The 273756-nt window shown below is 42.6% G+C and overlaps 2 protein-coding genes across 7 annotated transcripts; both read right to left on the bottom strand.

The window, feature by feature from the left end:
- Nucleotides 1–40946: 40946 nt before the first annotated feature.
- LOC129323779 (serine/arginine-rich splicing factor 5-like) lies at nt 40947–63037 on the bottom strand. Of its 2 annotated transcripts, none has more exons than XM_054970470.1 (9): nt 62871–63037; nt 62512–62578; nt 61336–61472; nt 58502–58572; nt 53520–53612; nt 51324–51396; nt 44620–44693; nt 43720–43830; nt 40947–42515 (listed from the first exon to the last, which is right to left on the bottom strand). In XM_054970470.1, exons 3-9 carry the CDS (start codon nt 61459–61461, stop codon nt 42269–42271), a joined length of 795 nt encoding a protein of 264 aa, XP_054826445.1. In that variant the 5' UTR covers nt 61462–61472; nt 62512–62578; nt 62871–63037; the 3' UTR covers nt 40947–42268. The 2 variants fall into 2 exon arrangements, with proteins under 2 accessions (XP_054826445.1, XP_054826444.1); XM_054970469.1 differs by having other exon boundaries at nt 40947–42518; nt 62871–63036.
- A 9756-nt stretch (nt 63038–72793) lies between these two features.
- ACTN1 (actinin alpha 1) lies at nt 72794–200944 on the bottom strand. 5 transcript variants are annotated; one of them, XM_054970349.1, is made up of 22 exons: nt 200722–200944; nt 131656–131770; nt 123136–123255; nt 118029–118115; nt 116035–116122; nt 114375–114453; nt 106579–106660; nt 103273–103358; nt 95717–95809; nt 94241–94471; nt 93249–93396; nt 92602–92752; nt 90436–90544; nt 89921–90061; nt 89580–89762; nt 88773–88907; nt 82715–82894; nt 81711–81857; nt 79605–79685; nt 78992–79057; nt 76099–76257; nt 72794–74313 (listed from the first exon to the last, which is right to left on the bottom strand). In XM_054970349.1, exons 1-22 carry the CDS (start codon nt 200824–200826, stop codon nt 74155–74157), a joined length of 2745 nt encoding a protein of 914 aa, XP_054826324.1. In that variant the 5' UTR covers nt 200827–200944; the 3' UTR covers nt 72794–74154. The 5 variants fall into 5 exon arrangements, with proteins under 5 accessions (XP_054826324.1, XP_054826321.1, XP_054826322.1 ...); XM_054970346.1 differs by lacking the exon at nt 78992–79057; XM_054970347.1 differs by lacking the exon at nt 79605–79685.
- Nucleotides 200945–273756: the final 72812 nt, after the last annotated feature.

Raw genomic sequence — 273756 nt, 5'->3', positions numbered from 1 at the left:
TGAGTGCTCTGGCCTTAACGGAGCTGCTGCTGGGGACTGCTGCTGCTGAAGCTGCCTGCACTCTGCTGACGAGGGAGGCCACTCCATTGAGGGCTGAGCTTTTCCACCTGCTCAGCCCCACCCCCTGAGTGCTCTGGCCTTAACGGAGCTGCTGCTGGGGACTGCTGCTGCTGAAGCTGCCTGCACTCTGCTGACCAGGAAGGCCACTCCATCGAGGGCTGAGCTTTTCCACCTGCTCAGCCCCACCCCCTGAGTGCTCTGGCCTTAACGGAGCTGCTGCCGGGGACTGCTGCTGCTGAAGCTGCCTGCACTCTGCTGACCAGGGAGGCCACTCCATTGAGGGCTGAGCTTTTCCACCTGCTCAGCCCCACCCCCTGAGTGCTCTGGCCTTAACGGAGCTGCTGCTGGGGACTGCTGCTGCTGAAGCTGCTTGCACTCTGCTGACCAGGGAGGCCACTCCATTGAGGGCTGAGCTTTTCCACCTGCTCAGCCCTGCCCCCTGAGTGCTCTGGCCTCAAAGGAGCTGCTGCCGGGGACTGCTGCTGCTGAAGCTGCCTGCGCTCTGCTGACCAGGGAGGCCACTCCATCGAGGGCTGAGCTTTTCCACCTGCTCAGCCCCGCCCCCTGAGTGCTCTGGCCTCAAAGGAGCTGCTGCCGGGGACTGCTGCTGCTGAAGCTGCCTGCACTCTGCTGACGAGGGAGGCCACTCCATTGAGGGCTGAGCTTTTCCACCTGCTCAGCCCCACCCCCTGAGTGCTCTGGCCTTAATGGAGCTGCTGCTGGGGACTGCTGCTGCTGAAGCTGCCTGCACTCTGCTGACGAGGGAGGCCACTCCATTGAGGGCTGAGCTTTTCCACCTGCTCAGCCCCACCCCCTGAGTGCTCTGGCCTTAACGGAGCTGCTGCCGGGGACTGCTGCTGCTGAAGCTGCCTGCACTCTGCTGACGAGGGAGGCCACTCCATTGAGGGCTGAGCTTTTCCACCTGCTCAGCCCCGCCCCCTGAGTGCTCTGGCCTCAAAGGAGCTGCTGCCGGGGACTGCTGCTGCTGAAGCTGCCTGCACTCTGCTGACGAGGGAGGCCACTCCATTGAGGGCTGAGCTTTTCCACCTGCTCAGCCCCACCCCCTGAGTGCTCTGGCCTTAACGGAGCTGCTGCTGGGGACTGCTGCTGCTGAAGCTGCCTGCACTCTGCTGACGAGGGAGGCCACTCCATTGAGGGCTGAGCTTTTCCACCTGCTCAGCCCCACCCCCTGAGTGCTCTGGCCTTAACGGAGCTGCTGCCGGGGACTGCTGCTGCTGAAGCTGCCTGCACTCTGCTGACGAGGGAGGCCACTCCATTGAGGGCTGAGCTTTTCCACCTGCTCAGCCCCGCCCCCTGAGTGCTCTGGCCTCAAAGGAGCTGCTGCCGGGGACTGCTGCTGCTGAAGCTGCCTGCACTCTGCTGACGAGGGAGGCCACTCCATTGAGGGCTGAGCTTTTCCACCTGCTCAGCCCCACCCCCTGAGTGCTCTGGCCTTAACGGAGCTGCTGCTGGGGACTGCTGCTGCTGAAGCTGCCTGCACTCTGCTGACCAGGAAGGCCACTCCATCGAGGGCTGAGCTTTTCCACCTGCTCAGCCCCACCCCCTGAGTGCTCTGGCCTTAACGGAGCTGCTGCCGGGGACTGCTGCTGCTGAAGCTGCCTGCACTCTGCTGACCAGGGAGGCCACTCCATTGAGGGCTGAGCTTTTCCACCTGCTCAGCCCCACCCCCTGAGTGCTCTGGCCTTAACGGAGCTGCTGCTGGGGACTGCTGCTGCTGAAGCTGCTTGCACTCTGCTGACCAGGGAGGCCACTCCATTGAGGGCTGAGCTTTTCCACCTGCTCAGCCCTGCCCCCTGAGTGCTCTGGCCTCAAAGGAGCTGCTGCCGGGGACTGCTGCTGCTGAAGCTGCCTGCGCTCTGCTGACCAGGGAGGCCACTCCATCGAGGGCTGAGCTTTTCCACCTGCTCAGCCCCGCCCCCTGAGTGCTCTGGCCTCAAAGGAGCTGCTGCCGGGGACTGCTGCTGCTGAAGCTGCCTGCGCTCTGCTGACCAGGAAGGCCACTCCATTGAGGGCTGAGCTTTTCCACCTGCTCAGCCCCGCCCCCTGAGTGCTCTGGCCTCAAAGGAGCTGCTGCCGGGGACTGCTGCTGCTGAAGCTGCCTGCGCTCTGCTGACCAGGGAGGCCACTCCATTGAGGGCTGAGCTTTTCCACCTGCTCAGCCCTGCCCCCTGAGTGCTCTGGCCTCAAAGGAGCTGCTGCCGGGGACTGCTGCTACTGAAGCTGCCTGCACTCTGCTGACCAGGGAGGCCACTCCATCGAGGGCTGAGCTTTTCCACCTGCTCAGCCCCGCCCCCTGAGTGCTCTGGCCTTAAAGGAGCTGCTGCCGGGGACTGCTGCTGCTGAAGCTGCCTGCACTCTGCTGACCAGGGAGGCCACTCCATTGAGGGCTGAGCTTTTCCACCTGCTCAGCCCCGCCCCCTGAGTGCTCTGGCCTCAAAGGAGCTGCTGCTGGGGACTGCTGCTGCTGAAGCTGCCTGCGCTCTGCTGACCAGGAAGGCCACTCCATTGAGGGCTGAGCTTTTCCACCTGCTCAGCCCCGCCCCCTGAGTGCTCTGGCCTCAAAGGAGCTGCTGCCGGGGACTGCTGCTGCTGAAGCTGCCTGCGCTCTGCTGACCAGGGAGGCCACTCCATTGAGGGCTGAGCTTTTCCACCTGCTCAGCCCCGCCCCCTGAGTGCTCTGGCCTCAAAGGAGCTGCTGCTGGGGACTGCTGCTGCTGAAGCTGCCTGCGCTCTGCTGACCAGGAAGGCCACTCCATTGAGGGCTGAGCTTTTCCACCTGCTCAGCCCCGCCCCCTGAGTGCTCTGGCCTCAAAGGAGCTGCTGCCGGGGACTGCTGCTGCTGAAGCTGCCTGCGCTCTGCTGACCAGGAAGGCCACTCCATTGAGGGCTGAGCTTTTCCACCTGCTCAGCCCCGCCCCCTGAGTGCTCTGGCCTTAACGGAGCTGCTGCTGGGGACTGCTGCTGCTGAAGCTGCCTGCACTCTGCTGACGAGGGAGGCCACTCCATTGAGGGCTGAGCTTTTCCACCTGCTCAGCCCCACCCCCTGAGTGCTCTGGCCTTAACGGAGCTGCTGCTGGGGACTGCTGCTGCTGAAGCTGCCTGCACTCTGCTGACCAGGAAGGCCACTCCATCGAGGGCTGAGCTTTTCCACCTGCTCAGCCCCACCCCCTGAGTGCTCTGGCCTTAACGGAGCTGCTGCCGGGGACTGCTGCTGCTGAAGCTGCCTGCACTCTGCTGACCAGGGAGGCCACTCCATTGAGGGCTGAGCTTTTCCACCTGCTCAGCCCCACCCCCTGAGTGCTCTGGCCTTAACGGAGCTGCTGCTGGGGACTGCTGCTGCTGAAGCTGCTTGCACTCTGCTGACGAGGGAGGCCACTCCATTGAGGGCTGAGCTTTTCCACCTGCTCAGCCCCGCCCCCTGAGTGCTCTGGCCTCAAAGGAGCTGCTGCCGGGGACTGCTGCTGCTGAAGCTGCCTGCACTCTGCTGACGAGGGAGGCCACTCCATTGAGGGCTGAGCTTTTCCACCTGCTCAGCCCCACCCCCTGAGTGCTCTGGCCTTAACGGAGCTGCTGCTGGGGACTGCTGCTGCTGAAGCTGCCTGCACTCTGCTGACCAGGAAGGCCACTCCATCGAGGGCTGAGCTTTTCCACCTGCTCAGCCCCACCCCCTGAGTGCTCTGGCCTTAACGGAGCTGCTGCCGGGGACTGCTGCTGCTGAAGCTGCCTGCACTCTGCTGACCAGGGAGGCCACTCCATTGAGGGCTGAGCTTTTCCACCTGCTCAGCCCCACCCCCTGAGTGCTCTGGCCTTAACGGAGCTGCTGCTGGGGACTGCTGCTGCTGAAGCTGCTTGCACTCTGCTGACCAGGGAGGCCACTCCATTGAGGGCTGAGCTTTTCCACCTGCTCAGCCCTGCCCCCTGAGTGCTCTGGCCTCAAAGGAGCTGCTGCCGGGGACTGCTGCTGCTGAAGCTGCCTGCGCTCTGCTGACCAGGGAGGCCACTCCATCGAGGGCTGAGCTTTTCCACCTGCTCAGCCCCGCCCCCTGAGTGCTCTGGCCTCAAAGGAGCTGCTGCCGGGGACTGCTGCTGCTGAAGCTGCCTGCGCTCTGCTGACCAGGAAGGCCACTCCATTGAGGGCTGAGCTTTTCCACCTGCTCAGCCCCGCCCCCTGAGTGCTCTGGCCTCAAAGGAGCTGCTGCCGGGGACTGCTGCTGCTGAAGCTGCCTGCGCTCTGCTGACCAGGGAGGCCACTCCATTGAGGGCTGAGCTTTTCCACCTGCTCAGCCCTGCCCCCTGAGTGCTCTGGCCTCAAAGGAGCTGCTGCCGGGGACTGCTGCTACTGAAGCTGCCTGCACTCTGCTGACCAGGGAGGCCACTCCATCGAGGGCTGAGCTTTTCCACCTGCTCAGCCCCGCCCCCTGAGTGCTCTGGCCTTAAAGGAGCTGCTGCCGGGGACTGCTGCTGCTGAAGCTGCCTGCACTCTGCTGACCAGGGAGGCCACTCCATTGAGGGCTGAGCTTTTCCACCTGCTCAGCCCCGCCCCCTGAGTGCTCTGGCCTCAAAGGAGCTGCTGCTGGGGACTGCTGCTGCTGAAGCTGCCTGCGCTCTGCTGACCAGGAAGGCCACTCCATTGAGGGCTTAGCTTTTCCACCTGCTCAGCCCCGCCCCCTGAGTGCTCTGGCCTCAAAGGAGCTGCTGCCGGGGACTGCTGCTGCTGAAGCTGCCTGCGCTCTGCTGACCAGGAAGGCCACTCCATTGAGGGCTGAGCTTTTCCACCTGCTCAGCCCCGCCCCCTGAGTGCTCTGGCCTTAACGGAGCTGCTGCTGGGGACTGCTGCTGCTGAAGCTGCCTGCACTCTGCTGACCAGGAAGGCCACTCCATCGAGGGCTGAGCTTTTCCACCTGCTCAGCCCCACCCCCTGAGTGCTCTGGCCTTAACGGAGCTGCTGCTGGGGACTGCTGCTGCTGAAGCTGCCTGCACTCTGCTGACCAGGAAGGCCACTCCATCGAGGGCTGAGCTTTTCCACCTGCTCAGCCCCACCCCCTGAGTGCTCTGGCCTTAACGGAGCTGCTGCCGGGGACTGCTGCTGCTGAAGCTGCCTGCACTCTGCTGACCAGGGAGGCCACTCCATTGAGGGCTGAGCTTTTCCACCTGCTCAGCCCCACCCCCTGAGTGCTCTGGCCTTAACGGAGCTGCTGCTGGGGACTGCTGCTGCTGAAGCTGCTTGCACTCTGCTGACCAGGGAGGCCACTCCATTGAGGGCTGAGCTTTTCCACCTGCTCAGCCCTGCCCCCTGAGTGCTCTGGCCTCAAAGGAGCTGCTGCCGGGGACTGCTGCTGCTGAAGCTGCCTGCGCTCTGCTGACCAGGGAGGCCACTCCATCGAGGGCTGAGCTTTTCCACCTGCTCAGCCCCGCCCCCTGAGTGCTCTGGCCTCAAAGGAGCTGCTGCCGGGGACTGCTGCTGCTGAAGCTGCCTGCACTCTGCTGACCAGGGAGGCCACTCCATTGAGGACTGAGCTTTTCCACCTGCTCAGCCCCGCCCCCTGAGTGCTCTGGCCTCAAAGGAGCTGCTGCCGGGGACTGCTGCTGCTGAAGCTGCCTGCACTCTGCTGACGAGGGAGGCCACTCCATTGAGGGCTGAGCTTTTCCACCTGCTCAGCCCCACCCCCTGAGTGCTCTGGCCTTAACGGAGCTGCTGCTGGGGACTGCTGCTGCTGAAGCTGCCTGCACTCTGCTGACCAGGAAGGCCACTCCATCGAGGGCTGAGCTTTTCCACCTGCTCAGCCCCACCCCCTGAGTGCTCTGGCCTTAACGGAGCTGCTGCTGGGGACTGCTGCTGCTGAAGAACTGATGCTGTTTATTGTTGCTTAGGATGTTTGTATGCTGTGATAAGGGGATGGATATGAGGAAGGCATCTGAGATAGGGCCAGGGATACCAGTCCTCTGGGGACGGGGGAGGTATGGCGGTGGGGCCTGGTTTAAAGGGAGAAGGTCACGGAGATGTGGAAAGGCTCGGTGCTCTTCTAACCTATGCCCCATCCCGAGGCACGCCGGTGTTGGAGCTAGGAAAAATCCTCCTTCGACACTGATGTTGTGCAATGCTAGGTCCATAAATAATAAGACCAGTATGCTGCATGATACTTTTATGGCAGCTAATATGGACCTGGTATGCGTGACCGAGACTTGGGTGAGGGAAGGAGAAACAGTTGCTCTTGCTGAGCTGACCCCCCCCCCCCCGGGTTATGCGGTCCTTCATCAGTCACGAACTGAGGGTCGGGGGGGAGGGGTGGCAATCCTTGTCCGGGAGGGTTTCTCTTTAAAGCCGCTTCCCGCCCCGAAGATCTCTGGCATTGATTGTGTGGGCCTGGTGTGGAATGCCGAGGAGGGTTTGGCCGTCTGCTTGGTGTACCGACCGCCCAGCGCACCAGCAGACGCCTTACCGCGCCTGCTAGAGGTGGTTGCTGGGTGGGCCTTGGAGTACCCCAGGTTGATGGTGCTGGAGGATTTCAATGCCCATGTAGATGATGCCACCTCGATACAGGCTACGGACCTGGTGTCAGCCATGGCAACACTGGGACTCTCCCAGTTTGTATCGGCACCCACACATAAAGCAGGCCACACGCTAGATCTGATCTTCGGGATGGGATTGGATGTGGTTCTGGATAAAGTAGAGTTGGTGCCATGGTCGGACCACGCGGTTGTGAAGGCCCGGCTGGGCGTGCCACCCCACCCTGCAAGGGCGGTGAGCAAATTTATGCTCGCCCGCAGAGACTTATGGACCCAATTGGGTTCCAGAATGCTCTGCGGGAACCAATGCTCCACGGTGGTTCATTAGATGAGCTAGTGGAGGGCTGGCAAGTCCGGCTCTCTGAGGCCATCGATGAAATCGCCCCCCGTCATCCTCTTCACTGCCGGAATCGCCGGGCTCCTTGGTATACGGAGGAGCTGCGGCAACAGAAACGGGAGCTAAGACGACTTGAACGCGTGTGGCGGCGGTCTTGTGACGAGGAAGCAAGAACATCTTATAGGCTGTTTATGAAGTCCTATGAGATGGCGGTGAAAGCTGTGAAGAAAGAGTATTATGCAGCTTCCATCGCATCAGCTAGCTCACGCCCAGCTAAATTATTTAATGTGGTCCATTCATTGGTCTCCCAATCAGGTGGAGACCATCAAAAGTTGAATTTGGAGATAAGCTGTGAGGCTTTTGCGAGCTTTTTTACTGATAAGATCTTGCTTCTCCGCCACGACTTACCAGCCACAGTTGATACAGTAAATGAACTAGAGGCCCCTTGGCCGTCTTCGGGACCCATATTAGATCATTTCAGCCCTCTTTTCGGGGAAGAGGTGGACAGGATTCTGCAGGTGGTACGGCCTACCACGTGCCCCTTGGACCCGTGCCCATCATGGCTGGTGAAAGCCAGTGTTGACGGGCTTCGGGATTCCTTGGAGGCGATTATAAACCTGTCCTTGAGCTCTGGGGTTTTTCCCAAGGCACTGAAGGAAGCTGTGGTACGGCCTCTTCTGAAGAAATCATCATTAGATCCTGCTGACCTGCTCAATTACCGACCGGTTTCCAACCTTCCGTTTTTGGGGAAGGTGATTGAGCAGGCGGCAGAGAGGCAACTGCAGAATTTCCTGAAGGAGACCTCGGCCCTAGACCCCTTCCAGTCTGGTTTCCGCCCAGGACATGGGGTCGAGACATTGCTGGTCGCCCTCACAGACGATCTCCGCAGACATCTGGATCAGGGCGGATCAGCACTGCTGATTTTGCTGGATCTGTCAGCAGCGTTTGATACGGTCGATCATGAGCTTTTGACCCACCACCTTGCCGATGTGGGGATTCAGGGGACAGCACTGCAGTGGCTGGTCTCCTTTCTCCATGATCGGGGACAGAGGGTGGCGCTTGGGGAGAGAGTGTCATCTCGTAGGCCACTGGTATGTGGTGTGCCACAGGGAGCGATACTCTCTCCATTATTATTTAATATCTATATGCGCCCCCTCGCCCAGCTGGTGCGGAGTTTCGGGCTTGGGTGTCACCAATATGCGGATGACACCCAGCTTTATCTGTTGTTGGACGGGCAGCCTGGATCGGCCCCTGATGCCCTGGAGCATGCTTTTGAGGCTGTGGCTGGTTGGTTGAGACAAAGTCGGCTGAAATTGAATCCCATGAAAATGGAGGTCCTGTATGTGGGTCGTGGGGAGATGGCTTTGGGACCCTGGCTTCCTACACTTGATGGGGCAGCACTTACACTGGCCCCGAGAGTTAGGAGCCTGGGGGTGATTCTGGATTCCTCCCTGAAGATGGAGGACCAGATCACTGCAGTTGCCAAGTCTTCCTTTTATTATCTTCGGCAGGCCAGGCAGCTTGCCCCTTATTTGTCTCCCCGTGACTTGACTACAGTGGTCCAAGCAATGGTCACCTCTAGGTTGGATTACTGTAACGCGCTCTACGCTGGGCTTCCCATGGGCCTGATCCGGCGGTTACAGCTGGTACAGAATGCAGCAGCGCGGGTCATTGCTGGAGCACCGGTGTGGGAGCATATTACACCGGTGCTACGCCAGCGGCATTGGCTGCCAGTGGAGTACCGAATCAGGTTCAAGGTTTTGGTGTTAACCTACAAAGCCCTACGTGGACTGGGACCGACGTATCTGAGGGACCGTCTCTCACCATATGAGCCCCGGAGGACTCTCTGCTCTGGTGGAAAACATCTTTTAAGTGTCCCTGGCCCTAGGGAGGCCTGCCTGGCGTTGCCCAGGGCCAGGGCCTTTTCGGTCCTGGCCCCGACCTGGTGGAATGCTCTGTCTTGTGAGACAAGGGCCCGGCAAGATTTGCTTGCATTTCGCCGGGCCTGTAAGACAGAGCTATTCCGCCAGGCATATGGCTGACGCCGGGCAGTGCCCGCCCCCCCGTGAAGGGGGGGGTTAAACCATCACCCCTATACGAACGCAGCATGAATTGTAATATTTAATGTTTTAAAATGTTTTTAAATGTATTATTTAATGTTTTTAAATGTTTTTAATGATGTTTGTATTTGTTATCCTCCCTGAGCCTGCAAAAGCGGGGAGGGCGGAATAAAAATATAATAAATTAAATTAAATTAAATTAAAATTCCTGTATGCTAGTCTTTAACTTTCACCTTATTTCCCCACCATATTTTTCTGACTCTTGTCTCCCTTTACATCCCTGTCTGTGACTTTTGCTTCTGCAATGATGCTATCCTCAGTTGCCCATAAGGTTGCCAGCTGCCAGATAGGGCCTAGCGATCTCTCAGAGTTACTACCCCTGATCTCCAGACTACAGAGATAAGTTCTCTTGGAGAAAATGGCTGTTTCAGAGGGTGGATTCTATGCCCAGGCTCTAGCCCCCAAATCTTCAGGAATTTCGCAACCCATTGTTGGCAACCCTAGTTGCCCAGGACTCACTCTTTTCTTTCTTGTGGCTGGAGCCCTTTTGTTGGATGCTACCAGTGCCAACTCTTCTTCAAATTCTCTCTCAAAACTCACTTGTTCTGTGAAACCTTTGTTTTTTCTCCTTAATTCCCATAAAGAACTGTAATGCCAACACATAAGTATATGTAACCAAATGTGCTTCCATCCATCTCTTGCTACCCTTGTCACATTCTTCCTATGTCATTTTTTCCATTGTCAAATTTAGATTCTAATTTCTTTGAGTATAGAGATCTGCCTTTTTTGTTTATGAAACACTGCCAAGTGCCATATATATTACCAGCTTTGAATTAATATATAACTTAGAGCATTTTCCTAATTCTAATGCGCTGGTGCTTTTTAAAAATGCCCGCTTTGTATGGCATAAAAATGGAGAAGGCTTCTGAATCCCGATCTCTGCCTTTAACAGCTTGATCTCATCGCCACCCCTTCTCCCCAGAACACACCTCCTCATCTCATAATCTCCACGGCCAGCTCTGCTGGCTATTGCTGTCCCCTTGTGCCATCTTTTGTTTGCTCTTATTTAAACTGTAAATGCTGCAGGGCAAGGAGCTTTTGTCTTGGATCTTTTTGTCAAGTTCATGGGGCTGTATAAGTCATTTTAATAATCATAGTTATATATAAAGTAGGTCATTGTTAGAAAAAGATTTGGAATAACAAAAAGGAAGAGACTGAGGAAATGGCAGTGTGGGCGCGACTCCTCCAGAGCACCTTCTCTCTTGCCTTATAAGAAGAATACTTAGGAGAACAGAGAAATAGGGGGATGGGGAGGAAGCGGTTAGAATCCCAGTACTGCAGTGCTTTCTCTCCTCCCCTTTTTCTGCTTTGACCCACAAATCCCCTTGAGTCAGCATGACTCAATGCTATTTCCAGTCCACTCTCAATTATGTTTAAGACCCCCCTCAGTTGAGTCCCAAAGCTCAAAAGGAACACACAAATCTGTGTGTAGCATTAAGCTTGTAAGATTGTATCAGAAACAAAATCCAAGAGGGTCATCAATGATAAGAGAACTTTGGGCTATTCCATACATCCATATATATTATTTGATGTCTCACGCTTGAAGAGCTGCAATGGAACATGCAGGCTCCCACTACCAATGTAGAGCTGATATGCATACCCCTCCTTCATTGCATTAATAGCTTTACGTACTGAGCCACCAGACTGTCACAATTCAGTTTGTACTGCAAGCAGAATCAATGTCATGGCTACGATAAAGAAATAACTAGTTCCAGGAAAGAACAGCAACACTAGTATTTATACACTTTACATAGCCTGATCCTTTACTCTGAAATCTCAGGGTTAAATGGACCTTACTCCCAAGTAATTGTGGTGCTTAGTATTGTAGTCTGAGGCAGCAGCCCTAAGAACACATTCCTGGGAGAAAGCCCCACTGATTAACATGAGGCTTATACTTGAGTAGACCTAGTTAGGTCTGCTCTCTTAATCCACTTTGCAATCTGTATATGTTTTTCACAATTTGTGATTACTGTTCTTATTGTCGACAAAAATGCAGATGATGGTTCACAATAATAATTTTAACATTTCTTCCATTTGGATCTCCCTGCTGTTGTGTGCTCCCTGCCTCCTCCAGCAGGGAGAAGTTCCAGGTCCAGGAGAGCGCTATGGTGTTTGAAAGAGCACAGGAGATTAATGCTGTCCTAATAATAGTTGCTCTGTTTACAAATGGGCAAACAGCAAAAGTGAATACAAATGAACTCTTATAAGCAGTCTGCACCAGGCTCCCAGAAGACAGCAGTGGCAGCCAGCCCAGTCCCTGCAACCGAGGTTAGATCACTGGCTAAATTCCTCGGTTTTCCATGCAGAACTTCAAACTTCTTATTCCTGATGTCCTCCTGCCTCTCTGTCACATTCTCCAAACTCTATTGGGCATCCAGTCAGCTACCTTCTTATCATTAGTTCCTATCAATGGAAATTAATTGACCACCCAAAGGAATGGTAGGCCAGGAGCATCAGCACTATTGAACTTAGGAAGGTCACTCAGTAAGTCAGTCACTGAAAGATAACTTAAGGGCTCCCAGGTCCCATGCCAGCTCTCATCATGACTCTAGAATCTCCCCGATCTCAGATTGAAAAGTTTGGGAGGCGAGAACTTGGAAATCAAAAGAAGCACTAGAAAAGGAGATTAATTAGATACAGTAGCCTCCTTCATCTATCCATCTATATATGCACTTAGACCTAGTTTGATGTAAATATCAGGTTAGATGTGAACCAGGGAGATCTGAGTTCAGTTCCCCATTCAGCTCACCAGGAAGTCTTGAGCAAATCACAAGGTTGTTGTAAGAATAAAATGGGATGATCCCAAATATGTACTATGACCTCTTTGCAGTAGGCTGCCAATTTGACCCTATATGCATACACTATAAGACTGTAGGGACTAACTAGTCACAAGGAACATTCCATCCTGAAATAAAAATGTCTTATTTGCACTAAAAATTTCCATACTGGATCTCCCTGCCAGTAGCTGTGGCTCTTTAAAACTTTAGCAGGAATGTTGCAGCAATTTCCAAGAAAGCAACCAAAATAAATTAAAGCATTTTTGCCAATGTTTAAATATTTTCAAACTATATATATTTTAATAGTCTAATGCCTTTAGGGCTTGGAGCAGGATTTTGACATTTGGCAGTGAAGAAGATGGGAAATCAGAGAGGAGCCTTTTGCTACTCTTGTGAAATCCTGTCCAAATTAAACTGAATTTACACAGTTTTGAAACCACTTGCAGATGTGTGGAACTTCGGTTGCACTACTTTAAAAAAATGTGTATTTATTGTATGTGTGCTCTGTCGCTGAGATTAAAATGGGGGACTGTACTTTTTTAAAAGATTAGGAAAATACTTTTGGTACTTCATTATATGTCTCTCTGGTCTCCCCCTATGAACTGAATGCACAGAGGGCACCATAATAGTATGATTTCAGTTTTCCATGTACACAATTGAGCAGTCACCATGAGAGAAAATCTACAAATACTCCTCCTCCTCATGATGGTCACGATGGAACTATGCCCGGACTGTGTATATACGATAGTTTTTAAAAAAAAAATAGTTCCAAATTCTGTGCTGAGAAAAGCTGAGTTCTGCAACCTGCTAAAACTATGCATTAAGCAAAACATGCAGATTGCATAAGTCATTCTGGTTTTGGAAGTGAAGGGGTTGGTCAAAGAATAATACAAAGCACCTAAGCCATGCCTCCAGAGTCCAGACTACTAGAAGAAATTTCTGGAAAAGCTTCTTTTCTGCATCCTGAGACTTCACCAGGTACTACATATCCAGTACTGCAGCCTTTAAAGTCTTAGATTATAGGAAAGAATTTAGGACTCTGAAGGCTGCAACAATAGGTATGAAAGTGCATGGGGAAGTCTCAGAATGCAGAAAAGAAGGGTTTGTAGATTTAAAAAAAAACAACCCAAAGCTAGTGTTCTTAGGCTGCTCTTTTTAGGCTCAATTTGAATTCTTGCTGGTGCCACAGCTGTGACCTTGCATTAAATGGACCTGAGAGAAAGCAGGGCTTTTTTTCTGGGAAAAGTAGTGGTGGAACTCAGTGGGTTGCCCTCGGAGAAAATGGTCACATGGCTGGTGGCCCTGCCCCCTGATCTCCAGACAGAGGGGAGTTTAGATTGCCCGCCCGCTGCTGAGCGGCGCAGAGGGCAATCTCAACTCCCCTCTGTCTGGAGATCAGGGGGCGGGGCCACCAGCCATGTGACCACTTTCAAGAGGTTCCGGAACTCCATTCCACCACGTCGCAGCTGAAAAAAAGCCCTGAGAGAGAGTGGTGAATTTCAGCTTTGTATTTCAGTGATGACTTTATGTGAAAAAAGAAGCATTCTCTACATTTCTGAAGATAAGAATAACACTTATATATCAGAAGAGGATAATTTGAAACACACTGCTAGCAGCCATCATATAATATATTAATCACTACAGCTCCAACGGTTTTTGTGTGCTTATTCAGGTCTCATGCATTTTTCCCTATTCATGTATTCTTATGAGTAGTCATTGACTTCATATACTGGTGTATGTTTGTATATTTTCAAATAGATTCTGTAGTTATTTTTCATTGTTTGAGGGTGTTAGGTTTTTCCCTCTTGTGTGTTTACACTTTATCTTAGTTGTTCTGAAAGGTTGCTTTTATCTTCAGCCACTAATCTGATGCCATCACTGAATACACATCTTTGGCAATACACACAAGCAGCTGGCCTAACACACGTTCATTTTGTGCAAAGGAAAAAGTCTGTATATATATTGGAAAAGTAAGCCCAAAAGCTGAATCTTCATTTTAATCTTCTGGCCAGGGCTGGAGAATCTGACATTCAGCCTGGCCATGGTTTTTGTTTGCCTTTTTGTGTGTATGTCATAGCTCATCACTCAAGGGGGTAGTTAAAGCCACATTACAATGACTGGAACACATAAGAGAGATGCATTACCTGTAGCTCTTATTTAAAAGCAACTGTGACTTTCAAGAGCACTTGTAGAATCACTCCTGAAAGATTGGGAAAGAATCATAAGTGAATCATGATAGCCTAGCTGAGGTACTGGTGTGTGGGAAAAAGCTACTTTGTATGTGAGCACACTAATAAGGGAGTATGTAATAATAATTACTGTTATTGTAGTAAGGGCTGGGTGACTGCCTGAGTGAAAGGTGTCTAAGAGCTGACAATAACTTTTGCTTGGTTTGCTTTCATCAGCGAGTAAAATAGTAGCTATGTACATACGTCTTTTATACCCATGGCCTAGATCAGAATACTGGCAGCATATCAACTATATGCAGTTCTGTTCAGATGTATGTAGGTTAGGTCAAAAGATATAATATGTTCTCTTACTGACTGAGTATGTAAAGGGAAAGTCTGGTTCAACTGTAGCAAGGCTGCTTTCACATGGGGTTTTCCCCCTGCATGGGCAGTGGAAAGCCCCAGTAGTATTTAGGAGTGTGCAGGCAATGTTGTACCCAATCCAGGCACGACTTGTCTCATTCCTGTATTTTCCCCTTTTGAGACAGATTAAAAATAACCCTCCTTTAACATGGCTCAAGGGGGACATGGCAGGGTTGTTGTGGGAATTTCACCCACAGCCACTGTGGGGAGATGGGTGGAGTTCAGCTCCAACATTCCCTGCCTTTCCTTTAAGAGGGCTTTTCCCCCTTTGCAGCTGAACCATGGTGTAGAATAATGACGTGGCTCAACAGAGAAAGGGAAAGGCCATACAGGGATCAGTGTGGAAATTGCCATCACAATTGTGCTTTAGCACAGACATGATGGAAAACAGGAGGAGGAACAGGTGGTGGGAGACCAGTGGCAATAGTGAGCATACTATTCCTGCCCTCTGCAGCATAACATAGAATCAAACACTGGAATCCCAGAACCACATTCAAGGGCTTTGTCTCCAGTCACTCATCCCTTTTCTCCAGTGCTGAAAACCAGCCCCATGAAATACTCTACGGCATTATCAGTCAGTGGCATAGTGCAAGGAACTTCTCAGGGTTAGTATGGCGTTGCATGGGAGGCAGGGTTGCATATGGCCTTTTTTGCCACATACTATTAGAACTGGCCCATGACAGCAGAGATGTAACTCTGGTGGTGTACTCGTACTAGTAGCAGTGGTGCAGCACTGGCTGGAGAAGGCTCACAACTATTTTCTTATAAACGTTTAGTTCACATAAGCTGAGTTGAGAGGGGTCAGGAAGGAGTTCCCAGTTCCCCAAGCAATTGTGTTTGTAGAGAGATCCAGGGCTTTTTTTCAGGGGGAACGCGGGGGAACGGAATTCCGGAACCTCTTGAGAATGGTCACATGGCCGGTGGCCCCAGCCCCTGATCTCCAGACAGAGGGGAGTTTAGATTGACAATCTAAACTCCCCTCTGTCTGGAGATCAGGGGGCGGGGCCACTGGCCATGTGACCATTTTCTCTGAGGGCAACCCACTGAGTTCCACCACCTCTTCCCAGAAAAAAAGTCCTGGAGAGATCCAAATCATATTTTAGGACTGCAGGCTCTACAGATGGGCCTCAAGCATGGTGCAACTTGATTAATCGTGTTCTCAATATAATGACAAAATGCAATCTTTTTGAAGGATTTCAAATTTGTTAAAGTAACTGAGGATTCTGCTCCAATGAAAGGACTGGATGAGATGACTCTCAGATTCTACCCAGTGCTACAATCTACTGATTGTTATCTGTTATCATAGTAGGTCAGTTGAATAAACATACTGCACAACATACAAGAAGACGGACTCCATAATGATAGGCAATTATCAGAACACACACAATTTTAAAATATTTTTCTTTTTTTTTATGGAAATTGCTTTTGAGCACTTATTTGTAATGGAGAGCTTAGATTGGGAATGGAAGTTTGAATATACATTTGGATCTATTCCAACAGGAATGGAAATAACAGAGGTTGGTAGGTTATTTTTTTCCCTACGAAGTTTCATATTTTGCATGATGCACATTGATGTATATAGATGGAATGTTCTCATTTTACACTGATGCAGACATGTTGCTTTGCAGTTTGGATCACTGCCTTTCCTATGGACTTTATTACCATCTCACATTTTTGTAGCTTTTCAAAAGTAGTGAGAACAGTTTGATTTTTTTTATTTTGCAAGGTGAATTTTAATATTAATATAGATCAGTACTGCAAGATAGTGTACAAAGGAAGAAGGAAGGAATAAATTAGAGATGTTCTACAAGGCATATGGTCGAGGCTGGGCTAGGCCTCCACTGGCCATGTAGGGGGAGGGAGTGGATGAATTATTTGATCCCTCCCCATCAGATGTTCTACCACCACCCTGTTTTAATAGTTTAATTGCACCCAAAAACTACATCAGTATTGGGTTTTATCTCAATTGGTTTTATCCAAGTGAAGCTAAACAAATGGCTATATTGTGGTTGCTGCCATCTTGGTATTTATTTTTAAAATACTATAATTGATCAAGATTTTTATAATGTTTTATGAATTTTATGCATTTTTATTGATCATTGTATATTTATTTTTGTTTATTGTGTTTTAAATGATGTAATCCGCCCTGAGCCTGCTTGTGGGGAGGGTGGAATAGAAATCCAATGAAATAAATAAATAAATAAATAAGGCAAAGATGAAAAAGAGAAATTATGTAAAGAGGACTAGTAGGCCTGCACAACTTGTGAACTCTCACCAAGACAAATGCAGTTCACCTACAAAGATTTGTGACCTGCTGCATGCTTGACCACCCACCAGTTTTTGCATGTTTAGGCAAGTATGTTCCATCATGGCAGTTTCACTCATCTGGTCAGGGCCTTCTGCAGATACCACCCTACTATTGGGCCAAATTCTCTGTGGTAGCCCTCACCTTGTGAAATAGCCTGCCTGAGGAGGTCAGAAAAGCTCTCACTCTCCTGGCTTTCTGCAAACTATGCAAGACTGAACTATTCAGGAGGGCTTTCTGTTCAGATTATAGGGCTGTGTCATAAGAAATAGCTCAAAGTGACACCTTGGTAAGGGACAGGAGCTGTAGACTAAGCTACTGGGTACTGTCTGCTGATGTAGTTATATTTCTACTGGGTAGTTAAATATTGCTAAAGATGTTAATTACTTACTCTTTAATTCATGAAGTTTCCTTCTGTGTTTAGCTTTATGCTCGTTTTCAAATCTGCAGCTATTATACCCTATTGTATCTGTTTTCATTGAATGTTGATCATATTGTATTTTTGCTCTGTGAATATTCTAACGATAGATTATATTGTATTCACTTGCAGTATGTAATCTGTTGGATCTCAGAAAGGTAGACAATCAATCAATCAATCAATCAATAAAATGAAGGCTTATGAAAAGTATGATGGGCTTCTACTGGGCATAGTTATGGTCAGTGCCCAGTTTGTTGGGTCAAAGTGGAGCTCTATAAACTGTGTTATTTTTGCTTGGTGAAATACACACATGCAAACCAGTTAATGACACGAACAATATGGCATTCAAAGAGATCAGCTCAGGCTCCTCTAGTCTCTTAACTTGTAGTTTGATGTACAAAATCAGGGCTGAACTGGTTTGATGGCCTGTACAGTGCTGAATAGCTGACCTGTCATAATTCTTAGGAAGCTTAGAGGGAGATGTCGTGATTGATCTGTCACAAGAAAGTTCTCAGTTTTCAAACTCCCTTTCTTGCAAGGGCTTCTCCATTCCTGTCACTGGAGGAACAAAACTGTTCATGCATTCTTTTGTGGACCCAGAGCAGCCTCTTCCTTTGACATGAAGGAAGAAGGTGCACTGTGTCCGGAGTCTGAGGCTCATCCCCCAGACTTACCAGGAGGTGGGTGTGGGAGGCAGTTGGGGGATCACTACCCAGCCACCCCAATGGCCATCCTGGGCTGGCACGGACCACCAGGAGAGGGAGAGAAAGAGGCCACTGAGCTACAGGCAGGTGGAAGCCAGCCAGCCCCACCCTCCAGTGGGAGACTAAGAGCCCTACCAGGGGCAGGAGAGGGCCAGGGCAGAGGGAGGAGGCACAAGAGTTAGGGACAGCCAGCCAGGCAGCTACCTTACCTGCAGGACAGCAGAAGCAGCACAGAGCCACGCCCCAAGCTGCAAGCAGGGAGGAAGGGGATAATAGAGACCAGCTGGGGCTGCTGGAAGCTGGGAACAGAGGAGGCTTGGCAGCCAGCCAAGAGAGCACACCTGTAGCTGTCCAACACAGCCCAACAAGCTACCACAGGTGCAACTGCTTGGGCTGTCCAAAGCAGCCAAGCAGCCAAACTAGCTACCTCCAGAGGCAACTGCTTGAGCCAGCCTAGGCCAATGCTAGAGGGCCAAAGAGGGGTGTGGCTGGCAGGTGGGGCCAGGAATGAGGGAAAGGATATAAGGAAGGTCCACCCACAGGGTGTGGTGGGTTGTATAGGAGGAGTGGGAGAGTGAAGGAGGAGTGGTTGGAGCTTGAAGAGAGGGAGGAAGGTGGTGAAAGAGTTGGAGGAGGAAGATGGATACCGGAGCAGGGCTAGGTTGAGCGGGCTTGCTGGTGGCTTGAGAGGGTGCAAGGGTGAGGTATACCTCCCCTCCTTCCACGAAGCGAGACCCCGCATAATCCCTAGCAGCATCCAGGTGCCAAAGTCAGGCACCTTGGTGTCTGACACCGCAGCACCTGGGAGAAAACCTGACACACTGAGTCCATATTTGTACCTCTACATTGGGGTACACACATACAGAAATTTCTACAAGTTTGTTGAGGAGCTCTTGCAAGGAAAAGAAATATTGTCACAAGACACCTAGTACGACTACAACATATAAACATATTGTATTTCATATAACAGGACTTGTTGTATTCTAGTTGCTGTAGCAATGGACAACATGAAGCTGTTGGAACTGCTTATATTAGTGAAGGCCAAGTTCAGGCCCTAAGTGGTGCTTCTTACTTTGAAGAGCTGCAGAAACGGGAGGGGTGGCTGCAGTGTTGCAAGATAGATCTGTGCAGTTCTGAAAAGCAAAACAGCCCACAGGCAGACTCTGTAACTGACAACCTTACTTGTGTCCCTTGTGCTGAAAGGCAAGACAGCAGGGAAGCTTTTACATGGAATAACTTGAGGTGAGTTGATAGAGAGACCAGAGATCCGACTTGTGAAGTGTCAGGGGGAAATATGGCTGTTGGGCTGCCTACCCATTTCCCTTTGGCCCGTCCTGCTTCGCCACAGATTTGCTCTAGCAGGCAGGAGAAAAGAGGGGCTACGGGGAGTTAGGGGAAGGAAGCTGCAGCTGCATCCTCTTTTGTGGCTCTGAAGTTGTTAGAGAGACAGGTGGGATTTCTGGGTTGTGACCCAGCAACCCACAGGCAGGATGACTATGTTGCGATCTAGCAACTTTACTTCCTCATCACTGACAACTGTTTCCGCTCTGAGCACAACTAAAGACCTTTCAAATCAGCGTTGTGGGCTGGCTAGTTGGGAAGCAGAGAGCATATAACAGTCTAATCCAGCTTCAGCAATTTTATAAACCAGCTAATTAAAAAATGCCAGGTGTACTTTGATTCAGGGGAAAGAGTTAGTCAAGAAGTGCATATTTTCTTTGCTGGAAAGCAGTTGCTAGGTAGTCCCTAGATAAGCATGGTACAGGTCTATGTTAAAGCTGAATCAAGTCAATTAAATAGTGATGGGTATAATTGATAACCAAGACAAAATGAGGTCATGGTAAGTGAGAGCTGGGGAAAACAGTGTTTTGTACCGCTTGCCCTTCCCCCCTCTGCACTTTCTTCTTAGTAGCTGATTATTAGATGTTAGAGTCTTTTGAAGCAGCCTAATAAGATTTACAAGAATGACTCATAAACATCCAAGATAGGCCAGGTTGGACCTGTTTAGTCTCTTTTTTATGACATGTTGAAAAGCTGTGACAAGAGTTCTTGCCCAAAGCTTGAAAGCCATTGAATGACTTGAAATGCAGAGTTAATTTCAAATATTCTGCTTGCACAGTGGTCAATTGTTCACAGTAGATTTCTTGGTTTGGACCACATATTTATTGGGAAGCCAATCAAACTTTCTTGGAGGCGAGTCCATAAAGCAATGCACATTCCAAATAAAAGAGCAGGCCAGAGTGGCAATCAACTCCATTATTTTTCTTTAGAAATAACTCCTTTCTGCAGGAGAGGTAGGTAGAAAGTGCTACTCTGGCCTGAAACCACGATTAGTTCTTTTTTCATAGGATCCCACCATGTGTTTAGTGATGGGCAGCTACCTTTTAGGAGCTGTCTGAGCCCATGCTGCCCCGTTGCCACTGGCAAAGAAAAGGGTGGCTGACAAACTTTGGGAGAGCGGGAATCTGGAGCCATTGCCTTGAAAAGGCAACTCTGATGAGTATATCTGTGTAGCAGCAACTTCTGCATAAATTAATCAAAATATGTAGTGTTCTGAACACTTTTTTCCTTCTTCCTGGGCTCCAATATAGCTGCATGAGAAGCAGAAATGTGTAAGAGAAATGGTTCCTGGCATACAGAAACAATGATGGGGAAGGATTTTTACTTGTTTTGCTTGTCCTGTGCAAAACTGGAAAAGAAGCTGAATAACCTACACCACAGCTGGTTTTAGGTTTGCTGGGTGCTCTGTGGCCTCTCCTGTTGCAGTTCACCACCCTTTATCTCAGCTGCCACTGCTGCTAAGATTCCAGTGCCAGAAGGAGAGGGCGCTGCATTTTTGGCCAACTGGGTTTGGCAGATCCCAGCTGAGAACTGTGGCACCTTAAGCCTGTGAACTCATACAATTTTGACACGTCATCATAATACAGAATTTCTTAAAAATCTAAAATGGAAAGATTGTTCATAAAATGTCAATTTCAGAATTAACATAAACATCTTTTGTCTTGAAAGGGTATATGAAATGATTCAGCATTGTATATGTTCGTGTTTGCTTCTGTTGTCGTAATCTCAACGGCTGTGTTCAGACATCATGAACAAGAGAGTTTGTTCTTGATGAGAAATGAGCCTGGAAACTTCCTCACTCTGTCCTCACTCTCCTGCCCTCCTCTCCTAGTGCAGAGCGGAGATGAAACACTTCCTGGTTCAAAAGGTACCATTGTTTGTTGTGATGTCCAAATCAAACACTTCAACAAATGGTGTTTTGTTTTTGACCTATGGAGCACTTTTATTTTAAAAAATGATGGATTTGTAACCATATGTTTTGTTGTCTTGTATGGTGCTAATGTGATGTGTGAGTCATGTGACAGCAAACTTCTTTATTTAATACATTCCGGCTTTGAACAAGGAGAGCAAGAGAGAAGAAAGGGGGAGCATGGAAGCTAGTCCTGAATGCTACAGAGCTAATTGTGTTTAGATAAAGTCAGTAAAAGGTTAAGTTTAGAGGGACTTTTACCAGCTATAAACAACATGATCAGCATAGTCAGGATGTGGCTAGCAGCTCTGCTCCTTCTATTATAAACCTGAGTTTTTAGTTCAAAACGATTCACTTCTCTCTTCAGTTTTCCCTTTAGGAAGTGAAAGCTGAGCTTGAGGTACCATGTTAAATTTCTTCAGTCAGAGTTCATTTAAATTAAGCTACTTTGCTTTGTATATAAGGAGAGTTCATTAGATTAAATGGTAGTATATTCTGTTCTTTTTGTTGTTTGCAACACTATATAAAAATTTCCAATGGTCCCTGTCATGTCTGTGCCCCCTCCATGCCAGTACTTAATGCTGACCTGTTGTTTGCTGACCTGTTATTTCTGAACCAATGTTTCATGCTATAACTTGATGTCATATTGCCAGTGCCATAACTGTTTCCTTTCACAGGCTTATTGAAGCTGCAGGTGCCTTATCTAACGGAATGTAGAAACTTTCAGTGCTTCTGATCTTGTATTCTGCTCACTCCCATGCATTGCTATGTCTCAACTTTGATCTCTTGCTTTCTCAGTGCCTTGACTTGATAGTACAAATATGTGAGACGTTCTCAGGACGAGTTCGCGCCAAAAGTCCTGTTTTACTGTTGGGACGGGGAAGGAGTAAACGTGTGTGTTAAGAGGAAGGATTTTCCCACAAGTTACCATTCCTGTCAACCTGTTCTTACTGCTTAGATGCTTACCTTGCTTATGAGTAATTCTATGGACATATCTGTGGAAATGATCTGATTTCTGAATAAAGCCATTTAACCAAGAGCCTGGATTTCTTGCTGCAATGGTACAGGGATCTATCTGCCATAGCCTGTCATCCCTAGCCTGACAGTCCCCCATCCCCAATCTGGTTATAAATTTCAGTGCTGAATATAATATTAAAGGACTAATTTTCAAAGGATTCCTGACTCGTAGGTTTAGATTCAAACCTTGTTTTCTGCCAATAAATGGGCACTTCCACCAGCTGGGAATTGGTCTCTAAGGTGCCACTGGACTCAAATCCTGCTGTTCTACTGCAGACCAATACAGCTACCTACCTAAAATCACACAGCAGGGGCCAACTTTAACTAATTCATCCTTTCCACTGTAGATACCCACACTACACCCAACATTATTCCTATGGGGGGGGCCTGTCTCCTGCCCCTCAGGTCAATGTTTGGGGCGTGCAATGGGTGCAACAAGAGAGGGGAGGTGGGAACATTCCCTTACTTTTGCTGAGCTATGTTAATAAATGATACTTTGGTTCCAAGTCATAGCCAGTATTTACAGTCAGTTCAGCATGTGAAAGTCAAGTGGCTTGACTTTGCAAATGCAAGTTATGTGTTGTGGATACATTGGAACTCTCCTTAGGATAGCACCGTTAATGGGTCTACACACTACCTGAATGAGACACTACCAGGACACCCTGTGCATGGCACTTTGAGTTCTCTGATGGAAGAAAGGCAGGGTCTTAATGTACAAACAGGACTAAACCTGGCACTCTGCTTAAGCAAGCCCTATTTCCAATAGAATAGGTACAAATCTGGAGTCTCTGCTTACCAGAGCAGTCCAGTCAATCTTTATTACGGTCATAGACCACACAATAATAGCATACAACCCAGTCATGGTAAGTCATATTATTTACAAATCTATTCACTAAAATTTCAGGGTACAGAGTCTTAAATATTTAAAACCTTAAAACCTGAGTGCCTAAGACCAAATTATTAAATATTAAAATCCTTAACATTATAAAATATTTAAATATTTCCCCCTGTAAAATACTTCCTAATCCGTATGGCTTGCACAGCAAAATTTGCCACCTTTAATGTAATTTCATGGTCCTTATCGGCTAAAAGCTTATCTAGATAGAATCTGTCATTTCTACCTGGGAACCGATTACAAATTGGAGTTATGAAGATTGCCCTAATATTTTGATAAAGCTCACACTCGAAGAGTACATGTCCCCTAGTTTCTATCTTTCCAGCCCCACATATACATACTCTTTTCTCGAGTGGTTGTTTTGCATATCTGCCCTCCATGACCGCTGATGGTAACGTGTCCATTCTGAGGAGGGTAACTGCTCTTCTATAATCTGCTTTATCCAAGTTTTGTTACCAGAGCAGTCACCTCTCCGTATACGGAATGTGATGAAGAGGCCACGCAAATTGGCTCTCAATTTCTGCCCTTAAAATATTATGTAATAATTTCAGAGACAAAATAGGTGATGGAGAATGTAAAACTTTCATGATGCACAGAATGCTCATCAGCAAAAATGGGGAATTTGTTGGCTTCTTAAACCTTATTGCATTTTATTGATGTTACTGGAACTCGTTTCCAGACAACCATGTGCAAGAGAGTTGATAAGGTGTCGTTTGTAGAATCTGAAGGCTTGCATTCTCTTCCACGAACAGAAGGCGCTTCTGCCTGATCTGCCTGTTCTGGTTTGCGTATCTTTTTCTCAGGGGCCAGCAAACACAGCAGACATCCTCACTTGCTGTGTTTTTGTTTGGATGTCTAGATTTTTTTTTTAAAAAAGATTTTTTTTAAAACAAGTCATCTTCTGTGATGATTCCAAGAACCTTCTTTGAACACCTACTTCACTTTCCATTTCTGTGTGTTTTGCTCATTTTGAGTCACATTTCATACAAGTGAGATTTGACAGTTCCATTTCAAGTCACATATTGGTTTCATTGTCACCTTTTTTGGCCCTAACTTGATGCTTAATATTATAATAAGGGGAAGTTTATACCCTCTGAAAAGACATCTGCGCATATGTCTTGTCTGTCTTCAGATTGAAGGCCTGTGTGTACCACCTTCCTATGCAAATGCTTTATGGTACAGATGTAAAACTCTTTGCAGAAAGGAAGAGCATCTCCTCAGTCAGCTAGAACTGCTGCGGCTTAGCTTGCGAGCTGGGAAGTTCCCTGTTCAAATCTTGCCTCTGCCACAAACCTTATTGGTGTCATTAGCCGAGCTACGTTTCTGTCAGTCTCAGCAGTTATGCAGATACATGGATAATAATACTAATCTACTTTACTCAGCTGCTGTAAAGATTATTGAGGCCACACACAAATATAAATACCCAGTATTATTATAGCATGCTATAAAGAAAAATATAACGGGCCTTGGGGAATACATTTGAAGTGACAAGGTACTTTCAATACTTGTTAGGTGCTTTACTGTCATACAGGTGAGATGTATTTGAAACACTATTGTGATCACCTGCTGTGATTAAAAGCAGCTCTTTAAGGACTAGCAGATTTATTGTGGTGGAATTTTTCAAAGATTGAAATCCCACATTGTCAGATACATGAAGCGACCAACCTTTTTAGAAGGCTAAATGTACCTGGCAAAGTGGGTTATTACAGCCTACACAAGCTTGTGTCATGTAAATATTTAGAAGCTTATGTGCAGTGCTTCTGGGATGTTTTTGCTTCAACAGAATAAAAGAGTGGCCTTTTCTTTCCGTGGGGTCCATCCAAAGCCTTCTTAACTTGTGTCACAGTGATGTGGAGTTGCTCTCTTAAGTTCCAAAGGAAGAAATAATGGATCTCAGTTCCTCTCCTAGGACTTCTTCATGCAATATGAAAAAGATGTGCCTGTCACATCATGTGCCTGCCCCTATCTCCTGGACAAACAACACAATGTTTGAAGAGGAGATTCTTATTTGTAAACACATCATAATGTCTACCATGCCTTTTTCATGTGTGTTTCTGCTAAACCAACAGTAAAACGAATTCCAAAATCTGGACAAGAGAGCAATAGTCACCATTTTTTTCCCGAAGGGCACAAACACTACGGAAGGGATTCTCACTGAGAAAGCTGTCACGGGAGGCAGTAGACTACCACACACTGCTTGTTGCAGTAGTGGGTCATGAAGCAGATACTATGGTCAGCCACTCTGAGCCAAAGAAACAAAAGAGTCTTTGTTGTTCAACTAAAATAATACTCTCAGACTTCTAGTTAAAGAGTTACTGGACTTTACCTACTCTTATCCTCTTGCAGCACAAGGGGCAAAGGGTTTAATAGGTCACTTGGCTTGTGTCCGATTACAATTAAAGGGGCATAATCAAGAAGCATAAATGACTGACCTTTTCTTTTAGATCCCCTTCCAAAGTCCATGTCATTCTTTTAACTCTGACAGAATGCTTCAGTGCTCTTTTAATTAAAATAGAAAACAAACCATAAATCCTTCACAACCAAGCTTGTATCAAAGCTATTGTATGTAGTGCTATGCTTATAAGTTACCTTGCAATAACAAATTGTTGGTGTGTTATTCATGAAGAGCCTTGGCCATTGCAAACAAAAACAAAACCACCCATTGGCCCACAGCCATTTTTACTGAGGCACAGTAAAGGGATCAGGGCAGAACCCAAAACATAAGGGGAGAATTTGTGAATGAGCATAGCCCCACATTTTAAAACTTCTTTTAAAAAATGGAACTAAAATGTCCTGTCAAGAGAATTGAGAAATGGTGGGTGAGTGATTTGTGACTCTTCCTACCAAGGTTCTGCTGACATTTCCCCCTTGCATTTCACTCATTCAAGATCCAGCTTAAAATAGAATTCTGAAAGAAGCTCACCTCAGTCAGACTCTGTACTGCTAGATCTTTCCTCAAGACTGAGATTGCTTCAATCTAAATTTGTTTCAGACTTATTTTAACACAGACTCTGAAAAAACCTCCTCTGCCACAATAAGAAACACACTGTTGTTTCTCCTATACTTTACTCAGAGTTGGGTTTAGGGAGCTCTGTGCTTTCTGATTTCAGAGCCTGAGGTGGCTTCTTAAACACTATTTTAGTGGTCATAGGGCTAAATGGTGGCCCCTTTGTCGGTCTACATACTACAGCTTAGGGAGATGACTTTCCCCCCCTAAACTACTGCTTTCATCACACACCTATCTGTGGTCACTACCTTTATTCTCTTAGGAGTCACAAGGGTATCATGCCAATTGTCATCTACACAGAAAAGGGTTCTTTTCCATGTCCACTCATAGATACACACTTCTGCTCCAGAATCCATACTTCCGGTTTAAACATCTCTTTCACTGTGGTTGTGAGAACCACACAATGAACACATGGTCCATGAAAGGTAGGCAATTCCCTCCACACTTTAGCTCAGTTATTTTAATCATTTTTGCAATGCCTCACTCTTGATTCTTTGGACAGATATATCTTGCAAAGGTACACATCATGGGTTGGATTCAACCATTCTGCCCCTCCCCCAATCCTATGCTGGGGACAATGGAACTTCCAGGAACAAAAGCCACCTGTTGTAAGGCAGAGACTTAGTTTAAGAGATTAAGTTTAAAAAGCTGTTTGGATCCAACCCTATGTCTTTCCAGGCAGCTTCCTTGATGCTAATTTCCCGTGCCTCTATAGTCGTCCTCTTTTGTTGAATCTTTGATTGCAGGCTCCTAAAGGCAGAGACCTATTGTTTGTAGTTCAGTATGCACCTTGATGACACTCCATCCCCTCCTCCTCCTCCTCCTCCATCATCATCATCATCACCATCCCAGCCTACAGCCCAGTAATAGGAGGAATTACTATTGTAATGCTTTTATTATATATTGAGAGCCAAAGAGGATCAGTGGTCCTATTGACTCTGACGGCTGCATGAAATTCTGAATGCTGTTGGATTGCATTCAGTAGCTCCTCCTAAATTATGTCCTGAGGGCTTTTGTCTCTTTAAAAACTGTTGCCCTGGTAGCTGTAGCTCATGGTTGGCTCTGCAATTTAACAATTTCCTCAAAGTATTGTCCTCTGCTGGAAGAGACCATCTCAGGAAGACAGTGCAAGGTAGGGACCCAGTTTATAGTTTATAGCTGTGGTTGTGACAGAGATAAATAAATGATAGATTTCCTCCATGCCCCTGCACTGGCATTCTGTTGCATCTGGGATTTGCCTGAAATCACTGGCTGCTTCCACATGGAGGTGTTTCTCCACCTTGGCATCAAAAGTGGAGCCCTCTTTTTGGAGTTACCTCTGTGCTGTAGTCATCCTGTTTCCAGATTTACCCCATCCTCAATACTCTTTCCCAAACCTGCTTTACTCTGATATTTAAGAAAGAACACAACCCAAGCATGTGACCTGGAAGGAAATAGTGCACATTTTCCAGCCCTGCAAAGGTCCCTCCCACATCAGTGCCATTTTCCCACTGTCACCCCTCATGGGTTTAACTTTTTCCAGCATGTTTCCATCTGCAGGGCCACTGGAGGATAAAAAAACCCTGGTGATTGCTATAGCAATATAACAATCTATTCACTTTCCATTTCAAATTTTAACAGAACTGTTATGGTACGTGTGTAAAGAAAAGTACAGAAGAAAGAAGGGTAGTGAGTCACCATGACATCAGTGACAACCGGACCTCAAGAGCCAGAAGGAAAGTCAAAATAAACATAGGAAAGTGTGCAGAAAATGTCCTGCGTATGGAAGCTCAGTTTCCAATGTGCATGCCTCAGCATTCACAGCAGGGAGGAAAGAATCCTTGCTGTGTGGAAGCAGCCACTGTGGCTATCAAGACGAGTGGTTTACTCTGGGGCAAATGATGAGGGATCTCAATAAGGTCCATAAGAAAGGACATGCCCGTCATGCTGGTGTGCAGCTTGGTGAGAGGCACCTTGCCTTTCTCAGCTGTGTTTGGGCCTGAAGTGCTACTCCAAGCTGAAGCTGTCTTCCAAGAGAGCAAGAAATGCAGTGCTACCCCCCACACCCGCTCTGCACATAGAGGTCTTGACAGTATACAAACCCCTCTACCTATTATAACATTGAACATTTTTATAATTATGTGTAGGTGGGAAACTGAGACACAGTGACTTCCTAAAAAGCACTGATGGTTTTATGTTTGAGCAAAGATTCAAGCTTTGGTCTTCTCCAAGTTCAGTGGCAAATACTTTAGTGGCCATGCCACACACAGTACTCATTCTCTACTAACCATCTCTAGGAGATATTTTTGCTTTTCTCATCCACTGCAGTTTGTTCAAGAGGAACTTGTTGGTCATAGCTGTAGGATCTGCTGGTTCAGCTCTTCTAACACGTCATTCCCTCAGGACACCCAGTGACCTGGTTAATCTCTAGCTCCTCTCTTCTGCCTGTAAATGATTGATCAACTGGCGTGGATCCCTGTTTGCTTAAGGAGGCGTGTTACTGACCCCTGGCATGCCCTGTGTGCAAAGAGACAAACTGCATTTGGCATAATCTCAGGGGCTCAGATTGTGACCTTTGGTGCAACGAGCAACAACCCACCTCAAGGCAAGAGTTAGAAATGAAAGCCACGACAACTGCAGTACTGACCCTGTGAAGTCCCTGGCAGTGGAGCTAAGAGGAAGATAGAACAAGTCCCAGAGGCAACCGCTTCCATATAAATGACTGTGCTGACTGATGTTTCTGCCTAGCCATACCCAAGGTGCAGGGAACTGTATGTAGAACAAGGGTAACTAGCATAATGTCCTCCAAGGCTTTTCTCCCTGCTACTTTGAAGGACCCACACCCCTACAGCATTAGTGCAGACTCTGTGGTCCAGAAAAAGGATTTTGGCAAGCTTGATGTTGTCCACAGGCCATCCTTTGTCTGCCTCAATATAGACTATATTGTGGGTATATGATTTATGTCAAAGAGCCACAAAATGTGGGTAACACCTGCCTTTCATTGATAGTATCGGCTTACTTATACTATAATGGAGGTACTGTTGTTTCACAGTTATGGTTTGCATTGGGAAGCAAGTGAACAGGAAACAGCACCCCCCTCCCACCCACCATCCACCACATGAAATCATAGCAAATATTCTCTTTGGGTATAGCAATATTAAGATGTTATTAGTGCTCATTTAGCACAAACCTAGTGTTCTCCTGGGCAATGAATGGAATGTGGAGGTGACATCACATGGTTTCTGCCCAGATGGGGCTTTGTACAGGCATGGTGAGAAATATGAGAGAGAGAGAGAGAGAGAGAGAGAGAGAGGAGGGCTAGCTGGTGATACCAGAACTTGAGTGGAATCCATGATGGTTTAGAAAGGGCTTTCCAAAGAGAGGGTTTCTTGAAGAATGGATTAAAGTGACAGAAACAGCATCATGAAGATTGGTAGGCGGCTGTTCCAGATACCAGAAGTGAAACTAGCAAATGCATCTGACAGCAGATTAACTTGTGTGGAGTAGACAGAACAAGAAATGGAATAAAGTAAAATGTGAAAGGAGTATAATAGGAGTTAGGCTAGTAGTGAAGTGCTAGGACCTTGAAATAAACAGAGAAAGTGCCTGGGAGTCAGTTTAGTTGTTTAAAGAGAGACTCAACATCACCGTTATGGATTAACAGTGTTTTCTTAGCCAGGGCTTTTTTTCTCCCTCAAATAGGATTTTTTATCCTTTTCCTTGCCATAGATTTAAGCTGTTCCCTTGACTCCAGCAGGGACCAAAGAGTGTGCACAGAATGTCCATAGCTTGAATACTAATTGGCCATTCATGCATAACCCCCAGAGATATCTAAAAATAGCTAGATAAAACTTTTTATCTGAAAGATTTAGGGTTCCACACCCTCTCCTTCCCTCTGGATCTTACTGATTTCTTGGCTTAGCACAGGAATTCCAAACATATAACAACAACAACAAAAACATTTGATTTATATACCGCCCTTCAGGACAACTTAATGCCCACTCAGAGCAGTTTACAAAGTATGTCGTTATTATCCCCACAACAAAACACCCTGTGAGGTGGGTGGGGCTGAGAGAGCTCCAGAGAAGTGTGACTAGCCCAAGGTCACCCAGCTGGCTCCAAGTGGAGGAGTGGGGAATCAAACCCGGCTCTCCAGATTAGAGTCCCGCACTCTTCACCACTACATCAGACTGGCCCATAGTGCCCATGGGCACCACTGCAACCACCGACTCCTTTCCTGGTGCCCACTTATTTTTTAGAAAGTGGGTGGGGCCGGATGGGGCTTTTGCCAAGCATGGCTTCTGATGGGCTATTGGAGATTTGATTGGCCATGCAGCTTTCTAAAAACATTGTTTTGGCAGAAGCTGCTTTCGCAGTGCAAGGATCTTCACTGAGTGACTGAAGGTAAGTTGTGGCAGCTATTTTGTGGCTGGCGCAACCTCCTGCAGTAGCCATTTTGTGTACCCACCACACTGTGTCAGAATTCCAAATGTGCCCACAGGCTCAAAAAGGTTGGGACCATCCCAAAGCACTTAGAAATGGAAACACTCCACAATATATATCAGATCTACCCTAGAAGTGGGTCTGACTTCCTCCACCTAATTGTGAGGAAGCCTTTTATCATTGGGTCAACCTAATTAAAGGATAGCACCTTTTCTCCAGTAGTAAGAGCTCATTGGTCCATGATCCACATCTGCTTCCCCCTTCTTCTAAAATTTCAATAAGAACATAAGAAGTGCCGTGCTGGATCAGACCAAAGGCCCATTTAGTCCAGCATTCTGTTCACACAGTGGCCGACCAGCTGCCTCCAGGAAGCCCACAAGCAGGGTGACTGCAACAGCACCCTCCTGCCCACACTCCCCAGCAACTGATATAAAGAGGAATCCTGCCTCTGGTATTGTAGATATCCATCATGATTAGTAGCCATCTTGACTAGTAAGCGGCTTTGGTTCTCCATTGGGGAGAAAAGTGGGATACAAATTACTATATTGGTAACAGTTGCTAGTTAGTGAAAGAGTGCTGCAGCACTTCTTCAAGAAGTTGGGTAGGATGATAATACAATCCACTGATTGGTCCACTGAGTTCCTGGAGCCAAACTACATGAGATGCCCAACACGTGTTCTTAACATGTTGGGTCCTGTAAGGATCCCTGGGTAATGTAGTCTTACAAAGAACAGCTGCTCGATGTGATTCTTTGCCAGTGGAAGAGCGATGGGAGGGATTGTTTCTTGTAACAAGCTCGGGTTTTCCTCTGGAAGCTTGGGGTGTGTGTGTATGTGTGTGTGTATGTGTACACATAACAAGAAAGAAGGCAAAGGGTGTCTTTTTGCAAGAGGAAGAGGGAGAGAGAGAATCCCCACCACTCTTCTCCTTGATGAAGAATCACATCGCAGATTCTTTCTCACTTGCATCGTGGAATAAAAAGCAAATCAACCAAACAGTGCTCTTTCTCTAGAGATAATTTACATACTGTAACTCACATTGAGAGGACTCTACCCAGTTGCCATGGGTAGACTATTTAACTTAGTGAATTACCCACTTCTTAAATTCTATGTGCACATCCTAATTGGACCTAAGCCCATCATTTCTCAAATCCCCTTTGGCTATCTAAATCATCATTCTAAGGGCTAATTAGCATTTTGAAATGAAGGTATGACAGAAAGATTATCTTACCTCACCAGTTCACATAGAGACGCAAGCTTTAAGTTATGTTACTAGGACCCACAAGTGTACCCAAGACACCAGTCTCCTCAACAGGGTCAACTAGGGACTAAGCCCAGCAAGCAAACATGTCAGGTTGGGACTCTTGGCTGCTGGCCTTCTAAGCCTTGACCTCCTTTTCCTTGTTCCAATTTTCAATATCCTTTGGAGCATTTAAACATTCCCCATCTCTCTGGTCCCACTCCCTCTCAGTGTAGTTCATGTTTTCCCCAACACCAGTGATCTGAGCCCTTAAAGGGCACCACACAGAGAGAAAAGCTTCCCAGAGAACCAGCATTGGCAGCCAAAGGAGCAGGAACCAGGCTAGAGTGATTGGGACTCACTTGTGCCCAGAGCAGTCACAAGAACTTTAGTTGCAGTCACAAAAACTTTTATGGGTGGACGGAAAAATATGTGTTTTTTCCCCCTCAGTTTCAGTAAGCATGTGTGTGTTGTGTGTCACAGTGGAATGGAGAGAGCCTTTCTACTTACTGAACAACATCCATGTCTATTTATGAATGTGTTTGTTTTTTCTATTCTGTACAAGGACTACAGCTAAAATCCTTGCAATAAATATCTGAAGTTGATTTAATGCACTTATGGTATACATTTTCATTTTATAAGTAGAAACCCATGACATTTTGTAGCACTTTCCAGAATGATCTATCCCAAGGATTTGTAAGTAAAGTTCTTTTTAGAGAGATTTAGGTATGATCAGTAAAGCATGATGTCTGAACTCTCTGCCCTTAACTTTGGCCACTGGAACAGTCTTTTTTTTATGTCTGAATAAAAGTGATTTAACCAACAACATTTCATCATTCTTCTCCCCACCCCACCCCACCCCATTTGCTTTTACAGTAACCAACATGACTGTACTTGGGTTTTTTTACTAAACATACAAATAGAGGCTGCTTCCTCTGCACAAATAGGATTTTAAATTAAAAATGAGAAGGGTAATTCTGTTTAATTTGGTACATGCTTGTTTCACAGAAGTACTAAAATAATGTAAATAAGTTATGTGATTCCTCCCCATTCTCAAACAATAAAGCCGCAATTCAACTCCAAAATTAAGTATGCTTCTCTCTGTGTTGGATTATTGGCTCAGTCTTCAGGAAAGAAGAAAATACATTGGCTAAGGACTCTCTAAACTGATCTTGTCAAACTGAAAAGAATTAGTGGTCACAGAAGCCATCTTTTTAAAAAATGCAAAGTACATATATTATTGAAGTGCAGTAGGGTGCAACATAAAGAAAGAAAAAGCAAGTTCTTTAGATCTCAGCTGGGCATATCTGACTGTGGCCTTGGAACTGGGCATAATCCCAAACTGAACTCTTCCCAAATTAATAAAGTGGTGATCCTGTCCACTTCATGCCCAGAGATTTCACACTCTGGAGAGTCAATAGCTGGATTTGGAAACGTTTTTGTGGGAGGCTATTTATTGAATTGTGAATGCCAGACTGGGCACTGGTGAAATATTCCTGCAGATCTATGAACTCTTGAGCTTCCAAACTTCACGGGAACCAGATGTGTGTGAGCGTGGCAAATGTTTAACATGATGTCCAGAAGGGTGGATGGAGAGTTAATATATTATGATGGAAACTTGTGAAAAATCAAGGACTTTGGTGGCAGGAACCCAGCTGGTCTAAATTTCTAAGTTCCCCTCTAAAATAAAAGATACCATAAACTATAAAGACACCATCTTCTGATGGTGGCTGTCATTATACATTTGCCTTACTCACCTTTAGTGTGAGAGGACAGAAAGGGCAGTGAGGTGGTGAATAGCCACCCTGATGAGTTGCCGTTTAGCCCTGGCTCCTTCTCTTGTCTTCCTATCACCTTTTTAATTAAAAACATTAATCTGCAATTATTGAGTGTGTATATTGTATTTTAAGTGGGTAGCACCAGGCCTGTGCCTTGTTCAATCATGCTTTCTTCACAGGTTACCTTTTCTCAGAAACCTTCACATGGCTCTACAATGTCAAATTACTTTTAACAAAATGATATCATCATAATATTGGGAAATATGTTATATGTGGGGAAAAGCTAGTTAATACTTTCCCAATAGCCTTTTTCCCTCTCAAAAGCCACCTCTTCACAGTGTTTTTCTCCCATAGAGGAAAAGACGCACGTTCCCATAAATGTTCCTCTCTAGTGAGAAAAGTTGTTTTGGGGAAAGCAATTTTGAAAGGAAAGATGGTTGGCAGGGAAACAGTTAAGAAACTCTTTCCCATCTATCGTTTATGCATTCATGCACATATACGCGCCCACTTATGGTCAGGAGAAAGTTACTTGAACCTTCACATATAATTTGGCTGTAAGATCCAGTTCAAAAGAAAAGGTAAGAACCATGATAATAAAAGGGCTGGGAAGGAAACAAGCTTGACATGCCAGTTGGTCATCACGTTTTTCTATCGTAGCTGAAAACAATTTTGTACATTTTCTGTGATAGGAGGTGAGGAAGCACTCACTGTACTAGTAGGAGATATTAACATTCCCACAGTGGGAAAGCTGAGGGAATGGCATCACTTCTGGATAATGGTCTGAATGTTTTATCCTGCAAACTGAGAACAAGACAGCGGGCTGATAATGGCTGTGGCCAGCCAGTCCATAGCCAAAATCACATAAGAAAGAAAAAAATATGTATACATAGGTCTTCCTTAAAGTACCCTAGAAGCCTCAAAGCCAAGATGGATCACAGAACGCACAGTATCCGTTTAGATATATTAAGGATTAGAAACCTGGTGGAACAGTAAGATATAGTTATCAGTGGATATAAAGTCTTGCAAGTAGAACAGAGCCCGTCATATTGCAGGTGATAATGCTCTATCTGCCAAGGAGGGCATTGAGGGAAATAATTATCGAACCATTGGAAGAACAAATCAAGTCACAGATTAACTGTAGGGAAAAATGGCAGAAACACAATAATATAAGACTGTGGATCTGGTTCTGGTGATCATCTGGAAATGGAAAAAGGAAAGGGAAGCACAACCTATGAAAAGTGGTGACTTCAGTTGTCTTCACATTTATAGTGAAGAAGACAAAATGTCTAGACTCAGTAACCAAATGTGCCTTAGAACAATTAATCATGGGTCTGACAGGAAGGCAGGCAGGCAACCCTTGATATAATATTCTGTGGTATCCAGGTCTGGTAAGGAAGGAAATTGTTGCCAAACTACAGTATGTAATTGAGCATGCATATGAGTAGAAATTGCTTAGAAGTCCAACGCAGTAACATTTAGTTTCAAAAAGAGAATTTCCAAAAAAAGAGAGGGATTTAGTTAAAAGAATGTTTTTTAAAAACCCTAAGAAGCTTGGAGGTTATTGAAAACCACTATAACAGAGTCTCAGATAAAATGTATACCAGAGATTTAAGATTACAAACGTGCCAGAAAGGATTCCAGTATGGTTAAATAACAGCATCAAAGAAACAGAAGGCAAAGAATTAGGGTGGCCAGATTGAGCCTGACAACTGGCAGAAGGATTGAGGGTAGCGACATGGAGGGAGAGTGCAAGGGAAAATCCAGAAGTGACAGTGGGTAGCTCTAGGAAACACCAGAAACTCTATGGTTTCCCCCAGAGGTTATATCGTTGTGCTTGTGACACCTGTTTTTTTTTAACTCCTCTATTGCCACTAGAGTGGCAACAGGAGCTCAGGGTGGGGAATTCCCTGCTCCTACCAGGGACTTGGCAACTCTGGAAAGCATCTATTTTAAAAAACTGGAACCTCTGTATAACCCTACTAGGCGTGGGAGGGACAAAAAAAGGTCTTTGTGCCCAGCTTATAGGCTTCCTGGACCTAGCTGGACCTTTGATCTCTCATTCAGCAAATCTCATCATTTCGTATTCTTTTGTAGGGATTATTTCCATGTTACAGATATGGAAATGATGATGAGTGACACTGGCGTGCCCAGTGCCACACACAGGTTCACAAGGCTTTACACTGATGTGATACCAGGGCTGAGTACAGCATAATATATATAAACTTCCTAATGGTAGGAACCTAATAGGCAACTATTAGGTCTCTGGCAAATGAGCAACTATAATAGATGTAAACTGCCCTTTAACTGGGGTTTACCAGAACCTTAACTTTAACATTTGATTTATATACCTCCCTTCAGGACAACTTAACGCCCACTCAGTGGTTTACAAAGTATGTTATTGTTAACATTATTATTTACCTAGCAGGACCGTTAATAAGGGAAAACTTAAGCATGTGTGTGTGTTTGTACGCTTAAAGAACCTATAAAGGCTAATGCCTAGAGCACACCACTTCCTCCACACACCCTCCCAAATGTGTCTAACTTGTATAATTCATGGATATATATGTACAGCAAAATAAAAATAGGAGCCTCTACTATTTTTTTTAAAGCATGATGCTAGAAAAAGCTAACCAGTCTGTTTCTCATTAATTATGCCTGCCCTAGGTGAACTAGTGAACTTTACAGTCTATGTTCTATTTTTAAAAAGGCCTTTCCCATTTCAACAATGCTCCATCTTTCAGCTGAAGCGTGAGTGCCATCTAGTGGCTGACATATGCTTTTAGCTTTTCATGGAACAAATTGTTCTCATGCACTGGCAGGCTTGTGCGCAATGCCATCTGCTTAATACTAGTATTTCCAAGAGCAGCTTTCTATGTAAATGGCCCAAACAACTTCCATCTCTCTTCCTCCCCCCTGTTCCAATTGTGAAGAAATTTTAATGTTTGTGATGGTCATATTCTACAGATCTGATTGATATGCCTGGGACAGAAAATTAAACTGAACACTGATTTGATCACTGAGGAACGATCAAGAGCATCCTCTAGTGGAGTAATAGGTTCAACACAACTGCCTTCAATAAAGAAAGAAAGAAAGAAAGAAAGAAAGAAAGAAAGAAAGAAAGAAAGAAAGAAAGAAAGAAAGAAAGAAAGAAAGAAAGAAAGAAAGAAAGAAAGAAAGAAAGAAAGAAAGAAAGAAAGGCCTTGACTCGGCTGATCTGGCCACCTGGGTCCACGCCACCATAACATGGAGACTACAGTAATACATATGACTTCCCTCAGAATCAACTTGGAAACTCCAGTTAGTGCAGAATGCTGCAGCTTGGTTATTCTTCAGGAACTAGGGGCCAAGCTAGAAGTGGCGAATTACACTTGAATGGCAAGTGAACAGACTCAAGTACTCCTCCCTGTTCACTTGTGCTCCACTTGCATTCCACTCAATTGAATAGAGTGTAATTCAAGTGTAATTCGCCACTTCTACCTTGGCCGTAGGCAGTGCATGCTCATCGCGCCTGTCCTGAAATTACTCCATTGACTACCCATTAGTTTATTTATTAATTAAAACATTTATATCTGCCTTTCAATGAGATTCAAGGTGGCTTACAATAGTTACAAAAACATTTCTAGTTAAAAACAGAATAGAACTACAAGCCCCCATTTATCCCTCCGCCTCCCCCCTCAAAAGATGCCTGCTCCTCACATCCCTCAAAAGCCCTGGCAAACAAGCGAGCCTTGCAGCTCCTCCTGAAAATCTCCAAGGAGGGGGCCTCCTTAATTCCTCGAGGAGGCCATTCCAGTGAGGAGAAGCCACAATGAGGAAGCCATGGGCTCTAGTCAGTGTCAGGTGGGTCAGTGTAAGAGGTGGGATTGCCAACAGATAGCTGCCGTGTAGTTAGCACACTGGGGTATATGGAAGGAGACAGTCTTTCAAATATGTGGAGGTCCCAGGTAGTGAGGTGTTTTAAAGGCCATGAACAGTACCTTGAATTGAACTCAGAAACAGACTGGCACCCCATATAGCTGTTTCAAGGTGGGCAGCATATGTTCCCAGCAACTAGCCCCTCCCCCAGTAGTTGGGCCGCCCCATTCTGGACCATTTGTAGTTTCTGGGTGTTCTTCAGGGGCAGCACCATATAGAGCACATTGCAGTAATCCAACCATAAAATTACAGAACCATAGATCAGCATGGCCAGATTGGCTGAGTCTAGGTAATGAGAGAAGTGACGCACTAGTTGCACTTGATAGAAGGCACTCCTGGCCACCATGCCAACCTGCTTTTCAAAGAGCAGGCAGGGTCCACAAGTGCCCACAAGCTCTCAACCTGCTCTGAGAATGCCAACTTCATTCCATCTAGGATAAGTGGAATTAATCCCTCTAGAGTATCAGCCTTCCCAAACATCTTCACACCCCAAGCTTCGACTGCAGTTGTTGCAAACTAACAGATTTGTTCTGAGGTCTGAATGAAGCTATGAAAGCTTCCATGACAGACAAGGGCGTCTGTCTCCCATGTATGGCTTCTTCCTTCAGGAAAGCAACTGAAGAGTCTGCTGCTTTCCAGTTTCAGAAGCCATTGATCAAGCTCTGGTTTGCTGTGATGTCCAAATGTGGAAACCTGTGCTCATTCATGAACTCCTTTGTTTGGCCAGAGACACTGCAAAAACTGGATGCCCAGCAGCACAGTTCCAAACTCACCCAGACACTATAGTTGTATTCAAGCATATGGCTCTGCTCCTTACCTCTGCAGCCTCAAACACACTTTTCATGCTCCATCCAATAGTATCTCACCCTTACTTGTTCCTGTCATTGTAAACTAACCAAATTCTACCAGAGATAAGCATAATTATGCTTCTTTAAAAGGATGATTCATGCTGGTAGCTACATCTCATGGCCCCATTTTGGAACAGCACCCTGCAGGTGTCAGGTGATAGAACTTATATTAAGTGGGACATAAGTTAAGGGATAGGACTCCCGTACCATATATTGTAGTGTGAATTTTTCCAGAAGGTCTAGTTTTTTCTCAGCTTTGTATAACGTTGCACCAGGGGTTTGCCAGTGTGGTTTAGTGGCTAGAGAGAATCTGGGAGACCCAGGTTCAAACCACCACTCTGCCAAACCCTAACCATTGGGCCAGTCTCTCTCTCTCAGCCTAACTTAGCTCACATGGAGGTTGTGAGGATAAAATGCAGAAATAAGTAAAATGCAACTCATCACCCAAGGCAGACAGACATGCCTGGGAAAGATTCCAACCAGAGATAAACTTGGCCTTTATAGAGGCTGCTAGAAAGCTATACCCAACAATACAAGTGGGAGGAGAAAGTCCCAGAACTGAGAACATGGAAAACATCCTGCTGCAACATCCTCAGCTCAAGTAACTTCTTGCTTGTTACTGCTGATGATCAGCACAGTAGGGCCGTTTTTCAAGGCATATGCGCTAGTATGGAGTACTGGCACATCTTGGGCATATGGGACTTGAGTGAGAACATATTAAGTACCACCACCTCTTTTAAGGGGGAAAAAAGCACTGTGGCACAGGATGATGCCATTCATGTGGCTGGACTTGTGGGAATTTGAAGGGCCAAAAGAACCTTTCTTCTCTGTATTATACAAGCCCACTGGGCAACATCAGTGTTAAATAAGATAGATGGAATCTCACAAACGAGGTCTCAGGCACAACAGATGGCTTCTACAGGAAAGAAGAATTCTACAACCCCCACCCCACTCTTTCAGTATATGGTTAGAGGCCTTCCTAATGAATGTATCATTTCTTTATCTTTAGATGAAAACAAGAGTTCTCAAAATTCCTGAGTGATTAGAATCCACCATACCTCTGGAAATGTATTTTGGAAGAACCTTACACAAATAGCAAAAACAACTGTTCTGGAGCAAACTACCTCCTCATGGAGCCTGTTTCACAAGGTGGAGGCCACTATTCCAAAAGACTGGGCTCTAGTAGATGCCAAACAGGGCAAACTTTAAGACAAAAACTAGAGGACTAAAATTGGTACACACGGGTATATGATATTCAAAGAGGCAAAAAAGTCATCCTGTGACTTGTGAACCCAAGCTTATGCATACCTACTCTGAAATAAGAGTGACTAACAAAACTGAAACCCCAAAAGCAGTTAACAGTTTTTCAGCAAACCATATCTCAATCCAAGCCTAAAATCTGTTGGCTGCTTTGAACCTGAATTGAAACAACGAAGTGGTAACTAGAGATGGGCACGAACAGAAAAAAAACCCAAACATGGTGTTTGTTGTCATCCACTAACAGGGACTCACGAACAACCACGAACATGGCCCTGTTCACGAACGTGTTCATGGCTGGCTGTTCGTGGGGGCCAGCAGGCTCTCCTCCAGCCATCATCCAAGTCAAGATCCCTACTGTACCACTCCCAGAAATCTGATCTGAGCAGGCACCAGGAAAGGTACCAATAATAAATAATAGCTTGGCCCAGAGCCCGGCAGCAGCCCTGGAACTTGAAGGGGTAGATCCCTATCCCACCACACACAAAGAAAATTCAAGCTCCAATGCACTCTATCAAAATGCCAACAGCAACTCTCTCCCTCTCCACTGTCTGCAAACTAAGCCAGAGCTGGGAGCCCCCTCCCCCGCCCCCCCGCTCTTTGCTCCCTTGTAACAAATTTGGAGCTCCACTTGAAAGGAAGACCTGCCTATCAAGCTAAATTGGGCTTAGATTGGGGTTTCCAGGGCAACAGCAGGAGTTCAGACAGAATTCAGACAATCCCTGCCCAAGTTGCCAAGGGAATTGATTGCAGGTGCCAGACTGTCTGTATTGACGAACAGCAACGAACCAGGCTTGCAATGACCACCTGTTCATTTAGAATGGGGCTTCACGAACAGCTTGTTCGCGAACAGCAGATTGGGCTGTTCGCGGCTTTTTTTGGTTCATATTGCTGTTCGTGCCCATCTCTAGTGGTAACCAGTTCAAAGTAAGAGGTTTAATATCAGGCACTGAAGAGTAGTGAAGGCTCTTCAGTGCTCCAGCTGTATTTGGATAAACTGTACTTTCCAATGAGCCATCTGAAAAGGAAGTGATGCTGGAGAGACAACTCTGAAGACTGCTAGTCCTAGTGCTAAAGTAGAGACCTACCTACCCACAAGCTGTTAACAAACAACAAGGCCTCAGTGTGGAAGATTCTTGGTGCTGTAGTTCCTCTTGCTGCCTTCCTACCACGTCTAAAGAGAGTTTTTTCCTTTTCTTTTTTGCTTAATTAGTGGCACTTCTTGAAGAAAGGAGGGCCCTAAGGAATTGGCGGTAGGGCAGCTATGAAAAGAGGAGCTCAATTTGAAAGGGAGGGTAAGGGAGTTTAGCATGTAAGCCAATTTTACTACTCACTCTGTTATTTTGCTCAATGCCCCCCTGACAATCCTTCCCCCAATCTTTTAACTGTTCTGTCTAAGGTAGAAATGTAGAAAAATACAAGCAAGGAAATTTTCTCCCGTTTTTAAGGAGTCTGAGAAATGACAGATGAACTAGTAATTAATTAGGTATCAATTTTATTGAAAATAAACCGTTGCTAACAAAGAAAAAAGGTCTACAAACTTAAGTTTTAATGAACATAGAAAGACCGCCGAAGATGCAGTAAGCAGGAGAGAAACATTTATTTTATTTACTTTATCACATCAATACATTTAAACGTTTTAGGGGTCAATTTACAAATATTTCAAGCAGATTCCCTCATTTTAGGTAATTGGAAGCCAGATAATTTTGTGACCACAATATTGTTAAGGACTAACAAGGAACTGCCTACTAACAAAAACAAAAGCATGTTTTGTAAACCTAAGAAAGATGCCCTTTACACTTCAGCATTAATAAATTCACATAACATTAAGCTTTTACTGAAAGTTTGTGTTGACAGTTCGAAAATAATCCTGCCCTCTTAAATTTGACAAACTGCTACTACTTATAGTACATGCACTTGTAGTATTTAGTACTACTCTCTGGTAGCCACACGGGACAAATCTCTCTTTGTGACCTTAAAATACGAATCCAGCAACATGTATGTATTTTAATATCCAAACAATTTCCTCCATGAGATGAGGTCTTCTTAGACCACAGGTTACATGTGCTCTGAAACTACTTATTGGACACCTCCCTCCTGTTTGAGTCACTTACAACAGAAACCAAGTTCAGAAAAACTTTTTACCTTATCCAGCTGCAACCTGACACAGGAAACACACTTCTTCTCCAAGGCTTATTCTAAACTAGGATTTTAAAAAATGCACCGCTTTTGTTAGCCAGGTAACATTTTAAATATCCTTCCTAGCTCACTACTGTTTATGTAAATTCTAGTTTAGAATAAACAACATCACTTATTCACAATCCAAATATCCCTAGGAAAGGATAATTGTATTCTGGGAATGTTAGCAGGCGCTTCTCTAAATTGCATGTTAATGGCCAGTGCAATTCAGCTAAGTGTGCTAGAATGCCAACTAGGAGGTCATCTAGGTGCAAAAAAGAAGCACAGACAAAGTATTTTGAAAAGTGGTATCACAGTCCACATCTTAAGTCCAATATATTCAACAGCAAGGACAAAGCCCCTGTAGGTGTGCTGCTTTAGCCAGCAACAACTTTCCTAAAGCAGTACATAGCACATTTGGGTAATTATAATTTGATTCATTTTTTTTTTGTTAATTACAATTTACCCCACTCCATTAAGGATGGGGTGGGAGTTTATATCCACATTGCAGATGTCTATGGTCACCTGATGGAATTCCCCCCTACACGCACCTGCACCTTATTTCAAGCTTGTAGAAAATGGTGACTTAGAAACAAAATATTTATACATCTCTCAAAATACCTTAACTGCGGCTTTCAGCAGAACTTGACCTAGAGCGAGATCTCTTCTTGGCTGGAGGAGGAGAGGGAGAGGAATTCTGTGGGCCTGCGTGGTGGTTTTTCTCAGAGCCCTTCCTTTCAGGTGTACGGCTGCGAGAGCTTCTCTTCTCGGGTGTACGGCTACGAGATCGAGACTTGCTGCTTGACTTGGAAGATCTTGCAGATCTAGATTTGCTGCGAGATCTTGAATAACTTCGTGAACGGGATCTGCTTCTGATACAGATTGAATTGGTTTTAAACTAAATATTTAAGAACCCACAATGTAATTTTTAATATTTGTCCAACACTCTGTATCTGGATTATCTCCCCTACACTACTGGGGAGTCTATGAAGCCCATAAATATGGTCTATAGTGATACTCTGTCAACATACTTTTACTGCAAGAATTCAAAATGTTCTACTGGTGAATGTGCAAGAGGTCATCTCCCTGTTCTGTCCCACAGCTCTTCTCACTGCTTTAGAGATCACTCCTGAAGCTCCCTTAATTATCTAGAGTGAGCTGTAGGGCTTTTCAGAGCACTGCAACTGGAAAGGGGTACTCAAAAACCATGCTGCACAGAGAATTTTCTTTATTTTACTTCTATACCCTGCCTTTCTCACCAATTGACCTGTTCCTCTGTACACTGTTCCTCTCTCCTGCATTTTATTTTCACAACTCTCTGAGGTACACTCTCAAGAGTGTATGACTGGCCCAAGATCACCAAGCAAGCTTCCATGGCACTCAGATCATAGTCTGACATTCTAAACCCTACACCATTCTGACCATTTGTCATCTTGATCACTTGTGTTCTGGGTCAAAGTATAGTAAATTATTGCCACTTCTACATTTAATATGGCATCTCTCACTCTGATACAGAATGAAAGCAGGTCAGACAGATTCTGAGGATAACAAGGTTGGAACCTGAACCAAACCAAATCTGGGTCCATATAGTTATATGCTTTTTTATGTCTGGTATAATGATACTTGAAACAGCAGAGAGTTATGCCATTATTTTCAATAACTATGTTAAAGTATTATCAGCATATGCACAGAAGCAGAACCAAGCCAAGAACTAAGGGCAGAAAGCATGAGTCAGCGAAGACCTGGCACATTTTTTGTCCAATATTTGTAGAAAGCCTTAACACTGGATAACACTCAGCCCAACCAACAGGTGTCCTTCCCCATTATTAATTCCCTGCAAACAGCAGCAACAGCAACCCTTCTGAGTACTATTTGAAAGCAGCTGCAATTCCATCCCTTCAGATGACAGTGCCTCATTGAAAGCCCAATCAGCTTGATTAGATGTAGAAAGAAAGAAATTCTTCTCTGACAAATGGAAAAATTTGGTGCAAAGTAATTCCTAAACAAGTGAATTTTAAAGCTCTTTATTAGGAAATAAAACATCTCAAATAACAATATTATGTGATAACATACCTGCGCCTTTTGCGATCTTCAATTAATTTAATTCTGCGTCCATTCAACTCACTACCATCCAATTTATCCATAGCGCTCTTCATGTCACTAGACGATGCAAACTCTACAACCCTATAAAAGCCATCAGCAAAATTACTGTATATGTTGGTGGTTATGGCTGGAAAGAAATATTTTTCATTTACTATACTTGCAAAAGTTAACAGTTCTCCACCTAAAACCCTATTAGCTATTAGGATTAGTATACACCCCCAAGTCAGTCACAGCTTAAAGAAATTAATAGTTGCTCCTTTTTAACCACAAATTAAAACTTGTTTGTTGAACAGAAATAAAACTGGAGGCAATAGTATCCCACCATATAAACAGTAATTCCCAAAAGCAATGCTATGATTGAGCTGATAACCTCATAATGTTCAAAACTTTTATACTTACAATAAAAACCATAAAAATCATAACCGCCTAACTATTCAAATACAGTTATTTGTGCTGATGCTTAGTTTATAAAGTATTTTCTGCATCCACTACCCCTGCAAATCTACAGAATCTCATTGGTTGTAGGAGAGAGAGAGAGAGAGAAGGGAGTCAACATAACAAGAATTTTCATTTCCCCATTCAGTCCAGTGGTGATTAATTATAACCAGCAGTGTTCTACTATTTAATACAAGCAGTGTCCAAGACAATTGAGAAATACAGGAAATATAAAGTAGTACTAAACTGGGGGCAAATTGAGGGGGCAATGACAACACATAGCCCCACTGACAAAAGAGGGTAACCAGTATGACGCGGCACTGAGATGGTTGTTCAAAGAAAAAAATCCAGCTAGACATACGCATACTTCTGTGCGCACCTAAAATGTTTTTTGGGACCTGGATCACTTACTTAATTATATAAATGTGATCTTACCCTTCATTTGGATTGTTTCTGTGAGCATCTACAAAAGTCACTTCTCCAGCCTTTCTCATGAAGTCTTTCAAATCCTGTAGTAAAAGGTACAGATCAGCTTAAACGAAGTATAAAACCCAAGACACAGTGTTACACAAGCCTGCTTGTTATGACTAACAATTATAGCAAAATCCAATATATTAAAGCTATGATGAGCAAAATTAAGCTAAACTTATAGCTCAGATAGAGCAATATAACAAACCAGTTAAAAGATTATCACGTATGTTTAAACTATGTCACAGACAAATAGTGTTATTAAATGCAAGCGTTTGATCATAACTGAAGTCTCAGTTCACTTGTATATTAAAAGTTTGCCTGCAAACATTCCTCCTCTCCTCATCTACACAAATTAAACACAAATGTCTTTATTAAGTTAATGCTAAGATTCTGTCACAAGCTGTCAAAAGACAGTGGTAACAACTACTTTTCTGGCTTTTGTCAGTCCGTGTCACAACCTCAGTGTTATTTTAACAGAGACTTGCATTTAATGTAATTGAGACTGAGTCTAAGTTGCAACACTATACAGACTAAGTGTTATAAATGTTTAAAAATAAACTGTTTATTAATTATTTCTTAACCTTTACAAAGTGCCCCAAATAATAGCTGACATTTTATAGCCACAGGCTACTTACCACAACATACCACAAGTGGTCAGATGATATAAGCAGGTACCTTAAGCAAAGAGCCGCTTGTCCAATACCTAGCAGACCAAGAGGAACTCCCTTACATGGGAGGGGCAGAGGAATGGATCATAGCAATGTGCTTCAGAGGGATGTACCAGAACCCTGAAAGCACTGGACACAGTCTCCGGAAGTGGCTCTAGAACCTGCGGTTGACCTGTGCTAGCCAATCGAGCTGTGGGCCAACCAAGATCTACATCGCCAAGATAGGTGTGTCATGAGTACCAAAGGGAAAACTCAGAACAGGCCAAGCCCTAGAAATTCAGCCACTAGGAACCCCAACCTCTTGGGTTCTTTCTCCTCCACACAAGAGAAACGAGGGCTAACCCAAAGCAAGGCTGTTAAAAGAGGTTCAAAATGAACTTGGTTAGAGATATATTTGTGAAAAAAAAACAAACAAAAAGCCTAAAAACTGAACTACAGATTACAGGATGCCTCAATTTATTTAGTGTTTAATAAAGTTCACATGCTAGTTTGTAAAAGCTGAACTGGATAAAAAACAGTCTGAAATTCTGAGACTTTATCCTAACATGAAACAATCTTTAAGAGCAGACATTTCTTCACGGCAGGATTCAATTCTACAAGCTTACTGAGCACTTCAGCCCAAATCCTGTGACATTTGATGAACACACAAACCATTCCTGCTTGTGCTCAACAATGAGTACAAGAGTTTTGCAGTCAAGGCCAAAGTACTTAGTATTTTGTAGGACTGAATACCTTCCATACAGAGTTTACAACATATAATTGAAAGAGATGTTCAAAAAACTTGAAACTGATTACATCTTGAAAACTTGAAACTGATTACATCTACAGTCAAGTTAACAAAGCCAAGAAAAAGTTTGTTTTCATCAATACCTGTGTCGTTCACTATAACAGTTTAGTTCAAACAGTATAAGAATGTACATTAAAAAAATCACATCTCATTTATTTAAAAATCTGACCTATTTCTTTAGCTACTCTAAGTTGACTGCATTAATCAAAAAGGAAAATGTGTTAATGCAGAAGTTCAGAGCTTATTTTTTCCTCTAGAACCTAACCAGAAGTATCTTAAATACTGGAATTCCTGTATATAAAACGTACATATAAAGTTATGTTTCTAGCTCTCTCTTCAAGCATATAAAAACTTATAAAAATAGGGGGAAACCAGTTATAACAAATATGCATTATCAACAAAAATGCATCTAAACTAATAGGAGATTTTGATGCTTTTAAACACCAGAATGTACTGGCTTGGGGGGGGGGGGACCACTGGTATCCAGCCTTGCCTCAATTATCTGTGTTGCCTTAGCTAAAATACTTTGTGCTGGTTCTGCTTTCCTTTCCTAGGCCATCCATCTCACAGAAGACAGGTACATGCCCGGGGACTATTGCTACTCATACCATGAGCAGCAAACTGGCTTCGTAATCTCACTAAAATAAATGAGACAACCATATACTGACTTCAAAAGGACCTGAAACTTTTTCTAAATTGCACCCCAGGACTACAAACCTGCAACTGGCAGTGCAAATACTTTGTCCTTCCAGGTTTGTCAGGGTTTCATTAAAATCTATCTAATGCAATCCATGTGTGTAGTGAGACAAGGGCTTGAGCAGATACAGTTAGTTATTTTAAAATGGCAAAGGGATTAATAAGAAATGACTTAATTTCCTGTTAAGCCTATTTTGCTTCAAAGCTTAGAAATGATGAAGCCAGGCATACACTGTGCACTAAACAGCAAAGAAAAAGGAATGGCCATGGGTGTAAGATGGCAAAATATAAATTTCTGGTTTTCTTTATACCTGCATAACGCAGACATTAACATTTCCCAGGCTTGCAACATATTAAAGTCACCACTCTCTTGCAAGCATAAATATGCTGTCTATGTAAACACTAAATAACTTCTAAGTAAACAGATGCCTGCAATAATTTAGTGTTTCTCATACAATTGACAATCCCACCAGTCTCAAAAAGGCAAGTAAGACTTTAATATAAAACAACTTATAGTTTGTATCATGGCTGCAAATAAATAGATTTGAACAGAAAAAAAGTTTACTCTCAGTTAAAAAAACCCTAGGGAATATATTGATACTTATTTGCTTAGTACAGATATGCTGTGCATCCTCCTTGATTTCCTCCATGGATCATACCAGAGCAGCATGTTTTGCATGGGAAATGCAAGCCCATGGGGAATGCACTGTGACAAGTAGCCACATTTTGGCTGTTTTTAATGCGAAGTAAGGTTTCTGCTGACCCAGTGAGTACTGCCATATGGAAAGCTCATATACAGAAACAGCTTGCCACCAGGAACAGCCACTAAAAGCAGCTGTTACATTTACCGGGCCTTAGTGCAAATAAGGAGGGTACCAACCTATTACTGTAACAGCCTTGCTGTTTGAGAAGCAGGCTGCCATAGTGGCCAATAGTGCCTTCAGTCAACTACATCCGGTTCCTTTCTTAGAGACTCTGCTGATCTGGCCTGCAATCCACAGTTTTATAACATCACAGTTGAATTACTGTAATGCTGCCCTTGAAGACAACTCTGAAAGACAACTTCAGAATGCAGCAGCCCAATTATTGTCAGGGCTAGCAGATGGGAACATCTTGCCCATCTTAAAACAGCTACACTGGCTGTCAGTATTTCTGAGTTCAATTCAAGGTGTTGGTTATGACCTTTAAAGCCATTCATCTCCTAGGCCTGCATATCTAAAGGGCAGTCTCATACATTCCCATGAATGAACTACAGCCCTCAGCCTACTAATCTCTACTAGTTGTTCCCCACAGTTAAAGCAACCTGATCAGCAACAACCAGAGCCCATGCCTTTTTCACTGTAGCTTTCACTTTGTGGAACGGGCTGTCAAGAGGCGGTGAAGAGAACGTTAACAATAACAACAGTGAGCTTATATACTGCCCTTTTGGACAGATCAGTGTCACAGTCAGAGCATTTAACAAAGTCAGTGTTGTTATTATCCCCACAATACAGCCAGGGCTGAGAGAAGTGGCTTACCCAAAGTGGCAGTAGTAGGATTTGAACAAGCAGAGTGCTGACTCGCAACCCATCCTCTTAACCACTATACTACAGCAGCTGTCTTACTTTCAGGATGCACTGCAATACCATTTTATTTGCAGGGGCTTTTAACAGGATATAAGCTGCTAGCATCTACCTTGAGCCATGACAAGAGTTGGGTGTAAGTAGTAAAATAAATGTGTATCTCAGGCCTCAGTGCTAGGTATATAACTGCCAAATCATGTAACAGGCGAGTCTGCTCAAGTTATAAGTTTTACTTCTGATGTTCAATATCCTTATTTACATTGAATACAAGTGCCAATGCACTGGGAAGCTGTTAGAAGCGGATAAAGACAGCTAAGTCTCATCGGGCAACCAGGCCAAGACCAAATGAATAGATTAGCTATCAGGCCTAATAGCAGTAAATGGACTAGAGAGGCAGTAAATATACTGAATATGGAATCATGGGGATGGATGCTAGAGGCATCTGGTTATGTAAGACTGTAAACCATTCTGGCAGGACTTATTTTGTTCTTTGCACAACAATAACAACAACAATAATAAATTCTTAATAGAATTTTCAGCTCTAATAATAAATTGAAAGACAAAGGTATTTGTCTTTCGTCCCAGTTACTTTACTCCATGTCTCTTTAACACAAAGGAACTCCAACGCTGACAGTAAATGCTACTATGCAGACTAAACTCAAGAACAGAATTGTGAAGCAGCTTAAAAATGAGACTCCAGTTCCTCTCAAGTTTTATGGCCTGGTGATTTGAATGCTTCTGTGAGTTTATTGGAAAGGCAAACAAAATTGGATATTCCTAGAGTGCTGCATTAATGCTGAGATTAGTATATATCTGTATATTATATTCTAATCTTCGAGATCTTAACTGAAGAGAAGTGGTATAAAAACTGAATACATAAATAAATTGGTCTCAAATTGAATGGTTCGCACATGAATAATGGACCCCAAATATATCTTTCATCATGCACATTATCCTCTCCTTCTAGGAATAACCCATCAATGCTTATGATTCATTTTGCTAGCCAACAAAAACTTACTTGCTCCAGATCATTATAATAGCATGGTGTGCTTCCAGCCAAGACAACTATGTAATTATTCCAAAACCATTCTTGATTTTTGCACTGTCAATTACTTCCCCATCCTGTTCCTAAAGTTTTTATTTACTCTTTAGGTATTAGTTAAAACTCTGTTTGAAGAACTTAACTTCATCATCTGCTTATAGTTAGATGTGGCTGACCAGCTTCTTAAAGTAATTATATATAAATTCAACTTTTACCAACTTTTCTTGCTTAATGTATGAAACAGCTCCCATTTTTGTTACTATATTAAGGATTTTGAACACAAAGCCTAATCAACAACTGAATGTTGACTAGATTTGAATCTAGATGATAAAGCAGAGTGTTATATTGTTTTCCTTGCCACTTGGGGTAGAATGAAGGACATTAAATCCGAATGAGGGAATAGGTATTAGGAAAATATTCTTTATCAGAGATTAGTTTGGTACATCAAATCAGCCAAAGTGCGTTTTTGCACGAGACATGGCAACAGGCTCCTAGGCATATATTTGGCAAAACAACCATTTGGTACACCCAGGTGTTTTCCTACACAATTATCCCCTTCCTTGTATAAAAAGTATCATGTGTGAAAAAGCTAAGTAATATTGCAATCAAGTTTTATTTTTCATTTATTGTTTTCAGTTAATCTCTTTTTGAACGGCATTTTATGAGAACAATGACAGGACAAATTTATGTGGCATGACTTTTAAGCCCTAAATAGCTTTAAGCCCTAAAAAAGCCAAAACCTACATCTACGTTTAGGAACCAAACAGTTTAATTTCCAACACACTTCTAAATTTGCAGTCTGGATATTTCTAATTTAACACACAAGGTGGCCAACAGGGTCCTTTCAGTTCAGTTCAAGGTATTGGTTATTACATACAAAGTTCTTCACAGCTTTGGTCTGGCATACCTATGGGACCACCTTCCTCCCTATGTTCCTCCCTGGCAGCTTCGCTCATCTGAACAGGGTCTCTTGCAGGTGCCAGGCTGCACACGTCTGAAGTCAGCAGCAGCCTGTACACAGGCTTTCTCTGCAGTGGTCCCTATCCTGTGGAATGACTGGCCTGAGGAGGTCAGGAGAGCCCCCACTCTCCTGGCTTTCCATAAACAATACAAAACCGAACTAGTCAAAAAGGCTTTTTACTCAAATGGGAGGGCTGTATTGTAGGGATGGGGTCTCAGATGTTTCGCTAATGAGTTGGGGACCATAGACTTCATCACTATATTGCCATACATATTATCTGTTGCTTTAAATACGTATTCCTATGTACCACCTCTGCTCCATGTTGTCTAATGTTAGACCTATAATTGATTGTTTTGTTTCAGTATTTTTTTCTACTCTGAATTGGATTCTTGCTAATACTATGGCTTTTAAACTTGTATCTATTTACCCTATGGCATTGTTTATGGAAATGTCCTTGATACTGTACTGAAATGTCCTTGATACTGATTGTACTAATCTCTTACTGTGTAATCCGCCTTGAGTCTCAGTGAGAAAGGCGGACTATAAATGAATAAATAAATAAAATGTAAGAGACTCCTTGCATTATAACACGCTTACAATACTTGAACCACATGGTCATTCTGTTCATTCTACAGAAGCCAGATACAGACAGGCAAAAAATTGCAGACTTCATAATTTTACAAAAATATCAGCTGTGTCTGTGTTGATTTTTCACAGTTCTTATTAGATGATGATGGATTACAGTTGTCTAAGAAACACTAATTAGAAGTTCATTTTTACAATACAAACACTAACATGCTTATTTGTTGGTTTGCAGGTCAAAAACTCCAAGCTTTGGTTTTAATGAAAAAATGTTTTGATTGCTTTAACTTGAGTGTGTTAAATGATATGGCATTTCTGTCAAGAAACATGTTATGAACAAAAATGTTATTAAAGATCCAGTCTAACTCACCTGCCAGCTAACACGTGAAGAAAGGTTTTCCACTATAAGTCTGTGTTCAGTACGAAGAGGTGGACCATACTGGCTAAAAGAGACAAACATGTTTTCACATTGCCATCGTTTTATACCTCATATACAAGACTACAATGTGCTCTGCTTTGACAGACTGTATACTACTACTAAAAAACCAGAAAACATTCTTATAAATACATTCACTGTCTATGTAAATGGGGGACAGGCTACCAGGCAGTTACTGGCTATTCCCACAAGGAAAGGAGTAATTAGGAAAGCCAAATGGAATCTACACACAAATTGAAAAGTGTGGGCTAAAAACTATGGGACCGTTTACACAGGTATGCTTATCACGTCAAGAAAGAGTTACCACAGAAAGCCTTCACATCAAATGGCATAACCTCAAACAATACTAATATATTCGCTAGAAACACATCAAATGATGAATGATCAAATACAAATCAGCCCTAGGGAGTAAAGGCCATGGAGGCCATGTGCTTACTGCGGCACTGTAGTATTTACTCATCAGTAAGCTTAAGATATGGTAATATAAGCTGATGCATTTTAATTCATTGTGTATTAGTATACTTCTGCTTCAAGATCTGGCTTACTGTTATTAAAGCCCAAGTATTATACATAGCAGTATGAATAACCTGTAAGTTAGTTTGTCCAGGTTAGCTGCCAGAATCCATTTGGTGGTGCCTTCATATCACATAATATTCAACTAACAGTGTACTCCTTTTTGGACGCTGAAGAAGAGGCAACTCCATTTTATTTGCATACCTCTAAATGCCCCACATTTTCAGAATATCCAGATCTTCACTTCAGAGCATTTAAAACAGAAGTTCCAGAATATCCCAACTGGCAGGTCGAGTCCCACTTTTCACTACTGGAAATAGCAGTGTCTTCTTGTCTCGAACCATGTGCCTGATGTCATGAACGTGACTACCATGCCAGATGCCCATGACTGTCAGTCACATTTTCCTACTTTAAAAGTTCACTTTTAGCCTGGACCTTCGACCACTCTTACTGCAGCAACATCACTGCACTAAAGAAAAGAGAACAGCATACTGCAATATGCATAATTAGATGTTCCCAAGTTTCTTTACCATGAGATTGGCAGCTGCCTTTGAGTTAAATGCAAAACTGCTAAATACATTTCAAAGCAATCACATGCAAAGTCATTACAAATGCCTACGAACAGACAGACAACAGTCCACAGTTTAGAAACAAAAGAAGTTAATTTAATTTTAAAGATACAGTAAGATTATATTTCCAAGTACACACTGTAAATATATTGTTACTGATTACTGTTTTGTAGATTTCAATATTATATACATTATATTGTCTTCAAATGACTTTTTCCAGACCCTCAAATTTTGTTTTGGTTGTAGGCTTCACTGACTTTAGCAGAATGTTTACTATAAGAGTTAGTTCCCATTCCAAGGCTTACCAAGATATGTAGTAATGGGGCACATCTCACCCATACCTACAAGAAACCCCTTCAATTTGTCAAGCTAATACAGGACCAGTATTTTTAAACATAAATTTTAAACAATGGCATGCTCGGGTTGTTCAGATGAGAAGTATGCATCACAATGGTATGAACAGGAAGAAAGGGGCATTCAATTGCTAGTAATTAATGGCATTACTGGCACAATTCTTTTCTCTCAGCCTTAAAGATCACTGATGCAGCCTTAAAGATCACTGCATCAGTGCTTCCTGCTTCCATTAATGCTTCCATTAATGCACCTGCTTCCATTAATGACGTATCTGCAGAAGTTTCCTAGTAATACTAAGGGTTGGGTCGAAATCTTTTTTTGAAAACAAACAAAATGGCAAAAAATGTTGGGAGGGGGCAATTTTTGCCAAGTCCTTATTACTATAGTAGGCTGCTCCATCGTGTCCGGTACTGGTCACAGGAGTCCTCTGATCGAAGAAAAATGCTGTGAGGTGTGTGGTGCAGTGGAAGGCAGTAAACAGCTCCATTCTGTGGGAAGAGCTTGCAGTACAACCACAATAAAAATGGTAAGCAGCACTGGAAGAAGCCTAGCTAACTGGTTGGCCAAGCACCTTGTAATATTATGCAACTGCCCAGGAGTTTAAAGCACTTTGAAATCTTGGATGTATGCTAATGTTTAGAAACACAGTTTGCTTCAGAAGTGAACATGAAAATCAACAGATCAAGATCGTTACCTAGATCCACCTCCATAGGATTGGTAATAATTGAACCGTTGAGGGTATCTGCCCCTACCCCCTCTTCGGGCTCTGGCATGTTCAATTGTAACTCTGTAACATAAAAGATAAAATTGTTTCTTTAGTCCCTTAGGTCTTTTCCCTTTGGAAAGTGTACACAAACAGGTGGCATTTTTCTCCAGACATCTAACTTTAAATTAAAAGAACGACATTAGAGATGCTTGAAAACTAAATCCAGGAAAGCAAATACTTGCCTACACAGACAAGTGTTACCCAGAAAAACCTCATTATGTATTCATTGTATAACACACACATGCTCATTCTATAGCGTAAGTACTGGATACAAGAGGTCTTCCTAAATTTACGCAGCATTTTTATTCTTATTCCTTTAGCAAGCCAAAAATACTTAGCTTACTGGCCAGACTCTGTGATCACCTCCAACAGAAGCAAACAGAATCACAGGAATGAATCCCTCCCCAGAGCCAAAGTGAAGCAAGGGGACCAACATCACATCAGAGAATCACATCCATTCAACCCAAACCATACTGAAGCAAGGGACACTTTTGCAACTTAGCCCAACAGAAGTAAACTGAAGCTAAGTTGAAAAGAGTCCAGTAGCACCTTTAAGACTAACCAACTTTACTGTAGCATAAAGCTTCCGAGAATCACAGTTCTCTTTGTCAGATGCATGGAGGGTATGAAGAAACTGGTCAGATATATATAGGTGGTGAGGGGAGGGGGGAGTAGATGCAATCAATGGCTTCTGATAATGGAATCAGTTTGCTTCTGATAATAAAATCAGTTACTTCTGATAATGAGATAACCAGTCATGGTCTCTATTCAATCCAAGCCTGACTGAGTCAAAATTGCATATGAATTCCAATTCAGCAGCTTCCCGCTGGATTCTGTTTTTGAAAGGTTTCTGTTGAACTACAGTAACCTTTATGTCCTGACAGACTGAAGTGTTCTCCCACTGGTTTCTGGATGTTGCCATTTTTAATGTCAGATTTGTGTCCATTTATTCTTTTGCACAGAGGTTGGCTGGTTTGTCCAATGTACAGAGCAGATGGGCATTGTTGGCACATGAGGGCATATATCACGTTGGAGGATGAGCAGCTGTAAGAGCCAGAGATAGTGTAGTTAACGCCATCCGGTCCTGTAATTGTATTTCCTGGGTAGATATGAGGGCAGAGCTGGCATCTGGGTCTGTTGCAGGGTCTGGTACCTGTGTTGGTGACTCTGCTAGCCGATTCATGGTTGTAAGTGAGAAGTCGTTTAAGGTTGGGGAGCTGTCTGTAGGCAAGGAGAGGTCTTCCACCAGGGTTTGTGAGAGAGAGGCATCATTTTCCAGGATGGGTTGTAGATCACTGATGATACGCTGGATAGGGTTGAGCTGGGAACTATAGGAGACAACCAGTGGTGTTCTGTTGTCAGTTCCTTTAGGTTTGTCCTGGAGCAGGCTGTTTCTGGGTACTAGTCTGGCCCTGTCGATTTGTTTCCTCACTTCATTTAGTGAGTACTGTAGCCCCAAAAATGCTTGTTGTAAATATCTTAAGTGGGAGTCCAGATCAAGAGCACTGAAGCAGATACAATTGTAACGTAAGGCTTGGCTGTAGACAATTGACCGAATGGTATGTTTAGGGTGGTAGCTGGAGGCACGCAGATATGAGTATCGGTCGGTGGGTTTCCTGTATAAGGTGGTATTTATCTGTCCATTATGTAGTTGTACAGTGGTGTCCAAGAAGTGTACCTGTTGTGTAGAGTGGTCCAGGCTCAGGTTGATAGTAGGGTGAAAGTTATTGAAGTCCTGATGGAACCTCTCAAGGGCTTCCTTCCCATGGGTCCAAATGATGAAGATGTCATCCAAGAATCTTAAGTACAGGAGTGGTTTCAGTGGATGGGAGCTGAGGAAGCGTTGCTCCAAGTCTGCAATGAATATGTTAGCATACTGTGGTGCCATGCATGTAGATATAAGCTGTCACCAAATCTCAAGTAATTGTGAGTACGAAGTGGCAAAGTTCAGTGGCGAGGTGTGCTGTGGTTTTGTCCATGATAATATTCCTGATGGCTTGCAGTCCATCTGCATGTGGGATATTGGTGTACAGAGCCTCCACATCCATGGTTGCTAGGATGGTGTCATCTGGTAGGTTGTCAATGGACTGTATTTTCCTGAGAAAGTCAGTGGTGTCCCGTAAATAGCTGGGTGTGCTGGTGGCATGAGGATAGAGTCCATATATCTTGAGACTCCTACTGTGATAGTGCCAATTCCTGAAACAATGGAGCGTCCTGGGTTACCTGATTTGTGGATTTTGGGTAGTAGGTAGAATGCTCCTGGCCGTGGTTCCTGAGGTGTGTCTGTATGGATACGGACACACCCCAGGAAGCTAAGTTGCAACAGTGTCCTTTGCTTCAGTTTGGTTTGGTCGGAATGGAAATGATTCTCTGATGTGCTGCTGGTCCCCTTCCTTTGGTTCTAGGAGGATTCCACTCCTGTGCTTCAACTTGGTTCTATTAAGCTTTCTCTGGGATAAGCTCAGCTTGCATTTGGGAGTGTGTGTTGGCCATGGCAGCCTTGACCCAGTGTGTTTTTGCAGTGGGAGTCGGCTTTGACTTTTTTCCCCATAGGAAACAATGGAATGGCTGGAGGCACCTTGTTCAGGGGCTCATAGAATTGGTCCCCCGAGTCCAATTTTCCTGAAACTTCTTGGGTCTTTAGAAGACAATCAGGTGTAGGTCCCCTGAAAATTTGGTGGAGTTTTCAGGAAAACTGTCCCCACAGCCCCCTAGATAGTCCTCAGATATTTTCCCCATAGGGAATAATGGAAAGTGGGGGGCACCTTCTTTGGGAGCCCATAAAATTGGCCCCTGGGGTCCAATCTTCATGAAACTTGGGGAATATTTAGAGGACAGTCAGGAGTAGGTTCCCACCAAACTTGGTGAAGTTTGGTTGAAAAACGACCCTCCCCTCTAGCCCACCAGATAGCCTCCAGAGTGATTTTCCCATAGAAAACAAAGGCTGCATTTTTCTGATTTTTTGTTTAATTTGGTAAAAATCCAGGACACCCGATTTTTCCTTTGGAATACCTGGATTTCATCAAATCAGCTAAAATTCGGTGTTTTAATCTAAATTCCAAACCAAACGGCACACCCCTAGAAAGAAGGATAAGGTGAATCCCAAAAGTGAACATTTTAAAACAAATGCATCCTTATATGGGAGAAATAAGACAGTGCCTACTGAAGATCTTGCAGTGCTAGTGGCAGATGACAAAGGGGACTGCAAGACACTAGATAACAGTAGAGCATTCTCTGTCACACACCAAGGAAAGACTAGAGAGATGTGGGCCAAGTCCACATTAAATCTTTCTGAGCAGCATGAAAAGAGAGGTCCAACTACATTACAGTTTGTTCCTGAAAGGAGAAGCCAAACTTGACAAAGGAAACAGCCACACAGAACCAAAGAGATGGCAAGACACATTGAATGTTCCAGGAAGGAGATGAGGTCTTTGTGCTATGGCCAGTGAGAGGGAACAAGATCTAAGATGCTGGAGAGGAAGCAACCAAGACTGAGCAAAGACAACCAAATAAAAACTTTATAAAATATACCTGCACGGAGCAAGAAATGTCAAGGGTCAGACATGGCTCCTTGTCAAGTTGTATTTTACCAGGACATGACTGATCCTCAGGGCATGTTTGGAAAGTGGGGAGGAAGAATTGGTATTATCCCTCTTCTGAAGGAGTTGTGGGAATGGAACAATGTATTACAGTGGAGCCTTAAGCTCCAGGTCTGGACTTTGACCATGGAACAACCTAAGCAGTGTAACTGCTGAGACCCAGTCCAGGGGAAAAGAGGGACATGTCTTGTAAATATGGAAATGGTGTAAGTATATTACAATGATTAATGTGTTAATGTTATAGGAAAATCAAAAGTTGTAACAATTGTAGGTAGAAGTGTAAGGTAGGGTAATGTTTATATAAAGAGTTTATCTGTGTTCGGTGTATATACATATAAAAATAAAAAGATAACAGCCCTCATGGTTGCCAGCAAAGGCCTAAAAATAGGCCTCAGCCTATTGTCTAGGAGGAGGAGCATGTGATGGACAGGACTGGCCTGCTCTCCACCTCCCGAGAGACAGCCAATGGGAGTGGGTGGAATGCTAGGCCAATCAGAGTTAAGAGTCCATTGGAGGAAAAAGAGGGCTTTTGAGAGACAAGAGAATTTGAGATGCTGCTAAGAGAGGCAGCAGAAAGATAGCTGGCTGTAAATCTGTTGTTACTTTGAAACCTTTCCTGTTCAACCTCAGTATGATTTTTAGTTTAAAATCCATTCACTTCTATATCCCTTATTGTAAATTAAGTTTATTTTTGTTTTTTTTAACCCTGGCTGCCCTGAAGTTGTTCACTGAGGGGAAATATCTGACACACACACAAATGCTCTGGTCATGTTAAATGGACCAAATTTAAATGGTGGCAGCATATATACAGGAAAAGTACCTCTGAGTTCCCTTTTCCCCAGTAGCCCTGGGCAGTGGCTGAGTGAGGGGAGGTGAATATAGGGAACTGGCTGCCTGTCTGGTGGGGCCTCTGAAAGAGGAGAGAGGGGACCCTGCGAGGATTTGGGTCAGGGCTCTCTGCCTGCTGCAGCGGAAGCTAGACAGGTGGCATGTGTCAGTGGAGTCCCAGCCTTTACCTGCTTGAGCGGCAAGGAAGGTGAAAGGTTTGTGTGGGTGTGTGAGGTGGGGTCTATCTACCCTACCTACACACCTATACCCGCTATACTGGGTCTCCCAGATCCTAGCCTGAAACTCTTACGCAGTCCACAACATATGTCCTCTTAAATAGTTTGAAAACTCTGGTTTCAATCCTAGTTAAGAAGGAAGAAATTGGTGTTCTAAAGATTGGCTTACAGTTTGTAAACTGTGGTTTCCAGGAAGCTATTATTACATCAGCACTGGCCAATTATTTTATTTGAAAAGAAATATTACCTTTCATTACACAGTTCTTTACCATTGAGCTCATAAACTGCATCATCTGCATCTCTGTGATCTTCAAATTCCTATGACAAAACAAATGAGACATGCCGTCAGAACTGTAACAGTGAAATTTGATTTCAAACTAGAGGTCTTTCCAGTTTCTTTAGTTTCCACTCCTCTGTAGAAATATCTGATGATAAGCCAATGAAGACGTAAGACCATTTGTGTTACTTGCAAACTATATAGGCCATCTGAAACCACAGCATAACAAAAGAAACTTTACAGATGTTCTGGCTGACTATAGCTGCAAAATAGGGGTGTGCAGTTCTGTTCAGAATTCTGATTAAAATACCAATTTTTTGCTAATTTGGTGAAAAACAGGTATTCTGAATCAAAAAAAGATATTCCAAATTGTTACCAAATTAATTAGTAAAATTTGGTAAAATTCAGCCATTGTTTCCTCTGGAAAAATCAATCCGGGGCTACCAGGTGTTGGGGGTAATTTTTAAACCAAACTTCACCAAATTTGGAGGGAACCTACTCCTGACTATCCTGTAAAGACTCCTCATTTCATGAAGATTGGACCCCGGACCCAATTTTGGGGCACCCAAAGAAGGTGCTCCCAACCACTCTCCATTATTCTCTATGGGGGGAAATAGCTGGGGGCTATCTGGGGGGCTGAGGATGCCATTTTTCAAGTATATTCCACTAAATTTGCAAGGGACCTACTCCTGACTGTTCCTTGCTTTAGTTTGCTTCTGTTGGTTCTGGGGAGGATTCCATTCCCTTGCTGGAGAATATGCTAGATACATACACATTTGAAATATGACCTGGCACAAGAGTGTAGTATCCAGTATCAGGAGCTCTCATGTAATCAAGTTATACGAGATAGGCAGACTTTCTACCCAGAATCTAATAGGTCTGTCATAGGCAAAGAAAGGTGGTATAGGAGTCTTTTTATTGAAATAAATGGAATAGGCCCAACAACCTTTTCTTCAGGTGAAAAAGGAAGGGGGGGACGGTCACTTATAACCACCCAAAAAGACTATGCTGGGATGATGGGACCTGCATGTACAAAAGCCAGGTGCAGAACTGGGTGCAGTTGAGTGAAAAGGGTGTCTGGATCCAACCCACTAATTTTATAAATGATATACACCATTTGGAAGAATATGCCCTGGCTGGGTAGGTTAGCTTTCTCTTCCTGGCCCATTATGCCTAGCAGGGAGAGAGAAAGAATACTAGTAACTCCCAGCCCAGGTGGACAAGCACAAACAGCTGGGTAGCCATGTCTCTTTGTCACTCTCTAGGAGAAAATTGGAAGGAAAATAGAAGTCAATCTAGCCCCATTGTTCACTCAAGACAGGTCAAACAGATGAGCTGACTGCTTCTTTTCTTTTGCTGTTCATCTCTTCCTGTTACAAAGAGAACATGAACCCCTCTAGCCCTGTTATGTTTCTCAGGAGGGCAGGGATGGCTTCTTCTCTCTCACACCAAATATCCATAGTAATGTTATGGGGGGGAAAGATCAAGGCCCCTTGATGAACTGATTAGTGCATGACTCTTCCTGGGATTCTGGCAGAAACTGGTAGACTGTGTAGATCTTGGGCTAGCTGTACGTTTTGGCATTCATATGTACACACTTCAGAACACAGGTAACACAGGTAAGTTATGTCTTGTCAAAAGATCCCTCTTGTTTAACACACTGAAAACTCTACTAAAAATAAAGGAGATCATGCAAGACTGAAATTAGATCTCTCCTGCTGCCAAAGGTTCAAGTTCTTATTGTCCTTTCGATACTTAAAGACTTCAGTCTTAAGTGTGAAAAGGAAAAAGGATACAGCAGAGAGTTGGTACCACACTGATGGCAGGTTCCTCTCCTGGATCCTCCCCATCTTGCAAGGTGTGTGTAAGGAAAAAAGCAACTAGACTAGAATAGCAACTATCCTGTTCTGTTGAGGGAATAGAAAGGATGGAAAATCAGAGCAGGGAAGACACTCAGATAAACATATTAGACCTACCATCCTCTAATTATGTGCAAGATTGAGTTATTTCACCTAAAGAACAGGCTTGCATCTTAACATTTAAAATTCTTCCACAGAAGTTGTTCTTAGTAGCAAACATGCCTTACAGAAAGATCTAAAGCTAACAGAAGAAGGAAGGATTTTAACATTCATGAAGAATTTCTTTGATCTTATTTTCTGATGTTTGCATGTTACCCATACATACAAGGTTTCCAGTAAGATAACACTATACTGGATACAAGTAGAGATCCTTCTAGATAGCCCTCAATCTCCTGGCTTTCCGCAAATGATGCAAAACTGAATTATTCAAAAAGGCTTTTTACTCAAATGTGAGGGCTGTATTGGAGGGATGGGATCTCAGATGCTTCGCTAATGAATTAGGAACCATAGACTTCACCATTATGTTGTCTTACAATATTATCTGTTGCTTTAAATATGTATTCCTATGTACTACCTGTGCTTTAAGTTGTCTAATGTCAATCCTAGAAGAGATTACGTTCTGTTTCAGTATTTTCTTCTACTTTGTATTGGATTCTTGTTAATGCTATGTTTTTAAAAACTTGTATTTACCCTATGGCATTGTTTATGGAAATGTCCTTGATACTGTATGGAAATGTATTTGATACGGATTGTACTAATCTCATACTGTGTAATCTGCCTTGAGTCTCAGTGAGAAAGGGGGACTATAAATGACATAAATAGATAAATAGATAGATGGTTATGCAGTGCTGAAATCAAATATATAATACAGCAAATTGTAATTGATTGTCACCTATATAGCACTTTCTAAACTGGGACAAGGAAGTCTTTTAAAAATGTACCTACCACAAAACCAAAACCATTTTTCAAATTGATTTCACGTATACGGCCATATCCTTTAAAAAATTTCTCCACATCTCGCTCCCGGGCATGTGGACTTAAACGTCCAACGAAGACACGACAGCCACTCATTTTATTTTCAGCTGGGAAAAAAAAAGTTTGGTAAGCGTTCCAAAACAAGCTTCATTACACTAATATCAAAATCCATGACATTATACTAGTAGCCAGTTTAGGCAACAGAAGTTAATGTTCAAACACATTTTTTTTATGATACTAGCCATTTCACATTTTTAATGACATGATCAAGATGGGTAGCCGTGTTACGAAAGCTCATACCCTACCACAAATTTTGTTAGTCTTATAGGTGCACTGTTAATGACATGAGTTAATTATATAACAGGAAGTCCTTGGCTGGAATGGAATTAAATATAATTAACTGTATTTTTTTGGGGAAGACATTAAACAAAATTTGTTTTGGTGCGCTACAGGCAAGAAACATTAGCTGGACTTCATAAAGACACTACTACTGGCCTCCACCTGCCACTAGTCTCATTTTTAACTCCTTCTCCAACCAGACTCTGGCAGGCAATTTGGAATCCAGGATAAAATGTAAAAATAAGTACAACTACATCATTCTAAGGACATTGGGCACTAGTTAAAGTTACGTTCAACAGAGACAGCCTAAGAAATACTTGCAACAGGTTTAATTCTTGGGAAAATTCATATGCAAATATAGATACAAACACAAAAACCCAGCAGATTCTCAAAAGTTGTAGTCAATTCCATAGTCAGGTGGTTGGTACAGAGTTACCATGGTCAGGTAACTCTTTCTCAAGGAAATAATAATCATCCAGATTTTTCATTACAATAATTCCCATTATAGTGTGGGAGTAAAAAAAAAAAAAAAGGCAGAATTCTTGTGTAACACAAAGACTGGCACGTTTCCCCGCTAAGAGGAAAAACAGCCCAGTAAGATAACACCTTACTAGACACAGAAATGCACCCGCATACCATGCGCAAACCTCCTTATTAAGAGGGATCTTTTTAGTTTATATCCCCAAAGCGCGTGATAAAAGGCATTTTCTAAATTTTAAAAAAGAAAGATTTCCCTAGCAATAAGAAAAACGGGGGTGTCCAAAAACAGACCATACGCTTTCAAGCTCCCTTTCCCCAAATAGTTACCTTCCAAGTGAACTGGGGAGAAGTCTGGCTCTGCTCAGGTGTGTCTGCGAGGCCTTCTCTGCAGGATCTGGAAAGAAGCGAGGCGGGGTGGAGGGGGGGGGTGTTAACGGCAAGAAAAGGAGAGGCGCGGGGCCTAGAAAGAAAGGGGCGGCTTCAGAGCCGGAGAGGAACAGAGGACAGCCGACCCGAGAACACCAGCCAAGGCCCTCGTTCAGCCTCAAAGCCCAGAAAGAGAGATCACAAATACTCCCTCTAGGCCGGTGACGCTCGGCCAGGCCTGGCCTGGCTCCCCTGAGCTTACTGCAAGGAATCAGTCAGACTCTCGCCACCCGCTCCCCCGACAGGGCTCGAGCACTCACCGGCAGCGCTAGGCGCTCCCTTGCTTGCTTGCTGGCTCGCTGCTTCCGTGCGCAACCGTGACACCCGCTTTGGTCCGCCAGAGAAAATGGCGGCGCCACTTCGTTTCCGAGGAGCAGCAGCGCGGGCGGCAGCGCGTTCGTCAAGGAGCGCTGCGTAGCCACTTTCCGCCAACCCGCTCTAGGACTACAACTCCCAGATTGCAGCGCGCTCGGAACGCGCTTCAAGCAACGCCTCCCGGAAGAGCTTCGCTTCTTGGGACTGGCAGGCGGCTTACCGGATAGGCGAGCCAAGCGGAGGTTGGCAGAAAGGCAGGAGGAGATAAGTTGTTTGGAATTGTGGGCGGAGGAGGAGGACCGGATGCAATCGCGGCCTGGTCTTACTTGCTTTAGAGGATTGTGTGTGTTATGTGCCGTCAAGTCGTCTCCGACCTATGGCGACCCTATGAACGAAAGACCTCCAGATTGTCCTATCATTAACAGACTTGCTCAGATCCTGCAAACTGGAGGACGTCGCTTCTTTTATTGAGTCAAACCATCTCGTTTTACATCTTTCTCTTTTCCTTCTGCCTTCCACTCTGACTTTTCCAGAGAATCTTGTCATGATGATGTGACCAAAGTACGATAGTCTCATTTTTGTCATTTTAGCTTCTAGGAAGAATTCAGTCTTGATTTGATCTAGAATCCACTTATTTGTCTTTTTGGCTGTCCATGGTATCCACAAAACTCTTCTCAAGCATCACATTTCAAATGAATCAATTTTCTTCCTGTCAGCTTTCTTCGCTGTCCAACTTTCACATCCATACATAGTAATGGGGAATTCCATAATTTGGATTGCCTTGATCTTGGATCCCAGAGAGACATCTTTATAGGATTAATGAAAACATATTAAGGGGGGCTCTTATTCGAGGGGTGGGGAGGTAACTGAATTTCCTGCATTGTGCAGGTGGCTGGACTAGATGACCCTAGAAGACACTTCCAACCCTATGATTCTATGATTCTCATTCAGAATAACTACCATTATCTTGTTATCAGGTATGAGTACAAGTTAGCATCACCATTCACTACAAGAAATCCAAAAATCTTTTGCTTGCAGAGTAAGGTTGCCAACTCTGGGTTGGGAATTCCTGGAGATTTGAGGGTGGAGCATGGGGGCAGGGTTTGAGGAAAGGAGGTACCTCAGCAGGGTATAATGCCACCCTCCAAAGCAGGAATTTTCTCTAGTGTCATCCAGAGATCAGTTGTAATTCAAGGAGATCTCCAGACCCCACCTGGAGGTTGGCAACCCTAAATGTGGAGGCTTGCAGTTCTGTTCCTTGGACTATAAATCTCACTAAACAAATGTACAAACTGAGCAGGGAGCGGCTTTAATTCAGGGTGGAACTATGATGAACTCCACTGCGCTCTCCCTACTGTGAAGCCAATTTCCCCACCAAACTTCAGTTTCCCTGCTTTGACTGAGCAGTCCCAAGTAGTGTGTTAATATTTGTGATTTTGAAAGTGTGTTTATCCCAACCTGACATGCAGATACAGTTTTGGCTTTTTAGCCCAGCCCAGAACCTTGATGGTGAAAAAGCTGGAGTCCTCTTCCTTTTTGTTGGAAATGGCAATAGAGACTGTGTAACATTCAAAAAGAAATAACTTTATTTTACAGGCAGGGATTGAGTAAGTGTAGTTAGGGGATGGAAATGTGGAGGTAAAATTTTGTTGGTATTACAGAATTCACTTCGTGTAACAGGCATAATAGTATATTTGAAGCTTATTTTCATTTATTCTTGGTTCTTAACAGTGAGAAGTATTTTACTTAGTAATTTAGGTACAGCAACAATGTTTCTTCAGGAAGTTTCCTATGATTGTTCAGGTTTTCTGGAGTTAGTCACTTTTTGGGTGCATCTAACTTGCTCCTTTCTTGAAACTAGAGCGTATTTCTATCTCCTGAGTAGGCTAAAACTGTTTTCCCTTCACAACAGACATGGGGTCCTCCTCAGAGCCAAACCCCCCTTCAAAACTGGGCCGGAATTAATCTTCTTTTCCTCAGAAGATATGTCCCCTCTTCTTTTTGGCATGAAAGGAAGTCTTAACCCACTACTCAATCACTCTTGCCAAAACACACTCCCACTTCTCTGGTGTCTGTGTAAAGCATACTTCAGCTTGAGCTGACACTTAGACTTTGAATTCTTAGATAGAATTCTTCCTCAGGACAGTAATACTACAGTTAAGACAAAGGAATCTTCTCCCTTTACTCAAAAAGTGAAACTGTCTGACTTTTCTTGTCAGACTCCCCACTCCAAATCCTGTCAGAAAACCAACTGACTGCCTTCAGACTGGTTTTAACTGACCAATCAGAGAAGAGGGAGCAGCCTGTCACTCATGCTCTCCTTTCTAGGGAATAATTAACCCTCCCCCTCCCAGCTCTCTGATTTTGATGCAGTTCAGAAACCTGGTTAAGTTCAGTCCGTCACAGGAACACATGCACCTGTGGAAGTAAAAAAGCACCAGACTCGGTTACAGATACCTGTATGGTGGTGTTGAGTTAGCATCTTGGGAGACCACTCTTCCATGAAGTTTGATGGGTGACCTTGTACCAGCCCAACCTACCTCACAGGTTTGTTATGAGGATAAGACACAGGCAGATAGAATGATATATATCAACCTGTGTTTCTTGGAAGAGAAATGGGATAAAAGTATACTAAAACAATAATTTTAAACAGATCAAAAGAAAGAAGAGTTGGCAAAGACCTCTGCCTGGGAGCTTGGCTAGCAAGAGTCAGTAAACAGATAGTCCCAGACTGTAAGGATCAATGCGTTAACTTATCATAAGAGAGCTTTCTGTGGACACTCATGATTAAAAGAACAGACTCCTCCTCCACAATTAATCTGTGTCAATGAATGTGTATTCCAACTGCCCAGGATTTTGAGGTAAGTTAAGAGCTGTGCACATGAAAACAAACAAGATCTACATAATTATTAATGAACCATAGCTGACCCAGCCTTTAAACCTTTCCACATCGCAAATAATTATGCATTCAATAAAGGCTAGATGAAGTTATTATTACTACTGCTACTACTATTATTGGTCCACTTTTCTCATTGAGACCTAAGGCGGATTACACAGTGCAAGTGAATAAAATATAATCAATAGCTAGGACATTCACTGAGCAAAATACAATATGATTAACAGGACATTCAATGAAATCATATAATTGGGTATGATACCAGAACATTTGAAAACAAGCATTAAGCTAAACATAGAGATGAGACTTTTCTGAAACAAAGCGTAACTAATTGATATTTTATCTTTAGCAATGTGGAAACTGTCCAATAGGAATGTATTTATTTCAGCAGATAGTGCCCAATGGCATAGTCTGTAATCCCTGTCCCTTACCCATGTATCTCTTTGAGCTATTTCTTATGACACAGCCTTATAATATGAACAGAAAGGCCTCCTCCTGAGTAATTCAGTTTTGCATAGTTTGCAGACAGCCTGGTCAGTAGGAGCTTTCCTGACTTCCTCAGGCAGGCCATTCCATAAGGTGGGGGCTACCACAGAAAAAGAATGTGTGCAGGCAGCTGTTGATATTGCCCAACTGCATGGTGGTATCTGCAGAAGGACCGTTCAGATGAGCAAAACTGCCGAAGTGGAACATAGGGAGAGAAGTGGTTGCCCAGATATGAGGGGCCAAGCCATGAAGGGTTTTGAATGTGATAGTCATGACCTTGAATTGAGCTCAGTAACTGATGAGAAGCCAATGGAGTGACTCCAGAATGGGAGTGAGATGCACGTTCTGTCTAGCTCCTGAGAGTAAATGCACTGCGCTGAAGCATTCTGCACCAGCTTGAGTTTTTTACTTGACTTTGAGGGGAGACCTATGTTTACTCTGTTTTAAAGGGAATGTTAGGCACTTTCTGAAATCTCTGAAGCTTGGCTTGACAAAAGTGAAGCAGATCCCACATGGCAACTGTTTGATGAAAGGTGCTGTTTCAAATACAATTACTTACTCTGTGATTTGGCTACCATCATGTGCTTTCCCTCAGATTGCTGCAAAGCCCCCTGTAGACTGGATGAATGATGAAGTTGCCTTCCACACCAGCATCACACCAGGTTTGTTTGTCATTTATCTTCCACCTTTCTGCCTGAGACTCAAGGTGGTTTACACTGTGTAATTCAATACAATCAACATATGTGACATTCAATTAAACAATAGAATAAGGTATAGATTGCAGAAATTTGAAAACAAGGAGAAATCTAAAACAGAGCTGAAACAATGTTAAAACAAAACATAAGCAATAATAACAGTTAACAGTCAGCACGCAGCACTATAGTCTACAGTCTCTATCCCTTTATTGAAGCATCTCTTTGAACCATATCCTTACAACGCAGTCCTATTACCTGTGTATGAATGCCCTCCTGAATAATTTGGTTTTACGCAGTTTGTGGAAAGACAGGAGGATGAGAGATTTCCTGACCTCTTCAGGCAGGCCATTCCATAGGATGGGGGCCACCAGAGAGAATTCATGTGTGCGGGCCGCTGTTGATTTTGCCCATTTGCAGGCTGGCTCTTGCAGAAGGCCCTATTCAGATCAGTGAAGGTGCCTTGGGGGACAATAGGGAGGTGCTCCTGTAGATATGGCAGACTAAGGCTATGAAGGGCTTTGTATGTGGTAGTCAAAACCTTAAATTGAGCCCAGTAACTGATAGTTAACCAATAGTGACTACAGAATGGAGGTAATAGGCATGCTTTTTAGCTTCTGATAATAATTGAACTGTGATTTCTTTGTACCAACTGGAGTCTCTTGAGTTGACTTTGAGGAGAAACTTACGTAGAGGGCATTACAGTAGTCAAGTCTTGATCTTACAACGCTTTAGATCCTGGTGGCCAGATTGACCAAGTCAAGGTAGGGGACCATCTTCCAGGTTAGACTGAGTTTGTAGGCAGCCTTCTTTGCAGCTGTATTAACTTGTTTCCCTAGCCGCAGCCCTAGATCTAGTGTAAGGTTGCGTATACAGACAGCACATACAAGAAGTAAGCAAGATTACTGTGACCCATGTGATTTCTGTTGTTTTTATAGTTTGTGTTGGCTCAGCTCACAGTCAGAGATGTCTGTAGGGAAGAGGCCCCCTGCACCTTAGCTGCAACATCTGATTTAGCCCTGGCAGGTTATAGATGTGTCAAAAGAAAGTAGTTGCTCTTGGTTGGTCTATATCAAGACACTGCATGTGAATGATTCTCTTCTCCTGCTAATGGGTGCAGAGCCAAGTACTCTTTGTTTTGCTAGGCCTAAATGATAAGTATGGATTTCACAAACAAGTTACACATTTTTATCTGACATGAAACTGATGACAAATTAGGATGTTGCTTTACTTTCCTGCCACTGCAATGCCATTGTTATACCTAGCTGCAGGTGAAAGTATCACAGGGACCTCAAGAAAGGCAATGTAATGCACAGAGATACATGCATGTGCATACACACCCCATAAGGTTAGTGGAGACTGAGTCAAGGGTTATCTGATTACACTCCTGCTATCTCCTTTTTGACTCTGATCTAGCACCAACATTTGAATAAGGGTAAGTGTTAGTCTTAAGAATTGCCCTGCTGGATCAGACCAGTGGTCCATCAAGTCCAGCATCCTGTTTCATACAGTGGTAAACCAGTCATCCTAGAGAGCCACCAGACAGGCAATAGGAGCCAAGCTTCTTTCTAAACAGGGTGCAGAAGATGTTATATCCAAGCCATTGCTGTTCAGAGGTTTACTGCTTCAATGAGCAATTAAATTGTGAAATTCACTGCCAGTGAATTTCCACAAGGCTAGGCCCATCAGTGACTATTAGTGGCCATGAGTAGTAGCCGCTAATGGACCTTTCCTCCATGAATCTGTCTAGTCCCTTTAAATTCATCTGCGCTTGTGGCCATCTCTACATCCACTGGCATCCGCATAGGGAAGATGCTCTAACATCATCGTTGTTACCCTCTTTTGCACCTTTTCTAGCTATGAAATATCTTACAATATCTTGAAATTTTACTTCAAACAGAGGTTTTATATTTTGGCTCCTTCCCCAAAAGTGCAGTGTAGGAGGGCAGACCGTAAAAAAAAAAAAAATCCACCCAAATCAATTAGTGGATGTGTCATTATTCTACATCTCTGTGCTTGCCGTGCTTTGGCAAAGTAAGAACTTTTAAATCAGAAACTGTTTTACTGGAAACTCCTTCAATCCAATTTGGAGAAACAGCATAAATGAGTTTGACTTGAACTCAAAAACAGCTTGAAGTAACCATGACTTTTCACATTGCAATAGCACCCATATGAATACAAAATGTACCCTTTTCACAGCAACCACAGATTGTTGCAAAACTAGAATGGCTTATCACTCAAGGAATCCTTGAGGCATTTTTGTATACACTCTGGGCTATACCCATTTCCCTATCTTGAAACCTAATAGCACTGTTGGCATCCATGGCAATTACAAGTGCAAAGTAGCCAAGGCTCATAAGCAGAACTAGCATCCAGCAGCTGCCAGTCAAGTTTTTATCTGATAGGTGGATTTCCGCTAAACTTAGCCTAGCTTATTCCTAACACCAATTGCTAGAGGACGACAATGCTATTGATGCCCAATCAATGACAACATAGCAAGAAACTTTTTGTATCAAGCACCTCCAGTTTGGAATTTCGGATGAATTTTTCCGTGGTTTCTGAAAACACTGCTAACAGAAATCGCTAGGATTGCTCCATAATTTGATGAGGCACTTACTAATCATGGGATCCATCTGATGAGCAACACACAGTGTAGTACTCTGCAGACCTACAACCTTCTAAGTCAATGGACTCAAAAGTATAATAAAGGCTGTTAGTCTTTAAAGTTCCATTGAACTTTTATTTTGCTACCCCTTTGCAATTATGTCTGCACAAGTGGGGGCTCTGCAAGGACTTGTGGGGGGCATCTTATTTCCTCTTTTCTCGCTATGCCATCTTTCCCTTCCCTGCTACCCATAGCCTCTCCCCCTTTTCCTGCTTCCTTCCATCCTTTCCACCCACACTTGTCTGCTCCTGTCTTTCCCCCCCCCCCCGCCTCTCCCCTATGGTCCAGTTGTGTGGTGCTGAATCAGGTCCAGTTGCATGGTAGGAAATCTGCAAGGATTTGCAGGGGATACTTTACTTTTCCCTTTATCCCATTCTGCACATTATGTCCTCTTTCCTTCCTCCTGGCAGCCTCCACATGCTCACCTTTCCCTTTGTCCTTTTCTTCTTCAAACCTACTATGCAATACTTCTAGCTGCCCTCCATCATCATCTGGATTTATCAATTTACTGCTTTTATGCTTACTCCACAATGAGGACCCAAACCCACTTGTATCATTCTTCTACCATATTATCCTCACAACAACTCTTAAGAGGTAGGTTAGGCCGAGTGTGTTGTGGGATGAAAGTCCTTTCAAGAAAGCCAACTTAGCAGAAATCCTTAACCAGCTGTTGAAGGAACTCCATGGAAGCGGATTTAGTAACATGATAAAGACTATCCCAACATTAAGAAGCTGCTGATCTCTGATTCATTAAGCAAGTAGATATATTAGTAACAGCACTAAAACAACAAATCAGCAAAAGCATGAGAGAATAAAAGTGTCTTACCTAGCAGCCTAAAAATTAGTAAACTAGGCATCATTTTGATATCTTGAGGTATGTGGGCAAGGGGTTCTGTAAATGGGATGCCACCCCAGAAAAGGCCCAGTACACATAACCCAATTTATATCTGAAAGAAGGTGTGCCCAGAATGGGACAGGGCCTCTGAAATGCTCTTTTGTAACTCAACCCGCTATATCTCTGTAGGTGTAGAACATCTATGAAAAATGTATATACTAACAGCCAAGTGGCCCTGATCTGGGCAGGGTAAGATGAGAACAGGACAGCCATCCTTCACATGCTCTAGTCTCAAGCCAGTTAGGGATTAGAAGAAAGAAACCTCACACATTAGCAATAGAAAAGACTGGGACACAGACATTTCTGGAATTTATTTTTTAAAGTATCAATGGAATGTATAGACCAAGGCATTATTTTCATATCAGTGAGTGTGTTCTTCTGTCCACAGAAATCGAGTTGGGACATCATAGTTGGAATTTTTTTTTTATATATATATATATATATATATATATATATATATATATATATATATATATATATATTCAGTGTCATACAAAACAGTAAGAAGATAAATGACAGGAGGTGAATGAATAGTCTGCATGGTTTATTAGTAGCTATTATGTACTTGATTAAGGGGAACCCAGCCAGAGTACCAGATTACAGATACAGGTTTGAACCCCCACTGTGCTAGGCTCTCTCATAAACTCCCCTTCTGCCTAACCTACCTCATAGGGAGAAAGATGCTGTGAAGCCTGCTTGGGTCCTCATTGTGAAGAAAAGTGGGGTGCCAGGTTTGTTCTTTTGAGTTTCTTTGAGTAAGGATGGAAACCAAAAAAATGGTATTTTTGTAAATAATCAGAGCATTTATACAATTTAGCTGCGTTCCTAGGGATTTTTATGCATTGAAGGTTTCAAATTATGCCAGATGACTGTGGCACCTGTTGGGTGGCAGGGGACACTTACCCTTGTGTGTGCATCCTGGTGACCTGATGGCGTCACTTCTGGTAGTGATGCCATCACATCACTGCCCCACTGGAACTACTCTGGTATTTGGGCAAAAACTCTCTGGTTTTCGCCTGAATATCAGGCTTCACCTGATGACATGATGGCTCTACTTCCAGGTGAACAGAAATTGACTTCTTCATGTTGCTGGCAACATCATAATGTTGCCCAGAAGTGCTAGTAGTGACTCCCACATTTCTTCCCCCTGCCAGCCAACAAAGCAGCAGTGAGGGGTGCAGTCTGGGGGAGTGGAATCCCCCGCCCCAGGTGGGGGACTATTAACCCCCCAAAATTAGGCTAATGAAATACCTGGAAGGGCATTTTCATAAAAACCCATTAAACTAGCAATTATGGATATACAGATCATAGAGGAGATAAGAGGTACACTAGTACTTCTTCTGTTGCACCTTGTATATTGAGCCTAAAGGAAAATATAGATCTGAACGCAGAGCCTGTATATCAGATGCCAGTGATCAGCTGGAAGTAGAACACTGTACAATCAGATTATATGGCCAAAGAGTAAACTGGCAGCACAGCAGTAGGGGCTGGTATTTGCACAATGCAGAGAATGGTCAAGAAGTTATTTCTCGCTCATATTTCAATTCTAAAAGCTTTCTTAAAGGATGTAATTTTAGCTTTATTGCTGCTTCTGTATTCAGATACACTATTGTAAGGAGCTTTTAGTTAAATAATAAACAGACACTAAATGAAAAATATAAATGAAGGTACACTGAAGCAGAGATTTAAAAAATCAGTTGTGATGCTACTTTGGTAAAACCATGGAGGGAAAATGAGATGCCCCAGGTGAATTTGCAGATTACAGCTTACTATGAATTACGTTCTTGCAACAACAAATCAATTATAGTACTGTAACAAGAATCATTATCATTTTTACAAACAAAAAACAACCTTGTGGGGACAAAACTCATGCCAGAGAAAACTACTTTTTCCTAAAAAGATTAGATGTATTTTTGTTTTGTCTTCTGAAGAAATTATTTAATACAGTACCATTACTCTTAAAATTGACCCACTTCTTTTTCTGTACCCTTCAGCCTTCTTCTGCTCATTATGATTTGGACATTTCTTTTGGTTTTCTGTATCCTGTGTATATATTTCTGTAGTGGTGCTGAACGTATGGAGATTAAAACGCATACCAACCTAAACAAAAGCCAAGCCCTTGTCTTTCTGTGTCTAAGGACAGATTTTTTATACCTGTAGTGGTTGAGACAGGTAAAGATGTAAGACCCACACAGACACAAAAGCTGTTAAAAATGAAAAAGTCCAAGACAAGCTAAACACACAACATTTATTGTTTTGAGAACAATTGTTTTTTAGCCAATCTTGTACATTTGGGGGAATTTGATTTCATATATTCCAATATCTGATTTTAGTGATAATGGAAAAGCTGATCAAGTGAGGCAAGAGGATTTTTTAAAATTAAGGCTGTAATTCTATGCACATTTACTTGGAATTAAGTCTTACTGAACACAGCAGAGCTTACTTCTGAGCAATCATGTATGGGAATATGTATAAATTAGTTAACACTTTTTAAAATGGTAAAATTAATTCCATACTATTAACTGTTTTATTTGCTAGAAAAAATTAAACCTGTGATTTCCAGAGATTTGCACGTATCATGTTTGGTCCAAGATGACAGTTTGTTATAATAAGGTTATTATCATTTCAAGCAGTAATACCAGCCACATACACATCAATACAATTCAAAGCAAGAGCGGGAAAAGCACTTTGGTGTCTTGCATTTAAGAAAACCGACAAAAACATCAGAATAATATATAAAAACAAAAAACTCAGTTACCAAATGTCTTTTAAAAATTTTTGCAAAGTCTTTCTGGTTATAAGCTAAACAGCCTTAAACAAATTTACTAGACAAAAGAATGAAGTCTAGATTTGTTATCACAATATTTTTTTTAATATGTTCTGTGACAAGCAATATCAAAGATGCCAACTCTCAAACGCCATTATTATCATCTAGTTTGGAAACCAGGCAACTTTCAGCAACGACATTTAGGAGGCATATTGTCATTTTAATTAAATATTAAAACATGAGCTGTGTACATTATTTTTCCCTAAAAAACACAGCAATTTCAAAAAGTTTTATTGTAAAATATTTTCATGAAATGAGTGAACCAGCAATACGTGCACTTACATGTCTCTCCCTCTGAAAACAAATGTGATGAAGAAACAGAGACAGATAGGAATCTGGACAGAACAACTGAGGCTGGGCTTGGGGGCATGGGGGGGGGCGGTAGAAGGATGGAATGCAACACTGAATTCCATTTCCTATGTCTGAACAAGAAAAAAAGAAACCCCGTACATTCTGTATAACACTTTTTAAAGTTTTCTATTTATGCTTCAATCTTGGAGAAAAATACTTTTTTCTATAATAAAATACATTTGTTTAAATGTAACTTTTCTTGCAGAAAATAATTTTGTAAACTGTTGTTTTCAGGGCCATGGCAGACAGTTTCTTTTTCATTCACCCCTTTCTCCCCTTCCCTCCCTACGTGAGACCTGTTATCTAAAGTGGAAACAGGAAGAGGGGAGGGCACAGCAGAGCCTACTTCGCAAACAGAAAGAAAGGTGCGCCTGGATGAGAGAGGGGAAGGATGCGTGGCAGATAGATAGGTGGTAGTTAAAGGTCACTTTCGCCATAAAGAGCTGTAGAGAAAGACATGTAGTCCAGTGCACCAGGCACAGAATCCAGCCCAGTGTAAGGTGCCATTCTAGCAATGCAATATTCGGCTTGATCAGGAGGCAGTTCCCGCCGCAATTCATCCACAGTGATATAGTTCTGCAAGAGAACACAGGGTGGGTTTCTGTTCCATTTAAACTCTACGAGGCAGACACAATTCTGTTCAACGGAACACTCGGTTTTGCATGCTGGATAACAGCTTTATTTGTAAAACATTTTGTTACTTGATGGAGTTACAATATTTTTTATTACCTACAGTATTAGTGAACACTGCAGCTGCATAGTTTTTTTTAAATATTCAAATTTCAAGGCTTTCAGAACTTGGAAAATACAGCAGGGTGAAACAAATAAAAACCATAAGGTTTCTGTCAGTACATGAAACTGTATGGAAATGCCAAAAAAAATATTGATGTTTATGTGTTACCACATTTAGATAACTACCAGCTTTGGACTATTTAGCTGTTCTATTAAATATGACAGATTCCAGAGAGCAGTCTTGTTGGCCTATTACAACAAAAACAGATGACAGACCCTTGCTGCAGATTTATAAACTTGTGTGTCCTACAGGCCTCTTTATTCAACGCACTGCCGGCGCCAGAGTCTCTGGCGCCTGTGGCAACCCCCCCCCCCCGTGCGCGCACAGCACGCGCACGCCACGGACTGCGCGATGACATCATCGCGCAGCACAAGCCGGGGCATTCGCCGGCAGATGGCTGGGGATGGCGGGCGGAGGCTGCTCCACGCTCTGCACGCTGCCCCAGCAGCAGCTCGTGGCTGCTGCGCCCGGCTGGGGGCGTGCGGCAGTGGCATGGGGCTGGCTGGCTGCAGCAGCTGCAGGCCAGCCACGCCAGCTCTGCGGCGCACGCCTCCAACACCCCCTCCAACGCCTCTCCAGGGCCCTCGCGCCTGAGGCCACCGCCTACCTGGTCTCTATGGGTGCGCCGGCCCTGATTCAACGCACAGGTTCTTGTCCACAAGAGATTATACTACAATAAACCTGTTAGTTCTTAATGTGCCACAAGACCATTTTGGGTTTTTCCTGCTAAATATTTTTTACCTGAAACTCCCTACAAATTCCAAAACGTCACAGGAACTGAATTACACAATTAAATGGTTTCAGGTTCAGCACAAATGATGCTGAGCATGGGGGGGGGGGGGTTTTGCCAAATTTTGCCCAAGACAAAATTCAGGATGAATTTGGGGCATATATGTGGATTTACTAAATGTTCTTGTAAACCCCATCTTCACGACTGATAGTACTGAACTGATGCAATCACTTACCACTACTGATTCATGAGTCTACCCAGGCCTAGTTCTAGCACTTTAGTCAATATTGGAGGGCATGGGGAAAGTCAATCTCTCTCCTCCCTCAGTTAAAGCAGAGTGGGTGAATTATGCATATAGAAGAAAGATCTGAGAGATCTTTCAGGCAGGTCACTGAGCTCTGACTCATAAAAACTCATGCTGGAATAAGTGATGTCATACTACTTAAGGTGTCACTGAACTTCTGTTTTAGTTTCTCTATTAATATAACATGGCCAAGCAAATTGTGCTCTGACAAAAGCATCCAAACCCTGTAACAGTATCACACAGGTCCCTGATTCCATTGTACTAGCTTGCTTCACTCCCTACTTAAAGGGCAGAATATTGGTGGCATCCAATCAGTTGCTCAGATACATCCATGAAATTACAAGTTTCTCATCCACAATTAATTTTGGGATTTTAAATGAATAGAAACAATGTGTAACTTAAGTAACCATCATGAACTTTACGGGGGGGGGTCTCCTATAACCATGGTGTTTTAATGTATGACTTTGGCCAGCTTGAAATCAATTTTATATTTTGTCACAAGACTTCACACTAGTCATTCAAGTCTGAACTTACTTTATCTCCAGCCAGTATCTTGAAGGAGGCCATAACTTGATCAGCTGTATCAGTATCAGCCGTTTCTCGGGACATGAAGTCAATGAAGGCCTGAAATGTCACTACTCCTATGCGGTTGGGATCTACAATGCTCATGATTCGACCAAACTCTGCTTCACCCTGGACAGTTAGACAAACCAAATATAAAGGACAAATTAAAAATTTGTTTCATATCATACACCATTCCTAAAACGTGACACACCACAAACAAACTGACATTGTAAATACTGACTAGAAACTTCAGCTCACTCAAAGCGCTGCTTCCCATCTGTTCAACATCAGTGTTCTACCAACTATGCTGGCTGCCTATGTTCAATTTAAGGTGCTGATTTTAACTTTTAAAGCCCTTTGTGAAGAAATACATTATAATTTGGAGGCTTGGGCTGCATAAAACCTTCACCTTCAGTTTCAAAAAGTTTTTCTCTCTTAGCAGAGAAGAGGCAGGAGGGGAGAAGTCAATTACTCTCAGACCTAACCCAGCAATGCTTTAGAAAGGCTAATAGCAACCCTGGCTGGAGATGCTGAAATAGTAAGCACGCACCTCCAGCTAAAAGGTGCCACGTAGAAGGGAGGGACTTGGGATGTGAAAGAGGCTAGAATGCATCTTCCTGGAGATTTCAAGGAAAGTTTCTTTGATCAACAGGGCGGTGGTAAATGGAGATAATTAAAAAACACTTGGCATGGAGGCTGATTTCATCTAGGAGTTCTCACACTTGAGCTCTAGCTGAAGGCCCCCACTGCCATGTGGAGGAGACAAAGTGCTGCCTGCCTGAACAAAGACATCAAGGTAATGGAAAAACTTTAGAACATTGCAACTTATAAGTTAAAGAGCCTGCCTTAGAATAATATCAGCTAGGGCATGTACAATGTGCAAGACAAAGGAACTTTATTTTGGATTCACAAGACTGCACTTTATTTAAAGTATTTTTAATAAATACTTTATACTCTAGAATACTAGTAGTTGTTTTCTGTACCACATAGACTTCCACTGTTTAAACATGCTATTTAAAATGAGTGCAGGATCGGGGGGAATCGCTAATTCTCCAGTGGTATGCAAGTGGTCTACTTAGTAACCAGTCTCTGGGTACTGGAAGACACAGGCACAAAACAACAATATAGGGAAGGGAAGCTGGGAGCACTGGACCTCTCGGGGTAATTCCTACAAAGGCCTGTTGGTGGCAATGGAAACAAAAGAGGGAGAGAAAACTCCTCCAAGGGTTGGGAAACCTGGGAGAGCAGTGTGTTGCTGGGCATAAACTTGGGCAGCTGCTAGTACTTAAATGCCTCAGAGGGCAGCACAGAGCAGTGCCTGCATATCAGCAGAACTGTTCTGCAATATCCTAAAAGGTCTGGGTCCACAAGAGTAGCTACTCCCATGTGAATCTTTTGCTAATTGGATCTGCTAGTGGACTCAGAAGTGCAGCATCCATTTGGAACAGTGCCTTCTTTATAGTCATCCCAATATTATGTAACTGGCTCCCCACAGAACAATGGTAAAGGTATATCTGTGGGGTGGTTGTGTCACTTACTCGTGTTCTAGATATAAAAGTGTTCATGACTCCTGCACAACTACATTCCACAAAGGGAATTAACAACAGCAATAGATCAAATATTGAAAGAATCCCACCTCTGCTGGTAGAAAAGTATGGAAAAACTAGAAATGTAAATTTGAGGGAAGTTGTATTGTCGAAGGCTTTCACGGCCGGAGAACGATGGTTGTTGTGGGTTTTCTGGGCTGTATTGCCGTGGTCTTGGCATTGTAGTTCCTGACGTTTCGCCAGCAGCTGTGACTGGCATCTTCAGAGGTGTAGCACCAAAAGACAGAGATCTCTCAGTGTCACAGTGAGAGATCTCTGTCTTTTGGTGCTACACCTCTGAAGATGCCAGCCACAGCTGCTGGCGAAACATCAGGAACTACAATGCCAAGACCACGGCAATACAGCCCGGAAAACCCACAACAACCATTGAGGGAAGTTGTGTGAACTACTGATGTAACACAGTGGTTAAGTGGTTTGATTGTGAATCAGCACTCTACTGGTTCAAATCCCCCTACTGCCATGAGCTCAGTAGGTGGCCTTGGGTAAGCCACTCCTCTCAGCCCCAGCTCCCCAGCTGTATTGGTGGTGCAGAGTGCCCTCAAGTCAGAGTTGACTTATGGCAACCCCTGGTGGGGTTTTCATGGCAAGAGACTATCAGAGGTGGTTTGCAATTGCCTGCCTCTGCAACCCTGGTCTTCGTTGGAGGTCTCCCATCCAATTACTAACCAAGGCCAACCCTGCTTAGCTTCTGAGATCTGACGAGATCAGGCTCACCTGGGCTATCCAGGTCAGGGCCCCCAGCTGTATTATAACAACAACGGGGATAATAATAACAGTAACTTGTTCACCACTCTGGGTAATCTGTCTAGAAGAGTGGTATATAAGCACAGTTATTATTGTTGTTGTTGTTATTTGAAATAAATGAATAATTGTTAGAAATAATCATTATGCACAAAACTAATCTGAGAAGAGGCTCTTTCATGGTTTCATTTCAGTTGTATCTAAATGACTACTCCTTATTGTGAATTTGAGATAGTTATAGGTAATTACAACCCACTTTCATCCAGACCTCTAGAAGAATCAATCAGAATGGTAGTCTTTTGCGTTTTTCAAAATATGATCCTAGCTGAAGTTGTATCTAATTTGTACCCTTCCAGATTCACTGAAGAAATTAAGATTTTAAACTATACAACATTTTAACATTTCAGAGTCATGGGAATAATGTAGCTTTACACTGAGCCATCAGATGTATGCCCATCTTTTTTGAGGGGCAAATGTACCATTGTGAGCAGAAGTGACAGATGCTTCTACGTTACCATATTGTAACCAATGGAGATAAGGCAGGTACGGAAATCTTCACAATCCAGCATGCCAGTCTTCTTCTACAAACAGTAATTCAAGGATGAAGGAAATAAAGGGGGAGCAGGAATGAACAGCAGTCCAAGAAAAGATGAATTCATGGAAGGTGTTAGAAAGAATGGATTTGTAGGAAGGAGAAATTGAACACAGGATGTATTGGACAAGGAAACAATGTATTAAAATGACTCAAAGAAGAAAAGAGAAGGATATGTTTCATTGCAAATAAAGATGGAAAGATGAAAGTTAAAATACAGGCAAGAAGAAAAATTGATGGGGATTATCAAGAGAGATGGGAAGAGCAGAAAGGAAAGCAACAAGATGAGGAAAGTTTAAGGATTCCAGCAAATTGAATGTTTAACAGAGTACAATAGACGTGTCCCACAATGCAGACATGAGAATATATAAAGAAAAAAAAGAATGATAAAACATATAGCAGTACATAGACAGATGTACAATAAAATTTAAGAACATTGACAACAGATGAATTAAAACAAAAAAGAAGAAAGGAAAGAAATACGTTATTTCCTTGTAGTTCAATAATGAGTTGTGTTCCCCACTAGCATCCAGTACCTGTGCATCGTTTCCAATATCGTAACCCAAACTGATGAGGCAGGCTTTGAATTCCTCAGGGCCAAGTGTGCCCGAGTGGTCCTGATTATGCAGTGTGCCAGGCAGCCGGGCATGCAGTGCCAGAGGGGTGGTCATGTAAGACAAAGGAAGGAAAAGAAAAAGGGGGGAAAGGGAAGGTGAAGGAAAAGGAAGTGCACCATGCAGTGGGTGAAGAGACATGGGGGCAGAGGAGGAGGAAGATGACATGCAGAAAAAGACAGGGAAGAAAAATAAAAAGTGCACAAAGTTAGATACTACATTGAAAATTCTCATTGTGCCAATGCTTTTTAATGCACTAACTAAACATGGTCATATCTGGACATATATCTGCACATAAACTAGCAGCAAGCCCAGAAGACTGCTCATCCTCCGATTCTCTCTTACATCAGTGATATTTCCCCTTATGTGAACCTACTTCATACTGAATCAAACCACTGGTCTATCAAGGTCAATACTGTCTGTTCAGACTGGCAGAGACTCTCCAGGGTCTCTGACAAGAGGTCTTTCACACCGCCTGCTACCTGAACCTTTTAACTGCAGATGCTGGGAATTGAAACTTTAGTGTTTCTGTGTGCGAGAAGATGCTCTACCACTGAACCACAGCTCCTCCCAAACTCATTAATACTAAAAGTGCCGCATTCACTCTGTAATCTAGAAATCAGAGAAACTGTTAAAGGCCATGGGCACATTTTTAAAACCTTGCAACCAAAGCAAGGAGGACAGCCATGCTGTTCATCATTCTCTGGTAAGAGAGGTATATGTTGGAATTACTGCCATTAAATGTCGTTACCTTAGATGGCAAGTTCGTGAATTTGCAATAATATGTTAGCACATATCCACTGCAGCTCTAAGAAGATTTGCACCCTTTAAAGCTCACTGATTCCAATTTATGTTTATGGGTGTAATACTGCATAGAATTGCATTTAGTAGTTTGCAAGAGCTGCATCTCAGTCAACTGCAGTCATTTTTTTAATCAAAAGTTTATAAGTGCAACAGAATTTTAACCAACCATGATAACTGAAGCTCCATATACTGAAAACTAAATCTCTACCTTTAACCTAGGAATATTCCCAGAGATTCTGAATCTTGCTTTTCTACTACAGACCAACATGGCTACCCGCTTGAAATTATAACTTCTAAAATATGAAAAAGGCCACACTGTGAATATAAGTCACATTAAAATGCAGGAGAGACAGAAGACTCAGTGGAGCACACTTAAAAAGCTGCACGCTCTTAGCTCAGGAAGCTACATCCAGTTCAGTTGCAGTAGCCATTGCATTTGGTCAATCATCCTTCCCTTATATGGCTACTGAACACAATATTTTATTTGGATTCAGTAGCTTGGGTAAATTAATGATTGTACCACACAGGTTTACCCTGCTTTTCTGTTAGAATCCTCAAGAGGGGAGAGCGTTGAGCACGGGATGTGTCCAGGGATGGGGGCTGTTGCCAAATCCAGTACAACTGGGCTGATGCTAGCAAAGCGTGGCCTCTTGAGCCATACTTTAGTGGCATAGCATGGAAGCTCTTATCATGTAGTTAGTGTTAACTCCGGCAAAGTGTTTCACACCCATATGATGCATTCTGGAAAAATAATCCTGTGGACTTATTAGATATAAAATATTTTATGTTGGAATGAGAATAATGTCATATTTAAGGATAATTCTGTGCATAATATGTAAGATCTTTTCTATGAGCAGAATATTAATGAATGATTTTGTGATTGCTAGCTATCTTTATGAAGGCTCTTTGTATGGCATGCTTTGTAAACCGCTCTGAGTGGGCATTAAGTTGTCCTGAAGGGCGGTATATAAATTGAATGTTGTTGTTGTTAAGATATCAGTCTTTTTTTGATTTAGAAAAGTATGAGCTAATACATTCAAATGTTTGTGTTGACATTCCCTCAGGATCCAAGACATTTTGATGTTAAAGAAACATTCTATGAATTACCACCCCCACAAAAGTAAATTACAGTTTTAAAACAATAATGTTAAGCTTAGTTTCCCGTCAGTTGTATTTACAGGAACCCTCTAAGTTACAGATATTCTTTATCCCTTTCCTCCTTACCCTGTCGAAATGGTTGAAGGAGGCACGAAATTCATTCATCTGTTCCTGACTGATTCCTTTGGCATCTCGGGTCAGAATCTGGTTTTCTACTTCATTAATGGTTCTAGCAATTGTTGTGAGGAGCTGCTCCCAGCCCACTCTGATGTGCTGGAGAATCAAAAGGAATATATTTTTTCCCAATTACTTTAAGTTAAGCAACAATGGAAGATTTTCATTTGAATAAAATATAGGCCTTCCTTTTTTAAAAACATGTCCAGTAGCCTCTCTCGCCACTTTTCAGTTCTCATTCAGGCAATAAGAATAAGATTATTCCATGTATCTTTTGAGTTCTTACATGTTATTCTCTTGTCAACAGAAAACAATGGTGCATAAAAGCAGAAGCCTCCACCAGCGGGAAGCCCACCAAACACTTTGATAAGCAGTTGGTGTGCCATTAAATACTGCCAAGGGCATACACTCTACAGACTTGTCCGCTGCACTGTTTTAGCAAGGTTCAGTTATCACATGAAACTATGGTTTATTTTTAGTATGATTAGTTTGTGAAACCAAGGTTCAGCTCACAGGAGATAGCTCAAACCCTGTTTTACTTTGACAATGCTATTTTCATTGCCTTTCCTCTGCACCATGGAATGATGTCACCAGAGAACAAGCCAGGACTGAACTACAATATCATGAAGACTAACTGTGGTTATTAAACCAACTTCAGATTCTGGTCTGAGTGATCCTAACAAATCATAGTTAGTGGAATGGGCTGCTCTCAGACAATCACATTAACCACAGTTACTTTAATTAAACCAGGATTTCACATTGTCTGAACTCATCCCAAGTGTTGTTGTTTGTTTATATTTATACACAGAGAAATGGTGAGATTGTGTTGCCATAGTTTATGAAGAACTTTGGAACATGACTGGGCAGTATAGAGGACTTCAACTTCTTTGAGGACTGAAGCTGCCCATTCTTTGCACTCCTGCCCTCCACTCTCACAAGCTCCCAATGTTCTTTACCTCCATGGTGTAATTGGTGTGCTTATTGTCAAAGATCAGTGCCTCTTGAATCTGCTGGTGATCTCCCTCCAGCTGATCAATCTTTGGTTTGTAGTTCACAATGCTCTTTTCGTACTGCCGCAGGTGATTAAGCTGATCCTCCAGAGTCCCATGCATCTCTATGGAGATACGACCAATTTCCTGCATGAACCCAAAGGAAATGGGCAAATGAGTGACAAGTTTCAGCATGTATGGTTTGCGTTCAGTCGTTTCTCAAACAGATTAAAAATACTTTAACCACAGCCCTTGTGGTCTCAAGAGAACAGAGCCTCGCTTACAGACTTTTCAAAGAAGAGGTAAACACAACTGCTGGCATAATTCAATATAACTCTAGTGAGTTAAAATATTTAACACTGCTGACTGTGTTTGGGCTTCTGGAACACATTCTGTTATCTTTGTTACACATTTCCGCTTCCTCTAAATTAAGGTTGTTTTTAGTGAGTATGCATTTCAGACCCTGTACCTTTTAAAACTATAACATCTGTAATATCTATATATAGTATTTTAAAACTAGTATTTTAAAACTAAGTGCAACACACCTCCTAAGATATAAAAGGCAAACAGTGTTGCCGACAACTCACTTCTTATCCTCGTGCATGTGCAGTATATGCAGGAATAAGAAGTGAGTGGAGGCAAAACGGTTTGCCTCTCCACTGCCTCCAGAGGCAGAAAAGCCCAGTGCGGCTGCAGGAAGGCCCAGCACCATGGCGCCGGGCCTTCCGACTGCGCAGGACTTCTGGAGGCATGGGAAGGATCTGTGGCAGCGGGAAAACATGGCACCGTGGCCTGAGCCTTTCTGCTGCCTCAGGGCCCAGTGTGACCCAGCCCAGTGGCCCGCTGCGGCGCTGGGCTGCCTGGCCCAGGCGCCTCATGGGGCCTGTGGCGGCCCACTGCTAGAGTAACCATATTGTTCTTTTCTCAGAAAGATGCGTAGCCACACATGGTACATGGGAAGTTGTAAATGATTGTGGTAAACATTTTACTTAAAGGAACAAGTCTAAAACTATGGCTGCAGTTATCTGCTGGGGGCAGGAGATTTCCAGGCCTCAGTTCCTGTAGCCCGCTGCTGCTCAGACAGCCAGTGGGTGAAAAATAAATTTAAAAATCACTATTGATGTGACAGTGTTGCATCATTTCCAGGGAAAACCTGAAATATGTACCCTTTGGTGTACAAAATGGTCCTAAGACACATCTCATATTCATTCTTCCAACAGCTAATAGAAAAATATTCAGCCAAAGGACCAACTTCTCTATATGATGCCTTCATTGACTTGAAGGCAGCTTTTGATTCAATATCACGACAGAGACTATGGCAAAAATTGGAGTGGTCTACTATAGATAAAAGATTATTGGCTCTTATTTGTGCCCTTCATGACGAATCTTTTTCTTAGGGTGAGATATAACAGACAAGGGCATCTCAGTGACCCAATAAGAACCTATAAAGGAGCCAGACAGGGCTGACCTTTGGCTCCCACCTTATTTAACTACTATATTAGTGACGCAGTTAAACATATGTCAGATCTTAAATTTCATCCACCAAAATTTCATCCTCCTCACGCCATTTACCAATTTTGTTATATGCAGATGATGTGGTACTCTTATCAAGGACCCCTTTGGGGCTTCAGAGAGCCTTGGACAGTTTTACCATCTAGTGCCATAAAGAACACCTGACAATTAACTTCAAAAAGACCAAAGTGATGGCATTCGGCAGGCGGCCAAAAAAGAAGGCTTGGTCAATGAGCGGGAATAAAATTGAACAGGTTAACAGTTTCGTATACTTAGGGGTAGTCTTTCAGGAGAATGGATCCAAGACAGCCCATTGTAATCTGAGGGCAAAGTACACCGAGAAAGCTTCACTCGCGATTTTGAGATTCTCCCGAGCTAAAGGTGGTTCTTATGTACCAGCGGTGCTGAAACTTTTCCAGGCTAAAGTCATTAACCAACTCCTTTATGGTACCTTTTTGGGCATCTCAGATCATGGTTTACATTCTCTGGAGAAAATTCAATCTAAATTTCTCCGATCCATTTTACAAGCTCCATCTGGGGTGCCCAATTCCCTACTTGATTAGAAATGGGACAAATGAGAATTTGTCTATGGCTTAGGACACAGAATTTGTCTATGGCTTAGGACACATTAGGACACATATTTGCCTATGGCTTAGGACACATAAGAATCCAAAAGGCCTTTTCCATTTAATAATCCGGGATGGCTATCAGCCAAAGTGGCTACATCTAACTGAGAGTAAGTTAAAAAGTTGGGTTTCTCTCTTGAAGCATTGTTGTCCCAAAGTTTTGATGCTGCAAAATCGCAAATAAAACAAAGGGTATGTGACACTGAGTGTCAGCAAGACATAATAAAAAATCCTAAATTTGGGGCATCAGAGGACTTCAGATACCACATGAAGATGGCCCAATACCTAAAAAAATTTAGAATTCCCTCCCTATAGGAGGGCTTTCACTCTAGCGAGATGTGATGCCATGCCATCCAAGGTAATGGAAGGAAGATATAAGAAGATACCCTATGCTCAAAGGATTTGTGGGTGTCCCCTTGGAGAGGTGGAAACACTGGAACACATGTTTTTTTGCTGCCCCCTCGATAAAAGGATTAGAGACTTGACAATTCTTCCCTTGTTATCTGGATCGGAGGGGATACCAGATAACACATCCTTGGCAAAGCTATTGGCTGACAAAAATCCAGCTGTCACTAGGATGACAGCTAAGTTTTGCAGCCAGGTGATTGCGCAACAAAACAGACCATCAAATACTGGAATGGCCACGAGGGATTCTCACCCTGATTAAGTTTTAAAGGCTTCTGCCTAATACTGCTTTCATATCAGGGGAATGCAGTGAAGTAAAATTCATTTAGGATATTGGTGTATTAGGATATGTGTTTGGATATTTTATCTGAAGTATATGAATTCTAAACAATGTATTTTATCTTGCTCTATGTTCTGATTTTATTATGTATAGTTGGTCTAATGACCGTTATAATAAATACTACTACTACTATTCATTCTTCAATGTATTGAAACTTCTTAGAACACACACTGAAGCTCTGAGGAAACCACCACACTTAACTCTATAAAAAACAGTTAAAATGTTCAACTATTTTGCTGCCATTTGGGTAGCCTAACTGTTGCAGAACCAACTGCCTGCCAGTTTTAAGAAAACAAATGAAGTCTCCAGGCTTGTTCATGTGCTGTTTTTCCCTGGAATGCTATCCAGAGTGACACTGGGAACAGGCTTCAAGTTACTCAGAGTGGGGCTCATACTTTTCTCCTCTGCCTCCTCCCCCTCACTGAGGGAGAAGGCAGCAATTGAACCAGGAGCAACTATTTTAACTGGACACCATTCACTTTTTAACCTTCTAACCATGGTGAAGGATGGGGGAAGAAGCAGACACGGTAATGACTGGATAGATCCTATAAGGTTGAGCTGATTTATGTATTACAGGGACTGAGAATTATCTCAATTACTAGACTGAGAATTATCTCAAGTCTAATCCTCTTCTGAGGTATATTAAATAGACTTGGGGTTTCTGTGGAACAGTTCCTATGGAGTATTTCCCTCCATAAGATGACAAACATAATGGGAAGAGGATTCATCCATGTGTCCATGTCTCATCTGGGGTATATATGTCTATTTTTTGATACAGCGTACATGGGCAACAGGAACTAAATCCTGCCTGCTCTCTACTTTACTCAGTTGCTTTCAGTACTTTTCTTCTAACCCAGTCCACTTCCTGTATCAGAGCCAGGGAGGAAGAAAAGCAATGAAAACAACAAAATGCAGCAAGGTAATGAAAGGTAGGATTCAGCTCCCTCATTTGTTTTTGTTGAAACATAAATCCTGCCTTGCTTTAGATATGAATGTGGGAACATGGATAAATACACACAGATTCCTCTGTTCTATCTATTTTGGTCCTTAAGCAGGTCTTTAAAATCTCTCCCAATGAAATAAGCAGGACTCAAAAAGAATGTGATGACTTGCTTTTGCAATGATTTCTGTGGCTGCATGCTTACAAAGAACTCTGTACTGGTAATTCATATCAATATTTCAGGAGAGAGGAGAGATCTGTGATCAGAATATGCAATTTCCCTTCCAAAAAAACATACATACACACTGATGACCAGTATGGATACATTTTTCATCCATAATTCTCCAAAAGAACAATTAAAAAAACATGGCTGTAAAAGCAACCTGGATATATGACAGAGGTTTTCCTTTATGAAGGATACATAATGATATTTTAAAGTCAACTTAGGCCCATTCTGCATGGCACATTTCTGAGTATTCATGCAAATTGGCACTAAATCAGCTTGGGCTCCTGGCATTCTGCACTGCACCACCTCAAGGCGATTTGGCGTCTGCTTTCTTATTCCAGGCAAGTTGAGATATGACTGTGAAGCTGCCTTTTGTGGGGGCTGGAGCCAACATCACTTTTTTTAAAAAAAAAAATCAGCACGTGCATCATAACATTGCAATGTCAGAACGCAGTGTGTCCACCATCCTCCTTCTCTCTGTTCCTGTATTTGCTGATTGGGCAGTCCCGTGCCCACCATTTTTTTTTTAATTCTGAAGAGGCAATTGATGGCGGAGTTCTGGGGGAAACCTACAAAGTACTTTCTGTGCTTGTTCCACTAGTTTCTGGTAGATGGCTCTGGTGAGGTTTGAATTGTCTGCTTGGTGCAAATAGCACCTCTCTGCCAGAGCAAAATATTCAAATGCTGCTGCCTCCCCAAAAAACGGCATTTTCACTGGCCTCCTCAGATCACGTGACCATGTTCTGGGATGGGGAAGGCAGATTCTTGAGACGAGTCCCCCACTCCCATTTCCAAATCACTGTGAACATGAGCCCTGGTTGTAAATATATGAAATAAAAAGTAAATCCAAGAAATGATCAGTGGGGAATGTGGATTGCCATCTAGGTACAGGACAGACATTGTGCTTAAAGGGGTAGAATGCACAAACATCACAGCACTGCAACTCTCCCCTAATTTTTTTTTAAAGGGGGGGATAAGGAGAATGTCTGCTCAGTTGCCTGGGGCTTGTTTCAGGCTTCTCCTAATGCCAAAGAGGAAAAAAAATAAAGATGTGTGTGGAGAGCTGGGGAGGGAATGGTTTCCACCAGGTGGCCCACCAATCAGTGCTCAGGGAAAGGAAAAGGGCAGGGGAAAGATGCAGTTAGGGACTAAGAATTCTGCACACACACGCACACGCACACATAGGATACATTGGCAGCAACTCAATAATGGCTTTAAAAAAAAGCTGCCCTATGTACACACAGAAAAAAGTTGGGGGAAAGGAAAAGAAAAATAGATTCTATATCTCATGCCTCCTTTCCTTGTGTAGAACTCTGGAGATCAAGAGAAGCAGAATCGAATTGGAATCTACCTAAATTGGCCTTGCAGAATGGACCTTAATGTCTAAAAACACTTTTTTGGGGTAAACCCCACTAATTAAATAACACAATGCGTTTTCTTCAAACGTATTTAGTTAATTCTATGGCACTATCTGAGTAAGTAATGCAAGCTGAAAAAATATTTGCATGAAAATAGATCAATAGCCGTAGTTGTCTGTAGCAGTAGAAAAGAGCAAGAGTCCAGTAGCACCTATAAGACTAACAATATTTGTGGTGGGGTATGAGCTTGCGTGAGTCACAGCTCACTTCTTCAGATATCTGAGGAAGTGAGCTCTGACTCACGCAAGCTCATAGCCTACCACAAATTTTGTTAGTCTTATAGGTGCTACTGGACTCTTGCTCTTTTCTACTGCATGAAAATAGTTAATGCAAAATGTAATGCAAAATGACTTAAGGAAAGTTTAAGGTGTTGAGTACCTGAACAGAACATATATACAGATTTTTTTAGCTTAAAGGGGGGGGGGTGAAAGGATTAGTTAATCACCAGGAGTTCTCTGTTTTACACTCAGTAGGAACTTCCTGTGCTCAAAGCATGAATGGTGAAATATGTGGCTCTTCAGTATAGTAACACTGAAAATTGGTGGTTTACATTTTTACCTCCATTTTGGTTTGGATCCAGGGTCCAATAACATTGGCCTGAGCTCCAAACTGCTTGCGCAGTCTCTCATTATGTTGCTGGCGTGCATGTTCCTCCATTAAGGCCTGGTCCCGCCTGGGAACTAGTTGTCTCACCTTTGGCAAAGAACATCAAAATGTAGATTATTTCTTCAAATGTTATATAAACAACAAAGTGTTTCTGAAATATGAAGCAAAGTTGTGCACATTATTATAGCTGGGGGGGAAATCTGCAAAGGCAGTGTATTAAAACTGGCTTTTTGGTCTAAGGAGGCTGACATTCACCAAGCAAAATAAAATCGCCACATTTAATGTCAAATGAAATGCAGCTTTGGGCAGCTTCAATAGCATAGCCCAAGGTAGGAAGGAATTACTGAGACGGTATCCTCAATGAGGATATAAAGAAACTGTCACACTGCAGCTGTCTGTTCTGTAGGCACAAAGCCACCAGGCCTTTCAGTTCAGTTTCTTTCCCTGGCATTCATTATTTGACACAACACAATTAACTGAAATAACTTGCATTATGGATTATGTCTATACATTAACAAGTATGGTGATTGCACAAGATCTTTGTATTGTGTGTCTAACAGAATTTATATTAAGCCTGCATTTCTATGTACTTACTTGGACTTCAGCTTGCCAGAATGAGACTCACATTGTAACCCTATGCAGAGTTACTCATGTCTAATACTATCAGCTTCAATAAGCTTAGACTGAAGTAACTCTGCACAGGATTATACTATAAGTCTTCTGCCTATGGTAATAACGTCATGCTTTGGAACCACTCACATGATCCCATTTGCCATTGATTTCCTGTGGAGTGATGGTGGTGTAGGGGTTGGTTCCTGCCATATTGACATGGTAGGTCTGGACAATTTTTGAAACTTCATTGTGGATTCCTAGGATTGCCTGTCGTTCCTTGTCAGCATCTGGCAAGGTAGCTTTGAACTGTTCATGGGCTGTGGTCAATCCCTGAAGAAAAACAGAAGAACTATAAACAAAAAGAATGAATGAAGCTCTGCCTACTGAGCCAAGAAGAAGAGACTCCAACACTTGTTTTCAGAATGACTGTAACCAAAGCTGAATAGCAGATCCCATGTTTCCATTGTGAAAGAAAGACTTGTGTGTACCTGGATCTCCTCAATGGTATGAACTATGAAGGTGTCCTGAAGATCCTCCATGGCTCCCTCCATCCAGTTATTGAAAGGGGCAGCCCGTTTGGCATATTCTAGATATAGCTGGTCAATTGTTTCCAGTAATTTTTCTGTTCTCTAGGAAAGCCCCACCAAAAGAGAACAAATTAGATAACAGCAAAGGAATGACATCTTGTATTTTTTCCCTACAGTGGTCCTTCAAACACTCTTCATTGTACTAGTTTTTGTCATTAAGCAAGAAGAGACTTTACATGGCTGGTGTTCAAACAGTACAATTTTGCTTTTCCAAACAGCGTGCAGGACATCTAAGGATAGTTAGATAATCAGAAAGTAGTTTACATTTTATAAAATTATGAATTAGAGATTCAGATAATCAAGATAATCTGGATACTACAATGCATTTAAATCATAATCTAAACCCATTAAATGTCTGTATTGTTTCCAATTCCCAATTTGAGAACAGGAGAGTCAAAATCAGCATGCAATCTCACCTCCAGGGCTTCCCGTCGTTTCTGGGTTAGAGCCCCCAGGTTATCCCACTGGTCACATATTTTCTGGCATCTGGCATTGACACTTGGTGAATCATAATAATCCAGCTCACTAATAAAAAATAAATTAACAAAAAGTTTAGACACTCTATAAAAAGAACCTTTGACATCAAGGAAAACTATAAACAGACACTACCGTTACTGGAGAAGCACCACCACCATCTAATTTTGAGGCAATGTCTGTAATGAAGAATCAAGACTTCATCTATAGAAGAGAGGGGAATAAGACATTTGGGCAGCTTCCAAGGTAGTTTTGGATTTTCTCAAGGAGCCAGATAAAAGCCAGCAGCAAAACCAATTTGCCATCTGGAAGAAACACCAGCACTAAAGAAATCTCTCACTTCTTGCTTTTGACTATTCTCAGACTAGAAAGTAGAAGATTCATAGTTGAGCCGTGACACTGGGCTGTTAGTGCATGAAGGCACCTTTCCAGGAAATTAATTTCAAATCTCTATGTGAGAGATCAGAACCCTGTTGGTGACTGGGTTATAAACAAAATTGCTTCCTCTGTCACAGAAAAGTTGGTGGTGGAACGTGCCATCAAGTTGCAACCTACTTAATGTGACCCCGAAGGGTTCTCAAGGGAAGAGATGTTTAGAGGTGGTCCTGCCTCTGCATTGTGACCCTGTTCTTCCTTGGTAGTCTCCCATCCAATTATTAAAAAGGGCTGAGCCTGCTTAGCTTCTGAGACCTGGTGAGACCAGGCTAACCTGGACATATCCAGACAAGAGCACAAAAACCTTAACAGAACATGAAAGGTGAGAGAAACAAAGAGTATCCATATTTTCTTGGCCCTCTGATAAAGACATTGCACAAATCTCCATTTCATTCTTCACAAATTAAATAGTGAAAGGTTTTACACATTTGTTTTTTCTAATGATAAAACCACCAATAACATCTCTAAAGGCAGTTCTTTTAGGGACTTTAATGCATTGTTTCTCCAGTGTCTGATACCTGAGACATACTTTTAAAAAAATAAAATAGAAGGCTATATCAGTCTTACAATGCAAAAGCTGCAGGATGTGAAAGATTAAAAATTGCCCATTCCCAAAAGGCTGCCCCTTAAGTTTCAGATATGAAGGGGGCTGGGCCAAAGTCCTGACTCATGCAGAGATGCCACTAGCAGCTTCCTCCAAGGGTGGGCAATTGTACTGTCTCTCTGTATCAGGAGAAAATGACCCAGCCGTACCCTGTGCAGAGCTACCCACCCAGCAGAGGCAGAGCCGGAGCAGTGAATCACAAATTGGTAGTCTTCTCTGTGAATAGTATTTTAAGGCTTCAGGGTCATTTCTTACGGAATGCTAGCAATAGTCCCCTAGACATGAAGTTTGAGAATTCCTACTTTAAAGTTTAAGAACAAGGTCATTGTTTCCCTTTCTCAGGGATATATAACCATATTAATTTTTTTTTTCTAGGTTTAGGTATCATGTCTGAGGCTCAGTGAAATCTCAGAAATTGTTCAGAACTAAGGACATTGAAAAGACAATATTTTACTGTGGTTGATGCAGTCATAAATAATATTGAAAGCATCTCTTTGATAAGCAATGATAAATCTTTTTATAACGTCGAGTATTTATAGGGCTGAGAAGCAGGCTGGAGGGTGTTACTCAATGCTATGTATTTCAAATGCTTTCCTAAAAGCAAACTGTTTAAAGGTACTGGCCCTCTTTCTAATTCTTGGGGATTAGTGTGCATGTAAAACAATAAAGATTCAGACCAAGACAGACCTCTGAATTTAACACTGAACATTAGCAAAACAAACCTGTCCTTCTTACCCATATTAGAGTTTGCAAAAAAAAAAAAAAATGAACGCAAAGGGAACAGGGGCATAACTGTGAATCAATTTGGTCCTTCACACACCAGTTACCATGTTTTTGTCAAAGTATCAGAGAGAAGACATCCTGTGTCAGTCCAGATCCCTCTATTTGTGGTCACTGATTAGACAAAGTTTTATTCCAAATAAGGCTGTTTTCCCTTAACTCTACTATATAAAAAGGAATAGATACGTCTGCGAATTGGGCTGGAAGACATAGCAAATTGGCTTTTAATAATGCCATTGATTGGTTCATGTGTCAAAGGAGCAGCACATGCACTATGTGGGAGTCATACTTGAGCTCTTGTGCAATAGCAGCGATCTGTTCCACACGGTCCTGGTGAGCAGCAAGGTCACTTTCAAATGCCTCGTGCTTCTTTAAGAGGGCCTTGATCTCTGACAGCGTAGCTGTTTCATAATCCTTCTGCTGCAACATGGCTTCTTTACCTACAGGGGGAGCAAAAACACAGGCCAGTGAGAGAAGGGCCTGAGAGTGGCCAATCTGTGTCAATTCTCATTCCACGACATAAATTTCTATACAGCAGCCACGATAACTCATAACAGGCAAGGGTTTTTTTAAGAATACAGATTAAAGCTCAACATATTTTCACTGATTTTCACATAACAGATTAGAATGGGTAGTCTGAACTGCTCCCAGTTTAGTCTCAACAACCTATCCCTTCCCAGTATAAACATCTTGTAGCACCTTTAAGAAGAACAGGTTTATTACAGTGTAAGCTTTCTTGGGCATTCCATTAGATGCATGGAGTGAAACCTCCATGCATCAAGTAGGCAAAATAAGCAGATTATGCTAATTTGTTAATGTACATGACTCATTTGATTCCCCCTTTTTTTTGGCACAGGATTTGAGGGGTTTTTTTTGTGTTGAGATACACAGTACTATAACAGCCCTGCTAAAAGGATTTTTCAGGATCTGCATTACCATCTGTCCACGATTCATGAATGGAAGCCTTCTGACGGAACTTCTCAGCCAGGTGATCCAGCCGCTCTAATCTTCGGATTTCATTCAAAAGCCACTCTTCATAGCCCTTCTCAGCCTGTTCTAGGCCACCCCATGCATTGTTTATATCCTGCAGTGATCAAAGTAGATGTATAACACTATGAAGGAAGGAACGGACCAAGGCAAAAGAAGTAGGCCACAAGCTTGCAAGAAGCCTGTACTGGAACAGAAAATAGTATCATACTGCTAAGAACGATGAAAGTTAATTTCAAGTAAGCAGAGCTTTCGATCAAGTGATTGATGTGTAACAGGAAGGTTATACCAAAGGACAATGGCAAGCCAACAGAAAAACCATACAAGCTATTTGGAAAGCAGTTTGGGGTGCAGAACTTGTCTCTCATTCATGACCAAAGCCTGAAGAGAAGCCTACTGAGCAGGTCATAGCTGGGAAATGTCTGCAGGCAGTGGGTAGACTGCACCCCTTGGAAAAATGGCAGGCTTGCCAAAGCGGAAAGCCACAGTAGTCCATCCTCAGGACCTGGGACAGCACCGTCAGGGAACTAGAGGCAAGACAAAGATCAATTCACTGGCAGGGACTAGATCAGGCATCAGGAAACCTGTTGTTCCAATGCTAGTTTGAATAAGGAATTCAGTTCTCTTAAGGGGAAGCATGTTCCTAGCCCCTGTCTCCCTAGGGGCAGTCTTCAGTTAAAGGAGCAGTGTTTCTGAGATCTGCATTCCAGTGAGGTCTATCTCCTACTGCCTCTGGGACTGACCATGTGGTGAAGGGCTGCATTCTGTGCGCACCGCAGTTTGCACTGAGGAATTCTCCTGAGATCCGGTAGTGTATGATACCAGTGCGGGGGGAGCATGTCTCTTGAAGGAAACAAGAGCAATCAGACATATACCTGGAAAGTGTTTGCTCTTTGCCAAGTATTTAAGATACACATAGCTCACGAGCCAAACACACTCACCGAGACCATTTTCCCTTCGGAAGGCATGAAGGCTGGCCTGTTGCTAAGCCGCAGTTTTGTCTGCAGTGTATTGAAGTTGATCTCAAGCTGGCACTTCTCTTGGACTTTGGGAGGCTTATGAAGACGGCGATAATCTCGGAAATCCTCCAGTTTCTGCTGCATGGCTTGCATGGTGTTCTCAGGTGCTCGATTCTCTAGCCAAGGTATGGTGCGGCGGATCCACTCCAGCAACTAGGAACACAAAACAGGAAAGAGTAGGAACCATCGTACATTTCTTAGTCCAGCATTGCTGACGTTTAATGTAGATAAGGCTTAGATTTTTGTTGGGGTCATTTGCCCTTTGAAGTCGTGTGAGAACCTTGCCACTTCATGCTGGTTCCAACAAAATTGCCAACAAAACTGGCATAGAACTGTTTTAAAAGTGTCTGGGTGATTGTTCCAATAGTTAGCATCTTTACACTGAAAAGGATGTGCAGAAAACTGTTGCCACAATGGGCAGGGCTGATGCTTGAGCCATGCAACTGCTTGGAACTTACAGTGAGGAAGGTTTCAATACACTGATAGGAATCAGCTTGCTCCCAGCAGTCAGTGGTATATGAAGTGACTGGCATCACCTCTTGGAACCACACCTCCACTGGCCAGAAGCAATACCACAAGGGCTTGTCCTGGGCACAAGTGGCAGTGCCATGGGCGCAGAAAGTGAGGGGTGTACTAGTTTGGAGTGACATACCTTTGCCCTGCCAAGTAGAACAAGCATGCAATTCAGCTCAAGAGGGCTGAACAATATTTCTAAACCATTTTGTGGTTTTATACTTCAACATGGCTGCTTCCAGAACATTTCAAAGTCGAGTAGCATTTTAACACTTCAAATGTTGCAACTGATTTAATTTCCCCAGTCTTGGATACCAACCCAGTTGGTTGGTTACTAGATGACCTGAAAGCTTTACTAACATTATCTGCTGGAATGGATTTTAGAAGACCACAGACCCCCTTAATTTAAAAGGAAATACTGGTTACTATTCAGCAAACCACCAAGGGAAGACATGTGGCTTTCCCTTGCATTGTTCTTCTCCACTCCAGTCCCTTTCAACTTCTAGAAAGTTTATCCCTGGGGTTGTGGGTCCCACGTGAGTCAAGAAGCTGCAGCAAGGTAAAATTTGCTGATAAGTGAGAAAGGAGAAGTGATTTCACCCCTTCTCCCACTGCATTGTAGCACCCCAACCAACATGGAACCATGTGAGACCCATGAACCCAGAAACAATCTTTCTAGGGGTTGAAAGGTGATGAGGGGGGGAGTATAGGGGGAATCCACATCTCTCTATTGATGATTTGTTTGATAAAAACTACTATTGCTTACTTTGCTCTGCCTACCAGGATAAAGCACCAAAACCCCACTTTACATATAATTTTTGTGTTACTTATAACTTTCCGCTTTCCCAACCGCCCTGACAAGAAATTGAAAACAGGAATACCTACATCACTGGCCAACTTCTCATATTCTTCCATTAGCTGTTCATTCTCTTGATTAACTGCCAGCACCTTGCAGATCCGATTGGCTGCTGTTTCCGCCTATTTAAAAAAAAAGACAGGAAGAAAAGTGTGTTAGAACCACCAATATCATGCAATAAAATGTTTCATTTAGCCTCTTGTTACTTGCCTATTGAACAAGGTAGCAGCACCCATTCTGGCTGTAGAAGAACACTGCTGGTCTAAAAAGCTTATCTCCACATTATGATGATTTTCAGGTGATTCGCTATCACAGCCATTTCACGCATCTCAGGAAGACAGACACCTTCTGAATTTTTTGTTTTGAATATGTGCTGCCTGAGTAGGTTTCTCTCTCCTTCTTTACGTAAGAATACATTTAGGTTCATATATATGTGTGACAATACTAGAAACCAATGCTCTGTAGGAGACAGAATGCATATGAAGGAACAACTTTCCTGGAAGAAGTACGTCTGCTTTCAAATCTGCTCTGAGACCAATCTAGCTAATGAGCTGTTGGAAAAACCTAACCCATTTGCCTCCAAACAATCGATGTTTCCTAGTTTGTTTGATACTACTCATCCACTTCAATCTTTGCGTTCTGCCAAGTGCACAGTCCACAACAAAAATAACCCATTCTTGAAAAAAGCATAAAGCTGCTGATACACTTTGGACTTCCTCTCTGTTCCACAAATATACATGCAAAGAGATTTTGGCTCTATTTTGGCCAACTTGGTGTATTAAATTATTGGATGAAATGATAATTGCTCCTAATTCTAAGAAAACATTCCATTATACATGTTGGATGTGTTTTTAAACACAGAGAATCTAGAGAGTGAACAAATGAATATCCCAAATACTCCTCCTATGTTTGACTATGTTTGCAAACTAACACTTTGAGGAATACAGCTACCTTTAATGCTGTTTTTAGCATTTTCCAATTCAGCCTGTAAAGCCATTTGAGGGATAAAAGAGCTTGTCAGAACAGCAGAAACAAGCCGTGACGCAGAGTGCACAGTTCATCAGTACAAAAAAAGTGCAGTCCCTTGGCAGTCGAACTCCCCCCCCCCCCGCCCGAACCTGGACATGTAATATATTTTAATTGAATAATATATTTTAACTGAATTATTTTAGTAATCTTCAAAGAAAAATAACTTTAAATTTTTAAAAAATCAAATTTTATTGTAATTTTTTTTTTACTCTGGTTGGTGTTGTGGGATACAGAAACACTGGCAAACAGGTAAATTTAGTGAACAGTTTTAACTGGTATTTTAGACCTATTTTTATAGAACTTTTTGCTTGCTATATCCTTACAGTGGAAGCAGACGCATTGATTTCAATGGGCTTAGACTGGAGTAACTCTCCTTAGGATTGCACTGTAAATGTACAGGAGTCTCAAAACAATCCCACTGCTCCCATTGGGCACAAAACTTCTGGCCCCCACATAATCACATTCACAAAATGGCAGTATGTTCATTTTGTCCATGGATGTGTGTAAATAATAAAATTATCAGATTTCTGTGTCAAGTAAAGCTGAATTCTGCAACCTGTACAAACTGTGCAAATTAAATGAATGTAAAATTTCTTATTTTCCATATTTTGTTTTGTAGGGTACTGAAGTTCCATCTTCCGACCATGGGAAATCTTATCCTGACTTCTCAAAATCACTGGACTTGTACTTTAAAGCCTATTTCCATAGCAATAGGAACTAGAAACCTTTTAATTTAGCACCTAGTACAAAATTCCATGCTTTTTTATGTCTTGCATAGAATTATGGAACACCAATAGCTCTGCTTCAATCTAACCAATTTTCATTAATGGAAAAGAGCATGTATGCTTTCAAAGATACACAGACATTAAAGGTAGTTAAATTCTCTGAAATGTACAGAGCAAGTACTTTACTCATGTAACAACTTTTCCATTATGTAGCTGCACAGATCACTGGGAACAAACTAGTCTCTTATGGCACCATGATTTTCTAATGGAAGAGTCTAGCTTCCTGTGCCATTAATGTAGCCTATAACTGCTTGCTGATTAAATATATTCTTTTATACCAGAATAATCTGAAGGGGGGCAAAGTTTGTGATTAGACAATTAATTCTCTGAATACATTAACCACTTCATTCTGTCAAGAACTGGGCTACTTATCTGTCCTGCCAAGTTGCTTGCCTAAAAATGCAAGTACTGAAACTTCATGATACCTCTGGGCTACCTGTTCTATTGTCCAGTAGCAAAGAGGAGCTCACTTTGTCTAGTGAGGTTAAATGCTCATGCAACTTGACCATACAGCATCTTCCTACACTGTGCAATGTTCCTGACTGGCAGTTATGCTATCTTACACAACAGGCAAATTTAGATCATTGCTCTGTAGGTTTTACCATTATTATCATCTCTGTGCCTCAATACCTGGTTGAAGTACTGCAAGAATATGGCTACTTCCATAGGGTTCTAGACCAACCTAAAGTGAGTGTATAATGTGGACAGATATCTTTTTACCACCAAAGATTCTTGATAGATTCTGAAGTGCCAGTTGTCAAACTTGATCAAAAGGCTAGCCAGAAATTATAATTAAAAATCAATTTTCACAATATATTAAAAAGTTATTATTAAAACCAGATATTAATTAAAAAAGAAACACACATGCAGTTTAGTGTAATGAACGTTAGAAGCAGTTAGGAGCGGAAAAAGCAAGCCAACCAAAGCAAGTATATGTGTAGAAATTCACAGACATACACACAAATCATGAAGGAAAAGCGGCCAGTCACATACATGTCATGGCAGGCTGGGCCCCCTGTACCTTTAAAGACTCAGTATAAGAGAATGAAAGAAGCAGAAAGTTGATCATGTGACCTCCCCATCAGGGCTGGTAGCAGTAATGAGAAATCTGAATGAGAAATGGAGCGACATCACAATAAGTCACCTTGTCAAGAAAGACTGCAGAGCTTGAAAAGACACTCTGTGCTCCTGGGCCTAGGCTGAAATACATGCTCTCTAATCACTCTGCACAAGCCCCAGATTTGGAGCCTGCATCTCTCAACAACTGGCTAATAGAAGATGGACACTTGGAGAGCTTCAAAGGGAAAGGAACGATGCCTGTTCTCAAGGTCATGGATACACTGCTGGACTGGCCAGATAAGAATACAGTCTGCATACTCCATTTTCAAAATCCTTTTCATGGGCAGTTTGACTTGTTGCCCTAATACTTAGCCCATTTTTTGGCTTAGCTGCTAATTTTTTTATATTGAATAATGAGTTAACTCTTAAAAACTGTGAATAGATCTATTTCCCATTCCTCCACTCTGCAGATGGTTAGGGAACATCTGGGAACAGAGTGGGATGTGGTATGGCGAGCTGCAATAAGAAATGGGAATCAGCAGAATTACCTGCAGCCAATGCAATTTTATGCAAATTTATGGAAACAGCTTGGCTCTTTAAAAAGTGGTAGTGTGATCTTTGCATGAAGTTTGCATGTAGGAAGGCTCACACCCCAAAGTTTCTATATGTTTTTTCTCACCCTATAGGATATAGAAGTAACAGCTAAGTGTTTTCTAAAAACACACTGAGTGGATATGTTTCTGTACGACCTCTAGTATTTTAAAAGACTACTTTTAAACATAAGAAGCCTAATTCATATGTTGGTAAAGTAACATATGAAAGCAATTTTCCTGGCAGCTAACATGGCATTGTTGTAATAAGTAAAACTGGGGCCCAAAGTGATCGTTTGTTTTGGACTGCAGTATTTCAGCATAGTTTGTCCCTCCATCTGTGGCCCAATGCCCCTCTCACTTACATTTGGGAAAGGAACAAATTGTTCCTGCTTATTTTTACTGTAATGTGACTGCACAGCAAGAAGATGGAGGGAAGGTCGTCTTTTGTAATGTAAGAGAGAACTATTGCCTGGTGCAGAGAGGAAGTATCACTTACTCCTAATTGTTGTTTTCTGGGCTGTCCTTTTTTGAGCATTAAGCTGCACAACGTTAGCCAGAGGAGCTGGGGAAAAGTCCTCCTTTCTCCTTTTCATTTTGTACTCAGATATAGATAAACGTATTTAATAACAGTTCCAAATGAATCACAACTTGTTTAATGGGAAGGTTCATGGAAATTGTGATACAGAACTTATATGACTTTGGAACCAAGTACAATATGTCAAGGGAGGAGTGGCCCTAAGACCCAAGGGACTAAATTAAAACAGCTACACAGATTAAAAATAACATTGTCCAGAGTAAGGAAACACCACAAATGGTATGAAGAAGGAAAGCACCAGATTTACTGATGGAGGAAGAACAACAAATGGATGGGAACAAGGAGAAACATGGAACATAGAAGGAGGAGTTAAGTGGTATATAAAAAGACTGTTATAATCAAATCTCCCATCAAAGTTGGATATTTTGGAAAGATAAAATAGGATAGCTATATCAACTTATATTTTGGCCTCTCCTTAACTCATCAGAAATTCAGTATGGCAAAAACAGACTGAGACCTTCAGAGGTCTCCTACTGGGACTGCACCTGGCAAAGTCAGAATGATCTCTTTTTTAAAAAAGGAGCCCATAGGCATGATTAGATTTATTAATAGTAAGGAAACAACACTTGTGTAAATGCTGAATGTCAATTTTTTGTCACCACTTGGAAAAGTAGCTGCTTAGGAAATAACACTGTTGGTTGACCACTTAATGGTTAACTAAGTTGTCATGTATATGAGCCCTTTCAGCCACTGATATTTGGTTGTATGAAAACACCCAAACTACAGACCGCATTCAGTCACATGTAGCTTTCCTCTGGATTTTCTTGCTTTTTTTCCTTTTGCCAAATTCTCCCAAGGGCTACAATTTGGAGAGGATGTCTGGCAGAGAAGGAGCTCCTTAACCCTTTATACCAGTGGTTCCACCGTTAAAAATAACCTCAAAACTGTTTCCCCCTCTCCACCCTCCATATTGATATGTGTAGTAAAGTAAGAGAAAATAGAGGCTATTCTTGATTGAAACTAAGAGAGAAACAACTGGAAAATATCTGTGACTGAGCATCACATGAGGTTTGGGCCTTATCCACCAAATACTACAGTAGTTTATTGTCACTGCTAATAGTTGCAAAGTTGGGTCTTTTAAACACTTCCAAGAGACTTAAAACTGCCAGTGGCAAGTTAGTGTTTTATCAACCAATAGCAGTAATTGGGTATAAGGGTCTCTAGGGATCTACCACTCAGTTGGGAAAGGTGGAACCAACAAGCCCCTTCTCAATACACAAGCACCAAACCAAATCACTGAACCAGGAAAATCTATTCTCTGATCTCATCTTGGATCAGTGTGGTTAGAACTTGGCAGCTCTATGCTGGAAACTTTAGCTGGGGAAATTCATAAATTTACTATAAAAGTGCCCTCGGCAAAGCTCAAAGTATTTTATCACTCAAGGATGTAGCAATGATCTTGAGAGCTCAGTCTGAAAGCCAACACTGGATTCCATACTTGTAATGGATCAGAATATGTCCTGTAAATTTGGTGGGCAGGGAACAGAAGAAGGAGGAGGGGATTGTTAGGAGTAAAGTCTCACCTTCTGCGCACCTGAGAAGGCGTGGTAGTAACATGAAACATAGGTCATAATGGCCTTCTCATCCGGCCTTAGCGTGCCTATAATATCTGTGCAAAGAAGGAGAAGAGGTTGAAAGGATAAAGTAAGAAGCAGCACATAGAATAAAATAAAACAGTTATGGGTGGTGAGAGAGAAAGGGGGAAACTTCCCATCATGCATTGCAGGACAGGCCAAACAGATTTCCATGCGAAGAGCTAGGAATTTGGATCAGAATGTGACCAGCAGGGTTGGCTTTGTGAACTCAAGTGGTACCGGCAACAATGATCCATGTTCAGATTTAGTTTCTTAGCAACCACCCCAGTTTACGTTATCTTGAAACAACTCCACAGTAAGAAGGGTCAGCCCACTTGAAAATAGGGGCAAAATCATCTTTCTCTAGGATTCAACTACCAGTGCTGGGTATCTACGCAAAAGTGACTGAAATTTGACAGAGTTTCAGCACAAAAGTTGCAGAGGCACAAGTAGCAAAAGGAATCAATAACACATCTGTCTTATGAGAACCATTGGATTACTTTCAGTTGGGAGGAGAACACTTACATATTAACTTTGCCTAGATTTTATAATCATAGGAACCATGATAAAATTATACTCTGTCACTCTTTTCACTGAACATGCTATTTCTTTCTTGTAGGTTAGAACCAAGCTACATGTTGAGGAGTATAGCAGAATAGTACTATAGGACTATACAATTTTACAACATGTGGGGAATCTGTACAACTGAATGTTTCCCAAAGGGGGAAAAACCTGATCCACTAGCATTCCATAAGCAAGAAATGGTTGCTGGGAGGGGGAGGCATGCACATCATGCTCTGCTGGATGAAGACAAGGCTTACATGACTCCAAATTCTTTTTTTGCTATAACGCCAGCACTTTGCAGGCACTAAGTGGTCCAGTGGTAGAGTGTGATATTCTACCCTATGTTTAGCTTCCAAAGCTTTACATATGTCCATTGCTAAATGTATGCATTACCCTTCCTCTTTTATATTATTATGTAATTTAATATGCACTTGTGGTCTTCTAAAAGATAGCATCTTGCAAGCCCAGCAGCTAATAGGATAACAATAACTGACAACAGGTGTTAACATACTGATTTTTTTTAAAGCTCAGGCTCAAAGAACTGCTGATATATTAAATTACAATGTCTGATGGCAACTTCTCATCCAGGACACTTAATTTCAGAATTATTGCTGTAAGAAATATTCTCACTGTATTTCAGGAAAAGCAAATTGGCATTTAGACCATGGCTCAGCGGCAGAACGCATGCTTTGCACACAGAAGGTTCTGGGTTCAGACCCAGCAACACCAGCTTACAGATCTCAGGTATGAGGTGATAGAAAGATCATTTTCTGCCTAAGACCCTGGAGAGCTGCTGCCAGTCAGAGCAGAAAATACCTAGATGGCCCAATGATCTGACAGTATGAAACAACTTCAGATGTTCCATATTTACTGATCTGTGTCACCCAAGTTTTATTATTGTAACATATTTTGGTGCCATAGGGACAGCACTTTAGAAAGGACGCAGCTGCTATGACTCATCAGAAAAAAATTTAGCAGCCACGTATGATTGCTGGACTAGCATGAAGATGGCTACTTGCTGGGCATAACTAGGTATGAGAGATAAGGGTAGTATTTTTATTCTAATTCTTGACCCTGAAGCTCACCCCTAGAAAGAGCTTTCCAATGGAGAGGTAAGAGCAGAGCTCCCAGTGCCATCGCAGAACAAAGTACTCACAAATCTGGATTTGCACTGCATCAGTGACTGCAGGACTGTGTTTGATCAATTTGTGCTCCCCAAATGAGATATACTTGGGGCACCACTTGGAACCAACAAGCCAAAGCTGCCGAAAAGAATAAAAATAAAGATGCCCGTAGCTAGATAGGAGAGAGAGAAAGAAAAAAGGTTTGGACATTAGCAACAGGACCAGGTGCGCTGTGTGGAGGAAGCTTGGAATCCTGCGATACCTTCTGGGCTCCTGAGAAGGCGTGGTAGAAGCTAGAAACATAGGTCATGATGGCCTTCTCGTCAGGACGGGCTGTTCCAACAATGTCTGTCAAAGAAAACCTGAAGTTAAAGAGCATCTGCACTGATGGAAACTGAGCAAATGAGAGGGACAGCCAGGGACACCTTGCAAAGGACAAGTGTGAATATTCACTTCTGATACACAGGTCTTGGCAGATTTAGCCAGCAGAGGATTTTCTCCCTAAGTTTAGAGCAACTGTTCCTACAAACTTCCCCTTACAAACAAAGAAAATTATTCTTGGGGGTGGTGCCAACTGGCACTTCCAAGAAGCATGTCCAGTAAACATGTGAAGGTGGAAGACACCTCCTGCTGCTTCTATAATGAATGAAATGGGACTTTCCCCCTCCTCACCATCATGTGCTGCATTTCAGCATATTTATGGCACAAGTGTTCCAAGTGCCCATTAGTTCAGTAGGGGAGGCAAGTGTTCATCACCTCCCAAGCTCAGGCCATTTATACAGCACTTCCTTGCCATTACATTTAGAAAGACAACAGCACAAAAGTAAAAAGTATTTTTGCATCTTCCGTATCTTCTCTTATGATCCAAACCTGTCTGAATACTTTCTGATGGACACCTTTGGTAGCAATCCCAGAAGGAAAGAAATTCAGAGCCAACAACCTCAGGCTATTTGCTGGGGATAGATGATATGAAGAAGGGGTTTAATTACCCACATACAAACCCTTGTAACTTTTTGCGGGGACTAGAGAAGGTCAATAATAATTTAAATGCTCTTTAATCCTAGCAGAACAGCCTTTATTTATGTTCCTTTGAGGAATGAATAAACACCAACAGATCTTTCATCGTTAGTTGTTGTAGATTTTCCGGGCTGTATCAACGTGGTGTTGGCATTGTAGTTCTTGATGTTTCACCAGCATCCGTTGTATTTTTCTGGTGGGTCTGAATGGGGGGGAATCACTGATCAGATGGGAAAACTTACGAAAAAGCACAACCTACAAACAGTATTCAGACCCACCAGAAAAATACAACAGATGCTACGATCAGCAAAAGACAGTAGAGACCCTCTCACCTGTGCAGGAGTATACCGCATACCCTGCAGCTGTGGACAAGTTTACATCGGGACCACACAGCGTAGCATCCAGACAAGAATAAAATAACATGAAAGACACTGCAGACTTGGCCAACCTGAAAAATCTGCAGTGGCTGAACATAGCCTAACTCAAACAGGACACGGTATCTTATTCCAGGACGCTAAAATACTGGACAACACTTCCAACTACTTTGTCAGATTGCACAGGGAAGCCATTGAAATTCATAAGCATAAGCACAATTTCAACAGGAAAGAAGAGAGTTTAAGAATGAATAAGGCATGGTTTCCAGTCCTGAAAAACACCAGACTAACAAAATACCTGACATCTTACAATAGCCCTACAGATAAGATTAGCACATCAACCACCAATCCATATGCAAAAGAACTTCCTCAGGATACAGTGAAGCTTCCCCCCATTAGCATTCCACACACTGGGAAGCTCTTAAAGGATGACTCAGCCCAAACCCACCTTCCTGAGTAGATGTAAATTACCTGCTAACATTTTCTCCACACATTGACACAGAGAATTCTGTCTTTCGGTGCTACACCTCTGAAGATGCCAGTCACAGCTGCTGGCGAAATGTCAGGAACTACAATGCCAAGACCACAGCCATACAGCCCGGAAAATCTACAACAGCTAATGTTCTCCAGCTGTGAAAGCCTTCAGCAAAATATCAGATCTTTCATTCATTCCTGTTCTTGCCATGTGCATGGGCAGTTGTGGACAACAGAGGGACCAGTACTGCTTGCCTAATCCAAAATGCAGTTATCAGGATGAGGCTGTCTTGCAACATAGCTTTTTGATTTGGCATTCAGGTGCTGAGCTGTGGAAGGAGCTGAAGACACCGTGCTGACAAATACTTATTTACCACACTACAGAGTTATACTACTACTGATACTAAAAAAAGACAAACTGCTCTTTTAAGATTTCCCATATGCAAGTTCTCCTCCTTCAAATCCATTGGGATAAAGGCAAGGTCAATCACTCAGAAACAGGCTTCATTTAAAAATGAAGCTAGCTCTGCAAACTGTGGCTCTACAGCTGCAGTCTAAAGTTTATTCTCATACCTATGGTTTTAAAGACATGTTGCTTAAATGCATATAACACCATACCCAGGTCAAAAGCCAGGTATCTACTAAGAGGTGGTTAATGTGCCAAAATGGGTTTAAAAGAAATACAAAAGTAGATGTCCTGGTGGTTGGATCTAGCAGAATGTGTTCGTCACTTTTGCCGAACCAACAATATACAAAAATATGTCTCATAATACATGACCTGGATAGAAAAAAACAGGGCAGGGTCTGAGCACAGCTAGCACAACAATTTCTCCCCAGTTCTATTGGGGAGAGGGAAGAAGGAAAACATCACAAGAAGAAATTAAAGGCAACAAGAAAACTGTAGCACCTTCTATGCCACTGTATATTTTCAAACGCAGAGGTAACATGGAAATGGTGATGTTTCAGACCTGTATTCAGGATAGGAATCTAATTTCTGAAAACCAAAGAGTACAGCTAATATATGTTGGATTCTTTTATTATGTTTGATCGGTGGTTCAGGAAACAAAACGTCCTTGGAAACAAAACTGGTACTTCAGAAGGTTTTGTTTTTTCCACTCTGCATGTTTGTAGAGATTGTATGATGCTTACTGTTCGTTGAGAATTGTTTATCCAAGGTAGATCACCACACATCTCAGAATGAGATGCTCACCTACTACTAAATTTATCTCTGCCTTACAAAACAGGCTCCCCAATAAGGTACAGCAGGACAGGGTAGGGTTTTTCTTTTTTCTTTGTAACATACAAAGTGCACTGGAGAAAACGAAGGAACCCTAATGATACAGTCTGATCAGACTTGATTAATATATTTCGGGTTTCATCTGGAACGTGCTTCACTGTGGCTAGATCCTGTATTGCAATTGTAAGATACAAACAACAGACTTGCATGGAATTATCTCAGAAGCTCCAATATGAGTGCTGCCCCTCTACATCACAGATCACTCCATTATTCAACCATAACTAGGACTCTATAGGATCCAGCTACAGGAAGGCAGCTCCCATATGTATTGGGATTTTTATTGTCTAGATATGTGATGGGGAAGGATAATAGTTTGATATCTACTAAGTACATGGAGAAAATTTGAGGAATCTTTCTGTGGGTGAGGTGGGAGCCAAAGATCAAACAAACTTGGATTCTACTTTACCTTCAGCATCCAACATTTTTGGGATATCTAGAAACCTCTCAGCCACATCAAAAGCTGTGTTCAGGTTAGTGAGAGGATCATCCTAGGAAAGAAATGGTCTCAGTTAGTAACGAGTACACAAAAGAATAAATGATTTTTACTATGATTTAAACACAGTAAGAATGTCAATGTGGTGTAGTGGTCAGAGTGCTGGACTAGAAGACCCTGGATTAAAACTCCATTCAGTCACAGAACTCATCAGAAGGACTTTGGCCAGTCACATTTTCTCAGCCTAACCTACCTCACATACTATTTTGGCAATAACAGAAGAGCAGGGAACTCTGCACACTGAACTCCTTGGAAGAAGGAAGAGATCAAAATATAATAGAGACAGACTTCCGGTTTGGGATTTATGGAGGTCTAACGCAGCTCCATTTGCGGAGCTGACCGGACTGCCGTTTTAAGCGGCCGGCGGGGTGAAAATAGCCCGCGGCCGACTGCTCTCAGGCGGAGAGCAGGCAAAGAACGCTCGAGACCCTAGGGCGCGTTGATCTCGGACGAGGGGGGGCTCTACACAACGGGTCCCCTCCCGATCCTTGAGGTCCCACCCTGAGACGGGTCGGCTACAATCTCTGCGGCAGTTTTGGGGCCAACTTGGCTGGCATAAGACCTACATACCCAAGCTTCGATTGGGGGAAAGAAGTGGAAAGGAGAATCTGAAATCGAAACAGCGATTACAACCCGAGAAAAGTGAAGGGAAGGTAAAGATCACTATCTTCCGATACGGGACAGATTGATAAAAACAGAGAGGAAAAAAAGTAGACTTTTAAACTGCAACAGACTAGTGAAAAGGAGGGGAAGCTTCGGCAGGAGTTGTATTAGAAAAGAGACTAAGTTTAAAGAAGTTATTAAAGAAATCGGACTATTGTTTTGAATACCTGTGGCTTTGGAGCTGTGAGAAAAAGACACCATCGCGAGATCTGCTGTGGGGAGACGGGAGACAGGAAGTGCGTAACAACAATAGAGCGGCTGGAGAGAAGCGGCCCTGGCTGGAGGGCAGGAAGAAGGGAATCACCATCTTTGAGAGGGGAAGGGCCGCGGCCTCAGTGGAAAAGGAAGTAGGCCATATTGGATTATAAAATCATAGAGAGACCATAGAGAAAAGACGCCCGACATTTTGGACCCTTTAAAATTAATTTATGCAAGAAGACCGGGACATTTGAAATAAAAAAGGTACTAAATTTAACGCCACGGAGTTAAGGAAGAGAGCGGACTCGTGGGAGCGAGCTAAAGCAAGCCCCACGATGTCGAAGAAAGAGTGGCAATCGGCAATAGAAAACCTGGATAAAAAACTTTTGGAGGTGATTAAAGAATTTAAAGACATGAAATTGGAGCTGATTAAAGAGGTTAAACAGACAGTAAAATCGGAGCTGTCAGAAGTAAAATCGGAGCTGTCAGAAGTGAAGAAAGGTATGGAAACAATACAAAGTGAATTACAAGGGACGCAGCAGAGAGTTAAAACAGTAGAAGGAGCGATGGAGAACTTAGCAGATACGCAACAAACAGAGATGAGGCTGATGAGGGGAAGGATGGCGGTTGCGGAAAGCAGACATATGGAGAAGCAGCTCAGATTTCGCGGCCTGCCGGAAGTGGAAGGAAAGACAGCGCAAGAACAGATGACGGAGGTGTTAGCTGAATACCTGGGGAAGGAGGAGGAGGATGTTGTGGCTATCCTAGATGTGGCATATCGTGTGAATTCGAGAATTGCAACCCAGAGGAAACTACCAAGAGACGTGATTGTACAATTTACAACAAGAAACATGAAAGAGAAGATTGTGACTAAACAGTTTCAAGATCCATTGGAGATCGATGGCAAGACAATTATCATAATGAAGGAACTACCCAGATCAGTGCTACTAGATCGGAAAAAATATAAAGGGCTAATCCAGATGTTGAAGGACATGAAAATCAGGTACAGATGGGAGCTCCCAGAGGGTTTGTCCTTCGAATTTGGAGGCGCTAAAAAGCGTATCAGATCTGAGCGGGAGATGGAGCGATTTATAAGGGACAATGAAAAAGACTTACCAACAAGATTATGAATATGGAGTGTAAAGTATTATCTTGGAATGTAAATGGACTAAACTCACCGAATAAGAGAAAAAATATTTTTCACTGGCTATTAAAACAAAAATGTGATATTGTTTGTTTGCAAGAGACTCATATTCGAAAACAGGATGTAAAATATCTAAAACTGGGAAAATTGGGCAAAGACTTTGTAGCGGCCTCAAGTAAAAAAAAAAGAGGAGTGGTGTTGTATGTAAAAGAGGAGCTACAACCAAAATTTATAATGAAAGATGTGGAAGCCAGATTTGTAGCAGTGGAATGTACTTGGAATTTAAAGAGAGTGTTGGTAGTCGGAATCTATGCACCCAACGGTGCAAAAGAGAGCTTCTTTGAGGATTTGAGGAAGCATTTAGATGATCTTTCATATGACCAAATAATTCTTGCTGGAGACTTCAATGGAGTGACAGACTTGGAACTGGATAAAAAGACTACAATGACACAAAAGAAAAGAGGACTATTACCAAAGCTCTTTTTTGAGTTGATTCAACAAGAGACTCTTGAAGATGTATGGAGGAGAGAATATCCTAAAAGTAGGCAGTTTACTTTTTATTCTGCAAGGCATTCCACGTTATCAAGAATTGACATGATCTGGGCCTCAAAAGATTTGGCGTTATGGACTAAAGATGTAGAAATAATGCCGATGGTAGGCTCAGATCACAACCCAATTATGTGGAAGCTGGGGAAAAGGAGGAAAAGGAAAGCATGGAGAATAAATGAGGATTTGTTACAGGAAAAAGAGAATATGGAAATATTGAGAAGAGAGACAAAGTTTTTCATTCAATACAACGTGAATAAAGAAGTACCAACTGATAAAGTGACCAAGAAATTGACTATAAGCAAAGGAACAAGACAAGGTTGCCCGTTGTCTCCACTGTTGTTCATTTTAGTATTGGAGATTCTGATGATACAAATACGACAAGATGAGGAAATTCGAGGAATAAAAATAAAGGACTATTCATACAAGGTCAGAGCATTTGCGGATGACATAATGTTAATTGTAGAGGACCCACTGGAGAACATGCCAAAAGTGATAGATAAGATCAAGGAGTTTGGGGATTTGGCAGGTTTCTTCATTAACAAAAAGAAGTCAAAGATAATATGTAAAAACATGACTAAGCAGAAACAACAATTGTTAATGGAAACAACGGATTGTGAAGTAACAAGTAAGGTGAAATATTTGGGAATTGAACTGACTGCAAAGAATATAGATTTGTTCAAGAATAATTATGAAAAATTGTGGATTCAGATTGAGAGAGACTTGATTAAATGGAATAGGCTCAATCTGTCATGGTTGGGTAGGATTGCAGCGGTTAAGATGAATGTGTTACCAAGAGTGATGTTTTTGCTACAGACAATACCAATCATCAGAGACTCTAAACAATTTGAAAAGTGGCAGAGGAAAATATCAGATTTTGTATGGGCAGGCAAGAAGCCTCGAGTGAAAATGAAAGTTTTACAAGATGCAAAAGAAAGAGGCGGAATGCAACTGCCCAATCTGAGACTTTATCACGATGCAATCTGCCTAGTTTGGCTGAAAGAGTGGATGACATTAAAGAACAAGAAACTATTAGCCCTAGAGGGATATAAAAAAATATTTGGATGGCATGCATACCTATGGCATGACAAAGTAAAGGTCAACTCGATGTTCCTGCACCATTTTGTACGGAGAAGTCTATACACAATCTGGAAGAAGTACAGAATTTACCTACAAGAAGGAACTCCTTGGTGGGTGGTTCCATATGAGGTGATAGACCCGAGAGCTGTTGACAACGAACGACAATGTTTGACATATAAAGAAATAACTAAAATAGAAGCATCTAAGAATAAAGACGCAAGAGGAACTATCACCGAACTACGATTGGTTCCAGTACAGACAGATCAGAGATTTGTATAACTCGGACTCTGTAAAGGGAGGTATACGAATAGAGAATTCGGAACTAGAGCAGACCCTTTTTAAAGAGGACAAGAAAAGAATATCCAAGGTATACCAAGTACTGTTGAAATGGTATACTGAGGATGAGACAGTTAAAACACAAATGGTGAAATGGGCTATAAATTTTAATAAAGAGATAACAATGGAGGCATGGGAATACTTGTGGAAGACTACAATGAAGACAACGACATGTACAAATATTAAAGAGAATATTTACAAAATGATCTATCGTTGGTACATGACACCAAAGAAGATTGCGCTAGGGAACTTGAACACTTCTAATAAATGCTGGAAATGTAGGAAGCATGAGGGCTCCCTCTATCACATGTGGTGGTCGTGTGATGTAGCTAGGCAGTACTGGGGGGAAATAATAAGAGAAATGAGCGAAATTTTACAATTTCAAATAAATAAGAACCCAGAACTCCTGCTACTAAACTTGGGAATGGAGGGAATTCCAGCCCATCATAGGACGTTGATATTTTATATGATAGCAGCAGCCAGACTTTTGTATGCGCAAAAATGGAAAGTACAAGAAGTGCCAACTATTGAAGATTGGATTTACAAATTGCTGTACATGGCAGAAATGGACAAGATGACAAGAAAACTGAGAAATCTGGACTCAGGGCAGTTTAACACAGATTGGGAGAAGCTGAAACAATATCTGGAGAAGAAATGGGAGGTGGGAGGAAAACTGTGGCAGTTTGAGAACTACTGAAGTATAATAAAATGTAGAGGGGGGTGACTTTACCGGGGGGGGAAGGGATAAATGTGAATTTATAAGCAGTTAGAATAACAGATTGATATATATATAGATATATATAGGTTAATAGATAGAATATTGATAGAAAATAATTAATGATAAGGTTTAAATATAAGTATTGGGTAACCAACAATATTTTCTTTCTTTGATAAGATTTGTATGCACCAAACTGAATGTACAGAAGAGTCAAATTGATTGACTATGATATGAGTTATATAGAATTACCATAAAAAGATACAATGAGTAATATATAGAGAATAAGTTAAATTGTTTGATTTAAATGTAAGATCCTAAATGTAAGATTTTTATGGTTTATGATATATAGAAATATTTAAAACTGGAAATGGGATAAATTGTTTATCCAAGATAGAACCAAAGACTTACAGTTTGGGTATATAACAAGAAAAGTAGTTAAGGATGTACTGCTTAGTATAATGGAGAATGTATACTTGTTTTAGATAGAGGAATTTAATAGAAGTAAGGGAAAAGGGACAAAGGGTGGGAAAGCTGTTGGAAGTCAACAAAAGGGGGGGAAAGGGAGGGGGTTAGAAGTGAAAAAATTTGGGGAAAATTGAATGTAATGTAAAAAATAATGGATTCTAACCCAATAAAATTTTTTTTCAAAAAAAAAATATAATAGAGACACAGACAAACATTTTAAACGCTTATGAAGTGGTCTTCCTGAAACATGTTCTATAGGGATCCTAAAAGAATGTAATGAACCGTGTTATCTCCCTTTTCCATGAGTCTCTGGCTCAGCAATGAGAATGAAAACTGATAGATATGTTGTTTGTTTTAGTTTTGTTTCCTGTTTTTTGTGCCTTGAGCTGAGCCAAGTCACTTTGACAATGTTGGAGGAGACTTTCCCTACATAGGAGAAAATTCAGAAAGAGACCGGGTCTGTTCTCCCCTGTGAAATACAATAGAAATGGGCCAGTTGCTAGACAGAAACACTTGGAGCAGCCATTATACTACATTGGCGTTTTGCTTAAATTGTCCCTTGGCTGAATATTAAGCAAGTTTGTGACCAGACAGCCTTGACCTCCCTCGGACATTCCCTTTGTTCTGACTTTCCCTAAGCAAAGAAAGATAGCTATGTTAATCATATCCATCTTTGATTTGTCTTAGTAATATGTGCAGAGTTGCAAACAAATTCTTCATGACTCACAGCCTTTTGTTATATATGCTTATATAGTCTCACGGAGTTAAATAGGACCTACTCCTAGATAAGTATTGGGAAATATCACCATCACACTGAGAATGGTTACATAAATATAATTGCTACAGAATCTCTCTAGAAGAGCTATATACTGTTGTTGTTGGGAGAAGCAGTGTGCTTTAGCAGTTAGTGAGTTGGACTAGGGCTGTTGAGTTCAAATTCCCATTCTGCCATGAAATTCCTTGAGTAACATTGAGTCTCTCAAGTCTCAACCTAACCTACCTTAGAGTTGTGAGGAAAAGAATAAGTAGGGGAGAACCATATGTGCTACCCTGAGTTGCTAGCACAAAGGTGGGATAGAAGAGTGAGTATGTGTGTGTGAGAGAGTGAGGGGCGGGGAGAGGGAGAGAGAACATGCGCACACGCATCAAGTGTGCCCAGAGCAGTTATGAAAAGAAAATATTGTATACTATTGTAAGGACTTCATTAATGTATTACTTTTCATAGCTAGGAATATTGGCCAGAACTTTAAGAAAATCTTGCCTCGTATATATTCTGATTTTGCTGACATGAGAAATTGTTGCTCAGTTCTCCTACTGCTACTTTCCAGGCCCAACAATAAAATGCTAACCTGTACAGGCATTTTTCCTTCCAACCAGAAAATTCTAACTTAACATACAGCCCAAAATGGCCAAAAGTCAGGTGAGCGGGGCCCCACCTGACAGTGACCTTTGGGGGGAACTGCCGGAACGGCACTCCGGCACAGTCCCCCTCCAAATGAGCACTGGGAATGACCAACTGTTCAGAGCAATTTCTGGGCGCCAAAATCATTTTCCCCTCACTCTTTGGTGGCATTTTCCTCACTGAACAGTTGCACATAAAGCATCCCTAAAATGGCTGCTCCCAGAGCTCCTAGAGGAAGAGGGGTATTCCACTCAAATTCCCCAGCCAATCCTTGGCAAATAAGTTTTGGCGAGTACAGGACTGTCCAATTAAGAGCTGTTGGAAGGGTAGGGGAATGAAAAACAGCTGATGTAGTAACATAGCAACGTTACTACACATGCACAATTTTTTTTTTTAAAAAAAGGACGTTCATTGCAATTCCCCCGAAAACCCAAAACTACATCGATGCATTCTCTTGCAATGTAAAATGAAACAAAACACCAAATCAAAGCTGCCTCTAATGCTTTATGACAGTGCAGAATGCAGGAGAGCCATGCCGATTTCATTTTTATCAGAACGAATACACTTTAAAAGTGTCCACGCATAAAACATATTAGAAAACATCAGCTTCCAATCTGACATAACTGAAAATGCCAGAAGTTCATCATTTTGAATTCTGGAGTGATCAAAGTTTTGCTTTCTAAAGACCAAGGTGATTTTTAAAAAATCTGCTGCTAGTCTAAGACTGCATTCAGACACCATATTAAGCTGCAATTTACTGTGATGGGCATGAATGTGGCCTGTTTCTTATAGTGTCACTTATACCCTCACTTCCCCTTTCTGAAACTAATCCCTATGATGAACAAATGCAGGTGAATTGGAGTTTGTTTCATATCCCACAAACCAAGATTCTGATTCACCTATTGTGATTCATACATCCGGAAGAGCTACTGCTAGTTCCAAAACAGGAATTCTGAAGCATAATCTGTGACAGAAGGAAATGTGAAGGAAGGGTGAGGGGAGTATATGGACATTAGAAAAATACCTATTATAATGCGCACACATATTACACCTAATTGTAGTTCCTTTCCCTCCTTCAGCTTGTTATTCAAATTGCCCACACTAGTTTCCATCTTCCCAGTAAATCTGAACTTGGAACGTCTCAAAACAAGAGTTACCTTTCTTAGCTTCCCGTAGTCAATGAGCTCTGGGCGATGTCTGTGAATCAAGGCACAGAAGCCCAGGCCATCCTTCCAGCTGTGAGGGGCACAGAACAAAAATAACAGCATTTATGAAGAAAATCGGTGATACACACTGATGAAAAATGCATACCACAAACCATAGTGTAGATCAGCAGTATTCACTGTATCAGCCATGAGCCACAGAGAATGCAGTTTGTAGAATAATATCTAGACTGCATGATTTGCATGTGAGAAGTCACGAGAGGAGAAGTACAATGTATAGCAGCATTCTCTCTCTTTCTTCAGGTAGAAGGGGTGAAAACTGATTCTGTTCTTGTGTATCACTGTTGAGGTGGGGTCTCTTGATCAGCATAGGTCAAAAGACCCACCCCAACAATGATGCACAAGAATAGAATCATAGGTCACTGTATACCTCCATAATAAAGCAACAATTGAAGCAGGGCTCATTTGGAGGGGGAATGCACCGGAACACCATTCCAGCAGTTCCCCCATGAGATCACTGTCAGGTGGCCCCGCCCACCTGAATTTTGGTCTTTTGGGGCCACTTCAGCCTCCATTGGCACTGAAACGGCCCGGATAGGGGCTAAAACGGCCCGGATCAGGTTGGTGCCAGGCGGGGAACCCTCCCCTGCCTGGCACCAACCCAGTCCCACCCGTTTTGGCCCCGATCTGGGCCCAAAATAGCCATTTTTGGCCATCTTGGGCCCATTTCCGCCAGGATCTGGGCTGAAAGGGCTGGGATCCGGTCGGTGCCTGGCAGGAGAGGGTTCCCCTGCCCATCACTGACCCAATCCGGGACGAAAATGGCCATTTTCGGCCATTTGGGGCGGATTTCCGCTGGGATCAGGGCCAGAATGGCTAGGATCAGATCAGTGTCAGGCAGGGGAACCCTCCCCTGCCCAGCACTGACCTGGCCCAGGCTGATTCGGCCCTGATCCCGGCCCAAATGGGCTGGGATCAGGGCCAAAATCACCAGGATTGGGTTGATACATGGCGGGGGACCCCTCTCCTCACTTTGGGCCCGATCCAGGCCAAAACATGCCCAAAATTTCCATTTTGAGCCATTTTGGGCCCGTTTCAGCCTGGACTGGGGCTGAAACGGCCCTAATCGGGCCACTGTCAGGTGGGGGAACACTCCCCCATCTGGCAGCAGCCGAATCCCAGCCATTTCAGGCCCGATCAAATCAATTATGCTAATGATACACTTCCAGTGATGTCAAGGGGCGTGACATATGCTAAAGAGTTATGCTAATGAGTTCCTGCCATTCTTTTTCTATGAAATGACCCGATTTGAAGATAATGTAGGTTTGTACTGACAAACCTGCCAGTACAAAAATAGAGCATAAGCAGTTTTATGTGCACCACAGAACAAAAGCATGATTGTGTTGCCTAGTATAGTGTAGGAAGAAGCCCTTACACAGCCTCAGCCTGTTAATCCTGAAGTGGTAGGGCATTAAAGAGTACAATAGCTCCATCCACCCTCTCTTTCTTTGATTCTAATGCTAAACCCACAGTAAATATGCTTAATACTGCAGTTAAAGAGAAAGAGTAGGGCTAAGCTTTTTGCCAGTGTCCAAATTCTCCAGAGCACAGAAGATTGCAAGCTACAGGCAACTACCCTTCACCTTTACATTACCTAATATGGAAGTTTTGGATGTTCACATTTTTGTACGGGGCTGTCTTCCTTTGACACCACAACAAAAGCCCTTCCTTAGCAGATGTCTCTAGGGAACAAAAGATACATGGATTAGCCAACCTCTGTGGGACCTTTCACTACTTTTAATGCTGTTAATTCATCCTGACCTTTAATACACTTTAAGCAGCTGAGGAAGATTTGGACACATCTTTCAATTTGGGAAAGGCTTACATTCAGAGACTAGGGTATAAATGAGAGTCAAAAACCTGGGCAATGAGAGACTGTGAATTACAATAGCAAAACTTGTGGCAGGCTTGTAAAAACAGTTCAGAGGGCAGTCACCTACTTTCTGCTTTGCTTCACTCACCTGCTCCATCTCCCCCCCCCCTCGCTCCTTCCTCTTCTCCCACAGTTCCTTTTCCCTGCATAGATCCCAGAAGTTACAGAAAAAGATGCAAGATGGGCAGCACTCACTAGAATTGCATCTCCAGAGCACTATTATTCTAATTTTAAACTTAGCGCTATACATTCTAAACCTGTAAGGCAGAAAACAGCCTTCAGTTAAACATGAACACACAAAGTTACTTCATACTGAGCCAGACTATTGGTCTACTGAGGTCAGTGTTACCTTCTATGACTTTTCAGCACTTCTCTGGGCTCCCAGTCTTTCACATCAACTGTGACGTGGTTCTTTCAACTGGAGATGCTGGTTACTGGATCTGGGACCTCCTGCACGCACTGAAGATGCTCTACTACTTCCCCTACAAGCTACCACCCCTGTGTTTGAATTATGGTGGTATGATGTAAAGCTGATTGTGTCTCCTATCTAAATGTAAAGAACGATCATATCATAGTGGAAAGGATGTCGAATCTGTACCAGAAAGACCCACACTCAGGCAGTCACTTGGTCACAGTGATTGTATCTCTACCTAACCTTGCTGTACACCATGCTTAGTCTTCTGGAGGTGGTAAAGTGTAGAAAAAAGAACCAACAGTCAGAATTCTAACTCACCACAGGTAACCAGTTAGAAGCCTGAGTCACAGAAATATAAAACGGGTAATATCTTCACAAACACTAGAGGGTGATGATGTTAGCAGTACAGTCATGAAACAAAGTGGCATGAGTACATCATCATATAATAATAAGCAAAATAAAGCTACAGCTATGATCTAGCCACAATCTAAATTATGCTCTAATGTTGATCTAACTTCACATCCAGACCTGAGGACCCATTTTCAGAGAAACACCTCCCCCTGCCTGCACAACAAGTACAGTGTAAAATAATATTTTATCAGTACAGAAGGGGAGTTACTGTACGCTAGGTCACTGGTAATGCAGTTTCCTCAACTGCTCTCAGAGCATCCTTGAGTTGGAATCATGGGTTTGTAAATCTCCTTCCTTTACTAAACTGCCTGCAGGAACAGAGAAGATTATGGCTGCAGTTTGCAGGGTCTCAAAGTCATTAACCTTGAAGCTTCACTCCCTGAAGCCAGCAGCCCCTCAGAAAAAAACCATCAGCTCAAGGGGAACACAAAATCTGGAGGCCCTGAAATCCTATATTTTGTCACTGAAGGTAGAGGCAGAAAGGTTTGACCATGCAACCATTAGCATATAGAAACACCACTTCTCAGCTTGTGTCCATGGAGCAAAAGCCCCATTAAATAGCAACATGAAGATCACCGGAGTTTCTCATGATTCAATTTAAAGAATCCATCACGAGGACCGGACCATGGCTCAGTGGCAGAGTATCTGCTTGGCACACAGAAGCCCCCCGCCCCAGGTTCAATTCCCAGCATTTCCAGTTAAAAGGATTAGATAGCAGGTGATGTGAAAGACCTCTGCTTGAGATCCCAAAGAGCATCTGCCAGTCATGGTAAACAATACTGACTTTGACAGAGCAACTGCCTGTCTTGGTATCAGGCTCTTTCATGTGTTCGCATGTGAACTGTCCCCTCAGTATTTCTACAAGTGAAAAAGAGACATTGAGATCTACCTTCAACAGAGATGTCCTGAATGGCAAAACGGAGGATAATGGTCCAAATCATTCCCAGGGTCATTTTCGCATTCCCATCAACAATTTCTGCAAGACAGAAAACAATCCAACAGTTCAACAGCTGAACATATCATCCACAGATGTTTTAAAACAATGCATTATCAAAACAACAACGGAGCCCAATAGTTTGCTATTTGTGTCTGGGAGACCCTTTGGAACCTTGAAAACTGAGCAAAGTAAACCTGTTTCAAAATGTGGGAAAAGTGAAAGAGAGAGATAATTCTGCGCAAGTGTAACTAGGCAACAGCAATTCAAAAAGTATCTCCATATTTTCTCAAGAGCTGGTTCCAGGTATGCAAAGCAAATTAAACAGCAAACAGATGTATGCTCCAATTCTCTGGCAGATAGAATCACAGGACTAATATAGGCAAGCCAAATTACCACTTGGTAAAGTTTTCGACCAGATGCTTTGCTTGGTCATCTCTATTACGACGACTAGGATTTCCCTCCTGCGTTATGTGCGGTAAAGGCTTCTCTACATTACCAAAGTGGTTGGACAGACATCTGTATTAATTATCCATGACACAGTATTGACCAAGTTGCAGAGATTCAGGACTAGAATCTTGTTAAGGAATAGCATTCCTGCCTTTCCTCCTGTTTGTCCATTTCAAAAGATTTAAAGAGCAGTTTTCATACAGATTTTTAAAACTTCATTAACACATAACTTTAAAAAATCTTTTCTGAGTAATTGCACTCTGATATGTTTTTTATGTGTTGTATGTGTCAAGGGGGTTCAATATACCCTTAATTTTGATTTTAGTCTGCAAGTGAATCTTCTGGGGGACTGCTTCCATATTTTGTTGAAATTTGCATATAATGAGACCTTTACTTACTTAATCACTTCACTTAGACCCCACTTTTCTCCCCAATGGAGACCCAAAGCATTTACATTGCTATCCTCTCCTCCAATTTATTGACAAAACAAGCCTGTGAAGTAGATTAGGCTGAGCATGTGTGACTGATCCACGGTCATCCAGCTAGTTTCCCTGGCAGAGTGGAGATTTGAACCTGGGTTCCCTAGACTGTAGCCTTGCATTCTAACAACTACACAACACTCAACAGTTATAGAATAAGGCCTGTTTTACTTATGCCAGAAAACGCAGTGGTATGATGGATTGCATCAGTTCAGACAACAGGTGGTGAATTCTAGTTTTGCATGCTTCTTCTCATAAAACACCCTGCAAATAGAAAACTAGCACAACCAAGGAGAAAAGTTGTACCCTCTCTCCTTGCTAGCTGAACTTGTTTTCTGTTTTGCAAGGAATCTGAACATAGTAACACATTCACTTGCATATTAAAGTGGTGCAGTCCATTCCACCACCTCATCCCCATCCCGTTCTCTTGCATCTATAAAATCTGAGACAGTAATGGCATGGATGTATGTAACAGCAGCAAACTTTATAGGATATATTTACCTCTTGGAACAAGAGGCTCTGAAGGTGAGGGCAAACAAGTGTTCCCTTCAAGGATCTACCCATTTCCCCTTCAAGGATCTACCCCTTTCTTCTATCACACAAGCCGAAGGGATTCTAAGATGAAAAGAACAAAGGTTGTGTCCATTTGGCAGCATGTTTCAGATGCTTAGTGCAGGAGCAGATAATGTCTTCAGAATAAATGGCTACATATATTCATGGTAGCCTCACACTGCATGATATTTCATATGCTCCCAAATGAGGACCACCAACCAGACCACAATGAAGTTTCTAGCCAGCAAACATCAATGTGCCGGTTTTAAAAAGAGGAAGGGCAGCTATGGCTATTTTTGTATCAATTAAACCATGTAAAATAGTTTCGTTTAATATATTCCGCTGCAGCACAAAGCAACTTGATTCCATCCAGCCCACAATCCTCAAGCAATACATTAAAAGATAATGAGCACTCAGGATTGTGTAAGCCACAAACTATTTAAACCAAAATACCTGCAGTTTCACCTCCTCTGGAGTCAGCGTGATCAAGATTTTTAGCAATACCATTGCACTGGCATTTACACGGGGCAGCAACTGTATAAGCACTTCAGTGCAAATTCCTCTCTGTTTATATATGTAGACATGTAGCTAGTATTGCCAGTCATATGCCCAACTTTTGTGTCCTTCTTCGCACCTCTCTTTGCATCTGCAAGGCCATGAACATCCCATCCAAAATACAGCACCATTACAATGCCCTGAGCTGCTGCAGCTGCAATGCTACGCCATGACTAAATTTTACACAAGTGCAAGGTCTTGCACCTAATCTAATCCTCCTTCAATCAAACTATGGAAATAGGATGTTACAGATACAGAGGCTAGCTTAAGCTGTTCATGAACTGCAGCTGTCAAAATGAACCGAAGTAGAGCTCTGCTGGATCGGACCAGTGGCCCATCTAGTCCTGCCTCCTGTTTCACACAGCAGGCATCCAACTGCCTTAGAGGGCCAATAAACAATGGTTCTAGCTGAAGGACTATATAAAATGTGATAGCCTGGAAATATTATGTAAGCTAGAACATGACTGTTACAGCTTTGGCATCAGCAGATTTCACTGACTGTCATATTTATTTAATGTGAGGTAAAAATGGAAGAGCACCCTGTCAGCCACTCCCCCACTTCACCAGTTATGAGTGGGAGGAAGAATGAAATAAACAGCCATCTGTTTTTAAGGTTGATATACACAGGTCACTTTGACTCAATAGCATGCATTTATGTACTGCTCTACATTTAAGTGAGATCAGCTGAGGCTGTCATGTTACTGCAAATTAAGAGAGTAATTCTCTCCTCACATCTGATGAAGGGAACTTTGACTCTCAAAATTTTACACCCTGGAAATCTTGTTAGTCTTTAAGATGCTACTGGCCTCCAATCTTAATCTTCTATTGAAGACGAACACAGCTACCCAACAGAACTTCTCCTCACATATGTGTACCTAGGAATATTCTAGGTCACACTTACATAGTAGGGTCAGGGTCCAAGAGAAGCTACTACTTCTCATATGGTGGAAACTCCAGTAAGAATCACGTAGATGAATATCCCACCTTTTCTTATCTTAGTAGCATTTAATAATTCAGTAATATAGTTTATTTAACGATCAAATATGGACTTTTTTCAGCTCATCAGAATGTGAGCTGAAGGAGAAGCTAATGTACAGATACATGGCAGTTCACAAACCACAGCAGCAAAAAACCCTTCCTTTAACCCAGTTTCAACAAAGGTACAACCCTTTGATCAGGAAACCTCAGCTTTACCCATTGTTTTGAAGAAAATGGCAGTGTTATTCAGTAGCACAAAGATATTTCTTTAAAGCTGTTTTCAACATTCATTATACTCTTCTTTTTTCACATCCTAGAAAGAAGTTTTAATGCTGCCAACAAAAGATTGGTTCTGTATCCCCGTGTCCTCAAACTTATAATACTGCAATTGTGAACATTTTGAAGCCAAGAAGATATACAGCTATGAGGCACCGAACATTTTCAGTGGGCTAAACACCATATAGGGGAAATCTGCTGTTCAGAGTGACTAAAAAAACCTTCTCTTCTACTAATAAAGCAACCCATGAACACTTTATACCTCAGCCCTACCTGCTTAAGGTGGCTCATTCTGCCTGAACCATATTAACATTTTGCCTGCCTCATTGATTTTTATTTTCTAGTTTACAGTCTTGACAGCTTTTTAAAGTCTTAATTTAAGTCCTTTAAAATTCATAGTCTGGAAAAGTTTACAGTCCTGTTCACTGGGCCGTCACAGGAGCTGCTTGTCAACCCCAAATGGCCACTTTAAGTGCTATATTATCTTGATACAAAATGCAATAGAATAATAAGAGCTCCGTGGTGCAGAATGGTAAGCAGCAGTACTGCAGTCCAAGTACTGCAGCCCAAGCTCTGCTCACGACCTGAGTTCGATCCTGGCAGAAGCTGGGTTCGGGTAGCTGGCTCAAGGTTGACTCAGCCTTCCATCCTTCTGAGGTCGGTAAAATGAGTACCCAGTTTCCTGGGGGTAAAGTGTAGATGACAGGGGAAGGCAATAGCAAACCACCCCATAAAAAGTCTGCCAAGAAAACTTCGTGATGCGACGTCCCCCCATGGGTCAGTAATGACTCAGTGTCTGCACCTTTACCTTTAGTAATCCACACACTTTGCCTAAATTTATTATCATGTTACCAGACATAATTTTTGTTAACCTGACCCATACATTTACATTGATTTGTGGTAGTAGAAATAAATTAGATTCATAAAACATGTTGGCCCTGTTACAGTCTTATTAAACTGATATTGAGGCATAACATAAAAGCTTCACAAACATAGCTAAGCCAATCAATTAGTGTCAGCTCGGAGTGCCAACTAATTCTTCCCAGAGGGTCACTCCATAGTGATCTGGAGTCTGTGTTATGCACACAAGTATTTGAGCTCATAATCACTCACACAATTAAATGCTTCCAGTTGTGCTTTGCTTTTGGAAAGTGGTATGATATACATGCAAACATTCCAGGTGCAAGAATGGCATTTTGGCTCACCATATTTTTGGATTAGTTGACTGGGGATAACCTTGAAAAATACTTCTTCTGAAGTGAACAGAGGTATAACTCTCAAAACTCAAGCAGAATAATGATGCAGGAGTAGTACAGGGTTATCAGCAGAATCATGAAGAACATACCTCTGCCTGAAGCATACAATAGTTTCCAGCCAACCTTGACTCCTGAACTCTATGCTTTACTCCTCAGCTTTCTAGTCCTTATGAATCACATTTTTTAAAAAAAATACAGACAATGCACTGTGTCAAATATTTAGTCCAACTGTATTCCACACACCTTTCTGTGCTTCATTTGAAATTAGACATTAGACATCTTAGTTGAACCCACAGCACAGTATATATTACGTTCATCTGCCAAAATGTTCCTGGAAAAGCTCAAAAATTAAATTGCTAGATGTGTATTGAATATACCTCAAAGAAAGTAGTTACAAAATCATGGCCATGTAAGTAAATTACAAAAACCACAATGAAAAAAGGGCCAGATCAGCTGACTATGGGAGTAACCTTGTCTCACACTTCTGTACCCCCACTGGAATGCACGGCTGCTTACCTTCTGCTCCGATGGATACCAATTTGACTCCTTTGCTAGCAATGAAATCAAGAGCTTTATTCACATTTGAGATTTTATGTACTCGCATTTTGCCTCTTTCTGGTTTAGCCAAGCGTTCACCTAGACAGAGAGAAGGAAAAGAAAATATATTTCATTTTTCCCAATCAACTTTTTTGTCCTGTTTCAGTAAAAAACTTACAAGCAGCTCCAAGAATAGTTTACTTTTAGTGTTACTTTTGGTACAAAACCATAACAACCTACAGAACACAGGAGATTCTATGCACTCTCGAGACTATACTATTGGTAGTTTCAAATGCAGTTGGGTGAAGTAAATGAATGCTCTCTAGTGTGAAAAACCTCAGACAGATAGTTACCTAGAAATGTCAATATATCTAATTCTCAAAATGGCCAAAACTGTAGATACATAAATTCAAAGACTAGAACCATGAACAGACAAGGCAGATATTTCTGCAAACCTGAAAAAAGCCCCAGGCTTGCAGGGAAATCTGAGATCTATATATATAAAAAAAGAAAAAGCATTGGGCATGTTATATTGCAGGGACTTGTGAATTTGGTGATGTTCCTTTAATGTATTGTACAGAGATTTTAACATGAGCCCTTAAAGAAAAAACTTTTGCTTTAGTTTCACATTTCAGTTGTTATATTGACTGCTGGCTACAGCTACTTATGGCCTAGCAAGGCCCAGATCAAACCTTATCATTGTTCCAATAAAGTTCTGAACTGTTTTGGTATCAGGTGATGTAGAATTGTTACACAGGCAACAAGGATAGAACTACAATGACCATGGCAATATGTGGTGCCATGCCTGAATTTGATGGAGGAGGTGAATATGTTGATAGGCTGGAACACCATTTTAAAGCAAACAAGATTGAAGATGCAGACCAGCAGAAATCTTTTTGACTGTTTGAGAGCAAAAGATCTATGTCTTATTAAGAAAGTTGGTGGCACCTCAAAAGCCAGGTAAGAACACTTTGAAAGAACCGTGCACTCTAGTACAACAACATGTAAGCCCACAACCTTCAGCAGTGCTCTAGTTCTTTAAGTTTCATAGTCACCAGCAGGGGTGTGCAGGGACAGAAAGATTCGTTTTTCTCACTTGAGAATTTCCGAAGTGGAAAAAAGAATCTGAAATAAGCGATTTCCAAAGCAGCAAGCCGCTTTGGAAACCGCTTATTGCCCTGCTTCAGTATGCTCCGTGAAGATTCAGAGCACACCGAAACTTCCTGCCACACTGTTTATTTTACCCATGCTTGCCATCTGACATTTAAAGGTCCTTTTCCCTGCTGCTTGCAAGCAGCAAGGGTCCTTCTTGTGCTTCAGCCGGCAGGCAGGGGAGAATCCCCTCACCTGCCAGCTGAAGTTTAAAGGGCTTGAAAGTGCCCCAAGGCAACCTGAATCGCTTCGGGAAGCTTTGATTCAGCATTTCCAAATCAAAGCCAGCATGCTGGGCCCAATTTGGAAATCCTGAATCTTTACAAATCAGGACTGATTTGGTTATTTATCCCGAATCAGAAATCTGAATCGCACACTCCTAGTCACCAACAGAAACCTAGTGAAACTATTTCTGAATCTGGCTGAGCTATGTTGTTTGGCTGAATTCTGCGAAATTGGAGCCTCTCTAGACAAGATGCTGCGTGACAGACTTGTCGCAGGCATACTTGATCAGGCAATACAAATGCCGTCTGCTGTGGGGGAAAGAGCTTGTTTTTAAAACAGCAGTGGTCATTACTGTGGCAATGAAACTGGCTGCCTGGCAAGTTCAGGAGTTACAGAGGAGCAGAAAGAAAGATGCGGCAGGGCTGAATCATGTGCAGCACATAAATCTGGGCTGGCACCAAAACTACAGTCCTGTGTCCTACCCAGGGGCAGAAAGCAGGAGTTTTCTGTCCTGAGCAAAACAGAGTGCTGTTTTCATTGTGGTGCCTTTCAAGAGACAGTTTTCTAGCATTGCCATCACAGGGGACATTTAGCATGTTGGTGTACCAACTCAGCTGCCATCAACCAGCAAGACAGAGGTATCAAGAGAGAAATGCTAACTCAGTGGAGCTGGGCAATGAAAAAGGCGAGAATGACAGTGATGGAGTATATGCAGTATATATTTTGGTTGTTCACTGTTCAATGTCAGTTTGGGCCCAAGTAACTATTGCAGGTCACATACAGAACATGGAAGTGGACACTGAAGCAACATTTTCCATAGTAGGAAAGGACATCTTTAATAGCTTATCGGCTCCAGTCAGGCCACCAGTTTTAAAACTAGCGGGTGTATGGCTTCAAACTTTTACAGGAGAAACTATTCCCCTAGAAGGCAGGGTGCTTCTATCAAAGATATAAAAAAGGCAGCACAAGAATTTATTTTGTGGGTGATGTGCGGAAAAGGCTCCACCTTGATGGGCCAGAATTGGCTATGGGAATTGAAACTGAACTGGCAGAACATTTTTTTTTTTTTTTGCTCTGCTCATTGTCGCTGGAGGAAGTGTTGGAGCAAACAAGAGCAATCTTCAGTTCAGGGCTAGGAACGCTTACTAGGATGACAGCAAAGATTCATATGAGTACATACACACAGCCTTGTTTTTTCAGGCCCTGTTCTACGCCATATGCTTTGCATAGCAATGTAACGGAATGCTTATGTGCATCTCATTAAGGCTTCTACTGTTCAAACTAAAGATTTTATCTTAAATCCTGAACATCTTCCATTCCTTGAAATGGGACCTGAAAACAGCTTTTGCTCCTTTAGAAAACCTGTTTGTCAGTACAAAATAATTTATAAGGTTCTTCTTGTAATACTCTCCCACCAAGATACAGAGACTCCTCTTAAGAGTTGCAGAGGAGTTAGCCGTGTTAGTCTGTGGTAGCAAAATCAAAAAGAGTCCAGTAGCACCTTTAAGACTAACCAATTTTATTGTAGCATAAGCTTTCGAGAATCAAGTTCTCTTCGTCAGATGCCTGATACAGAGACTGGTCAAACACAGAAGAGCTTAAGAGTTTAATCATTTCTTTTATTAAAATAAACTCTAGTCTTTTTAATCAAGCAAGATATCAAAATATAAATCCTTATTAAGATAAAACCTACAAAAATAGAACAGGTAAAGACAACAAGAATTAAGTTTTCTAACATTTCTCAATTAAATCTAAGTTTAGATCAATCAGATTTGCTATGAAATGCATTAAGGTTCCCATAGCACACATTACAAAAATAAATTTCTCACCTGGCTCTTCATGAGATCTCTTTCAGTCAAGATCCTGATCTGCTATCTAGGTTAGCACTTTTATATGTTATCTGATGCAGAAATCTAACATCTTTTTCATGTTATAACAGATAAACTATGATTGATTTGAGATTTAATTATTCATATTTTCAATCATATGACTTTCTAATTGGCAAAAAGTGACACTATGTCCAGCTGCAAGATAAGAGATATAAATCAGTAAAGATGACAGGAAAAGTTAAGTGAGCAGATCATCCACAGTCACACTGTCAACAGCGTTGCAAAGCTGGACCACTATCCACTGCCTAAAACTGAAGATTTATTTGCATCTGGCGGGGAGGGCTGTGGTTCTCGAAGGCTTGTGCTGCAGTGGAATTGGTTGGTCTTGGAGGTGCTGCTGGACTCTTTTTGATTTTGCTACTACAGACTAACACGGCAAACTCCTTTGAACCTTTACAGAAGCAAACTGATCCCCACATCAAAAGGAGCTGTTTGCATCTCCATATCAAAGGAGTTGTTTGCATCTCCCTTCCCCTCCCCCCTCCCCTATCCTCCTCTATATTTGACCAGTTTCTGTTGGCCCTCCATGCATCTGACGAAGAGAACTGTGATTCTCGAAAGCTTATGCTACAATAAAATTGGTTAGTCTTAAAGGTGCTACTGGACTCTTTTTTATTTGCATTCTTGTATTTCCAAACTAGATCCTAGTCATGCTTATCAGCAGCTGCTTCTTGATCAAAGTATTTGCTTGAAATTAACACTCATTGAGAGTTATTTAGGTATACACGCCTCACACTTGGGGTGTCTTCTGCTCCTGTAATTTTTCAAAGGGTCGTGGAGGGAGTTTTACAAGGGATCTCCAATGTTTTAGTCTATCTGGATGATATTGTGATCTCTGGAGTAGATCAGGAAAGTCATTTAAACACACTGAAGGGGATGTTGGAGAGACTCCAAAAGGTGGGACATACTACAGAGGAGTAAGTGTTCTTTTATGGTCTTCTCAGTGCAATATTTGGGGCGTACTATTAATGGTGATGTTCTCCATCCAATACATGACAGGGTTACTGCCGAAGCCCCAACCCCCACATGTGCCTCAGAATTAAAAGCATATTTGGATATTTTGAACTATTATTGTAGGGTTTTGCCCTAATTGTCTACTACACAGGCCCTACTGCACAAGTTATTAAAAATAATGTTTCACAGAAACAGGAACACAAGGTAGCGCTTTGCAATCCTCCAAGGTGCTACCACATTTTGACCCCAGATTACCAATGGTGTTGCTTTGCAATGCCTCCCAGTATGGAAGGGTAGCAGTTTTGTTCCATGAATACCCAGATGGCTCACAGAAACCAATTGGATTGGCATTTCATACCATGACTCCTGCAGAAACAGCTACTTTTTGAGCAGGGGAGCGACCCTCACATAGAGCCCCTACCTGCATTCTGCACTACAGTCTCAGGAGGTCTGTATCATCTGCTTTTTTCCTTAATGAGGAGACTGACCCAAACTTTCTATCAACTTGTTTCCTGGTAAAGCTGATTTGCAACTCTTTCATGTTGAGCTTTTGTGAGAATCTAGCTGACGCAAAACCAAATGCTTGAAATGCTTTTCTTGATTGTCTACAATACTGATGGCCTTGTCTCCCTTATCACTCTGATCTCATATCCTGATACTTCCCTGCCCACAATCTTCTCTTGTCTGGTTTCATCATCCCTCAGCCATCCCAAAGTATCCTGCTCTCTCAAATGAGTGATGTTTCTTTCTGGCTACTCCTTATGCCTGAACTGTCTCCCAGGACACATACATGATCCCATCCCTCTCCCTTCATTCCCATCCCTCTTCAAAACCCATCTTTACCTTGAAACTTTTCACAAAACCCCTTGCTAAAAACAAAGCCTCAGTACATTGAATTGAAATTAACACATTCTTCCCGTTTATACCCACCGCCACCTGTTTCTCAGGTCTCACATTTTAGATCGCAAGCTCCTTGGGGCAGGGTCCCATCTTATGCTTTCTAAAATGCCCTGCACATTATAATAGTGCTATATCATTAACGAACAAAAAAATAAGTTACAACAAAAAATACAAAGAAATTGCTAGAAATTAGCAGCAGGAGAGTGCGATGAAAAATAGAGTACTGCTAATATTGAGGACAGCAGGGTTTGTGCCGAGTGGCACCTCAGAGACCAACAAGAATTTCAGGGTATAAGCTTTCGAGAGTCAAAGCTCCCTTCTTCTTTGACTCTCAAAAGCTTATACCCTGAAAATTTTGTTGGTTTCTAAGGTGCCCCTGGACTCAAATCCTGCAGTTTTATTACAGACCAATCACAAGACTTTTCATATGTGAGAAGCACTGCTGATTTGACTCCCATTACTGCCATGGGCTCAGTAGGTGGCCTTGGGTAAGCCACTCCTCTCAGCCCCAGCTCTATAGTGGGGAACATAATAATACTGAGTGGGACACTAATCTGTCTAGAAGAGTGGTATACAAGCACAGTTATTATTAGTGTTTATTATCAGGGGAGGGGGCATATTGGACTCACTTGCACTGCAAGGCAATCAGTCCATATCCATTCTTGCTCTCCCTTCTGTTCCCTATCCTTGTGTCTCAAAACACTGCAGGCCCAGCCTTTACAGTTGGCGTTTACTTTGAACTGCTGCCAAAGGCAACTAAAACCAAAGTGCAGAAAGAGGCACAACAACAGCCCTATTCAAACTTCTGACAAGTCTCTATTGACTCCCTTTCTGCAGCCATGGCATTATTCTCTACACGATGCCCACAACAAAGTAGGCGCCTGTCCTACACTTTCAAAAGGGATCACAGACGCATGTCGAGGGTTCGTCTGTGAACCCATATTGCTAAATGGATGAAAAGAGCTTTCCACACTAGTTTTTATACCAGAAAGGGGGAGTTATACAAAAAAGGGGAAGAGGAGAAAGATCAGGAATACCCTGGCCACGGCACACAACATTAATGCCAAATATGCAGCTAAGCGTTTTTCTACAATGGTTCAGCGGATAAACTCCCCACAGAAAGAGGCGGGGAGAGGGGAAGGTGAAGGGTAGGATACAAAAATACAACACCAAGGAATGGGGAGGAGGGAGGCAGACACAAGCCCACTGCCTTACACCTTACAGTAAAATACCTTGGAGACATCCTCCCTTCCATCATTCACCCTCCTCCTATCTTGGTTTGTACATGACTTCCTCTTAGCTTTCAGCGACTTCCCTATGCATGAGTGAGCACTCTGCTAACAAGATAAACAAGGCAAAAATAAACAACACAAGGAACTCTACTCAGCTGGTTGCTGGCAGCCATTAGAGCAAACATTACAGATCTTGAAGCATTCCAGCACCTTGATCCCTGAGCCACTGGGATGAGTGAGAAAAGAACTGCAAATTTATTCCATTTTCCCATGGCCTTTAGTTTTTTTGAAGGGAAACAAACTGAAAGCTCTACAGGGTCATAACACAATGTATGGGGGCTCCCTAAAGGAACTGCTTGGGGACACGCAAGCTCCTTGCTTGTCTCCTCCCTCAGCCAGATTGTTTCACTGGGTGCATGCAGTGCTTGGGCAAGAAGTGCTGACACGTAATTCATACTTTGTCAGCAGGGCAAAAGTTGTATTAGGCACTTGTGTGCTGATTAGTGACACTGGACACCAGTGAGAGAGAGCCTTAACTTCTATCTTTTGCATCTTTGGGGTCAGGGGAGGAAGCAGAGAAGAACCTGCAAGTGTGCTAGCACAGCTGAATATCCTCTGTGCTGACTTTGTTTTATCCTCTGTCTTCAGATATTGAAGCTCAGGAATGGCCAGAGGCAGGAATGGAAGGGCAAGAGCCCAGAAGTTCTTACCCCTTGGCTCTTGTCCTGTGGCAAGCAGTCTGGGGCCTATGAGGATGAGCCCAGTGAACTAGGACCCTCCCAAGATTTACTTTTGTTTATTTCTATTAGATTGTTTAAATTGGTGGTCTGGAAATTTCAGTAACACACTTTGGGTTGTTTTGAGAAAGAAGGAAGAAAGGAGCAGGGTGGATAAGAATCAGGTTTAAAAAAAATTAAAATCAAATTTTTCAATTAAGTTGGATTTTGTTTGATAAAATTCATTTTGAGGAAAAATCTATCTAGAGATAGTTTTCTATTTAAAATACACTATGGCCACAAGGGTTTTCATCATGAAATAAGGATTAATTTTTAATTATGCAGTATGAGACTGTATATTCATGGAACGTTTAAAAAAAATTGTAAATGAATTCTATTAATTCATTTATTATGGTCATAATGTCATGCCATCACAGATGCTTGGTTTTGCAGTTCCCAAAATTGTGAATTTGTGTCTATAGAGATAACATGCCTCTTCTTAACAGCAAAAATGTTTTTTAAAATAAACATAGAGTTGAGAAAGATCGCAATCCTATTGGTGCTCTGCAGATCTATGTACACAGAATCAACTTGATTCCATCCAGCCCACAATCCTCAAGCAATACATTAAAAGATAATGAGCACTCAGGATTGTGTAAGCCACAAACTATTTAAACCAAAATACCTGGCAGTTTCACCTCCTCTTAAGTGCTAAGTTTCAAGAAGTCCAATGAACAGAAGATTATTTGCGGTAAAAGAGAAATATTTTTGTTTAACCATGTTAGTTAACAAGCATAGATGTTGAAGCAAATAGAAGAATAAATATGCTATATAATGTTAATGTTTTAGTTAAATAAAACAATTTAAATGGTTATCATTATTGTTAATTATTCTTTTCTCCTTCCAGTAAAGTATAGAAGAAAAGAGATAGTTCACCTCACAATTATTTCTATTTCAAATGGCCAAGAAACCAATAATTAGTTTTCTATATAACTGTAAAACTAACCTAAGAAAGTTATTGGTCTAAAACTGAAACCTTCATCTGGGTTGCAAATATTATGGTTGTAACAATCAGCAAGAATGAGCCTTTATGTAGAAAAACATTCTTGAAATCAAGTATTACTGACTAGCGATTTAAATCATGATTTAAATCATCTGGAAGGAAGGAAGGAAGGAAGGAAGGAAGGAAGGAAGGAAGGAAGGAAGGAAGGAAGGAAGGAAGGAAGGAAGGAAGGAAGGAGGAGTTCCTCCATAGAATTTAAACTCTTGTGATACTTATAAGTACTTGATATGGGTACATATGATTCCCATCTTTGCTATCCTTTCATCGTTTTCAGGAAAGTATAAAGTATTGGTTTCCATACTTCAGTAGACTTACTACATTTGAGAAATTCCAAAAATGTTTATCCCTTGTGTAAACACCTGTCTTACCCGATATGACTTCCAGGAGTAACATAAGTTTAAGGCCATCCCTGAAATCTTCTTCTATATTCTCAATCTGGGTGCCAGCCTTCCTGAGGTGAGAGTTGCACCAGGCTGTAAATGTCTGGAAAAAAGATAAAAGAAAGAGAAAATGGAATAATTAGTTTCCTAAAAGAACCTATAGGCTGAAAAAAAAATTCCATCACATAGCAGTGATGCTGCGAATTACTGAGTTAGTCTTCAGGTTTTTCATGTATTTCATGGTTTTTCAAGGCAGAACAGTGTGCATATGGAGACAGAATAAACTGCTGAAAGGCAACACACAAGAAAGTATAAGTGATTGCAACAATACTGCCATCCCAGCCAGGGGCTTTAGCCCCTTAGGCTGGTGGCAGCCATTTGCCTCCCTGGCTGGAGGGAGGCAGAGAAGACCAGCCCTGCTTATGGGGCTTTACTGAAGGGGACGGAGCTTATAGGCAGTAGGCTGCCGCTCCGCCCTTCTACAGATTAGTCTCGCCTCGTGCTCGGCTGGAGAGGACGTTGCTTCGCTCCGCCGGCACGAGGCCTCAAGGACGCTTGCTTGCAGCCTGTTGGGAGACAGGCTTGGTTTGTTGGTGGTTGTGGGGCCCTGTTCCTTAGCCCACTGAGCAGCCTTTCTGCTGCTCCTTGGTGGGTGAGCCTCGGGGCCGTTTCGGGGGCCAACTGCGTGCTCCGCCCGCTCCCCCCCGTTCTTTTCCCTCTGGGGGACGAAGCGCCCGTTTGCGCGCCATTTCTCCCGCCCGCGGGTTGAGCAGCCGCGCCGGCGCGCACCCATTGGTGCGCCGTTCCTCCCGCCCGTGGGCGAGGCGGCCGCGCCTACGCTCGGGTTTGCGTGCCGTTTTCCCACCCGAGGGCGAGGCGGCCGCACTGGCGCACGCCTGTTAGTGCGCTGTTCCTCCCGCCTGTGGGCGAGGCGGCCGCACCGGCGCTCGAGTTTGCGCGCGCTCGCCCGTTTTTGCACGCAGTCTTCCCGCCCGTAGGTGTTTGGGCACCGCGGCGGCTCATATAGGGCCCAAATCAGTGCGTCGGGCCCTGGGGGGGGGCGAGTCACCTGGCTCCCTATCGCACGTAGGTGCGGGCAACGGTTTCTGGCCACTTATTCTGTGGCCCGCTGATTTGTATCCGTACCCCAGGCAGTCCAGCGAAGGCGGGAGTGGGTGCTTAGGTGGCCATTCCAGTTACTGGGCCTGCTTGAGGGACAAAGCGGGTGGTAAATTGGCGGCAGCCATTTAGGGAGGACGGTGGCATTGACGGCAGCCATTTTGAGGGCCTCAAGAAGGCAGCCATTTTGTGGGGTAGTTTTTAAATTTGTGCAGGGACCCCAAGGCCTGCACCTGCTCACTGGGAGCCTGCCCTCTGTGGCCTTGATTGCATCTGGTTGGCAATTTGCCGGGCCTTAATAGGTGCATTGGCTGTCAATTTGCTGGCCTGAAATACATATATTAAAAGGTATACGTTGGTTGGTCAATTGGTTGCTAGGCACCTGGCAGTATCTTTCTTGCGGGTGCTAATAGGTCTCTCTCGAGGGCTGAGATGGGGCCCAAGAAAGGGGTCGGTAGTTCTAAGGGCAAGCAGCCCGCCCCTCACCCCCCGAAGCGTGCTGCAGTTACCGTGTCGTCTGATGAAGAGGGGGAAGGGTCTTTGGGTCGAGCCATCATGGCGCGAATTACAGCACTAGAGCAAGCTAGGGCTACTCACACGGGGGGTGGGGGGGCCAGTAAAAGGCCTGCACGGTCAGCTCGCTCTGTGTCCATGACTGACATTCTGTCTTGTTTGTCTGCTCTTGAGGGAACGTCTGAAGGGCTGGCAACCCCCTTGGCGGTGGGTACACACGCTATAGAGGAGGATGTTGTCGGGACAGCGGCTGGGGAAATCGAGGCAAACTGGCCAGCAGAGGCGGGCCAGCTAGCGTTGGTGGTCCAGCCTCCGGAAGTGGAGGGTAAGTACGATTGTCCCCAACAGGTCACGGCTTGGCCCTGGCCGTCAGGGTCTCAGACATCGCAACATAATTTTTATACGCAGGGACCTCCCACGGGTGGGGCAGGTGGGGGCCTTCGGCCCTCTGATTGTACCCTCTGGGGACCCCCGTCCTTCCCTCACCAAACGCCCTGGGGAGATACAGGTGGGGCCAGGCCAGGAGGGCCTTGGAGCAATTATGGGACAGTGCCCTACCGGGCTCTCCCTGTGGGTGACACGGCCATGCCACTAGGCGATCACCTTACCCCAGCCACGCGAGAGAAGATTTTGCGTGGGGAGTATGTGGACGTCTTTACCCTTCTCTTCAGGGATCTGGAGAAGAAGGACAAAGAGGACCTGGAGGATAGAGATAAAGAACGTATTAAGCGCCGCAGGATTGACAGAACCTGGGCCAACTGGCTCCCAGCCTTCTTTATATATGCAGGTGTGATAGCGAGGGTTCAGCCTTGGAGGGCCGCCTCGCTCATTCAGTATATGGACATCATATACAGAGCACATACGGACTTCGGCGGTGCAGCATGGCTGCAATACGACGAAGAATTTAGAATGCGGGTGGCCCTTAACCCTTCGTTACCATGGGACCAGCTGCACCACCATCTGTGGATCCAGCTCATGACACCAACTAAATTTGGTCCAGGTGAGAGGTCAGATAGTGGCCATATCGTCCAGAGATCCGGTTTTGGACCGGCTGGCGCTGTTGCTCCTAGTTCAGGCTCCCGCGCGTTCGCGGGGCAGTCGGTTCAGCCCCGACTGCTCTGTTTTGAGTTCACCTCGCGGGGGTCCTGCAGCAGGAAGAACTGCCGCTACGGCCATGAATGCCCCATCTGCCAGGGTCCTCACGCCATTAATGCTTGCAAAAGGCAGAAACCCTTCAGTAAAAAGGGGGGTGGATTTGGGGGGCAACAGGACCCTGGAAAAGGGCCCCAGCCCAATAAGGGTGAGGGTACTTGAAGCCATGTTGGCGGATTACCCTAGAAGGGCAGATGCCCAGTTTTTGTTAGAGGGGTTTTTAGTTGGCTTCCGTATTCCCTTTCAGGGTCCCCGCTCTCCCTTCATGTCTGCCAACTTACGTTCTGTGGCAGGCATGGAGGATGTAGTTAGAGACAAAATTGGAATGTAGGGAGGGACGGGTTTTAGGCCCTTTTCCCGCCCCTCCCATACCCAATTTGAGGGTTTCCCCCCTAGGTGTGGTGCCTAAAAAGGCTCCTGGTGAATTTCGTTTAATTCATCACCTGTCTTACCCCAGGGGTGGGTCTGTGAACGACGCGATACCTGAGCACTTGTGCTCTGTGCGTTACACATCATTTGACCAAGCCGTTAAGGTGGTCAGGCGTTGTGGCCGGGGAGCTGAGATGGCGAAATGCGACATCAAGTCTGCATTCCGTCTTCTCCCCGTGCATCCAGAGGACTTTGAGCTCCTCGGCTTTGCCTTTGAGGGTCAATACTATATGGACAGGGCCCTCCCCATGGGGTGCTCTATCTCTTGCGCAGTATTTGAGCGATTTAGCACCTTTCTGGAGGGGGCATTGCGTCATAGGCAGCGCTGCCGTGACTCCGCCCACTATTTGGATGACTTTATCCTGGTTGGCCCCCCGGGTACGGGTCAGTGTGCGCGCCTTTTGGCTGACTTCGTCAGCCTAGCTGAGGAGCTAGGCGTTCCACTGGCGCATGAGAAAACAGAGGGCCCATCAACGGTCCTGACCTTCTTAGGCATCGAGTTGGACACGGTCCAGCAGACTTCTAGGCTTCCAGTGGAGAAGCTCTTGGATTTGAAGGCGCAATTGCGCACCATGCTGGGGAAGCGCAAAGTTTCATTATTAGAGCTCCAGCAAGTGGTGGGCCACCTTAACTTTGCCTGTAAGGCGGTGGCTCCCGGTAGGGCCTTTTTGCGGCGCCTTTGTGACGCCATGGGGACCCTCCGGCTCCCTCATCACAAGATACGCCTGTCTGAGGGCATGCGGGAGGACCTAGGTGTCTGGGTGCAGTTTTTGCAGGGTTTCAATGGGGTGTCCTTTTGGAGGCAGGAGCTCCTCCTTGAAGGGGAACTGCAAGTGTCTTCGGATGCTTCAGGGTCCATAGGGCTGGGGATTTATTTTAGGCGGCACTGGTGTGCCGCCACCTGGCCTGAGTATTGGGTCGCAGAGGGGCGGTGTCGGGATTTAACCTATTTAGAGTTCTTCCCAATCTTGGTGGCGGTTTATGTTTGGGGTGAAGAGTTTGCCAACCACGCCGTGCACTTTTGGTGCGATAATATGGCAGTGGTGCAAGTGGTGAACTCCCTTTCATCCAAATCGCCCCGGGTCATGACCCTGGTCCGCGCCTTTACCTTGAGGTGCTTGCACCTTAATATACTGTTTTCAGCCAGGCACATACCTGGTGTAAACAATGAGGTGGCAGACGCCTTGTCTCGTCTGCAGATGGACCGGTTTCGACAGCTTGCCCCCGAGGCCGATTTGGTGCCAGCTCTGGTGCCGCAAGAGCTGTGGATGATTGGCAAGTGGAAGCCTCCAGGGCCATCCAGTTAGCCATTGCCCCCAGCACCGGGAGGGCGTACGACAGGGCGGTAAGGAACTTTGATGCCTTTAGGCAGGTTGCAGGCCTCCGCCGGGTCTGGCCCCTTCCAGCCGAGCATTTGGCTCAATTTTGCGTGACTCAAAGAGGTAAGGGGCATAGTGTTAAATATATTCGCAGCCAGGTTGTGGCCCTAGCTTTTGCTGCGAAGGCCCAAGGGTTTTCGGATACCACTGGCGACTTCCGCATTCAGAAGATGCTGGAAGGGTGGTCGAGGGAATCTGCCACGCCCAGGGATGACAGACAACCCATCTCGCCTGACATCCTTCTAGGATTACAGGCAGTATGGCCGCAGGTCTGCAGCTCTCCTTTTGAGGAGCGGCTGTTTCACGCTGCCTCATCTGTGGGTACGGATCCTCATCTGTGGCCACAGCATGATCTTCTGGGCGGCGCACCAAGCGAGAAGATCCTGGATCGGGTCCCAGCTTGGACTCAGCCGGTGGGCTACCATCGAGTGGCAGGGCAGAAGAGGCCTACGTTGGGCGGGGCTGCTGCCACTCTTGTTTGAGGGGAGGTCCGCCCCTCCTCCTCATATTCTGGTAGTTCATCTTGGTGGGAATGATCTGGGGCTCATGAAAGGGGTAGCCCTCTCTTGGCAGGCGCGGGACGACTTCTTGGAAATCAGGAAGCGATGGCCCGGTGTCCTGATTTTTTGGTCAGCCATGCTTCCGCGCCTTGTGTGGTGGGAGGCATTGGACCACAGAGCAATTGAAAGGGCTAGGCGAATGGCCAACAGAGCCCTGTTTAAGATAATGACGGGTGGGTTGGGGATTTATTTGCCCCATCCGCAGATTCGGGCCGAGTCCGTTTCCTTCTACAGAGAGGATGGCGTGCACCTCTCTTACAGGGGCAACAGCATTTTCTTGGACGACCTACGGCAGGGGCTCAGGTTGGCTTTATGCCATTTGTGGGGCGCTGAGGCCTAAGCAGAGGCTTGGCCTCTGCGGTGGCAGGATTTAGCTAGGGATATATTTGTGGCGGGCCGGTGAGCACCCTTGGCACCTCCCCATTGGTGGGGAACTGGGGTCTTTCAGGAGCAGCAGGTTGCCGTACGGCCCAGCTGCGAGGTCAGACGCCCTCGGTGGGGAACCCCTGGATAAGCCGGTCTCACTCCGCTGCCGTTCGGCCGGTTGGGGGAGCTTTTCAGGGGTGAACCACTCCGCCTGGCCAAGCCGGGTCGCAGCCATTTGATGGATGGATTGCACCCGGGGCAGCGGGTGCTCGCCCAGACAGGTCAGGGCGGGGTCCCAGTGAATGACCCCAGGGCCTGACCTGTACCGCTAGTTAGGCCCCTTGCCATAATTGTTGTCTGCTGTTTCATTTAATAAAGCGGCCCATTTTACCTAAACCTTTGTGTCTGACTCTCATTCCAACTAGGGGGGCAATACTGCCATCCCAGCCAGGGGCTTTAGCCCCTTAGGCTGGTGGCAGCCATTTGCCTCCCTGGCTGGAGGGAGGCAGAGAAGACCAGCCCTGCTTATGGGGCTTTACTGAAGGGGGCGGAGCTTATAGGCAGTAGGCTGCCGCTCCGCCCTCCTACAAATTAGTCTCGCCTCGTGCTCGGCCCACCCTCCTCACCCTACTTCAGTGCGGGACTAGCCGGTCGCTAGTTTATGGGACCAGGTAGGAATTTTTTGTCTTCCTGCCCTGATTGGCCTTGGGTTGTGAGTTTTTTCGCCTACCTCGCACTGGGTAAGGGGTGTAGTTTGGTAATGTAGGGGTGGCCCTTATTCGCTGCCATGGGTGCAGGATTTAGCTAGGGATATATTTGTGGCGGGCCGGTGAGCACCCTTGGCACCTCCCCATTGGTGGGGAACTGGGGTCTTTCAGGAGCAGCAGGCTGCCGTACGGCCCAGCTGCGAGGTCAGACGCCCTCGGTGGGGAACCCCTGGATAAGCCGGTCTCACTCCGCTGCCGTTCGGCCGGTTGGGGGAGCTTTCCAGGGGTGAACCACTCCGCCTGGCCAAGCCGGGTCGCAGCCATTTGATGGATGGATTGCACCCGGGGCAGCGGGTGCTCGCCCAGACAGGTCAGGGCGGGGTCCCAGTGAATGACCCCAGGGCCTGACCTGTACCGCTAGTTAGGCCCCTTGCCGTAACTGTTGTCTGCTGTTTCATTTAATAAAGCGGCCCATTTTACCCAAAACTTTGTGTCTGACTCTCATTCCAACTAGGGAGGCAAAATACTCTTCGGTCACTTTGCCATGTAGCCAGAATTATAGTGTAATTACAAAAGGATTCCTACATTACTGTTTCAAACAGCTTCTTGCAACATACAGAACATGGTCATTTCCATTAAGAAAGCAAAGCCTTTTTAAAAACTCAGGTTGCCTGATCCAAATAATTCTCTTATGCAATTATGTCCACATCTTCATGCCTCAATAAGAAATTCATTCAAGCAATCAGAACTAGCCTGAGCTAGTGGTCTAGTTGACCTTCTTCCCAGCCTCCTTTGGGAAGAACATCTGCTTTGTTGTAATGGCATTTCCTCTATGAGGTGATAGGAGGGGTCACAGATTTCTTGTTTTTCTACTCTTTCTAATGCCAGTGTGAGATTCACACTCCAGTTTACAGAGATTTGCACACAGCAGCATACTGTATGTGCATCACTCCACATACAAGGATCTAACAGGGAACAAATGGTGAGTGCTGAGGTGAAGCAGCCAGAAGTCAGAATAGGTTTAGTTTGAGAAACACTGGTCTACTGGACAAAAGTAGAATCCAGAACACTGACAGGTCTGTCCACCTTTGAAGAAGCACATTATACTTGGCAGTTTCAATGTGTGCTTAGGGCACTGGAGCTGAGCAAATACATTTGGGAATGCATTCTCTCTCTCTCTCTCTCTCTCTCTCACACACACACACACACACACACACAAACACTCACCAACGCAACTGTTGGACAATACTTTGACCACAATTTGAGTAAAAATATTGCTGTCAGGTGCCCCGCGGACCATCAATTTAAAAATTCATAGATACTTAATTTATTCTTAAGCCTTCAACTTTAATAGAATATACTAGTCCAGTCAGCAAGATTAAAATGCAGAAATTACATTTAAAAAATCAGAATTTTAGAAGTGTGATTGTAAACTGCACTAGCCATCACTGAGTATCTCCTGAGAAAGCACATCAGTTATTTCCATTCAAGAGACAGAGATTTCCAAGTAACGGGGTGGAAAGAATTCATATCACGTAGTAGACAGAAATAGCTGTGTTGTCCTGGAAAAACACCATCAATTTGTGAAGCCAGCCTTCAAGCCAAGGTTCCATATAGAGAATGGTTTTGGACAATAGTGAGAGATATGTTACTTATTCCAGGAGATACAACTGGAAGGCCATCTCATCAGGTACAGTTTTTAAAGAGGGAGGAAGTACCATGAAATGAAAAAAAGAAGCATTTACTTCGGCAGCTCTGTAACTGGCTCTCAATTAAGAAAACTATGAACAGACTAAAATTAGGGCTTTGTGCCTTTAATTAGTATCCTTAATTAGCATTAACCAGGGCCCGGCAGGACTTGCTATCCTTTTGCCGGGCCTGTAAGACAGAACTGTTCCGCCACGCGTATGGATGACGCTGGGCAGGGCCCCCCACTGGTTGAATAGAGGGGATCATCCCTCCCTATCAGGAAATAGCTACCACCCGACCCTTTTGTGATATATTTTTTAGGGATGGTTGGATGATGGATTATATGAATTCTTTCTGTGCTGCTGCTTTTTGTATTCTGTATTTTAGATTTTAAATTATATATTACTGTCTATTGGTTTTAAAGATGAAATGTTAAAAGTTTTTTATAATGAATATGTTGTAATTTCCCCTGAGCCCACTGATGCGGGGAGGACGGAATATAAATCAAATTGTATTTTAACTGAGTAAATTGGATGTTTTTTGAATTGTTAATTATAACAACTGTTTTATATATTTTAACCTTTATGTATTATATAATCCGCTCTGAGCCTGCTGGAAATGTGGGGAGGGCGGAATAAAAATCAAAAATAAATAAATAAATAAATAAAATGACCAGAAAATGTGCTGTAAGATTTGAAAAGTCTTTAATCTTGAATTTCCCTTAGAAACAGAAAACATATTTACCACACGTCCTGATAAAAAAGTATCTCATATAGCTGCAGCAACATTCTGTGGCCCTCCTATGCATACATAAAAACTATATTTTCCCGTGTGTAATGGGGATAGAAAGGAAAGCACAGATAATGCAAGCCACAACACAAGTTCAACTATGAATCAAAATGATTCCAGAATTGATAGCAGAAGAAAGACTGATGTTAACTACTTGTTGAAATTTGCTCACTAATTTGTAAAGTTATCTGACACATGATGTCCACTGAAAATTAAAAGAGATGTTTTCATGCCTCAGCTGACAAGGACCATGTTGCAATTCCTTAGTTAATGCTGGCCCCACAAAAAGGAATACAAAAATAGCATCATTTTTTAAGTTTGCTACATAGGCAACAAATTGTTCTAACTGTAGAAGCAGAACGTTTCTTTAGTCAAATGATGCACAACTGCATTAGCACTTCACTAGCGGTTTCTAAAATAAAGTGGTTGATTGAATGGTCAGATGGGGTCAATCGACCACAGTTAAGAAGTGCTAAATATACTGCAGCAAACCAAAAGTGTTCTGCTTGATTTTACAGCGAGCTTATTTTCTCATTTATAATACATTGGCAGCTGTTATAAAGGGTAGGAATAATTGCCCTTTGCACATGAGTTCACATGCTCCTACCAGTCCTTCCCAAACCTCTTCCAATTAAGGAGAGATGTTGCCTCTTCCCTCTTGGGGTTCATTTCCCTCACTTAGCAGGTTGTGTAGCGGTGGAAGAGCTGCCTGTTCCCAAGGCGCTGACTGCCACCTTGCTACTGTGTTTGCATTTGGGGAGGCTCTCTTGCTTCATTATGTAAATCCCACTCAGACACATTCTTGTAACTGCCCTCACAAGGTCCAGCCCCCTAGGGATTATGAAAGAGTCTGACAAACAGTCCCAAAATGATATGATATGAAGGTTAACAGACGACTCTTTGCTGTGCCACCTTCCCCATGCAAAATATGTACAGCACTGCATTTGACAGCAGAATTGACTTGCCTCAAACAACGTTTAGTACTCTGACTTCACAACCAAATCACCACTCTACTGGTTTAAATCCCACTACTGCCCTGAGCACAGTAGGTGGCCTTGGGTAAGCCACTCCTCTCAGCCCCAGCTCCCCAGCTGTATTGTGGGGATAATAATAACACTAACTTGTTCACCGCTCTGGGGTACTAATCTGTCTAGAAGAGTGGTATATAAGTGCAGTTATTGTTATTGTTGTTATTATTATAATCTAACTATAACCAGCAGCAGTAAGCAATCAGTAAGTGTTGCCATGCTTCCTACAAGAGAGAACATAAGGGTGGGATCTTTTGAAAAGTGGAGCAGTCTGTCAAAATATTTCAGAGTCACTTCTTTTAGAAATACATATTGAAGGACAGGAAAAGGTGACTAGGGGAATAAAAACACCTACGTTTTCTGAAATTCTTGATGCAGAGACCAGGTCTACAGCAATAACAACAAATGGCTCAGCTATGAAATATATCTTTTTGTGCTTCTTGGTAAGAGTCTGCATTGTATCCTTTCCCATTCCCCTCTGCCTATGAGTGCACTGATTTCAAATGAAACACAAGCTGAACCCAGGTTCAAATGAAACCTTGGCTGAACCCAGAACTGCCACCAGTCACCTGGAGTTGAGGAGGTGGCCCTCTCTATGGCAGAAACACTCCAACCATGGGTCCCTGGCACTACATTAATCCTCCTTCACTGCATGCTGCCTTACAACACTGTGTCTTTAAAACAAGAGCTTATCTCTATTGGGTTTAAGAACAAGGGAAATGTTTTGCAATCGCACAAAGTGCCTCCAACTATGTTTCACTCCCATAACAAGTTCAGCCAGAACACCAAACACAAAGTAAGTATCTCCTGGAGGCCCCACGACGCACAAGCAGAACCATAATAGGAGACCATTCCAGGCAAGTTTCTCTCTTCAGGAAGGCTGCAGTCCTGCCAACTGAAAAGCAAGCCTTCCCTCTTACAAAGCAAATGCCATTCTGAGATGTATTACCAGATACATTACAGAGTCTGTTCCAAGAAGTATTGTTGCAGATTTCTTAAAGGGCCTAGTATGGAAGCAAATACAAGACAACAAAGATGGAAAGCATCTACAGGGCTGAAGCAGAGGAGCCACAGTGAAGAGGGCCGGTGGCACCCACCTGGGAGCCATCATGGGAGATCCCATACAGACTCTGTAAGATCTGCCAGTGAGGGCATGCTCAGGATGCCTTTATAGGTAGGCATCAGATTGGGATCCTTGACCACAGCAATGGTCAAGCCATTCTTTTGGAATTTCCTCCGTTTGGCAGCTCACTTAGCCACCTTGCTGACTTCCTTTACAAGATGAGTAAAGATAGCCATTTTATATTTATTATCTTTTGTAGCTTTGGGTGAGGTATGGTTTTACTGATCAACTTTAGAAAAGAGCAAGAGTCCAGTAGCACCTAGAAGACTAACAAATTGTGTTAGTCTTCTAGGTGCTACTGGACTCTTGCTCATTTCTACTGCTACAGACAGACTAACATGGCTACCCATCTTGATCTACTTTAAACAGAGCGAAAACCACTCTGAAACATTCAATGCTTTTCACAAGTACAAAAATTGGTACACAAGTTCAACTAATAAATAAATAAAAAGAAGGAAGTCCTATCAAGTTGCCATGTACAGAACAACCTTCCTCAGGCTCCAGCTGGCCTCAAGCACAGCTCTTTCACTAGCCTGGCAGCTCCCATGTTTATCAACATCTATTGTGCAGGACACAATAGTAGGGGGAGCTAAGTCAGGGTCTGTCCTTGAATTGCAGGCTGTTGTATACTAACTTGTCTCATTCTAGTATCTCTACATTTGGCACAATCAAACATAATAATGAAATAGTTATGTTAATGCAAACATCTTACTTCACTCGGCCAAAATAAAAAATAGGAAATTAAGTATCTATGTAAATAACAATATGCGAATATATGAGGCAACTGATTCTGTGTTGAATCTTTCAAGCTCAAAAACATATAAAAATGTAAGCAGATTCAAGACCTTGATTTTAAAATTGGCAATTAGAAAGAAAGAAAATTATTGATATAAACTACATTTCCCATATTTCCTGAGCAAGCATGTCTACTAAAACAATTTCAAACATATTTGTTTGCAACTAAACCAAAACCTTATGCTGCCCTAGGTATAAGGAATATAATTCAAAAATGTTGATAATCCAGATTGCATTCCTTTGGCACTGCACAATTATATCTGTCTCGAAGAGGATGTGGGCTCTTGTGAAATTAATGGATTTCTGATTTTGAAGAGACACTAAACAAGGTCACTTACTTTTTGGTACCTATAAGTTTCCACTATGGGATGGTAGTTCTTGGGCAGTAGATGGTTCTTTTAAGAGGTTAAAATATCCATTTTGTTCAGTTGGCAGAGACATAAAGAGAATTTAAGAAGGAAGCATATTGCTGAGTTCAAGCAGATACAGTGGATAAAACAGGGTGTGGGTAGGGAAGGACCCTAGTGAAATACAGAATGGAGGGCTTCTGGTCCTGGATCCTACTGCCAGTGATGACTTGCTAGCTTCTAGGTAAAAATGAATCCCTGTCTCACATAATATTGCTGGACCCAGTAGTCAGAAATGTTCACCATGGCCCTTCCTTTTCATAAAAATGCATTTTTAACTCAATGCCAGGTATACCCCGAATAATTTTTTGCATTTGGGATCTGGCCAGCAGGAGGAGCTGAACTGTTTGGTGGGCCATTGTGATTGCTTTACTCAGCACTTTGCTGATAAAATCTCTTGCACTTGTTCCAACTGCCAGCCTGTCCAGTTCTTTGGTATATTTTTCAGTTTATTCAGTTTGAGGATGTGGACAGGATCCTTGGAAGTTTGAGGCCTACCACCTTGCCCTTACTGACTGTTTAAATCTGCCAGAAGGACTGTCAAGGTTTGAGAGGTCGTTAATGCCTCGAGGGAAGGGGTGGTCACCCCAACCTTGAAACAGACTTCTTTAGAAGTATATTCTGGGCCTGGAGATTTCAATAAGCACTGACCAGTCTCAAATGTTCCATTCTTGAGCAATGCGAATGGGTGGTGGCTGGACAACTTTAAACTTTCTTGCATCATCTGAATTGTTTAGACAGTTATGGGAACTGAAGCAGCCTTGGTCGCTCTGGAGGATGAACTGTGCTGGAAGATGGATAGAGGGAGTGCAACTCTGTTGATTCTTCCAGACCTCTTAGTGGCTTTCAATTCCACAGATGGTTTTAACTCTTTTAATGATGTGTTGTTTTAGGTGGGTGGGCTGGTTTTAATGGTTTTTAAATGTAATTTTATTATGCATGTTTTAACGTGTTAACTACCTTGGTGGCTCTTGTGAGGGCAGAAAGATGTAGCTGAAATTTTGTGTAAAAAGGAATTGCTGTCACTGGCTTGGATAGGCAAATGTTTAGCATAATAATGTCACAAAACATGAAGAGGGGGAGGCTGCTGGTTTGGGCAGCTGGTCCGTGATTCTCAAAACGTACAATTTTTCCCTTAGTCCTTCAATGTCCTGAAAATTATCCTCTCCTCACCAGTATTGAAAATATAGAAGAAAGGTAGAGTAAATCCTCGTTTTGCTTTGCTGTAATGTCTCCATTAACAGATCAACAAGTACCACAATAGCAAGCAACACTTAACAGCTCACCATGGCAGAAAAAAATTGGAGTCATAACTCACTTGAGGCCTTCAGTAGTTTTTGCAATCTAAATGTCCAAGTCACGATCATACAAATGCCAGATATTAAGGAAGTCAATAGGCGGTCTGGCCTCTTTATTGCTTTCAAAATGACATTCCCATTTTAACTGACCTTTTCATTTGCTCTTTTAGTCTCCTTACATACTTAATATCTTGTCATCCACATCCCTTCCTTAAGCTTTTCAGTCTAAGCTTCTTACGACTGTAGAGAAGCCACCATATTTGGAAAGCAAATAACCACTTGGTAATTTAGAATTTAGAAAAATGTTATCAGGTCAAAAGGACTAATTCAAGAAAGCATTGCAAGACAGACTAGTTACAGCTAGTTTATGGTGATGCCTGCTGGGTTTTCAAGGCAAGAAACTAACAGAGGTGGTTTGCCAGTGCCTGCCTTTGCAAAGTATACCTGAGACTTTAGAAAGCCACATTCTAAGGTAGGGGTGCGCATCCCTTTCTGTACATTTTAACACACAATGCAAAGAAAGGCCAGCCCGGCAACATCTATGCAGCCTCTAACTGCCGCAAAGTCTCATGTTAGGCAGATTTGGGTGAAAATTGAAAAGAAAAAGCCATCATTAAAGGAGAACCAGGCATGTGGAACTGGTTCATGCCCATTCAGTGGCCTTCTGCTGCTGCTGTCCTTTGCTTAGATGCCATGGTGCCAGGGCCTCCAAAGGTAGTAGGTCAAGGAGCAGCAGGAAGAATTTCCTTTTCCAATGAAAACTGTTAACCCAGCATTAAATGACAGGATGGTAACAGTGTGCAATGCACACCTGCATGCACACACATTCCCAACTCTTTCCAGATCAGTATTCCATTTGGAAGGGCTGATCTGGGGGACTTGTTCAGTTCTTTTTACCCCATTTTCTTCTTCTTCATTCAACTTCATTCAACTTCTTCTTCATTCAACTTAGGGCTGGTCCCCAGCCCTAAGGAAGCCTGCCTTGCTTCAACCAGGGCCAGGGCCTTTTCAGTCCTGGCCCCAGCCTGGTGGAACACTCTGTCAATGGAGACCCGGGCCAAGCAGGACATATTATCATTCCGCCAGGCCTGTAAGACAGAGCTGTTCCGCCAGGCGTGGTTGAAGGGGGCGGTGCCATGTCAGCCTCCCACCTTTGGGGTGGGGGGGTTCTCCCCACCATTGCACTTGGTTAATTTATTTCATTGTTGTTTTGTATATTGATTTTAGTATTGTTGTTTTTTGTTTTTATTCATTTTAGACTGTTCACCGCCCAGAGCCCCTGAGGATGGGCGGTATATAAATTGAAATATAAATAAATATAAATATGAATAAACTATGGGTTAATGGTTTTAGTTGGAAATGAAGACTGGCAGCCAGCAACCTGTCCAACCCCCACTTTTACTAGGAAAAAATAGGGAAACGGACCTTTGGATACTTACCGAGAAGGGTCCTTCTCGTCTGAGAAGCGGAGGACATCTTGGGTGATTCCCTTTGCCCAGTCAGGGAGGCAGGAAGTCAAGTTTTCTTCCTCTTTCCTGTTGGCTCTGGGAACACCCACTCATTCAGTTTGGGTGACTCCCAATAGCAGTAATGTTCTTTCTCCTGTGATGTCTATACTCTAACGTGAAAAACACTCTTGGATCAGGCCTGGAAAATAGGTGCAGAAACAAAGAGCATGAAGAAGAAAGTTGCAAAACCAGGTGTAAGCGAAGAAAAAGGAATAAAGACAGGTGAGGAAGAGGAAGCATGGGAGGGGCAAGATGTCCTCTGCTTCTCAGAGGAGAAGGACCCTTCTCGGTAAGTATCCAAAGGTCCGTTCTCCCTCTGAGGCAGAGGACATCTTGGGTGCTCCCAATGCAGTTAATCTCTACAGGATGGGATAGTTTCCTCATCCTGGATCACGTGTTGGAACACTCTTCTCCCAAATGCGGCATCTGCTGAGTCGTACAGATTCAGTCTGTAAAGCTTCACGAAGGAAGACATGGATGACCACGTGGCCGCTTTACATACTTCTTCCACCGACACGTTGTTGAAGAGGGCTGCGTTAGTGGCTGTGCTCCTTGTAGAATGTGCAGTAATCCCTTTGAGTATTTCTCTATTGCTCACTCTATAAGCTTCTGCTATACATCATCTGATGTTTCTCCCAATGGCAGCTGCTGACAACTTCTTTCCGAGGTTAGGAGTAGAAGTATTAATGAAGAGAGAGTCCGATTTTCTAATTGGTTCTGTCCTAGTCAGGTATGCTTGGAGAGTCCTCCGCACATCAAGATTGTGCTAGTCCTTCTCCTTAGGGTGAGTCGGACTAGAGCAAAAAGATGGTAAGTAGATTTCCTGTGCCCTATGAAATCTGGAACTTGCCTTAGGTATGACTGTTGAGCTGGTACGAAGGACTACTTTATCCTTATGGAAGGCAAAGGTCCGGCTTAATAGATAGAACCCTGAGTTCTGATATCCTTCTGGCCAATGTAATGGCCACTAGGAAAATGGTTTTCCGACTAAGCTACTTCAGTGGAATGGTTCCGATTGGTTCAAAGGGGAACCTAGTTAAGGCTGATAGGACTACATGTAACCAGTAGAAGGGCTTAGTTGGGCTTAGTAATGTAGCACCCTTGAGAAATCGCTGGATGTGTGGATGACTAGATAATGTGAAACCCTCAAATGGAGAGATGACAGAAGCCAATGCCGCTACCTGTTTTCGCAGAGTTGCAGGTTTGAGTCTAGAGTCCAGGCCATCTTGTAAGAAATTGAGGATAGTCGATCGTGGAGGCTGTAAGTAGTTCACCTTCTTCCTCCTGGACCATTGAGCAAAGGCCTAACAAGCAGTGTTGTATATCTTAACGGCAGACTTCTTTCTGGATGCCAGCATGGTGTGAACCACTTGCAGAAGATAGCTTAGAGTGGTCAACGAGTTCCTTTCAATTTCCATGCGGTCAAACACATCCACTCGGGATGAGGATGCCAAATCGGGCCCTGATGCAGAAGGTCCGGGTTGGAAGGCAGTTTGAGAGGTGGAGACATGGCAAGCGCCAGAATCGCAGAAAACCACAGTCTCCTTGGCCACCATGGAGCCTCTGTCTGCTCAGCAATTCTCCTCAGAAGCTTGGGAAGGATTGGAATCGGAGGAAAGGTGTATAATAGTCCCTTGGGCCATGGAGAGTTGAGAGCATCAATGTTCTCCACCCGCAGATGGCTGTACCTGGAAAAAAATCTGGGCACTTGATGGTTTGTGGGGGAGGCAAAAAGATCCACGATTGGTGTCCCAAGACATGATGTCACCTGTTGAAACACTTCCGCCCTGAGGGACCATTCCCCCAAGTGTAGCAACTAGTGGCTCAACCAGTCCGCCTGTGAATTGTCTATCCCCCTGATATGTTCTGCTTGAATGGATCCCAGACGGTTCTCTGCCCACTACAAGATCTAGGCTACTTCCTTGAGGAGACTGAATGAGTGAGTGCCCCCTTGCTTGTTGATATATGCCTTGGCCAACGTATTGTCCATCCAGATCAATATGTCCCTGCCAACTATGGCCTTGTTGAAATACAAGAGGGCCAGACGAACCGCTCCAGGAGATTGATGGGAAGCTGAGATTCTTCCTCTGACCAGAGACCTTGAACCAGTTGCCCTTGCAGAATCGCCCCCCAGCCCGAGAGACTGGCATCTGTGCATAGTTGTATCCGAAGGGGGGAGAAGAAAGCTTTTCCCTGATGCAAGTTCAAGCCTTGTGTCCACCATCTGAGACTTTCTTTGATTTTCCACGGGACGCTGACCATTCTGTCCGATTTGGCGATGATCTGAGCCTGGAAGGGACAAAGAAATGAAAGAAGACCACTGGTGTGAAGGCATCCCCAGTATATAGCCTCGCAGTTGGTGACTATCGATTAGCTCCTTCCAGAAGACGTCTATGGTTCCCCGGAATCAGCTGGATTAGTTTACGAACCCAGACCACTGATGCTCTGGTAACGACTGAGGCGATGGACGAGGCTCGTATAGCCATAGCCAATGCTTCATGTGCCCGTCTGAGGCACACCTCAGCTTTTCTGTTCATGTTGTCTTTGACGGAACCTTGGCTGTCTTCGGCTAGCAGGCCTGGCGACTGAAGGGCAGCAACTGGTGCATCAATGAGTGGGACCTGCAACAACTCATTAACATATGTTGGTAAAGCATATAATTTTTTAACTGCAGTTGGATAAGATTTACTAGTCGCTGGGATAACCCATTCGGCCTTCAACCGTCTCTCGAAATACTCTGGAAAAGGTAAAACCCTTTCTGCAGTGTCTGCCCTAGGGAAAAATTTCTTGCAGCCTTTAGGCCCAGAGGACTTGCCCTGATTAGGATCCTCCCTGCCCCCAGAAGGGGTTTCTTGAAGGTCTAGGGCAGCTAGAGACTTGGACAGAAGGTATGGATAATCTTCAGCTTTGAACAATCTGTCTGGCTGGTCTGGCATGCTAACCATCTCATCCTCCTCCTCTTCAGAAAGAAACTCCCCATCTTCCCTATCCTCGCTATCAGAGGAAGAGTCCCCCCCTCAAGGATCAGACCTGCCCCTGGTGCCTCTGGGGACAGATTTTTGGGCCGCTTTGGTAGGCCATGCGCTGGCAGTTCAATGACGTTTGGGAGGAGGGGAGGAAGGAGGAGAGATTGCCTCGCTTGCCAATCTGGGTTGAGACTGGCAAAGCCTTATGATTTCCTCCCACAGTCTGCCTCAGGAGGGCCAGAAAGTTGGGTTGCGGGGGAAGGTAGCCCCATCAGGTATGTTACCAGCCTGTGTTGGGTCCATAATGAAAAATGACCCGGGTATTTAGAAAAATATTCCGTTGTTATTATTTAACAAAAGGACAATCACTATACCCAATATGTGTGAAAAGTTCATACAATGTGCAAACAGTGCATTCCTATACTCTAATTATCTCAAAGAATGTCCTTTTCTCACAGTCCAAACCATGCAGGGAACTCCATGCCCCACTTCGATCCTCTTAGGAACAAGGCAAGTACTCCGTGGGTAGAAGAGATGGTAAATATGAATCACTTATGGTCCTTAATGTGTTTGATGTCTTTTCTTCTCTTTTCTTTCCATACAGGTGTCTTCCCAGATGTTATCTGCAGTGTCCAACCAAAAAGCAGCCCTAACTGCAACCGGCTAAGCGGCAGATTTCGTCCTCATGACTTCCTCAGGGGCTGGTGGACCACCTGTACTCATAAACGTCTGTCTCACCACCCAAAGAGCGACACGTGTATCAGTACTAATGTATTGCTCCAAGTATCCTATTCTCTTATGTACGGCTTGATAAGGAAATCATTTCTACCCACGGAGTACTTGCCTTGTTCCTAAGAGGATCGAAGCGGGGCATGGAGTTTCCTGCATGGTTTGGACTGTGAGAAAAGGACATTCTTTGAGATAATTAGAGTATAGGAATGCACTGTTTGCACATTATATGAATTTTTCACACATATTGGGTATAGTGATTGTCCTTTTGTTAAATAATAACAACTGAATATTTTTCTAAATACCCGGGTCATTTTTCATTGTGTAGTCTTTCTGCTGTACCGGGTATTGCCTTGTTATATTGTGTTGGGTCCATAGCAGCAGATTGAAGGTCCAAGTCGCCCTGGAAGGGCCCGCTGTGGATCCTCCCAGCGGATGACAAGCATGTCTTCAGACGCCGCGTGCAGTTGAACACGGGCTCAGCCACCATTTCCTGCCTTTTTTGTCGCCGCCTCCTCAGCGCTCTTCTCTGCTGCCGGGCAGGATTGCGCCGCCAATTTGGAGCCCAAATTGTTTCTTCCTGCGTTTAGGAGGGATACACGACTCCGATGCCGGAAAGCTGCCGGGATTCCATTACTGCTGTGCAAGCAGGACAGTACTGGATGGCTCGGCATTTCCTTCTGTGATTGCTGCTGTAATTAGGCTCCCCTCCTCGCCATCCATAGAACTCCCATCAGAATCTATTGGCTCCATAGTCTGCAGAACTTGCCGGTTGTGGAGCTCAGGAAAGTCAGGAATAGAAAAGGGGCAGCGAGGATGGAGAGAAAAACAGCCTGAAGAATTAGAAAGTGGAAAGAGGAAGGCTGAGTCGAAAAATAGTGAAGAAAATGAAGGAGAATGGCAGAGTGATCTGCCAGAGCTACTGCTCTACCTTGAGGCAAGAAAGAATTGGAGGAGTGGGTGTTCCCAGAGCCAAGAGGAAAGAGAAAGAAAACTTAACTTCCTGCCTCCCTGATTGGGCAAAGGGATTCACGCAAGATGTCCTCCACCTCAGACGGAGGAAGGGCCATCCTCCCTTCCCGTGAAGGAAAAACCAACATCTAGACCTTCCTTTTAGTGTGCTTTTAAACACAGTGCAAGCACAGACAAGCCAGCAGCCAGCAGGTTTAAAAAAGGAAGTCCCAGGCTGTTACAAAGCAGATTAGGGTGAGGAGGATTCACCTCCCCTTCAAGCCATAGGCGTGCCATGCAGGTGCCACTTTGCCAGTAAGTTTCCCACCATTGTGTGCACCTACCAACACTTATGTTCATGCATGCACACTGCGCAGTTGCCCAACACTTGCCTTGATGTGCACCTTCCCAAAGCATTCTTCAGGTCCATAAACACAGAACCCCATTATCACATGCTCTCAAACTCAGTGGGTTGATGGTTTAGAGGGAGGACAGTATTATGTGAGATTTTGGTGCCACTACATGCAAAAACAGCTGCCCCAGAGCCTCATTTCCCCATTCCCCTTGAAAAGAAGAACAGCATGTTTTGCACATGCACAGCCAATGTGTGCACAACAGGCTGAAATTCATGAAAATGAAACACCAAATGGATCATTTCCAAGGTGGCAGTCCCTCAGACAGAACGAACAGTAATGCAACAGAATTATTCCAGAATCCTCCAGAACCGAGACAGAAACAGAAACTTCCTCAATGCATGCCCTTATTCTGAAGTGCAGTGAAAGTAGTTTGGACACATATTCCATGCTCTGAAAACAAATACCTTGGGAATGCAACCCAAAAGGGGTCAAATGATTGATAAAAATAAAAAGCCTTCACAGATTGGATTGAGGCACTTAGGGGAGTTTGGGAAAACAAACGGGGGAGCATATAGCTTCTTTTTTTCCTAGGCCGTTTTCACATGCCCAAAGCCTCCAGAAGATTGTGTGAAGCTCATGGCACGAAGTGTCTTCCTAGTGTAATTTCCCAGCACGATCCCGTTTAATGGTGCGATTTCTGACATCATTTCTGACGGGTGTGTGTGAAAACAGCCATAGTCTCTAGAACTTGCCTGACCTGAGCTTGACCTGGTTCTAATGTCACCCATTGAAGGCATTTCCTTAGCTCTTTATCATTAGTGTCTATGGCTTGGACGGAGTTTAAAGTAAAAGCACCTTCTGCACAAGGGAGTAGTGGTCTCTCTCTTGTACAACAGGTGACAGTTCCACTTTCAGTCCCTGGAATCTTCTGGATCTCAGGAAGAAAGCACGGAGAAAAAGCTTTCTAGCATTCTTCCATGATACTTGCAACAGGTCACCCAGCTCCAAATCAAGCTGACTCAGGTGAGTTTGTTAATCTCTAGTTCATACCGCTTCCACCACACTATGGGAATACAGAAAGACATCAAGTTTCCCCTTCAGGGTTCTCTAACCTTTTAGGTATTTGAATAAGCTCATTTATTTCCCCTGCTTTAATCCTTTAGCTAAAACTCAATTGCTTTCAACATTCCAACCCCTTTTAATGCTTCCCATGGTTAATTTACAAAATCATATTTTTATGCATACCTGCAAACCATGAGGATGCAAATACCTCTACCTTTTCTGCTGGTGGCACAGTTTTGCTACTTTTACTATCCAGAGACCAGCCACTGTATTATTAGATACAACTACTGGTATTACTAGACCCAGCTGCTTTTGATTAAAATCAAAGTTTTAAACTCCAGGAGATTTTGATGGTTCAGGAGATAATAAAAATTAATAAAAGTTTAATTCCCTCCTTTCGAGTGTGATCCACGCTTTGAGTTACTTAGATCAAAGCCCATGCAAAGATAACTGGAATGAACCTGGTACAATCACTGGGGCCAGAATAAAAACAGCTTAATAGTGGGAGAGCTCTGTATCTACAGATGGGGACTCCTGTTATATCCTTACTAGGACTTTCAAAAGGGGCACCTCCATGCCAAACAGGGAAAACTAAAGATATTTTGCCGCCATGAAGGAATATTAGTTGTGATTGCCCTCACTGTCACAACAATGGTGGGATGTGAACTGAGGGTTCACTCCCTTTCCCCTGTTCGATATAAAGAAATTAAGACTTTTGCTCCATTCATTTATGTGGAAGAAAAAGACAGGGGCTCTGTAACTGGAAAACCATGAGAAGAGAGAAAACAAATTGCCTGGATTTGCAGGGGGCATTTTGTTCTCCTTAGGGGAGTTTTCTGAGCAGTTCAGAGCCCTGGAATTTCACATCCCTAAGCAACTTTTTGGGCTGCATATCAGGTGGGTCCAGTCCTGGTATCAGACATAGCATTTTTATTAATGTATGACCAATACCAGTTTTCTCACTCAACGACCAGGAAAAGTGTAGTATGCATAAACATTTATTATATACCCCTTTTAACGTTTACACCTCTAAATTCTCTTTCAATTATGAGCCAAACTCAGAACAGTTCAATTTTGGCTGACTTCACCACACAGCTGCTGTTTATATAGGACCTCTAGGGACCAATGCAGACAAGATTCCTTCACTCACTGACACATTCATGTATTCTAAATGTGCTTCATTCAGGCAATTTTGGAAGTTTTACAGAAGTTATACAGAAACGGCAAGAGTAAACATGCTTATGACTTGTGCTGCCTCTGTTTATGCTTCTTGTGTAAAGTTCAAAGGGAAATCCATCCATCTTCTCCCACCCCCATGGCAGATACATATCAGGATGCATCTAGAACTCACTAGCTTCCCCTGAATTATACCCACTTTAACACCAATAGTTGTTCTTGTACAAATTATAAAAAGTTTTTGGATAAAAATCTTCTGATAGCTTGTATTTTGATAGTCACATTCTACATAACGCAGTAAAATTAATGTCTACCTTTTCCTTTCCTTACTGGAGTTCATAGGTAACAGTTCTGATTTGGACATTTTAATGTTATATACTGCGAGGATACAGAGCTTAGAAAAGATTTCATTTAAGCTTTATCATAAAGTCTGCAGTATCAGCAAAGAGTAAGGCAAGATTTAGAGCTCAGACTCTCTTCTCTAAACACCACATAATCCTTGCTCATTCCTTACCAATATTGACAACTTTTTTATATGAATGATGAAAACAGGGGATTTAAAATAACCTTTTTTTTAAAAATAATTTTATTGGATTAGATATCATTAAATTGTACATTACAATCAGTTTCCTTTAATTTTTCCAATTCTAACCCCCTCCCTTTCCCCCCCTTTTGTTGACTTCCAACAGTTTTCCAACCCCTTGTCCCTTTTCCCTTACTCATTTTAAATTTATTCTATCTGTCAAACATAATCTTTCACTTTCTTCTAAGCTTATCTATATAACACAGTGCTCCTTCTGTCTTCCTACTTACTTTAACAACTAAATAATACATAACTAAATAATACATTTAAAATAACCTTAATAATGCCCACTCTATCCTAAACACAACAGAAGACTATGTTATTTAATATTTCAGGGGTCCAAAATGACAAGTATTAAAAACAAATTTCAGACTAAAACAAAACCACAATGTAACAAAAATATTATTCATCAGCCAAACCAACTGTTCCATGTACCATTATTCCTGCAGATGCTCCAATACAAGCATATTAGTGAAGCTCTGGATTCAAATCCTAGTTCAAATTAATTCAATATATCATGCATAAATGCCCACTCAATCTAGTCAAACGTCTATATCCACAAAAGAAGCATCAGCATACTGAGTAGCCTTAACAATTCTTCTAATATCAGAATTAAATAGATTTGAAAAAGTGGGATTGATATATCTGTAGGTATTTCACTATAGCAATATGTAATCTCTCAGCAATAGAAAATAGTTTAATATTAAAGTACTGAATTTTCTAAAAATGGCTCGCTCTGAATGATATTTCCCCTTAATTACAGAAATTCTAGCTTCTATCCATCTCAACAGTGCTACTAGAAGTTCTTTATATTTCTCATAGAACTTGGTGGCATAAATGTCAGGGCTCTGAATCTTTATTACCTTTCGAACTCTTGACTGCATCAATTATCTCTTCAACAGCACATAGAAAAATACAGATATTCAGGAGTCAGTGTGTTGCACTAAATATTGTATTGGACTCTTGACTGGTGAAATTCATGTTCCAGTTCCTATTTGCTTACTGAGGAACTGTGGGACAGCTATCTTTCAGCCTAACCGGCCTCATAAGGCTGCTGAGAGGATAAAATAGTGAATTCCTCCAAAGAAAGGTGGGATACAAATGAGACAGAGAGCATTGCTGTATACGTTAGGTATGTACTGCTTAAAACTGAAATTAAAAGCGAGCCATTGTGGTATAGTGGTTTTTGTGTTAATCTAGTATGTTAGAGACCCAGGTTAATCTAGTATGTTAGAGACCCAGGTTCAAACCCCTACTCTGCCATGAAAGCTTAATGGGTGACTCTGGGCCAACCTCACAATCTCAGCCTATCCTACCTCAGAGGGTGGTTGTAAACATAAAACGGAGGGAGGAGAATGTAAGCCACTTTGGATCCCCAATGTGGAGAAATGCAAGGTATAAATTAAGCAAATTAACAAAATTTTAAATTTCTACCTCAGCAGTTTCCTCTGAGGTACATGGATTCATTTGACAACAGAGTCAGAATAATTAGCAAAACTACCATGAGTCCTTTTGATTTTGGATGATAGCTTGTAAAACTGAGTAGAAATTAGTCTAGCTAATAAATGGTCTGCTTTAATTCCATATTCAAGCCATCTCTGTTTTTTATTTGAAATAAGTCTGTTCTCAAATACTGCTGCTTCCGGAGAAATAAAATGCAACTTCAAGGTGCACTGGGAAGGAAGTCAGTAACAACAATAGCATCTGTTGTCTCCCGCAATGTAGCTACACAGATGTCCTATTTTCAGACCAACCATAATTATTTTATTTTCTGCAACAGTGCAGTTGGGCTCAAGCAAGTTTTATCCAGTCTTGATTTTACCTTTCTTTAGTAGGCAATAGTAAGCACCTCATTGCAGTTACCAGGAGCTCAACAGCCAGCTAATCCTCTCAGCTAAAGTACTAAATAACACTGTACATAGCAATCAACAAAGACTAATTGAACTAGTAAAGATAAAATCGATGCTCTGTGCTGCACACGGGCAGAGAAGCCAGGGGCTTTATATCAACTAGCTAGTTTGGTGGGCAGTCAACACACACAATTCCACTGAACGTAGCCTTAGCAATACCAGTCTAGATGACTGGCAGTGCTGAGCATATAATTCTTCTTATACAGAGATCTGATTAGCTCTCTTCTTTGAGCATAGCTATTTGATGCTTAACTTGATTTTTACACCTTTTCATGAGTGTAAAAAGGTTTCTTGGGTCAGCATATTCACCAGGCGTGCATAATGTATGGCACGAAAAGCCACAGCAGTATGCAGACTTGCAATTAAGTCACCCGTGATTCAGCTTTCTTCTTGGATATGGATTCTATGGCAGAGAAAAACACAATAGAAAGACAGTACAGCCAGCAACAATCGTTCTTCAAAGACAGGTGAATATCCCAGAGGGTTATCAACAGCTTTGCAAGCACTACTTACTAGAGATAATTCAGCAACAGACTCTGGCACCGTCCACAAGATAACCTCCTGGCCGGTTTAGATATTCTGGATCTACCATCCCTGTTCAAATGTGGTGCCAACAAAGCTTTTTTCTCCATCCACGTGATGTTTAATTATGGCAGATGGGGTTGATTAGTCTGATCAAGGTTGGCTAATAAGCATGACTGCTAGTCTGTGTTATGGATGACTGATAATGTGTGTAATCCTCAGCATGCATCCATTTTTTACGTTAAAAATCACAGGTCAAACTATGCACTTCTTAAGGGGAAAAATTCTGTTTAGAGAAGGAGAGGTTTCAGTTATGGATAAAGCAGTCCACAAATATCTGTATTATGAAGTAATACAGATGTGACTGTAGAGTTAGATTGTGAGAAGGGAGAGACCATCTTGGAAACGAAAGTCCCAGCACCCTCAGCTGCAACTCAAGGAAAGTTGGGGATGTCTGGCTAAAGACTACATGAATACAAAAAAAAGATAATGTACATTTACTTGGGCAATTTAATTAATATTTGTGAGTTAATATGAAATTATATACTTATAAACCAGATTTTAACCTAATTATTTACAATTCTTGAATATAGTGCTGGATTAATTAATGATTTGTAAAGACTGGCTACAACTGTTCTAGTTCATCCCAGGGTCTAAAATACAGGCCACCAATGGCAAGTGCCATATAACTTTATGTTTCCTTGATATGTGATTTTTATTTATAACTTAACTCTGCATTTAATAGAGGTTTGCCAATGAATGCTATTTTGAGTGTAAATTTTGTCATATTAAGAATTTCAGAGACTAACTAGGAACTGGGAGTCCAGGGTTCAAACGCACTCCCCGCCCCCCTCCATGGTGACATTGGGCCATCTCTCTCTCTCAGACCAATTCACCTCACAGGGCTATTGTGGAGATAAATAAAGGGAGAGCAATGTCTCTTTGGATCTCTATTGAGAAGAAAGACAGCATGTAAATGAAATAAATAAGTAAACAGAGTCAGTGCACACTTATGGGAGAAAAACCAAAGGGATCCAAAGGCTCAAAAAAGTTTCAAAAGTAAAATACAGAATACAACAGCATTAAAATAAATCAAATAAATACTGTTAAGATTGCCAGTAGTCATTCAAAAAATCTGATCTGCAGCATTAAAACCAAACAGCATCTAGATTATAAGAAACTGTCAGGGACAGTTAGGTACAGCAACCTCTGCACAAAATATCTGAAAGGGGAAAAACAATTATTATACACACACACACACACACACGTACACACACACACAGAGACGGTGTACAAAATCACCCCTTCTGAAAATATACATTTTTGTTCTGTCTTAAGCTGTATATTCAGTTAATATTCCCTTTCTATTAAATGTTTAAAAAAAGAAAGACTGAAGTTTTCCAGGAAATGTTTTCAACAAGATTCCCTTTAAAAACAGCCTGTGCTGCATTCACCAAAGTCAGAGTCCGTATTTCCTCAGAAGATTTTCAGTTTCCCAGCTCAAGCCATATTATGAAACCCTTTTCACTTAAAATCATTCCTCCCTTTAGACATGACAGGCATAACCCTTTTGGGTTAACAATACTATGGCCCTTTTCGCACTTACAGTTTAAACCGCCATTTATGAGCATTCGCCCCGATCGCAGTGGCTTCGGCATTGCACCTGTTCATTTCACACTGTCCACTGTAATTTCGATTTGGTGTCTGTGCTTCATTTCAAAACTTCGGTGCAATTCTGGGCTTTCGAGGCCTTGCAATTCACGTCACACTATTTTTTTAAAAAAATTGAGCATGCATAGTAACGTTGCAATGTTGGAACCCTTCCCCCCTTTTTGCTGATTGGGCTGTTCCCTGCCCACTGGAGAGGCAATTGGTGGCAGAGTTCTGGGGGAAAACATGTACCACTCTCATTTTTTAAAATCTAGCCAGGAAAGGGTTAAAATGCTGCCAATTCATCTCCTCCCAGGAAGCAGAGGCTTGTTTCCAAAGGGCTGTGCAAAATGCTTGGGTTTTTTCCCCCTCTTTGGCAAAGTGTGAAACATGCCTGGGAGGGAGAGAAAAGCAGCCATTTAACCCTTTCCTGGCTTTTAAAGCCAGGAAGAAAGTGCAGTAACATTACAACGTTGCAACCCATTGTCTTAAAAAAAAAAAAGAATGTGTGTGCATACCCTAAGGGAGGAAGGAGAAAGCAGCTATTTAACACTTTCCTTGCTTTTAAAGCTAGCAGGGAATTAGCAGCAAGCTTAGGAATCATTCCTGGCTTTTGAAAAAAAATAAAAGAGTATGCATACCGGGAGGAAGGAAACCAAGGAAGAAGCAGCCTTATGACCCTCACCTCGCTTTACTAAAAAAAATGGTGGACAAGGAGTTCAGAGAGCTGAGGAGGGTGGGAGTGGTTAATTCTGCACAAACCAATCAGCTCCCAGGGAAAAGGAGAGGGGGGGAGAGAAGCAAAAAGGGGGCAAAAGTGTTCACATTAGCAAAATGCGGGCCAGCTGCCAGTCGGCAGCGAACTTAAAAAAACATCGGGGTATGTCCGCAGGGGGAAAAATCGGGGATACAGCGGACAAAAAGCGGGACTGCATCCCATGACTGCTTTTAAGTATAAAAACCTTGCAAATATGGGGTGTGGAACAGGTACAAACGCGCTCTAAAAACCAAGTGCGAAATGTACCTATGCTACTGTATCCAACAAAAAGTAATTCAACTTACAGCAGAGCAAGGAAAATTTACAAAAACTAGAAAGGAAGGTATTTGAGCAGAAGAGGTGGAGGCTAAAATTACAGCTGCAAATTTTGCAAGACTAAAGAAAGCAACTGCAAAATATTAGGTGCTGAAATCCACAGTTCTGCTGATTTCTAAGTATCACCAGAAAGAAACAGTTTAAAAGGACAGAACAGTAACATGACTAGCAGACAGAAAGAGAAAGTGTAATAAGACACTACAGCTCAATAGCAAAGGTTTTAGATATATTAACATCTTGGCCTCAGACACCAGCATCCACACTGAAAAGTAACAAGGCTGGGAAAATTTTGACTGAAGCAGTTTGTGCTTTTTGTTGTAGCTGCATTACACCACAGTAAATATGAAGATATTGCTCCTTAAAAGCTGCTTATTCTACTTGAGGGATGCTTTATGGCAACACCAGAATGTTTGGCTGTTGTGTAAAGAAAGAAAAAGCTCTAAGTCCTGAACACTGCAGCAGGTCAGAGTTTAGACTTCATGTTGGCTTTTCTTACATGTGCTTTTGGGGATGGAAGCCAACATGGTTGACTTGGAGCGTCTAGGAATGTCCTTACAGAGCTGTGCCATCTGTAGGTGAGTCAGCTCAGTGACGGGCTTCCTGCAGCCCCGTCTCCCCACTTTCCCTGTTAACTGGCTTGACGCTCCTTCTAAGCCGTCACAAGATGCAGGGTAGTCCCTTCCATGCTATTAGCAGCAACACACCACTTCCAGCTGAACTGAGCAGAATGCTGAATTGATGCCCAGCACCTGAGAACCATGTCCTGCTCAAAAGAACCATCACTCACCTGTCTCAACATCACCACTAACAAGTGGATAAAAAGTGGGTAACAATTTGGGTTGTGGAAAAGTCCTCCACATTCAAACTACAAGACTAACAAAATTTGTGGTAGGGTACAAAAGACTCGTGAAAAATAATACCCCACCACAATTTTTTTTAGTCTTATAGGTGCATCTAGACTCCTGCTCTTTTCTACTGCTACAGACAGACTAATTCTGCAACCCATCTTGATCTACATTCAAACTAGAGGAAGCAAAATACCAAAAGACAAACATGTTTGTTTAAACACATTTGCACCTTATTTTTATTAGGGTTGCCAACTCTGGCTTGGTAAATTCCTGGAAATTTGGGGAAAGTGCTAGAGGGGGCAGAGGGCAGGGAAGGAGTACAGAGGGATACAATGCCATGGTGTTTGCCCTCTGAAGCTGCCATTTTCTGTAGGAGACCTGATCACTTGTACAGATCACTTGGAATCCTGGGAGAACTCTAGGGCTTTCCTTGAAGTTGGTAACCCTGTACCATAGCTGCTCAACACACAGTTGCAAGGACACAAAACACAGCAGTCCAATTAACATGGACAAAAAATGCCTGATTAAACCAAGTGGAATTTTAAAATGCAGAAATTTACAGACACCAGCCCTTTAAATATCAAAATTTCAAACTGAATTTTGTCACATGTTTTTAAATAGAGGACAGAAAAGAGATGAAAAGACATTCATACAGCATCTGGTTTAAATTAGAAATTTCTGTTGCAGTGAAGTATATATTTACAATGGAAATTCTTATATACAGTGGAAGGAACCTGAATGTTTTTAGCATCTGATGGTATACCTATACTCTAATTTGAAGTTCCATTATCATTTTAAAATACTTGTTTCTCTTCCAAATGCAGCTGCTGGAGCTGCTTCATGTAAGGGAAGAATTATTGGGGTGGGGGTGGGGGTGGGGTGGGGTGGGGTGGTTTCCCCTTTTAAAACGCTTACCTCCCCTGAGATATTTTACTCCACTGGAACGTAAGACCACAGGAAGCTGCCTTATATTCAGTCGGACACTTGGTCCATCATGGTCAGTACCTGCCTATGCAGGCTGGCAGAGTCTTAAGCAGAGGGCTTTTACATCACGGACTAACCAATCCTTTAAACTGGAGGTGCCAGGAATTAAATTAAGGCCCAGGAATTTGGGCCTTAAGCACACCAAGCAGATGTCCTACTCCTGAGCCACAGCCCCTCCTGTAAGAAGCCCAGGGATAGTGTTTTCTGGCAGAAAACAACAAGGCAGGTAGGCAAATACAGTGGCACTTCTGAGTAAATCTGCAAAAGATTGTACTGTAAGACCACTCCCCTCCTCCCAAATAAAGGCCCTATAATTATACAACTTTTAGGGGTTTAGAAAAATTTTCATTTTTACTTTATTAGGTTTCCTACAATCCTGTCTCTGTCCTACTGCTGGATTGCTCATATGATTTTTTTTAAATCAAGGATTAACTGAAGTAGTTATTACCAACCCATATTTGAATCTCCACTCCATCCATGCATATTCTAAGGAAAATCCACTTTCTTTAAGAATATTGTCAGCGAAAACTAAAAGTTGGGTAAAGTGTGTTAAAGGGCAAATATGATTTGATTTTGTGGGAACAGGGTAAACAGGAGGATGTGCTTACTGCGTGCCAGAATCTTTAAAGGGAACTTTATAAATACACACCTACAACACAGGTGATTTCCACATGGGGATCTGCTTATGTGGTTTCCTGTTGCTGGTGTGGCTGCTAATATAGCACAGCAGCAACAAGACTTCCACATGGTATGTTTCTCTGCAGTTTTCCTGCCCCAGTCCCTTGACAGTGGCCATTTCCAGGCCAATGGGACTTTTCCAGATTTTTTTAAAAGTCAGCAATTGAATATCATTACTCAGGTCCAATAGCGCCTTAAAGACCAATTAGATGCTACTGGACCCAGATCTTGTTCTTCTACTACAGACCAGCACAGCTCCCCACCTGAATATTGTGATATCAATATAATATAATATTATAAAAAGAGGTTGTTTGAATTCTTAGCTCCCATTTTTTAAAAAGATATCTCTAGCCCTTTCTGTTGTGGAGATACTCCTTTCTCCTTGTATCTCCAAAGTGAAAAGGGACTAGAGAAGCAGAAAATTCAGAGAACCTGGTACACATATTGTTATCATGTTATACCAATATAATGATTTCAGTTGCCAGTTCAGGAAAAAGCTGCCATGGAGACAGAGTCAGAGAAAATGGCTGCCATGCGAGCAGGAAAACCCAAACATCCCCATCCACTCAGCAGTCACCCAGGCTTTACTGCAACTGTTCTCAAAAGTGCAGCAAAGGACGTTTGATAAAGATCAGAGAAAAGCCAGGGAAATCCTGGGATACACACCTGGCCATGGGGAAGCAGAGATAAAAACTGCTTCCCAACAGCAAATAACCCAAAGCAAATAACCCATGTGGAAATGGCCAAAAACTGGGAGTGTGTGACAAGTTTAATGAAAGGAGGAACACATTAGAAATAATTCCCCTACAACTAGAATAAGAAATTAGGCAAAAAAGGTATGACATTTCACAGACAAAATGCTTCTCTCTCGTGAGCCTGTGAAACTTGTTATTAGTGTCTGTCACCATAATACACGGCTTAGTAGAATTAAATGATTACACATCAGTAGAGTTAAGATATCCATGACCACATTAAAAAATGCTAAACACATGATGAGATTTCAATCATTTTCTATAGAAGTCACCCTTTAAACTCTGTTTGGTCATAAATAGGGATATTGCACTAGAAGGACTATTGGTCTAATCAACAGGATGTCTTAGGCATCTTTCTATCAAGGATATGTAGGTATTAGAGGGGGGCACGAACTGAAGTTTGTCACGAACCAGGCTGGTTTGTGGTTTGTGAACCAGCGGTTCATGGGAGCTCATTTCTCATGAACCATGACAAATTTTAGCCCAGTTCATATTTTGGTTCATCACATAGACAGCCTGGCACCGATCAATCAGTTTCCTGGGCAATGGGGGGAGGGGAGAATGGGCTCTCTGCAGACCTTCTGCTGACCCAGAACTGACATTTTCATGAAACAAATGAATGGGTTCGTGAACCAGGGCAAGTTCAAGGAAGTTCATAGTTCACGACGAACCACTAACCGCATGATTTGGAATTTTCCCAGTTCGTGCCCATCTCTAGTAGGTATAATTCCTATTATCCATTTAAGCCTTTGTACAAGCACAGGGACTGGGCAGGAGGGGGAGTAACACCTCTCTTACTAAGCAAAAGATGCAGCCATGTTCATTTATTCACAAGGCTACTATATTTATAAGGAAAGCAGAAGGTACTAATTTTTCCGCCAAAGACACACACAGCTAAAGGGAACGGAACCATCCTCTGTCTCACTTTGGCTTTCCCCAGATTTTCATCCATTTGTCTCCACAGCTGTCATTCCGTATATTAAAGCTGGATGAAAGTAAGTGCAGCAAGATGAGAGGAGGAGTGTTGAAATCCTTCCACCTGCATGCACCCTCTGTTATAAAAATCCCCCCCATCCACATATCTCACTTTAGATGGCCCGAGTCAAATTTTGCCCTAAAATTCCATTTGTTAAATTTCAATATATCCCAACAATAATTGTCAATATAATATTTTAAGCTGCCCCTACTATATTCCAACCCATTGTCTTCTCAGGAAAATCTGCATGTACTCACAAACAATACTGCTTAGATTATATGAAGGCCACTATTCTAAGCTGTTTATAGCAGAGGCTTAATTTTTCCTTTAAAACTGAAACACAAAACAAGGGTAGTAACGCATAGCTCCTCCTCTTGTTTTCTAAGGGAGAAAAAGTCAAAATTCAGGAAATAATAACTTGAGCTTTATTTTTCTATAAAGATGCTGTATAAATCTGAACTATAGATAAGATTTCTGTATCAACAACCCTTGGGAGACTCATGAGAATAAATGGGAGTTACTGAAAAGGTGGAATACAACCTATGTTAATGGCAGAGCGTGTGCATTGTTACGCACTTACTGCTCTTTACCTTGATTTTATAAGTGTAGTTTGATCATATGACAGGGTGGTGAAGCCAGTCTATGGAATTTTCTGCATGGGTGATTTACTCTTCTCTTCTTGAGTGTTTGCTCTTCAAGGATCAGATTCATTTTGGTCACCTACCCTTCCGCACACCACTTTAAATTCCACTGTGGGTTCTATTTGTTTTTTCTTTTTGGGGAGAGAAACACCATGCTTGAGATCAAACTAAGTCATTAAGATCCAGCAGCAAGAATGGAAAAAACTGACTCACAGGCAGGAAGAGGACTCACGGGCAATAAGTTCTATTCTTTGGCTTCCTGAGGGTCATCACAATTCAGGCCACGATTAAAGATCAGAGTTTGCAGAGCAATAATTTTCCAGGGCCATCAAGGAATCTGCTTTACAATGCAGAGTTCCCTGTACCAATTAATCATAAGGAAGACTAGAACATAACCATCTCCTGGCCTTTGTTAAGTCAATCAAGCCAGCCAAGTCTTTGTCCAATAGGCTTAAGCTGGCCACTTGTCAGGTAAACTAGTAATGTTCATATCTGGAATTCTCTCTACCTTCCACTTCCCTAAAATTCAAACCTTCCAATCAGATTCAAAGTTTCTAACCTGGGCCCAATCCCATTGCAGAGAAAATGCCCTCTTCTCAATGTAACTAGAGGTACATAAAAACCACCTCTCAGACCCCAAAATTTTGTAGCTGGTTTCTAGATCCTACCTGCTAACCCAACCCCATGACTGGCTTACTCTGGCTGAAATTACTTCATCCCTCCGGGCTTCCCAAGGACTGCAACAACAGACTTTCCATGCATCGGATCTTTCCTTCTCCTGATTTCTATGCAGACTAGGAAAGGTAGATCTTTGCTCTTTAATCTAGCTCCCCTTATTTTCTATTTCACACTGTAACACACAAAGAGCTGACATTCTGCCAGTTAAAAAGACTAGACACTTCTCTTTTGTCTTGTTCCCCACTTTCCCCTACATTTACACTTTAGAGGTAACTGATGCTGTAGTGTTGATGTTTCCTGGGTATTGTTCGGAAATGTGCTAGTTGCTTATGTTTTGTTTTAATATTTGCTAGTACAATAAGTCCCCCCTTTCTAATATTGTACCTGATGCCCCCAATAAACTCCATAAGGTTTAAAATCTGTTTCTGTTGTCCTTTTCCTGCTGAATCACGCTCCTCACAGCCACATCAATAAGTAGAGATCCCTGTTCCCACTCCCTGCAAAAACAAGTAAGCTAATTCCCCATACCAATCTGAAATTGCATGTTCACATGTTTGCAGAACTGTGGTAACATCTATGTCTACCTATGCCTTATGAAGATCCTCTATAGAGTTCACAACTGGATTTGTCTTCTTCAATCAGATCTCTTACCTGTGAAGCTTACTGGGCAGCCTTGAACCAGTCTAACCTATTTCACAGGAAATTAAATGTTATTTTTCACTTCCTGGTTAAAGAGTGCTATCCTAATGAAAAAACCTAAAGGCTCACTTTCATTACTTATGTGATCAATATATTGACAGACTCAGAACAGAATTCAAAATTCCTAAGAACTTAAGTAGAGTTCTAGTGGATCAGACCAGTAGTCCATCTAGTCCAGAATGTTTTACAGAGCTGCCAACATATTTGCCCTGGAGGGCCAACAGAGTGTAGAGGCCAGGGCCCTCCCCAGTGCTGCCTCCTAGCAAGGTATTGAGATTTGCTGCCTCTGTATATAGCAATTCCTTTATTCACCATGGCTAGTAGGCACTGATGGATCTACCCTTCATGAATCTTATTCCCACATAAAGCCACGTGTACTTGTGGCCACCACTACAACCACTGGTAGTGAATTCCACAATTTACTTACTTGTTGAATGAAGCAGTATTTCATTTTGCCTGATCTAATATTATCAGAAAGGGAGATAAAACTCTCTTGATCCACTTTCTCCATTCCATGCATAATTTTCTAAAACTCTATCATGGCCCTTCTTAGTCATCATTTCCCTAAACTGAAAAGTCCAAGACTCTTCAGCCTTTCCTCATAGGAAAGGTGCTGCAACGCTTTAATCATGTTGGTTGTCCTCTTCTGTACTTTTTCCAGCTCTGCAATATCCTTTTTGAGGTACAATGACCAGAATTATAGACAGTATTCCAAATGGGGTGGCGCCATAGCTCTATACAAGGACATCACAAGATTAGCCATTTTATTTTCAATCCTTTTCCTAATCATCCCCAGCATGGAGTCTGCCTTTTTCACCACTACCTTGCACCACTACCATGCACTGAGCTGACATTTTCATCAAGCTTTCCACTACAACCCCAAATCTCCCTCCCTCTCAGTTTCAACCAGTTCAGAACTGATTAGGATCTATTTAAAGTTAGGATTCCTCCCCCCACCCCCGTAATGAATATCACCATACACTTACCTACATTGAACTTCATTCGTCATGCTGCTGCCCTCTCATCCAATTTAGAGAAATCCTCCTGCAACTGTTCACAATCTGACTTGGTTTTCATCTTCCTGAATAATTTGATGGTGGTGGAAAGTGCCATCAAGTCATAGCTGACCTATGGACATGTTTGCAGGACTGTGGCAATCCCCTAGGGTTCTAAAAGCAAGAGTCTTCAGAGGTGGTTTGCCATAACCTGCCTCCGCACAGCAATGCTGGGCTTCTGTAGTGGTCTCCCACCCAGGTACTAACTAGAGCCAACCCTGCTTAGCTTCACAGATCTAACAAGATCAGGTCAGCCCAGACAATCCATGTCAGAGCGAATAATTTAATATCTACCCTTTTAGCCACCACACTGTTCCCCACCATTCCAAACTATTTACATATAAATTGAACACTACTTAGGACATTTGCTACTCTCACATTAGTGCTGACAACACTGGGCTTTCAGTATCCATTATCAGGGAAGATCATCCCCAACAAAACCCTGAAATAAACCTGACTGCTTAGTACTCACAGTGCATTCCTTAGAGAATGATTATTATGAAGGGGAAATGAAGGAGAGCAGAACAATGTTGTAATGTAAGCCACTTTTGGCTCCCCACTGGGGAGAAAAGTAGGACATAAGTATCTAAATACATAAAGTTTGGGGTGAATATGAGTCAACAAGGCTTAGCAATGATATCCCAGCATGTAGTGAGAAAAGGGATGGAGAACAACATACATATACCACTTCTGTCCAATTACTGCCATCAACTGAGTCTTCATTTCTGGAGAGAAAGGTATTTGTCCACTTCAGGTGGGAAGTATTATCTGACAACAGAAATTGCCAACTGGAGAGAGTAATCAGGCCGACAAACACAATTTCCATTTCTGATGGAGGATCAAGACCAAGTGTGTTTTGTGCTGATTTTCAAACACAGGAGACTGGCAGAAGATTAAAGAGTCATTGCTGCCAATATGGGTAGGAGGCAGCAATTTCATGAGATTCCTAGAGACGTATTTTTGCAATGATACAAATTTAGAAACAGAAGACCAAATTGCCATGAAAGAAATTGAGATGGACAAGTTTCATTGCTGGACAAAAATGAAGATGATGCAATGAATCCTACTGGAGAGACACCAATCAAAAGAGACCAGTTACTGGACAGCTGTAGTTGCCATGGAAACTAGAGAACACTGAGGGCCTGAGAACAAGCATTGTTAGCCCTGGAGATGCTGCCAAAAATGGCTTCCTTGCAGCAATGGATCATCTCCTTGCTCTATTAACATTTGGAAACATTCAACACATTGACCAGACCTATCCTGTTGTGAGCCTCCACACTTTCCACTACAGCACCAGTAATAGCAAGTAAGACTGTGGAGTCTCAGCATGTTAAGGGAAGTTCAATTGTCTGAGCAGCCAACAGCTTAATGGTACAGGTAACATCACATTTGCATGAATTGCACTAGGTTTAACTACATGCTGAGGAGCAGCCATAACTCAGATTAGCCTAATCTCACCAGAGCTTGGAAGCTAAGCAGGGTAGGTACTTGGATGGAAAACCACCAAGGAAGACTGGGGGCTGGTATGCAGAGGAAGGCAATAGCAAACCATCTCTGCTCATAAGAACATCAAATTAAAGGCCCATTCAACCCAGCATTCTGTTTATACAACAGCCAACCAGCTGGCTCTAGGAAGCACACAAACAGGGTAACTGCAACAGCCTCCTCTTGCCCATGCTCCCCAGCAACTGATATAAAGAGGCAAACTAATCTCTTGGCTTGAAAATTCCCTGAGGTTGAACTTCATGGGGTCTCCTTGAGTCAGTTGTGACTCAACTGCATGCTTATATGGCAGATGCTATAAGGTCCTCTAAAGTCAACTGCAACTAAGCATTTTTAACACATGTTAAGAACCTCATGGTACTTAGAGGTGACTGAAGGTGAGGGAAAGAACTCCAGTGTAGCTTTGACTTTGAACCACTTGTCAGATGACGCTCTCTCACATACAACCCGAATCTCTATGTGAAATCAGAGCAGGTGTGGATGCTGGTTCACCCATCTGTCCCTCTCCCTCCCCCACATCGAAAACAATGCTTTAGCCATTAGATTTCAGTAGTTCCTAACATGGTGATCCAAACCTACTTTCAAAACCCTGGTGGTGGTTGAGATATGAAAGCCCAAGATACACTCCCAATCACACATGGTCTGAACAGGCACCAGGAACTACTGTAACCACTCATGGGCCTTTTTGAAAGCCTGAAGCAAAATTCTGCAGAAGAGAAGAACAAGTGAAAAGCCAGAACAGCCAAACCTGTATCCAAGAGACAGGGATAATCGTGAGCGTACAAACATTCTCTGTAGCTTGACAACTAAACACCTTAGCAGCTATGTGACAGGCCAACCAATATAGAGATGCACTTCAGTGCCAGCCTCATATGACTAAATGCTACTTTGCTAAAAAAAAGGTTTCTCATCCAAACACAGTTCCTAAACTGAGGGTAGTAACCTGGACTAGACCTATTAAAATCATTTCTGCATCCCCCTGCTACTTCCTAATTTGAAGCAGGGCAACTGAAATATATAGAAACACTAACAGCTAAAAGAATTACCCTTTAGCAAATGTCTCATGTGAGCCACCCTTTGTCTTCAGCTACCACTGCTATTCAAGCTCAAGCAAATGGAATGACAGAGCCTTAACACTGCAGACAGCCAAGAAAGACCTACAGAATAATCCTGGGATCGAAGAATCAGTATTACTGGCAAGGAATCCAGTGGGCTGTATTTGGGGAACAACTATTATTGGGACATGGGAATTGTGGTTCACTAAGATGCATGGAAGGGTTTTCTGTAAATATGTTCATCAGGCTGCCATAAAGGAAAGTTTAGAGGTTCATAACTTGTCATAAGGGCATTAAAGAAGGTCTGGGTTCTAAGCCTCCAGGCTAGGTAGAATTGTAATTAAAAGTGTCCAGTCTAAAGATAGGGATGTGTCATTTTAACATTTCACTTTGTGCCAAAAAAGCCTAAAAAGCCTGTTCTGAGTAAGGTTGCCAGGTCCCCTTCCCTTCCCAGCAAGGGGGGGGAGGCACCTGGCACTTATTTCAATGATTCCATCCACCACCACCCCAATTCCAGAAGTGATGTCATTGTGCCCAGCAGCGGGCATGCTGTCACGTTTCACAGGGGCCAATTTGGATACTAGAATTTTATCTCTGAAGCCTCTCATTCCTGCTTCAATGGGACACAGGTTCTGTCATTTTTTATTCTTAGACGTAAATGCTGTGTTGCTCAGAATCTGAACTAGAAAGCCAAATCTTATACTATTCTTGGCACAATTGTGGGCATGCACATTTCTGTATCCTACTGTAAGCAGCAATGAAACTGAGATGTGGGGATGGGTGCATGAAAGAACTGAAGAGATGGGAAGAAAAAGTAGCTGTTGATCCAATAAACTCAAGCAGACTCAATTTTTATTTAAGCTTCTAAATAACTATCAGGATTGCTATTTTTGTTGTTAAAGATGCTACCTTCACTAGGTAGCAAACAATCTTATACACTCGTATTAATATTCAAAATACTTTCACAACACCTCCTCAGTAGCAAGACAGGGACAAGTCACTTTTAACTAGCCAACTGCTAGTACTTTGGATTGAGTCAAAGATATGCAGAATTTAAGACACATCGAACTGAGATCAGCTGCCATGGTAACTAAGTAACATAGTAACTAGTCTAGATTGTCCCAGTTGGTAGAAGGGTGAGAAAGAAAAGGAAGATAGAGATATTATGTGCCAACATCCCCCATAAAGCTTGTTTAAAAAGACAAAATGATCAAAGTGCATACATAAAAAGGCAGGATGTGTTACACACGATTATGTAGCTGACCTTTTTGTATTTCTGCATCATAAAACTATGTTTACAGTGATTTTATAAGGATATCCACCAGCTTCAAACCTGAGGCATCAAACAGCACTCAAGGTGTTTCCAAGATGCTTTTATGTGGGACCAACTCAGTGCATTCCACACAGGGCCCTGCTTAAGGACAAATGAGATGTAATGGTGTCCACAAATTGATCCATGGATGATCTGTCCATTTTAAAGAGATTCTAAAATGTCATGAGCAGGACCGTTTTAACTACAACTGACAGCCTGGCCCTGGTGCGGTAAGTACTAGACCATAATACATGGCCCTATATCCATTTTTAGGGCCTCCTGAAGAATTCTATTCATATATACTTATGAGAGTATCTATATATGGATAAATATATGTATACATGTATTGCTGCGGTGCAGAGTGTAAAGTGCCTTTAACCATTGGAGCCCTAGGGCGCAGGTACCAGTGCCTCAGCAAAAAAATATTGACGAGCCCCTAGTCCTAGTTAGCCTTATGAATAATACAGCCCTGGCCTTGAGGCTTCAATCCTGATCAGGCTCACCACATGATGGGCTGAAGCACTCTTGTTTTCCCCACTCAGGTCCCTTTTCAAGTTCTGAAATGGCTGCACCTCCCCCCCACACCAAACAACTGTTTCAGAGCTTGAAAAGGTGTAGGGGGGAGAGAACAAGAGTGCCTCAGCCCACTGCACTGCGGGCCCTATCAGGATTGGGTGCTCACAGAATTTTAAGTCTCTTTTGTTTGTTTGTTTGTTTATAATCATATTTATTTATAGTCATATTTATTTAACTAAGTAAATTTTAAATAAATATAGTTGTATCTATTTCAAATGGCAGAGGTGCCCTCAGGTCAGACCTATGGATGCCACCATATCTGGTTTGGCCCCGATTCCCAGAATGACTGCAGTTAATCCAGGTGGACTAACAGGAAGGGCGCAGGAGGCACATTGCCTGTCATTCTGAACATCCCATTAGTGGTCCCTTCCTTCCTGGTTTGAGATAAACTCGCTTGGCTAAAAGAAACCCCCGATTTTACATTTTACCTGTATAAGACCAAAATTGGTGTCTAGGGAACAGTCATTTAAAGCTACTTTTGCTTCTCTTTAAAAGCGGATCATTCGTAGTTTTGAATTATTTACTAAACTGATTTAATGCAATCACTCAAAAAGTATCATGACCTGTCGTCATTCCATAAATTATAGTTGAATAAAAGAGGCGGGAAAGTGTCATTTAAACATACCTGGTATCCTTTTAAAGAATATTTCCAACTATAATCCCCTATAGCTGTATCCCATCCACTACCATGTCTCTCCTATTAAGCTTGAAATATTATGCATCTAGCAGTGATCACTGCATTGCCATTAGGCACATACTGGAGTGGGTTGCATAGTCTTTTTTAAAGCTGCTAATTTTTTTTTTAATATTTCAGAATAAAAGGGGTACAGAAAAAAGAGGAGAAGATACAGAATAAAAGGGGTAAAGCTGCTAATTCTGTTAACTGTTTCATCACTGAGAACCACTAAAGTTTAATTTGTTGAGACCTTTGCCAACTGATCCACACACCAAAAGGAGATGTTTACATATACTAGCAAAGGAATGTTTTGGTTGCACCCTCCCCCTCCCCCCCTAATTGCCTCTTCTCTCTCCTCCCCTTCTCCTCCCTCCTCTTCTATATTTGACCAGTCTCTGTATCATGCATCTGACGAAGAGAACTTGACTCTCGAAAGCTTATGCTACAATAAAATTGGTTAATCTTAAAGGTGCTACTGGACTCTTTTTGATTGGGCCTATTGTTTTTACAACAAAAGAGGAGAAAGTTGGCCACTTGTAAAATTCCACATAGTGTTTGCTTGTTGACTTGGAAGGAGTCTTCTAATTGCATACACATGAGCAAGTCACACCCGAATGGTCCATCCAAATAACTAACCCAGAAAGAAGCCATTTCCACACACATTGAATAATGCACTTTCAATGCACTTTAGCAATCCTTTGGAAGTGGATTTTTTTGTTCCACATGCAAAAGCAGTTCCAAATGTTCACTAAAGAGTATTGAAAGTGGATTATCCAATGTGTGTGGAAGCAGCCAGAGTCACATAAACAGTATCCACAAGCAAATTCCAGGTTCCAAAAGATAGAATCATCCTAGGAAAAGTTACACCAAGAACCCAGAACTTCTCAATGTATAAACACATTCCAAGAGTCATTTTAAAAACAATATAAGAATACCAAGTATGATATAATGTGGGAAAAGATACTTCAGACCAACTCATTTCAGAAACTCTTGTTTGGTGCCAAGTTGATCACTTCTACCACATTTGACTGGTTATATTTATCATTGATGAAACCACCAGTAATAGCAACAGCATGGAATATGAATGGAAAAGAACACCTACGCTGAACATCACCATAGGGGGAAAATCATTAAGAGTTTTTTTCAGAAATCTCCATTTACCCGAGAATGGTTGGGCAAAACTACCTTACATTAGAACTTATGTTCACAAACCCACAAGTGAGATTTTATCTGTTTACACCTCTTGGCTCCATTCACTGTCCAAAGCAAAATCACACATTCACTCCTATACCTTTTGACTGCATTGCCCCTAACACACCTTTGACAACCTCCCTATTAACTTTTGGTGTACCCTGCCGACAGCCAACAAGTACACTCAGCAAAATCAAATTGTAGGGTTTTTTCCCCCTCTGTACTGCATCTTTGAGGCTATAGGTTTAAGGTTTTGTGTTTGAATTAAGAATTCCTTTCATATAAATAGCTAGCATGTCAGGAAAAATACAGCCTTCTTCTTAAAATGCTAATTTTCTACATGCAGAAATGCTTAAATATACAACCAATCCTTCTCCCCAACCCAGGTGTTGGCTCAAGTGGCACAGTCCAGGAACAGCTTTACTATTTTTCTGTTGAATATATCAATTGGCCTTAATTGAGAATTCAGCCAAACAAAATTGTATTTAAGTGCAGAACTGAAGATTTCTACCTTGTCATCAAATGTCTAATATAAACAGAAGGCTATCACCACTATATACGCCTCAGCAATGGACAGAAATGCTCCGCCAGGCATGCAATTTGACTAAGATTCACTTAATACATAACCAAAATACATTCCTCTGCCCGTACACAGAAATACATTTTCTGTCAATCAGTCACAGACATGTAGCAGCAACTATTTGAAGCACAGCACCTCCAGAGCAAAAAGTACTATTAACAGGAGAAGGCAGCAAGCTTTGTTCTTCATGTTATCATACAGATTGTCCTTGACAACTGTTGCTAAGCAAAACACAGAGATACAGTTTACTATTCTAATTGGGTCTAGGCTCAGATTTAGAGCATTAGTTAAGTAGAATGCATTCATGCCCAACCTTGCTCATTTTCAGGGCTTCCTTTGCTGTTATCTCTGGCTTGTTAGCTGAAGCAGTAGTCTGTTAATTGCACATCTACCACAAAAAGAAAAGAAAATCCATGTGTGGGCACAAGTGAAAGTTAAGGGAGGGAAAGGAGGAGAAATCAGCAAATGGTGTTCTCTTCTACCTTGTAAGAAGCAGATCATCTACAAACATCGGATAATCCAGAATGTACCACAGCCACCTGACCTTTTAGTAGATCCCGGCCTAATTAAGAGTTTTCAAATGCTTCTTTAGAAATTGCAGTCTCATCATCTGCCCTTCCATCCAGGAACAGAACCTAGGCATAATTTTTTACTCCTGTTAACGTCAGATTCGATCCATTGCTTAAAAAAAGATCCTGTTGCTTTCTCAATGTCTATAAAATCCAGTCCATGCAATGTTCTGTTCACTGGTTGATCCATTTTCAATTTTTTTACATCTCCTCAGCTTTTGTTGCTGAAGAAGCAAGTTAACATGGTTGCTAGGAGTGCCTTTCTTCAGTAACAACTGGTACAGAGGCCACTCGCTTTTTTAGCCCGTCTGGCCATGCATATTCCTATTACTGTAACCTCAAGACATCACTGGTGTTATATGCTCTAAGTAGGGTTGTCCTACAAGACAACATGGAGACTTCAATTAATGAAAAGTGCAACTGTTGCATTTTAACTAGAGCAAGCCAATTTGAATACATTACACCTGCACTAAAGCATCTTTGCTGGCTGCCTGTTTGTCTACAGGCCAAGTTTATTTATATTTACTTATTAGGATATTTCTATGCCCTCTCTTCAGATTCCTGGTCTGAATTTTAGACATTGCAGAAGCAACAAGTTCTTTGTTAAGGCAATGTACTGAATCTAAACTTAGATAGGGTCAGAAATTATGCCCAGATTCTGTTCCCAGATGGAAGGGCAGATGATGAGACCAAGTTTAAGGTGCTGGTTATTACCTTAAAGCCCATCACAACTTGGGACCTACATACTTCGTTCATCTCTCCCTGTATGAAACTCTGTGGTGATACCCCTTACCTGGCAGCTCTGAATGGCTATTACATCTTTCAGGACTGTATCATTTGCTTTGGTCTACCCACAGGCCTTCCCTGTAGTGACTCCAGTTATTTGAAAAAGCACTCCAGAAGAGACTGGAAGATTTCCTAACCTGCTAGCCCCCTGTTTGGGTGGCCCTTTGGAGGACAGTTTTCCACAATGACTTACCTAGCAATGTTGCGTGGTTTGATTTTTATGTCAGCGATCTGTCTCTGTGGAGCTGTTTAAGAATTCTAGATGTTATGCATGTTTCTACCTCTTCCCCCTAAACATGGCCCATATGCTTTTCCATATGCATTAACAACTTCTTATTCTAGCCTATAAAGCTTGCCACACTAAACTCCTCCTACTTTGCTACACCTCTGTGTTCCTTTTTCTTTCTCTAATCGTCTCTCAGTTCTTTCTTCTCCCCATCCCACCCTAAAAACCACAAAACCAAAGACCAATATATAAATACATCATCATCATCGATTTATATACCACATCTTTTTATGAACAGTTTTATCCATAGTGACTGCATTTTTATTTCTTACATCTCTAGGAGTTTGCTAAGGATGGCAGGGAAATAATCTCTTCCTATCCAAATCAGTATCAGTTATCCAATCCACCAGTACTAGTACTAAGTAGTCACATTGAAGGTTGGACTACAGCTGATCAATTCCCTGTAGAGTAAATGAGTTTCAATATTTGGCTTCAGAAATTCATGGATTTTATTGAACTTGCCAACAGTTCAAGGCTTTTAAAAGCTTTATTGTTCCATTAAAGTAAAAATGTGGTTATTCAAAGATTTAATCATTTGGAAATTTAATTGATTTGAAGCAAATGCCATAGTAGGGGCATGAAAAAGAACCCCAATGAAGGAAATAATTAGTAAATTTGAGATATAATTTACAGGAGGGGGGCATCAGGATAGAATTTCATCTACCTCCCACCACCAACCAATGCACACAATGTTATAAAGAAAATGCATGGCTTCAACCACAATTTCTCCAGAATCCCAGTTCTTTGTCTAAGCCTAATATCATCCTTCGACACCTGCTTAGGCATGTTTACTTACAGTATGTTTCAGGCTCTGTACTGCACACACAGTTCTAGTTGAAAGACTGTGGTATTCCTCATAGGACACAATACCTGAATGTACTCAGTAGACTGTCTTCCTGGAATCAAATTATACCATGTTTGAATGACAATTAATGAGTGGTATATGGATGCCCAGCATTAGTCACCAACTGAGGGGTGCATTTGTTATTTTTCCAAGAGTGGCACTATTAAAGCCACACAGGAAAAAACCCCAGAAACTGGAGATAACAGCCAATCATTTGTCAACACCAGCATTGTTTTCCAGTACTTCCTTTCTGTGACTGTATTCATCCATTCATGAATACATCTGAGAGCAAAAGCCAAATAGCTTAAAATGGAAAAGTAAACCCTGCAAAGCACTGAAACCAGAAGCACATTAAACAAGAGTCAGCACCTTTTAAAACATCTTAAGTAAAACAGAGGAAAGGGAATAGGGGACGGACAACTGCTGGCTGACAGGAAGCTTGTTGTTGTACAGAAAATTATCTTTAAAATGACTATCTTCTTTCACTGTGAAAATCAAGTGCAATTAATAGCAAACAGAGAAGACCTGAAGGACATGAATGAAGGTGTATACAGTTTGGTTAGAAGGACAGTCAACTACATTTCTAGGATACCTGTTGTGCGAGTGTGTGTGTGTGGGGTGTGTGTGTGCTATTTACAATCCCTACATTCCATTGCTTTACAAGGGACAGGAGGCATACAGGTATTCACAATTCAGTTCTTTTAAATATGGTCAGTTTTAATATAGTTGCACTACACAAGAAGAGAACTCTTGTCAGTGGAGTAATATAGAGTTTTACTCACCTCTTAGTATATTCCCTTCTGTTCCTCAAATAGTCAGGATGATGTATTATTGAACTTTAGTATGAACAACAGCAATTCAAAAGTAATGCTCTTATACGCTTGGTGAAATTAATTAATTAAATTAACTCAATTTAATCAATTAACTCAAGTCTGCAAACACAGTGAGTTAAGATCAGATCTGTTCACTTTCATTAACAGGGACCATTCTGTGCAGACTCAAATATTGGCACAAGACTGCCATTCCTGAGATTCTCAAATTCATCTTAAGAAACAGAGATTACTTCAACCTAGTCAGCACAGGCAGTTCTTCTATGCATTTTGTGGCTACTGGTACCGCCTGTGCTTCTAAGTCATATCCCTCTTCCTGCAGCCAACTTTTTGTCCTACATATTTTCACCTCTTGGCATCACTACAACACACTGCCAGCAGTTAACAGTGTGCAAATTCAGCATCTAGCATGGTTTTATCCCACCCTCCTTCCAAGGAATTCAGGGTCACATACATAGGGTTCCATCTCCCCCCACAACCTCACAAAAATCCTACCAGGTAAACGCAGCAGACAGTTACTGACTGATCCAAGGCTCCCCAGTGAAGTTCACAGATAAATGGGGATATGAACCCAGGTCCCTCTGATTAATGTCCAGCACTCTCATCACTTCAACATTCTGGCATATTTATGCAAATTAGTTAAACTGCATACAGAACTGCTTTGATAAAATTATCTCAGGGTCAGAATTTTTATTCACTTTTTCAAGACAGAATGAACTGTATTGACTCTTAAAATCTGCCAAGACTATAAACTAAGTCTGCAGCATAAACTAAGTCTATGCCTTTAATGAACCCCAGCTGGGCCATAGCTCGAAACACAAGGAAGAACAAACTAATTCAACCTCACAGCACATCCAGTCTGCAAACTGACAGAGCTCTGGCAGCACGACACACCAGTATTTCAACACTGTCATATCTTTTTGTTTGCAGTTCCTTTCCAAGCTATTCTCTACCTCCCCCTTCTTTCCCCCCTCGCCCCCTAATGTCATGGCTTTCCATATTCTTCACCATGATCCTCCTCAGGAATCAGTTTACTTTTATTGTTATTAGTCCTTGTAAAAAGTATAATAGTTAGTAACAGAAGACAGACCCATGACTGTACTGTGAACATTAGTGTGCAGGGATTGTTAGAACAGCTAGACAGGTTGAAGAAGGCATGAAAGAGGAGAAACAGGCTGGAAGTTTCTCACTCTTTGGACAGGAGAAGCTGAAAGTTGTGTCTGTTCCACACTTTTGAATGAATCAACAGAGACAGAGAGATTGACTCACTCAGATGCATTTACAAAAATTAAAATGACCTTCAGGCCCCGGAGGAACATATGCAATCTAGGCAGAAAGAAATACTGCATTTTCTAGTATTTTAAAGCTCAATGATCCCATCTATTACTTTCCCATAGCCCACTACGCAAAATTAACCTCCTACAGCCTCACTCCTTCATGTATTGTCGAAGGCTTTCACGGCTGGAGAACGATGGTTGTTGTGGGTTTTCCGGGCTGTATTGCCGTGGTCTTGGCATTGTAGTTCCTGACGTTTCGCCAGCAGCTGTGGCTGGCATCTTCAGAGGTGTAGCACCAAAAGACAGAGATCTCTCAGTGTCACAGTGTGGAAAAGATGTAGGCCGGTCATTTGTATCTACTCAGGAGGGGTGGGGTTGAGCTGAGTCATCCTGTAAGAGTTTCCCAGGGTGTGGAATGCTAATGGTGGGAGGCTTCACTGTATCCTGAGGAGGTTCTTTTGCATATGGATTGGTGCTTGATGTGCTAATCTTCTCTGCGGGGCTATTGTCGGGTGTAGAGTGTTTTGTTAGCCTGGTGTTTTTCAGAACTGGAAACCATGCTCTGTTCATTCTTAAGGTCTCTTCTTTCCTGTTGAAGTTTTGCTTATGCTTGTGAATTTCAATGGCTTCCCTGTGCAGTCTGACAAAGTAGTTGGAAGTGTTGTCCAGTATTTTGGTGTCCTGGAATAAGATACTGTGCCCTGTTTGAGTTAGGCTATGTTCCGCCACTGCTGATTTTTCAGGTTGTCCAAGTCTGGAGTAGCCATTTGCCTGAAGTGCGTGGTTTAGATGATTAATTTCCTCATTGAGAAAGTGTGGCTCACATATCCGTCTTGCATGATCCACTAATGTTTTCATTATGCCTCTTTTCGAGGGAAAACTCCCATTTCTGGATACCTTGGTCATCCGCAAAGCAAACTTTCAGTTAGGTCACAAGGTCTACAGGAAACCAACTCACACTGATCGGTACTTACACAAAAACTCCAATCACCACCCCCGACAGAAAAGAGGCATAATGAAAACATTAGTGGATCGTGCAAGACAGATATGTGAGCTGCACTTTCTCAATGAGGAAATTAATCATCTAAACCACGCACTTCAGGCAAATGGCTACTCCAGAAATGAAATCCGAAGAGCAATCAAACCCAGGATGAATCAAACAACCAAAGAAAAACAGTCTCCTACAGGAAAAGTGTTTTTGCCATATATCAAAGGAATTACTGATCAGATGGGAAAGCTTATGAAAAAGCATAACCTTCAAGCAGTATTCAGACCCACCCGAAAAATACAACAGATGCTACGATCAGCAAAAGACAGTAGAGACCCCCTCACCTCTGCAGGAGTATACTGTATACCCTGCAGCTGTGGACAAGTTTACATCGGGACCACAAAGCGTAGCATCCAGACAAGAATAAAAGAACATGAAAGACACTGCAGACTTGGACAACCTGAAAAATCAGCAGTGGCGGAACATAGCCTAACTCAAACAGGGCACAGTATCTTATTCCAGGACACCAAAATACTGGACAACACTTCCAACTACTTTGTCAGACTGCACAGGGAAGCCATTGAAATTCACAAGCATAAGCAAAACTTCAACAGGAAAGAAGAAACCTTAAGAATGAACAGAGCATGGTTTCCAGTTCTGAAAAACACCAGGCTAACAAAACACTCTACACCCGACAATAGCCCCGCAGAGAAGATTAGCACATCAAGCACCAATCCATATGCAAAAGAACCTCCTCAGGATACAGTGAAGCCTCCCGCCATTAGCATTCCACACCCTGGGAAACTCTTACAGGATGACTTAGCTCAACCCCACCCCTCCTGAGTAGATAAAAATGACCTGCCAACATCTTTTCCACACTGTGACACTGAGAGATCTCTGTCTTTTGGTGCTACACCTCTGAAGATGCCAGCCACAGCTGCTGGCAAAACGTCAGGAACTACAAGGCCAAGACCACGGCAATACAGCCCGGAAAACCCACAACAACCATCACTCCTTCATCTTACATCTTGATTCTCATTTGTAAACTGTGGGTAGGTGAAGTTTTTAACCCCAAAATGACAACAATATAATTATTAATAATATAATTAACAAATATAATTGTCAATAATATAATTCCAGTAAGTTACCAATTGCTTTATGATCATGACTGCTTCTGCCCTCAATTAATAAAGACCAGGAGTCTATAACAGGCAGCCGGTCAGTTACCAGTAGCTTACTGGTGCTCATGAAGAGTTGCTCACGCCCCTCAGAAGACCCAGGAAAAGATTGTGAAAAGGTTTGCTATAGGCTTTTTAAAAAGTTTTATTTCACAGGATTTTCCTCTCCACTGCCTAGCTGATAGGTCAATTTCTGGTGCTCTTCCTAATCCATATTCTGCTTCTTGGACTTCTTGGTAACATGCTTGGGGAAGCTGTTAGTAACTAAGGATATTTTTCATTACTGAGAAGTAGTTCTTACTAATGAAAAGATTGGCAACCCTCCAGGGATAGAGTGTCAGGCTTCTGTCCGTGCCAGCAGTGGAAACTAAACATAAGTCCCCTAACCCTGCCCATGCAAATTTTCCTTAAGTATTTCACCAATGAAGTTTCTAATCAATAAATGTGCACTCCACAGCTGTACAAAGCCAGCAACGAAGCATTTGTTCGCCCTAATTAAAAAGCGATGGCAGGGAAAGGGACAAAAACTAGCAACCTTCGCCCAGAAATAAGGCTTTCCTTTTCCTGCTTGCCTCCACATTATCACACTGTTGGCATTCAGTTAGAGTGTGCCAATGGATCATAGTAAGGATGAAAAGTTGAGAAGCAACCCTTTATCACATGCAAAGGACCTCCTACTGCACCACACTGACTCTCAAGACCAGCAGTCCATCACCATCCCCCCTTAAGGTGAAGGCAAAAATCCAGAATTGCCATGATAGATCTGACTGGAAACCATCTCATGACAGGGTTCTGGACTGTATCAGTGATCTCTGATAAAAGGTACTAGACTTTGGGGGCAAGATTTACTTGCAATATGATAGCATAATTTGAAGGTTCACAATTAAAGTTGCTGTCTTCTAGCAGTCAAAACCATTAGAATACTTAACTTTTCCTACTGCAACAGAATTTGTGGACTTCAGGTAGAGACTTCAGGGTTGGAAACATATGTATGACAAACACACACAAAAGGTATTCTAGATTCCCAACACCTTCTAATTTAGGCATCCAGAATCTACTTTTCTATCTCATGATAAGCTTCAGATTTCAAATACAGCAGGGACTTGGTGAGGCTCTTTTTAAATATTCACACAAAGTTTATAGACTGCAGTGCTAAGAGCCTTAAGGTAAATATAAGCACATATGCATGCCAGAAATGTTATCTTCCTTCTATCATGCTCTGAACATTATTACATCCAAATATAAGATGCCTTGGGCCAGTCATCTCAGCCTAATTCACAGCACAGGACTGTTGTGAGGATAACATGGAGGAGGGTACCCTGCCCCCAAACAACTTGGAGGAAAGGTAGGATTTAAAAAAAATAACAAATAAATCATACATTTACAATTTTTCACTTATAGTTTGCCAGTTGTAATACTTTGGCAAGGGAGCAGTTCAAAGGAGTTGCCTTCCATAGTTGTCTTTGACTGGATAGAGTAAAATCCTGTTTCAAAACTGCCCAAATCTGTGCAGATAAGCAGATGAAGTATTCTCCAAGGCTGGAAGGAACCAAATCAACACATCTCAAGTTTTAAAGGGCTGACACATAAAATGTCTGTTCAAAGCGAAAAGGCACTGAAAAACCTCAAATTTGCCAGCAGTATGTCAGTACTTGGCTTCACACCAATGCTGAGCATGACTGGCTATATCCCATCCTGAAACATTCCAGGAAGAGGAAACAGCCAACCAAGCCACATCCTTATGATAGGCTGTTTCCAAGTAAGAAAGAGGGAAGGGGGGGAATCCTAGTTCCGTCTTAAATGGAGCTGCTTCACAGCATGCTAGTAGCAGACTTAATAGCAAGGAAGCTGCTCAAGCACCTATAAAGGGCAGAAGGCCAAGCATTTTCCTCCCAAAGGAAAGAGAGCATAGATGAGGCAGAGGTGACGGGCAGGGAGAGAAAGGGACATAGTTGATGCTGGGTGACAGAGAGAGAAGTAAGGCACAAAGAGACTGGCTGTGCCAACCTAAACAGAGTTATACCTTCTGAGCTCAGTGACTTTCATGAACTTCGAAAGGTGTAACTTTGCTTGGGACTGCACTGTGCAGTTAATATAGGAGCTGAGGGATGAAAGAGAACAAAGTGCACTGTGTATGAAGTGTCCTCATTAAACTAGGTTGTGCTTTTAATGCCACACATCAAGGTTTCATATTTTAATTTGGATTCATTGCCCCCATTACTACCCCTCAGGTCTTATAATCATAATCACTCATGTCTAAAGAAAAAGCAAGTCACCTTGATTGTATTTACAAAAGAAATGAGTCTTAAAGCATGTTAAGGTGTACACAACCTAAATAAAGCGATCCTGAATGTTCCCCACCCCAAGATTTTCTGTTAAACAGCACATGAAAAATAAACTGGTAAGGATTATTTGGTGAGATGAATGACCAATTCTGTTATTTGAAACTTCTTAAGAGGGTGAAAGACAGGGTTTCCCCCCTTCCCCCCGAAGCAAGCCCCTATCCAGCAGAAAAAAATACCTGCTCTCCTTGAAAATTTCTCACCAACCCCATCATAATGAATGTCTGTTATTTTCTCCATCCAAAAGGCACCTCCATGTTAGATGCAACCCTTCAATTTCTCCATTCCTCATTCAGTCACTAGTCTCACTGGCTGCTCTGCGTTTTCTATAGATGGGTTTAAACCCTAGAGATGGAGAAATTGGTCTGCAATCAGAGCACATGTCAGGGAGGAACGCTCTGGCATGATAGAGGCATCATATTCACACCCTATACATTTTCATATGATTATGACTATAGTTGCATCCATACATTTTTCAGTTGGTTCACAAGAGAAAAACATGTTTTTTGTGGGACACCTGCTTTCAGTTGTCCTCTGAGAAAGAGACCTACTTTAAGACTCATACACATGATCTTAGAAACATCAGACATTAGATGAATTCTTGTTACTAGCATCTGTATAATGACATACAAGGGGAGTAAATGGGATTGTCTAAGCTCAGTACAACACAAAGATGTCTATCAACTTGGTATTGCATTAACCTGATCATTATTTGTAGTGCTTGGGTCCCATTATTAGAGTCCAGAATGTGGCACAAAGGACTAGCATATGCAGGTGTTGACAGACAGCCAATTGAGTTTCATGGACTCAATTTGCAAAGCTATGATAAAAATTATCTCAGAAATATGACCTCTCTCTACATCAGTTCAATGATGCTTGCTCCAGTAAAGGAGGAGAGCTGAGAAGGAATAGAAAAATAAACACAGAAGCCACACACCATGCCTGGAGACAGAACCTTTTCTGAAATGGAAATGTACATAAAGCAATACAGAAACCTTGCCATTAAGACTGAGCAACAGACAGCAGCAGCAGTGATCAAGATCACTGATGGATAGACAGATCAAGATGGATAGCCATGTCAATCTGTCTGTAGCAGTAGAAAGGAGCACAAGTTCAGTAGCACCTATAAGACTAACAACATTTATGGGAAGGTATGAGCTTTCATGAAGAAGTGAGCTGTGACTCACGAAAGCTCATACCCTATTACAAATTTTGTTAGTCTTATAGGTGCTACTGGACTCTTGCTCTTTCCTACTGCAATATGACAGGAAACTGACATGAAAAGAGAAAATGCTACTTTACTGCCCAGTGTGGAGCTAAGGGGCTTTTCTTGGCTCTGGGCCACACCACAAACATGCTACAGTCTTGCAATAAGGGGAAAAATCAGAAACAGAAAAAAAACCCTCTTTGCTAAATCTTATTAATGCTTGCAGCATCGTTCAGTTGACAAACTTTGGCTACTCTCTCCATCCCAACCCAGTTTTTGTTGTTCAACCCATTGCCAAACAAACCCTTGTTCATCTAACCATCTTCATATCTCAAAAAGGCCTGAGGCCTAGATTTTATCAGATCCACAGTTCAAAGTTCCTTCGCTTACCCCACAGTTTCACAAGCACTATGCCATAAGACTTACTTCACAAGGTAAGAAATCCATGAAAGTAATTTCAGTAGGTCATGACAACTATCAGGAGTTGTATTATAAAACAGCTCCCAAAAGCTGAGGGAAAGCCTCTGTTAGACTAGTTCACATGCTTTGTTTATTATGAAATGGTGACTATTTGCAAGTCCACTCATGGGGGTGGGGGGAGACACATGAAAAGCCTTGTCACATCTCCAGCAGCTGCTTAGCTCGCCAACCTATATTCACTCAGTTTCAAAAACCCAGCATTTTGGCCACAAGCTGACTATGCAACCAGATGTGTGTCTACATCCTATGAATATAGCGAACATGTCCACCAACTGCCAAAAGGCTACACCATGGTGACAAAGTGGCTGTGCAAATCAACCTCTGGAAACTGGATTTCACAAACGAGCTGCTTGTCAGCTTGTTGTACCTAAACGCACAGTATTACTAGGGAACTAAGTTTTGGGATTTTTTTAAAAAATTATTCCTAGCCAAGCATTTACCTCTTGCTTATGCAATTAACTTGTAAAAATCAAATGGATTCGGTTTCGTTTTCTCAGCCATGCCGGACGCTCCTCTCGGCTGGTCCGGGAGGAAACGACCGGGCACCCTGACCGGGCGGCTGATCTGCAAGGATTAGCCCCCAGGACTCCCAGGGAGGGAGCCAGGGTCCGGGACGCTGCGGGAAGAACCCCCCGAAATCAATGCGGGGGGGGGGGAATTGCCCGTTTGTCCCTATGGAGGCCGGCAGACGTGCGCGGCGCCTCGAGTGCCGCCGGGCAACGAGAAACGGCAAATAAAAGAAACAGGCGGAAGCCTGTAAACAAGCGAATCCCTTCTGTTCTACAAGCGTTCGTGAAGGAGAGGTTGATCTGAAGAAGACTCGCTCTTCCCCTTCGGTGAGTTCCAGAATTTTGTTGGCGCCCCCCCCCCCCAAATGGCAGCAAAGAAGCAAAGTCCCGCTCTCAGTAAGTCAATCTCGGCTACCTTGAAGGGAGAGTCGCTCGAAGAGTTGGTGCGCAGGGCGGTGGTGGAAGCCATAAAACCCTTTGTTGACAAGCTGAATGAAACTGATCAAAGGGTGGGCTTAATTGAAAGCGAAGTGAAAACCATTAAGGAAGTAGCGGGGGGGGGGCAGAGAAGTCTGCTCTGGAAAGTGCGTCACTTGTGAAGGCTACAAAAAAGGAGCTGAAGTTGGTTGAGAACCAGCTGATCGGGCTACAGATGGAACGAACGCAGACAATTTTGCGTCTCCAAAACGTGAAAGAGGAGGAAAATGAGGATCTGTGGGATGTGGTCTCGGAACTATTGGCGATACCCGCGAGGACGACTAAAGAAGAGGTTAAAAGCGCCATTTTGGAGGTCCGTCGGGCTTCTTCAAAATATGCAACAAAGCGACAGTTGTCTCGTGAGATCATTATTGACTTTTCATTTAAAAAGATTCGGGACACCATCCTATATAACTCATACAATGCGGATTTGGACTTTATGGGTTTGAAAGTCAAGATTTTGAAGGACGTTCCATTTCTAGTCCGGAAAAGACGTTTTAAGTATAAAAAGTTTGCAGCTCTTCTGAGGGACCATGGAATAAAGTACAAATGGTTATTCCCGGAAGGAATATGGTTTAGATATAAAGATCAGGCCTATAAGATACTATCAGAAGATCAACTAAAGGATTTTGAGGATAAAAACCCGGAATTCTGCTGCACCGAGAACGAAGAAAAGGAGAAGCCGGAGGGGGGGGAGGAGGAGGAGAGCACCGCAACAGCGGTTGCACAGAGAGAATTGCGTCCGGGACCTAGAAGGGGGAGGAAAGTTTAATCAGAATTTGAAATGCCTATTCTCTGTATGATTAACCACTCCATCATTATCCTATGGAGCTATTTTTGTATTATGACAGTATGAAGGGAAAACATTGAAGTGTAGTGTTTAGTGTTTGTAGGTCATCCCCCCCCTTTTCTTTTTCCATCCCCTTTGTCCCTTCCCTTTCCCCTTTCCTTGTGATAGTCTTGTGTAGTGCTGTGTAGCGTTTTGTAGTTTGAAAAATAAAAATTTATATAAAAAAAAAAAACTTGTAAAAATCAAATTGCTTCTTCAATCTAAGTCACCAGACCTCAGAAATAGCTACTTGTGTCCCAATATGCACATTAACCAAGCAACGTGGTTGCAGCAAGAAAAAAGTATAAATATTAACCATAACAGTGAAAGATCAGCTGATTCATGTGGGAGCCATCCACCAAACAAATGGTGTCCCATACAGTTCTGCTTCAACAGTGTGTTGGGGTCCTGCCAGCAACAGTACCCTTCATGCAACTTCTGAGATGGAACTGAACCATCCTTGTCACTAGCCATGGTCTGCAAGAGAAGTTCAAGGGCAAGGTGGCCTATAGGGTGGGTGAGATTCCCAAAACAACTTTCTAGACCCTGATGTCCCTACCAGAAATGTCTCCTAGTTGCAATAAAGATCCTACACTTTAATGTCACACCTATTTTTTGGAGATGATATGCACATATGCATACTCATATGTAATGCTGCAGAAACTGGCCATCACTGGATAAAGTGCAGTTATTAAGATAAAAGCAACTAAGGCTGTGCGAATCAGTATATCTGGTCTGATAATATTGTGATTTTTATAAATATTATATTCTTGTACTGGTTTTAACTGCTGTAATTTTTGTGAATTACTTTGGTATCTTAATTGAAGAGAAGCAATATAAAAATTGAAATAAATAAATAAATACCTGAAAAATACCAAAAAGATATTTTGGGTATATTCGGGAATCCTGATCATATCTTGGATTTACCAGTATTTCTATCCCAATTAATCCCAGAAATATTTGGGAATAACCAGGGCCACAATTTCAAAAGTCACATCAGCTTGTTTTTCTTACTTTTGCATATTTCCCAGGCAAAAAAATGGAGGGGGAGGGAGATGAAATGACCCTCACAAGCAATGGCATCATTCATTAGGGAGAGCTTAGCTATCTGTCCAATCACAATTCTCTTACAGACCACATGACAGAATTGTCATAATTGGACATACAGTTGAACTTCCCCTAATTAGCAATACCATTCTCCTGTCAGAGTTGCTTTGCCTCCCTGCTGCCTCCCCTTTTTGTCTGGAAAACCTGCAAAGCTTTTCATCTTTGCAGGTTTCCCAGACCCGCAACAAGCTGCTGTGACTGGCTATAGCTTCAGGGCAAGATTTTATGGGGTATCTATTCCTTTTGCTGCCTCTTGCCAGGTTGGTTCTGTTGGGATTCTCTGGTTCTTGTTGGTCGATGATTGGTCTTGCGTGTTTGGCTGAGGAGTCTTTTCCCTGGAGAAAGCATTGGATTCTGCACCCCCCCACACACACAAGAAACAATGGAGAGTAGCTGGGGACACTTTGTTCAGCGGCCTGTAGAATTGGACCCCTTGACCCAATCTTCTCGAAATTTGGGGGAAGGGTCTTTAGTGGACAGGCAGCCCTCACTTTGCAGCAATTTTGGTGTAATTTGCATGAAAAACAGCTCCTCTGGAAAGATTCCCCAAAAAAGAATAATGGACCCAGTTAATTTCAGAATCCCCACCCCAGATTCCAGACCCAAATACAAAACTTGTATGGGAGGAATTGAGTATCAGGAATATCAATATTTACAGCTTTCCCGGTACCCCAATCCAAAAAATACCATTCTTTTAAAGCACACATCCCTTGTAGCAATGGCATTTCATGGTGACCTATGTTTTTAGCAAAATTGCCTGGGTACAGTCTGTAAAGAAACTGGACTTTCTATGGGTTCAGTAGGGGATATTCTGCTAATATTAACACAACAGTGTAGCACTATTAACTGAGCACCAGTTATTCAGTACCACACTTAGGTAAAAGACAAGATATAGTGGCTGCCTCTATGTTAAGTCCTCCTCTTTAGATCATGTAGATCTGTATTCCCAAGACAGCCATTAGTACTCTAATTCTCATGGCTGCTGGGGCCTAGTAGATAGTGCGTGGGACTTGGAAGAGGAGGCCTACTTTTAAAACATGAGCTCACCAAGCAGACTCACATCAGTCTATGCTGTGGCCCAAGTCCCTCATCTACAGTATAACAATTGCTGATGATTTACACACTGGCAGCTATATATACATACTGTACAGCTCACCAATCAAGCGTATTTTGAATACGCAAAAGATAAGAAGTAAAACAGAATGCAAATGGGTGTGATAGCCAAGCTATCACACACAAGGGGATCTAAGTAAACAAATAAAGGTGGGTCTTTCAGGCTGCAAAGAAAAAGCCTCTCAAATAAGGTGTGGTACGGTTTGTTCTCAGATTGCCCATAAGGGCAAGAGCCACATCTGCACCAGCATTATTTTTCCACAGTCACAGAGGAGAGGGAGTGCACTGAAGGCAGGCTGGCTCATTGTGGTGGATGGCTACAGTGCTGACTGACTGACGCAAGCTGCTCATTGTATCGTCGAAGGCTTTCACGGCCGGAGAACGATGGTTGTTGTGGGTTTTCCGGGCTGTATTGCCGTGGTCTTGGCATTGTAGTTCCTGACGTTTCGCCAGCAGCTGTGGCTGGCATCTTCAGAGGTGTAGCACCAAAAGACAGAGATACACTGAGAGATCTCTGTCTTTTGGTGCTACACCTCTGAAGATGCCAGCCACAGCTGCTGGCGAAACGTCAGGAACTACAATGCCAAGACCACGGCAATACAGCCCGGAAAACCCACAACAACCAAGCTGCTCATTCTCTTCTAAAAGTTCCACCTCCAAGCCCCACCTCTCTAAATTGGAGGTGGCAGAACATAGGTCTGATACAATAGGGCTGCATTAAAGGAGAGCTAGCATAAATTATATGAGGGGGGGGATGGGATTTTCCTTTCTTCCTGATAGGCAGAAGGGAAATCTATCTGTAGATGCAGAAATATTTTCAGCACATGGTTGGCAGAGGAGGGGTAACCAGAGACATGGGGTGGAAAATTGTCAAGTGCTTTATTTTTTCCACAGAAGAATTTCAATCTCTACAGACTGTTTCACAAAATTATTGACATATGGATGCCACTACCAATACAACATTAAACAAGCTTGGCAGTTTCAAAGTTATAATTAATTTTTTCAGATTATCCCTAAGAATTTCTACATTAAAGGAAATCACATGCTATACGGTCTTTAATTTTTACAAGGTTTATTTCAGTAAAATCAATTTCCACATATAGCTTTACATTTATTGAAAATTAACATTTTAACCAACACAATTTCTTTTCCTAATCAAATGTATAAAATATGGGACATAAAATTAACAAGAGGGTACTTTTAAATGTTATTAAAGATAGGTCAAAATAAACATGGCAAATCAGATAACACTTTAGGACACTGGGAAAAAAATTCAATTTCCAGAAAATTTATTTTTCTGGAAGTAACTGAACTTGTTTTTTGCATAACAATATCCCCAAAGTTCAACTTATTTCATCAACAGAAAGACAGATGCCTCTGAAAACTCACAAGACGACACCTAAGCTCATGGAATTACTGGGATGGATCCTATAATGACAGTGAGCAAAGTCTGAAGCCTTCTTCCAGCTTTAGGAGCTTTTCCCCAACATAAGTGTTTTTCCATTATAGAAAAGTTCCTTGGAAAACAACTGGATCCACTCCAGAAGCAGGATTTTTGAATTGTGGCTTCAGTCTTCAACAGAAAGCCAGCATTGCATAGTAGTTAGAATTCTGGACTAGGATCTGGGAGACTTGCGTTCAAATCCCACTCGGCCACCAAAGTTCACTGGGTGACCTTGGGCCAGTCACACACCCTCACCCTAACCTACCTCACTGGTTTGTTGTAAGGAAAACATGGTGAAGGGGAGAGTGCTGTAAGTCAGTTTGCGTCCCCATTAGGGAGAAAAGTGGGGTATAAATGATCGATATGTACAAGAGAAGCCAATTTCTCAAATATTTCCCAGCATCAACAGTGAGCCACATGGCCAAAGACTCTTGCTTTAGAACTACAAAGACCTCCATTTAGTTGGAAACCAATGTTTCTCTTACTATAGCACTCAGTAATCAAGTACGCTTGTTCTGGATCTATATTAATTATAAAAATAGGAAGTATGATTTAAATTTTTCTTGGAGTTTTAAATCATCTTGATTTAAAAGCAATTCACCCTCCTGATGGGTAGCAGAAGCAATGTCAGCTCATAAATGCCTATAAAACTACTTTTAGACTGGTATTTTATTAATTTTATTTTTCAAGGAAATTTGTATAAAGCTTTCCAGGTTTTTATTATAAAAGCCAACATCAAACACACAGTTCTGTCAACAACCCAAAACATTAAATGGTAGGAACAGAGATCCTAGACACCTGCAGGTCTATTCCATGCACCTTCTGGAATAGAAACCAACGTTAACATGGTATGGAGGTTGTTGGTTTTCGAGTAAGTAAATTTAAAAAATATGAAAAAAGATTATTTACATTCTGGATTGTCCATCTGCTATTAGATGTCTCTTAATATTCAATATCTTAAATGTTGTTATATAAATCACTCATTTGGTGTTAAAAGTTTACACTTTGTTAATGTTGGAAAAAATATAAAATAAAAATAGTTTTTAAAAAGGTATTAATAAAATAAACATTTCTTGTGAAAACTGACTTGAGTATAATTTCTTTTAGTATCTACAAACGATACTCTTCTGATGTTGAAAATCTAATTGCCCTTGCAAGGAGTGTTCAGAATCATCTGGGCTTCACAAGATTTGTGTGTCGCCACTAGAGTTAACTCAGGCATTTTACTTTTTTAAAAGAACCATGCCAGTCGTAGCATCTTAGTGACAGTTTTCGGTTTCTGTAATAACTTGTTTATCCATACATCTGTGTGTCTCAAAGGAAGAGGTGGAGGAGGAAATGAAGAGCGACTTATACTAAACATCGAGGGATGCCATCAAAAGGAGCTTCTTGGGGATAAAAATATTAATTCACTGAGACAACCAGCTCAGAAAGGCATGTAAACTTTAGGTATTTTCTACAACATCAGCTGGTAACTGGCTTGTTGTAAGTGGGAAGCAGGCTAGCCTGAGCCCCTCACATGAATGAAAGCAGCTGTTTAGACCCTGACCTAAGTACCCTACCCAGGTTTTCCAGAAGCCAATAGTTATGGGAAAGAACAATGTATATGATATGGAAAGAAAATGTTCATGGATTTTGGGTAGTAGAATCACAAATATGCATTATTTGCCATAATTTAAATGGATAACTGGTCAAGACATACTTATAAAGTCTTAAAAGCTGCTCAAGATATATATTCCCACCCACCCCCCACAGATGTCTTTTACATAAAGTAGACTTTCATACGACAGCTTGATTTGAACATAAATAAGCCTTAGAGTCCTGCAACCCCTCCCCTCCCATGCTCCATTTCTTTCCCTCTCATGCTGCCTTATTGCAAACCATTGTACAATGGCAATCTATGGCTTGTTGTGCAAACCATAGGTTTCCTGAAAACTGTGGTTCCCAGTTCTAATTTGCAGGGAAACTATAGTTTGGCACAAGCCATGATTTGCCTAGTTCAAATGTAACATAAAACATGGTTTTCCACAAATCAAGAAAGTAAAAAAATGAAGTGCATTAAGAATAGAACATATGTTTATTTAATGCACTTCAGTTTCTCATTATGCTGGAACTGAACCAATGTAAGGTCATGGATTTAGTTTTAGTTACTAATTTAGATGTGTTCATTTGTGTTAAAAATAGATTTCATTATAAACTAGATTTTTTAAAAAGTTGATTTTACTATAATTTTTAAATAACGTTTTTTTAAAACATCTTATTTTTATCCTTGTCAGTTATATTGTAAATTAAAAGTACTACATATTTCACAGTCATTGTGTTTGCCCTCCAAGAGGTGGGTGACTAGAGTTCTTACACTTTAGATACAGGTTGAGAGACAAAAACTTGCCCAAGGTAACACAGAGACAGTATAACAGATTGCCCTGAACCTCATATCAATATTCATTTCAGAGTTTGCTTTCATAAGAACATTAAGAAGAACCATGCTGGATCAGACCAAAGGCCCATCTATCTATAACATTATGTTCATATAACTGCTAATCAGCTACCTCTAGTAAGCCTACAAACAGCCTATGCTACAAACAGCCTCTGGTACTGGAGGAAGCAAATATCCATCATGACTAGCAGCCATTGACAGCTCTGTCCTCCATGAATGTGTTCACTTCTCTTTTAAAGCCTTCCAAATTGGTGGCCATCACTACTTCATGTGGCAGTGATTTCCACAAATTAACTGTTCTCTGTGTGAAGAAGTACTTCCTTTTGTCTGTCCTAAAACTCCCACTCCTCAGCTTCAGTGGATGACCCCATGTTCTAGTATTATAAGAGAAGGAGAAAAGCTTCTCCTGTCCACTCTCTCCACAGCATGCATAATTTCATAGACCTATATCATGTCTCCACTCACCTTTTTCCCTAAGCTAAACAGCCCTAAGCCTTTTAACCAATCCTCACAAGTTGCTCTACCCCCTTGATCATTCTGGTTGCCCTTTTTTGCACCTTTTCAAGCTCTCAATATCTTTTTCCAGGTGCAGTGACCAGAACTGTACACCGTATTCCAGGTGTGGAATACCTGGATTTCCTACCTTCCTAATTTTCCTGAATTTCCTACCTTCAGTCAATCACCATTTTAAATTAAACTGAATCTTAACCATCTACAATCTAAAACAGCTTTCCATTTAATTGCACAGTTGGGACAAATTAAAGAAATATGAAGGGCTTAGATTAAGTTGTTTTTCCCAATGTGAGGGAAAAAATTAACAGACAAAGCCATCCCAGTAAATGAAATTGAAGAACATCTTCAGGCAAGCAGTGCTCAAGTATATAACACTACTTCACGAGGAAGTTTGTAGGGCCAAATGACACAGATTTTAAATGAGGTAACTCTCCTGAAAGAGGCCGTTGGCACTATAAAATTATTGAGCACTCCCAACATTGCAGGATATTATTGTGGATACTGAGAAATTCCTGCTGGGCATCTGATATCCTAGTTCTGGGCAAAAACTAAAAGCAAGACATTCTGCCCATCACTTCAATAACTCAAAGCTGCCAGAGCCACTACTTTGTAGAAGGGCAAAAAGAGTTGGAAATCAATTCACAGGCATGTGATAAAGATGATTATTTTTTAAAATGTTGCAAGCACTAGTCAGAGACAGCACAAGCGTGCTGGTGCAGGGGCATCAAAAAGGGGGTGGGGGAGCTAGATGTACTCCTTCTAAACTTGCCCCTGTAGAAGATCACTGATCTCTACGCTTGCAGGAGCAAATCTGCAGTACAGATCAATGGCTGTGAGGTGAAGCAGACTGCTCCACTGGATGGTTGCTGATTGCATAAGCGGCTACCTCTTATCCTGAATTTCACACGTGTGCTCTAGCTAAAGTAGAAGGCAAGAATCATTTTGGACTGTGCTGCAGAGGCAGAGCTGGTAGAGAAATTAGTGAGGAAAACTGATTTTCTTTTGGGAGAAACTGAGAACTAATTTCGGAAGGAAAGAAGAAGAAACCTAAGTAGGAAATAACTTTTGCATGCAAAAAATAAGCTGGGGGGACTCTGAAAAGAAAATTACAATTTGCGGGGATAAAAATTTTGTGACAGGTTAATTGAAGGATAAATTGTTTTAGGGGACCTGAAAAGAAATATTGGTGGAAATAATTGTTGCGGAGGAAGGGGAATGAACCAGTAGAAGCAGAAAACAGGTCAATTCACATGGGTTAGAGGACAAGTGACCGTATACTTTTTTTGCATAAGAATATATAAACGTCTCTGAAGGATCAGACCAAGACCTGCTTAGTTCGGCATTCTGCTTTTTTGCAACAGTAGCCAGCAGATGCTGACAAGCAGGACATGAAAAGCCTTTCTCAGTTGAGTACTACAAGGGACAGGCAAGAAGAGGCAGTATACCTCTATATGCATGGAGCCCCATTTTAGCTATTATAAATAATGAGTACTGAAGCCTCAGTGACACTCGCAACACTCCACAATACATAGTAGGTTGCTGTGAATCCTCCCTGAAGTCCTATCAACCTACATTCACATCATGGCTACAATCGAGAAGACCCATATGTGACATTTACAATATAGCCACTCTCCATTTCATTTTCAGCAGAACAATCTTCTCTTCACCAAACTAAAGAGAGTATGTGATAGGAGAAGCTTCAACACTGTCTTTCCACCAATATCCTGTGTAAATTAGTCTGACTCTGACACACCCCATGAAACCTAAAACTCTACAAAACAGCTCTGCAGGGCATATGTCTAGGCTGTATGAATTAGTAATACAAAAGATGTTCATCTATGTATGTAAACACTGACAAAGCCTTCCATGCCTGCAAAGTGTAACACAATTATTCTAAAGTAATTTCTTTTTGTTGTTGATATCCTTACAGAAATTCACAACATAGCAGAGTATTTACTTGATACATAAGGTACTATGTAGAGCCCTGTATATTAAAATATCCTATGTTACATTAGTCTTGCAGAACTGTTTTTTGAGACTCTGAGTCATTTTTTTTTACTAAAAAAGTTTCCCTATGGAGCCACAGACGCACTGACACAGACAACTTACTTTTACAATACAATATGTTTTTGGTGGTTGGATATGTTTTTGCAAACATATCAGTTAACACAATGATCTTATGGGTAATGTATATAATTTGACAGAGAACTTGCAAGAAAAAATATTAGAATTAATTAATTATAAACTAGTGAATTTCTTTTCTTTAGAACAAATTTAAATCTACTGACCACTTAAATAAACCAGCCCAACTATTATTAAATGAACTCACACTACAACTTTCTTCATTCTACCAAGACAACAGATTCAAACCTATGTATGTTAATCCAGATGAAGATCTACAGAGTTCAACACTTGCTCCCAAGTAAGAGCACAGAGAATTGCAGCTTGGGAAGTTATTTTCCTTGGTCCAAGTATTCATGGTTTATACTGTACATTTTCATGCCAATTTATGGCCTTATAGCAGAAGTGTTATCAAAACACACAGTATGCATTACCATCTCTTGAAATGCCATGTTAAGATACAATGAATATTCTCTTAAAACATCAGGTAACTGGTAATTCTGATTTCTTTGGGTTTGAAAAAACTGGCTGGTTCTAAAATTATTGTTGTATGGGATTTTGGGGAAACATACCATAGATGGGGGAACATACCATAAATGTACAACAAAGAGCAGCCAATTATTTTATTATATTGGTGTAGTGGTTAAGAGCACAGGACTCTAATCTGGAGAACCGGGTTTGATTCCCCACTCCACCACCTGAAGCCAGCTGGGTGACCTCAGATCAGTCACAGCTTCTAGGAGCTCTCTCAGCTCCAATCACCTCACAGGGTGATTGTTGTTGTGGGGATAATGATAACGTACTTTGTAAACCACTCTGAGTAGGTGCTAAGTCATCCTGAAGTGTGGTATATAAATCAAATGTTGTTGTTAGACAAGAGATTCAGTTTGCCTGCAACACAACATAATTATATTAATGCCAGACTCATCCTAAATGTAATTATGCAACAACAAAAAACAGCAGCCTAATGCATCAAACCTCTGCAAGTTACTTTAAGTGACTGAAAGGTAGGGAGCAAGTTGGAAAATGACCAAGAACCAACTGAGCCAGGAGAAATGTCCAAAATAGTTTGATATTTTGAAGAAAAAGTGCAACAATCCCTAATAGAAGCCCTCCCCATGAAAACATAACGCTTATTAAAAATGAGAATTAGTTCTGTTCATTAGTCTTCTCATCTTCTTTTAAACTATTCTCCAGCTAGTCGTATTACAACAAGCTTAATTCTTATCAAATACACCTCTGCAAGTACATGACAATAATAGACTGACAGCTGAATTAGAGACCCACACATGCTTCAAGATGAATAACAAGCAACAGGCCTTCTAGTGACAAGTAACAGATATTTTTGAGACCAGAAATGCACTTCAATAGACCAGGCTCAGGCTCACCTTCCAGACTGTGATTATGCCCATGTTTAAAATGTTGGAAATAGCAATGTCTGGTGTACAAGAAGGAAGAAGAGAAGACCCTTCCATACAGGGGGCAGCAAGGATCAGTTAGACAGGACAGCGAGGGGAGCACTTCTCTTGTCTCCTAAAGGTCATTTTCTTGTCTTGTCTCTTATTGGGCTAAACAGGGAAATATCCTCCTCTCTCACACACTCTTCTACTATGCAGTCAGGCAGACAGGATCTCTCTCTCTCTCTCCCTCCTCTTTACTATCTGATATGTAGTTCCTAAATAAACTCTTTTACACCTTTAATCAGTACCACGTAACTACTGCTGTGTTATTTGCTACTCTGCCAAAAAAAGGTAGTAAATGTTAACTTTTAAATACTGATTTTTTACACAAAAGGTCAGTGGCTATAACGTGGTCCATTTTATTGAAGAACAAACTTTTAGGTTATAGTATAGTTGTTTTCTGCCATATCTACCCCTTTAAAGTCACTGCAGTGTTTCTTAAGCATTATGAAATCATACCCTCTCTTCTAAACCTGCTAAATCTTCTCTGTCTCCCGAAATCCAGCACGTCCCATGCTTTTCTCCACTTGTGTAGCTTCTGAACGTACACCCTACTTCAGTGCCCCACTAGAGCAACTTCTTCACACACATGACATCTCTCCCTAGGTCCTAGCCTTCCTCTTCCCATTCACTAGATCTCTAGCCTGAGAAGATTTGTCAGGACTCCTTGAATACATTTCTCCCTTCCAGAAAATGCTCCATGTGTGCATATCTACAACTTAGGAAACCCTGACCTTTGTCTATTTATAAGCTGGATATTCCTAGTAAAATAAAGAACTATTTTCACTCTTGCACAAATACAGAGGTATCCAGTGTTCTACAGTCTGAATAACATTTGTTATCAAAAAAACACCAGACAGCATTCTAGGCCACTGGTCTAATTGCAAGTAAAGTCCAAAGGGCAGTATTAGGAATGGGACTATCAGCCTTTCATTCAGAGACCAGCTCAGTCATGGACATACCAGGTAGCCCTCAGGAGTCTCTCAGTTCCCCATACATAAAAGAAAATGAGAACAGTGACTCATGTCAAAAGGCTGCTCAGAGAAATAACAGGATAAGAAAACGCTTAACATGCCCTGAATATTAAGGTAAAGGTGAGATACAAATTTCAATAAGTTTTCTAAACTGGCCCCAAACTTTGGATAACTCAATGAGTTAATTTAAAATAAACCCACTCATCCCAGTGAGTTCAATGGGACTCACTAAAATTGCAGCTCTACACATCTTGGGCCCAGTATGTAGCTTATGGGACACTCACTGTGCGAGGTTAATTTCACAGGGCCTTTTCAGTGGAAGCCTCAGTGCTCTAGAATTCACTTCAAAAATAAACCCATACGCCAATTACTACTGTGTTTTATAGAACTCACTGTATATATGTCAATACACCCAAGTTTAATGTGCAGGCAAACCTCTTAAGACATTTTAATTTAACTGAATATTTGCTCTTGCAAGTATAATAGTACAACATCTGGGTTTTGATGGAATTTTTATTGTTATATGCTGGTTTTTTGTAAAGTCTACTAAAACATTATTGTCAAAATTATTATATGAAATAAATAATTTTAATTAATTGGGAAGAAAATTTCTTTGTTCTACTCACATAGATTATCTCATTTTATTATAAACCAAGATTTATTATTTGGCATATTTTTAAAAATGGATGAGAATAGTGTGCCAGTTGGTAACATCTTTTTTAAGGCTGATCAAAAGAAAAACTGCATCTGTCAGTAACTACTGCTGCTAGATCCCATGGCCAGCAGTTTAACATTTTCACCACATGGACTGGGAATTAAATGATGAGCCTTTTCCCTTTTGATCTCTTGCCAAGGTTACCCATCACAAACTCAATTCTCCAACAAGTACCTCAGTTTTCATGGCTTATTTCTCCTGCTCTTGTTGTCTCTGTGAAGCCTTTTCAAGCTTGGGTGCAGGCCACTGACAAGAGTTCTTTAATTAACTTGGCCTCCATTGACAACATTTAAAGTATGCACACATCCTTTTAAAACCAGGCAAGGGGAACAACCAAGTACTCTCTAAGCACTACGTTCTTGCGACAGAAAAATTCCCCTCTCCAATCAGGGGGCTTGGGCCATGAAAACATCCTTTAAAACACTGTGATAAAGCAATTCCCTCCCTTCACCTCCACATGCCACTCCTCTGAGAAGCAGTCTTGCCTCCCCTAATTCTCTTCTTGTCTGATAAAATGACCAAAGGGAAAGAAATGTTTAACAGCTCAGGATTCCAGAGTGAGCTAATACAGGATGCCTTCGGTTATTGCAAGGGGGTGTGTGAATGTGAAGACGCTAGATAGAACGCCTCTGAACATCTCTCCCCCGCCTCCTGAAATTTAAAAATGGGATGAATGTTACCATTTTTGGACATGAGTTTTGCTCAAGCCCGGCCCTTAAACCGCACCATTCAAAACTGAAGTGAGCTCCATTCCTCTGTGGAAGAGATATGTGTGGGTTGGCGACAGGAGGGAGAATGTCGCTTTCCCCTAATAAAACCAAAGTGAAACCATTCAATCAGTCCCCTTGCTAGCCCAAGAAGGCGGCAGGAGGCGAGGGGCTCTGGCTTCTTAGAATGTTGCAAAGAACTGGTGGGCTTCCCAATGGGGGGCCAAAGAGCCAGACTGCCGGGGCCAGTTGCTTTTTCATGTAGACAAAACTTTGCCCTGCTGCCTGTTTTCTGCCTTGGCCCCTCAACCGTTCCCTGCACGATACATTTTCCTTTGGAAGAGAAAAGCGTAGCAGTTGATAATGGCCCCTTGTGGCAGGTAGACACGTTGCCTGCCCTGCCGCCCTGCCCTCTGGACACGTCCGGCTCTAACCTGCAAGGCGCGGGGCCGCCCTTAATACACGGCAAGCAGCGGCAGGGCGTGCAACCGGCAGCCACTTCCCTATTAGAACGGCCCCTCCAGGGAGGATGCTTGGGCGGTTGCATTGCGAAACGCCGGGCGGGGGGGGGGGGCGGCAGAGCCAGCCTGTCTCCCGGCGCTGGAAGGGGAAAACATCTGTTGCTCTAGAGCGGCAGCAGGAGGGGGTGGTTGTGACAGAGGAGGAGGCAGCAACTTCGGAGCTGCCAGGTTGAGCAACACAAACGACTCCACTTCTTTACCTTGTACCGCACTTTCATCACAGACCGCGTTATTTCAGCAATATCTCCCCCCACCCCTACGGAAACCGTCTCTTCTCCCTTCTCCAGCAACCAAAAGTCTGCATTTCATACATTAAAGGGTAACTGTTTTTTCTTTAAAGGCTGCAAACAAGCCAGGACCTCACAAAACAGATACAGACTTACTAGCAAAGAGCTCAACGTCAATCGGCTTTCCCCCATTATTTTTAAACGGCGTTTACAATGCCCATCTCCTCCCATACTCTCCAGTTCGGCAGTTAAGATCTGCCTGCTCGAGCCCTGTTCGCTTTGCCCCTGCCCCCAGAGGCCAGGCACCTTGGGACGAGAGACAGGGCATTTTCTGCGGTGGCACCGAGCCTTGCAATGCCCTCTTCCTTGAGGCTTGCCTGCTGCCTACTTCATTTTCTTTTAGGCACCAAGCTAAAGCGCACCTTTTAAGCCGGGCTTTTAGTTAGGGGGTTTATCTCATCACCTCTTTAATGGTCTGCTCTGTTTTAGGGGCAGCTTTTTTCCTGCTACTTATGTCTAATGGCTTGTTTTTATACCGTGGGTTTTAATCGTAAGCCGCCTCCAGCAGGACTCTGAAGAGGCGGCATGAAAATACAGACAATAAATAAATACAAGGCATGGTTAGAGAGGAGCATGGCATTCATTCCCTGCCAGACTGGGGCGGGATAACAGCTCTAAGAGGCCAGATTCGGTCCAGGGTTGCCTGGCGCAGATGGAGAACGCTGAAATGGCAAAAGCTACGAAGGAAAGAGCGAGGCAAGCAGCAGTCCGGGCCGGGGCTTCCTACAGGAAACCTGCGAGGCGACCAACACCCCTCGCAGCAGCTGTAACGCTCCTGGATCTACAGCCTGGGCGGGGTGGAGGGAAACAGGCAACCAGGAGCAAAGAAACATGTGCTGATGCACAAGCTCGCCCGCGAATGTCGCTCTCGACTTCTAGCCAGACGCATCCGCCCACCCACCCAGCCCCGGGTGTTAAACGGCTCCTCTAATAGAGTTTTCTGCAGCCTCCGGCAACACCTTCCCAGGCTGGAGGTGGGAAAACCTTACCTTTCTCTGCTGCTTTTCCCAGGCTGGATCCAAGAGTAGATCCCTGTCCCAGTCTTCCTCTGGCTGCATGTAATCGTTGGTTTGCTGAGAGTCATAGTGATCCATCTTCGCGAGGCGTGCGTGTGCGCTGGTGCCTTTGGTTTTGCTTGCTTGATGATCCCCTCCCTTAAATGAAAACGCCCCGCTCGAGCACAGAGAAGGCAGCTCCGGCAGCCAGACAGCAACCTAATCTTTGCATACACCGAAGGAGGAGGGACCAGAGTGGCAGGAGAAAGCGGCCCTGCCTCCGGCGTGACCCTATTGGCTAAGTGGAGTTGCCCAAAGTTCAGTTTAGAGGACCACCGAGGTTCCCATTGAAACTCTCAAGTGCCAATCACAACTTCCAGCCGCTGTTATAGGTTGATTTTTAAGAGCCTCCCTCCCTTTTCTTTGTGCATGTGACGTCTGAATTGCATCGGCTTGGTGGAGTTAGCGTAGTGACGTCTCCTTTTACCGTAGTAGCAGAAGGTTTTGAGAGAGAGGGATATGCAGTTTGAAGCTTCTAGTTCCTGTGGTGTGCTGCAAACACTGCAAGAAACAGTCGAGAAGAGTAGTTTTCTTTAAATCGAGCGTGAACGTTCTCTCTTCTGTTTTCTTATACGAAGTATAAACGTGAAGCAAACTTGTAAAAATGAGGATCCCCCCGTCGCTATCTGTACCTTATTTAGACCGTGATTCTGCGTGCATTAGTTTAAGGGACAGGAAATTTGACTGTGGTTTCTATAAACATTTCCACTTGGCAGTTCTGCAAAATCAGCCTGTGATGGGGGAGAGGGGGCAAAAGCGCATGCAACAAACTGCGAGATTTTAACTGGAACTAGTAATAACACTTTTTGCAAAAGTAGACAACGCTTTTCTAAGCACTGACGCCTCATTCCTATTCAAACATTGTTTGAGGGATACTTTTAAAGAATATTTTCCTTTATAAGCTGTAAAAAGTTAATATATTCTCAGCTGTGAAACACTTGAGTCTGTAGTAGTAACATTAAAAATTGACTTGGAACAGACCAGACTACTCCAACATTAAGCAATCGGAAAGCTTTTGTGAAAGCTTTCCTGCAAAGAATGGAGACAACGTGCCTCCTTTGATGTATATCGCGCCCTCCCAGCCCCCCAGATCTGGTATTTTAGAAATATACTGTCTCCATATATTTCTATTTGATTCTCAGGACTGTTACCAGTTTATAGATCTGTCCTCCATTAATTTATCTAGTCCTTTTTAAAACCCACCATGGAATCATGGCAGTAAATTCCAGAAGTACTTCATTTACTCTGTTCGTTACTGAACAGTTCTAGATTTATTGGGAGTAGGAGGGTTGCTTTTCTCTCTGTGTTTCTCCCCCCTGCAATGATCTGTATAACTTAAGAACAGAACATTTTTCAAAATCTTTTGGTTTCCACTGTTCTATTGCTTTGTTTTCTTTAAAAAACAGTACTTAGGGGGAAAGGGTGATAATATTCTCCACAGAAAATTGCAACTTAACCCCCGCCCATTTCTTCTGGGCAGAAATAACTTAGGGAAAGAAGAGGGTGGGTGATGGAGTATGATAAATTTGCTAGTGTTTGGCTCAAAAAATGTAAGCTCCCCAAAACGTTGAAATGTTTTAAACATAATATGGTGTCATGCTTTTTTCAGGTAATATTTATTTACAAGTGGGGGCATCTCATTTCCACCACCACCCCCTTTTTAACCTTTCCCCCTTACACCCCAGACATCCTCTCCCCTATAGCCCAGTTGCATGCTGCCCAGTGAGTCAGGACTAGTTGCATGGTGGGGAACCTACAAGGACTTGTGTGGGGTACGTCAATTTTTCCCTATATACATTTGTCCAAACTATTTCCTCTTTCCCTCCTCCTGGCAGCTTCTATATATTCACCTTTCCCTATGCCCTTCTGTCCTGCAAACCCATTAAACAACTTACCTTTTATCTGCCCTCTCATCTTTACCTATATTTCTTGATTTACGTCATTTACATACTGTCTTTCTCCACAGTGGGGGCCCAAAGCAGCTTATATCATGTTTCTTGCTTCCACAGTATCCTTCCAACAACCCTGAGATGTACATTAGGCTGAGAGTTTCTGACTGGATCAAAGTCACACAGTGAGCTTCCACAGTAGAGCGCTGATTCAAACCTGGGTCGTCCAGATCCTACTCTGAAACCATAACCACTACACTACATAGGCTTGGGGGGGGGGGCGCTGCTATTGAACTGTGGCATGACTCGCCAGGCCTGGGTGAGTCATGTATGCCATGCGTTATCAAGCAGCTTGGTGGTTACTGGAGGACCTGGCCCCCATGAATCCTCCCTCAAAGGCCAAAACAACCCTGGAAAGATCCCCGCCGCCGCCGCCTTTTCCTGACAGAAACCAAGCCTGGAATATGAACCTGTTACTTGGTTGCCTAGCAATAGCCACTCAGGGTATTTGGTTAAAGCTACAGGAGCTCCTTTTATCATTTTGGGTTTTTTAAAAAAACCCAGTGTGTGTGTGTGTGGGTTTTTTTAGGTTTCAGATTTTTTTCTGCAAACCTGAGACATTTTTCAGGTGTGTAAAAAAATCTGACTTGTCCATTCATGGCTCCAGTCCCCAGATTTAAGTATCCTCAGATCAGGGCCACTTCGCTATTAGTATATAAGATTTAGAACATGGTTATACCACCTTTCCAGGAAACCTGCTCAAGTTTCATATTTTATTTTCTATTAACCCTACCTCCAATGTTGCTGTAATATGCAAATTTAGTACAATTGCTCTCTGTAAAACTGCAGATCAACAATTACTTACTTTGAAGCAATCTCAAACTAAAGTTCAGCTGTGTTGCTAGGGCAGCTGTTCCCTGGATGGGGATGGGGAATCCTCTGCTCCCAGCCTATGCCTCCACTGCTACTCACCTAGCTGATGGGGTGGGGAGATCCTGGGGAATGGGCCCAGGAAGCAAAAAACTTCCTGAGACAGTGTGCAGTAGAGACACATCCCACGGGCATGATGATGCCACTTCCTCAAGTGACGTCATTGTGCCCAGCCGCAGGCATGCTCCTCCACTCCAAAGGGGGAGCATGCCCACTAGCTGGCACAATGACGACCCCTGCGGAAGTGAAATCATCAGGCCCATGGGGTGCACACCTGCTGCGTGCTTGAGAAAGTGATGTCATCACACCTCCTAGGAACATGCCTGCATGAGGAGAATGGCCAGCTGAATGCTGGGTCAATCCTATGTGTTGCATAACTGAAATTATGAACATGGAAATATTTGAGTGTGAGTTTCGAGCTTCTTATTTGTAAATAATCATTATTCAATTATTTTAAGGTTGCGATATTATAACAGAATGGTTCAGAAAAGTGCTTTTATAAAGGCAAAGGGACTGTGGACTATATCATTATGTAGGATGTTATTTTCTATTTGCTGTTTTCTACTTATTTAATACTATTTTCTGCATTGCTTCAAATATCTTGTCTAATACTCTATACTTTGTTTCAGATTTCTGTAATTGCATCTGTATCTTCCTATTGATTGCAGCAACCTACATTGTATAATCCCCCTTTAGTCTCAGTGAAAAAGGTAGATTTTAAATAAATAAATCCTTGGCACACTTGGAATACGTTCACTGACAGTGCAATCCTAGGCAGAGTTACACCTTCTAACTCAATTAAAGTCAATGAGTTTAACAGTACAACTCTGCTTCAGATGGTGCTGTGAGTGAGTTACTGCATTTTTTTCTCTGTGTGGTGAATCATGTCCTACTTGACAAATGTCTGGAGGAGAAATGTGAAAGAAATTTATTATTCATTGATTTAGATTATTTTTAGCTCACTCTTTCAGCCAAATGGCTCTGAGATTTTTCTGTGTTGTTTTTATTAATGCACATACACATCAGTACACCTAAAGGTGGAGAGGAGATGTGAATTGAAAAGTACTGCAAACCGCATGCACCACGTCTCAAATTAATTGTAGAGATTCTTTAGACAGAGCCAATAATGGAATGAGAAGTAGCTACTTATCTCTAGCCATTTCCTTTGTCTCTAGTATCCATCTCTTCGTGTCACTAGGTTGGTATTTGTTCAGTAAGATACTGTCCTCAATACAATGACACCAGCTTGACCTTTTATTTCAGGTATGAAGATGTCTGTGCAAATCATTATTGTCCTGTGATCAACATCAGTCTGCTCACAAAGCACTGGAACCACAGATTGTGAGAAAGGAATAATGCTCCTGCCACTTCAGGAGAATATAATTTGCTGTTCTATAACAATTCTTCCCGCCATTCTTGACATTTAAAGGCCCTGTGTCATACTGATTTCTTTGCCCTTTCCCAGTGTGCAATGCTGTAGTTTTACATGTTACATACTAAAGTGGTTTTATTTTTCAAATGTTTATATATAAAACTAACATATCAGAATTTTACCCAAACACCTGCAATTCTTTTGCCTTCTGTTTCCTTCTGTGACATCAGCAGGGTGGCATTCCACCAGAGATGCCACATGTATAAGAATTCTTGTATACATGTGAAAATAAACAAGTCTCCAGTGGTTCCTTAAGTACTAACAAGATGTTATTCCAGGATAAGTTTTTGTGGAAGTAAACTAACACTGGAAGTAAAGTAACCTAAAAGCAAGTTCCCTTAGATCAATGAAACTTGTTTCCAATATATGTGTGCTTGTGAGGAACTGAAACAATTTGACAATAGGAAACAAAGTGAAACTGCATTGTACTAGTTAAGAGATGCCCATTACCTAGTTTAATGTCTCAGAATTGAGCCAGAACACATATTAGCACTCAGTGTAAAGAAATATGGGTTCCATAATAACTATGACAGTGAAAGCCTGGATATGATATTTAGTTCTTAGATAGCAGTTTTCCAAAGAGATGAAAGAACTTCATGAACTTTTTTCCAGTAATTTTTACACCACCTTTGTAAAGATAGGCCATTGCTATTTTCAGCTGCATTACAGGTGCAGAGCTAAGGCTTAAAGGCAGGATTTGACTAAGGCCACACCAACAGTTTATGGCTGAACTGAGATGCGACTAACCGGTAGGCCAGTTCTGGTTACATAGGTGCCATATGTAGGGACACTAAGTTAATGGCACTTAACTACCACGTGCATCCCATGTCTATGCATTTTTCTAGGAAATAAGTAACACTGAATTCAATAGGGCTTATTCCCAGAGGTATGCAGCTTTCGTATGTTTATGTTCAGGGTGTGTCATAGATAAATTGTGAAAGCAATCGTTATATTAGCTTGCTACCCAAAACAACATAAAGTTGTTGGATGACTACTGATATTACTGTTGGTTTTGTGTTTATTTCTTTAGAAACAGGTCCAGCCTAAGGAACAGGATACATTTCCTGAATGTTACATGGTGCCTTGTTTCCAGTTTTGACTTTTAGCTGAAACCATGCTTCACATTTTGTCAGTGTAAATTATTTGTTTCAGTGATGAAATGTGTCACAGTGACATTACACCAGCAGCTGTTAGACATACAAGTAACCAAGGAATATGTCAAAGATGTCAAGCACCCAGACAGCAGGTAGACAGCAAGTGGCAACAGACAAAAAAGAGACAGAGGCACATGGCTGAAACAAAATCCTAACAGAATTCCCCTCACCCACAAATGAATTGTACAAGCAAGATATTTTCTCACCTAACAAGGCTTATATTAATTTTCACTAATCCCCTTAGAGGATTTTTAGTGGCTTTTTCTTATGAGGTTTCTGCCTAACAGTGCAATCCTAAACAGAGTTCTATCTTTTCCGTAAGTCTACTGAAGTCAATGGGCTTAGAAGAAGGCTGTAACTTTTCTTAAGATGGCACTGTAAAGGAAGCAACAGGAAAGCTATAGAGTGAGCCTGAGAGCAGGTAGACACAGGCCTGTTTTAGGAACTTGTACAATTGTGCCTCATCTATTTACCTTCCCATGCCCTATTAACTTCATGTATTGCTCTAGGGTGGTATAGCAGATAGAACCTTGGACGTGGACTGGGAAGATTTTGGTTCATATCTCCACTCAGGTATGACATTCACAGTATGATCTTGGCCCGGTAGCTAATGACTCTCAGGTATTGTATACAATTGTACATTATATGAAAACTCACCACCTCATCAAACACGTCTACACCTTTCCAGCACCATACTTAGATCTGCCTGTTTATAGCAGAAGCTGGCGAAATACATCTGACTGGCTGTGGTTGTTATGCCATAACCCACACCTGTACAATTCTAGGAACAATTCTGCAACCTGTTTGTCATTGATTTTCCTTTCCTTCTAACAAATACAAGGTGATTAACATAACATAAAATTGATTAAATGTATATACAACACATTAAAAACAGTAAAATGTAGACAGCGTATCAGAAATATGTGTAAGGTGCAAAACAGATTATTCAATCAGTGCTGGAATCGCTGGGAGGTAGGTGTGTTACTTAGGGCAGGGACAGTCAGACTCACCAGACAGTGATGCCTCCATCCACGGGGACTTCTGCATCAATGCATGTATCTATATAGCTTCAACCTAATGTACCTCACAATGTTGTGAGCATGCAGTGGAGAAACCGATTCAATGTCCTTCCTTCTTGGAAGGAAGGAAAGGACACAAATGTGGTACAGATCATGAACATATATTTATTAATTAAAATATTCATATCTCACCTTTTCTTGTAGCTCAAGATGGCTTATATATCACAGTTAAACTGTTACAATTTAAAACCAGTAGGTTAAATTCCTATATACCTCCTCCCCCACAGGCTGTAGGACCCCGATGAACTCACTTTGTAAAAAGGAAGACTAGCTGTATACAAAAACAGGATTTGAGTCTAATGGCATCTTAAGAGACCAATAAGATTTTTCAAAGGTATAAAATACAGAACATTTCTTCCACATATATTTCTTTGGTTCACTTAACTCAATATACGTAGACTAAAATTCAAGGTTGCTGGGACAATGATCATTTATTCTGGGTGCGGAACAAGAAGATTACATATAAAAAGAGTTTATTAGATTAAACCATACATTTTCAATCCTACTTGGCTGAAGGGAAAAGGTTGTGTCAGTTACAGCATGAGATTAAAATCACGGCCTTTTTCATACTGTAGAAAAAGCTGCAGTTCCAACACATTCAGCTAAGCTCTCGATTGCACTTAACTATGGCAGGGATCAGTGATCAAGGAACTTCCAGTTGGTTGTTTATCCAGATAGCATCCAAATTGTTCCATAGATGCATACCTGTGACCAGGAAACTCTCAGTCCTAAGGTGGTAATTTTTCTATCTGTTTTCTTGTTGACATGTTTTCAACTGTGCAGAACAAAGTATCTGATAACATAAAAAACTTTAGGTTGGTAATTTAATATGTATCATTTTGATTTCTTTAGAGATAGTTTGTGTTCACATGTGTTCTCCTATATACATCACATGTTTTCTCAACTTGATCAGCAAGTAATTACATTTTGGCGAATGTGACAGCAATGTTAGAAGTTAAGTAAATACTTATCAGAGAATCAGAAATAAATTGATGTTACAGATAAATAATATTAAGAGTCAGTTCCATAGGTCTTTAAGATGGTGGCCTTTCTCTAGAACATTCAGGAAAGAACTGAAGAACAACATCTGAATTTTTTGAAGAGAGTTGGGGATTTTCAATAAGAGAGAATCAGTTCACACATATATTAATATTTGTTCCTAATGAAAGCCAAGTGGCAAATACTGTTGGAATTAAACCTGAGAGAACTAAATTCATTAGATACTCTTAAATGACAGTATTTTAATTAGCAATATAAGTTATTCAAACAATTTTACATACATTATATCAGTAATCCCCACAACAACCAGTACAGTAAGCCAGTGTTGTTACCTCTATTTGGTAGTTGTTGGTGGTAGTAAATGCTGTCAAGTCATAGCTGACTTATGGTGGAACCCCCCCCTAAGGTTTTCAAGGCAAGAGATGGACAGAGGTGGTTTGCCATTGCCTTCCTCTGCATAGTGACTCCAGTCTTCTTTGGAAGTCTCCCATCCAATTACTAACCAAGGCTGCTATGCTTAGCTTCCAAGATCTGACAAGATCGAGCTTGCCTTAGCTATCCGGGTCAGAGCTATTGTTGTTAGTGATTGAGAGAATATTGCCAATGGTCAGTTTATGAGTTCAGGCTGAGACAAGATTTGAATAGGAACATTCATACTCTTTTGCTACAATACTTTACCAATTTAGTCTCTCTTTCAGCTTTACGTCTCCTTCTATAAAAGGGCTTACTGTTAATGCAAGTATTTTGTGAAGATCAGGAAGAACTGTACATTATTTTGTATACTAAAAATACAATGGTTAGAATGAATATTCCGGCAGTGCAACTAAAGTCCTGTGATCTGGCAATCAGCATTGGAGCTGAACAAAATTTTACTTCTGCATTAAAATGGACAGACTAGAATCTACATGGACTTATTTCAGAGTCTTTGGATGAGCTCAGTGACTGTAAATCAGAGATGTCTCTGTTTCAAACACTGATTTGTTACTAGAATTTTAACACCGGACATCAAGCAGACTTATGAAAACTACTTGATACTTTAATTTTGTGGTATAGCAGCCCTGTACTGATGTGGTACACCTCTTATGACAATGTAAGTTGCTGTGAGCTGAATTTCAGAGCTACTGAGCTAAGTTTCTCAGATCTAACAAGATTGGATTTCTTTTTAATGTGTGTCTGTCAAGGTTTAACTTAAAGTTTAACTAGTCAGGGTTAGCTAACTTCAATACTAGTGCTCAGCCTTGCAAAGTATGTAGAGTTCTTCCTTTTCACAGTAACCACAGCCCCCATCATACTTCTGCTAGGGAGAATTTCCAGACAAAAGTTTCTACACAGGCTTAAAACCTCTTGGTTTTAAAATTAAGCAGTAGCTATAGCAGACTCCAGCAGCCCAAACAGCCCAGTCTGGCCTGAGCTTGTCAGGACTTGGGAGCTTCCCAGGCTCAGGCTGTCAGTACTTAGATAAGAGACCACCAAGGAAGACAATGGTAAGCCCCCTCTGCCTTGAATGCCCCAGACTACGAAGAAAGCAGCAATAGAGGGTTGTAGTTGTCCCCTAAACCCGAAAAGGTTCAGGCTTATGCCTCCAGAACCTGCAAAGAACCTCTGTCCTGAAGCACGGGGAGATGCAAGAGCAGAGCTGTTCTGTACAGAACCCCAGCATTGCAAGTATTCTATCCAGAGTCAGCAGATTTATTTATTTTGAGCACATCCTATGTTTCAGAGGGCTTGCTTTAATTCCAGGGCATCACAGCCCCCACACATTTCCACCTCTCTTAATTTTTGTAACATACAGTAAATGTCCCCTATGTCAAACAGAGTGTTGTTTTCTTTTGTTTAAATTGGACCAGGCAATCGTAATTATTCCATGGGAGGAAGCCTTCTGAGCGTTTCTGCTGAGCCCAGGGCATCAGAAACCTAGCAGAAATAATTGGTTAGAGTATTTCAGTGGTGCTTGGGTGCAAAATTCAAATCCAAGAAATCCCAATTTTAGAGAACCCCATGAACAGCTTTCTCTGCCAATCCACAGGGAGCAAAAAAGCAGCTATTCCCTTCTAGTACGATCCAGACTATTAGAAAGGAAAACCCAGGCAGATCCCCGGAGTTTTTCTGCCTAGATCCCCAACCCCACATGCTAGCTGGGAGAGCAGTTCAGCCTGAGAACGTGGGAGTCTTCCTGGTGCCACCAGGAAGTGAATTAACAGCACATTGCGCCTCACTTTTTCTCATATGTAGAAGCCAGGCAAAGCATCGGGCCTTAGCAACCGATCTGGAGCTGGTTGCTTTTCTTTCGAGGAGCCTGCCAGGAAAAGGCTCCAGTCCACCTCCTGGAAGCTACCCCTTTCTATGGTGGGAGCCGTGCCCCTCTCCTCATCCCCAGGTATGGGGTGATGGCGGCGGCTGCGTTTACTCCGAGATATGCTGCATGTGCACAGTGTATGCACACGGCCACTGGCTGAGAGTCCGCCTGAATTAAGCCCCGCACGTGCGCAGCCGGCGAAGCGGCGAGGGAGAGGCGAGCCTGTCCATTTCCTTTTCAGCAGACGAGCTGCGAGGCGCGGCATTCCAGGAAGGGCTGCTCCCTGGCCAGCGTCGGGGCTTTGACTTTCCTGCTGTTGCGCAAGCCGCAGAAATGTGCGTCTCCAGCCTGGTGCTTTTCGGGGTGGGTGGGAGACTATCGTAGCCTTCTAAGGTAAGGTTAACTGTTCCCTACAGCGGGCTCTCGCCCTGCCCCCCACCCCGCCCCTTTCCGCTCCTGGCGCTCAGCGACCGGGCGGGGCGAGGAAAGGTGACAACGCCGCCTGCCTTATATGGGCAAGTGTGCATACTTGAGGCTACGTGGGAAAGTGGCGTCATCCCGCGGGAAGAACTGCTGCAGGCGAAGGGCTCAGCGCGAGGCGGGAATGCCTGGGCCAGTCGGTTCACCTCCAGCCCTCTTTGTCATCCGCATCCGGCGATCCCGAGGGCTCGCCACGAGGAGTCATGAGCTGGGGCGGGGGAGGCCAATCTCGCAAGGCCTGCCTGACCACTCTGCGTTTGAAGCAAACCATGAGCTTCTCTAGACCATGCTGAGGCAGTCGCTGTGAGAAATAGCACTAAAAGTGAAAGGACAGCATTAAGTCCTGCCCTTTAAACAACAACAACCTGGATTGGAGGCACACTGTATTCATCTTGCCCGGCAGCCAGAATGATGAGTGACTGGGGCATTTGCTTTTATAAATCCGTTGCAAAATTAATTTTGAATTAATAAAGTTTTCCCTGTGGAGTGTGTCTCAATTATTATGTTTAAAGGGTTAGTAACCAGCATGGGTAGTGTAACCACCATTTGAGAAAGTCTTTGTAATGTATCTAAATTAAGAAAACTGCAGAAAAAGTCTATCCAAAATAGCGAGCTCTGCCATGATTACATGGAGAGAGGACTTCTTGGCAACCAAATATTTACTTTGCATACAGAAGGCTCCAGGTTCAGTTTCTAGCATGTGAAAAACCTCTGCAGAGCTATTGCTAGTTGGAGTAGCAGACAATACTGCATCTGATGAAGAGAACTGTGGTTCTCGAAACCTTATGCCACAGCAAAGTTGGTTAGTCTTAAAGGTCCTACCAGACTTTTTACTGTTTTGCTACTACAGACTAACACAGCTAATTCCTCTGAATACTGACCTTGGTAACTGAAGAAGTGAGCTGTGACTCATGAAAGCTCGTACCCTACTACAAAGTTTGTTAGCCTTATAGGTGCTACTGGACTCTTGCTCTTTTTTACTGCTACAGACTAACATGGCTACCCATCCTAATTCTGACCTTGATAGACCAATGACCTTACTCAGCCCCATTCACATGTTAGAGTGATTGTGTGTACATCCTGCCAGTATGTGCATCTGTTTGTAAGAAAGAGCCAATGCATATTCACTTTACAAATAAAACCAGGGACCGGTACCTGGATAAATGTGAGCCTTGTGTCACATGTTCAGCTGAACATATGCTGACTGTTAACATGAGAATTACTCAATGCGCAAAGAACAATTGAGTGTACACACCTAGACTGTATGTGTGTTCACTGTAACTTGTGAACAGGGCTGGTGTAAGACAGCCTAATGTGTTCAAAATAATTCACTGTATCTACATCCTTCCCCAGTCTTCTAGCTTTGTAAGCCTGTTGGCAAAGATAGTAAGCTCCCCCCCCCCCCCTGCAAACATTGTTAAAGATCAGGTTAAAATTATTTATTAGCATGTTTTATTTCAGGGACATTTCTTACTTGGTAGCTGTTGCCAAATCTGGTTTGGGAAATTTCTGGAGATTTGGGGGCAGAGGCTAGAGAGAGTGATATTTGTAGACAGGCGGGAGCTCAACAGGAATGTGATGCCATAGAGTCCACCCTGCTCCAAAGCTGCCATTTTCTCCAGGGAACCTGATCTCTGCATTCTGGAGATCAGTTGTAATTCCAGGAGAACTTCAAGCCCCACCAGGAAGTTGATAACCCTACTGTATACTGGTTTCCTTTGAAAGGCCCTTTTCTGGGGAAAGATTGCTTTTTATTGGCTAGTACTTTGGCCAATGAAATAATTCCTATGGCAAGAGAATGAAAAGCATGTGAGGGTTAGTCTTGCATAGTTTGGGGTGAGGTTTTTAAAATGTACTTCCGGAAATGCTGAAATGTGCACACCAGTCATAGATGGAAGGACCACAACACTTTTCATGCAACTTTTTAAAAAAAACTTGAAAAGCCAACATGCATGGAATAGTTTTGCGGTGATGTGTCATACAATCAGTGCCCTTGGCACAAGTGCCACAACATTCAGATTTCAATTTATTACTAGCTGCCAGGGCTACAAGTAGTTTCCCAGCAACTACATCCAGTGGTTTAAATCTGGGAAATGGTTATTCTGCCACAATGGAAGCAATTGAATAGATCTGTCTGGTTGAGTCACAGCTCTGAAGTTCCTCTCAGGAAAGCCACTGTGTCTGGATCAGCCCTACAATGCTGCTGTTCTTTGTCAAACTCATTTGACCATTCACTGAACAGCCTCATCCACAGCCTTGACCTAAACAGCCCATGGCCAAGAGCTGAAACTTTTCTCCTTAATCTACACCTTAGCTTTATTTTGGTTCTTGACTTCTGTATCTATTTATTATAGAAGCCCAGAGGAACATTTTTTGTCTCGGTTTTCAGCAGCAAGTTTCCTTCTGATACTCTGTATCTGAAAAATAAGCATGTAAAACAAGTTTAAATAAAGTTTGCAATAATAAACATAACCTGGCAGTACATTCAATTTAACCACATAACTTACTTTCAAAGAAGCATGCATACAACCATGTTGGATTAAAGGCTAAATATCTGAAAAATGTCTTCTCTCCCTAAGAGTTAGCTCCCCCAAACTTCATTTTTTCTTCTTTCTCAGTTGAAAGCACAATTACGGTTGCCGACTGGAAAAAAAATTGTTCCATTAATATAGGCTTAGTGTGTGGCAATAGGCAATGGAAGTTTTTCATAGTATGGAAGTAAGTAACATCGCATTTAAGTCTCTGTTATATTAGACGTTTTACTCCAGGACAGCTGGTGACCCAACTTTGACTTGTCTACCTACATTCCTCTCAGTTTTTCTGACAGTAATGCTCATTTCCCCCCATCCTTAAATCTAACAATTTATGCTACATTCCTGTGTTCAAGGAAAGAGCAAGGAAAGAGATGAGAGAGCTCAGTACAGAAGTCCAGCGGCACTTTAGACTTACATTTATTCCAGCATGAGCTTTTGTGAATCAGAGCTCAGTTCTTCAGCCATGCCACCAGCCTTCTTGTTTTGGGGTTGTTGTTTTTTTGCTACAATAGACTACCATGGCTACCCCTCTGGGATTGTAACTGAGCCAAGCCATCACTCTCAACCACAGAACAAAGGAACTTCAGCAGGTGTCACTTAAGTCGTTCTCAGCTGAGCTGCAGAGCCAGGAGCATGGCTCAGATCACAGGAAAATTCACAAAAGTAGATTTGCTTAAAATTTAAAATAAGCTTGTGGTGGTCCGTGCAGGAACAAATTTGCTTCATTTTTAGTTAGTTAGTGCACCATCCTAAGAACACTTTCCTGGGAATACCAAACATTGGGCCCTGACCTGAACAGCCAAGGCAAGCCTGGTCTCGTTAGATGTGTTGGAAGCTAAGCAGGATTGGCTCTGGTTAGTAATTGGATGGGAGACCTCCAAAGAGGCAGGCAATGGCAAATCATCTCTGAATGTCTCTTGCCTTGAAAATCCCAGTAGGGGTTGCCATAAGTCACCTATGACTTGATGGCAATCTCCACCACCACCCAGGCCTATTGGAATTCAGACTGGACCTGCTTAGAATTGCCCCCTAAGAATCAGGAGCAGTGTATTGGTGACAAAACTTCAGATTGTGGCTCTGTTTGTACAAACACAAATTTTAGGATCTTTAGGAATTGAAGTACCCAGGCATGCTGTAGTGCAGCCTCCCAGCCAATGCTCATGTGGAGTACATTTGCCTTTAGGCTGATATAAAGAAGAGACAGCTTGAGCCCCTCCAAATGCTTTCATTTACAGAAGTGTTCTCATGAGTCACTCTAGTGACGAAAAGCTAAATGTAGGGAAATCTACTTGCAAGGCAAAGTCAAAGCAACAGCTTGGCCCACTTTTTGCACTGACATTGTTTGCAGGCATTCTCCCCTGAATGAGAAGTGTAGAACGAGGAACATGGTTTTATTCCTCCTAAGAATAATTCAAAAATATGTTTCAAATTTTTGATGCAATAATTTCAAGTTAAATAATTGGACTTTGCTTTTAAAAAGAAAAATGTTATGTTCACAAAAAAATAATAATCCAGTTACCTACTATGATTGTGAGCATGGAAGGTTGCTTAAAAGGGCTAACAAGGCAAAGAGATCCAGAGGAGTTAGTCGTGTTAGTTTGTAGTAGCAAAATCAAAAAGAGTCCAGTAGCACCTTTAAGACTAACCAATTTTATTGTAGCATAAGCTTTCGAGAATCACAGTTCTCTTCGTCAGGCAAAGAGAGTCAACAACAGCCCAAGGGCTGAATTCTCCCCTGCTCTTATATTGCTATTCTTTTCTTCCCCACAGCCAATTGGTTGGGGACTTCTCAGAATGCAGTCACACCTGGAAATGTTGCAGCCCTACTGTAAGCAAGAAAGCCTGATTCTGACCCTAGCTATAATACAGGCAGCATCTTTGCTGTTGGAATGTCTAGTGGTCTGTGGTACTTGTATTGTAAATTTCCCCCAAGGACTCCTGCTAATGTAGTCGTCACGTCCACTCCACTCATGTTGAGTCATTTCTTCAGTAGTTTTGGAGGTTTTGGAATAGGGGGGGTCTTCCTGGGATGAGGTTTACTTTTTTTTTTGAAAAATTTTTTTATTGGGTTAGAACATTATTTTTACATTTACATTCAATTTTCCCCAATTTTTTCATCTCTAACCCCCTCCCTTTCCCCCCCTTTTTGTTGACTTCCAACAGCTTTCCCACCCTTTGTCCCCTTTCCCTTATTTTTATTAGCTTCCTCTATCTAAAACAAATATATATTCTCCATTATTCTAAGCAGTACATCCTTGACTATTTTTAACATTGTATGTCCAAACTGTAAGTCTTTGTTTCCATCTTAGATAAACAATTTATCCCATTTTTCAATTTCAAATATTTCTATATATCATAAACCATATAGATCATACATTCATTTATATCAAACAATTTGACTTATTCTCTATATATTACTCATTCTATCTTTTTGTAATAATTCTATATATCTCTCATCACGTAATCAATCAATTTGACCCATCTATATCTTCAGACATTCAGTTTGGTACAAAACTTACCAAAAAGAAAGAAAATATTGTTAGTTAATCAATCCTTATATTTAATCCTTATAGTTAATTATTTTCTCTATGTTCTATTTATTAACCTGTATATATCTATATATATATCAATCTATTAATCTGACTGCTTATTAATTCACATTTATCTCTTCTCCCCCCGGTAAAGTCTCCCCCCTCTACTTCAGTACTTCAGTAGTTCTCAAACTGCCACAGTTTTCCTCCCACCTCCCATTTCTTCTCCAGATATTGTTTCAGCTTCTCCCAGTCTGTGTTGAACTGCCCTGAGTCCAGATCTCTCAGTTTTCTTGTCATCTTGTCCATTTCAGCCATATACAGCAATTTGTAAGTCCAATCTTCAATAGTTGGCACTTCTTGTACTTTCCATTTTTGCGCATACAAAAGTCTAGCTGCTGCTGTCATATAAAATATCAACGTCCTGTGTTGGGCTGGAATTCCCTCCATTCCCAAGTTCAGTAGCAGGAGTTCTGGGTTCTTATTAATTTGAAATTGTAAAATTTCACTCATTTCTCTTATTATTTCCCCCCAGTACTGCCTGGCTACCTCACACGACCACCACATATGATAGAGGGAGCCCTCATGCTTCTTACATTTCCAGCATTTATTAGAAGTATTCAAATTCCCTAGCGCAATCTTCTTTGGTGTCATGTACCAACGATAGATCATTTTGTAGATGTTCTCTTTGATATTAGTACATGTCGTTATCTTCATTGTAGTTTTCCACAAGTATTCCCATGCCTCCATTGTTATTTCTTTATTAAAGTTTATAGCCCATTTCACCATTTGTGTTTTAACTATCTCATCCTCGGTATACCACTTCAACAGTACTTGGTATACCTTGGATATTCTTTTCTTATCTTCTTTAAGAAGGGTCTGCTCTAGTTCCGAATTCTCTATTCGTATACCTCCCTTTACAGAGTCCGAATTATATAAGTCTCTGATCTGTCTATACTGGAACCAGTCGTAGTTAGGTGATAGTTCCTCTTGTGTCTTTATTCTGAGTTTGGATGCTTCAGTTTTAGTTATTTCTTTGTACGTTAAACATTGTTGTTCATTATCAACAGCTCTCGGGTCTATCACCTCATACGGAACCACCCACAAAGGAGTTCCTTCTTGTAAATAAATCCTGTACTTCTTCCAGATTATATATAAACTTCTCCGAACAAAGTGATGCAGGAACATCGAGTTGACCTTTACTTTGTCATGCCATAAATATGCGTGCCATCCAAATATTTTTTTATATCCCTCTAGGGCTAGTAGTTTCTTGTTCTTTAATGTCATCCATTCTTTCAACCAAACTAGGCAGATTGCATCATGATAAAGTCTCAGATTGGGCAGTTGCATTCCGCCTCTTTCCTTTGCATCTTGTAAAACTTTCACTTTCACTCGAGGCTTCTTGCCTGCCCAAACAAAATCTGATATTTTCCTCTGCCATTTTTCAAATTGTTTAGAGTCTCTGATGATTGGTATTGTCTGTAGCAAAAACATTACTCTTGGTAACACATTCATCTTAACTGCTGCAATCCTGCCCAACCATGACAAATTCAGTCTATTCCATTTAATCAAGTCTCTCTCTATCTGAGTCCATAGTTTTTCATAATTGTTTTTGAATAGATCTATGTTCTTTGCAGTTAATTCGACTCCCAAATATTTCACTTTACTTGTTACTTCACAATCCGTTGTTTCCATTAACAATTGTTGTTTCTGCTTAGTCATGTTTTTGCATAGTATCTTTGACTTCTTTTTGTTAATGAAGAAACCTGCCAAGTCTCCAAACTCCTTGATCTTATCTATCACTCTTGGCATGTTCTCCAATGGGTCCTCTACAATTAACATTATGTCATCCGCAAATGCTCTGACCTTATATGAATAGTCCTTTATTTTTATTCCACGAATTTCCTCATCTTGACGTATTTGTATCATCAGAATCTCCAATACTAGAATGAACAACAATGGAGATAACGGGCAACCTTGTCTTGTTCCTTTACTTATCGTCAGTTTCTTGGTCAATTCATCATTCACCACGATTGCTGCAGTCTGGTCTCTGTAAATTTCCTTAATTGCTCTGATGAATCTTTCTCCCAATTGTAGCTTTTCCATAGTGGCAAACATAAAGTCCCAGTTTAAATTATCAAACGCTTTTTCAGCGTCTACAAAGAAGAAACCAACCTCTTTGTCACAACGCTTGTCATAATATTCAATAGCATTGATCACTGTCCTTAAATTATCTCTTATTTGTCTGTCTGGCAAAAAGCCTGCTTGTTCCTCCTCTATGACTTCCGAGAGCCACCCCTTCAATCTCTCCGCCAATATCTTCGCAAAAATTTTATAGTCATTATTGAGTAGCGATATAGGTCTATAATTTTTCACATTAGTCAGGTCTTGGCCCTCTTTTGGGATCAATGATATGTTCGCTTCACTCCAAGTGTCTGGAATCCTTTGATCCCTTAAAACCCCATTCATCACCTCTTTTAGGAATGGTGCCAGTTCATTAGCCATTGTCTTATAAAATTTAGCCGTAAGTCCATCTGGCCCTGGCGCCTTTCCTAGATTTGCAGATTGTATTGCCTTACTTATTTCCTCGTCAGTTACTTCACTGTTCAACTTATTTCTCCAAGCTTCCGAGATTTCTGGAAGTTTGGTTTTCTCCAAATATGACGTTATTGATTCTTTGTTTACTTCTTTTTTATTATACAGCTTAGCGTAGAATTTATAAAAGGCTCTACTAATGGTAGTCTGCTCCAAATACGTTTTGTTGTCTTCACAAATTTTATTTATTATTTTCTTTTCCCTTTTCTTCTTCAATTGCCATGCCAGGTACTTTCCAGGTTTATTAGCACCCTCAAACGCTTTTTGATTCAGTCTTTTGAGATTCCACTCCAATTCTTTATTGCTCATTGCTGTTAGCTGTTCTTGAAGTATTTTAATTTCCTGGTGTACCTTCTTTTTCCCTGGTCTCTTTTTTAGCTGTATTTCTTTGGCTTTTATTTTCTCCTCAATCTCTTGTCTTTTCTCCTCTTTCTTCTTTCTTGCTCTACCATTTAAGTCCATTAGTATGCCCCTTACAACCGCCTTATAAGCATCCCAAACTTTATTGGTTGGTACTTCTTTATTCACGTTGTATTGTATAAAAAACTTTGTCTCTCTTCTCAATATTTCCATATTCTCTCTTTCCTGTAACAGGTCCTCATTTATTCTCCATGCTTTCCTTTTTCTCCTTTTTCCAAATTTCCACATAATTGGGTTGTGATCTGAGCCTACCATCGGCATTATTTCTACCTCCTTAGTCCATAACGCTAAGTCTTTTGAGGCCCAGATCATATCAATTCTTGATAATGTAGAATGCCTTGCAGAATAAAAAGTAAACTGTCTACTTTTAGGATATTCTCTCCTCCATACATCTTCGAGAGTCTCTTGTTGAATCAACTCAAAAAAAAGCTTTGGCAATAGTCCTCTTTTCTTTTGTGCCGTTGTAGTCTTTTTGTCTAGTTCCAAGTCTGTCACTCCATTGAAGTCTCCAGCAAGAATTATCTGGTCATATACAAGATCGTCTAAATGCTTCCTTAAATCCTCAAAGAAGCTTTCTTTTGCACCGTTAGGTGCGTAAAGTCCGACTACCAACACTCTCTTTAAATTCCAAATGCATTCCACTGCTACAAATCTAGCTTCCACATCTCTCATAACAAGTTTTGGCTGTAGCTCCTCTTTTATGTACAACACCACTCCTCTTTTTTTCTTATTGGAGGCCGCTGCAAATTCTTTGCCCAATTTTCCAGATTTTAAATATTTTACATCCTGTTTTCTAATATGGGTCTCTTGCAAACAAACAATATCACATTTTTGTTTTAGTAGCCAGTGAAAAATATTTTTCCTCTTATTCGGTGAGTTTAGTCCATTTACATTCCAAGATAATACTTTACACTCCATATTCATAGTCTTGATGGTAAGTCTTTTTCATTGTCCTTAAAAAATCGCTCCATCTCTCGCTCAGATCTGATGCGTTTTTTTGCCCCTCCAAACTCAAAGGACACTCCTTCCGGTAACTCCCATCTGTACCTGATTTTCATGTCCTTCAAAATCTGAATTAGCACTTTATATTTTTTCCGGTCCAATAACACTGATCTGGGCAGTTCCTTCATTATAATAATCGTCTTGCCATCAATCTCCAATGGATCTTGAAACTGTTTTGTCACAATCCTCTCTTTCATATTTCGTGTTGTAAACTGCACAATCACATCTCTTGGTAATTTCCTCTGGGTTGCAATTCTCGAATTCACACGGTATGCCACGTCTAGGATAGCCACAACTTCCTCCTCCTCCTTCCCCAGGTATTCAGCCAACACCTCAGTCATCTGTTCTTGCGCTGACTTCCCTTCCACTTCTGGCAAGCCGCGAAAACGTAGCTGCTTCTCCATATGTTTAGTTTCTGCAACTGACATTCTCCCCTTCACCAATCTCATCTCTGTTTGTTGCGTGTCTGCTAAATTCTCCATCGCGTCTTCTACTGTTTTAACTCTCTGCTGCGTTCCTTGTAATTCACTTCGTATTGTTTCCATGCCTTTTTTCACTTCTGACAGCTCCGATTTTACTGTCTGTGTAACCTCTTTAACCTCTTTTATCAGCTCCAATTTCGTGTCCTTAAGTTCTTTAATCATATCTAAAAGTTTTTTATCCAAATTTTTATCCAGGTTTTCTATTGCCAATTGCCACTCTTTTTTTGACATCGTGGGGCTTGCTTTAGCTCGCTCCCACGAATCCGCTCTCTTCCTTAACTCCGTGGCGTAAAATTTAACGTATTTCTGTTTTAAATGTCCCAATCTTCTTTTAAAAATTAAATTTTAAAGAGTCCAAAATGTCGGGCGTCTTTTCTCTATGGTTTCTCTATGATTTTGTAATCCAAGATGGCCTACTTCCTCTTCCGCTGAAGCCGCGACCTTTCCCCTTTCAAAAATGGCGATTCCCTACTTCCTGCCCTCCAGCAAGGGCCGCTTCTCTCCAGCCACTCTATTGTTATTACGCACTTCCTGTCTCCCGTCTTCCCACAGCAGATCTCGCGATGGTGTCTTTTTCTCACAGCTCCAAAGCCACAGGTATTCAAAACAATAGTCCGATTTCTTTAATAACTTCTTTAAGCTTAGTCTCTTTTCAAATACAATTCCTGCCGAGTCTTCCCCTCCTTTTCACTAGTCTGTTGCAGTTTAAAAATCTACTTTTTTCCTTCTCTGTTTTTATCAATCTGTCCCGTATCAGAAGATAATGATCTTTACCTTCTCTTCACTTTTCTCGGGTTGTAATCGCTGTTTCGATTTTGAATTCTCCTCTCAGCTTCTTCCCCCAATCGAAGCTTGGGTATGTAGGTCTTATGCCAGCCGAATTGGCCCCAAAACTGCCGCAGAGATTATAGCCGACCCGTCACAAGGTGGGACCTCAAGGATCGGGAGGGGACCCGTTGTGTAGAGCCCCCCCTCGTCCGAGATCTAGCTCACCCTAGGGTCTTGGGCGTTCTTTGCCTGCTCCCCGCCTGAGAGCAGTCGGCCGTGGGCTATTTTCACCCCACCGGCCGGTTAAAACGGCAGTCCGGTCAGCTCCGCAAGTGGAGCTGCGTTAGACCTCCATGAATCCCAAACCGGAAGTCCCTGGGATGAGGTTTACTTGATGGAGAAGAGCTATAGTGGGAGGATAGGCTGCAATCCCAAGGCCACCTTCCCATTAGAAGGCTCCATTGAATAATTCGGAATTTACTTCTGAGCAAAACTGTTTGGGATTGGTCCCTTAAGTTGCCATTGCCTGCCAAAACTAATTTAAGCAAGTACAACTAGGAAGTGTGTATCTTCTTTCTCTCTTTATCCCTGCTAGGGCAATCTAAACTCCCCTCTGTCTGGAGATCAGGGGGCGGGGCCACCAGCCATATGACCATTTTCAAGAGGTTCCAGAACTCCATTCCACCGCGTTCCACCACGTTCCAGCTGAAAAAAAGCCCTATCTTTAAGTGTTGCTCCAACACAATGATGTCACTTCCAGGTTTGCCTAGAAAGTGATGACATTGCTGCAATGCCTTTTTCCCATCCATTTTCTCCCCACTGTCAGGTGCTCAGGATCACCTGTCATATCCAATACCCCCCCCCCTGCAGCTGAAACTGATGCTATTGGGGTGATTCTGTTATTTGAACTCGGGCTGCGAAAATGGGAACAGGAGGTGTTTGTTCCTATTGTAATCTCTCCCGAGCCTGGGAGCCTGCTTGACTTTGGGCGGTCCATGAATCACACAGCCTGTTTTCCTGTCTGCAGAGTTAGAGGACTGTTAGGAGAAAGTGGGGGGGGGATTAGGAGTCACCTTGGAGAACCCATATCTGCTTGATACTTGTCTGTAGCTGCCAGACCTAGCAAGGATGGCGTAAGTGTATGATACTGGCATCTTATCAATAAAGAACTTTTGCTCATGAAGTGAAGTCTCTTGAGAGTTGCCTGGCATCCTTACATCCACCACCCCATTTCACACATACCACCACAGCTTTTTATTTTTTATCAGCAATGGAATATGCCTTGAGTCTCAGTGAGAAAGGTGGACTATAAATAATGTAAATAAAATAAATTATATTGATATAACATTTTAACAATATCTCTAACCCCTTTTGTTGTACAGATATACTTTTCTCTTTGTATCTCAGCAAAAAAAAAGCCTACAGGCTTACTTTTTTAAAAAAGCAAAAGGTGGGAGTTCAGAAAACATGTTACACATTGTTATAATTGCATATTAATATAGTAATTTCAGTTGCTGATTTTAAAAAACATAAAAGCCCCTAGCAGCGAGGGGAGGAGGAAGTGGCAGTAATAAGGGAAAATCTTTATTTTCCTGCCCATATAGCAGCCATCCAAGCTTTGCTGGAACTCTCCCAAAACTTCAAAGCAAAGCAGGTTTGAGAAAAAAACACGGAAACCCCAGGAGCCACACAAATGCACCACAATGTTATGGTGAAATGGGGAAAAAAGCATTTCCCAACATCAGTGAACCTGTGGAGGGAAAGCCATTAAAGGATCAATACAATGATGTTCACAGAATCCTATGCAGTAAGGGATCCCACTCCTTGCCACCCACCCCAAAACTCCCTTCACAGGTTTGGAGCTTCCTGTGCAAGTAAAGGCTGGGAATCCACCACCATATGCTGCCTGTCTAGCATCCACTCTAGCAGGCAGAGAGCCCTGACCCAAATCCTTGCAGGGTCTCCTCTCTCCTCTTCCAGAGGCCCCACCAGACAGGCAGCCAGTTCCCTGTATGTACCGCCCCTCACCCAGCTACAGCCTAGGGTTATTGGGGAAAGGGAACTCAGAGGGAACACACACACACCATAATGGCCTTTTCTGTCTCTAAAATGATGGTCCTGAATCACATAACACTTTTTGCAGCAAAGAGTTTGATAAAGATCGGTCTCCAGATGCATAGTGACATGCATAATACAATCTATATGTAACATACTATGATTATCACACTAATAATAATTCCTAGCTTATTGGAAATTGAACATTAAGAAACAGATTGTGAGCAATTGTCTCCATTCTCAACAAAAATGGAGTAGACATGCTTGTAGTGGTGGTTGGCAGCTGTTATTAACCAATTTGGATACTGACTGCTGAAATGTGACAAGCATAAGCAACAGCTCTTTTTACAAAACATGTTCCCCAACATTCCTGTCCAGCTATCCCAAAAACATCTCTCTGTTTTGCCTTTAGATAAGAACAAAATGCTTTCTGCTGCTCATGTGGAATTCTTCCATTTATCAACAATTATACAGATAAGATGGTCACACAAAGTAATTCCTATGTCAACATTGCAGGCTTCTTGAAGAAGGGCACTATTGGAGCTCCTTACCTTATAAGGATCAAGTTCTCTGCTCATCTGCGTTCAACTGACATTGGCCTTAGGGATAAACTAGACATGACACGTCTAATGTGTTTTACCCTCCTGGCCCTTTTTAAATAGGAGGACTTATTTCCAGCAGGGCTGTTGGGGCAGAAAAGTTGAGAGAGGTGGAATGATTAACTCTACACCTGGCTTTTTCTGGTTCCATATTGCCACCCAGCAGCTCCATCCGTCATATGTCTAATTCTGAACAATATCACTAGAATGTGATGCATGTTCAGTTAAGGGATACCCTCAGATTTGCACAAAAATCCAAAATGAAAAAAAAGGATTTTAAAAATATTTATATTTATAAACCTTATCTTACATGGGAGAAAAATCATATCACATGACATTACATTATGAAATCTCACGTACCATTCTGAGGGTTGTTTAGCAACTCCATAAATAGGCAAACGCAACAGGAATGGCAGGGATGTACCATTGTCAGGTAAGTCAGGCAAGCAGTTAGGAGAAAGAACTGCTGGTTCCACCACTAATGCATAAGGCAGGGACTGCCCTGTGGCAGTGAAGAGAGGAGATTAGGGGACAGATAACCAACATGCCATTGGCAGCACTGTAAGTGAGCAGGCCAACAAGGCGAGGAGGCAGGTGGGTTGTAATGGAATATGTGACTCAGCATGCCTTGGACATTGGGGGCACTGCATGTCTCTGCGTTCATGTGCAACTCTCTTGATAGTAAGGTGCTTCCTTTTGTCTAAGGTGGGAACGCCTCCTGACTCCTCCTCTGTCTCTGTGTCTCTTGAGAGATTTCTTTTTCTTGCCAAAGGGAAGGATGTATTTCTCAGAGCTCCTGCTATGAAGGCCTCATCCATATCCCCACTTGCAGCCTTGCTGCCAGACTATCTGGTTGTGGTATTTATAGGGAAAGTGACTCTTTAGACTAGGGTTCTTTCTACTCCAAGATACTGCCATGAATGGAATCGATCTCAATAAACTGTAAGTTCTATCTATTCTACAATTTGATTGCCTGAGGATTAATTAGTGTACATTGGGGAAAATGCTTCTGACTACGTAACACTGCTATCAAATCTACTTCTAATGGGTTGAAGAAAACAGTGGGGAAGGGGCAGAAAGAAGCTCTAAGATTATGTGGGGACCAGTGGGGGTGGGATTTCCCTCTTCCACAAGTTCCTCTTGGGTTCAGGCTTGTAAAACTCTAAATATGGGTTTGACTACATTTGGAATGCCTTCAGAGGAAAAGTTGCTTGTGAGGCACTTTGAGGTGGACAACAGTGGAAGGGAAGGGTTAAGAAATCATCTCCTGTCTTCCATTTCTCAGATCCCAGTCACTTCTTCAGAAGTGATGTTCTTTTTAAAGGAGAGTGCTGATTAATATTACTCATGGCTTTGTGTAATAGCAAACTGGCTCTCAATGACAGTCACGAGAAAGGTTTTTGTGTGTGGTATATAGGTTTGCTATAAAATAATTAATGTGAGACACCATCACAACCATCCATTCACAAAACCAAAGCACTCTGCTTGGGGTAACAGGAGGTTTTATTTCTTTATATTAATAGTATTCTGTCACAGAATGGGCATTATTTTACAAGTGGTAATGTGTGTCTCATTGATCTAGGAATTGTGGGTGAACTCCTGGAGTCTGAGTATCTTAGTGAACAGATATCAAATTACTCATAAGGATTTTCAGTGAGGTCTTGTTCTGTGTCCCTTCTCTGGCAGATATCAGATGGGCAATCACTAGGAGCAGAGACTTTTTTGTTGTGGTGCCTTCCTTTGGAACCCCCTTCCTCAAGATATCTTCAGATGTCCCTCCTTGCTGATTTTTGAAAGATACTAAAACTTTTCTTTTCTTTACCAGGGCCTCTTCCACATGGTGAATTTTACATTGGGCTTTCTGCATATTCAGTCCATGAGGATCTGCTTTATTCATTAGTTCTGGCCCTGTACTGCTTCGATTCTTTAATTCTACACTTTGGGGGAGTCAAACATTGGGCTTTCTGCACTAGAAAAATGCCCCCTTTCTGCTGCAGGTTTTGAAGACTAGTCAGTTTCCTTAGTTGGCTGAGGACTGGTCAGTTTTCTCAGTAGACTGGGAAGACTAGTCAATTTCCTCAGTTGATTGCTGAGGAAATTTACAAGGTTTTTTTTAAGGGCACCAAGGTTGCAATGTTGCAACATTGCAATGTTACTGTTTAATTTTTAAGTCAAAAAGAATGGACTAAAAAGTATAGGAAAAACAGGTGAAAACTTTAAAATATCAAATGGGATTCAGGGCTGTCTGCAGAGTTTTTGTATTAGCCATATTGTAGCACTCCTCCCTCTTCTCAGTAGTTGCAAGTTTTTTTTTCTTTAAGGCAGCAACGTTGCACTGTTGTTATTGAATTTAAAAAAAAAAACAAATCCAGGAAAAAAACCTTGAATGATTGAATAAAGGGGAGGGTGAAAGGCAGGTCCAGGGCCAGACTTCACACCAAAGGAAGCATTCTGCACTTCAAAAAAGCCCTGGTTTAATTGCTGGTAAAAAAACATTGAGATATGTGTGCAGGGAGAAAAGCTGCACAAAAACCAGGAGAAGATTGATTCTGCAGTAGTTGCAGCCTTTCTCTGTGAAGAACTCAAAATAGTCTGGGAAGCAGTTTGGAGACTGAATCGGGGTATTTTGACCATGAGGGCAAAACTCTGGAGAGAAATTAATGCAGGATAAGGGCAGATTAGATGAAAAAGCACAGTGCAGAAAAGACTCATGTTTGTGAAGGGCTGTTAATTTGGCAACTTTTAAAAAGTAATTGGTTTTATAAACTGGTTTTGATAGAATTGTATATTCAAATTGGTTTCAATTATGGTTATAAATAAATAAGTCTGTGCTATGCTTATTTCCAACCATTCAGAAAAATCTTGGTAGTACTTTGGTTGCTAGGATTCAGGGAAGTAGAGGGCAAGATGAAAACAGGATGAGATAGAGGTCCTGAGGGAGTGATAATGGACAGTCACTAGCATGGAAACAATTAGGATTGCATGCTTCCTCTCCAAATCATTTTATCATTATTTTCACCATGTAAAGTCGACCTTGGGGCTAATTTACTTAATCAAAAGAAGCCAAGCTATTATTAAAGTTGTTAATCTGGGTTTATTATTTTATATAAATTGATGTAATGCTATGCTGTCATTTCTTTGTAGGCTTTCCACGTGGTTGGGGTTTTGTCTAGTATAGTAAATGTGTGATTGTTTGTTGTATAGAACACAGACATCTTCCTTTAATCACTCCTGCTCAGCAATCCAAAATTAATCTTTTTAAAACCTGGAATATACAGTTCTTATGCTAGATTGCCAACTATACTAGCAAACAGGGCAATTATGGGTAAACAGCAACCAGCAAAGATCCTAATCCCCGTAATTAACTCAATGCACAACTAACTTCCTTCCAATAAATTGTTAATAATTCTACTAAAGTGCAAGTGCAAGTGCAAACAGGTAAGTGCAAATACAAAACTATATGTCAACACTTCATCCTCACAGGAAGTAAACAGGTAAATATAAATTCATAAATGTTTTTCTTCATCTCATCTTAACCAGAGCTCATTTAAAGATCATTTCAGTCTCAGCTCGCCAAGTTTGCAACCGTGTCTATTTCTTTCGGTCAAAAGGCTGGTGTGTATTTATTGAATTTTGTATACCCTATATCATTGAAATGAAGTGTATATCAAATGAAATGAAGTTTTGAAATGTAGTTTTGTATTTGCACTTACCTGTTTGCATTTGCACTTTAGTAGAATTATTAACAATTTATTGGAAGAAAGTTAGTTGTGTATTGTGTTAATTACGGGAATTATGATCTTTGTAGATTGCCAACTATGGCTAGATGGTTGCTTTGTGGAATATCATTGCACAGATACAACAAGCTAGCACTGAATGTTTCCTGTAAATGAATGAAGCAAACAACGCACCTCTCTTCCCATATGTGCCCCCTTTTGTTCCCTATAAGCTACAAAAGCGCTTACCCAACCATTTTGGAGAAATGCAGTAATATGCCACTGTAGTTATTTACTTAAATATTTCTTTATCCCCTTTTCAAATACTCATGGTGGTTTACAAAAATCCATAAAACAATCAGCAGCAATCTATGCTAACTAATTAACATTAAATACATGGCAACACAGATTAAGCCCATTCCCAATAGTTAAAAAATATCTAATACTGCAGGGGAATCTTCCTCAAGGGGTAAACTGTAATGCAGCTGTGCAGCCTCAGCAAGTTGGCATGTGGCTGAATGTCCCTTATGCATTCGCTTTTGTCTGAATGAGCCCCAATCTTTTTGTTTTGTCTTGTTCAGGGGCTTACTCTTGGCCTTTTCAACTGCCTGAGTTTCCTAGTATACCTTTTCCAAAAAGACAACTCATAGATCAGAGATCATCTTTTACAAAATGTTTTTACAAGCTACAGCTGTTCACTAACTTTCTTACTTTTTTTTGGTACCTGTTTATTGTCACGTGATTGATCTGGGTTGTCCTTTCTTGAAAACTGGGAGGAACATTTCCTCATATAGTCACTTGAAAGAGAGGAAGCCATTCTAGACTCCTGTCTCCAGTTCCATTAATTGCTCCAGTCCCAGGAATCCAAAGTTCATCTATTGCTTGGCCTGCTTGTTGCCAGCAAGCTCAGGTTGTTTTTGAGTAGCCAGCATTTGCTGTGGAAATCAGGCTGACCTCTTGAGAGCGGTGACTTCAGTTAATGGCAATGTTCACTTGCAAGGATTTGGGAAGAGACCAAAACATTAGTTCTGCTATGGGAGAGAAAGTGATACAGGAATAAACTGAGAAACATAGCCAGAAAGGTATTTGACAATACTGCAGCTAGTACAGGGGGTGACCAATATTTCTGAAAGTATTCTTAATAGGGCTCTGAAATGAAGCATGCAGTTTTCACCCATTGCTGTAGCACTATGTGAGAAGATGTACCTGATGAACATCTGCTTTCCTTGAAGCATGAAAAAGGCTAAAAAGCCTGTATATTTTGCAACGTGGTCCTCCTATTCATGTCCCCATTGTAAGGCAGACTTTCCCACCAAAATTCAGTTTCCCAGCTTTGACTGAGCAGCCCCAAGTAGTGTGTTGACATTTGAGGTGTTGAAAGTCTGTTTGTCCCACCCTTACAGGCCGATACCATTTTGGGTTTTTATTCCAGTACAGAAACATGATGGGGAAAAGCAAAAGCCCTCTTCCTTCTTTTTGGAAATGGCACTAGAGACTGTATAATGTTCGAAATCACTTTATTTAACAAACAGAGGTTGAGAAGGTGTAGTTAGGGAATGGAAGTGTTGAGGTAAAATTTGGTTGGTATTACAGAATACACTTTGAGTAACTGACAAGATAGTATCCTCGAAACTTAGTTTCATATATTCTTGGTTCTTAACTGTAAGAAGTGTTTTACTTAGTACTTTAGTTACAGCAACAATGTTTCTTCACAAAGTTCCCTATGACAGTTTAAGTTTCCTGGAGTTAGTTTAAAACTGTTTCCCCTTCACAACAGACCTGGGGTCCTCCTCAGAACCAAATCCCCTTTAGAAACTGGGCAGGAAGATAAAACCTTTCTTCTTTTGGCTTGAAATCCGCTACCCAATCACTCTTGCCAAAACAAACTCCCAGTTCTCTTGTGTCTGTGTTAAGCAGGTTTCAGCTTGTGCTGACACATATACTTTTAATTCTTAAATAGAATTCTTCCTCAGGACAGTAATAATACATTTAAGGCAACAGAGTCATCTTCCCTCACCCCAAAGAGAACCTGTCTGACCTTCCCTGTCTGACTCACTCACACACTCTCAACAATCCTGTCAGAAACCAACTGACTCACTTCAGACTGGTTCTAAACTGACTAATCAGAGAGGTGGGAGCTGCATGTCATTCAAGTTCTCCATTCCAGGTAACAGCTAACTTTTTGCCTCCTCTGATGGTGCTGCACTTAGGAAACCTGTTTTTAAGTGCAATCCATCACAATCACTATTGCAATGTGCTAGTTGTGGTTTCCAAAAAGGGTGGGGGGAGGAAAGGAAATGGCAGTCCATTATTTATCTGTGGTCATCAGACCTGTGTGTTACATGTCAAGTCAAGCCAGTTTACTGTTTTGTAGAGAGGTCATAACAACATAAAAATGTCAAGCAACAAGCGTAAACAAAAGAGAAAGCCTAGCGCTAACACATGCATTTACAATCTACAGTCTACATATTGAGGAACATTTGCTTTAATTTCTGAGAAGCCACAGCAAATTTTGCCAGTCTGTAGGAGATAGATTGATCCTGATTGGACAAAATGGTCGGGGGGAGGGCCGAATTAAAGGATCATCAAAATAGATGGATTCCTAAAGTAATGCCTTTATATATTTGCCTCAAAGTCCAGTGTAAACAGTACCACCAAGCTCATAATGACAATCTGCATTTCTTGAACCCTAACATTTCTTGGTCCCAATACTAGGATTTGTTAGCCTCCAGGTGGTCCTAGAGATCTCCCAGAATTACCACTCATATCCAGACTACAGATATCAGTTCCCCTGGAGAAAGTCAAAAAGAGTCCAGTAGCACCTTTAAGACTAACCAATTTTATTTTAGCATAAGCTTTCGAGAATCAAGTTCTCTTCGTCAGATGCCTGATACAGAGACTGGTCAAACACAGAAGAGCAAGAGAGGGAAGAGGCAATTAGGGGGGGAGGGGGGGGAGGGAGCAATCAAAACATTCCTTTGCTAGTATATGTAAACATCTCCTTTTGGTGTGTGTATCAGTTGGCTTCAAAGGAGTTTGCCCTGTTAGTTTGTAGAAGCCAAACAGCTAGACCATCCAATTCCAATGCAGTATGGGCCTTCGGTAACCACAGCTCTCCCTGCCAGATGCATCTGACAAAGAGATCTGTGGTTCCCGAAAGCCCACGCCAGGTACCACTGAGCTCCCCCAGACCCCACCTCTGTAAAGGAAATCTGTTACCTGTGGTAATGTGATAACCATTCATAGTCCCTATTCAGTCCCAGCTTGACAGAGTCAAATTTGCATATGAATTCCAGTTCAGCAGCCTCCCGTTGGATTTTGTTTTTGAAAGGTTTCTGTTGAACTACAGTGACCTTTAAGTCTTTGATGGAATGTCCTGGTAGATTGAAGTGTTCTCCCACTGGTTTCTGGACGTTTCCATTTCTAATGTCAGATTTGTGTCCATTTATTCTTTTGCGTAGAGGTTGGCTGGTTTGTCCAATGTACAGAGCAGAAGGACATTGTTGGCACATGAGGGCATATATCAGATTGGAGGATGAGCAGCTGTAAGAGCCAGAGACAGTGTAGTTGATGCCATTGGGTCCTGTAATTGTATTCCCTGGGTAGATATAGGGGCAGAGCTGGCATCTGGGTCTGTTGCAGGGCCTGGTACCTGTGCTGGTGACTCTGCTGGCCGATTCATGGTTGTGAGTGAGAAGTCGTTTAAGGTTGGGGGGCTGTCTGTAGGCAAGGAAAGGTCTTCCACCCAGGGCTTCTGAGAGAGAGGTATCATTTTCCAGGATGGGTTGTAGCTCACTGATGATACGTTGGATGGGTTTGAGCTGGGAACTATAGGTAACAACCAGTGGTGTTCTGTTGTTAGTTCCTTTAGGCTTGTCCTGGAGCAGGCTGTTTCTGGGTACTAGTCTGGCCCTGTTGATTTGTTTCTTCACTTCATTTGGTGGGTACTGTAGTCCCAAAAATGCTTGTTGTAAATCTCTTAAGTGTGAGTCTCGGTCGAGAGCATTGGAGCAGATACGGTTGTAACGTAAGGCTTGGCTGTAGGCAATAGACCGAGTGGTATGTTTAGGGTGGTAGCTGGAGGCATGTAGATATGAGTATCGGTCTGTTGGTTTCCGGTATAAGGTGGTATTTATTCGTCCATTATGTAGTTGTACAGTGGTGTCCAGGAAGTGTACCTGTTGTGTAGAGTGGTCCAGGCTTAGGTTGATAGTAGGGTGAAAGTTATTGAAGTCTTGATGAAATCTCTCAAGAGCTTCCTTCCCATGGGTTCAAATGATGAAGATGTCATCCAGGAATCTTAAGTATAGTAGTGGTTCCAGTGGATGGGAGCTGAGGAAGCGTTGTTCCAAGTCCGCCATGAATATGTTAGCATATTGTGGTGCCATGCGTGTGCCCATGGCTGTGCCATTAATCTGTAGATATAAGTTGTCACCAAATTCGAAGTAATTGTGAGTGAGTACGAAGTGACAAAGTTCAGTGGCGAGGTGTGCTGTGGTTTTGTCCAGGATAATATTCCGTATGGCTTGCAGTCCATCCGCATGTGGGATATTGGTGTATAAAGCCTCCACATCCATGGTTGCTAGGGTGGTGTCATCAGGTAGGTTGTCAATGGACTGTATTTTCCTGAGGAAGTCAGTGGTGTCCCGTAAATAGCTGGGTGTGCTGGTGACATAGGGCCTGATTTTGCTACCACAGACTAACACGGCCAACTTCTCTGCAACCTGGAGAAAGTGACTGCTTTAGAAGATGGACTATAGGGCATTGTACCCCATTGAGGTCACTCCCCTCCCCAAACCAGAGCCACCCCAAGTCTCCATGAATTTCTCAACCTGGAGTTGGCAACCCAAGGGTTGCTCCCCACCTCTCTCCCTCAAGCCGTTTCCCTGTGTCACAATAGCACGGGGAAGTCATCCCCCACCCCCACCCCCGGCCCCGCTGTTTTTACTGCTCCATGTGCACAGAATATTCCATGTGGAGCAGGAAAAAAACAGGGGGGGAAACCTCTTTCCCTTGCTATCTTGACATGGGGAAACAGCTTTAGGTGGGAGGAGGAGCCCCTCCACCCCCTGCGAAGGTATTCTGAGGCTGTTTGTGCTTTCCTTTGTTTTTAAATAGTTAATCCCCAAAGCTGCTGTGTAGCAGCAGGGAACTTGGCCCCTAGTCTGCTTGCACAGAGAAGGCTGGTGCTTGACTTACCTCAGTTGAGGAGGGCAATCAGGATCTTTACTGTATGGTCTTGTGACCAACAGGACCAGTTCCATTTCCACCTCTGCCAGGGAACAGCCAGTCAGAGCTAATGGAATGCTGGGCTTGAGACAGTTCTAAATCAGCATTTCATGGAAATGAATGGCAGATTGGAAAGACCTGACCATTCAAAAGAATATCCATATCCATACTCAATGACATTTTTAGTAAGGCAGTTTCTTCTGACATAACTGACTGTTAGGTGACTTGCTTTAGAACAGATGGAAAAATCTGGTTATATTTAAATTCCAGTGTTGAAATGCCCCATGTATGTGTTTCTGTTTGCTGATTTTCCTGAATAACTTTCTGTTTTAACTTTCTGCTTGACAAGTCACATTTAGGGCAGGCAAAATATAAGGCACATAGCACTTCTGAAAATAGAAACTCTGTATCAAAGGCGCTCAAAGTGCATTCCAATATTGTTTCTGAACAGCCCAGGGGACACTTTTCTTAAAAGGTAATATACAAAGATAAAACTCATGTAATACCTTTTATAGTAGTACCAGCCAAAATGATACAGAACAGTGTGCAAGCTTTCAAGGTCTTCAAAACTCTTCAACAAACTTAAGATCTTGACCTAAGCTTGATACAGAGTTCTGGAGAAATCTTGCATGTTCATTTCGCAAGACAAACTTGTTGAACTGGCCACCAACTTGACAGCTTCAAAACTTTGCCTCAACTTGCTGCCCAGTCTACCAAATCAAAAGCACATATTGCAAAGTTCAACATGTTTACACATATTTAAAAGGTTACAACACAAAATTTGTTAGAATTAATGAAAAGTTTAAAAATTCAAGAAAATGCCTGTTTTGGTTTTCACGTAGTTCATTTCCAATGCAAAGTAAATGAAAGAATAAATGGACATAAATCTGATATAAAAAAAATCACAACATTCAGAAACCAGGGAGAGAAAATTTCACTCTGTCAGGACATTCCGTCACTGACCTAAGAGTAGATCCAGAGGAATTAGCCGTGTAAGTCTGTAGTAGCAAAATGGCAAAGAGTCCAGTAGCACCTTTAAGACTAACCAACTTTACTGTAGCATAAGCTTTCAAGAACCACAGTTCTCTTCAACAGATGCATCTGACGAAGTGAACTGTGGTTCTCGAAAGCTTATGCTACAATAAAGTTGGTTAGTCTTAAAGGTGCTACTGGACTCTTTGCCATTTGACCTAAGAAAACAGTGTTTCACTTACTGTAACTGTTGTTCATCTAGGTCTTCCGTGCAGGCGCACATGGGGACTGCGCACGCGCAGGCCTGCCGATACCAGAGATTTCCAAAGCTCAATAAACACCAGGGGGCGCTCTCGCCTCTCTGCACACATACGCGGCCGTCTTCCCGCCGAAACGGCTCCTAAGAGGTGGAGCGTCCCCCACATACCCTCAGTCCTCTTTCGCCGCCGTACTGCAAGGTAAGCACCAAGAGATCCAGCGGGGAAGGAGGGAGAGCATATGTGCCTGCACGGAAGACCTAGATGAACAACAGTTACAGTAAGTGAAACACTGTTTTTCATCTACGGTCTTCCTGTGCAATCCCACATGGGAAGATTAAAAAGCTTAATACCTGGGTGGAGGTGTCATAGGATTTATTAGTAACAACATTATCATCACTGTTTCCTTTTATTCATCATTTTTCATTTTTTTTTTTTTACAAAAACATCGACTGAAGAACTGCTGTGCCCACTGCTGCCACTTTCCTGTCCAGGATATCAAGCAAGTAGTGTTTCACAAACGTCTCAGCCGAGGCCCACATTGCCGCTCTACAGATGTCATGAAGAGGGACACCCTTCAGAAGAGCCGCAGACGATGCTTGAGACCTCGTAGAGTGGGCATGCACCTCCAGGGGACAAGGTAGGTTAGCAGTTTTATAACAGGTCAAAATAGCTTGTGCAACCCACCAGGATATAGTTTGCAAAGATGCTTTCATCCCCTTCTTATGTCCCGCAAAACACAAAAACAGATTGGAATCAACTCTAAAAGATTTCACTCTATCTAAATAGAACAGAATCGCCCTACGGACATCCAGCGAGTGCAGGGCCTTCTCTGCCTCCGATGTCTGTGTGCAAAAAAACATGGTAAAATTATATCCTGAGATAGGTGGAAGCTAAACACCACCTTTGGTAAAAAGTCAACTTTGGTCCTAAGGACCACCTTTTCATTGTGGATTTTCAAATATGGGGGATGGCAAGACAACGCAGCCAATTCCCCCACCCTCCTAGCTGAAGTTATAGTGACCAGAAACACCACCTTTAGAGACAAAAAACATAAGGGGCACGTAGCTAAAGGCTCAAAGGGTTTAGCCATCAAACGTGACAAAACCAAGGGAAATGACCACTGCGGGACAATGGTCCTCACCGGAGGAAAGAGGTTATTCAACCCTTTCAAAAATAGTTTAGATGCATAATGAAAGAACACCGACTTTCGGTCTACAGGAGGGTGAAAAGCGGAGATAGCCGCTAGGTACACTTTCACAGAGCTGTTAGCTAGCCCTCTCTGCTTAATTTCCCACAAAGAATCCAGAATTTTGGATAGAGAAGACTGAAAAGGATCTGACCCCTTTTGGTGGCACCACATCGTAAACTTATCCCACTTAAGCATAGAAGAGTGTCTAGTGGATAGCCTTCTGGCATTTTCTAACACGTGAGTCACAGCAGTGGAAAAGGAGAGTCTTGACTGATCAGCCAAGCTGTCAGTCTGAGTTTCTCGATGTTGTGGTGGAAGATCCCCCTCCAGGACAAAAGGTCTGGGACCAGTGGGAATCCAAGTGACTGACTCTGCAGTTGCAGGAGGGTGTGAAACCACGGCTGGTGGGGCCAAAACGGGGCTACCAAGATAACAGATGTTTTGTCCCTCTGGATCTTGCTGAGGGCCCTGGCCAAAAGTGGGAATGGGAGGAATGCATAGAACAGGTGACCCGACCACTCGAGTTGAAATGCATCCCCAAGAGACTTTAGGCCTACGCCTCCTCTGGAGCAATAGCACTGAGCCCTGCAATTCTCCTCTGAGGCAAAGAGATCTATGTCTGGGAACCCCCACTGGGAGAAGACAGGGAAAAGGTACTTTTCTTGAAGGGACCACTCGTGATTGTCCCCGTGCATTCTGCTCAGGTGGTCTGCCATTGAGTTTTCCACCCAGGAATGTGCACTGCTTGCAGCCACACCGAGTGCTCCAAGGCCCACGTCCATATTCTTATTGCTTCGGCGCACAGGGACACCGATTCCGTGCCCCCCTGCTTGTTCACATAGAACATCGCCATCATATTGTCCGTATTGACCATATCCCATGGGCTTACGAACCCTCACAATGGGCACCCCAGCCCAAAAGTGAGGCATCAGTAGTGACTGTAATATGAGGTTGTTTATAACCAAACTCAACACCTCTGAAAAGATTCAAATCAAGTAACCACCAGTTCAAGGAGGTTACTACTTTCCTGGGTACTGACAGTCTCCTATCTTGGGAATCCCTTTCAGGGGAAAAAACAGAATTGAACCACATTTGCAATGGCCTCATAAAAGGTCTAGCCCAAGGTACCACAGCTGTCGTTGAGGCCATACAGCCCAGCAGGCTCTGAAGGAGCTTAACCGGCTGGAAACAGCACCTCCTTAATCTACCTATGAGGGCCTTAATCTTAAACGCCCTCTCCTCTGGTAGAAATCCAGCGTTCCTGGAACCATCTAGAACAATTCCAATAAACTGGAGTGATTTGACGGGAGTCAGCTTCGATTTTTTTTGATTCACGAAGAGTCCCAAGCGGAGGCATAACTCTAGGGTAAGGGAAACTTGATTAGTAACCGCTTCAGGAGAAGCCCCCACTAACAACCAGTCATCTAGATAAGGGAAAATACAGCATCCCTGAAGTCTCAAATGGGTGACCACCACAGCCATACATTTTGTGAAGACTCTCGGGGCCGTTGCCAACCCAAAGGGTAAGACCCTATATTGGAATACACGGCCATCATATGTAAAGCGAAGAAACCTCTTATGTTCTGAAAAAATCGAGATATGAAAATAAGCGTCCTTAAGGTCCAGGACAGCAAACCAAGAGTGTGATGGTAACAACGTTAAGACTAACTGCAACGTGACCATTTTAAACTTTCGAACCTTAATTTATTCAGGGCCCTCAAGTCTAGGATAGGCCTCAGACCCCCATCCTTCTTTTCAACCATGAACAAATTAGAATAGAAGCCCAGCCAAGAAGACGCATGGGGGACTTCCTCAATAGCCCCTCTCTGCAACAGAGCATCAAGCTCCGAAAGCACTTCATGTTTGGGTGGTTTGGAATGAAAGACAGAGACACAAGTATGGTAACTCTAAAAATTCAATTTTATAACCCACATCAACTATGGACAAAACCCAAACGTCTGACAAAACAGAGTGCCATTCAGCCAAGTAGGTGCTCAATCTGACCCCAAAGATTGGGTCAGAGCCCTGTAATTGTCAAAAAAAAAATTGCAATTGTGATTGGTCTTTTGCCTGCTGCTGCTGCGAGCCAGCTTGACCTCTCTGGTTCTGTCTACACCGATAATAAGAAGGCTGCGGGCTCTGGTAATTCCTACGTTGGTAGGCATACCCCTGATATGGCTGGTACCGCTGCTGACGGTTTCGCTGGAAGGGCCTGTAGTATGGCCTAGTGGCTTGATGTGGAGTCTGATGGATCACTCTGTAAGACTTTGCCGTCAGTCAATCGGTCCTTTTCTTTGACAGGTAGTCATCCGTTCTTTCAGAAAATAACAGCGTCCCTTCAAAAAGGAGGTCCTTGACTTTGTTCCTCGTATCAGGAGGAAGCACCGTTGTTCGCAGCCACGCATAGCGACGTAACACTACCACAGAAAGCAGAGATCTGGCAGAGGTGTCTGCCATGCTCCTGCTTGCATTTATCTGGTGACAGGACAATCTCGTCGCCTCTTCCTGAATCACTCAAAGAAAAAGTTTTTAGTCATCAGGGAGCCGTGGAATAAACGTCGCTACCTTTTTCCAGAGTAGCAGCTGGTAAGCTGCCATCATCGCCGCATAATTGGCAACCTTAATTCCGAACATAGCTGAGGTGTAGAACTTTCTTCCCACTGCGTCTATCCGTCTACTGTCCTTATCGACAGGTACGGACATGGACCCCTGCTTGGGTCTATTCTGCATTTCTTCAGTGACCAAAGAAGAAGGGGGAGGGTGTGCAGAAAGAAACGGGTGGGCGTCGTCCTTGAGACGGTAAAAATTCTCTACCTTCCGATTAGTTGGTGGGGCAGATGCTGGTTTTAGGTTCAGTCCTTTCCAGAGGTCCACAAAACCATCGATTAGAGGAAAGGCTACCGTTGGTGTGGAGCCTGAATAGATATGTTGGAGAATTTTGTCCGTCAACTTGGACTTTGTAGAGGACACTTCAATGTCAAGTGCTTTGGCCATTCTCTGCAAGAGCTCATTATATGCTCTGAAGTCCACTTCAGAATGTGGTGTTCCCCTTGGTTCATCATATGAATAAGCTTGGAACGAAGGGGGTCGAGAATCCCGTCGATATGGTCGGTCGGAACCAGGGGAGTCTCGCCCTCGATAGTAAGAAGTAACCGGTTCATCACTGAGTCGGCCTTCTCGAGACCAACTCTGATAAGACCGTGGGCTATGGTGACGACTGGTTCGGCCCCTGCCACTCCCTGATGACACCAGCGAACGGAGGTCCCGTGATGTAGATCAGGGGCGTCCCGAAGGTGTGGGGGGCTTGTCCAGTATTATGACATCCTCTACCGGGCTAGCCCGTGTACGAGGGCTTCGAGGCAACTGGTGGTCTCCTGACCCCTGATGCCTTCCTTCAGTTGGAGGACGAGTTTCGGCCGGGAGTGAAGGTGGAGCGGAGATAAGGCTCTCCAATACCGCGGTGTCATGTTTTGACGAGTGCTTGCATTTCTTTTTTCTTTTCTCCAATACCAGCTCCTGGCCTTCCGGAACCGAAGATGGTTCTGATGGCTTCAGATCCAGTGCTGTAGTTCTCGGAACCGAAGGTGTTCTGCTCCGAGGGGGCATCGGTTCCGGGGTCTCGCATGTCGATGATCTCGAAACGGCCGTAGACATCGAAGGTGGACGGTTCCGATGAGATTTCAGAACCAATGGCCTTTGTTCAGAGACGGCCGGTTCCAACGCACTCATGCCGGGGTGATCTGTGCTTCAGTTGACCTCGGTTCCGACTGACTCGGAGAAGGGCGGGGGAGGGAGGCCCTCGAACTAGTCGATCCCAGGCCAGGTCGGGAAGGGGCTTTTCCGGATGTACCGGTCGACACAGGAGGTGGATCAGTAGCCACTATTGCCCGTTTCCAAAGGGAGGCCTGAAGACAACCCTCCCGCTCCACTCTGGCCTTGGAAGTGAAAGCTCGACAGTGCTTACATGACTGGGTGTTATGGGTCTCCCCAAGGCAATAAAGGCAAGCTGAATGGCCATCTGACTGAGTCATTTTTCCTCCGCAAGTCTCACATTTCTTGAAGAGGGCTGTCTCCGACATTGCGACGACGAACGAGCTAGGAAACCTCCTCGATCGGCGGCGAAAGAGAAACTGAGGGTATGTGGGGGATGCTCCACCTCTTAGGAGCCATTTCGGAGGGAAGACGGCTGCGCATGCGCGCAGAGAGGCGAGAGCACCCCCTGGTGTTTATTGAGCTTTGGAAATCTCTGGTATCGGCAGGCCTGCACGTGCGCAGTCCCCATGTGGGACTGCACAGGAAGACCATAGATGAAGTAGCAGTTCTCAAGCAGAAAAAATTCAAAGGAAAATTACAATGTGAGATTGCTAAAATTGAGTTTATTTGCAAATTTGGAACAATGGATCTTCCCGGATTGAATCAGGAGATAAAATTTTTCTTGCATTCCAGGTACTAAAATTCTGCACTTCGCACCCAGGCTCCATTGTAAATAGCTTCCTGATACTCTAATTTACTATATCCCTCCCACCCTCTACCTAGATTATAAGGATGCCTTACTTTTTCCACTCCTCATGTCTGACAAAGGGACCTTTGACTCTCAAAAGCTCATACCCTGGAAGTCTAGTTGGTCTTTAAGATGCTACTGGACCCGAATCTTGCTCTTCTACTATAGACCAACACAGCTACCCACCTGAAACTACATATATTAGTTTCATTTATTATACCCTTTTGGGAAAAAGATCCCAGAAATGATAAATGGTATTAAAAGAGGATATGAAATGTGACTGGATCCTGAAGTGTTCCTGCTAGGTTTCTGATAATCGTATGTAGGTCCCAGAAACCTAATTAAAGGATTCCATGTATGGGCCGTTAGCAGAGTCTATCGTTTGGCATAGGAAGCATGTTTATAGGTGGTTGTGAGCTGGTTTTGCTGGCTGTTGTGTGTGTAGGACAGAAAATAACAAATCATACACTTGCGTTATATTTAGAAAAGAAATGAGTTCTTTATTGCAGGAACTCCATACTCTGATAGGAACGGAGGAGAGACAGATCCTAACTACCTATCTAGTCTAAGGATGCACATGGATACTAGGACAAATCCTGCACCCATGATGCCAAGATGGAAGGAAGAGAGGAGAGAGGGAGGTTGCCTGGAACAATGCCAGGAAGAGAAGTGAGAGGGAAGAAGTCAGGAGGAGGAGGAAATCCTGAAAATAGCAATCTACATATCAAAGGATAGTCAGAGCAGTAAACAGAATGCCCTGACCTCTCTATCTTTCTAACTCTTTGGTTTGTCCCCCTCTGAAACTGAGGAAAGGGACAGTGCTGAATCCTCCTCTTCCAACAGTTTCATTAACAGCCATGCTGGGAAGGATGACATTGAATTTGTCATATCTTCATTGAGTGTGAAAAGACTGCATATAGCAAGCTGTTGGAAATTAAAGGACTCTTATGTACTGGTATAAGAGAATCTGAGATGAGGCATTTTTGGACAAATATGACATCATAAAAAGGGGAAAGTATTTGTATCTAATAGATTTGGTAGGAATTGGATTCTGTTTATAAAACATTGGAATGTTTAATTTTTAATGTTCTGGAAGACATATATAGTTTTTAGTCAATATAAAATTAATTTAAAATAGATTTTAAAATAATGAAATGGAAAGGAGGTGAAGTTGTTGCAATTAACAGAGCTATAGCTTGGCCCAAATTCTGCAAAAATTCCAGGTAATTTGCTGAAATTTTAAAAATTATTTTAGTGGAGAAAGAAAGAAAAAGAAAGAGAGAAAGAAAGAATGTTGAGGTTGAGGTTTGCAGATTGCTAGCTCCTGGAAGAATCCACTTTTGAAAACCACTCCACTAGAAATATTGAATTGTATTTTAAGAAAACTTGACGATTTCTTAAGCGGAGGGCGGCAACTTTACCAGCGCCACCCTCCCTTGTTCCTGTGGGCAGCAGCTCCTCAGGGCCAAACTAGACATGATGCCATCCACAGGCATGACCTATGGGTACTGCTGCCATTTTAAAACAATTTTAAAATGCCACAAATGCCCACAGCAATGCAGGCTGACTGCACTCTTCTGCCTCCTGGACTTTCAAGTGCCAAAACAGCCATGGGGGAGGGGTGCTTAATCTTTTCCCAGAAGCTCCAGTTGTAACAGTTCTTCTGGAGAAACCATGATATGTTAACTGTTCATGATCATAAAGATAAGTAAGTCTTACATCGTTTATTTTCCTATAGAATATCTTTTAAGTCCTATCAATCAATCAGTTTATTATTACAGTCAAAGACCAGCATAGCACAGAAGCAAAAGTGCATTACCCTAAACTAAGGTTTAAAGGTATAAAATCAATATATGATTAAAATATGATACCAATATACATTAATGGTTAGAAGTTCTATATATACAAATATTTCCTAATAATAGATATAATAATTATAGCTGCCTTATCCCATAAAATTATACCGTCTTGTTTGTGTCTTCCTTTGGTAATGACTTACTACTACTGTTGATACTGTCTAATATGGTACTATTCTTATTAGAACAATCCAAGATAAGCATTTGTATCTAGATAAACTGTAAGATACAACAAGAATAAGTACATTAATTTTAAATTTACACATATCTAAAAATTAAGTACAGCAGTGTGCTAAAATGGATAAAATCATTAAAATCGTAATTAAAATTTCTAAAAGAAGTAATAATGTTCTGTCTAATTACACTAGCCAGTGCACAGGACCCTGCAACCTTAGCAGAAATTTCTTTATCGCAATCAGTTAAGAGGAGGGCAGAATAAGACTGACTTGATCTGCCTGGGTGGGCAGCGATAACTGGTGAAAGGTACTTTGTTTGAATCTCCTGATAATACTGACAGTATAAAAGAACATGCTCTATTGTCTCTACCTGTCCAGATTGGCAGGGGCAGAGGCGGTCTGCATATGGGATATGAGTGTATCTCCCCTCCAAGACAGCAGATGGGAAAGCATTAAAACGTGCTAAGGCAAAAGCTCTGTGGTATTTTGGAAATTCCAATGAAAAAAGATAGCTGGGTGGAGTAAAATTTTGTTTTCTGTTCCCTGCTGGCGGGATATTTAAGGCCTGTGTTCTATCTACTTGGAGAGAAGTGTCCCATAGTCTCTGTTTAATAATTATTCTGGCTCCTTGATGGCCAAGGTACATCAGAGCTGTGCAGGAGAAGCCCAATAATAACAATTTGTGTTCTATTGTTGAGGTCCAGCTTGAACGGAAACTGTCTAGGAAGATTAGAGGAGTTAGTCCTGAAGGGGAAAATTTTATCTTGAGCCATAGACAGATGGTATGGAACCAGGCCCGAGTTTCCAATGAGACTAATCCAGCCTCTAGCCTGATCAAAGCATTATGGATGCAGCTTGGTTCCCCTAGTAAAGATCTTGAAAATTGTGATTGGATTACTTCAAGTTTGGAGTAATCTTTGTACAAGGATACCTGCGCACCATACATGAGCTGAGGTATTGTCTTGCCTTGAAAAACCTTCAGGGCATGTGGAATATGAGCACTTGTATGGAAGAATCTCAGAATGGCTGAGGCTGTTTTATGGGCAGATTCTGTGACCTGAGAAAGGTGAGCAGCCCATGAACTTGAGGACTGAAATGCAACTCCCAAATACTTGAACACCTTTACTTGCTCAATCTTATGTCCAACTATTTGCCACCTGTATGAAGTGGGTTTTCTGCCAAAGACAAATACTTTGGTTTTGGTAAAATTTGTGGTGAGATGTTCATCATTGCAGTATGACGAAAGTGCTTGGAGGGCTCTTCTCAGCCCAACTTCAGTATATGACAAAATGACCATATTGTCTGCATCTAAGGGCATAGAGATGGGTCTGTTTGCAATGGTTGGAGGATGGAAATCCAGATTAGATAGAGACTGTATCATGGAATTGATGTAGAAATTGAACAATAAGGGAGCAAGTATGCAGCCTTGTTTCACACCCCCTTAACTGGCACCCTATGAGATAGGTGCCCTTGTGGGTTGCATCTTACTGCTAGTTGGTTATCTTCATAAAGGGCCCTTATGAGGGCCAGCAATCTGCAATATATCGTAGACTCTTCAAGTTTTAGCCAAAGTCTGTTGTGCGAGATACTATCAAATGCCATTTTATAATCAACAAAAGCTACATACAAAGCTCCGGATGACCTAGCTGTATATTTCTCTACCAAATGCTGCAAAAGCAGGCACTGATCCATTGTGGATCGGCCACTTCTAAATCCAGCTTGTTCTTCTGCTAATATGCTTTTCCTGTCTATCCAGTCCCAAAGTTTCCAAAACAAATGTCTAGCATATAGTTTTCTCACCATACTGAGCAAGCTAATGGGTCAATAGTTAAAAGGGTCTGATCTTGCCCCTTTCTTGTATATTGGAATAATAGCTGCTGTACCCCAGTTTCTAGGAATTGTGCCTGTTTGGTCAATATAAGTAAAAAGAGTTGCCAGAACCGGGGTCCACCAGACCACATCTGATTTTATCAACTCAGGCAGGATCAGATCACTTCCGGGAGCCTTCCCCAGCTTTAACTGAGATATAAGTCTCTTAACTTCTGCGGTCGTGACTGGTGGCCATGATGGAAGCATATCAATGTTAGTTGCAGGGCACTGCATCTGAGATGTCTCCACTGCATATAATGCATAGAAGTGATCTTTGCAAATCTTTGCGGTGATTTCACAAGAAAGTTTGGGGCCTTCCAGAGAGAGACCACCTGACACTATTTTCCAAAAGAGTGCATCATTTTAAAGTTTTGCAGCCAAATTTAGATGTGCCCAGGTCTTTTTAAGTGTATTGTCGAAGGCTTTCACGGCTGGAGAACGATGGTTGTTGTGGGTATTCCGGGCTGTATTGCCGTGGTCTTGGCATTGTAGTTCCTGACGTTTCGCCAGCAGCTGTGGCTGGCATCTTCAGAGGTGTAGCACCAAAAGACAGAGATCTCTCAGTGTCACAGTGTGGAAAAGATGTTGGCAAGTCATTTATATCTACTCAGGAGGGTTGGGGTTGAGCTGAGTCATCCTGTAAGAGTTTCCCAGGGTGTGGAATGCTAATGGCGGGAGGCTTCACTGTATCCTGAGGAGGTTCTTTTGCATATGGATTGATTAGCACATCAAGCACCAATTGGACCACCAGAGCCTGGGCATGGTGAGCGTCATGTCCTATCTCTGTCACCGTGGCTTGTAATTTTGTGGAGATTAAAATAGCCAGTCCTCCCCTAGGTCTCCCCTTTTCCCCTGGATTGGAAGCCAATGTACACTGGTAGAGAATCCATCAATTAACAAAGGTGTTGATAACCAGGTTTCCTGGAGAAGGACAATATCAAACAAGGAAAGATAGTTCAGAAATGAAAGGTCAGATTTCTTAGAATGCCAACCCGCAATGTTCCAAGACAGAATTTGGACATTTCCATGCAGCGGATCTAGTCAGTCTTGGGAATTCCAAGTGTTCTTCTTCTTCCTGTGTTCAGCAAATGAGGTCGCTTCATCTCCAGCTGGTAGTAAATCTTGCATAGTGGGAACAGTTGGTGTTTTGGTAGAGGGATGAGAAGTCTCGGGTACTGAATTCTGCACACGTGGAGTAGTAAGTGTCTCTTGATTTAGTGAAGTAAGAGGCGAGAGTAAATCCCGTTTCTTTCTTCTTCTTTTTTTAAGTAATATTTTTATTAACATATTAAAATCAGTGAACAGAGTTAACAAAGAACAACAAAGTAATAGTTAACTATATACAATTATGTACAGGAATACTTAATCACGATTGGTTATAGCTTCAAACAAGAAACAAGGATAACAGATAATAGTCAATAAATCAGCTTTGTTAAGGTTCATATAACTAGATCTTCTTTGGGAGCTATTACTTCAATCTTGAGTAACAAAAAGTAAATGTTTGGGAGGATGCTGATCTGTGATAGAAATAAATTCAATAAATGGTTGCCATTTTGCCATAAAATCAGTTTCCCTTGGGTAATGTTCAGTTTGATATAATTTATCATATATTTTTTCTTGTACATAGTGATCCCAAATTTTTTCTAACCATTTATCTTTTGTGGGGATTATTTTGGATTTCCAATATAAAGCCAGCAAGTTCTTTGCCACAACCAAGAGATTGCCAATGAGGAAATCCCCTGTTTCTTTGTTGTTTAGGAGAATAGAATGGGTCGTTGCTTCCACAAATGATGTTAGGTCTATTGAGTTATTCTGAGCTGGCAGCTTTTCCATAGAAGTAGGGTCTTTAGGCATTTTATTTGTTGTTGATCTTATCCTAGATTTTAGCTTTATCTTTGCCTTTGTTTTAGATGATGACTGCTCAGTTGGTTGAAGAGATTTGCCTTGTGATCCTGTTAGGAGCTGTTTTGGTGGCTCTCTTTGTAACACAGGGGAATTGAAATGCGCTGTTTTTTAGCATTTGCTCTAGAGCCAATCCCAGTGTTGGTACGTAGATGGGAGTGTGACTTCTTCCTCGCTGTTGCATCCTCTGAGGGGCATGGATTAAGAGGTTTCACTAATGCTCTCAGCTTGTTTATAGAGCTTTTCAGATTGTCCAGAGAGGAGGAGATGTGCGCTTGCTCTTCTTGCAAGGTCTCTTTTACAAAGGAGCAGTTATGAGGAAGCCCCTGAGGGGATGTCAATTTAGCACTTGCATGGCGTGTAGAAGCCGGCTCTGAAAAAAAGGATGGCTCTGAAGAGCATGTTGACAGTAGGGGGTGGAGTCTCCCATCTGTAAATACTCTGCAAGTTGCAATACCAAAAGAGGCAAGGCATCTTTGCATTCTCAGCAGCATCATAGGAACTGTGGGAGAGGCAAAGGTTAGATGTATTCTAGACCCACGGAGGTTACCCGGTAGTCTTTCAAGTTGTGTGAGGTCAATTTGATGTATTTCTGTTCGCAGGAGTTGGCTCAAGGAATGGAGGATGCCATGCTTGGTATCCCATCAACCACGATTCAGGTGGTTATGGGAAATATGCAGGACTACTTGATTTATTTGAAAACATAGAGTGGAGCCCGCATTTGATGTTACTTTTTGTGCTTCACCTTCTCTTTGTAGAGAAAGCGGTATTGGGCAGATCTTTAAATTGGGAGGTGCATTGAGGGACTGAGAACATGGTTTGTAGTTTTTAGAAGCTTCACTTCTTGATGAGGGGGAGTTTATCTTCTCATTAAAAACCTTGACCATGTTGTTAACTATGTCAAGTTTGTTAGAGATACTGTTTAGCCCTTGGAAGATGGCTATTCCCAGGGGGTTTTTTCTGGAAAAAGACGTGGCGGAACTCTCAAGAGAGAAATGAGGAAGAAATACATGGGATTCTTTGAAATAATATTATTTTCAAGCACTACTACCAAATATTTTCAAGAGGTTCCGGAACTCTGTCCCACCGTGTTCCCCCTGAAAAAAACCCCTGGCTATTACTGTTTCCAGGGCTTTTTTTCTGGGAAAAGAGGTGGTGAAACTCAGTGGGTTGCCCTTGGAGAAAATGGTCACATGGCTGGTGGCCCCACCCCCTGATCTCCAGACAGAGAGGAGTTTAGATTGCCCTCTGCGCCACAATCTCCATTGTCTGGAGATCAGGGGGTGGGACTACCAGCCATGTGACCATTTTCAAGAGGTTCCGGAACTCTGTTCCACTGCGTTCCAGCTGAAAAAAAGCCCTGACTGTTTCTCCTGTGAGTAGACAATGGTCCCCTATGAACTTCATCAAGAAGTCTTTCTGTGATTGAAATTGTATATCAAGTTCCTCAGTCCCAAGAGGCAGCCATTCCTTATGAGGAACTGTCTCCTGAGAGGGAGGCTCTTCTGTTAGCTCCATTGTATTTGAAAGTTTGTCTCTGTTTGCCTCAGCCAGAGGAGAGTTGCCTGGGTCTGAATGTAATAGGGGCTCCTCCTCAGCATTCTCCTCCTCTACACTCAGAACTTCAAATGGGTTTGGAGATGAGTAAGCAGAAATTTCACTTACTATTTCTTTTGATAGAAGGTCATCGATACGTAACTGCTTAGCTGATTTTGGAGGAGAATAGCAATCTAGAGGTCTGCTCCTTTTTTCCCTCCCCAGTGATAAATTAAGGCTTGATGAGGGAGACGTAGTTAAGTTGCTCACGGTGCTTCCAAGGTTACAGCTACTATGTTATCAGAAGCTGGGCATTTGGCCAATAATTAGATATAAGGCTTGAGATATTCTTCCAGTTATTTCAAATAGAGCTAATTTGTGCTCTCTAAAGAAGTTAAACTGGAATTAGTAAACAATAAACCACAGAGTTACTTGCAGGTGTTATCTCACCACCATCAGAAATTAAGTCCTAAATACTATCAACAGTGCCCAATGTTGCTATTTTGGTTTTTCTCATTTAGAAGTCTTTGCTACCATGCTGTTCTGCTAGTTGGAACTTCAAGCAGAAGACTGAAAAGAACATGATATTGCCATGGCCATCTTTGATCAGCTCCTCTAGATCACAGGCCAGAATCTCACTGTTGTAATATGTTGGCATATGACCATCTCAAGAAAACTGAGCTATTGGAGACTGATTTACTGCATGAACACATGATGTACAAGAAAGAGGCTGGACAATTGAACCTTTTCCGTCTCATCTCTGGTTTCACAAGCAGCCCGGGAATTGACCCTTTGAAAAGAAAAGAGGGCAAAGAAAGAAGGGGGCAGGATACTATGAGCAAACTTTACCAAAGAGTCTTTCTTTGCTTGTCCCACTCACAACTCTCTTCAAAGAATGGTAAAGAATCTGCAGCAGTAGTTCAAAACAGAAGCTTGTTTTATAAACACAGTGCGGACTATGTCTATGATTACAGTTCTCCCTCATTTATGCTTGCTGAGCACTGGCAGAAGCCACATACTGACCTACAGAACTATACTATATAGAACTTGTGAACTTCTATTCTAACAAACAGAAAGAGGCAATAAAGTTCCAGCTCAAGACTTTGTGAACCTGCCAGGCTTCTTCCAGCAGCTGAGAAATTCTCGACTATCTATAAAAATGGTTGAAAGATCACAGCAATGGTGCTTTCCAGTCAAAACAAACGTGTAGTATGATGGTATATCTATTAACAGTAAAAAGCACTTGTTGAGCCTATGAGTACCTGTAAAATTTTGAGAAAAGGTAGCAGGAGCTCTACAAAATGACTCCTTCAAAGACAGGGCCAATTATAAAGGCCATATGCAGCCATCTGTACATAGAACATGGAATTTTCCTGTATTTTTAAAAATAAATTCCTGCAGTCCATTTTAATTCCCCAAAAGATCATTCCTGGGACCTGTGTGGAGAATTAGCCATATAGTCTGAGCTGCTAGAATAAGGGGTGTGTGTATGAAATTATTCCTCCTCGTGCAAAATGCACTAAGGGGAGGGAAGAGATGATTTCACACCTTTGTCTTTCTTCACTCTGGTCCCCCCTCCCTCATTGTACATGGCCATTTCACAGTGCAGGAACTGCAACTCTGGAAATGATTTTTCTAGGGGTCAGAAGGAGTTGCATAAATTCTGTATCTTTAGCCAAGTTGGAAGTGCATGACTATGAAGCACTCCCCCCTCCCCCCGTCCCTTTCAAGAGCCCTTGGATTCTGTCACCAAGAAATAAATGCAAACCAGGAAACACATTGGTAGCCATCATTATACCTTCAGATGCCACAGTGGAGATTGCTTGTGTATATTATGGCTCAAGCAAACTTCCACCAACATCGTCCCCTGTCAAATATGTGAAAATATCTTTTACTATTCTATATTTTCCCTCTGAAAATGCTGATGCAATTCACTTGTGCAAGAGACAGCATCTTAAAGAGAGCTGCCATAACACATAGCTTCTGGACAAGACCAGAGTATACTGAATAGTAATATTAGTTCCTTGGTGAAGCTCTGAAATATATGCTAATCATAAAGGTCCTGACTCAGATCTCAGCTGCAACCATTTACCAAGCATAGAACGAGTAAATCTAATCCTTGGGTAGAGGAATCAGCTAATTAGGAAGGGCATCTTTAACATCTTACTCAACAAACATAACATAGACTGATGCCCCAGGGGGCTTCAGAAAAGAAACATTATTTTTAATTAAACCACGGCAGACTAGGGATCACAATATTGTTTTGGAACAAGATCTATTTAAAGTCATAAACCATTGCTATAGAAACAGAGAACTATGCCAGAGAAGCAGGAAACTAGGTTGGCTATAGAGTATTTGAGGAATCCTCAATTTGATGATATTTGGAACATTTAATTTTACCACACCTTTCATTTGGGAGGTCACCAAGGCTTTTAAATAAAACACTATGGGTCAATTTTGCCACCCCTTAAGAATGCACAGGATATGGAAACTCATTTCAGAAGCTAAGCAGGGCTGGTACTTGGATAAGGGACCACTAAGAAAGACTATGCAGAGGAAGGCAATGGCAAACCACCTCTGCTTCGCACTTGCCTTGAAAACCCCTTGTAGGCTGTTACGTTTCAGGGAATAGAAATAGAAAGCCCCTTGTTGGAGGGTTGCCATAAGCCCGTTGCTACTTGACAACACATGCATGCATGCATACATACATACAAGAGTGCGCAGAAATATTGTGCTAATTGGAGAATCTACTTTCAAACTCTATGTACGGAACCTAATGTTGGAAAGCTGGAAGGGGAAGTAATAAGGTAGAAAAGCACTGAGAAAAGAAAGGGAGTCAAGGCCCTACTTCCTTCTTGGAAGATAATGGAGAAGAGTTGCCCATGAATGCTTTTTTCATGGTGTCAGAGAGGGCATTGCACACAGGCGCTTGCTCTCATCTGGTAGGAAAGGGCATGTTTGTTCATAAGGGAAGGAAAACTGAGGATTGCACACCTTGTGGAATATAGTCTCATATTTAACCCCCCCCCCCAGATGTTTTTGTTTAGTAGCAGAAGTAGAAAGTACTTTGTAAACCGCTCTAAGTGAGCATTAAGTTGTCCTGAAGGGCGGTATATAAATCGAATGTTGTTGTTGTTGTTGTTGTAGTTGTAGGAAAGGGGAAATTGGGTTCTCCTATTAATTTCCCACCCATATACAAATCATCATAATGTGAGATTATACAGATTATACTCATAGAAGGGTTTGAAAAATCTCTCATTTTATCAGTTTTCAGATTTAATTTATTGTATTTATTTAAAATATTTGTGGGACACAGGTAGGGTTACCAACTCCAGTCTGGGAAATCCCTAGAGATTTGGGGGCAGTGCCTGTGAAGGTTGGGTTTGTAGAAAGGAGGAAGTTCAATGGGGAATGCGCTACCATAAAGTCCACCCTGCTCCAAAGCTGCCATTTCTTCAGGGGACCTGATCATTGTAGTCTGGAGAGCAGTTGTAATTCCAGGGCAACTCCAGGCCCCACCTGGAGGTTGGCAACTCTAAACCCAAGCAGGTAACAAAAGAATAAAAACATCAAAATAATAAATATCAAACAACAAAAATTATGCTATAGCTTTTAGCCAGCAATTCATAAAATCCGCCCTTTCATTAACATCTGTGCTAAAATGCTCAACTTTAGTTACTTCCCCATTGGATTTTCCCCTGAACATCAAGATGATGTCCTGCTTATTCTTAGCACAACTTGTGGTGGTCCTAAGGCTTTCCCCTTTAAGTCAGAAGAAAGCAGTCCTGTTCTTCTCCACTGAAGGGGGAACTGCAAAGTAGCTATGAGTAGAGGAGACTCCCACTGGATACTCCTCCCATAGCCATTATGGGGAGGGGGCAAAAATAACCTCCACTTTTAAAGTGACACGGGTGCACCATTTCCCCCGTTGTGACCTTTTAAAAAGCATTTTTTAGTCACTGTAGCATTAGCCCAGCTCAGTAGTGAAAAAAAAGTATAGATAGAAAGTGAGGGGAAAGACCACTGGGCCCCTGGTGAAATTTCCATTGTTTCTAAACTTATGCACAGGCATGACAGAGAAAAAGAGGGAAGAGTGGCAGGAGGCAGCATCAGTGAAAAGTGGTGCATGTACGGGAGATGTAGATGCCATTCCCCACTTCCACTCATGTGTCGCTTGCTGCTGCAGCAAGATGGGGTTTTTCCTAATTCCTTCAAAAAATGGCCATCCCTGTCCAGGCCACAGGGAGTGGCCCAAGGGTGAACACTCTGACGAAGGGCAGCAGGACCCAAAGCCAGAGTAGCAAAGATTGGAATGGCAGCATCAGTTAACGCTTGCTGCTCTTATTTAGGTTGAGAAATATTTTTAAAAGAAAATACTTCACTTTTATATATCATTTTTCTACTACTGTAACTGGAAATTTTAGGAATTATTCCTGAAGCATGAAATTAAGCTGTGAGTTATTCTAAATTTCATAAACATTATTTTTATTCTGTTAAAATAGTTTTTATTGAGTTTGTTTCATTTTTGCAATAAGTTTAACTACAGAAAACAGTAGTACATCAGGCAACAGCCTTTTCATTTGACTGGACTCAGATAATCTTGAATCACTGAACTTCACCTTAAGCCATGAAGTTCAGTGATTCACAGTGCAATCCTAAATAGAGTCCAGAAAGTAGGGCCTGGAGATCGCCTGGAATTATAACTGGTCTCCAAGCAACAGAGATTAGTTCCCCTGGAGAAAATGGCTGCTTTGGAGGGTGGACTCTATGGCATTATTACTTGCTGAGGTCTCTCTTCCTCCCCTCCCCAAACCCTGACCTCCCCACCCCCAAAACTGCAGGAATTCCAGCCCAGAGTTGGCATCCCTAAGAAGGGTCTAACTCAGTTTAGAATTGCACTGTCCATGTCTCTAAAACGCTCTGCTGATTGTTTACAGTCATAAATGAAGGGATGCCAGCTATATAAAAGGCCTAGGAAGTTTACCGTGCAGGCAAGACAGATATCCTTTCAGTCACAACTGGACACCTGAAAGAGAAATGAATAGCCTTGCTCTGGGCATTGAGCAGGGGTCACCAAGGGAGGTAGCTGTGAATTTCCTGCATGTGCAGGGGATTAGACTAGATGACCCTTGGGATCCCTTCCAGCTCTATGTTTCTATGCCTCTAGCCCATATGTGAAAAGGAATAGGTAACTAAGCAATCACAGCTTTGGCATTAAAATTACTTTATTTTTATCTTGCTTTAATTCTCTCATTTACAACTTTCCCACACACTGTAGTGCAAATGAGGTATACCAGAATGTTAGAAGAGACTTGAAATAAGGATCAATTGTATCCTGCTGATCATATTTAGGTTATTTGTAAATAAGTGTTCCTTTGTTCAAGTAAGACTACAATCCTTTCAATCCTTCCTAACCATGCTATCTATTACATTTCCTATTCTTCCCCCAAGGAACTTGAGGAGGCATACCTGAGTGTCCCATTTTCCATTATACTCAGGGCTTTTTTTCAGCTGGAATGTGGTGGAACGGAGTTCTGGAACCTCTTGAAAATGGTCACATGGCTGGTGGCCCCGCCCCCTGATCTCCAGACAGAGGGGAGTTTAGATTGCCCTCCGCGCCGCGAGCGGCGCGTAGGGCAATCTAGACTCCCCTCTGTCTGGAGATCAGGGGGCGGGGCCACCAGCCATGTGACCATTTTCTCCGAGGGCAACCCACTGAGTTCCACCACCTCTTTTCCCGGAAAAAAAGCCCTGATTATACTTACCAGTAAGTAAGACTCTCTACATTCAGGATAATGTATATAAGATTTCATGTGCATGGGTTAGGAGGACTGTGTAGGGCTGCACTTTAAACTTTATTCAGAAAGACCAGACTGATTTGGGGCACAAATGGTACTCCTGAAAATCAACTTTATTTTACGGTCATGTCTTTAGGAATATAAATTTAATGCATCTAATATCTTTGGTTTAGATGTAAAGGTATCCCATGAGGGAGTCTCACAACTCTCTTAAAGCACATACCACACCAAGCAGCTGGCCTGAAATTAATTATCTTAAATCATCAAAAGGCACTGAAGCAGACAAAGATGAATAGTAACTCTCAGAGGTTCCCAAGGTCATTGCTTTATCCTATGAGTTTCTAAAAATGTTAAGGCAATGAGGGAATTGTTTATATTGGCAGTTTATAAACCTGTAGGGAAAGAAGGGATTATGGGAGCTCTGATGCTAAAAAGAAACCAAAGGCATCACTCTATAACAATGTCTGCATGTGGCTGTCTCCCAGATCTCTCCCACCTGGAAAAACAAGCAGCCGGAAACATCTCGCAACATAATACTTAGAATCAGTAGCACTAAAATCATCATATAACTTTATAGAAATCTGTTTGCTCATTTCTTTTTCATTGATGCCAAACATAGCTATATTATGAGTGAGATACCTCACTGTTTACCAGGGATCGCTGCTTAGATCTGGCCTGGAATAATTATGGGAGCAATCCTATGCCAGGTTTACTCAGAACTGTTCTATGCTTTTCAATGGGACTTACTCCCAGGAAAGTATCCTTAGGAACGCAGCCCCTCAGTTTAGGGCAAGCACCAGTATGAGAGAGGCACTTTTTTCTGAATGGAAATTGGAGGAACATATTATACATTGAAAAGTTCTAGATAAGGTAAAATTACAATTTGCAGTGGCTTCCTTCCTCGGTTTCTGTGTCTCTCTTCTGGGAAACTCAGCCTTCTGTCATTGTCTTCCAGACCCACACTACCTGCAGCTTGCAGCAGCGGGCCAAAGGCAGCATAAGGTATGGAAGTGGGTCCCACTTCAGAAAGTTGAGAACCACTGCCAAATGTTAAAAAGCAACACTGAGGGGAGACAACAAAGTAGGAGGGGTTAACTCCCCCCTCACTGTTTTATTGATAGAAATTGCCCACCCCTCTCCAGTTGCCATCAGAGGATAGGACTCGAAATAATGGGTTTAAACTACAGGAAGCAAAGTACCAGCTTGGATAGCAGGAAAAACTTCTTCACGTTAAGAGTAATTCAACGCCCTAGGGATGTGGTAGGTTCCCCCTCGTTGGCAGTCTTTTTTTTTATAAATTTTTTTATTTTTCATAACTACAAAACACTACACCAGACTATCACAAGGAAAGGGGAGAGGGAAAGGACAAAGGGGGGTGGAAAAAGAAAAAGGGGGGGAATGAACTACAAACACTAAACACTACACTTCAATGTTTCCCTTCATACTGTCATAATACAAAAATAGCTCCATAGAATAATGATGGAGTGGTTAATCATACAGAAAATAAACATTTCAAATTCTGATTAAACTTTCCTCCCCCTTCTAGGTCCCGGACGCAATTCTCTCTGTGCAACTGCTGTTGCGATGCTCTCCTCCTCCCCCCCCCCTCCGGCTCCTCCTTTTCTTCGTTCTTGGTGCAGCAGAGTTCTGGGTTTTTATTCTCAAAATCCTTTAGTTGATCTTCTGATAATATCTTATAGGCCTGATCTTTATATCTGAACCATATTCCTTCCGGGAATAACCATTTGTACTTTATTCCATGGTCCCTCAGAAGAGCTGCAAACTTTTTATATTTAAAACGCCGTTTCCGGACTAGAAATGGAACGTCCTTCAAAATCTTGACTTTCAAACCCATAAAGTCCAAATCCGCATTGTATGAGTTATATAGGATGGTGTCCCGAATCTTTTTAGTTGAAAAGTCAATAATGATCTCACGAGGCAACTGTCGCTTTGTTGCATATTTTGAAGAAGCCCGACGGACCTCCAAAATGGCGCTTTTAACCTCTTCTTTAGTCGTCCTCGCGGGTGTCGCCAGTAGTTCCGAGACCAAATCCCACAGATCCTCATTTTCCTCCTCTTTCACGTTTTGGAGACGCAAAATTGTCTGCGTTCGTTCCACCTGTAGCCCGATCAGTTGGTTCTCCACCAACTTCAGCTCCTTTTTTGTAGCCTTCACAAGTGACGCACTTTCCAGAGCAGACTTTTCTGCCCCCCCCCCGCTGCTGCCTTAATGGTTTTCACCTCGCTTTCAATTAAGCCCACCCTTTGATCAGTTTCGTTCAGCTTGTCAACAAAGGGTTTTATGGCTTCCACCACCGCCCTGCGCACCAACTCTTCGAGCGACTCCCCTTTCTGCAAGGTGGCCGAGATTGACTTACCGAGAGCGGGACTTTGCTTCTTTGCTGCCATTTTGGGGGGGGGGGGGCGCCAACAAAATTCTGGAACTCCACGAAGGGGAAGAGCGAGTCTTCTTCAGATCAACCTCTCCTTCACAAACGCTTGTAGAACAGAAGGGATTCGCTTGTTTACAGGCTTCCGCCTGTTTCTTTTACTTGCCGTTTCTCGTTGCCCGGCGGCACTCGAGGCGCCGCGCACATCTGCCGGCCTCCATAGGGACAAACGGGCAATTCCCCCCCCGCATTGATTTCGGGGAGTTCTTCCCGCCGCGTCCCGGACCCTGGCTCCCTCCCTGGGAGTCCTGGGGGCTAATCCTTACGGATCAGCCGCCCGGTCAGGGTGCCCGGTCGTTTCCTCCCGGACCAGCCGAGAGGAGCGTCCGGCATGGCTGAGAAAACGAAACCGAATCCCCCTCGTTGGCAGTCTTCATGGACTGGCTAGATAAATACTTGTTGGGGATGCTTTAGGCTGTTCCTGCATTGGGCTGCAAGTTGGACTAGATGGCCTACATGACCCCATCCAACTATATGATTCTATGGTGCTCATTTAGCACAATAAGCTTTTGTGGGAGTTTATTCCGGCATTTCATTAGGCAAAGCTGTCTCTTAAATTTGCATCATTGCACACATGAACATTACTTACCCATTTGAAGTAAATGCTCAAAACAGGGCTGAAATACGCACACCCCCAAATCCAGTTTCTTCCCATATTAGTACGAGGAGGCATGTTCTAAAAACTGCGGGGAACTGTACCTCTGGGAATTATGTTGAAGAAACAGGATTGCGTTTCTAGCAACAAGTCTCCTGCCACTCTGTTTCTTATTGCAATTTGGATACAGAAAACTAGAGGGAGAGCAAGAGAGAGGAGCGTTTTCTCTGAAACTAACCTTCTCTTTCCCCTCTTCAGGCAATTAAAGCAGAAAAGCCAAGGGCATTCTCACAGCAATGGGGCTTCTCTCTAATGAACAGCAAATGTTTCTTCAGTTCAGTCACCTTTTCAGTACTAAAGTTGTGAACCTTCCGTCCAGTCTGCACAGAAGCTTCGTATACAATTAGTCCCATATACGGTTTGACCTGTGCTGTCTGCTAGGTCATAGAAACAGGGCAGAAGCAGGACTAAGAACTTAAAAGAGGCTTTTAGTGCTTTTTTAAAAAAAATAAACCCTTTGTGTCTATGTTATGCCACCCTTCTAACTTTTAGAAAATGTTTAACAGTTGCACAAAAATGAAGTCCCCCCCCCCAGTTGTTCAAAGCAGCACGAATGAAAAGTATGCATGGTACAGGCCCTTAATTTGAAACATTTCTGATAGAAACAAATCAGGACAGGTAATTAATTTTGAATTTGATTATGATTTAATTTAGTCACAGTTTATTAAATACAAATGAATGTATGATTACTGCTGAAAACCAATGAAACTATCAGCCAAACAGAACTTGCAACCCAACAAGCCTCTTGATGTGAAAGGTGTGCCCTAGTTTCTCTGGCAGCATTGCAGAGGGTGTGGGGGCCCAGCTGTAGGCTCAGAGGTATCTGCAAAGACATATATAATGTCAAGCAATAATTGTTGCCATGATGATACTCTATCAATTGTACGCTCAAACTACTATTAAAATGAGAAGCAGTTCCAAGATAGAGTTTGCAGCTGTTAGAAACAATTATGTGAAAGAATGTTTCAAGTTAGGAAGATGCAGAGGAGTTAGCCGTGTTAGTCTGTGGTAGCAAAATCAAAAAGAGTCCAGTAGCACCTTTAAGACTAACCAATTTTATTGTAGCATAAGCTTTTGAGAATCAAGTTCTCTTCGTCAGATGCATGGTACAGAAACTGGTCAAATATAGAAGAGGAGGGGGGAGAAGGGGAGGAGAGAGAAGATGACCAGTTTCAGTACCATGCATCTGACGAAGAGAACTTGATTCTCGAAAGCTTATGCTACAATAAAATTGGTTAGTCTTAAAGGTGCTACTGGACTCTTTTTGATCAAGTTAGGAAGAAGGTCTGTTTTGAATGACACCTTTAGAAAGTGCTATATGATGTAGCCTGTTTTCTCTTTGATATGGTAGGCAAATATTGAAATAATGGGATGAACCTATCTTTGCCTCCTTCACATGATACAGAGATTTCCATCTCAGCTTTGCTCAGCTCTTAAACAACTTGCTGCCGTCACACTGGAAAACACATCAAAGGAATACTGTTGGTGGAATACCCTTTGCTTTCCTGTATGCCTCGACAACATATTGCTACATGGTTTGCCTACACGGATAGTCCAGTATTCTCTGTTCTCCATTTTCAGATTCTCCTTATCACAGCTATTGCTACTCCCCTCCACTAGCATGATGGAAATGGCCATGGAGGTAGGCTAAACCTCACTAAAAGGATTAGGCAGGTAGCCCAAAGAGAGATCCTCTCCTTTTAAAACAAAGGTCCTGCATACCACTTCCTTGCCTTGCAGAACATTTGAATGCTATTTTTAATAATGATATAATAATGCATAATCAACGTTAAGAGAGAAAAATGAGGGGCGGAGCGTCGTTGCTGAAAATGGCGGGTTCTTCTTTCTGAGGCTTCGAGCCCGGCCCGTGCCTGATTCAGCTCCATTTGCCTAGAAGCACTCCAAAAGCATGGGAAAGACAGGGGTGGGCAAAGGCACCCCCCCCCCAACAGCAAATGTTCTCCGTTAAATCTTACTTCGTCCCAGGAGACCTGATTTCGTCAGAGGAACTTCAGGCTGGTAAGACACCCAAAATGGTCAACGGGAAGTCAATTGCCGATTACCTAACTAAGCAAGACCTGGAGATATCGTTAAAAATTCTAGAACAAAATATTACCTGTTCTATCTCCTCAAACCTGGCTGAAAAAGTCCATTGCTGCCTAGAACCTATTTCTAAACTACTTAAAGATATTCAGGAATCCATGGCAGCAGTTACGCAGACTGCAGATAAAGCCATGGAACTGGGGCTTTCTCTGCAAGAAGAAACAAAGCAGATAAAGATTGTAGAGTATCTACTTGCAGCCAAGGTTATGGACCTGGAGACAAAACTGTTGTTGGTTTATGTTGGGAGGGTTGGGGAGGGACTGGGTGGGGAGGGAGATTGGGTTAGTTGGGGATAGTTTTCTTGTTTTGTTATCATTTAACAGGTTACCAAAAGCTTGGATCTTAAGCATAGAAACAATTAAATGGGAAAGGAGACATTCCTGGAGGGTATACAATCCTTTCTGCTACTTGCAATTCCGGTTTGTAACTTTACAGACTATTTTTGATATCTGTATAGATAAGAGGTTGGTATCCGATTATAAGGGGTCCTTTTTGAATAAATGGTTTTGCATAGATAATAAAACTTGGCTCTCAAATAGAGATGGGCACGAACAGCAATACGAACAAAAAAAAGCCACGAACAGCCCAATCTGCTGTTTGTGAACACGCTGTTCGTGAGGCCCCATTCTAAACAAACAGGTGGTTGTTGCAAGCCTCGTTCCTTGCTGTTCATTGCTGTTCGTCAAGCCAGACAGTCTGGCACCTGCAATCAGTTCCCTTGGCAATTTAGGCAGGGATTGTCTGAATTCTGTCTGAACTCCTGCTGTTGCCCTGGAAACCCCAATCTATGCCCAATTTAGCTTGATAGGCAGGTCTTCCTTTCTAGTGTGGAGCTTCAAATTTGTCACAACAAGGGAGCAAAGACCTGGGGGGGGGAGGGCCCCAGCTCTGACTTTGCAGACAGTGGAGAGACAGTTGCTGTTGGCATTTTGATAGAGTGCATTGGAACTTGAATTTTCTTTGTGTGTGGTGGGATAGGGATCTACCCCTTCAAGTTCCAGGGCTGCTGCCAGGCTCTGGGCCAAACTATTATTTATTATTGGTACCTTTCCTGGTGCCTGCTCAGGTCAGGTTTCTGGGAGTGGTTCAGAATGGATCTTGACTTGGATGATGGCTGGAAGAGAGCCTGCTGGCCCCCACGAACAGGCAACCACAAACATGTTTGTGAACAGGGCCATGTTCATGGTTGTTCATGAGTCCGTGTTTGTGGATGACAACAAACAATGAACATCATGTTCGGGTTTTTTTATGTTCGTGCCCATCTCTACACTCAAACGAGAGAACATCATATGTAAGTCAATCTTTAATTTTTGGATGTAATGTCACAACAAAACTATATAATTGTCTCTGTAAATTGCAGGGGGCAAAATAACAAAATCAAGGCTAAGAGAGTAGCCTCAGTCTTGACCAAACTCAGACTCTCAATTTTTTTTTACAAGAAACACACTTTAAAAAATCTACTCTACCATCTCTGCATTCAAATTGGTTTGATCAACAATTTCAGTCTTTTGGGTCATCTAAATCTAGGGGGATAGCAATTTTGTTTGCAAAAACTGTGCATTTCGTTCTGTCTGATTCCTTCAGCAACCTCCTTGGAAGATATTTATTTGTAAAAGGCCAATTGGATCAGGAATCTATCACTCTAGCAGCTATTTACGCACCAAATCAAAACCAACTTTCATTTCTAGAAAATGTATTAACTAAATTACAATTTTTTGCAGAGGGAGAAATAGTTATTGCTGGAGATTTTAATTTTATAATGGACTATGATGCTGATAAATCTCAGAAGAAGGGCAAGCGCACCAGACAAAAGAAAGGAGCCTCAGAACTATCACATCTAATGACCAAATTGGGGTTTTTGGACATCTGGCATCTTCAAAACCCATCGGTAAGGGATTACACATATTTCCCCATATCCACAACATACACACAAGGATAGATTATATCTTTCTTTCACCTATACTGGCCAAACAAGCCATTTCATCCAGCATAGGTGACAAACTCTGGACGGATCATGAGTGGACAGAGTGTATTTTTTCTTTAGGCAATAAAAAAAGACTTATCCAAATTGGAAGTTATATAATTCACTTTTATTTAATAGTCAACTTTCCTCAGAAATCTCTTCAGAAATTAGGCAATATCTGGAGTTAAATTCTGAATGTGGGGTCCCCCAAATCTATGTCTGGGATGCCATGAAGGCATTTCTTCGGGGGGAAATTATATCATAATTTATACCTATTATAAAAGGGGGAAAGGAAAAATTAGATCCAAAACAATAGCCAAGATTAGGAAATTAGAAGAACATAAAAGCACATGTTGCAGGAAAGCATATAAGCAACTGTTAACTGAATGAAAATTTTTGGAAAGCATAGAGATTTCCCAAATTCAAAAACAGCTTCTGTATACTAAACAAACATTCTGACACAGATCACCAAAATCCCAAAAACTACTAGCTCAGAAGGTGAAGGAGAAAAATCTTTTTTATTTAATAAAATCCATTCAGGACAAAAATGGAAAACTCCCATCTAAGTCAGAAGACATTGCCAACACTTTTGCAGACCTTTACCAAACCCTCTACACTTCCAGCAATCCTGATTATGACAAAATGATTAGTTACCTTTCCAAAAAAGAAATTATACAAAAAAATCTCACAAGAACATATGTTAATTATGGAATAGCCTATCTCAATTGCGGAAGTTCAGAAAGTTATTAGAGCCTTAAAAAAACAATAAATCCCCAGGTAAAGATGGTTTCACAGCAGAATTCTATAAAAAATACATAGATTTAATTTTAGGCCCTCTCACACAAACTTGCAATTCAGTTTTACTATCAGGAAATATTCCACCCTCTTGGAAAGAAGCAGAAATCATAGTTATCCCTAAAAAGAACAAGGATGCAACTGACACCAGATCCTATAGACCAATCTCCCTTTTAAATCAAGACCAAAAGATATTTACCTCCATCTTAGCTAACAGATTGGCCAACTTTATAACTACATATATTCACTCCGATCAGGCAGGATTTATGCCCTCTAGGAATTTATTTGATAACATAAGTAAAACTTTGAATCTAATCAATTGGTGTGACTTAAATAAGATCCCGGCCTTACTTCTCACATTGGACATTGAGAAGGTGTTTGATAGGGTGGAAGTACTACATCTTAAAACCCTACTACTCAAAATGGGCTTCGGCAAGCACTTTATGAATGCTATTAATGCCCTTTACTCTTCACCAATAGCCACAGTCAGAGCCAATAACACACAATCATCTGAATTACATATATCATGAGGAACTAGACAGGGATGTCCCCTTTCCCCAATCCTCTTTGCTATCGCCATGGAACTTCTGGCCTCAGTTATAAGGGCAAACACTGGCATAAAAGGCATTACAATAAACAAAAAGGAATTTAAGATCAGCCTATTTGCGGATGACATAGTACTCTACATTACCGACCCAAGGCATTCTCTTCCACACATTGAATCAACATTACTTGAATTTAATCAGGTCTCAGGCCTTTCGGTTAATCAGTCCAAATCGGAGCTATTTCCCCTGAATCTACAACTGGAGAACATCCAGTTCATTAAGCATAATCATAAATACAACTGGGTCAAAAAATACTGGAGCTATTTAGGTATTGAGATACCCACCAAGTTAAGTGAACTTTGGGCTTATAATTATGAAGAATTATTTTCTTCCATATCTAAAATGTTAGCTAGCTGGAAAAAACTCCAACTAACATGGTTGGGAAAATTAATTTGATTAAATGCATTATTAATTATTATTTAATTTGCATTATTAATTAATTTGATTAAATGCATTTTAACCAAAAATTAATTTGATTAAATGCAAAAAATTAATTTGATTAAATGCAATGCCACTTTGGTGTTGTGGTTAAGAGCGCGGGACTCTAATCTGGAGAGCCGGGTTTGATTCCCCACTCCTCCACTTGAAGCCAGCTGGGTGACCTTGGGCGAGTCACAGTTCTCTGGAGCTCTCTCAGCCCCACCCACCTCACAGGGTGATTGTTGTGGGGTAATAATGGCATACTTTCTAAACCACTCTGAGTGGGCATTAAGTTGTCCTGAAGGGCGGTATATAAATCGAATGTTATTATTATTATGTTACTATCCCCCCAAAATTCTTTTTTATTTTAGAGCCCTGTTCTAAAATCAAGCCTAAAAACGTAGATGCATGGCAAAAACTAATTAACTCTTTTATTTGGGAAGGAAAGAAACCAAGAATCAAACACTATGTTATGCACAATCCTACTTCACAAGGGGGCCTAGGAGTACTTGACATAAAGCTATACTATGATGCAACACATTAGTCTTATGCTTGATAATATCTTTTTTTCATACTGGAAAAGAACAGACATATTTGCTTCCCAAAAATCTTACAGAAGCCATCTGGAATAAAGCTTCAGAATGCCAGTAATCTATCAAAAACCATTTTCTTACAAGCCACCTTAGAGGTATGGGACAGGCATAGACCTTGTCTAGCTCCAAATATATCCCCTCTATCTTGTTTCATGGGACAAGAATAGTTGAAACCAGCTTCAACTCAAGATTCTTTCAATGTTTGGAAATTGGGCAATTTAACCAAGCTGACTGACATTTCCAATAAAGGGCTTTTACTCTCCAAACAACAACTAGAAAATAAGATCTGCAATAAAATCCCCTGGTTCCAATATTTTCAAGTTAATTACCTTCTTAACCATCCCAATATGAAAGAATCCCTAAATCGTAAGATAACAGATTTTGAGAATTTTCTTATACCAGTAAGGAGTAATTATAAGGGACTCCTGTCCAAATTGTATAAAATTCTGCTTTCTAGCCCTAAACCTAAAATCTCTTATCAAACAGCCTGGGGAAAAGATTGTAAAATTAAATTTACTGAAACCCAATGGTCCAAAATCTGGAACTCATCAATCATCAAGTCAAGATCAATTAATATCAGAACCCAGTCTTTAAAACTTATAACAAGGCGGTACATCACATCTCAGAAGCTTAGCCATTGCAACAAGAACATTCCCTCATTATGTTGGAAGCAATGTGGCGAGGTTGGCTCCTTTCTTCCCTGCTGGTGGGATTGCAAAGTTATTAAAGCATTTTGGAATGAAGTGTTAAGTTGTATAAAATTGATTACAGGCTATGAAGTTCCTCCAAAACCTGAACTAATCTTATTGAACCTTTGGATGGATAATGATTTACCATCTGCTCCTAGAGATCTTATAACGTCACTACTTAATATAGCCAAAACTACAATAGCCTCCACGTGAAAGAACCCTTCGGCTCCTATCATCGCGACTTGGCATGATAAATTATGGGACCTATTTTTATGGGAAAAAAATCATACAATCTCAAGTTAATGGATTCGACAATCTAACTTCTGGGAGGAATGGTTGCTGGTTCTTGACTAGAGGCGGGCATGGTCCGCATAACGGACTTAATTTCGTCACAAACTTACCCAGTTCGTCCTTTGTGAACACGCGAGCCATGGGCTTGTGTTTTTCTCACGAAAGCGCCGAACATTGGGGCTTTCTGTCTGTGTGTCCATTGGCCCGTCATGCCAGGATTCCTGCTCAAACAATTTCTTAGGCAACGGTGGAGCCACCTTCCCCGTTTGGAACACACCAATCTTAGCCCAGGAAACCTTGATTGGCAGCTCTGTCAGCCAAACAGAGATCACCAGCCTTTCTGCATAAAAGACAAAGCGCATGAAGCCCCGCTGCAGTTTGCTGGCGCGGGGACGCAAGTTAGCTTCTAAGCTTAGCAACTGCTTGCTGTGGGGAAGTTTTTTTTTTGTGAGAGCGCGGCTTGTGCCTTAGGACTTTGGGGCTTCTGGTGCAAGAGAGCTTTCTCTTTTCTCCATTCCTGTTTAATTTTCTTCTCCTCCTTTCTATTCTAGTTTTCTTGAGAGCACTTTTAAAAAAATCCTTTTACCGCACTATCGGGTTACTCTGATTTCTTTCTGCGTTTTGAGTCCTTGGGTTCTTCTTGGGCTTATTCCCCCCTCCCCCCCCCAAATCTCTGGTGGGTTCTATTGTGCTCTGACCCCATCCACTCACAGACTCACAGTGGGTGCAAGGCAGCTTTGGGCGTTGTCTGCTTGAGTTCTTGCCTTCTTCCCCCCACGTTCTTTCTTGGCTGCTGATGAGATGCAAGGGGAGGGAGAGTGCTATTAGGCTCTGTGAAACACCCACTCTGATGACTGGCAGCACACTTTGGGGCGCTCTCTGCTTCACTTCTTTCTAAGCCTTTTTCACTCCCTAAATAGTGGGTGACTTGGGGGGACATTTCCAGCCTGGCTTTTGAGGTGCAAGGGGAAGACTGCTACTGGCCTCTGTGAAACACCCACCCTAGGTCCACTGGCAGCACGTTTTGGGGGGCTCTGTCAGCTTCACTTCTTTCAAAGCCTTTTTCACTCCCTAAATAGTGGGTGACTTGGGGGGACATTTCCTGCCTGGCTTTTGAGGTGCAAGGGGGAGACTGCTACTGGCCTCTGTGAAACACCCACCCTAGGTCCACTGGCAGCACGTTTTGGGGGGCTCTGTCAGCTTCACTTCTTCAAAGCCTTTTTCACTCCCTAAATAGTGGGTGACTTGGGGGGCATTTCCTGCCTGGCTTTTGAGGTGCAAGGAGGAGACTGCTGCTGGCCTCTGGGAAACACCTACTCTCTGGTGACTGGCAGCTCGCTTTGGGGGGGCTCTCTGCTTCACTCCTTTCAAAGCCTTTCTGTTATGATCTTCACTTTCTTTAGGGTGGATTTTGCTTTAATCTTTCCCTTCACACCCTCTGGGTAGTTAGCTGCCACCAGGAACATTAAATTCCAATATATTTTATTTAAGTTTTCCCTTTGGTAACGTGTTTATGCGTCAGGCTCCTTCGTGGTTCTATGTGGCCCTGAGGATAGGAATGGGAGATAACAATGACTGCTACTCTGGGATATAACAAAACAAAACAAAAGTTTATTTTTTAAGAAGCGTATTGGTTACATAAAAGTCGTTCTTAGTTCTTCTAGTTGCTTCATCCAAACTCATTCACACAGATCTCTTGTAAGGCTTCACACACAGTTAGCCTCTTTCTCTAGGCTCTATATTTCTCTCACAGAGAACTCCTCAGACAGCACACAGCTAGCCTATTTTCTTTTCACTCTCAATTCTTTCTCTCTCAGGCGCACACACAGTTTGCCTGCTTCAAATAGAATGAATATATAGTCTCACAGACACATTCAGTGCAGGCTTCCACTCAGGTTGCCTTTCCCTCACAAATACATGAACACACTCAGGCTGCACACAGCTCGCCTCTCTTGCCCTAACTGAATCTTTTCCTCTCCCTCAGTAACTGAAAACTGCCTTCACTCCGCCCACTCTCTGTCATCACCCAATCATATCACTCACTCATCTCTCTCTTTCAACCCCACTCTTCACCTATCTCACCAAACATTTAAAGACACATGCACCCATTTTTTGAAATCATTACACTTTCACTCCCTAAATAGTGGGTGACTTGGGGGGACATTTCCAACCTGGCTTTTGAGGTGCAGGGGGGAGACTGCTACTGGCCTCTGTGAAACACCTACTCTCTGGTAACCGGCAGCTCACTTTGGGGGGCTCTCTCTGCTTCACTTCTTTCTAAGCCTCTCTAGAGTTTCTTTTGTGGTGCATTCTTCCCTCAACTGGGGGCCAGCTGGGTGACACTTGGCTCTGCCCTACCCTGCTCCAAGCTTTTGGGGCTCTGTGCTTCATTTAAAATTCTCACTTGTTTGTAGAGATCTTTTCTCATAGCACCATGAGGGTTGGAAAGAGGAACAAGAGTGGTCGTGGTGGGAAGAATTGCAAAGGTTGTCCTGGGTGCCCATCGGTGCCCAGTACAAATGGCACCAGGGACAGGGAGACCTCAGAGGCAGCACCTCGTTCTACAGATTTGCTTTTGGGGATCAAGGAGCAGGCAGAAGAGCTCTTAGCATTGCCCACTGAGGATCAGCTGCCAACACTCTCCATGGATCGCTCTCAGGGGGCACCGGAGGGTCCGGCAGAAACATCCAGCTCCTTCCCATCCCAACCTCCTGTGGCTTCCCCTGCCTGCACCCCCCCCCCGGCCCAGCCGCACACTTCAACCATTAAGGCTTTGTCCTCCTCCCGAGCCACAGATTCCTGGTGTCCGTTTTAACCCCACGCTTTGGCGGCACTTCCGAACCATCCCAAACGACCTGTGTTCGGAGCATTGCCAGGTCTGCAATGCCATGGTGCGTAGGGGTGTGGACCCCAAACACCTGTCATCCAGTGTCCTCCACAGGCATCTTCAGAGACATCACTCAAGCCTGCTGGCTCAAGAAAAGCCATCAAGCAGTGGGGTGAAGAGGGCTGCTGAGCAGGGAGGAGGGCAAGTGGAACGGGAGTCCACCCCTAGTAAGGCTCACACCCCTGAGAGTGCTGTGGGTGGGAGTGGAACTTCTAGGCAGGCCACCCTTCAGGAACTTGTTCCCTCTGGTTCGTCCCTGCCAAGCAAAAGATTCAGGGGGAAAGCTCAGGAGGTGGGAACTCGTGTACTGGCTGAGATGATAGCCCTGGATGGACTCCCTTTGTCTGTGTTGGAGGGTGTGGGCTTTCGCAGGGCAATGCATCATTTTGTACCCTGGTTCACGACGCCCTCGCAGCGAACTGTTGGCCGGCGAGTCTTGCCCGCCATCTACAACTGTGTGGCAGAGATGGTCAGGAACCAGCTGGCAAGAGCAAGAGGGTGGACTGTGCACTTCACAGCAGACCATCCTGCTCTTGTGAGCGCAAGGGCCCCTCTGAAGGTCAATCCCCAAAGTCCAGTGACAAGTAGGACAGTGGCCCAGGTCAGAGCCCAGCCCCTAACCCAAGCAAGCAGACACACAAGCCCTGTCCCTGGTGTCCTCCTCCTGATGACAAGCCCTGTCCCTGGTATCCTCCTCCTGATGACAAGCCCTGTCCCTGGTATCCTCTCCTGATGACAAGCCCTGTCCCTGGAACCTTCTAAGTACCTCCTCTTATTCTTTATAAACTCTACTACTTCCATTATAATTTGTATGTTGACAAAACAGTCTAAGGCATGACTGTTATCCCTTTCTGGTGAGGCAGGAAGGTGGGTGAGGTCAGCTACCGCCAAGTTTACGCTAAGATGGAACTTCAGGTGCAGTCCCCTGGTCGGTGTGGGATCAGGCTTCCCCCGGGTGAATGTGGCCTCCTTTCCCCCCCTCGGTGAGAATACTGGCGCACTCTATTTTGCCCTGTCGGGAATGGGGGGAACCTTCCCCTCCTCCTGACGACAAGCCCTGTCCCTGGTATCCTCCTCGTGACGACAAGCCCTGTCCTGGTATCCTCCTCGTGACGACAAGCCCTGTCCCTGGTATCCTCTCCTGATGACAAGCCCTGTCCCTGGCACCTTCTAAGTACCTCCTCTTATTCTTTATAAACTCTACTACTTCCATTATGATTTGTATGTTGACAAAACAGTCTAAGGCACATGATGAGCTTCCTTGATTGTATGCATCACGTTTGGTGAAGTGGGTTCTGTCGGCGACCGTCCTGCTCCCGTGAGCGCAAGGGCCCCTCTGAGGGTCAATCCCCAAAGCCCGGTGACAAGTAGGACAGTGGCCCAGGTCAGCTTGCTTGATAGCAAGCAAGCTGACACACCACATCACTGAGGTGGGACTTGTTGTCCACTGCCCAAAGAGGCTCCCTCTGAACAGGGTAGCATAAGTTTCCTTCCCTCAAGGTGTGGAAGACATCCTTTCCCTCCCTCCCGTACCTTCCATTCCAGCAAGGGGCCTTTGAATTGCTACATGATCTCCTGTTGCGGAGTTGGCTTTCACTCAAGTACATCCATTCATTTCCCATCATGGATAGTTGGTCTCCCTGCCCCCGGGGAGGGCATCTATTGTTGATGCAGCCCCATGTAGGTGGGTTTTGTGGGCAGCCACCTCTCCTGGACAGGAGCACAAGTCTCCCTCCTTCCCCCAAGGGCGAGTAAGGGTCAGTGAGAATAGGGGAGGGGAAGTTGTTGTTTGTCTCTTTGGAAAAGTGATAATCAAGGAGTGTTACATGAGAACCTTTGGTGGGGAAAGTCGACTCAAGTGAAAATCTGTGGGAAAACCAAGGCTTTTCTGAATCGAACTGGTTCTTGAACTGGGCCGGTCCGTTAAAAAGTTCATGGTCTGTGGGAGCCCACGAACCCCGAACTGGCGGTCCGTAGGCGAATGCCGGTCCGTGCCTATCTCTATTCTTGACTATTTGACATCTTTTGGACTGAAACCGAGATTCACCTACTCCTTTGACCCCTTTAAGAAACATCTGGCACTGTGGACAAGTTGCCCCCAATTATATACTGCACAAAGTGGTCATCACCTGCGTAGATGTAACTAAATCGAATTGTGGTTTATAGCAAATTCTGTTATATATCTATGGTTAAAGGTACCTATGGTTAAAGGTTTGTCATTTTGTCATTATCTGCCCTGAGCCTGCTTGCAGGGAGGGTGGAATACAAATACAATACAATTAAAAAAAATTGTTGTGTTTGAGGTTAAAATTTATAAAACTTCCTCAAAAATAAAAAATTAAAAAGAGAGAAATGAATTCTGGGAGTTTCTTCCAATGGCCGGGGGGGAGGGGGGCATTACATGAGAAAGATTTATTTCCCAGTGAAAAGTGTGGAGGGATAAATTAAACTGGTGTTGAAAAATTGCAACCCTTGCAAGTTTGCTTTCCTTGCTAATGCAGTTGAACTTCACAGATTCCCTTTCAGTGCCAGTTCAGCCCATCTCTTTCCTTTGCACAGTGATTGATTTTCTAGTTAATTGCATCAGTTCCTGCATCATGAGCTACACGAGAGGGAAATGTAGCCTGATTCAATTCAGTCAAAGTGGTTAACAGAATGGGTCTTCAACTCAATCATTTGAGGTATTCAAGATGTTTAAAGAAGGAAATTCTGTTGTGGGGTAATTAATCCAGTTAACCAAAGATAGCATTCTATTTTGTTAAAGCTTCAATTTGAACATTTGAGCATAGTGGATTTTCCTCACTATTTCTATGTTACAGCCAAGAGATGTCTGATTTTCACAACAGGTTTGGCATTAGAAGAAGTGGGAGCAACTTGTTTCTTTATGACACAGTACCTAGAATCTTGGGTTAGAACTAGGGTTGCCAGCCTCCAGGTGGTGGCTGGAGATCTCCTGGAATTACAATTGATCTCCAGGCTACAGAGATGAGTTCCCCTGGAGAAAATGGCTGCTTTGGAGGGTAGATTCTATGGCATTATATCCCATTGAGGCCTCTCCCCCCTCCAAACTCCACTCTTTCCAAGCTCCACCCCCCAAATCTCCAAGAATTTCCTCACCTGGACCTGGTAATCCTAGTTAGAACATAGGTTCAAGCCCAGGTTCAAATCTGCTAAAAGGCAGCCTAATTTACCTCACAAATGTTAAAATGCCATTCTGTGTTCTTTGGAATATGGGCAGGATCCAAACCCAGAAAATAAATAGGTGTCAAGTCCCAAAGATTGTGCCTTCAGCTGTAATAGCAATGGGATAGCAACATAGAAACAGGAGAGAACTATAGGTCAGGTAGAAGGTCCCGACCTCTCCCATTAAGAGAGATCCCCAAAAGCTCTGCCAGAATTACAACTCTATATTTCTTACGGTATAGACTAGGAAAAACTTATTGCTTATCACCTTTAAAAACACTAAAGGCCAGAGACGTTGGGGATTGAGAGACGGATGGATCTGCTGTTGACTGGCATCCTCCTATGGGATATCATAGTGCATTTTTTCTTACTGCTAAGAAAACACTGAAGAGGATTTTGAGAGGGTTTTTTAGGTTGACTGCAGCATAACTGAATAGCAGCACAAGGGTTGGTATGACTTACAGAACAGATGCATACATAATCCTACAAGTGATATAAGGTAGGAAGAAAAGATGGAGAGAAATTATATAAGGGAGGAAATTTATATTTTGAATTTTAGTAGGAGGAAGTGACCTCACAGGAAGGGAGTTGGCCTTTGAAGTGGATGTGACATCACATCTCTGCTGCCATCCCCCAGCACTGTCCCTAAATCTCCACACCTGAGTTGGCAACCTGAGGAACAGGATAGGGATAAAATTCTGCTCCAGACCTTGGAAAGCAGTTATCTGCTTGAGTAGATAATACACCACACTTTTTTCTATTGCCATAGCAAGAGTCTCTTTAGATTTGCCTGTACAGCAGACAGATGAATTCTCCCCATACTAATTCACTGATATTGCTTGCAAACTCTCTCTTCAAACTAGTGGTATAAAAATGCCTTTGGTCACCAGAGAATATGAGTTTTCTGTAACAGCATGTATTCTTTTCACCTCCTTTCCTTCTTTTAACTACTGCTGTTTTGACCATGCAGACCTAGAGATTGTAAGACCAACTTTTTCTGTACACTTGTTTAATCTTCTGGGCATTTCACATTGCATGCATTCATCCCCATTTCTGTTTAGTTCAGAGAGTTCTAAATGGCTGTTTCATCTCCTGCCAACAGCCTCCCATGCTCAATCAGTTGTTCTTCTCCTGTGTTGCCACTTTCTTGGCTCTGCTAGGTTGCTTACTATGTAAACAACATTTTGAGGGTCCAAAACAAGACAATGCTACAAAAGAAGAAACAGTGGTAAGAAATTGCTGGTAATGGCCATGACCTACCTTACTGCTTCAAGTTCACATCTTGACTGTATCAAGTATTCTCCAACATCTTCCTGATAGATCTGGAGGAAGAAGTTGGTGGGATGGTATCTGGCTTACAAGATTTCTACAGCTGTGATGGATGACTGGATGTTGATTCAAGTTACATAAAATGGAACCATAGGCTTTTTTGAAGTTGCATGTAATGTGCAAATTTAGAAGAGAAAGCTTTGCCTGGCATAATAATATAGTGATAAGAAACGCTTCATTTACTTGATTTCTATAGCTCAGGCTAAATTCAATACTACTACTCACACTGGGAGCCCAAAGGCAAAGCTGAGCAGATACTTCTTATTACATTGACTTGGTACCCCGAATTAAGCTATATTTGGGCAATTGACAATTAGCCCAAATGCACTAAAAAAAAAGTACTTTCTTCATGTCATTTGAGTAGGACAATTTACAAAATACAAAAGTTAAAGGGATGGATTTAAAAAACAAAGATGCTGTAAAATATCAGACGCATTTATTACAGCAATTTTTGCTCCCAAAAGTCATTTTGTTGCTTTAGCTAAGCCTTGGACACAATATTGGTTCAGAATTGCTGAGCACCCCTTCCACCTTTGCTTCAGGCTCCATATTTCCTCTTTTGAGTTGTGGTCAAATGAACCCAGGCAAAGCAAACTGCAGTCCCAGAGTTGATAGAGGAATGGCAAAGGATGCCACAGAGCTCTCTGCAAGTTAACAGGTGAGATGGCTTCTGCATGGGGGCAGTTTCCAAGCCTGATCTCATTGCCACTGCAAATGAAAATGCAAAATATGAGCAGTCACCTGGGACTGCAGGGAGGCCACTACACGGTGTGCAATAAATTCCTTACGAACAATAATTTCCTTTATGAGAAACCGAATATTCAAAAGCCAAATTCACATGTATCATTACACCAAAGTTATATCTTTATACACAAATTTTTCTATTTATATCCAAGAGTCCGTGTTAACTCAAAGCCCAAAGAGGTCCAAAATATAGTTCATGCTGTCAATACTTTATTCTTTTTCCATTTCAGGAGAGTGTATGCAGAGCGCTGTGTTCACAGTCATCAGATGCTCCCGTTGGTTGGCAACAAGCCCGCTAGCATGTGTTAATGCTCATTTCGAGAACTCTTTTCACTGCCACATTAATTTCTAAAGACAGAAATCAAATATCCCTTTTGTGTTTAGTCAAAACTGCAAATGAAAAGCCATTCATGGTGGCTCAGAGCCTCCGCATGAGACAATCCCCTTCTCCTCTTTGTTTTGCTTTTGCGTTAGCATTACAGCAATAAAAAAACTAGTGATATTTTTTTTAAAAGCTGGCAAAAAGCGTACCAAAGGTAAGGGAGTAGGAAATGATGGGCAGGCAGAGAAATGGAGCAGGATATAGTCAGGGAGCTGTGGAAATCCACACGTTCCTGTCCACACTTTTGCAAAGCCCTGCTTCAGGAAACCCTGCAATAGAGTTCCCAGAAAACTGGCAGGGGGAACCACCAACTGACAATATCATGTAGAAGCCTGCAGTTCAGGAGGCACAGTAAGTACTCCATGTAGAAGTGACCAAAATTTAAACAGATCTGGCACTATTGTGGAGAAAGCGACTTCTTTGATACTGGGACATGCTAGTCTTCTATTTCAGAGGAAGAGGCTGAGGCACTGGCCCACCACCTCTTTTTCAGCTACAGCAGTAATTGACCAAGGCCATAAATGCTTCCATCAAAAAGGACCATCATAGCCTGGCAGAATTGTACTTCTGCTTATTCCACTGCTTAAATGTCAACCTTTTTAACACAATGGGGGAGAATTCACAAAAAACAAGCAGGAAGAATTTAATCCACATTAGTGCCACACAACTAGACCACACGATCCTCCATTCCAGTTCCAAAAATCCAGATTTAGCATTCTGAAGATTCTTTAAGAGTGAAACAAATGTATGGAGTGTTAATTCCTTTCTTACCCTCCTGTGAAGAAAAATGAGCCCAGCAAAAGAAAGTGGGGCCCTCAATAATATATTTATGCTTAAGGCAACTGATGGTGGTGCGTTAAAATATTGACTAAGGGTTTAAATAATTAAAAAGTCATTCATAGAAATGCCAACTCAGCTAAGCATGCAGCATACCAAATCCATAGCAAACTCCAATGACTAATGTTAGACCTCGTGAGCATCAGGCATGAATACAAGTTAGACTGAGAAGTCAAGTTAATTCAGTTAATTCTGTCATATATCGTAACATTATGGGTAATCAACCACAAAAAATACTGGATGTTGATCTACAGACTTTGAACTGTTCAATCATTTCATATTTGATCTCAGAATTAGCCTGCCATGCATTCGTTCTAACCTTTGGCTGGCTCATGCTATGGTGGAGATCTGAGTTCCCAAAGAGATCAAAAGCTTTGGCTGTTGGTTCATACACCAGAGACACTTGGTACTGCTCACTCCATCCATATTTTCTTTGTTCAGATCAAGATGCCAAGAGAGGCAGTTGCTGTTCAAGACACCATGGGAATTATATTGCAGGCTGATAAAGTAGCTATGTAATAGCAACAGGCAAGCTTTCCAAACAGAAGGGCCCTTTTATGAAGTCTGATGTAAAAGATAAATGCCTCTTGAACTTTGTGAGGTTCTCTGCAAATAAGCTGTAAAGCTCTCCCACATGCTTTAATTTAGTGTTCAAGTACAGTTGCTGCTTATGTTCTTTGCTAAATGTTGAGGGCTGGAATTTTGTATCTTCAGCTGAGCAGCTCCTGTTGCTGAACTCCTAACCTGATGCTTTTGCAAAGGTACCCCCTTCAAAGCTATGAGCTCCCAGAAGC

This window comes from Eublepharis macularius, chromosome 2 (assembly GCF_028583425.1).
Source record: "Eublepharis macularius isolate TG4126 chromosome 2, MPM_Emac_v1.0, whole genome shotgun sequence".
Lineage (NCBI taxonomy): Eukaryota > Metazoa > Chordata > Lepidosauria > Squamata > Eublepharidae > Eublepharis > Eublepharis macularius.
This window is presented reverse-complemented; position numbering and strand designations above follow the sequence as displayed.

Excerpts from the sequence above, each read along its gene's own strand:
- LOC129323779 (XM_054970469.1), bottom strand. The coding sequence starts at position 61,461 with ATGAGTGGCTGTCGTGTCTTCGTTGGACGTTTAAGTCCACATGCCCGG. Across the intron at positions 51,397-53,519 it reads TCCTATGGAGGTGGATCTAG|CCAGTATGGTCCACCTCTTC; the intron begins GTAACGATCTTG and ends TGTCTCTTTTAG. Across the intron at positions 43,831-44,619 it reads AGAAACAATCCAAATGAAGG|GGTTGTAGAGTTTGCATCGT; the intron begins GTAAGATCACAT and ends TGGCTTTTATAG.
- ACTN1 (XM_054970349.1), bottom strand. The coding sequence starts at position 200,826 with ATGGATCACTATGACTCTCAGCAAACCAACGATTACATGCAGCCAGAG. Across the intron at positions 103,359-106,578 it reads AAAAATGTTGGATGCTGAAG|ACATTGTTGGAACAGCCCGT; the intron begins GTAAAGTAGAAT and ends TTTCTTTGACAG. Across the intron at positions 74,314-76,098 it reads AGATACTGGCTGGAGATAAA|AACTATATCACTGTGGATGA; the intron begins GTAAGTTCAGAC and ends GTTCTCTTGCAG.